General features: G+C 38.2%; 3 protein-coding genes across 18 annotated transcripts in view; 2 read left to right on the top strand and 1 right to left on the bottom strand.

Annotated features, from left to right (window-relative positions):
* Positions 1-56,967: 56,967 nt before the first annotated feature.
* Positions 56,968-194,867, bottom strand: VPS50 (VPS50 subunit of EARP/GARPII complex). 9 transcript variants are annotated; one of them, XM_049894750.1, is made up of 28 exons: positions 194,229-194,864; positions 185,235-185,303; positions 172,731-172,853; positions 171,563-171,634; positions 168,821-168,874; positions 167,450-167,520; positions 166,642-166,759; positions 166,526-166,561; positions 165,299-165,381; positions 150,380-150,422; positions 148,976-149,074; positions 146,408-146,548; positions 122,941-123,073; positions 119,924-120,012; positions 111,160-111,254; positions 110,740-110,838; positions 105,749-105,839; positions 102,172-102,348; positions 100,630-100,748; positions 97,773-97,879; positions 79,239-79,360; positions 75,624-75,704; positions 66,813-66,961; positions 65,449-65,545; positions 64,225-64,383; positions 60,906-61,027; positions 58,895-59,084; positions 56,968-57,680 (listed from the first exon to the last, which is right to left on the bottom strand). In XM_049894750.1, the coding sequence occupies exons 1-28, from the start codon at positions 194,259-194,261 to the stop codon at positions 57,561-57,563; spliced, it is 2,892 nt and encodes a 963-aa protein (XP_049750707.1). In that variant the 5' UTR covers positions 194,262-194,864; the 3' UTR covers positions 56,968-57,560. The 9 variants fall into 9 exon arrangements, 7 of the variants coding, with proteins under 7 accessions (XP_049750707.1, XP_049750705.1, XP_049750708.1 ...); XM_049894748.1 differs by having other exon boundaries at positions 119,924-120,015; positions 194,229-194,863; XR_007518518.1 differs by lacking the exons at positions 56,968-57,680; positions 58,895-59,084; positions 60,906-61,027; positions 64,225-64,383 and having other exon boundaries at positions 65,456-65,545; positions 66,813-66,993; positions 119,924-120,015.
* Positions 194,868-199,831: 4,964 nt separating this feature from the next.
* HEPACAM2 (HEPACAM family member 2) lies at positions 199,832-243,372 on the top strand. Of its 2 annotated transcripts, XM_049893956.1 has the most exons (12): positions 199,832-199,910; positions 200,318-200,336; positions 202,843-202,866; positions 203,244-203,248; positions 206,337-206,708; positions 209,263-209,547; positions 229,260-229,556; positions 237,603-237,728; positions 237,822-237,846; positions 237,939-237,976; positions 239,379-239,452; positions 243,259-243,372. In XM_049893956.1, exons 1-12 carry the CDS (start codon positions 199,832-199,834, stop codon positions 243,370-243,372), a joined length of 1,458 nt encoding a protein of 485 aa, XP_049749913.1. The 2 variants fall into 2 exon arrangements, with proteins under 2 accessions (XP_049749913.1, XP_049749914.1); XM_049893957.1 differs by lacking the exons at positions 200,318-200,336; positions 202,843-202,866; positions 203,244-203,248 and having other exon boundaries at positions 206,358-206,708.
* A 41,632-nt stretch (positions 243,373-285,004) lies between these two features.
* SAMD9L (sterile alpha motif domain containing 9 like) overlaps positions 285,005-288,358 on the top strand; it is a 20,821-nt gene continuing 17,467 nt past the window's right edge. For 3 of the 7 annotated variants that reach the window (XM_049893885.1, XM_049893887.1, XM_049893883.1), the window contains exon 1: positions 285,006-285,225. The gene's annotated coding sequence lies outside the window, so the exon portion shown is untranslated. Of the gene's footprint in view, positions 285,226-285,783; positions 285,858-288,358 lie in introns of all 7 variants that reach the window. The other 4 variants (XM_049893886.1, XM_049893884.1, XM_049893889.1 and 1 more) reach the window with 2 other exon arrangements.

The raw sequence follows: 288,358 nt of genomic DNA, 5'->3' as shown, positions 1-288,358 counted from the left end.
ATATCCTCAAAGTAAGTGAGAAGAACCCTCACCATGGTCACTTCTAAGGAGCTTTCTGGCTTTACTTCCTCCAAAACAAATGTGTTCATTCTTTTGGCAGTCCATGATATATTCAATATTCTTCACCAATACTATAATTCAAAGACATCAGTTCTTCTTCGATCTTCCTTATTTATTGCCCAGTTTGCATGCATAATGAGGTGATTGAAAATACCATGGCTTGGGTCAGGTGCACCTTAGTCCTCAAAGTGACAACTTCGCTTCTCAATACTTTAAAGAGGTCTTTTGCAGCAGATTTGCCCAATGTAATACGTCTTTTGATTTCTTGACCACTGCTTCCATGGGCGTTGATTGTGGATCCAAGTAAAATGAAATCTTCAACAAATTCAATCTTTTCTCCATTTATCATGATGTTGCTTATTGGTCCAGTTGTGAGGATTTTTGTTTTCTTTATGTTGAGGCATAATCCATACTGAAGGCTGTGGTCTTTGATCTTCATCAATAAGTGCCACAAGTCTTCTTCGATATCCGAAAGCAAAGCTGTGTCATCTACATATCGCAGGTTGTAATGAGTCTTCCTCCAATCTCAATGCTCTGTTCTTCTTCATATAGTCCAGTTTCTTGGATTATTTGCTCAGTTTACAGATTGAATAAGTATGGTGACAGGATACAACCCTAGAGTACAACTTTCCTGACTTTAAACCATACAGTATGCCCTTGTTCTGTCCAAATAGCTGCCTCTTGGTCTATGTACAGGTTCTTAACAAGAGCAATTAAGTGTTCTGGAATTCACATTCTTTGCAAAGTTATCCATAATTTATTGTGATCCACACAGGTAAATGACTTTGCGTAGTCAATAAAACACAGGTAAACATCTTTCTGGAATTCTCTGCTTTCAGCTAAGATCCATCTGACATCAGCAATGATATCTCTCATTCCACATCCTCTTCTGAATGCAGCTTGAATTCCTGGCAGCTCTCTGTTGATATATACTGTGATCATTTTTTAATTATCTTCAGCAGAATATTATTTGCATGTGATATTAATGAGGTTGTTCCATGATTTGCATGTTCTGTTTGGTCACCTTTCTTTGGAATGGGCACAAATATGAATCTCTTCCAGTTAGTTGGCCAGGTAGCTGTCTTCCAAATTTTTTGGCATAGATGAGTGAGTGGCCGGTCGGTTTGAACAACTAACCTTTCAGTTATCAGCCAAATGCGTAACCAAGGCTTCTTTTAGTAGAAATTACAGCCGAGAAAATCCTACCGGACAAATCTACTCTGTCACATGGCGTCACTATGAATGAGAATCAACTTTACAGCACCTAACATCAACAACAATATGAAAAAAAAATTCACTAAAATGTCATGATGGCTTTGTTAACCTTCTCTTTTGGCTAAAAAGATCTCATGCAAAAACCTGAAGTACAGAATAAATTTTGGAGCATAGCTTACTAGTAAAAAAAACAGTTGCCATCAAGTCAGTTCTCATAGTGTCCCCATGTATGCCAGAGTAGAACTATGCTCCATAGCGTTTTCAATGGCCGATTTTTCAGAAGTAGATTGCCAGACGTTTTTTCCAAGACACCTCTGGATGGACTCTAACCTCCAATCTTTTGGTTAGCAGCGGAGCATGTTAACCACTTGCATTATCTAGGAACTCCAGAGCATAGCTTAAATCACCAAAAACCAAGCCCATTGACTTCAAGTTGATTCCAACTCATAGTGGCCCTTAAGGACAGAGTAGAACTGCCCCCATAGAGTTTCCAAGGCTGAAATCTTTATGGGAGCAGACTGTCACATCTTTCTCCCATGAAGCAGCTGGTGGGTTGGAACTGCTGACCTTTAGGTTAGCAGCCAAACACTTAACCACTGAATTACCAGGGCTCTTTGAGCATAGCTTACCTGTTCCTAATTTCCAGCACTGCTGCCAACAAGACCTTTGCCCAAACTCAGAAAGGTGCCCTATCTAGCCAGAGAAATTAAATAAAGATGTCCTTTCCTCTGTCTGCACAGCTTCCTGGCACTGGAACACCTTGTGGGGCTGGTACTGGAGGAAAGACAGAGCTTCCATTTTTGAGGACTGCGTGGATGGTAGGAGAAAGCAAATCTTCCATTAATTCTTGTGAGGCTATGATAGACCCCAGTCACAGACACACTTTTGAGACACTCACCCAGCATCAAATATGAAGAGGTCAAGCTCATCCTTAGCATGTGTTTATTAGTTCATTTATATAGTTTTAACTGTACATCTTGTCCTTCCCACAATTCTACTGAGTTCCTGTTGTAGCAAAGTTAATGAAACTGGTTCTACTACACTTTACCTTTTCTTCAATTGTGCTGTGTTTCTCTGGATACATTAACTTTTTTCTATGACCCTTATTATCCCCTCTGTGTCTGCCCAGACAGCTTGTCCAGCCTTCCTAAGCAGGCTGTCAGCCGTTTCTGTATCTTTTCCTGTGGATTAAGTTTTCAAGGCCTTTGATCATGTCTGCTACTTATCTCTGAACCCCCTTCATTTTGCCTACATTTCTCGAGTAACAAGATAGCCAGGACTGAAAACATTATTCATCAAAGTAGGACAGACAGGACATACTGCCTCCCAAGATTTTGATGGAATTTAATTTTTTAAAATCCATCTCCCATTTGAGATTTGAATATAATTGCTGTCTACTAATACCTTCAGTTGCTTTTCTGCTCCCTAGGTTTATCCTTCTAGTTCAAAAGTTATTTGTGAAACTATTTCTCTGGGTGGGTTAGATTCCAGCTTTTAGAGAGTATATTACTTATATTCCCTCAATATTCTTAATATTTCCATTTTCAATACAAATTTTTCTTTTAAATTTGAACATGTCCAAAGTTTTCACAATATTCACCCTCCTTCAAAATTAAAAAATGTTTTTTAAGGTAAAATCTTTCAAGAATACTTAGCTAGAATCTCATTTTGAGAGTACAAGCTAAATCTATTTACATAAAACAAATTCTTGTGGATAGCTTTTTTAAAAACAGGATTAAAAGGCATTATAATTAACCTTTTGCTTTGACACAGCATCAAAATAACAAATTGCTTCACAATTTATATAGCCTTCATTTTCTTTGTCAGGAGAAAAATGTTCTCAAGTGTACTATATTTAAGAATGACTCTCTATTCCTGATAATTTGAATTACAGAAGTACACATAATTTGGGAATCTTTAGGAAATGTGAAGTCATCTATAAAATAATTTTTTAAAGAATATTGTAAATTTAAAAGGGATATGTTTCTGGTAATTTCTTTAAGATTAAGAAAGCACTCTGTGTGCAGTGTTGTTGTTAGGTGCCATCAAGTCAGCTGTGACTCGTTGTGACCTAATGGATAGCAGCACAAAACTTTGTCTAGTCCTGCACCATCTTCACAGTGGTTACTATGTTTGAGCCCATTGTTGCAGCCACTGTGTCAAGCTATCTCATTATGGGGTCTCCCTGTTTTTTTACTGACTTTCTATTTTACCAGGCATAATGTGTTTCTCCAGCAATTGGTCCCTCATGATGGCATGTCCATTGTAAGCAGGGGTAAAAAGAAAAACCACTGGTCACTGGTTCTATCCAAAAAAAAAAAAAAAAAACTTTATCCATCCAGGCAGCAGAGGAAGGCAAGGCAAGGTCAGGCCACCCAAGATAAAAGGTCTTAGCAAAAATAGAGAAGTACGTGGTCATTAAGAAAGGTCTTGTAACCGTAAAAAGAACCATCAGAAACAAGAAACTGTGATGCAACAAGGAAAAATTGTAATTGCTGAGCCTCAAAACATTTGTACATTGTGCTTTTTTGGGTATAGAACATGATATTTATCAAAATTGAATAAGGACAAAGAAATTATTCATAAAGGAGACAAATCATGGGACAAATGTTTGTCTAAATATATCTGACACAGAGTTTCTCTCTCTCTCTTAAAAAAAAAAAAAAAATCACAAGACAGGCTCTGCCAAAGAACAAAATTGATTCATTTCAAGTATTTAACTGAAGTATTGATTCATTTTTCACCTAAAAGATTTCAGAATATTCTCTACTCATTATCAAATGGTCGATCAAGTTTAATAACAATGGATTAATACCAGCTACCCTGTCGGGAGGAGCATTGGTGGCACAGTGGTTAAGAGCTATGGCTGCTAACCAAAAAGATTGGCAGTTTGAACCCACCAGCCACTCCTTGGAAACCCTATGGGGCAGTTCTACCCTGTTCTATAGGGTCACTATGAGTCAGAATCAACTCGATGGCAATGGATTTTTTCTACCCTCTTTGGAAAGGCTTGAGTAGAAAATAATGTAACTTATTCCTTTAACACAAAAGATATATCTGGCAATTAGTTTATTCTTCTATGTAACTTTAAGTAGCTTACTTTTGGCATATTTTCTAAGGAAGTTTGAAAGTATTTCTGGGAAAAAAATCAATAAGATTTTGTGTTCATAGACTAGAATCCATTTAAATTTGGTTTTCCACCTTTTGGTGACTTGATTTTGACTTGAGACACAAAAAACATAAGACAATCCCTAGATTGTGTATGGAAGAAAGATGCTTTTGCGCTTTCCTCACCAATAACACAATACAATGTAAGGCCAACTTCAGACATGGCTTTGAACCAGGAATCTTAGTTGCATGTAAGAGGAAGCCAACTCAAATCAGCTTAAGGGGGGAAAAACGCGTTGATTCATATAGCTGAAAGGGCCAAGGTTGAACTGGCTTCAGGCATGGTAAGACTCAGAAGTGCAAGGTATCACCTGAACTCAGTTTTCCTCTCTCCCCTTTTCTATATTGGCTTTGTTCACAGGTGGGCCTTCTCCATCACTAATTCCTGGAATTTTCAGGCTTAATACATCCTTATAGCTGGAAATCCCAATGAGAAAAGAGCTTCTCTTTTCCCCTAGTTCCAGTTAAAGTCCAGGGATTAAGTGTCGTTGGGCAAGCTGAGCCATGTTTTCATGCTTGCAATTGGAAAGGAGTGTACGAGAAGATTCTGCCTGACCCAGTCTGCATGAACTGAGAATGAGTGGCTCCCAAAAAGAAAATCAAAGTGCTGTTGCTAGAAAAAGAGGAAAATGATGTTGGGCAAGCTAAATTTACATAGTCGGGATCTTTTGACTGCATGTAACAAACCTAACTCTAACTTAGATAATGAAAAGAGATTTTTGGTTCACAAAATCAAGCTACAAGATGGGAAGGGAAAACAAGCTGGGTCTCAGGGGCTTAGATACTGCCAGGACTGTCTCTTTATCTCTGTCTCTGTGCTTCTGTCTGTGTGTCAGCTTCATTCATTAAGACTGGATGCTTCCATACTGGGAGCATAGCAACCTACAGATCCTAGTGTCTCTTCTCCCAGTTTCACCCAGGAGAAGGTACTAAGCTTGCGCTCTCTGAACTCAGCTTTAAAAATTCTAGGAAAGTGTTCTTACTGGCTCAGCTTGGGAGAGGTTCCCATCTTTGAACCTATCACTGTGGCCAGAACAAATTTTGATAAAACTGTGAAAGCTTCCTCATGATTGAAGTGGTAGAAAGAATGACTCTCAGAAGATGAGATATAACTTTCAGAAAAAGAGTGAAAGAAGACAGGGCAAACCAAACAGCAGAAGTTCAGAATACCTTGATTTGTATCATTGCACAGTACAAGCATCTGTTCTTTTATAACCTCTATAAATATACCTTATTACCTCTAACAGCAGATATAGGTAATCAATTAATTAATTAATTCAAATCACTGTGGTGTCTGTATTCTAACTAAGGAACTTTTTTAGGCCTACCACAGCCTCTTCTTTCCACCCTGCTTTCAAGGGGATGGGGAACTATCATCCAAAAAAAACAGTCTTGTGAAAAAAATGTTTCATAAAAGGGTACAAGCATCAATTTAATTTTGGACTCATAAATGTACCTGGAGTAGCTGTAGAAGTAGACTTCGTGTCAATGTAACACCATTTTTCTTTGGCAGATGAGACAAAGAGATGAAGAAGATGAGATAAATTGTTCTGTATTATTTCAGTAATTTTCTGGTAAGTGAAACCTAGTACAATTCTATAGCTCTTTCCCCTCCTCATATGATACCCAATTTATTTATCTGTTTGTTTTTATTGTGGTGAAAATGTACACAACAAAGCATACACCAATTCAACAATTTCCACATGTATAATTCAGTGACATTGATTATATTCCTTAAGATGTAGACATTTATATTCCTATATGTATGGCTATTTTGCCAATAGACTGTTTCAAATTACTTGTGGAAGTACAATAAGATATATTTTTGAACAAAGCTAAAGCATCAGTTGATGCCAAAAAGATGGCATTAGAGAATGAAGTTGGACCATGATTTCTAAAAACAAAATCAAGGCAGACTTGTGTAAGAGAATTTAAAATTGAAGTACACGGTAAAATCTGAAATAGCTGGTTTAAGGTCTGGTCTTGACTCTCTCTATTAGTCATGTTTTAGCCCTAGCAACAGCCATCTTAGTGCAGACCTAGTTATGTAGATAAGAAAATTTTTTTTCCTCTATGATAAAGCTAAGGGTTTAAGAAAAATATTTCTGAGGAGAGACCTTTGTGCCCAATGTGGAGTCAAGCCTTTTCTAAATGTCTTATGCAAATACCTACCAGAAATGTTCTGCCCAAACAAGCTGTTTCCAAGAAAGGAATGTCCAGTAATTATGATATAACTGCCTATGACTCTCAATGTCCAGTAATTATGTCATAACTGCCCTGAGACTCTCCCTCCTGTCACTCATCCTAATGATTACCATGCTGTAACCAATCTAAGAAAGACACATATACCCTCTTAAGCCAATCCCCATCAAACCCCCGCTACAGGAAGTCCTGCATTATGATGATCTACTTTGTAACTACCAATCAACTAATGTCTTGTAATGATTTAAGTGTGTAATTACCAATCAAGTAAGGTTCTTCAGGTTCTTTGGCTCCCCCTTATAAAATTTCCATGCAGCTTCGCCATTTTGCATTGCTGCATTTCACCACATGGAAATCAGTCTCTCCCCATCTCATACTGTTTCTTTACTTTCAATAAATCTCTCCATTTTATTTTAAGTGGAGTAGTGGGGGTTACTCTTAGATATTATTTTGGTGTAGTTAGTAGGATCTGAAGGAATATTATCTTCTACTTTCCTGAGAAGTCATGGAATCGGCTCTCACCCTGATGCCAGCAAGGGCTCATTGTGCCCAGAACTGTCTCCTCAAATTCTCAAGGTCTGGCTGGAAGGTAAGCCTCTCAGATCAAATCTCCACTTGTTGCAAAGAAGGCTCTTTGAGAGATTTATTGTCTATGCTTCCCCTTTGCTTTCAGTTTTTCACTCACCTCTTGTGCATTGTGTTGGGTTCCTCACCAGATTAAGTTTGATTGGGCTGGTGTCTTAGTGGCCAGCGTGCTTATTGAACTCTTTCTTTCTCTCTGGTGCACCGTAAAGTTTCTATACATACTTAAGGTTTTGAATACTTGCAAGTTTCTCTGTAAGATGTGGGATGCCACATCCAAGGCTGAAACAGGGCCCCCTAATAGAACTCCTGTAGTTCATATGAATAAGAATTATGGCCCCAGACCAATCTTGTATTTAGGCTGCTGGCGTGCACTTAATGTGAGAAATTTAAAAGACCAGTGGCTATTCTGGGGGTCGTTTGATTTAATATTTTTTAATTGGCACTTGGAAGTGTCCAAAAGAAATTAACATGATAAATCCACCTCCTTGCAGGAGACTGCTTCAAAACAAGTTGAGAAAATCAAAGAATTATAGTGTCAGGGCTCTGTAACATCACCAACTACCTACCCAGAAACAGCCCCTATGCCCTCCCTTTTTCAAAATGGCAGAATCCCCAGCACCTGTAGTCCACTCTTAGCCTCCAATGCCCCCTTCCCTTCCACTCCCTCTGCTCCTCCAGCAGTTACTCACCTATACCACTCTTTGCCTATCTACTCCACTGAAAACAACCATACTGAACTCTCATGCTACCCTAAAGAACCTTTAAAAGAGAAAAAACCTGTCTCTGAAATGCCTTTCAAAGTTAGATATTTGCAAGATCCTACACCAGTCCCTCAGATGCCCTTTCAAATTTGCCCTGCACCACCAGGGAAAACACCAGAGAAACTTGTGTATCCTTTGTTCCTTGGGCTCTACTGTACTACACAGTATTGCTAAAGATTTTACAGATCCACAGAAGGATCCCTATAAATTTGCTAAACAATTTAAAATTCTAACTGAAGCATATCAACTTGGGCTACCTGATCTATATTGATTAGTGCACATGCTAGTGAGCCCTGGTGATGTTCAGATATAGCATGCTAAATGGAAAGATGCCCAAGCCAATCTGACTTTAGATACTGTCTTAGTTATCTAGTGCTGCTATAACAGAAACACCGTAAGTGGATGGCTTTAACAGAAATTTATTCTCTCACAGTCTAGGAAGCTAAAAGTCCAATTTCAGGGTGCCAGCTCCAGGGGAAGTCTTTCTCTCTGTATTAGATCTGGGAAAATGTACTTGTTATCAATCTTCCCCTGGTCTAGGATCTTCTCAGTGTAGGGATTCCAGGTCTGAAGGATCCACTACCCTCCTGGTTCTTAATTCTTGGTGGCATGAGGTCCCCCTCCTCTGTGCTCAATTCTCTCTTTTATATTTCCAGAGAGATTGTCATGGGTTGAATTGTGTCCCCAAAAAATATGTGTCAATTTGGCTATGCTGTGATTTCTAGTATTGTGTGATTGTCCACCATTTTGTCATCTGATTTGTTTTTCCTATGTGTTGTAAATTCTATAATTATGATGTTAAAGAGACGGACTAGCAGCAGTTATGTTGATGAGAGATACAAGATTAGATTGTGTCTTAAGCCAATCTCTTTTGAAATATAAAAGAGAGATGTGAGCGGAAAGACATGGGAGACCTCATACCACAAGAAAACAGAGCTGGGAGCAAAGCACATCATTTGCTCCTAGACCAAGGGAAGACTGATGACAAGGACCTTCATCCAGGGCCAATAGAAACATAAAGCCTTCCCATGGAACTGGCACTCTGAATTCAGACTTCTAGATTACTGGACTGCGGGCAAAAACTGGACTGCGGGCAAAAACTTCTCTTTGTTAAAAGCATCCACTTGTGGTATTTCTGTTATAGCAGCACTAGATGACTAAGACAAAAATTGACTCAAGATACAAGCTAATCCTGTAGATTGAGTCCTGCCTTATTAACATAACTGCCTCTAATCCTGCATCATTAACATCATAGTGGTTAGGATTTACAACACATAGGCTAATCACATCTGATCACAAAGCGGTGGACAACCACACAATACTGGGAATCATGTCCTAGCCAAGTTGACACACATTTATGAGGGACACAATTCAATTCCTAACATTTCACCATTGGCCCCCAAAAATTCATGTCCTTGACACATGTAAAACATATCATCCCAAAAGTTTTAAAGCAACCCTAAGTGCACATTTCATCCTGGGGCAAAACTCCTCTTCATCTGTGAAATCCAAATACAAGTTATCTGCTTTCAAAGTACAAAGGTGGAATAGGCACAAGATAGATATTTCCATTACAAATGGGAAAAATTAGAGGGAAAGAAAGGATAACAGGCACCAACCAAGTCAGCAGAACACACTGTATTAGTTCTCAAGTCTTGAAAATAATCTTCTGTTCTCTGAGACCATTGCCTAACACTCTGAGTGTTGGCCACATTCTCTGGATTCTGGGTGGAGAACCTTTGGCCCTGGGCATCAGCTCCACCTCCCAGGCCCACTGGAATGCAACTCTACTCCTTGAGCTTTGGGAGGCCCCATTCTCCTAGTCTGTCTAAGTGGTTTCCTTACCACTTCAGCCCTGGGAGACCCCATTCTTCTGTCCCTTGGGCATGACAGCCCTGCCCCCTCAGCTTTGGGCAGCAGTTCTGGCCCCACCCCTCTGGCACTTGTGAAAGGCGGCACCATGATGCGGAATTGAGTTGGTGAAGATCTGACTCTTTGAAGCCTAGGAGACCCCAGGAGTCATGGACCTACCCTCTGAGACTGAGGCAGCTCTGCTTCCCATGCTTCTTGTCTCTTCAGCTTCTGATTTCTGGTTCCTTGGCCTCTTGGTCCCTTAGGCCTTACCACCTATGTCTGTCCTGTTTTGGAAAGTGGTTGAAAGCTCTTTAACTCTACCAATAAGTGCCTGGAGGCACCCCACTTTACCAGTAAAAAATCAGCCAGAAGGCACTCAGCTCTCTTGCTACATGGGTTGGCAAGCCTAGCTCCACTTATAAGTTCCCAGAGGCACCCCACTCTACCAGGAAGCCTCCTGTGCAAAGGCATTCAGCTCTCTTGCTACTTGGGTCAGCTCTAGCACTGCCTATCACTGCCGTTTCTCTGCTGCCATTTCTCTCCTGCTGCTTCTTGCTGTCTTCACCATCTCCAGTGTTACAGCTCTCCTCACATCCTTCTGAGACCTCACCAGAACTATTTTTAATGTTCATAATTCCACCAACAGTCTCTTCAAGGCAATGTAGACTATTACTATTAGGCACTTTAAAACTCTACCAGCCTCTACTCCTTCACAGTTTCAAAACCACTTAAATATTTTAGATATCTGTTAGAGTAGCACCACGCTCTCCTTGGGTGCTTACAGAGGCTTTTCATATGATAGCACTAAATTCACATGGAGAGCCAATTGCTCAAATAAATGTGGACAGACTAGGAAGAAGGATCTGGTGGTCTACTTCTGAAAAGAATTAGCCAGTAGAGCCCCTGAGGGAGCAGGAGAGCAGTGGGATGCAGACCCCAAATTCTCATAAAGAGACCAGGCTTAATGGTCTGAATGAGACTAGAAGGACCCTGGAGGTTATGGTTCCCAGACCTTCTGTTAGCTCAAGACAGGAGCCATTCCCAAAGCCAACTCTTCAGACAGGGATTGGACTGGACTATGGGACAGAAAATGATACTGGTGAAGAATGAGCTTCTTGGATAAGGTAGACTCATGAGACTATGTTGGCATCTCCTGTCTGGAGGGGCGATGAGAGGGCAGAGGGGTCAGAAGCTGGCTGAATGGATGGGAAAATAGAAAGTTGAGGGAAGGAGTGTCCTGTCTCATTAGGGAGAGAGCAATTAGGAGTATATAGCAAGTTGTGTATAAATTTGTGTATGAGAGACTGACTTGATTTGTAAACTTTCACTTAAAGCACACTAAACATTAAAAAAAAAAATTATCCAGTGAAAACCTTATGAATAGCAGTGGAACATTGACCAACATAGTGCTGGAAAATGAGCCCTTCACGTTGGAAGGCACTCAAAATACAACTGGGAAAGAACTTTCTCCTCAAAGCAGATCCTACCTAAATGACATAGATGGAGTCAAGCTTTCAGGACCTTCATTTGCTGATGTTGCACAACTCAAAATGGGAAGAAACAGCAGCAAACATTCATTAATAATTGAAACATAAAAAGTACACAGTAAGAATCTAGGAAAATCAGAAATTGTCAAAAATGAAATGAAACTCATACGCATCTATATCCTAGGCATTAGTGAGCTGAAATGGACTGGTATTGGTCATTTTGAATTGGACAATAATATGGTCTACTACACCAGGAAAGACAACTTGAAGTGGAATGGCTTTGCATTCATCATCAAAAAGAACATTTCTAGATCTATCCTGAAGTACAACGGTGTCAGTGATGGGATAATATCCATACACCAACAAGGAAGAGCAGTTAACACCACTATTCAAATTTACACACCAACCACTAAGTCCAAAGATGAAGAAATTTAAGATTTTTACCAACTTCTGAGTCTGAAATTGATCAAACATGCAATCAGGGTGCATTGATAGTTACTGGAGACTGAAATGTGAAAGTTGGAAACAAAGAAGAAGGATCAGTAGTTGGAAAATACAGCCTTGGTAATAGAAACAATGCCAGAGATCACATGATAGAATTTTGCAAGACCAACGACTTCTTTTTTTAGCAACACGAACAGTGACAATACACGTGGACCTTGCCAGATGGAATACGCAGAAATCAAATCAACTACATCTGCAGAAAGAGACCATGGAAAAGCTCAATATCATCTGTCAGAACAAGGCCAGGGGCTGATAAAGGAACAGATCATCAACTTGCTCATATGCAAGTTCAAGTTGAAGCTAGAGAAAATTAGAACAAATCCACGAGAACCAAAGTATGATCTTGAGTATATCCCATCTGAATTTAGAGGCCATCTCAAGAATAGATTTGATGCTTCAAACACTAACGACTGAAGACCAGACAAGTTGTGCAATGACATCAAGGACATCATACATCAAGAAAGCAAGAAATCATTAAAGAGACAGGAAAGAGAGAAAAGACCAAAATGAATCTCAGAAGAGACTCTGAAACTTGCTCTTGAACATCAAATAGCTCAAGCAAAAGGAAGAATTGATGAAGTAAAAGAGCTGAACAGAAGATCTCAAAGAGTGGCTTCTGAAGACAAAGTACAATAATGACATCCGCAAAGACCTGGAGATAGGAAAAAAAGGGAGGAGAGGGGATACCCTTGGCTTTTCTCAAGCTGAAAGAACTGAAGGAAAAATTCAAGCCTCATGTTGGAATATAGTAGGATTCTACAGGGAAAATATTAAATGACGCAGGAAGCATCAAAAGAAAATGGAAGGAATACACAGAGTCACTGTACCAAGAGGAATTTTTCGAAATTCAACCATTTCAGGAGGTAGCATATGATCAGGAGCCAGTGGTACTGAAGGAAGAAGCCCAAGCTGCAACGGAAGCATTGGCAAAAACAAGGCTCCAGGAATTGACGAAATACCAATTGAAATGTTTCAACAAACAGATGCAGTGCCAGAGGTGCTCAGTCATCTATGCCAAGAAGTTTGGAAGACAGCTGCCTGGCCAACTTACTGGAAGAGATCCATATCTGTACCCATTCCAAAAAAGTTGATCCAACAGAATGTGGAAATTATAGAACAATATCACTAATATCACACACTAGTAAGATTTTGCTGAAGAACATTCAAAAGCAGCTGCAGCAGTATATCTACAGGGAACAGCCAGAAATTCAAGATGGATTCAGCAGAGGACATGGATGGCCGATGGATCCTGGCTGAAAGCCAAGAATACCAGAAAGATGTTTACCTGTGTTTTATTGACTATGCAAAGGAATTCAACTGTATGGATCATAACAAATTATGGATAATGGTGTAAAGAATGGAAATTCAGGAACACTTGTGCTCATGAGGAACCTGTACATGAATCAAGAGGCAGTCTTTGGAATGGAACAAAGGCGTTACTGCATGGTTTAAAGTCAGGAAAGGTGTGTGTTAGGGTTGTAGTCTTTCACTACACTTATTTAATCTGTGTGCTGAGCAAATAATCCAAGAAGCTGGACTATATGAAGAAGAACAGGTTGTCAGGATTGGAGGACTCATTAACAACATGTGTTATGTAGATGACGCAAACCTTGCTTGCTAAAAGTGAAGAAGCCTTAAAGCACTTACTGATGAAAATCAAAGACCACAGCCTTCCGTATGGATTACACCTCAATATAAAGACAACAAAAATCCTCACAACTGGACCAATAAGCAACATCATGATAAACAGAGAAAAGATTGAAGTTGTCAAGGATTTCATATTATTTTAATCCACAATCAACACCCATGGAAGCAGCAGTCAAGATATCAAAAGACACATTGCATTGGCAAATCTGCTCCAAAAGACCTCTTTAAAGTTTTGAAAAGCAAAGATGTCACCTTGAAGACTAAGATATGCCTGACCCAAGCCATGGTGTTTTCAATCACCTCACATGCATGGAAAACTGGACAATGAATAAGGAAGACTAAAGAATCAACACCTTTGAATTGTAGTGTTAGTGAAGAATATGGAATATATCATGGACTGCTAAAAGAACAAACAAATCTGCCTTGGAAGAAGTACAACCAGAATGCTCCTTAGAAGCAAGAATGGTGAGACTACATCTCACATACTTTGGACAGGTTATCAGGAGAGATCAGTCCCTGGAGAAGGACATCTTGCTTGGTAAAGTGGAGGGTCAGCGAAAAAGAGGAAGCTCCTCAATGAGATGGATCGACACAGTAGCTGCAACAATGGACTTAAGCATAACGATGATTGTGAGGATGGTGCAGGACCAGGCAGTGTTTCCTTCTGTTGTACATAGGGTGGCTATGAGTGGGAACCAGCTCAATGGCACCTAACAACAATATCATGTAAATTTTTAATTGACACAGGTGTTGCCTTATTTGCTCTGAATTCCATAAGTTTAGAAAAGCTCTTGCCTCAGAATAATAAAACTTCAAATGTCAGGCAGGTCACCAATCAAGAACATGTTTTAAACCATTCCCAACTTGTTTCTTTTTCTATGGGTCCTGCAGAAGACACAAACCCATTTTTACTCAAATTAGACACTCCAGTAAATTTACTAGGAAAAGGTCTATTATTCAAATGGAATTGTCAAATAAAATTCTCAGAAACAGGAGAGATGCTGCCATGGGTTGAATTTGTCCCCAAAAAGTATCTGACAACTTGGCTAGGTCAAGATTCCCAGTACTGTATGATTGTTCACTGTTTTGTCATCTGATGTGATCTTCCTATGGGTTGTAAATCCTAATCTTTGCCTGTGGTTAATGAGGCAAGATTAGATTATGTTAAGGAGGATTAGGGTGGGATGTAACACCCTTGCTCAAGTCACATCCTTGACCCAAGAGTTTCCATGGGGTGTGTCTTTCACCACCTTTTATCTTACAATATATATGAAAGGAGAGGGAAGTGAGCAGAGATTGGGGGACCCCATACCACCAAGAAAGCAGCACCAGGAGCAGAGCACATCCTTTGGATCCAGGGTTCCTGCACAGAGAAGGAATCCTGGGTCCAAAGGATGTGCTCTGCTCCTGGTGCTGCTTGTTCTATAATTTCCTAGTCCAGTGGAGAAGGACCCTTCTCTAGAGGTGACAGAGAAAGCCTTCCCCTGGAAGTGACATACTACTAGACGTTGAGAGAATACATTTCTGTTTGTTAAAACCACCCACTTGTGAATTTCTGTTATAGCAGCACTAGATGACTAAGACAGGTGCTATTAGATTTACTTGAAACCAATCAACAGATAGACTCTATGGTAGAAGAGATTTTAAAATGAAGATGCCTATTGCTATTTACAGGCACTCAGCTTGCTGTAGCAAGAAAGTCGTTCCCCTACTTTATCCAACTCTATGAAATGTCTTTCTCCTATACCTGAAAGTCTTATGGGCCACTGCATCTACCAACACTGGTCAGGTCTTATCAGCTGAGCAAATCAAAATTCAAATAGATACTTTTAAACTTTTACCTAAAATTTCACAATACACTTTAAAACAAGAAGCTAAGGAAGGGCTTGTTCCCATAATTTAAGACTTTTTGGCTAAAGGCTTAATAATTTCTTGCACCAGCCCCTTCTACACTCCAGTCTTCCCTGTTAAGAAACCCAAATATCAGTGCTGGAGATTTGTACAAGACTTATGTGCTGTTAATCATATAGTAATTTCAAGATTCTCTGTAGTTACTAACCCACACCTGCTTCTATCTAATGTACATCTTGCAGCCAGTCACTTTGCAGTAGTCGATCTTTGCAATGCTTGTTTTAGAGTTCCAGTCCATTCAGACAGCGAATTCTTGTTTGCTTTCACTTGGGGGATAAATGGGGCCCTAGTGGCACAGTAGTTAAGAGCTAGTCTACTAATTAAAAGATCGACAGTTCAAATTCACCAACTGGTCCTTGAAAAACCTTATGGGGTAGTCCTACTCTGTCCTATAGGGTTGCTATGAGTCGGAATTGACTCATCAGCAAAGAGTTTCATTTAGTTTTTGTTTTGGAGGACCAACAATTTACCTGGACTGCCATGCCCCAACGTTTTACATTTTACTGAATCCCTCACTTACTTTTCTCAGATTTTACATGATGATTTGCAGCCATTGAAGTTCACTCAGGGGTCTACATTATTAAAATATGTTGACGATTTATTGGTTTGTTCTAACTCTCAAGAAGCTTGTCTTACTGATAGAATCCTGTTGTTACATTTTGCCAGAGGAGGCCACCGAGCCTCCAGAGAAAAATTACAGTTAGCCCAAATTTCTGTTAACTTCTTGGGACATATAATTTCAGCAAAGGGGGTCACTATAGACCCTTAAGGAAAGGAGACTATCTTAGTTTATTCTTTCCCTACTACTAAACACTTGAGAGGATTTTTAGGACTCCTCATTTACGGTAGAACTTGGATACTGAATTTTTTTTTTACTGGCTTAACCTCTTTGCCATTATCTAAAGAGTTCGGAGACTGACCCCTCTCAACTATCTGAAACTGACCAAAAGGCCATCACTCAACTAAAAGAAGCATTAATTATCACCCTTGGTTTATGGTTTCCTAATTGTAACTTGGATTTTTGACTTTTTCTCCAAGGGACTTCTGGGATGCTCTTCTAGTCCTCACTCAAAAGGACAACAGAGTACCATTGATTATTAACAGCATTCAATTATACCCAGTTGCTAGTGTTTACCCCCTTGCCTTAAGGCAGTCACTGCAACTGCTAGACTAGTTAAGACCACAGCAGATATAGTTTTAGGAAATATTCTTGATCTTTATGATCCTCATGCAGTGTCAGCCATTTCATACTGAACATTAACTCAGCATCTTTCAGCCAGCAAGCTGACTTCTTATGAAGTTCTCCTTTTGGCCACTTCTAATATTTGGTTACATACTGTAACCTCTGTGAATTCAGCTACATTATTACCTTTACCTAATAAAGATGACCACCCGCCTCATGTAAATCTTGCTAAACAGCTTTTGTCTCCTAGACAGCATTTACAAGAAACTGCATTATCAAATCCAGATTTAGTTCTATTTGTTGATTGGTCATATTTAAAGCCTGAACCTACCAGCTCTCATTACAAGGAAAGGTATGCCATGACCACCTCAACCAAGGTCCTTGAAAGTGGCACCCTTCCTGAAGTCACTTCAGCTCAGCAAACTGAACTAATCACACTCACACAGGCTTGCTGCACTGCATTTAATTACTTAATATGGTCCTTCTAGCCCTAGTCTTTGTAACTACCACCAAATGACTGAGTGGGACTATGCAAATGAGGTGTTTGTGACCCACCAAGGGGATTGGATAGCTAGCTAATAATATAAATAAGATGCATGGCACCTTTGGTGGGGATAGGACCATGCAAATAAGGTGTATGGAACCCTCATGAGGGGAATGGTCAGTTTTGCCATCCTGCTAGGTTTAAAAATGAGCCATCCCAGAGGCAGGAAGGGAGGATCTCACCACCCCTATGAAAGAAGAGTGGAGCACATCCTTTGGACCCAGGATCCCTGCGTTGAGAACTTCCTAGGCCCAAAAGACAGAGAGAGGAGCTGTAACACAAAAGACAGGAAGAGACAGTGGCGTAAGACAGTAGGAACCAGGAGACCAATAAGATATGGCACAGTGGGCTTCCCCTAGCCCACAGAACAAGAAAGGTGAGTGCCTTCAGGTTGAGGCTTACTGGTGTGGTAGGGTGCCTCTGGGCACTTATCAGCAGAGCTATAAGAGCTTTGTAACATTTTCCCAAGCAGGGCATAGGCCAAGAGGCCAGAGAGGCATGCCCGTGGACATGGCTGAGACTTTGTCCTGATCAAAGAACTGTATCCTGGGTGTTACTGAACCTGAACTGTATCCTGTTACTTCTCTAACAAGCCCCATAATCATGAGTGTTGTCTGTGAGTTCTGTGTGACCATTGCAACAAATTAATGAACCCAGTAGAGAAGTGGAGAGTGCTGTCCCGTGGAAGGGAGAGTTGGCATCAAAACTGGTAATAAAAAAAAAAAAAAAAGGCTGGCAAGTGGAGGCATGTCTGACCTCCACCTCATAGCAACCAGTGTTGGGCTGTTGATCTTGATTAGCCTTCCCCTTTGTGAAGTTAAAGGAGGTCAGATGCCCCCACCACACCATTTTTACCCTTGCAAACTGGCTTCTGGGTGGTCAGTAAATAGTTTTATGGACTCTAGGTGTGTTCTTGGAGTTATTTATGATTTTAGTACGTTATGGAAACGAAGGTTCCTAACTCCTGAGACCCAAACGAAAAATGACCCCTTAGTAGCAGACCTCTTAGAAACCCTTTTTCTCCTCTCTGAGATCACTGTAATTAAAATTCAGGCCCAGCAACCCACAGGGGTTCCACAAACAGAGGAAATTAAAGGAAATGACCTAGCTGATATAGCAGCTAAACAAGTCACTTTGCAATTACCCTTTAAAGACTCTGCCCTCATTCATGACTGTGATAATCCCACTTGCAATCATGACAGAAAGTAAGGAATAGTTAATAATGGTAGAACAGTTATGACGTGTGGAAATATTGCACCTGTAAAATCTTGCCCACCAAGATTTGACCCAAAAGAAATTTCAAAATCGCTTTTTAAACACCAACAATTAAACCCCAAAGATGAAATTAGAGAATGGGCGCAAGCCAGCTGTTGTCAGGATCCAACCACTGGATTGCAAATCATGCTTAATAAAAAACCCATTTTGCCAGAATGTTTACATGTTCCTATGATTTGAAATTTCTGGCAAGATAATATAGGAATAATGACAGATGAACTAATTAGGGCTATAGAAGCCCATTTATGGGGAGATTTTTCTGTTGCCATACACCACATTTTTTCTCATAGGTTTGAAGATCACATCCCACCCCCCCCCCCCCGCCTTGTTTCAATCATGTTAATGTTCCTCACATCGGGGCACTCTTTTGGATGATGAACAACCTTATAGGATGCTTAGAGGAAATTCCTTTAGGCATGGAGGCATTCACTTAAAGGATTTATTTGAACATCAAAAATCAGCCCCATGTGATGAGGTTGAGAAATTTAAAAAACATGGTTGTTCCCAATGTCCCACCTCTGGGATATGGATGGAACCCAATGAGGACTTTCTTCTCCCCAAATCCCTGCAAGCCCTATACTCCATTGCACATGAATACACGTTTGGGAAGAGATAAGATGATAAAAATTTTAAAGAAACATTGGTGTGGGCACTTTTATGAAGCTGGTTAACAAGTGGCTTCCCAATGTCCAAAATGTTCTCAATTTAGTTCTAGTAACCTTATCAGGTTCGGCCTAGGAGATCTCCTCTGCCTTCAGAACCTATGCTTGAATGGAAGATTGATTTCATCCAGCTTCCACCCTCAAATGGCTATAAATTTTTATTGGTAATGATTTGCAGATGTTTAAAAAAATTTTTTTTTTTTTCCACTGAGTAGAAGCTTTCCCCAGTAGTCAAGCTACTGCTGCTTTTGTAGCTAAACAACTTCTCAAGAATATTACCCCCACTTGGGGAGCCCCAAGGGTTATCTGTAATGTCCAAGGCACCCATTTTACTGGGCAAACAATTAAGGAGATATGCAAAATTTTCCCTATTTTTCAGAGACTTCATTGTCTTTACTATTCCCAATCATTTGGTGTAGTTGAAAGAACTAATGGTATAATAAAAATTTAACTAGCAAAACTTTCTAAATCTTTACAATTATCTTGGACTCTGGTCCTTTTGAATATGAGAACTCCATTTGGACTTCAAAAATTGACTCCTCTTGTGATTATTACCAGAGAGCCCATGGTCCTCCCCTTTGGGTATTGTCTTGGTTATCTAGTGCTGCTGTAACAGAAATACCACAAATGGATGTCTTTAACAAAGAGAAATGTATTTCCTCACAGTAAAGTTTGGCTAAAATTCCAAATTCATGGTGTCAGCTCCAGGGGAAGGCTTTCTCTTTCAGCTCTGGAGGAAGGTCCTTGTCCTCAATCTTCCCCCAGTTGAGGAGCTTCTCAGGTGCAGGGACCCCACATCCAAAGGATGTGCTCTGGTCCTGGTGCTGCTTTCTTGGTGGTATGAGGTCTCCCCTCTCTGCTAGCTTCCCTTTCCTTTTATCTTTTTAGAGATAAAAGGTGGTGTAGACCACATCCCAGGGAAACTCCTTTAGAGTGGATCAGGGATGTAACCTAGTAAGGGTGTTACAATCCCACCTTAATCCCTTTTGACATAAAATTACAATCACAAAATGGAGGACAACCAGAGAATACTGGGAATCATGGCCTAACCAAGTTGATACACACATTCTTTGGGGGACATAATTCAATCCATGACAGGTAACTTGCCCTGCATCAAATTTAATTGCATCTGACTTGTTTCAACATTGCAAATCTTGAATTCAATATTCTAAAGAATACTTTATGCAAGTTAAAGAAGGTTTTGATAATCAGAAGTAGGAAATATCTAAATTACCTAATATCTAACCTGCAGATTATGTTTACTGGAAATGACACCATTTAAAAGATTTTCTCAAACTTTGATGGAAGAGAATTTACCTGGTCCTTCTCACTAATCCTTAAGTGCTACAGCTGCTAACCAAATGGTCAGCAGTTTGAATCCTCCAGGTGTTCCTTGGAAATTCTATGGGGCAGTTCTACTCTGTCCTATAAGGTCACTATGAGTCAGAATCGACTTGACGGCACTGGGTTTGGTTTTTGGTTTTGGAAGACTTGGATTCATCTTTCCCAATTAAAGAAGTTTGCCACGTGGATGGTCCAACCCACTGAGATACTCAAATTCAGCTGCCCCGGTGGTCAGAAGCAGACGACTACGACAGAGGCAGACAGCTTTTCCCAAGACCCATGAGAATAGAAATTTAGGGCATTTTTTGGACTTTGCTTTTTACTCTATGGTATCTTCATGGTAATTGCCTTACTACATAAAGTAGGCATTATCACACGGTAATGCAACTATTGAAATAGTTGCTCTTTCCGTCATACTTATAGCCATCGAGGTAGCTTTAGTCTAGAAATTAGGTTTTATTGACTGGTAAGATGTTTATTATTGTCCAGTTTCTCACCTTTATAATATAAACATAGAAATACTTATATACTCTCTTGCCTTTGGTATTGTAACCACTTTTTCTGTTGTTCCTTCTGCCCACCGTTGTATTATCTTTTATGCCAATAAACAAAGGAACCTACTTCTTTATTGCTATTATTTGTATCCTTTTTTGCCCTTATATACTATTTTTAGGCAGTCTTCTCTCATCACAAAACTTTTCTTAAAATATTTCTTTTTCATACTCATAATCTCTATTAATGCTTGGCATGAAAATCCCAATCAATAGCTACTGCCAGTAATGACTGCTGGATTTGACATCAGATCCCAAAAACTCGACATGACCATTCTGGCTCGCTAGCCTTGCCAGTTTTTAATTATAATTTTGTACCAAATACCACAGCGAATACTAGTGCCATTGCAAAAAGAGCCATTTGCATCAAAATATGGCATCCACCCGGCTCCCATACTCACCCTTTCACCTTGCTTTTATCTCACTTGTACCTGGTCAAGTCCTAAGATTATTTATGCTGATGGGTGCTCTATTCCTTTTGAGAACAACTGATATTGTACAACATTAGGATACATCCTCAATGCAAATAAGCTGAAGACCTTCTTTTGTTCCATCTCAAAACACAATCAGAATTAGGGAGATTATCTATTTGCAATAACACCCTACCTGAAAATTGGTTTGAGAAAGCAAATCAAACTATCCCTCTTCCTGATAATCACACCACAGTAGGAATCCTTTGTGCACCACCTGGATATACATTTTTATGTGGAAGATCAGACTATTTAGGGGAAAGCACCAATAGTAAACTCTTTAAAAAAAAAAAAAACTCTTTACTTGGGCTTTATTTTGTTTAGATGGATGAAGTATGGATGGCCAATATTAAGCTATTTAGGAGCTCCCCTAAATATTCATTCTTACAATGAAATCCTCCACTGGACTGATAATTTAAAGTTATTAGAAAGAAGGAAATATAAACAATGTAGAGTCAACCAAGGCCAACTAAGCAAAAACACTTTAAAGGAAAACCCTGGCCTAGGTTACTCCTTCATAAAGGCATTTCCTCCCTGGTATAGAGTTGCTGACTTAGAACACACTGTCTGGAATTTATCTAACACTATGGAACAAATACCTGCCAATATTGCTTATGGAGTGGCAGCCCAACAGAAATCTTTAAACTGCTTTGCCAAGGTGGTACTAGAATATCTCTTGATTTTCTCCTAGCATAGCAACCTGTGTTGCACATGGGCAAACACTTCAGGAGAGGTACAGCGAGATATTAAACTGATTCACCAGAAGGCTACTTGACTGCATATACCTCCACCCTCAGACTCCTCTTTTCTAGATACTTCCAGCTGGCTACCATCAGACATTGGATCATGGATTAAGTCCATATTGTTAACTGGACGACTGTATTCATTGTCACTGAGATAATTGTAGAAACTGTTAAATAATGTATGAAATTTTTAACAAATATCGTTTCCCAATTGCCTTAGATTGGGTTCTAAGGAAACATATTTAGAGAGAGGGAGAGAGATTTATCCCAAGGAAATGGCTCAAGCAGTTGTAGAGGCTGGCAAGTCTCAAGTTCATGGGTCAGGCATCAGACGTCAGGCTGGAGGCTTCTCCTGACTCACATAGCTGCAGGGGCTGATGAACCCAAGATTCAGATGGCAGGCTGCTGGCCCCTGTCCCAAGAACTGGAGGTCAGATGCTGACAAGCTAAATGTCAGATCCAGAGCAGGGCAAAAGCCTGAGAGTATTGCCAGGAAGTCCACCTATATTGGATGCAGGCCACACCCCCAAGGAAACTTCCTTTCAACTAACTGGCTACTCACAGCTGATCCCATCATGGAGGTGATCACATTATATCAGATTTCACAATGGAGGTGATTACATCATTATATGACTGCCAAACTACATCATGACTACCAAACCACTGAGAATCATGGCCCAGCCAATTTGACACACAACCATAACTATCAAAGACCATGCCTTGTCAACTTGGCACCTGTACACATCTCCTTAAACCATATACAATCTCTCAATAAAGACAATTATAAAGTCATGCTTGCATTTGTACAGATCAAGTACTTAGTAGATTTCCTATTTATTTCACCCCTAGGGAGACCATGACTAAGTACCCAATTCCATAAGTCCACACAAGTCAGACTATTCAAATTACTGCTTTGATTCTGTTGTCCATTACAGTAACCATGCCCACATTGTTTTTGTCAATTGAGAGCCACCAATTGGCCCTTACCACCACAGGGTCTAATCAGCCCCTTAGTCTTAATTAAGTTAGGGCAGTTCCAATTGTCAAATCTGACATAAAATAGCAATCACAGCAGACTTCAAGGATTCTGGGGTTCCCTTCACAAAATCTTTCCTCACCATTGTGGTAAAATGTGTGCCCTTTGGGCACTTGATGTGTAAATCTATGGGTTTAATCTGATAAATCCACTCTAACATGCCAATTTCCCTAAGCCTTCAGATACCTTCTTCTATAGTATACCAAGGCAGATCTGGTACTTCAACTTGATTTAGTGTAGGTTACTGTGTAATTCATGCTTCAGCGACCCAACAAAATAAACTATTAGATCCTTTCCTAACTTCTCAAGCTGAAACATTGAATGAAGAATCTGTGCTTAGGGCACATATCAAAAAACTCACACTGATCCATCTTCATTATCCCAAACCCTTAACAGCCATTCCCACATATATTCCCCAGGTTTCTGTTTGTACATATTAGAAAAGTCAAGCAGTTCTTTTGAAGTGTATCATACCTTCTCCTGGGTCACACTTTATACTTCACATTTCGGGGCTCACTGGGACTTAAGTCTAGTTATAGGTATAGAAGCCAAAACAGGTGGTGGAGATGGGTTTTTAGAACATTCAGCATTGTCTTGTAAGGCAGCTGCCTCAGGGGCCGTCCCAAGCAATCAGTCAGACAAAGGCTCTTCAGACACAGCTAGGTTAATCTCATTAGATGAGGGGTGGAGGAGCTAATGGTTTTACAGGGGAAGGTGGCTTAGCAGACAAACATGTAGTAATCTCTTCAGATGGAAGTGAGAAGGCTGGTTCCATTGGCAGAAGAGATTAAACATAATTTAGGGGCTCGGTGTCCCCAGCATCCTGATTATCTGCCCACCTGTCCCCATCCCAAGTTTCAGGATCCCATTACTTCCCAGTCAATGCCATCACAGAAACTTCAGACACCAATTAAGGTTGGGAATTTGGTTGGCGTTGTAATTCAGCCTCTCTTACGATAAGACTCTGGGTTCGGTTTTCAGCAATGTCAGCTCTGCCACTATAAGAAAAAAGGCTTTCTTTCAAGGCACAAGTGGAAACTTTGAGGTCATTTACATGGCGCTTGAGCTTTGACTCTGAAGCCATGAGTTCGTCTTTCTTTCATCACTTTTTCTAGTGAAATTAGGACCAACCAACCAGCTTCCTTATATTTATCACTATGGAAAAATTGTAGAAAAGTCTAAAACATGCTATCATCCAGAGCCTCAATTCTCACTAATACCTCATCTATTGGTGCTGATATTCTGCATATTTATATTGCCACCTCATGCCATGGATTAGCAGTGCCCTCTTTACTACTAGAAGCAGAGTCATCAGTATATTTAAGAGTAACCAGACTCGAGAATCAATTTAGAAAATTCGTCCTTACATTTTTGTTTCTCTAGAACCACTGACAGTACTTATTGTCTTTTGCTGGGTTCTCTAGAGAAGCAAAACCAGAGAAGTGTATGGATACATATATATACACACGTGTTGTTGTTGTTGTTAAGCGCCATCAAGTCAGTTCTGACTCATAGTGACCCCATGTATGACATATCGAAACACTGCCCGGTCCTTCACCAGTCTCATAATTGTTGTTATGCTTGAGCCCATTTTTGCACCCATTGTGTCAATCAATCTCTTTGATGATCTCCGTTTTTTTCACTGACCTTCTACTTTACCAAGCATGATGTCCTTTTCCAGGGACAGGTCCTTCCTGATAATATGTCCAAAGTATGTAAGACAAAGTCTCCCCATCCTTGCTTCTAATGAGCATCCTGGCTGTACTTCTTCCAAGATAGATTTGTTCTTTTTTTGGGCAAAATATTCTTTGCCAACACCATAATTCAAAAGTGTCAATTCTTTGGTCCTCCTTATTCATTGTCCAGATTTTGCATGTATATGAGGCGATTGAAAACACCATGACTTGGGTCAGTTGAACCTTAGTCCTTAAAGTGACATCTTTGCTTTTTAACATTTTAAAGTGGGCTTTTGCAGCAGATTTTCCCAATACAATATGTCGTTTAATTTCTTGACTGCTGCTTCCATGGGCGTTGACTATGGACCCAAGTAATATGAAATCCTTAACAACTTCATTCTTTTCTCTGTTTATCATGATGTCACTTACTGGTCCAGCTGTGAGGATTTTAGTTTTCTTTATGTTGAGTTGCAGTCCATACTGAAGGCTGTAGTCTTTGATCTTCATCATAAGTGCTTCAAGTCCTCTTCCTTTTCAGCAAGCAAGGTTGTGTCATCTACATAACACAGGTTATTAATGTGTCTTCCTTAAATCCTAATGCCCCATTCTTCATATATTTCAGCTTCTCCGATTACTTTCTCAGTATACAGATTGAACAAGTCACACAGTCAAATGCCTTTGCATAGTAAATAAAACACAGGTAAACATCTTTCTGGTATTCTCTGCTTTCAGCCAGGATCTATCTGACATCCCTTGTCCCATGTCCTCTTCTGTATCCAGCTTGAATTTCTGGCAGTTCCCTGTCGATATACTGCTGCAGCTGCTTTTGAATGATCTTCAGCAAAATTTTACTTCCATGTGATAGTAATGATATTGTTCAGTAATTTCCACGTTCTGTTGGATCACCTTTCTTTGGAATAGGGAAAAATATGGAACTCTTCCAGTCAGTTGGCCAGAACTGTCTTCCAAATTTTACTGCGTAGACAAGCGAGCACTTCCAGTGCTGCATTCTTTTGTTGAAACATCTCAGTAGGTATTACATCAATCCCTGGAGCCTTGTTTTTCACCAGCGTCTTCAGTGCAGCTTGGACTTCTTCCTTCAATACATTCAGCTCTTGATCATATGCTACCACTTGATCTTGCTTTTTATTTTGAAGTGTAGGATTGTTAGTCTTCTTTGTGGTTACCTTGATATTTACCCCTATTTTTCAAGTTTAAACCTAACTTGTATCTCCCTATATGCCCTTGAATTCTTCTCCATATGGAAGATCTATGCCTACTTTATTTAGTCCCTCTTTATTGATTATTGCCATCTTTTACATAATGACATCACCGATTCCCTGTTTTGAGCATTTTTTTTAAATCTTGATTTATTTTTATGATTTCCCTATCTGAGTTGATATCTGGTTGCTCTGTTCTGTGTTCTAGTGTTGGGTTGATATCTGATATTATTGATTTTCTATCCAGAGAATTCCATTTAGTATTTCTTGTAGTTTAGGTTTGGTTTTTGCAAATTCCCTAAGCCTCTGTTTATCTGTAAATGTCTCAATTTTGCCTTTGTATTTGAAAGACAGTTTTGCTGGATATATGATTCTTGGCTGGCAATTTTTCTCCTTCAATGCTTTATATATATCATCCCATTGCCTTCTTGCCTGCATGGTTTCTGCCGAGTAGCCCGAACTTATTGATTCTCCTTTGTAGGTGACTTTTCACTTATCCCTGGCTGCTCTTAAAATTTTCTCTTTATTTTTGTTTTCAGCAAGTTTGATGATAATATGTCTTGGTGACTTTCTTTTGGGATCTACCTTGTATGGGGTTCAGTGAGCATTTTGGATAGGTATCCTTTCATCTTTCATGATATCAGGGAAGTTTTCTGCCAACAAATCTTCAACAATTCTCTCTGTATTTTCTGTTATCCTTCCCTGTTCTGGTATTCCAATCACTCACAAGTTATTCTTCTTGATAGAATCCCACATGATTCTTAGGGTTTCTTCACTTTTTAAAATTCTTTTTTCTGATTTTTCTTCAAATATATTGGTGCCAAGTGATTTATCTTTTATCTCACAAATTCTGCATTCCAGTTCCTCAATTCTGCTCTTCTGACTTTCTATTGAGTTGTCTAATTCTGTAATTTTATTGTTAATCTTCTGAATTTCTGAATGCTGCCTCTCTACGGGTTCTTGCAGTTTGTTAAATTTTTCATTATGTTCTTGAATAATCTTTTTAATTTCTTCAACTGCTTTATCTGTGTGTTCTTTGGCTTTTTCTGTTTGTTGCCTGATCTAGTTCCTGATGTCTTGAAGAGTTCTGTATATTAACGTTTTGTATTCTACATCTGTTCATTCCAGGAATACATCTTCATCTGGGAGAGTCCTTGATTCACGGTTTTGGGAGTTTGTGGAAGCGATCATGTTCTGCTTCTTTATGTGATTTGATATCGACTGTTATCTCCAAGCAATCTATAAGTTATTGTATTAATTTATTTTGTTTGCTCATTGTGTCCTAGTTTCTTGCTTTGTTTTGTTTTGATATAGCCAAGTAGGCTACTAGAGTGAGCTAACTTTGTTATTGGAGCCTTTGAAGCACTAATGTCCTGTTACCAGATGGCTTTGGCTAGAGCTGTTACCAGGTATATGAGCCTAGGAGTTCATTTAGTATTCTTGTATAGATTCAGCTCAGATGTCCTGATAGTCAGTTACTTAGTGTGCGGTGTAGACTCTCACCTACTATCTTAGAGGAGCAGTGGTGATGGGTGTGTGCACTGGTTTCTGCTGGCAGCAGGGAGTCACACTCTGAGGAAGGCAGGGAGATGACAGCCTTCCCCCAAGTGTCAGTGAGGAAGGAGTTTCTCTGTCTTTAGAGTGCCCTGGTGGGTGGGCTCTGCGGCTGTACCTTAGGCACCCAGTGCTTATATCTGTAAGGACTGGAAGGCACCACTATCCTTTCGTGGGTGGCTGGTTGGTGTGGATGGAGCTTCCAGTCCTCAGGCCCCTGCTGTGGGTAGGTGAAGGCCCTGTTTACTAGGCAGAGCAGTATGAGACCTCTGAAACTTGCCTCTCCACTGCACAGCTGAAAAGGTTATAGTCAAATCTCAAGCAGATTTGCCCCTGCAATGTAATAGCCACCTGGATCCACGTACGGGTGAGAGACAAAGCCTGTGGATTGCTTATGCCTAGACTGGAGCTGCTTGTGCTTTGAGCTTCCAGATTAGGGGAGTCTGCAGACTATTTTCCCCACCATTTGTTAATTTGTTCCTTTTCCCAGGCCAGGAGAATGGCTCAGAGAGCACGGCAGGTTATATCTCAGACCCAGGGAAATCAACTGTTAATGAAACCAGCTTGGGCAGAGGAGGAAGAGGTCAGATAGATAGGAGACAGTTCTTTCCAAAGAAGGAGCCATTAGATCCGCATGTGGTAAAATTAAAAATCACTTATCTTGTGTTTTATCTCAGATTCCAGAGGTGTGTGTAGCCTGTGTGCGCTGGCTGGATCCCTGCCAAGATTGCCCCAGGGGGTTAGGGCTGCATCCCGTGCTTGCCTTCTTTCACTGAAGTAGCTGTGTCCTAAACTCCACAGCCAGTCCCGTGGCCGTCATGCCAGGGGATCAGGGTGCCGGCACTTCAGTTGCCTTCTTTCACTGAAGCAGCCACTTCCTAAATGTTATAGCCAGCCCCATTGTAGACATGTCACAGAGTCAGGGGTGTACCACTCTGCTTGCTTTCTTTCACTGAAGCTGCTATGTCTCAGGGAACTACCATCAGCCCCACCACGGTTGCGTCAAAGAACAGCACCAAGGAATTGGAGCTGAGGTGCTGCATGGGCTCGGCAACTCGTCACTGCTTCTGGACCATCTCTCCCTCCCCCATGACTCAGGCTGGTTCTTTAATTTTGCCTTTGATGCTCAGGGATTCTGGCCTGTCATATGTATAATTGACTCACTTGTTTTTTCAGGTCTTTGTTGTAAAAGGGATCAGCAGAAGCTGCTGGCTAGTTCACCATCTTGGCTGTGCCTCATATGCTACCACTTGAAATGATTGAACAATGATTAGTTCTTTTTGGTGCAGTGACTCTGTGTCTTCCCTCCATCTTCCTTGGATGCTTCCTGTGTCTTTCAGTATTTTGCCCATTACAACCAATGACCCTTTGCCATCGAGTCGAGTCCGACTCATAGAGACCCTATAGGACAGAGTAGAGCTGCCCCATATACAGTTTCCAAGGAGTTGCTGGTGGATTCAAACTGCCAACCTTTTGGTTAGCAGCTGTAGCTCTTAACCACTATGCTACCAGGGTTTCTGATTAGAATCCTTAAATATTCCAACCAGAGGCTTCAATTTTTTCTTCTGTTCTTTCAGCTTGAGAAATGTTGAGTGTGCCCTTCCCTTTTGGTTTTCTAACCCTAGGTCTTTGCACATGTTATACTATTGCTTTGTCTTCTCAAGCTGCCCTTTGAAAACTTCTGCTCAGCTCTTTCACTTCGTCATTTCTCCCACTCATTTTAGCTATTCAATATTCAATTTCTTCCTCTTTGGCTTTAGCAGCTGGCCCATAAATTTGAATAATAGTCTATTAATTGGTCTTCCTTGTAGGCATATGGATATTATCCTATCACTGACAGCTTTGTACTTCAGGATAGATCTCGGAATATTCTTCTTGATGAAGAATGCAATGCCATTTCTTTTCAATTTATCATTCCCAGCATAGTACACGACATGATTATCTGATTCAAAATGGCCAATACCAGCCTATTTCAGTGCACTGATGCCTTGGATATCAATGTTTATGCACTCCATTTTATTTCTGATGACTTCTAATTTTCCTAGATTCATACTTTGTAATTCCATGTTCCTATTATTAATGGATGTTTGAAACTGTTTCTTCCAATTTGATCTGTCATGCCACATCAGCAAATGAAGGTGAAAGCTTGGCTCCATCTACGTCATTTAGGCCTACTCTAAGGAGGCAGTTCTTCCCCAGTAGTATTTTGAGTGCCTTCCAAAATGAGAGGTTCATCTTCTGGCACAATATCCGACAATGTTCCCCTGCTATTCATAAGACTTTTGCTGACTTATTTTTTTCATAAGTAGCCACCAGGTCCTTCTTTCTAGTCTGTCTTAGTATGGAAGCTCAGCTGAAACCTGTCCACCATGGGTGACCCTGCTGGTATTTGAATACCGGTGGCATAGCTTCCAGCATCATAGCAACATGCAAGCCACAGCAGAATGACAAATTGACAGACTCATGGGGAATGTGTGTGTGTATATATATATATATTTTATATACACACACACACACATATAGTCATAGAGAGAGAGAGAGAGAGAGATTTATTTCAAAGAAATGGCTCACGTGGTTGTAGAGGCTGGCAAGTCCCAAGTTCATGGGTCAAGTGTCAGGCATCAGGCTGGAGGCTTCTCCTGACTCACATAAGCTACAAGGACTGGTGAACTGAAGATATCATAGGTCAAATGACAGGCTGCTGACCCAAGTCCCAACAATGAGGTCAGATTCTGACAAGCTGAATGTACTATCCAGAGCAGAGCAAAAGCCCGAGAGCCTTGCCAGAAAGTCCACCTATATTGGATGCAGGTCACACCCCCATGGAAACTCTTTCAACTGATTGGCTGCTCAGAGCTGATCCCATCATGGGGGTGATTACATTCTATCAGATCTCATGATGTAGGTTGATTACATCAGTATATGACTACCAAACTCCATCATAACTGCCAAGCCACTGGGAATCATGGCCCCGCCAAACTGGTATACAACCTTAACAATCACACCAAAGGCCAATTTAATGCCTTGAGAAGAATGATGTACATTGAAAGTACAGATATTTCAGACAGACTAGAGCTCATTCCTTGAATAAGCCATTAGATGCCAGGTTATTCCTTTAATGTGGCCTGCCTTGCACTAACCCTCATGTAATGAGACCACAGAAGCAAGAGGCCTAACTTATGGCATACTGAAGACATCACATGGTGCCTGGCTATCTTCTCACATGTGTAGCGTCTGGGGTTTTGAAAACTTGATAAATAAGCAGCTATCCAGAATCATAATCTGAACAAAGTTCCCACAGAAGAGACCCTTTCAGAATAGTGATCAAAGCACCAAAGAATCACAAAATTCTTATTCAAAAGGAGGTAATGTGTAAAGGAGATTTGAAACAGAGGTAACTGACAAAATCTGGAATGGCTGGCTTGATGTCTAGGCTCAATTCCCTTTGTTAGTCTTGTTTTCACCCTAGCAACAGCCATCTTATGTGCAGACATAATCAGGTAGATAAGAAAACTTTTTCCTCTATGATAAAGCTAAGATAGTAGAAACAATGTTTCTGAGAGAACACCTTGGCACCCAACGTGGGGCTGAGCCTTTTCTAAATCTCTTATGTAAATACCCACCAGAAAGGGTCTGATCGAGCAAACTGTTTATAAGAAAGAAACGTCTGGTAATTATGATGTAACTGCACCACAACACTCAATGTCTGGTAATTATTAAATAACTACCCCGTGACTCTCCATCCTTTCACTTACTCTTATGATTGCCATGCTGTAACAAATCTAAGAAAGACAATATGCCTTCTTAAACCAATCCCCGTCAAACTCCTGATACAGGCAGTCCTGCCATATATTGTTTTTGTTAGGTGTCATCAAGTTGGTTCTGACTCATACAACAGAACAAGACATTGCCCAGTCCTACTCTGTCTCCGTAATCATTATTATGCTTGAGCCTGCTGTTGTATCCATTGTGTCAATCCATCTCATTGAAGATCTTCCTCTCTTTTGCTGATCCTCTACCAAGTGTGATATCCTTCTCCAGGGACTAGTCCCTTCTGATAACTTGTAAAAAGTATGTGGCTCGAAGTCTCACCATTCTTTCCTGTAAGGAGCATTCTATTTGTACTTCTCCCAAGACAGATTTGTTCGTTCTTTTTGGCAGTCTAATGTATATTCACTATTCTTCACCAATACCATAATTCAAAAGCATCAGTTCTTCTTCGGTATTCCTTATTCATTGTCCAGCTTTGACATGCATATGTGGCAATTGAAAACACTGTGGCTTGGATCAGGTGCACCTCAGTCCTTAAAGTGACATCTTTGCTTTTGAACACTTTAAAGAGGTCTTTTGCAGCAGATTTTCCCAATAAAATACGTTGTTTGATTTCTTGACTGCTGCTTCCATGGGCATTGACTATGCATCCAAGTAAAATGAAATCCTTAACAACTTTATTCTTTTCTCTGTTTATCATGATGTCACTTACTGGTCCAGCTGTGAGGATTTTTGTTCTCTTTATGTTGAGGTGCAGTCCATACTGAAGGTTGTAGTCTTTGATCTTCATCAGTAAGTGCTTCAATTTCTTTTCCCTTTCAGCAAGCAAGATTGGGTCATCTGCATATTGTAGGTTGTTAATGAGTCTTCCTCCAATCCTGAGGCCCTGTTCTTCTTCATATAGTCCAGCTCCTCTGATTATTACTCAGCATACAGATTGAATAAGTATGGTGAAAGGATACAACCCTGACACACACTTTTTCTGACTTTAAACCATGCAGTATGCCCTTGTTGTATTCAAATGACTGCCTCTTGGTCTATATATAGGTCCTCATGAGCACAATTAAGTGTTCTAGAATTCCCCCTCTTTGCAATGTTACCCATAATTTGTTATGATCCACAAAGTCAGATGACTTTGTATACTCAATGAAATACAGGTAAACACCTTTCTGGTATTCTCTGCTTCTAGCCAGGATCCATGAGCAATGATATCCTCAGTCCATGTCCTTTTCTGAATCTGGCTTGAATTTCTGGCAGTTCCCTGTGGATGTACAAATGCAACTGCTTTTGAATCATCTTCAGCAAAATATTACTTGCATGTGATATTAATGACATCGTTCAACAATTTTCCCACTCTGTTGGATCACCTTTCTTTGGAATAGGCATAAATATGAATCTCTTCCAGTCGGTTGGCCAGGTAGCTGTGTCCCAAATTTCTTTGCATAGACGAGTGAACACCTCCAGGGCTGCATCAGTTTATTGAAACATCTCAATTGGTGTTTTGTCAATTCCTGGAGCCTTGTTTTTCGCCAGTGTCTTCATTGAAGCTGACACTTCTTCCTTCAGTAGCATCAGTTCTTGATCATATGCTACCTCCTGAAATGATTGAATGTCGACAAATTCTTTTCAGCACAGTGACTCTGTATCTTCCTTCCATCTTTTTTTTTTAATAATTTTTGTTGTGCTTTAAGTGAAAGTTTATAAATCAAGTCAGTCTGTCACATATAAGCTTATATATACCTTACTCCATACTCCCACTTACTCTCCCCCTACTGAGTCAGCCCACTCCCTCCTTCCAATCTCTCCTTTCATGACAATTTTGCCAGTTTCTAACCCTCTCTACCCTCCTATCTCCCCTCCAGACAGGAGATGCCAACACAGTCTCAAGTGTCCACCTGATACAAGTAGCTCACTCTTCGTCAGCATCTCTCTCCAACCCATTCCATGTCTGATGAGTTGTCTTGGGGAATGGTTCCTGTCCTGGGCCAACAGGTTTGGGGACCATGACCACCGGGATTCCTCTAGTCTCAGTCAGACCATTAAGTATGGTCTTTTTGTGAGAATTTGGGGTCTGCAGCCCACTGATCTCCTGCTCCCTCAGGGGTTCTCTGATATGCTCCCAGCCAGGGCAGTCATCGGTCGTAGCCGGGCACCATCTAGTTCTTCTAGTCTCAGGATGATGTAAGTCTCTAGTTCATGTGGCCCTTTCTGTCTCTTGGGCTCTTAGTTATCGTGTGACCTTTGTGTTCTTCATTCTCCTTTGATCCAGGTGGGTTGAGACCGATTGATGCATCTTAGATGGCCGCTTGTTAGCATTTAAGACCCGAGACGCCACATTTCAAAGTGGGATGCAGAATGTTTTCATAATAGAATTATTTTGCCAATTGACTTAGAAGTCCCCTTAAGCCATAGTCCCCAAACCCCCGCCCTTGCTCCGCTGACCTTTGAAGTATTCATTTTATCCCGGAAACTTCTTTGCTTTTGGTCCAGTCCAGTCCAGTTGAGCTGACCTTCCTTGTATTGAGTATTGTCCTTCCCTTCACCTAAAGTAGTTCTTATCTACTAATTAATCAGTAAAAAACCCTCTCCCACCCTCCGTCCCTCCCCCCCTCGTAACCACAAAAGTATGTGTTCTTCAGTTTATACTATTTCTCAAGATCTTATAATAGTGGTCTTATACAATATTTGTCCTTTTGCCTCTAACTAATTTCGCTCAGCATAATGCCTTCCAGGTTCCTCCATGTTATGAAATGTTTCAGAGATTCGTCACTGTTCTTTACTGATGTGTAGTATTCCATTGTGTGACTATACCCCAATTTATTTAACCATTCATCCGTTGATGGACACCTTGGTTGCTTCCAGCTTTTTGCTATTGTAAACAGAGCTGCAATAAAAATGAGTGTGCATATATCTGTTTGTGTGAAGGTTCCTATTTCTCTAGGGTATATTCCGAGGAGTGGAATTTCTGGGTTGTATGGTTGTTCTATTTCTAACTGTTTAAGATAATGCCAGATAGATTTCCAAAGTGGTTGTACCATTTTACATTCCCACCAGCAGTGTATAAGAGTTCCAGTCTCTCCGCAGCCTCTCCAACATTTATTATTTTGTATTTTTTGGATTAATGCCAGCCTTGTTGGAGTGAGATGGAATCTCATCGTAGTTTTAATTTGCATTTCTCTAATGGCTAATGATCGAGAACATTTTCTCATGTGTCTGTTAGCTGCCTGAATATCTTCTTTAGTGAAGTGTGTGTTCATATCCTTTGCCCACTTCTTGATTGGGTTGTTTGTCTTTTTGTGGTTGAGTTTTGACAGAATCATATAGATTTTAGAGATCAGGTGCTGGTCGGAGATGTCATAGCTGAAAATTCTTTCCCAGTCTGTCGGTGGTCTTTTTACTCTTTTGGTGAAGTCTTTAGATGAGCATAGGTGTTTGATTTTTAGGAGCTCCCAGTTATCTGGTTTCTCTTCATCACTTTTGGTAATGTTTTGTATTCTGTTTATGCCTTGTATTAGGGCTCCTAAGGTTGTCCCTATTTTTTCTTCCATGATCTTTATCGTTTTAGTCTTTATGTTTAGGTCTTTGATCCACTTGGAGTTAGTTTTTGTGCTTGGTGTGAGGTATGGGTCCTGTTTCATTTTCTTGCAAATAGATATCCAGTTATGCCAGCACCATTTGTTAAAAAGACTATCTTTTCCCCAAATAACTGACACTGCGCCTTTGTCAAATATCAGCTGCTCATATGTGGATGGATTTATATCTGGGTTCTCAATTCTGTTCCACTGCTCTATGTGTCTGTTGTTGTACCAGTACCAGGCTGTTTTGACTACTGTGGCTGTATAATAGGTTCTGAAATCAGGTAGAGTGAGGCCTCCCACTTTCTTCTTCTTTTTCAGTAATGCTTTGCTTACCCGAGGCTTCTTTCCCTTCCATATGAAGTTGGTGATTTGTTTCTCTATCACATTAAAAAATGACATTGGAATTTGGATCGGAAGTGCATTGTATGTATAGATGGCTTTTGGTAGAATAGACATTCTTACTATGTTAAGTCTTCCTATCCATGAGCAAGGTATGTTTTTCCACTTATGTAGGTCCTTTTTAATTTCTTGTAGTAGTGCTTTGTAGTTTTCTTTGTATAGGTCTTTTACATCTTTGGTAAGATTTATTCCTAAGTATTTTATCTTTTGGGGGGCTACTGTGAATGGTATTGATTTGGTTATTTCCTCTTCGATGTTCTTTTTGTTGATGTAGAGGAATCCAAGTGATTTTTGTATGTTTATCTTATAACCTGAGACTGCCAAACTCTTCTATTAGTTTCAGTAGTTTTCTGGAGGATTCCTTGGGGTTTTCTTTGTATAAGATCATGTCATCTGCAAATAGAGATAATTTTACTTCCTCTTTGCCAATCTGGATGCCCTTTATTTCTTTGTCTAGCCTAATTGCTCTGGCTAGGACCTCTAGCACAATGTTGAATAAGAGCGGTGATACAGGGCATCTTTGTCTGGTTCCCGTTCTCAAGGGAAATGCTTTCAGGCCCTCTCCATTTAGAGTGGTGTTGGCTGTTGGCTTTGCATAGATGCCCTTTATTATGTTGAGGAATTTTCCTTCAATTCCTATTTTGGTGAGAGTTTTTATCTTAAATGGGTGTTGGACTTTGTCAAATGCCTTTTCTACATCAGTTGATCAGATCATGTGGTTTTTGTCTTTTGGTTTATTTATATGGTGGATTACATTAATGGTTTTTCTAATATTAAACCAGCCTAGCATACCTGGTATAAATCCCACTTGGTCATGGTGAATTATTTTTTTGATATGTTGTTGAATTCTGTTGGCTAGAATTTTGTTGAGGGTTTTTGCATCTATGTTCATGAGGGATATAGGTCTGCAATTTTCCTTTTTTGTGATGTCTTTACCTGGTTTTGGTATCAGGGAAATTGTGGCTTCATAGAATGAGTTAGGTAGTATTCTGTCATTTTCTATGCTTTGAAATACCTTTAGTGGTAGTGGTGTTATCTCTTCTCTGAAAGTTTGGTAGAACTCTGCAGTATAGCCATCCGGGCCAGGGCTGTTTTTTTGTTGGGAGTTTTTTGATTACCATTTCAATCTCTTTTTTTGTTATGGGTCTATTTAGTTGTTCTACTTCTGATTGTGTTAGTTTAGGTAGGTAGTGTTTTTCCAGGAATTCATCCATTTCTTCTAGGTTTGCAAATTCGTTAGAGTACAATTTTTCATAATAATCTGATAAGATTCTTTTAATATCAGTTGGGTCTGTTGTGATGTGGCCCTTCTCGTTTCTTATTCGGGTTATTTGTTCCCTTTCCTGTATTTCTTTAGTCAGTCTAGCCAATGGTTCATCAATTTTGTTAATTTTTTCAAAGAACCAGCTTTTGTCTTTGTTAATTCTTTCAATTGTTTTTCTGTTCTCTAATTCATTTAGTTCAGCTCTAATTTTTATTATTTGTTTTCTTCTGGTGCCTGATGGATTCTTTTGTTGCTCACTTTCTATTTGTTCAGGTTGTAGGGACAGTTCTCAGATTTTGGCTCTTTCTTCTTTTTGTATGTGTGCATTTATCCATATAAATTGGCCTCTGAGCTCTGCTTTTGCTGTGTCCCAGAGGTTTTGATAGGAAGTATTCTCATTCTAGTTGCATTCTATGAATTTCCTTATTCCCTCCTGAATGTCTTCTAAAACCCAATCTTTTTTCAGGAGGGTATTGTTCAGTTTCCAAGTATTTGAATTCTTTTCCCTAGTTTTTCTGTTATTGATTTCTACTTTTATTGCCTTGTGGTCTGAGAAGATGCTTTGTAATATTTCAATGTTTTGGATTCTGCAAAGGTTTGTTTTATGACCTAATATGTGGTCTATTCTAGAGAATGTTCCATGTGCGCTAGAAAAAAAGGTATACTTCGCTGCAGTTGGGTGGAGAGTTCTGTATAAGTCAATGAGGTCAAGTTGGTTGATTGTTGTAATTAGGTCTTCTGTGTCTCTATTGAGCTTCTTACTGGATGTCCTGTCCTTCTCCGAAAGTGTGTTGAAGTCTCCTACTATAATTGTGGAGGTGTCTATCTCACTTTTCAGTTCTGTTAAAATTTGATTTATGTATCTTGCAGCCCTGTCATTGGGTGCATAAATATTTAATATGGTTCTATCTTCCTGATCAATTGTCCCTTTTATCATTATGTGGTGTCCTTCTTTTTCTTTTGTGGTGGATTTAAGTTTAAAGTCTATTTCGTCAGAAATTAGTATTGCTACTCCTCTTCTTTTTTGCTTATTGTTTGCTTGATATATTTTTTTCCATCCTTTGAGTTTTAGTCTGTTTGTGTCTCTAAGTCTAAGGTGTGTCTCTTGTAGGCAGCATATAGACGGATTGTGTTTCTTTATCCAGTCCAAGACTCTCTGTCTCTTTATTGGTGCATTTAGTCCATTTACATTCAGTGTAATTGTAGATAAGTGTTTAGTGTTGTCATTTTGATGCCTTTTTATGTGTGTTGTTGACAATTTCATTTTTGCGCTTACTTTTTTGTGCTGAGACGTTTTTCTTTGTAAATTGTGAGATCCTCATTTTCATAGTATTTGACTTTATGTTTGTTGAGTCGTTACGTTTTTCTTGGCTTTTATTTTGAGTTATGGAGTTGTTATACCTCTTTGTGGTTACCTTAATATTTACCCCTATTTTTCTATGTAAAAACCTAACTTGTATTGTCCTATATCGCCTTGTATCCTTCTCCATATGGCAGTTCTATGCTACCTGTATTTAGTCCCTCTTTTTGATTATTGTGCTCTTTTACATATTGACTTCAATGATTCCCTGTTTTGAGCATTTTTTTTTTATTAATCTTAATTTGTGTTTGTGATTTCCCTATTTAAGTTGATATCAGGATGTTCTGTTCTGTGACCTTGTGTTGTGCTGGTATCTGATATTATTGGTTTTCTGACCAAACAATTTCCTTTAGTATTTCTTGTAGCTTTGGTTTGGTTTTTGCAAATTCTCTAAGCTTGTGTTTATCTGTAAATATCCTAATTTCGCCTTCATATTTCAGAGAGAGTTTTGCTGGATATGTGATCCTTGGCTGGCAGTTTTTCTCCTTCGGTGCTCTGTATATGTCATCCCATTACCTTCTTGCCTGCATGGTTTCTGCTGAGTAGTCTGAACTTATTCTTATTGATTTTCCCTTGAAGGAGACCTTTCGTTTCTCCCTGGCTGCTTTTAAAATTTTCTGTTTATCTTTGGTTTTGGCAAGTTTGATGATAATATGTCTTGGTGTTTTTCTTTTTGGATCAATCTTAAATGGGGTTCGAAGAGCATCTTGGATAGGTATCCTTTCGTCTTTCATGCCTTCAGGGAAGTTTTCTGTCAGCAGATCTTCAACTATTTTCTCTGTGTTTTCTGTCCTCCCTCCCTGTTCTGGGACTCCAATCACATGCAAGTTATCCTTCTTGATAGAGTCCCACATGATTCTTAGGGTTTCTTCATTTTTTTAAATTCTTTTTTTTCAGCTATGTTGGTGTTAATTCCCTCGTCCTCCAGATGTCCCAGTCTGCATTCTAATTGCTCGAGTCTGCTCCTCTGACTTCCTATTGCGTTGTCTAATTCTGTAATTTTATTGTTAATCTTTTGGATTTCTGCATGCTGTCTCTCTTTGGATTCTTACAACTTATTAATTTTTCCACTATGTTCTTGAATAATCTTTTTGAGCTCTTCAACTGTTTTATCAGTGTGTTCCTTGGCTTTTTCTGCAGTTTGCCTTATTTTATTTCTGAGGTCATCCCTGATGTCTTGAAGCATTCTGTAAATTAGTTTTTTATATTCTGCATCTGATAATTCCAGGACTGTATCTTCATTTGGGAAAGATTTTGATTCTTTTGTTTGGGGGGTTGTAGAAGCTGTCATGGTCTGTTTCTTTATGTGGTTTGATATCGACTGCTGTCTCCGAGCCATCACTAAGATATAAAAAAAAAAAAAAAGATACAGTAGTGATTTATTCTATAACTGCTCACTGAGTCTTATCTTGTTTTGTTTTCTTTCAATATACGTGGATGGGCTACTAGATTGTGCTGTCTTGTTTGTTGTAGCCCTTGACTTACTTATGACCTATTACCAGCTAGTTTGGGCTGATGCCAGATATATATGCCTGAGTCTATTCACTATTCTTGAGTAGAATCTGATTTTGGGTCATCAAGTGTGTGCTGCACCCTAACACCTATCCACCTCGAGAAGTAGTGGTGATAGTTGTGTGCACCAGATTCTATTAGCAGCTGGGGTTCACACTCCAGAGGGGGCAGGATGCTGACAGGTTTCCCCCAAGTGTCAGTGAGGTAGGTGTGTCTCTATTCCTATAGCACCTTGGTGGGAGGGCTCTGCAGCTGTACCTTAGGCCCTCAATGCAAGTACCTCTACTGATTGGTAGGTGTCACCCTCCTTAGACCCCTAAGGCAAGAGGCTAAGTGGTCTAGGGGGAGCTTCAGCTCTCAGTTCCCTGTTGTGGGTCAGTGAGGGCTCTGTTGAATAAGCAGAGATATCAGACCTGGGAAACTTGTTTTTCCAGTAAATCCGCTAAAAAAAAAATGCAGTCAGATCCCTATCAGAACTGCCTTTGCATTATAACAGCCACCTTGTTCCCTGTAAGGATGAAAGCCCGAGAGTTGGATCATATATGCTTGGCTGGAGCTGGTTCTGTGTTTTTAGTCCAATTAGGGAAGGGTTTTTCGTCCCTGGGTTTTTTGTGGTTGCTCCTCTCAGGCCGGAAGAATGGGTTAGGAAAAGACCAAAAAAAAAAAAGGGGGGGGGGAGCAAAGCCGTGGAGCCGGAGCTGTTCTCCCTCTGGCTCAGGAAATTCCAATGTTAATGAAGCCGCCTGGGAAGGGAAGGGGAGGGCTCAGAAAAACAGGAGAGAGTAGCACCCCGGGATATAGCCAAAGTTGCTTATCTTGCTTGGGATGACTATTTTATCTGCGATTCCCGAGGGGCGTGTCGCCTATGTGTGCTGGCTGTGTGGAGATTGTCCCCAAGGGTCTGGCCCGCTGAAGCCGCGGTCAGATCCTCCGCTGCCAGTTCAAAGCCCCGCGTCAAGGTTCACCTGCTGGAACGCTGCACTCCCAGCTCCAAAATCAGTCGCTGCCTCCCGGGGACTTCTCCTCCCACCAGCCGAGTGGCCACGCTGCCCGCGGACTGGCTGGGCACCCTCCCGGGGTCAGTTCAGGGGGGTAGGGCTGCACCCTGTGTTTGCGCCATCACAAGATGTTGTGTTCAGCTCCCCTGGGCCCAGTCCTAAGCCCGGCGCCAAGGTTACCTGACTGGGATGCTGGCTCCAGGCTCCAAAAACAGTCGCTGCTTCCCCGTAGTTGTTTGTTCTCTGTCTCTGTCACTCTGGTCAACTCTTTAAATCTGTGTTTGTTGTTCAGGGTTCGTAGATTGTCATGTATGTGATAGATTCAATTGTTTTTCCGAGTCTTTGTTGCAAGAGGGATCCGAGGTAGCGTCTAACTAGTCAGCCATCTTGGCCCCCCGTCCTTCCATCTTCTTTTGATGCTTCCTGCTTCGTTCAGTATTTTGCCCGTAGAATCCTTCAATATTGCAACTTGAGGTTTAGATTTTTTCTTGTCAGCCTTATGCTGATCTAATTTTGTAACTACCAATCAAGTAAAGTCTTAGAATGATCTACCAATCAAGTAATGTCTTGTAATGATTTAAATTTGTAACTACCAATCAAGTAAGGTACTTCAGGTTCTTTGTTCTCCCCTTATAAATTGTCCCCACAGCTTCACCATTTTGGATGTTTCACTGAGTGAAATTCAGTCTCTCCTCAGCTCAAACTGTCTCTTTACTTTCAATAAATCTTTCAACTCTATTTTAATCGGAGTATGGGTGGTTACTCTTAGATCTATAAAGGGTGGTTTTTTTAGATTTTCAAATTAATGTTACCAGGATTAACTTAAAAATATATGGAAATTACTTTTATGGATTACTTTGTATGAAAATTAGATTCCATATTGCTATATATTTTAACTAATATTTATCATAAATAATGAGAGAGTATGACCTTGGAACTTTCCCAGAGGACCCAAAAAGGTGAAGTTAGTATAACAATTAGCCTCTGGGAGCCTCGGCACAGCTCTGCTTGGAAGTCAAAGGGGAGACAACTGGAACTCTACAAAGATGCACTGCTAGATCTATTTTACTCAGTTTATCATGATGTGAGGCAGTTTACCTTGAAAACTGAAATATAATCTCTTGCTGAAGATATTATTCTTTCCTGAGCATTTTGTGGCTTTCTGGAACTCCTTCCCCTTGCATATAATCATCTTAAACAATACTATTGTGTGATAGGCAAATGATGCTGGGGAAAATAGTCACTCTTATGTATCAGTGAACAGCTTTTAACACTGGTGAGTGCCTTACAAAATTGGAGTATACCAAATACTAACAGAAATAGGAACTTAGGTTAGGGGAAGAAAGCTTCACCCCAGGCCTTCTTTTCTTTCACATATCTCCCTATGCACCCTCTGAACACTTTGTGGAATGAGTACTTCTTTTCCATCTGACAGACACAAAGGAAATCTCAAGTGGCCACTCTCTGGAAAAGAATACAACACCCTAACTCACAGCTTTAAATGAATTTCCCATGCTCATGTGATGAGATTGCTACAGTTTCTCTCTTTCTCTCCTCTTCCTTTGTCTAGCCCCTAGTCCTCCCACACATGCAACACATAACCTAACCACTACTCTACAAAGGAGTCGTCCCTGGGTGGTGCAAACAGTTAAGTGTTTGACTACTAGCCAAAAGGTTGGTGGTTCAACCCCCTCCCCCCGCCCCGATGCACCTCAGAAGACAGACCTGGAGATTTTCTCCTGAAAGGTCACAGCCTTGAAATCCTATGGAACAGCTCTGCTCTGCACATATGGGGTCACCATGAGTCAGAATCAACTAGATGGCAACTAACAACAACAATCTACAAGGGACCCTCTTAGATTATTTAGGGAAGCATCATGGAGCACTCTTTTCCCCAAATTTCCCAAACTGTTCTAGAATGTGTCTCGCATCTGATGTAACCCAACTAGGCATAGTTAATTTGTCAACCCAGGAGCTTCAAACAATGCATGCGATCCTATTTTGCACTTATAAATTCTTCATTGCCCAAACCAGAAGTGAATGTTATTATCAGTTAAAACAGACACACATGCATCACTTTATCCTCTTGGCATTGGTAAAAATTGTTGTTCTTCGGGTTCCCCTGTATGAGTTCTCAGTTTTTCCCTTAGCGGGAACCCCTTGAGTTGGAGGGGAACCAACATATGAGGAGAGGCTCTAGTCAGAGCACTGACTTTCTGATGCTAGCAGTCTTTTCCCGAAACAGTTTATTTCCCATGCTGAAGCTGTGGAACACAGTAAGAGACATGATACCAGAGAAACAGGTAATGTACAGATCTCTGTAGGGCCCAAGAGGATATATTCAGACTAAAGAAACTTACAAATACAACTATAACATAATGGCTTCTTACTGAAATTTAGCAGCCTCTTTCTTCATTAAGCATTCCCTAGTTGTTGCAAAGTTTTAATTAGATTTCAGAGATCTGCAAACGTTGATTCTGTTGGTTTTTGACAGCTTCATGGTTGCTTCAGTGGAGGAACCAATTCTTGGAGCTCCCTACTCTGCCATTTCCATGACCTCACTCCTGTAAAACTTTTAAGACATCACAAATATTCAGGATATCAAGGTTTATGCTATTTGTTTGCTCCCTTGTAGGTTAGAAGTAGCCCTTGTGGCACCATGGTGAAGCTCTCAGCTCCTAACTGAAAGTTTGGCAGTTTGAACGCACCCAGTATTCTGTGGGAGAAAGACCTGGCAATCTGCTTCCATAAAGATCACAGCAAAGAAAACCCTATGGGGCGGTTCTACTTTGTCACATGGGGTCGCTTTTGACTCAGCAGTATACAACAACTTGTAGGTTTAAGTTACCAACTTATACACTGAATGAGTCTGTTTTCCAATTTAGTGACATAGAAACCAGGGCAAAGAGAAAACAGAACAACCAACATGCAGCTAAAAGCTGATAATAATAATTAGCTGATAAGTTCTGCCTTCAAAAGAAATCCTAAAGAACTATTTTCATTGAACTGCACTGTGACAATTGTAGCACAAACATGGTCAGGCCTTTTATAATCTGTCATCTCTTTGAACTGGCCCACTGCAGAATATCAAGAACACCCTGCCCTAGGTGGTGCCTTCCATATTTCTGTGCCAGTGGAAAACATGGGAGACTGCCTGAAACAAATAGAAAGCCTAGACATGATTAACATAAAAGTCTTTACTACGTGACTCAGAAAAATAGAACACATCTTAAAGACATCAGAGTTGCTTACTCATTTTTTATAGAGATACACTATATTAGAAGATTCTGAGAAATTGAGGCAAAGCTACTCAAATTCATTATTATCCATCTACAGGACAGTGAACATTAAGTATCTTATTACTCTTCAGTTGTGTAGCCTGAGTGTGAAAAGTGGAGGTGACCAAGAGCGGTAATTAAGCAGGCATGAGGAACAGCCAACTTGCCCAAAGGTGAGGTCCCCTATTATAAAATGCCATTCATCACACCCCACCTTATGTATCATCAACTTCCTCATATTAGCCTCTTTCTAATTTGGCTTCCAGTTCTTCCAGTGAAGCTACACCGTGGAAGTCATTCCTTCCTCTTTCCTGTGCAATAAACAGACTTTTTTTTCCCCTACCAGACTTTCCTTGAGTTTCTCTCTCCATTCTACAACAACCATCAATTGCTTCTTATCAGCCCATATTCATCATTAACACCACCACCCTCCTTTGGAGCTTTACCTACCTTGACAATTTCTCTGACCAACCCAGAAAAAAGGAAAAAAGAAGTTTCTCAGTAATTCATAGAAGAACAAAATATGATTAAGAAGACATAGCGTGGTAGGCAACACTTCTAGCCCCATATATAGAACATGTTCTGAGTTTTTTGGGGGGAAGGACCTGAAGTAATAACTGAGAGATGTCACTGAAGCCAGGAGGAATAGGACATGTGATGGACAAACAGTAATAGCAGAGTCATGCTTGTTAGAAAAAAAAAAAGTGAGCTGATCTAAAAAAATGGATAGACGGTAGCATTGAATGTAAAGAAAAATGCTCATCAGGGAGCATATGTGTTGGGATAGACAGAGAAAAACAAATTCTCTGTCTATTCCAGATGTGTGCATGTGCTAAAAAAAAAAACAAACCCATTGCTGCTGAGTCGATTCCGACTCATAGCGACCCTATAGGACAGAGTAGCGTGTGCTACAAACCCCCAAATGGAAGTTGCTGAAGAAGCAGGATGTAGGGGTTGGGCACTGGAGACTATCTCTGTTTAGTGAGTACAGCATAAGCTGTGTCAAGAGCTTTCTCACACATTATCTTACTTAGACCTCACATCAACCCTGAGGCATAGATATTAAATCCCCATTTTATAGATGAGAGAACTCAGTTTAGAAGAGTTTATGGAAGTAAAATTCCCAAGGTCACACATCAAGTTTAGTAGTGAAGCCAAGCATTGAGCCCAAAATCTCTGATGATCAGAGCTAGACTGTGAGGAAGTGAGTTTCCTATTGCTGGAAATTCTCAGGAAGTAGCTGGAAATTGACCTGTCGGGAGTGCTGTAAAGGAAAAAACCCACTCAGCTGCTAACCAAAAAAGAGCTGGCCATCTGCTGCAGTAAAGAATACACCCTAGGAAACTCTATGGGGAAGTCCTACTCTGTCCTATAGGGTTGCTATGAGTTGAAATCAATAGCACACATCAGCTGGAATTGACCTGTCCGGAGAGCTGTAAATGATACCATTCCCTCTGCATATTGAGAGACATCCATAACCCTTCTTAGTGAAAGGTTGTACTAGGTGATCTTTTAGCTTTCTACTAGCTTCAAAACTGTTAGATTTTACTCTGGAAGCTTCTCAGTACTTTGTCTTCTTGTCCCCTGGGCCTATGTATTATGAGATTCCTCCTGCCAAGTTCATATGCAAACTCTTATGTTGATTGACTAGATCCTGCTTGAACATAATGTTTCTGGACTTCAAGTTCACAAGAAACTCCTGATACCACCTGCCCCTCATGTCGTCTCCACCCCCGATGAAGATCCATTGTGGACTCCCCAAATCATGTGAAGAGATAATTGCTTGTCTTTCTTTTGCAGCGTTACTTTTTTTTTTTTACTAAAATATTTTTTACCCTTCAACCTCATCTTGCCAGGTAGACAGACAATTCTAGTGTGATGCTGCCATTCCTAAATTTTCCACAGTTTATAATTCCAATTTATAATTCCACAATTGTATCATTATATCATTTATATTGAGCCCTGGTGGCTTAATGGTTAAGAGCTTGGCTGCTAACCAAAAGGTTGGCAGTTCATATCCACCAGCCACTCCTTGGAAACCCTATGGGGCAGTGCTACTCTGTCCTATAGGGTCCTATGAATCAGAATTGACTCAATAGCAATGGGTTTGGGATTTTTTGGATCATTTATATGCTGTCCCTGAAACTTGGGGAACAGCAGCAGCCCATAGTACCAACTGGTCATTCCCTGTCTACCCTGCAATATGTCTTCTATGCCACCATTGTTTTTATCAGATCACGATCTCTTGCCAATGTTCCTCTTCATTTTCTCCTTAAGATGAAATCTAAGAACTGAAAGAGCAAAAAAAAAAAAAAAAAAGGAGTTTATACCTTCAACAAGAAAAGAACAATGCCTATTTCATCTTAGAAGAGAAACCATTAAGACTCCCTAAATCACAAGAGCCTAGTTCCTATCATCATGGCTAAGTACCAGGCAAACAACACTCTAAATTGCCAATATGTTGAAAACCCATCTAATATGCTCAAAGTGATCAGTGAAACTTCAACTATAAAGATCATCTTGGCTTTTCTATCCAAGATGGTTTGAAAAGCGTTTAAACCAGCTGTCAACAAGTGAGCTTTTACAGAAGACAAAGTACTTATCGCAATAAGTATCCTACCCAAACTAGGCACTGCCAAATCTCCGCCCCTGGCTGTGCACTAATTATAAACTCATTTAGAATTTTATTATTGACACGCAAGTCTCAGGGAAAAAACTGCAGTGAGTTTGCTTGCTGTAAGCCTTGTCTCAAAGATTAATGACTCAGAAGAGGTAACTGATGGACCTTAGATTTTAAAATAACTAACCCATTATCTGAAGAAACAGATACCATGCAGCACATTTGTTTTTTAGTCAGTGAAGTGGGTGGTAGCAGTGTAAGGCAATATGTGTGTGTGAACATATAAGCATGGAAACAAAATATTAGTTGCATTTAGAAATTTATAAACTACAAAGTATTCTGCTGAAAGAGTTGAGAGTACTCTCCTGGTAATTTTATGTTGACACATGGCGGGATAATCTCTCTATTAATGCTTGAACAGAGATTGAGAGAGCTGGATGCCTTACATGGGAGAAGAGAAAGGGAAAACCTTCCTTACAACTGAGGTGGAACTGAAGAATTGGAATTTCCTCAGCAGCTCATGCGACAGCAGAAACAATGCCACACTCACATAAATCACACCCAAATTTCTTGACTTTACTGTCAGAAAAGGTTCTCTTGGGTGGTTTTCCAGAAGAACGCGTGAAGGAAAGACTCCTGAGCATTTGCCTGTGCATGGCATAACCACTAATTCTCACTGCCTGTCATAGATCCAATTGTGTCCCCTCAAAAATGTGTCAACTTGGCTAGGCCATGATTTCCAGTACTGTATGGCTCTCCTCCATTTTGTGATTTGATGTAATTTTCTTATGTGTTGTAAATCCTAATCTCTGCCTGTGGTTAATGAGACAGGTTTAGGTTATGTTAAAGAGGATTAAGCTGGGATGCAACACCCTTACTCAGGTCACATCCTTGATGGGATGTAAGGGGAGTTTTCCTGGGGTGTGGCCTGCATCATCGTTTATCTTACAAGAGATAAAAGGAGAGAGAATTGGGCAGAGAGATAGGGACCTCATAACACCGAGAGAAGTACCAGGTGTGGAGTTCATCCTTTGGACCCAGGGCCCCTGCACTGAGAAGCTCCTAGACCAAGGGAAGATAGATGACAAGGACCTTCCCCCAGAAGCAACAAAGAGAGAAAGCCTTCCCCAGGAGCTGGCACCCTGAATTCAGACCTCTAGCCTCCTAAACTGTAAGAGAATAAACTTGTTTGCTAAAGCCATCCACTTGTGGTACTTCTGATATAGCAGCACTAGATGACTAAGACACTGTCCCAAATTATGACACATCACTCACTCCCATTAGGCTCTACTATTAAATCTGAAAGTACTAAAAACTGAAAGAGTCCCACTGAGGACCACCACGCATTCTGCAGTGTGTTATCTAACCCTTTGGAAAGAAGGCAAATGCACAGCCGAGGAGTTGATACTGGGATGCCATTCAGGCAGACCAGCACCCTGAGGAAATTTGAGGTTGATCCTTAGCCAATACCTGGATCCACACCGCTGCTAGAAGCCTGGCGTATAGTGGTAGGAAGTTCTGGTGGCTTTGACCTCCTCGGCCTCAGTCACCTCAAAACAAAACAAAGCTAATGATAATAACTAACATTTATTGAGCTCTTACATGTGGTAGGCACTGTTCAAAGTGTTTTTTCACATTTTCTTTTATTCCGACAATAGTCCTGTGAAGTAGGTACTATTATTTCCATCTCAGAGCAAATGAAATGTTGTTGTTAGGTGCTGTCAAGTCGATTTTGACTCGTGTCAACCCCATGTGCCCCACAGGGTTTTCTAAGCTGTAAGCTTTGCAGGAGCAGACTATCACGTCTTTCTGCCGTGGAGTCACTGTGTGAGTTTGTACTGCCAGCCTTTTGATCAGCAGCTCAGTGCTCAACCATTGCACCACTAGGGCTCCTTAGAGCAAAGGAAATGCTTGTTAAAATTATGGCATAGAAGGTAACTAGAGGCCGAGCAAGGATAAAAGAATATGAATTTAGCAGAGCCCCAGCCACCAACACACATCAAGTTCACGCGAAGTCTGACACAGGAACAAAGAGGAGGGTAAAAGCCCATATTAGCTCTGTATAGAGTAAGATGTATTTCCCTAAGGTAATCAAACAAAATTTAGGTGTTTTGGATGGCTGCACAGGGTAATAGTTACATACACAGGCTACAGAACCAAACTGAGTCAAACCCTAGCTCCTCCACTTACTGGCTGAGTAACATTGAATTACAGAGAAATTAAGTGAACCACCTAATTTCTTCATCTGTAAAGTAGGTACCGTAATATGGTACCTACCACACAGATTTGTTAGGATTCAATAGAAACAAGTGAAGAACTTAAAACATGCTTGGTGAAAATTATCTACGAAGATTGTGACTACCGATTGTTCAGTGCTGGACTGAGTGTTGTGGGAGATACAGCCCCTCCCACAGGAGGTCAAAACCAAAAATCCAAGATGATGTGGTATAAGCGGTAGACTGAGGAATTGGATGATGATGATGGTGGTGATGGCAGGAATAGCCAGGAAGTCTTCACTGAGAAGATTCCTGGGTGAATGTGGACAGGAAAACAGAGGCCATTAAAGAAGTGGTAAGGAGTGAGGAGCAGCCAGCAGAAGGTGTCCAACACTGAGCGAGTGGGACAGGTTGGGGAAACAGGTTTGCTTTGTAAACTCCCTGCAAAGGTAACACAAAAAGTAAAACAAGAGTATTTTTACTTTTGGTAAAGGATAGATCTTTAAAAGTTCATAGAAAATATAGTTCTTAGAATATGCTTCATAAGAAACATACAAAAAAAAAGCTACACACTTTATCCTTTTCTAAAACCACTTGTCCCACTCTCCTCTCTCCCAGTAATCCTAACTGGTTGAGATGTTCATCCTGGTGTATTCTATTAGGAAAAGCAGGAAGCCCTGATTATAATCACCTTTTTTGGGCAGAGCTTTATGGAAATCTCAGAAAAAATACAGTTTAATAACTCCTTTTTTCAATTTTGCTACTAAAATAGATATTCTTCATTTACTTCTTCTCAGCTGCCCAAGTCCAGCTGTGGCTTTGCAATAGAGCAGTTGTCTCCACAAATCCTATAGTATTTGCAAAGACAGCTATGCATTAGTCAATTCTGCCTGATGTTTCAGTGCTTCCGAGATTTGGGAGATGGTTAGCAAAGTGGAACTTTGCAACCAGGTGATTCACAGAAAATAACCATCTGGATGCCCAGGTCCCCTTATCAAATTGAGAACTGGTTTCTCTCTCCTCCTGATTCAATAAATTGCTGAGGAAATAAAAAACCAAACCACTATAAAATACGATCCATGCTAGTCATTATTCCTGCGGTTCCACTTGGCTCACTGAGTATGATTCATGCACCATTTAAAAATCTCCTGTTAAGAGTCTTTCTCGTTCAGCTCAAGTCACTGCGCCACCGTATTTGGTGGGTAGCCACCAAACGGTAGCCACTCGTGGAGGTTCATACGAGAAAGTTAATGTTCTAAGATTTATTTCATGGAAAAGTATCAAATCTTATACAAAATTGGGGGAAAAAAGTTAAAAACAGAAAGACTTCTCAGCAGTTTGTCTGGAATAGCTACACTACAGTCTCTTCTGTGACTGTAAAGTTCCAAGTGAACTTTTCTGGATCACTTTCATCTTCCGGTGTATCTTCGTGCACGCGCATATGCACGTACCCTCCGTGTGTGCGTAGTTAACAGCTAAGTCTAAGGCAATAGTTTTCAAACTTTAAAATGCCTCAGGGCTTGTTAAAACGCCAGTTGCAGGCCCCATTTTCAGAGTTTCTGAATTAGTACGTGGTGGTGCAAATAGCGCTTGGCAGGTTCAAGTTCACCGAGAGATGCCTCAGAAGAAAGGTTTGGCGATCCACTTCTGAAAACTCAGCCATTGAAAACCTGATACAGCACCTTCTACTCTGACGCAGACGATGGGGTTGCCATGACTCTGTAGACTCAATGGCAACTGGTTAGGTGCAGTCTGGCCTGTATTGCCCGCTTCTCAAAATGCCTGTCACGCGTTATCAAACAACATCTGCCGTTTTATTCATTTGTGTTTCCTTCATGGCCCCTCCATTCTATGCTCCAGCATGGTCTGACCCTCAAACACACTCTTCCCTCTGCCTCATCATCTTACCTCTACTCCTCCTCAGTCTCCAATGGGACGTCTGTTTCTCAGTGGAGTGTTTCCTGACCCTCACTCCTCAACTGTCCCTTTGGAATACTCCCCCAAATGTAATGCAGTTTGCTTGTGTTACACCTGCCTATCCTGCTAGATATAAGCTCCATGAGGGCAGGGGCTGGCTATCTGTCCTATTCACAGAGCATTCCCAGCACCCAGCCAGTGCCTGATGCAGGAAAGCTCTGACCTTGGAGCTCACTTGGGTTACCTGAGCTAGTTCAGGTGAGTTCAGGTGAGCTAGCTGTACCTGAACTCATCTTCCCATAGGAGAAATGGCTTCTTCCTTCTAGTCAAAGGAACTACAGCTTCCCGAAGGCCCCAGCTCCCTACGTGCTCTCATATTTGCTTTAGCAAACCCTCATTCCAGTGCAGTCCTGTGGCCCTGCCCCACCTCTCCTGGCAACAGTGGTGGTGATGGTAAAATGGTGTCTTCTCTTTTTTTGCTATCTTGGGCTTGTGAGTTTCCCCAATAAAACCTATTCACTGTCTGATGTGAAATTTGTCTTGAGCCCGTCTGCAAGGCAGATGGCAACTCTGAAGGGACCCGAACTGCATTAACCTTCATGACCCATGACCAATATTACATATGTGTGATTTTTCTGCCGCCTCAGTAAAGCTTTGGCTTTAAATACCGTCTTTATGCCGATGACTCCCATATTTACATATACGGGCCTGGCCTCTTCTCTGAACTCCAGACTCATGCATGCAGCTACCTCTTCAACACCTCCAATTACAAAAGTCTTAGAATCATCCTTAATTCCTCTTTTCTCAAATATCACATGAAACAATGGGCAAATCCTATTAGCTCTGCCTTCAAAATATGTCCACCTGCCCACCTCTCACTATATCCACCAATACTACTGCGATCCAAGCCACCTCATGCCTCTCAAGGTTTATTGTATTAGCTTTCTACCTCATCCTGCTGCTGCTGTCCGTGACCCCTTATGGCCTTTTCTCAAATACAGACACAGTGAATTTGCTAAAACCTAAGTCAGAGATTAAACCCTGGTTCCATAGTGGTTAAGTGCTATGGCTGCTAACCAAAATGTCAGCAGTTCGAATCCACCCGGCGCTCCTTGGAAACCCTATGGGACAGTTCTACCCTGTCCTATAGGGTCGCTATGAGTCGGAATCGACTCGACGGCAGGCTATAAGTCACAGATTAGGCCAACACTCTATTCACAACCCTTCAATTAATTGCTTCTCATTTTTAAGTAAAACCCAAAGTCCTTTCCAGGGTTCACAAGTCCTCACTCTCTGTGACTCCTCCTGCCATGCCCTTTTGGCTTCAGCCACGCTGGTCTCTTACAGTTCTCTGAGCAGCAGCCTCCACCTTAGGACCTTTGAACTTGCTATTCCCTCAGCCTGCAACACCCCACCCAGGCTATCTGCACAGTGAGCACCCTCCCTGCCTCCCAAGTGAGGCATTCCCCAATTACCCTTGTTAAAACTGCACCACCACCATCCCCACCACCTTTCCCTGACAAAGATAAATTTCATGGAAAAGATAGCATTTTGGTTTGGTCCTTAAAAGTGGCATTGTTAATAAGGAAGTAGAAATAACAGAAGATACGATAGACAGCAGGTAGCTAGCAAAAATTGTCTTCCAACGGTTACCCAATGAGTGATGACTTTAGTGTAGGCTCTAGACTTGAGTTCTGTTGAAATGTCACCTCCCTCTAAGGCAAAGATTGGTATGCTGTTCACCGCAGCTGAACAGGAATGCCCAGGGTGCCTATGATTTGTATGCAAATGTCTTTTCTTTAAAACAGGAATTCATTTGGATATTGATAAGCAGAATCAAGAGAACAGACGTTGGGAAGGCTGTTGCTCAAAAACAAAAAACAAATCCCTTTCTTGGGTTGGAAGGCCCAGCTCAGCATGAAAAACTACTGAAAGAGCAAATTTAGAAATCATCAGCTAAACAAAGAATCTTCTCAGTTTGAAGGTCAGGCAATAATCTCTAAGATAACTTAAAAAAACTGTTCTATGTAAATAACATTAATAAAGGACCAAAATTCCAAAGGAAGACTAATTATCATTCTTCTCTAAATCCTTTCTCTACTCCTCAAACATCCCTACCAAGGACGCTATTTAGCTAATTGTGGTTTTGTTTTCAAACTGGAAAAAATGATCCAGTTATACTTAGCAATATTCACAAAAGGATGTGTCAATCAAGGAAAATATATCAAAGGTAATTAATTATTTTCCTCTGTACATTTGGAACCAGTTAAGAATTGTCATGTATAAAATCTGACAGTTTTGCAGCTTAAACTTTTTGATGGCCTTTAAAATTTGTGGATAAGAATTGAGCAAATATTTCACCAGTAATTTAAAAAGAAAAAAATCTGTAGAAAGCTACGCCAATCTTTAAATTTACAAAGATTACACTAGAGTATTGTTTCCTGTCATTAATCATTGCCAAGACCCAAGTCTGTATTAAAACTACTACAAAGAATATACATTAGATAACATAGTTGCAGTTTTGAAGGGTTCTATGGGCAAAATCAGGACCCTATTGTACATAGGGTCCCTGAGTCAGAATTGACTGGACAGCACCTGACACCACCACCACATAGGCAAAATGTTGAACGATGCAGAAAGCGTCAAAAGATGGAAGGAAAACACAGAGTCACTGTACCAAAAAGAAGTGGTCGATGTTCAACCATTTCAGGAGGTAGCATGTGATCAAGACCAGTGGCATTGAAGGAGGAAGTCCAAGCTGCACTGCAGGGAATGGCGAAAAACAAGGCTCCGGGAACTGACGGAATACCAACTGAGATGTTTCAACAAATGGATGCAGTGCTGGAGATGCTCACTTGTCTATGCCAAGAAATTTGGAAGACAGCTATCTAGGGGGCCAATCGACTAGAAGGGATCCATATTTGTGCCCATTCCAAAGAAAGGTAATCCAACCAAATGGGGAAATTATCATCAAATAATATCATTAATATCACACACAAGTAAAATTTTGCTGAGGATAATTAAAAAACAGTTGCAGCAGTAAGGAAGACAGGAAGCTGCCAGAAGTTCATGTCAGATTCAGTAGTGGATGTGAAACCAGGGATATCATTGCTGATGTCAGTTGGATCTTGGCTGAAAACAGAATACCAGAAAGATATTTACCTGTGTTTCATTCAATATGCAAAGTCATTCGACTGTGTGCATCACAACAAATTATGTACATTTCGAATAATGGAAATTCCAGAACACTTAATTGTGCTCATGCAGAACGTATACCTAGACCAAGAGGCAGTTGTTCTAACAGAACAAGGCAATAGTGCATGGTTTAAAATCAGGAAAGATGTGCATCAGGGTTGTATCCTTTCACCATCCGTATTCAATCTGTATGCTGAGCAAATAATCAGAAAAGCTGGACTATGTGAAGAACTCGGCTTCAGAATTAGAGGAAGACTCATCAACAATCTGCGATGCGCAGATGACACAACCTTGCTTGCTGAAGAGAATGTGAAGCACTTACTGATGAAGATCAAACACTACAGCCTTCAGTATGGATTATACCTCAACATAAAGAAAACAAAAATCCTCACAACTAAACTGATAAGCAACATCATGGTAAATGAGAAAATATTGTCAAAAATTTCTTTTTACTTAGATCCATAATCAATGCCCTTGGAAGCAGCAGTCAAGAATTCAAACGACATATTGCACTGGGCAAATCTGCTGCAGGAGGCCTCTTTAAAGTGTTGAAAAGCAAAAATGTCACTTTGGAGGACTAAGGTGTGCCTGACATAAGCTGTATTTTCAATCACCTCACACGCATACGAAAGCTGGACAATGAATAAGGAAGACTGAAGAAGAATTGACGCCTTTGAATTATGGTGCTGGTGAAGAATGCTGAATATACCACAGACTGCCAGAAGAATGAACAAGTCTGTCTTGGAAGAACAACCAGAATGCTCCTTAGAAGCAAGGATAGTACTTTGGACATGTTATCAGGAGGAACCAGTTCCTGGAGAAGGATATCATGCTTGGTAAGGTAGTGGGTCAGTGAAAAAGAGGAAGACCCTCAATGAGATGGACTGACACAGTGGCTGTAACAATGAGCTCAAACACAGCAAGGATTGTGAAGATGGTGTAGGACTGGACTATTTTGCTCGGTTGTACCAAGGGAGGGCACTTAACAACAACAGACAGGCAGAAGATAAACAGATAGATAAGGCAGATTAGATACATGGATAAGTAGATATTACCTACCCAACCCACTCCACCCCCACCACCACCACTTCTATTTGCTCTGAATGCAACTTGCATTTCATCTTCAGGTCTGATGTCTCATTACAAAAGGTAACTATGCTTTCAGAGTGAATAAATTGTTTTTTTAAAAAAATTATTTTTATTGTTATAGAATTACAGAACTTTTTTATGACTACATTTTAGTGAGTGGGTAAAAAAAGGTATTTGAACTAATTGAATAGAAAATTTCAAATGAAATTCTGCATAAAGATATGATAAATACCATATTGTCCCAGATTCAAGAGAAATTCTACTTCTTTTTGTAATTTGAGTAAACGAGCTTATTAGTCAAAGTGAACTTAGGAGGTCTCTGTAGGTTTTGTAAACTGAAGCAAACTAGTTCATTTGGATTACTATGTGTCTCCTTGGTATTTTTTTTAATGCAAGGCAATATATTTGCAGAAATAATCATTCCTTCTCAGGGGCAGTACTAACTTACCATGTTCCCATAACAACTTAAAATACTACAGGACACTTTCACATGATGTCCAAGTTATGGAAAGCGTAGACTCAGAAAGAAATGTCTGTTAACACTAAAGTTCTTGCACATGTATAATTCGATTTAGATTCTCAGCCTTTCAATTCTATTTACCTTAAAATTAGTTTCACTAAATAGTGTATGGTTATAATTCAATAACACTGCATAATGTACTTGAGAAATGTCTCTTTTGTTATTAGGTAATTTAATGATTCAAATCTGCTGCTCCAGTTTTAATGTTAGCACTTAATTAAACTATCTTTCAATGCAAAAGAAAACTTTTTTAAAAAGCATCTAAGAGAGACAATGGTCTGAAGGTAGAGAAAGCAGAAGTATGAGTAGGTTAAAAGGTCTGTGTGACTGCATGGCTGAGTCTCTAACAAAATTAATTCTTTTGTAACAATCACTATTAACCCTGGAAAACACTTTGTTCTATCAGGCAGGTAACTGCTGTTCAAAGTATCAAGGGTCAACTAGCAGAAATGAAAAGAGGCCAACTAAAAACTCCATGTAAAAAAGAAGTCGCTCCTAATCACCTGAGAAATGAATACGAACTGATTAGCTCTTCATGTACCCTGCGAGCATGTGATTTAAACACAAGGCCCAAGCTTCTCTCATGTTTGTTTTCTTCACGTGGCTGCCTGCGGATAATGGCTACAGGCGGAAACCACCTTATAAGTACCCATCTAGTTCTACAAGTAGAGGATAATGGCACCAAACTCCTATTTTTTTTTTTAATCAGAGGGAATTTTTACTGTCAATATTACAGTGACAGCAAATGCTGCACAGGGAGAGGCTGAAAATAAACTCCATACACACAGACATATTATAAAAGTGTTCCGCGTTTTAGCGTCCCAGTTATGGATATCTTCAGGGACTGAGGAACACTGAGAGGCAATGGTCTCCTCATCACCTGCTTGATGACACGCGACCCTTGGCCGTCCATGTCAGCACTTCAGTTCCCAGAAGATTCACGTAACACAAGGCCTGTTTCTCCTGAGATGCTTCAGGACTCTATGAGCTGCCGATGTTATAGGTCACGCTCAGTAATCAGTAGACTAACAGCACACAAGCTTAGATGTCTTCCACTTTTCAGTTGGAAAGAACACGGACAAAAACTCATTTCACACTGTTGTCAGGAGTTCATGGGAAATTGGTTTTCATGTCATGTATGTTGAGAAAAGATCCTTGGCTTCAGAATTTAGAGGAGCAGCAGTACAGTTACTAAAGGCTAACTGAGCTCCAAAGTTCATCATTGTTTAAATTCACATTATTTTACATCTGCAATACAATGCTGACATTTAAGAAAGGCGAACATATGACCTTATACTTGAGTAGCTGACAGTTCTTTCCCTGAGTCAGCCAAGCCAGATTTCGCTGTTCTCAGAAGATAAATTCAAAGAGAGGAAAGCTTATATGAAAAATGCCCATCTTTTAAAAAAGAAAATCCCACAATCACCATTCTGTGTGCTACTCAGGAATTGAAAATATATACTCAGTGAAATTACTTTTTACCATTGGTTTCAGGATATAAGATCATTAATATTAGTACATACCAAAAAAATGCATTATCATTTCATGAAATCTGCCTGCTATGTAAAAATTATCAAAAAGCAGTCTCACAAAGATGGTCATATTAGAGCATAGTATTTATTAAATTTCATCATTTATGATCATTTAGTTATGACCAAATTAACTCTGACATAAACTCTGACATTTACAAACACAGAGCATACTGGATTTTCAACTTTTTTGCTCACATATACTTTTTAGTGCTCATGCAGTGCCCCTAATTAGGAGATACTGTACATTACCCTCTCGTATTACGCTAAGAACAAAGTTCAGAAGGTAGAAAAATGCCAACATATTTTCACTGAAATTCTTTCTCCAAAAATTTCCCACTGTTCCTTCTAATTTTAGACTTAAGGTACATTCTTCTGTAAAATATTATCATTGTAGTCACATAACAATAGCTACGACAGGCAATAATATCATTTTAGGAAGGGATTACAACAAATGAGGTCGAAAGTTGAAGAGAAGGGACTAGAGCATATAAAAGTCAAGTGAGAACACCACACAAACTTAGATGTTTTCCACTTTCCCGGTAGAAAGAACATGCACAAGTTTCTTAGCAGACAGTTGTCAGGAGTGCATGAAAAACTGGCTTTCACGTCATATATGTTAAGAGAAGATAAGTGCCACTGAGGAAAAAAAGCTGTGTTCATTATCTTTTGGGTCTGTCTATATCATCTATAGCTGCCAGAAGTTTCTGTCTTGCTTTCTTATTGATATGGGATCCCAAGCACACATTCACCAGATTGGTCAGCTGCTTTGTTGAATACTCCTGCTCAAAAAAAAAAAAGATCCAAATTTAGTACATTAAAAGACATGTACTTGATCAATGCAACAACAACAACAAAAACAGAGAAAATATTCAGGTCTCAGTGGATGGTACTGAGCATTATAAATTAGTGAAAATTGCTCAGCTGCTAATGGAAAGGTTGGCAGTTCGAACCCACCAGCCAAAAGAAAGATGTACTTCCATAAAAATCACAGCCTGGGAAACCCTAGGGAGCAGTTGTACTCTGTTCTGTTGGGTCAGTAGAGTTGGAACTGGCGTGATGGCACACAATGACAACGTTCATTTCATTTTTCTAGAGTGCTGAAACCAAAAAGGATGAGCCTGATAAAGTCAATACAAATAATTCCTTATTTCCTTTCCCAGGAGAATGAAATAATGTTACCTAGCTTTTACTCATGATTTTTATACCCTAAGTTAACTGTGAACACTAAAGTTAAAGTCATACAATTTGGTGATGGTTTTAACATGCTCATATTTCCACTAAACCCATCATCACATACTGATTATCTAGACAAATGATGTAACGATCATACAGAAAGTGCTCCTTATCAGGCATGCTCAGGTGATATATGTTGAGTTGAACTATGTCATAAATTCAGCAACCTAAATACCACTTAATAGTATTTTTCTCTACTTATCTCTATATCCACACAAAAGAGTAATCACATCTTATTAAAGGAAAAATCTAATCAAGGATGCAAGTTAAATTTAATCAGTTAAATAATACCTTCAATTGTCACTAATGCATGTCAGTGTATTCAGGATGTCACCACTTCAGTTGTTGAGGGGTAGCAAGAAGGTTTACAGTATATAACAGAGTTTAGCTTACGAAAGTTTTCAGTATATAACAGAGTTTAGCTTATGAAAGTTTTCAGTGTTGCTGCATTTACCCTGAAGTTAACTAACTTCAGCCTTTTACTACAAACACAGTCACAGAATAAATACAGTCAATATTTAGACTTTGGCTGTATCTCCAGATAATTACTGTTACAGTTCACAAAGGGATCCAAAGGATTTGATTAGGCAAAGGGCACTGCACAGACAAACTGAATATGGTAAAGAACTGGCTTAAATAATTTGTGCTAAAAAAGCAAATCCATCTTTACATTTCATTCTCATGAGTTTGAATAAAAAAATATATAGCAGACACAAAGAAAAATGAATAAAAACGGAATTAACTATTTTCCAGCTCTCACCCTGTGCTCCTTGATCCAGCGTTCCATGTCATTCTCGGTCAGGTAGTAGGCTTTAATATAAGTTTCCACAAATTCTTTATCAGGAATGGGTCTAATATCTGTTAGCTTTTCAAGTTTCATTAAAAACTGTTGAAAATCCAATTGCATCAAGGCACGACCCTCATTGCTACATTTCTTGACATTGGCATATCTAAGATACACAATAATAAAAATAATAAAAAAGAGCATGGTTAAAAAAAGAAACTTTAGGTACTTGAAAAAAATATCCCAATCATACATCCGAGCACTCAGTCCTTTTCTCTAACCTCCATTTGGACAGATTTTGCAGAAATGAGAGGCTACAGGAGAAAGGGCTGCACGAAAGCCCTTCTATTCGGCAGTCATTTTACCTATCTGGGCCTCAGTTTCCTTATTTGCAAAAAGCAAAGTGGCAGAGTAACTTCTAAAGGTTCTTTGTCTCTATAAATTCTGTAGTTCCTCATATCCAATTAGCATAATGGTCTGTAAGAAAGTTAAACTGGTAATCTAATGAATCTGGCTGCCCAGAAACATAAAGCTAAGCTGCACATACCCCAAAGTAATCTTGATTCAGTAAGACTGTTAAATATAACTACTCAATGCAAAGGAAACAAAGTAATTCCCCTACGAACATTCAGTAAATGTAAACATGTAAACACATAACCATATAAAGTATATATTATTTTTCTTGGTAACACACTTTATACTTATTCTCATACCCAACGCTACTGAAACACTGTAGGTTTTAAGGTGGACTAGAAATAAGAATAAATTTATTAACCTAAACAGTATATATAGCATTTTATTACTCATAAAAAAGTATCTCATTCCTTCAATCAATCATACAAAACCTGGAAAATTCAGCCTTAGGGAATTTACCTAAGGAAACTGGCAAGAAACTTAAAGCTTATATTATTTAAAGTGATCAAACCTTTTCTTTTACAAAAAGTGTTTGTACGGAGATGGAATATATATTACACACTTCTCTATAAAACAAAGTTACTGAAAAATGCTTTTCGGTCATGACTGCTGACACAGAGCCATTTTGCAATTATAGCACTGTTTGTTTCAATAGGTAGGTGCCAAGGCTGTCACCAACTTGTCACTATTACCCTCCTTCTTCCTTATAATTTTTTTCTTTCATAACAATCAAGAACTGAAGAAAAATCATATCAAAGGTAGTGTGAAAATTCAATTGAGGTCCAATTCTAGGTCTCTGAGAGAGGTATTTGCTTTTCAGGGTTATTTCCAACATATTACTATTTTATTAGCTGTGTTCTAGGTATCACGAACACAACAAGCACGGTCTCTGAGTAAGTGGGAAATTTACTATTAACAGATTATAAACTGAACATATGAAAGATCTGTAGAGTTTATAATGACAGGGTAATTACTATTAGTTAGGATGTAGTAATTAGGAGGGCTGATTTTGGCATAAGAAAATCAGAAGCTCATATGCTTTTTCTGCCCTTAAAAACTGCATGAACCTGGACGAGTTACTTAACCTCTTTCTGAAGCTAAGTTTTCTCAGGTAACAATCAACTAAAGATAACGATAGTACCTACCAAAGACAGTCTGTGTTCAGGTTTGGTGATATAATCCTGTTAAGTATATGGTTTAGTAAATGACAAATAATTGGTGCTCAATAAATGTTAGGTATATCAATAAATGATAGGTATCATCAAAATCATTAGGTAATATGAATTATTATTACTTTAACTTTCAGATAACCATTCAATGCCTCATTCCTCATTCATCTAAGAGGTGGTTCTACGTTCAGCAAGAAAAGAAAGCAAAGATGGATAAGTGGGCACAGTGGGGTTTAAGGTTTCCCCTCTAATTACATTCCAAAATCAGAACTGAATTATTACGGGATTGTTGGCTATCATTATTTCTACCTATACTCTCCATCCATTAGTGATAATATATAGTATCATTCATATATTATAACTTATCATTTAGCTAACAGATAATGTTTCCATGAAAAGCTTACCCTTCCACAATAGTTCTATTAGCTAGTCGGATGCAATGTTCCCACAGGATATTAGACACAGGCAAGGGGATCCGTACTCTCTTAGAAACATCATTTAACCTCCTGTTAAACTGTTCAAATTCCTAAAGAAGACAATTTTTTTTTGTAAATATCTTTATAATGTTATTTACATTATAATACATTGATTTCTCACAAACACGGTAAAGAAGATGATTTAGAAAGACTTGAAATAAAAAAAAAATAAAACAAAAAGAGCTAATGCCAAAGACATTTTGGATTTAGTATGATATTTCAAGAAAAAGTATACCAATATGAATAGATTATGGTGTAAAATGGAGCACAACAGATTTTATCTCAGGAAATAAGTGTCATTAGCTAATTAAACAATGCTAACAAGGTCCAATGTTTCCACTCAAATTTGTCAGTAGGAATTAATAGAGCTGAATAATCTAATATGGTTTAAATGTATTTTCAAGAAACTCAATTTTAAAAAATGATTTGATAAGCTTTCAATTTAGAGTGAAGTGTTTGTAATTTGTAGCTAAACTCCTTAGAGAATAATCTGATAAACTATTCATCATACTGCTGGCAACTTTTTTGTACAAAGAAAAAAAAAAAAAACCTAAAGCATAAAATATTTTCTATTACCTACAGAAAAAAACTGAACATTCTAATTTTTAATCTATTAGTAACTGTTACAACACCACTGTGCTAAAAATAAAAATGCGTATGACTAATTTAGACAATTCTAATAATTACATGAAAGGAGCAGATGGTTCACCCTTCAATAAATGTGTTTCTGGTCTAAATGCAGTTATTTATAAAAAATAAACGCTGTTGGCTCTTCCCTGGTATTTCAAATAAATTTAAGAAGGCTTAAAATGGCATTTTCTTTAGTTTCCTGAATAGAGAAGTTATATAATACTAAGCAAGTCAAGACTATATGTTCAAATTTACTAATAACACTCAGGAGGGAAGAAAAATGAAAAACCCTACTCTGATCATCACTATTCAAGTCGGCACATAAGGGTCATTGTGCTAGCCTTTGCTCTTTGCTACTTCCTTCATCACAGTTTTTCTTGATGACTCATACTTGACAGTTAACTGCTTTTAATTATGAAAGGAAGCAGATCTTCAATTCACTGAGCTTACTTATGAAAATAACAGTTAAATAACTGCTTTTCCTCTATTGTTTCATTTCATGAATCTGGAAGAACAGCAGCATTTGTTACTGCATTTATATACTCACTGCAGTAAACTCTGCTTTGCATTTCAACAGTCATGATACAAAATTTTTCATTAATCTTTTCTTTTGAAGATAAAGATATATGCTTTCTTTACAAAATGGTATTCTACTGATTTAATTGCTAAATTCCATATTCAAGAAATCTTGTTGTTAAATGAATAATAAAAGCATTTCATTTTATTTCAGATTTCTTTTGGGGGGGGGACAAAACCAGGTTGCTTTCATCCAAATGTCTGGTTTTGGATTAAGTAATAGAAAGAATGAAAGTGATCACTAACAATTAACCTTTATGAAAGAGGTCTTAAGGTGCTATAAATTGGGTTCAGGTTAATAATCTGAAGAATATTTGTTCTTTCTTATAAATTCATATTTCTTGGACTTAAGAATAACTGAAGTAAGTAGACTCCTCCTAGTATATATATTTGCTGAGTACAGAAGTCTTTTTTTCTTACATCTCTGTGATTACTATGGCTTGCACGTCATAAAAAATAGAATCAACTTTTCAAAAACAATTGTTAAAAAATAAAAAGGGAGGTATCATTATTTATAAGTTACATTTTTTATCTTTTATATTCCACATTGTTGTTAATTGCTATCAATTCCGAATCACGGTGACCCCATGTATGCAGAGAACTACTCCACAGGGTTTTTAAGGTTGTGACCTTTTGGAGGCAGATCGCCAGGCCTGTCTTGCGAGGTACCTCTGGGTGGGTTCAAACCGCCAACCTTTCAGTAGTCAAGCACATTTGTGCTACCCAGGGAGCTCCAAATTCCACATTAAAATTCCATATTGAAATCTCCTCAGTGCTCGAGAAATCAAAGTTCTTCCTAATATTTCAATGAGTGGCAAATACAGAGCACCTCTGTTGTCACTCACCCCTTGAGTCCCCACGTTAACTCCTAGACAATGTGAACTGATCTTGGCACTTTAGTCCCTTTCATCAGGGCACAGCCTTACAGTCTTCAACCTGGCCCTCAAGACGGTATACCATAAGTTGATTGAAGTTGGCAGGCTAGATGGAACGCTGCTCTATCTCTTTTAATCTATCACTTTGTTTATTGGTCCTCAAGTGTCCCAGGCTGTTAATTATCACCTTGGACTAAGCAAGTACGAAAGTTATGAGTAAATGACATAAAAGTCAGGAGTTCAAGAAAGACCAATTTTCTTTTCACTGACAAAAATTAAAAATAAAATTTTCCTGAAGGCTGTTTTCCTTTTCTCCAATAAGCCTTCCTCACCCCAGGTATCCACGACTCATTTCCTAACTTCCTTCAATGTTCTCCGCAACTGTCACTTCATCAGAGTCCTTCTCTGACCACAGTAAATAAATGGTATCCCTCTCTCACCTAACCCTGTCACTTTCTATGCCTCTTCTGCTGTTTTTTTTTTTTTTTTTTATAGCACTATTCATCATCCGACATATATTTTATATACGTGTTTTGTAATGTCTCCGCACCGGCATGTAAATTCCTGGAGGTCATATAAGCTTCTTAATTCACAACTATATTGCCAGCACCTATGTCTGGGCATGGAACACACTGGGTGATTTATAAATATCTACTGATACATAATTTCAAAAAAAAAAAGAACTCTAATCCTGTCCAGAAAACTTGTAAATGCAAGTCATTAAACACAAAGGGTTGTTTACATGCCACAATGCAAAAGTAATGTGATTTCTGGAAAAAACCACTTGGAGGTAATTTAGGGGCATGGTCTCTGCTAATAAACATACACATCAAACTACAGAAATATCTTCTAATTAAACAGGAAATCTTGTCACTACAGTCATGACTATAGAGATTAAAAAAAATTACATACTATGAAAGCAGAATGGAATGTAGTAAACTCTAACTAAAATGAGAAATTACTAAACATAAACAAAAATTCACGAAGTATTCTTGGACCTAAAAGAACACACAATTCAGAAAGTAAGTGTATTCCAAACCAGGGACTTGCACTAATACCATGATGCTAGAATGTGGTAATAACTCTAGTCATAGTATTTTAGAGCTATTGCAATTATAGGAAATCTCTTACTAGAATGATCTTTAACGAAGTCCTAGAGTACTTGCCTTTAATAATGCATCTACATATATGTTGTGCTGTGACATAATTTCTTTTACGTCCCATTTCACATTAGCCATGAGGAGCAGCATTTGTTCATAATCAATGGCTTTACCAGCTACAATCCAGTAAATTGGTTTGCGAAGTTCACTGGCAGTTGAGACCGTCTGAAATAAATTGCACAGCAATACAAAGAATTATTTTCTAAAAATATCAAATTCACAAAGAATATTTGCCCTGGTTCCCAGTATATATCATATTTGAAAATAACAGACTGTACATTTGGAGATTTAGGTTATGAAAATACTTTTAACTCATTGACAAAGTCTATTAAAAACATAATTTTAAGACATTCACTAAACTTGAGGCCAGTGGCACTACAACTATAAAAGAATTACAGATTCTTATGGAGACTAACAAATATTTCTCAAATTCTTCCACTTCCACTTCTCTCCATTTCCACTCCCGCTGTCCTAATTCAGGATCCCATCATCTCTTACCTGCAATACTCTAACAGCCTCCAACCTGGTCTCCCTGGCTCTAAGCTTGCTATCTCAAGTCCAATCTGCCCCCAGAACACTCTTCCAAAGCGCACGACTGACTGTACTGCTCACCTGTTTCAATCCCTTCAGCAGCTCCCCAGTGTCCTCAGAATAGCGCCTGCTGAGAGGGTGCTACGTTATGTGGCTCCTGCTTATCACTCCAGCCATCTTTCTCATCGCTCGCTCTACTCCCTGCTCCAACAGACTGAGTTTTTCCTCATATGCTCACACGTACCTCTCTCTCTCTCTCTCCCTCTCACCTTCTGCTCTTCATATGTGCCATTCCCTTAGTCTGGATGAGTCCCAGCTCATTCTCTCTACCTGGTTGGTCCAGCTTAACCATCATTTCCTCTAAACAGCCTTTCTTGATGACTTTCTCCTACCTACACCCCTCTCCTCCAGTCTGGGTTAAATACCCCACTGTTTACTCCTACAGTGCCTCCCTGTATCAGAGAGCTTATCGTACTTTATTGTAAATGCCATTCTAACTGGCTCTCTCTCACTAGACTCAGAGTTGTGTGAAGTGCTTGACACATATGTACTGAACATGGGAATTCACTAATGAATAAATAAACACTCTAATCTAGCTGTCCTGGAGTGTGGAGATTGATCACTAGGAAAAACACCTAAGTAATGTGTGGCAGTTCTATCTTGCTCACAGTTGAGATTATATAGAAGACCAACTCTGACCTGAGAATAAAATTGCTGAAGAAAGGGTTTTTTGACTGCAGGCATCACAGCATCCAGATGGGGCTGAAGGAACTCAAATTGTTCAGCCAAGAATACCCTACAGGGAATAAATAACCAATAGTGTAAACAAAGAGCAGGATTTAGAGTCTGTCAAATGTTTTCTACAAATAATCTTTAAGATCTTTGAGCAAAACTGTAACAACTGAGAGTATTTTCTACTTTAGTAAGCCCCCCTGTGCTGCCATTTGTTGCGCTCACTTACAACCTACACAATAATTAATGCTGAGCTTATCGCTGAATGGTAACTCAGGGGACAGAAGGGTGAATTCAAAGGAGCTAATATATATATATATTTTTTAATCTGGTTACCAAAAGGTGTGAAGTTTTGCATGGAAAATATGAGCACAGACAACATGAAAATTTAAAGTAAGAAAACAGCTATTTCTTTTGAAAGGATTTCTTTTAAAGATTCCATTTAATTATATATAACGGACTTCTGGCATTCATAGATTTAACATCTGACACTCTTCAAAAGTAACCTATGCATTCATAGCATGCTATTGTTGCAGCCATTGAGTCCACTCTGACTCAGAGAAACTCTACAGGACACAGCGGAACTGTGTTTCTAGGCTGTAATCTTTATGGGAGCAGATCACCAGGTCTTTTCTCCCTTGAAACTCCTGATGGGTTCGAACTGCCAACCTTTCGATCAGCAGGCGAGCACCAGCTGGGGCACCTGCTGGAGCACCAGCAGGGCTCCTTTCATAACATGTAGTGAACTGTACATTTGGCTGAGGTACACAAGGCTGGTGACTAAGCCTAAAGAACCACCTGCAGCTGCTCTGCAGCAGTACATGGTTTTTCTCTATTTTTTGTTATGTATCCAAAAGCTCTTAACTCACACTAGCCAAAATTTTATTGGAGAAGTTACATGCTTCAATCACATTACCAAAATTCAGGATTTGGAAAGGTCAGGGAGCATTCTTGCTGATGTCAAGGACCAACTATATTTACACTAAACTGATAATGTAACTATGATTTCTCTAGTATCTCACAGGAATATATAAAGTATATCACAGCTTTCCAACTGCAAATAATACCCAATACGAAATATGCGATGTAAAGTAACGCAAGGATCTTGTTGCTAAAGATTCAACCTTAAAAGATTTCCTTTCCATTTATACAACTGAAAGCTAAATATGCAGTTTTTAAAAATTAAATGGGATTCTATTTTAGAACACAATCCTCAGAAGTACATATTTGGAAATGATAACTGTATGCATCTAGAAGTCTAATTACACAATGCTACTTTTATAACCTTTCTTAAATAGCTAATGGCAAAGCATCTGCTTTTAACAACTTACAAGGATTCTGTGGCTACCACTCTTTCTGCCAGCCCATATAACGTATCCCCAGACGTCAAAACCACTAGCTGGCTGAGGTGCGGGCTCGGTACCTTCTCCTTTCTCTCTTCTGCTGCTGTGAGTGTGCCAGTAGGATCAGCTGAAACTTCCTAAAAGAAACACACACACATATACACACAACCTGAAACAGTGAATTGAACAGCAATAAGCCATGTGATTCTGACAAAACTGGAACTATAATTAAAATACTCATAGACATATTAATTTTGTTTCATTCCAGTTCTTTTTTCCTGCTTTTATAGTTTGTAATATTGGAACTTAATTTTTTATAGTAAGTGAAAATGATTCTTACATGATGTCATTCAACACTATATGCTACCATCTGTGCGTGACCTGAAGTTTGCCAAGACAAAGAATCTTGATGAATTAACAGATGTTTCATTGAGACAACAGTGAAATGCTTCTCAAGAACTTGAAAAAGAGGGAAATGAGCTTATCTATTAAAAGCCAAACCGGTAAAATTCAAAATTATGCTGTGATTAACCATTTCCTATCCAAACTTTAATCTCAGTAAACCTGGTATAATCTCAAGAAGATGGGCCAAGAATGTAGCTATCAACTGAAACAGAATCAAGTGTATTATGTATGTAGGAGTGATCAGAAGAAGATGATCCACTTGAACAGAGAAACGGGATGCCCAAAGAGCAGGGTGTGCGGGGGTTCCTCCGCACCGTCCACGCGAGAACCACTAATTCTGGTAAACGCCAAGGTTGTCCACACGAGTGATGTGGTCTATTCTGAGGTAGAAGAAATTCATCAGTCTTCAAATCTCTGAGTTTTATCTGATGCCAAGCTCACTAGCAACTTTCTCATTACTAATTTACTTTCCCAGGTATTCTGACTCTAAGCAAGGAATACCTTGGATATGAGTCGTATACATTCTCGGCTTCGGAGAAATATATTCCATATTATAAACAAACTGACTGGCACTGGAAGAGTTTCAAAGTTATGTGCACTTAGTTTTCCCTCAACAGAAAGCAAAGTGCTCTCATTTTTACTGAGCTCTTAGCAAACAGTGTAAAAAAAAAAAATAGTCAAACTCATTGGCAACCTATCTTATAGGAAGCATCTTGAGGGGACCTTAGGTAAAGAGGTGATAGGCTGGTTACTCAGAGCAGATGAAAGATGGCAAGAAGACGACCAGCTCTAAAGTTACCAATCACTCCACATACTTCAATAAAGATACATTTGGGTTAACAATATTCCCTTTGGAAAGCAAACACTCATGGATGCTGTTCAGAATATTGACCTCATCATGCCAATAACAAACAATTGCCACATTCAAAGTCAGAGAAAGATAAAGTTTTGATGATTGCTTTTGGAGAAGTGAGAGGTCAAGGTAGTGACATCACGTAAGTGCATTACAGAAAGACGTCCTCGACGACAGCGTGGTTCTCCATAAATGACTCCTAACAATACCAATGATATTATAATCTCAAAATCACTACACTGTGTGAGGCCACGAAGGAATTTTATAATCAAATAGATTTCTAACAACCATTAGCTTGAGTTAGAAATGCACCTTATAATTTTAGTTTAAGGTTTTCCAGTACTGAAACGCTTAACAAAACCCATTTGCAAAATTTACAAAAATAAAAAATTAGTTAATGGTATGCAAATTATACAACAGCTCATAATTCAACAGTGCTGTTATTTTTTAAGTTACCTGAATATAGGTCGATACATGCCCCACCCCAGTCCTTTTGTCAAAAGTTTTAAGATTTTTATTATTCAGCAATAAAGAGAAATGAAGTTCTGATGCATGCTACGACATGGATGAACTTTGCAAATGTTATGCTGAGTGAAGTAAGCCAGCCACAAAATGACAAATATTGTATGATCTCACTTATGTGAAATATCTAGAGCAGCAAACATGCACAGAGACAAAAGTTTATTCGTGGTTATCAGGGGCTTGAGGGAGGGCGAAGTGGGAGCTAATGCTTAAGGTGCACTGAGTTTCTGTTTAAGGTGAAAAAACATTTGGAAATGGATGGTGGTGATAGTTCCACAGTGTGGTGAATGTACTTAAAGCCACTGAATTGTACACTTAAAAATGTTTAAATTGACAAATGTTTTGTTATATGTATCTTGTTGTTGTTGTGCGGTGCCGTTGAGTCTGTTCCGGCTCAAAGTGACATTATAGGACAGAATAGAACTGTCTCATAGGGTTTCCAAGGAGCAGCTGGTGGATGTGAACTGCCAGCCTTTAGGTTAGCAGCTGAGCTCGTAACTACTGCACCACCAGGGCTCGCTCTCTCTATATATGTCTTACCACAATAAAATTACTTTAAGATTTTGATTGAATCACAGAATGATGAAGGTAGAAGAGATCATAAACATTATCTAATACAACCCTGTACTTTATATACTGTTTTCAGTATGGAAAACATTAGCAATTATCTCCATTATGGTGTTTAAGGGAGAGAATACTATGAGTAGATAAAACCAGAAAACCAAACCCAGTGCTGTGGAGTCAATTTTGACTCATAGAGACACTACAGGACAGAGTAGAACTGCCCCACTGAGTTTCCAAGGAGCGCCTGGCAGATTTGAACTGCCGACCCTTTGGTTAGCAGCCGTAGCACTTAGCCACTAGGCCACCAGGGTTTCCATGAGTAGATAGATATGGTTAAATGCAAATACAGATAATAGCTTAGAAAAAAAAAACCCTAAATTCTAGCACAAAAATTGAACATAAAAAAGTAGTGTACAAAATCTAAATCTAGATAACTTTTAAAACTAATTACATATTAGAATCAATATTTTCAGTATCAGTAAAAGATAGCAAATGCATATGACTTTGGAAATATAATTCACTTTTATAAATTTTAGGAAAATAGAAATAAAAACACTTTAAAGTCTTCAAGTTAGGAAATAGCTTTATTCTTTGTTAGCTCTTTTTTTTACCTATCTTTGACTACTACGACCTGTCAGTTTGTCATACTGTAGTGGTTCACCTGTTGCTATGACGCTGGAAGCTATGCCACTGGTATTTCAAATACTAGCAGGGTCAACCACAGTGGGCAGATTTCAGTGGAGCTTCCAGACTAAGGTAATCTACTTCCAAACATTAGCCAAGGAAAACCCAGTGGATTACAACAGGATATTGCTTGATATACCAACGATCATGAAGATGGCACAGGGCCAGGCAACATTTCATTTTGTTATATACAGAGTCACCATGAGTTGGGGTCCACTTGCAGAGATGGCAAGTAACAACAATATTTTCTAATAGACTGTCTCTTTTCAATCTCTATTCAATTGGTATTTAAAAGTTATTTTGGGAATAACAACTCTGCTTCCTCCATGGAAGCATCAAACAAGGATCAGGGGATTATGCAAGGTAAGCCATATTTCATCTCCATTAATTAATTCTACTAGAAAATAACCACGTCACCTCTGCAAAAAATAAAAAAGACAATTTTTTTTTCCTTTTACAAAATTGGATGCTATTACCAATAGGGTGCCAGTGCTATTTAATTCTGATATTTACTTATTTAATTACTGACTACCAAACTATCCACGTGGCGAAACTTGGAACCACTCGTGACTCCCATTCTTCCTCACTCCCACATCCAGTCACTGAAACATGCCTCATGAGACACCACTCTTGTCTTCTTTCTCATGCCACTACTTATCCAGGCTCCAGGCCCCTGAGCATTCTTAACTGAAGTATTCTAAAAGCCCCCAAACAGAGGCCTCTGCCTCTAGCTTCTCTTGTTTCTACTCTAGTTTCCACAGTTAACTGGCTTATCTTTCTATAGTCCAGATGTGACCTTTCTAAGATGCAGATCTGACCACACTACTCAGGTTTAAAGTCTCAGATGACTATCCACTCCTTATAGGAAAAAATCTGTACCCGTCACCATGGTATGACTTTTACAAATGACACTCCAAACAGCTAGAAGAGCACCACGAATACTACCCATACGTAACAACAGTTACTTCTGAATTTCATTCTTTTGTGCTTAGATATCACAACACGTAAACCATATTTATAATAACTAAAGCTTTCTCTAAATTTAGATACTGTTATGGATTGAACTGTGTCACTCTAAAATATGTGCTGGAATCCTAGCCACTATACCTGTGGATGTAATTCCCTTTGGGAATACGGTTTTCTTTGTTACGCTATGGATGGTGGGGGGGGGGGAGGGTCCCAATCCTATAAAAGAATAGGTTATACACAGAAGCAAGCATAAATTGGGGAAGACGGATACTATTTGTAGAACGCCAAGGAACCTAGGAATGTCACCAATAGAGAGAGCCTTCCCCTAGAGCCAGTGACCTAATTCTGGACTTCAAGCCTCCTGAATTGTGAGAAAATATTTCTGTTCTTTAAAAACCCCATGCTTGTGGTATTTCTGTTACAGCAGCACTAGGAAACGAAGACCGATACTAAGCAGTTAATTTCAGTTAGAACAGGGAGACAGTGCTAAAAGGTAACAGAAGGCAGAGAGGGTATATCTGTAGCCTAAGGGGAATACAGTTTATCTCTGGGTATAGCCCAAAAACCAAAAAAAATCAAACACGTTACTCCTGATTTCAACTCACAGCAACCTTGAAGGACAGAGTAGAACTGCCCATACGGTTTCCAAGATTGTAATCTTTATGGAAGTAGACTGCCATATCTTTCTCCCACGGAGTGGCTGGTGGGCTCAAACCCCTGACTTTTAGGTTAGCACCTCAGCTCTTTAACCACTGAGCCACCAGAGCTCCTTCTAGGTATGAACAAATCGAAAAACCAAACCCACTGCCATCGAGTCAACTCCAACTCATAGCAACCGTATAGGACAGAGTAGAACTGCCCCATACGGTTTCCAAGGAGCGGCTGGTGGATTCGAACTGCCAGCCTTTTGGATGGCAGCCATAGCTCTTAAACACTACGCCACCAGGAGAGGCCAAAATACTATGGCTACAAGGTAAGCTCCCCCTCTCAGAGCTCACTCACAAGACATTCTTTCAGAGATCACTGAACTGTTCACTCTAGTTCAAAAGGCTTTCATGAGGATGTCTTCCTATATTCCCAGTTAACACTGGCATTTTAGGCATAGAAATTATGGTAATTATCTGCTTAAAGGCTAAAGTTCTGTGTGTACATTGAGGAAAATATGCCTGAAGAGAGGAAGAGAGTCAGAGAAATGTCAAGCTGACATAAATAAATGGTATGTGCTTAGGTGCGCACTTAAATGGAAAAAGCTCGTAAATTACAGCAATACAATAAGTAAAGGATAAGTGAAGACTTGGAGAAATGAAACCTTAATCTTTTATTCTCTTTGCTGCTACTAATTTACTATTACAAAGGCAATTCATATTTATGGATGTTTCTGGACAAATTTAAGCTACTTCTTTTTTGGATCAAAGACTTAAGATTGGCCAAAAGCATTAAAGCCAACAATTTAGTTAGCACTGCCAAATAGATAATTAAAAGTCCACATTTCTGGTGGCACTAACACCTATTCCATCATCCTTTTCTACTCTCCCTCTATTAGGCCCCCTTTCTCAGACTTTTCTCTGATGTGTCAAACACATTTAGTTTATATTGAATTTATATGTTAATCTATTTTAGGTGGCATTTTAAAGGCCATAATGACAGCTTAAAAAAGAAGCAAATATTGGAAGGTATCTACTGGGGAAATAAAATTACAAAAAAGGTTTTTATTAAAATTTTAACTGACATGTAGGAGAATTATAAGGAAAAATACTACTTCCAGCTAGTTGGCTCCAGATTGAATAGGCTATAAATTATTTTAATAGCTAAAGAATATATCGAGTAGCAAGAAATCAATTAATGTGCCCTACCAATGTAGACGCAAATTAATGAAGTCAAGAAAATTAATATACCAGCTTCAAAAACCTGAGATCGAGGTCCAGTAAATAACAGATGTATTTTCTACAGGAATAGACCAATACTTATCAGGATGAGTAGTAATTCAACATGTAAAACACTGGAAACTAATGGAGATCTTCAGAAAGACTACTTTATTGCTGTGCAGTCTTAGCCTCCAGGGGAATAAGAACACTGGAGAGACCCTGGCAAAGGTCCTACACACTGAAGGAGGAAAGACTGCTTGCACGGTCTTCTGTTCCAATGTGCAGTCTTTCGACATAAGAGATGATAAGGATAAGGCTTTAAACCGAAGCTATCTTTAAAAATTTAAAGATAACGTGTCAAAAAACAAAAAACAAAAAACCTGTATATCTTTCTATTTGTTTATACGGGAGGAAAGAAGAGGTTGGTTTTTTAAAATACATTTCTAAATCTGACCATTTTACCAGTTCAGGAAAACACTATCCAGTGAAGACAGACCTGATCAGCCAGATGCTGCTGTTGTTCTTAGGTGCCATCAAGTTGATTCCAACTCATAGTGGCCCTATGTGACAGAGTGGACCTGCCCTATAGGGTTTCCTATGGTGTAATCTTTACGGAAGCAGATCGCCAGGTTTTCCTCCTGCAGAGATGCTGGGTGGAACCACCAACCTTTTGGTTAGCAGCTGAGGCTTAACCACTACCACCAGGGCTCCTAGCCAGATGCTATAGATACATAATTACCAGAAGACGGGCGGCAGCCTGCCTCAAGGCACAGCTAGTTTAGTCCTCCTGTTACTCGGTCATGCTGTTTCATTATACACCATGTGGTAGAACCTGAAGCATTAAATCTATGGCTTAAGGGTTAAGTCTGGAATTGTGGTCTGACAATCATAAAATATTAACTAGCAGAGATGACAGAGAAATGTCAAAGTGAGTGGCTCTAGTGGTGAAACTGGCTCCTTCAATCTTGAGGCTTTCAAACGGGAACACGATAAACTTCGGTTGTAGACTAATAACTAAGATCTGAGGAACAAGAGCTAATGGGAAGGTTATACTAAGCATCAAAGGTGGAGAAGCAAAACCGAAACACAGACAACTGCCAATGGGGTTCAAAGTCCACGGATTTTAGGAAACAATGATTGAAAAAAAGATGGCTGTGTTAAACAAGGAAACTTGATTATCAAAATGAAGACCAAGGATATTTTGGAAAAAATATTGGAATTGGGAAAAAAACAAAAAAAGATGATGATGATCAAGGATTAAATGGATACCAAGCCAAGAAAACAAGTCAGATTAAGCCGGGAGACATGAAAACCCAGGAAGTGGGATTTACTCATCCACTCTATAAGCATTTACTGAAGGAATGCTATGTGCCAAGGTATGTGCTATAAATATCAGAAAAGAACATGTGCTGTGCAAAAAAATCTTCAAACAATAAGGAAGACAGACACGGGTTATTTCCTCTGCCTAAACAGTGCTTACCTGAGATACCTATGCATACCTCACTTTATTCACATCTCTGCTCAAAGGGCACTGTCCTATAGCTCTCTAATCCCTTACTCTGCTTTACGTTCCTTCTTAACACCAGTATATGACTCTATTTGTTTGTTTATGTTTTTCTGCAAGACAAATGGACAGTCCAAGAAGACAGCAATTATCTTTACTGTGCACTGGTGAGTTCCTAGGACTAGGGTAACATCGGGCATGTAACAATGATTTCAGTAAATATTTCTTAAAAGAACGATTACAGTGCTTTATAAAAACTTCAGTAACAGAAGTATGCACACAATATTAAAAAAGCCAAACCCAACTCACTGCCATTGAACTGATTCTGACTCTGAGCAACCCTACGGAACGCGGAGAACTACCCCACAGAGTATCCGAGGAACACCTGGTGGATTCGAACTGCTGACCTTTTGGTTAGCAGCCATAGTTCTTAACCACTATGCCACCATGGTTTCCAGTATAGGGAAGAGGAAAATGCTTGCTTGGGTAGGTGAAGGACTAAGGGAAAATTCAGAGAATCCTGGGGTTAATGTAGATACAGGAAAACATACATTCCTGGCTATAATAACCAATCACACACAAAAAAAGAAAAATTATTTTAAATGCTTATGTTAGCTTAAACATAACAGATGGTCAAAAAAAAAAAAAAAAAAACCTGTTGCTGTCCAGTCGATTCTGACTCATAGCAACCCTACAGGACACAGCAGAACTGCCCCACAGGATTTCCAAGGAACACCTGGTAGATTCAAACTGCCAACCTTCGGTTTCGCAGCCAAGCTCTTAATCACTGCGCCACCAGGGCCCCAATAAAGGCTCGGCACTTTGTAATGCTACCTTACTAATCTTAAAGCATATATTTAATCAAGTGGCAGAGCAGCCAAGAACCAGAATTCCCTACTGCAAGGCAAGCCAAACCCAAAATTTCTCCTTGAACTTCAAGGTCATTCATAAAGTCCCTAACACTCTCTGCAACGTAACTCTTCGGCACATGCCAGTGCTCTAGTCACAAAGATCTAACAAACTCCGGGCCAGGCCTGCTCCCACCTCAAGGCTCTTGCTCAGTCTCTGTACCTTAATTTGAATGTCATTCTTTCTTTTCTTCCCTGCTAAACCCACGTCTGTTCTTCAAAGTCTTGCACAAGCCTCACTTCCTCCTCCAGTTAGTCTCTGACATTGATTTTTCACATCATCATTTTCCGTGCTTTGAAGCTATACTGGCCATATAATCAGTATCATATTCTCTCACGTCTACCAGTTTTCTCACTCCAATCGGACTTTAAGTAATCTTCATTTTACTTCCTACCTGCACTCAGTGTAATACTAAGGACTCAGGCACTCAGTACACACACAGGCGCACATTTCTGTGTAGTTAACTGGATGGTTAATTTCTATTTCATGCAACCCAGAAGAATTGGTTCCAACTGATTACTTACCAGATCAATAAGGCTTTCTTGAATTCTGTTTAGAGTTGTTCTTAATCTACTACTACTAAGGCCTAATCCTGTTGATTCCAACTGAAAAAGAAAAAGAAAGGCATGTTAAATCACTCCAAGATAATCTTGCAAATGCAACAGCTTCAAATTAACCAAGTATCTGATGAATTTTCACTTAGATCTTTAATTGCACTTAAAATTTCCAACACAGTATGCTAAGAAGTCAAACCTTTGCCCTAAAAGGAACAAAAGACCCATTTACACGTGTGCATTTACAGGTCACGTTAACAAAGAACATTCTTATGTATCATCAGAAGAGTGTTCGACAGAATTTATTTCCCATGAATTATTAGCTTTAGTTACAACATTTGAGATTTTACATGCTTAAAGATGGTGCACCATGCTGTATTTTAGGTACACTGTGTTGTATATATGTAGAAACAATCTGTGCCAGTCTATGTTGGTGTTGTTAGTTGCCCTCCAGTTGATTCTGACTCACGGAGCTCCCATGTGTTTCAGAGTAGAAGTGCCCCATAGTTTTCAAGGCTGTAACCTTTCAGAAGCAGATCACCAGGACTGTCTTCCAAGATGCCTCTGGGTGGGTTTTAACTGCAACCTTCCGGTCAGTCGTCTGTAGCCAAGGGGATTTAATTCCCAGAAGTTTCCAAAGGACTCTACTGTAACATGCTTTACCAACAATGTGGTCCAGAACTGTTCTGTCCAATATGATAGTCACTATTCACATTTGGAAACCCTGGTGGTGTAGTGGTTAAGAGTCTGGCTGCTAGCCAAAAGGCTGGCAGTTCGAATCCATCAGATGCTCTTTGGAAACCCAATGGGGCAGTTCTTCTCTGTCCTATAAGGTCACTATGAGTTGGCATTGACTTGACGGCAATGGGTTTGGTTTTTTTTAATGCACATGCAGCTGTTTATATTTAAATAAAAATTAACCAAAATTAAATACTATTAAAAAAGCAGTTCCTCAGGCACATTTCAAGTGCTCAACAGCCACCTGTGAGTAGTGGCTACCATAACGGGCAGCACAAATACAGACCATTTCCCGGAAGATAGAGTAAGACTTATCTAGAAGCCTAAATGATTTCAACAATTAGCTAAAACACTAGAATGTCTTTCTTCATTAATATTGAATATCCAAATTCAGAACAATTAATCAGTACATATTTTATAATATAAATGCTGTAGCTACACTTTGATGTCTCTGATTATATTAGCATTCTTCCTTTCTAAGGAACATTTTGCTGAATCAAGAGCACAGGAAATTCAGATCCCACATTAAAGAATCATGTCTTTAATATACCTGTGATTGCAACAAAGCTAGCAATATCTACATGATGAATGTAGTTATACACTTAAATTCACATACTTTCAAAAAAGTTTAGAATATACTACAAGAAGAGCTAGATATTATTATGATATATTCACAGGTCCCAGCAGTATGCTTTTAGATGGAAAACTGTCAAACACCTAGTAATTTCCAAATATCAGATCAGTTACCTGCCTAAAGTTGTGACACTCTCCATTGGGAGTAGGAAAAACAAACTTTGGAAACACAAAAAGGTGGTGCAGGAAACATTAATTCTATGGCAGAAGATGGTTCAGTTCAAAGATTTTTAATTATTTTTAGTTCTGGGTTATCCTCTGAATGTATTAGTGATTATTAAGGTCGTCAGTCAACATTTACCATATCTCATTTTCTGTGCAGTAATTATACACAGAGTCAGATTTCAATAAGACAACCAGCACATTTTTTATTGCCCAAATATGTCAAGGTTAGAAACAGATGTATTTTTTCTGCCAAAAATTTTTTTTTTAATTTAAATAATGTGTTCTTAGTCTTTTTTAAAATAATTTTTACTGTGCTTTAAGTGAAAGTTTACAAATCAAGTCAGTCTCTCACACAAAAACCCATATACACCTTGCTACACACTCCCAATTACTCTTCCCCTAATGAGACAGCCCGCTCTCTCCTCCACTCTCTCTTTTTGTGTCCATTGCACCAGCTTCTAACCCCCTCCACCCTCTCATCTCATGGCAGGAGATGCCAACATAGTCTCAAGTGTCCACCTGATCCAAGAAGCTCACTCCTCACCAGCATCCCTCTCCAACCCACTGTCCAGTCCAATCCATGTCTGAAGAGTTGGCTTCGGGAATGGTTCCTGTCCTGGGCCAACACAAGGTCTGGGGGTCATGACCACCAGGGTCCTTCTAGTCTCAGTCAGACCATTAAATCTGGTCTTTTTATGAGAATTAGGGGTCTGCATCCCACTGCTCTCCTGCTCCCTCAGGGGTTCTCTGTTGTGTTCCCTGTCCGGGCAGTCATTGGTTGTAGCTGGGCACCATCTAGTTCTTCTGGTCTCAGATGATGTAGTCTCTGGTTCATGTGGCCCTTTCTGTCTCTTGGGCTCATAATCACCTTGTGTCCTTGGTGTTCTTCATTCTCCTTTGATCCAGGTGGGTTGAGAACAATTGATGCATCTTAGATGGCTGCTTGCTAGCGTTTAAGACCCCAGATGGCACTCTTCAAAGTGGGATGCGGAATGTTTTCTTAATAGATTTTATTACGCCAATTGACTGAGATGTCCCCTGAAACCATGGTCCCCAGACCCCTGCCCATGCTACGTTGGCCTTCATAGCATTCAGTTTATTCAGGAAACTTCTTTGCTTTTGGTTTAGTCCAATTGTGCTGACCTCCCCTGTACTGTGTGCTGTCTTTCCCTTCACCTAAAGTAGTTCTTATCTACTATCTTATTAGTGAATGCCCCTCTCCCACCCTCCCTCCCTCCCCCCTCTCATAACCACAAAAGAATGTTTTCTTCTCAGTTTAAACTATTTCTCAAGTTCTTATAATAGTGGTCTTATACAATATTTGTCCTTTTGCAACTGACTAATTTCACTCAGCATAATGCCTTCCAGGTTCCTCCATGTTATGAAATGTTTCACAGGTTCCTCACTGTTCTTTATCGATGCGTAGTATTCCATTGTGTGAATATACCATAATTTATTTATCCATTCATCCATTGATGGGCACCTTGGTTGCTTCCATCTTTTTGCTATTGTAAACAGTGCTGCAGTATACATGGGTGTGCATATATCTGTTCACGTAAAGGCTCTTATTTCTCTAGGATATATTCCAAGGAGTGGGATTGCTGGATCGTATGGTAGTTCTATTATCAGCTTTTTAAGGAAGCACCAAATCGATTTCCACAGTGGTTGTACCATTTGACATTCCCACCAGCAGTGTATGGTGTTCCAATCTCTCCACAGCCTCTCCAACCTTTATTACTTTGTGTTTTTTGGATTAATGCCAGCCTTGTTGGAGTGAGATGAAAACTCACTGTAGTTTTGATCTGCATTTCTCTAATGTTCTGCCAAAAATTTGAGTAATATACAATATGTTTATCATATTAAAGCTTAAAATTAATATATAAATAAGGCAATCAAGGGGACAGGAAGCTGATATCAATAATTTTATACATGAAGGATAATTCTCAAAATAATGTTGCTTGTATATTTTACAAAAAAGAATGAAAACTGTAATTTATGTTTAAAAAATAAACTTTAAAAGAAACAGTTTCCCCCCATAGGTTAACTTACCGAATCATTCCGACCAAAAAATGTATATATCGCATACAAGTAATAATCAAATAGTTGAGACATGAAATGGATAACATCAAATGCAATTGGCTTAAGAATGTTCATCATCTGCATATACTTTCCTGAAAAAAAAAATTAAATAGAACAAAATTAAAATTTGCCAGTCTATAATTACAGAGACAATAAAAATTCTTTGTTAAATATAACCTAATTTTCTTTACTTAGATTAGCCCCTAATTCTATTTCTTTTTTACGGGAAAATAATAGGGAAAGAAGTGTATCTATAAAAAAATGCTCCACACTTGCTCTTTTGCAAAAGAAGGATGTTAAAACAGGCCATTTCTTAATTTCCAAATGAACACAGAATTCAGGTGTTGGCTCTACTTCACATAGCTGTTATATCTTCTGCACACTTCTATATAAATACGGTGTCATAAAAATTTTCATAACATCGTATGTTATAAAATCCTATTAGTAGTAGTATTAGAGTTTATATAATGGTATGAAACAAATGAAAATTTCAAAAGCAAAACTCTTCTTTCATATATGTACTAAAATAAATGGAATATTACTCAGGTATCAAAATCTGTACCTAGCAATTTAAATAATCTTGATTAATAAACACAAAAAAAAAAAAGCAAGGAAAAAGAAATTACGGAAATTCTATGATATATAATACTTGCCTAGCATGTTCTATATTCTTTCAATGAATTAAAATTACAGAGAATCGGTACATGAGAAAGAAGAAAACAGAACAGGCTTATATATATGATTAAAAACTTTAGCAAAGACTGCTTCCTGCCCACCCAGAATTGTGAGAGACTTAATCAGAGCCCGCTGGTGACTTTAAACTACTAAGACACTTTAAGGTACAAATTTACCCAGTGCTCTCTCTGCTCCACTCAAAATGCTTCAATGGCATCTCATCCAAAGTCTTTCATCACGAGCCACTCTCATCCTCCATAACCTACTACCCTCATCCACATATACTCAGCTTCAAATCTTCTGCCTTCTTGCTTTTCCCATAATATGACACATTTCAGCACCTTCGTGCTTGTTGTTCCCTTTGTCTGAAATGCTCTTCCCAAAGGAATTATAATGGCTCTCTTGTCCTCTAACCTTCTTCAACTCTGCTAAAAGTCATTTTCTCAGTGAGATCTTCCCTGATCCTATTAAACACCCACATGCCTTTCCAGCTTCATTTTTCTCCAAAGCACATATCACCATCTCACAAGCTACACATTTTGCTTAGTTATTTTTCTTCCTATCTGCACCTCTGTATCTTTATGCAAATAATGTGCATGTTCTATGTTTGTTTGTTGACAGCTCCCTCCCTCTGTGAGGTATTTTTTTGAGGGTACTACATTAATTTTTTTTACAGCAACATGTAAAAAAAAAATTGGTATAGCTCACTTACGAAAACACTTCACGGAGGGGTTGGCAAACAAATGTAGAAGGCATGCGTTATTTGTGTAAAAATATGGTAAGTCCTAGGAAGCCATAAATTTTTGCATTTGATACACTGCTGTGGTTCTTGTGCCCAGACAGTGCCTTGCACCAAGTGGGCACTCAAGAAAGTATTAATTTAATGAATGACCCAAACACATTTAACATTACGTAAAGCTAAACAACACTCTCTGTAAAAAACTTTCTTACAAGAACACCACAACTGAGAACCATAAATGATCTGCCAGGTACATGGGAACTTAAGTCAACACTTTACACATTTCTTTTTCCAGAAAGATTTATTCCCAAATTGATGATCTTAAATTTTTTCAAAATTTTTAACAATTAAAAAAAGAGGCAGATATCTTAATTTTTTATATGAATACAAAACAACGTCACCTTGTATTTTTTCAAATGTTGCTAAAGGAAAAGATACATAGGTTCAATCCAAGAACCAACTAAGACTACACCACGTACTTGGCCTGTACTGAAGTAATTTACCAAGTTTTGAATTTAGAACAGTCAATGGCTAGTATATTCATGCGAATAGAAAGTCTGGAAACATCTAATTAAACAAACCTTCTTTAAAACAGTATTTTTTGAGTGAGAAAGCTAAAACAAACAAAAAACTCTGTTGCCGCTGAGCTGATTCTGACCCATAGCAACCCTACAGGACAGAATAGAACTGCCTCGCAGGGCTTCCAAGATGTAATCTTTACTGAAGCAGACTACCACATCTTTCTCCCATGAGTGGCTAGCAGGTTCAAACTGTTGACCTTTCGGTTAGTAGTCAAGCACTTAACCACTGTGCCACCAGTACTCCTTTCAAGAAAGCTACGCACTACCAAATTTAATATCTGCTAATATTTCCTCAAGGAAAAGTAAAAAAGACAGAGAGGTACACAAGGACAGAAAATTGTAGGTAAGCAAACAGTCTAAATCTTCTGACTCAATCAGAAGTCACTGGCCACATGTGACTACTTAATTTAAAATATTTATATAAAATGAAATATTGAGTTCTTCAGTTGTTTAGCCTCATTTCAAATGCTCAATAGTCATACGTGGCTAGTGGTTACCATACTGGACAACACTAATACAGAAGAGTTCCATGATCTCAGAAAATTCTACTGGACAGGACTGATTTAAATGATACCTACACCATGGTGTTTTCCTGTTTTTCAAATATTCATGGAACTCCTACACTCTTCTACAAATGACACATACAAACACATAACACAGTTCCTCTTTTCTAGGAGATTTCGCTTAAAATAATTTCTTAACAAATGTCTATGTGTAATAAAATATAAAACACTTAAGAAAAACATTGTTTTCCTAACCTTATACACACACACACACAGCAAAAGGAAAAAGGGCACATGGAAAGAAAGCACTGCCCATTCCCCTGAATCCTAGCCTTGTGAAATCTTTTGTCAGAGGCCAAGAACATTTCTTTACCACTACATCACTCAAAAGTTCAACACTCTCAAAGTGCCAAGCGCATACCCTCCTCATTCCTTCCTCTGGGAGATGCCAATATTACATTGTGTTTCCTCTAAACATAGGATCAGATACAGTCACACACAAAAATTTAAAAACCAGCATTTCTGGTTAATATATGAAGGGTGCATGGGAGATGGGCTGAATCAAATAACAACTACAAATCTCTAATTCTATTTATTTTTATGGGAAAATATAGAAAAAGAAACATAACTGTAAAAAATGTTCCACATTCTCCCTTCTGCAAAAGTGAGATGTTAAAATAGGCCATTTCTTAATTTCCAAATGAGCACAAAATTCAGGTTTGGCTCTATTTCATGTAACTGTTTTAAATCTTAGATTAGTATTCTTGAAGACATCATGAATCAAGAGAAAACACCTTAACTGCAGTAGAAGATACGACAAATTTACTTAAATGGAGATTTCTACCATCTTTTTTTTTATTATCTAAATCAAAAGATCTCAGTACATTTGTTTTAATTTACATTAAGAAAGATAATTCAAAATAGTAAAAGTCAGTAAAAGAAACACACACACACCCAAAACAAAGTAAAAACCATTCGACTCAGATTTCGTTCTTAACCTTATTTATAAGCCATTTGTTTCAGAATCATCTTTCACAATCATTCTCACACTTTCAGAAATTTAAAAACAAATCACTCTTCTACATCAACAAAAAGAACACCGAAGAGGAAATAACCAAATCAATACCATTCACAGTAGCCCCCAAGAAGATAAAATATTAGGAATAAATCTTACCAAGGATGTAAAAGACCTATACAAAGAAAACTATAAAACTCTGCTACAAGAAATTCAAAAGGACACACTTAAGTGGAAAAACATACCCTGCTCATGGATAGGAAGACTTAACATAGTAAAAATGTCTATTCTACCAAAAGCCATTTATACATATAACGCACTTCCAATCCAAATACCAATGTCATACTTTAAGGGAATAGAGAAACAAATCATTAATTTCATATGGAAAGGAAAGAACCCCCGGATAAGCAAAACATTACTGAAAAAGAAGAAGAAAGTGGGAGGCCTCACCCTACCTGATTTCAGAACCTATTATACAGCTACAGTAGTCAAAACAGCCTGGTACTGGTACTACAACAACAGACACATAGACCAATGGAACAGAATTGAGAATCCAGATATAAATCCATCCATGTATGAGCAGCTGATATTTGACAAAGGACCAGTGTCAATTGGGGAAATAATAGTCTTTTTAACAAATGGTGCTGGCATACCTGGATATCCATTTGCAAAAGAATGAAACAGGACCCATACCTCACACCATGCACAAAAACTAACTCCAAGTGGATCAAAGACCTAAACATAAAGACTAAAACGATAAAAATCATGGAAGAAAAAATAGGATCTACCCTAGGAGCCCTAATACAGGGCATAAACAGAATACAAAACATTACCAAAAATGATGAAGAGAAACCAGATAACTGGGAGCTCCTAAAAATCAAACACCTATGCTCATCTAAAGACTTCACCAAAAGAGTAAAAAGACCACCTACAGACTGGGAAAGAATATTCAGCTATGACATCTCAGACCAGCGCCTGATCTCTAAAATCTACATGACTCTGTCAAAACTCAACCACAAAAAGACAGACAACCCAATCAAGAAGTGGGCAAAGGATATGAACACACATTTCACTAAGGAAGATATTCAGGCAGCCAACAGATACATGAGAAAATGCTCTCGATCATTAGCCGTTAGAGAAATGCAAATTAAAACTACGATGAGATTCCATCTGACACCAACTAGACTGGCATTAATTCAAAAAACACAAAATAATAAATGTTGGAGAGGCTGCGGAGAGATTGGAACTCTCATACACTGCTGGTGGGATTGTAAAATGGTACAACCACTTTGGAAATCCATCTGGCGTTATCTTAAACAGTTAGAAATAGAACTACCATACAACCCAGAAATCCCACTCCTCGGAATATACCCTAAAGATACAAGAGCCTTCACACAAACAGATATATGCACACCCATGCTTATTGCAGCTCTGTTTACAATAGCAAAAAGCTGGAAGCAACCAAGATGTCCATCAACGGACGAATGGGTAAATAAATTGTGGTATATTCACACAATGGAATACTACGCATCGATAAAGAACAGTGACGAATCTCTGAAACATTTCATAACATGGAGGAATCTGGAAGGCATTATGCTGAGCGAAATGAGTCAGTTGCAAAAGGACAAATATTGTATAAGACCACTATTATAAGATCTTGAGAAATAGAAAAAACGGAGAAGAACACATACTTACGTGGTTACAAAGGGGGGAGGGAGGGAGGGAGAGGGCTTTTTATTGATCAATCTGTAGATGGGAACTGCTTTGGGTGAAGGGAAAGACAACACTCAAAACAAGGAAGGTCAGCCTAATTGGACTGGATTAAAAGTAAAGAGGTTTCCGAGATAAAATGAAAGCTTCAAAGGTCAGCGAAGCAGGGGCTGGGGTCTGGGGAACTTGGTTTGAGGGGACTTCTAAGTCAATGGGCAAAACAATTCTATTATGAAAACACTCTGCATCCCACTTTGAATTGTGGCGCCTGGGGCCCTTAAATGCCAACAAGCGGCCATCTAAAATACATTAATTGGTCTCAACCCACCGGGAGCAAAGGCAAAGGAAGAACACCAAGGTCACACGACAACTAAGAACCCAAGAGACAGAAAGGGCCACTTGAACCAGAGACCTACATTATCCTGAGACCAGAAGAACCAGTTGGTGCCCGGCCACAATCAATGTCTGCCCTGTCAGGGAACACAACAGACAACTCCTGAGGGAGCAGGAGACCAATGGGATACAGACCCCAAATTCTCATTAAAAGACCACACCTAATGGTATGATTGCGACTAGAGGAATCCCAGAGACAATGCTCCCCAGAACTTCTGATGGCACAGGACAGGAACCATCCCCGAAGACAAATCATCAGGCATGAAAAGGACTGGTCAGTGGAGGGGAGAGAGATACTGATGAAGAGTGAGCTAATTAAATCAGGTGGACACGGGAGAGTGTGTTGGCAACTCTTGACTGGAGGGGGGATGGGAAGATAGAGAGAGAGGGAAGATGGTAAAATTGGCACGGAACGAGACACTGTAAGGGCTGACTCAATAGGGGGAGAGCAAGTGGGAGAAGGGAGTAAGATGTATGTAAACCTACATGTGACAGACTGATTGGAATGGTAAATGTTCACTTGAAGCTTAATAAAAATTAAAAAAACAAAAAACAAACAAAAAAAACAAATCACATTTGGAAAATATTTGAAAAGTATGTTCCTAAAGCATTCCAGATCACGATATAGATATTTCATCAGCTACAAGCATACAGTTACATAAAATAATGTGACATTATGGAGAAATAAAAGAAAACTGTATGTTTTATTATATTACATTACTTGAATCTGTTAAAAAAGAGAAAGAAAGGACTAAGTAGAATGAGGTAGAATACAAATAACTTGGTTGATCCATATCTGGAATACAATGCTCTTCTCCAGTTCTAAAACAAAGGTAACCACTGTTCACATAATTAATCTCAAAGAAGGAAATAAAAATGAATTATTAATAGGTAAAAGCTATTCTAAATGTGCATTCAGAAAAAAAAAAAAAAGAACCAGCAGATGTTCCCCTCCACTCTGAAAAAGAAATTTAATACATAACTACATTCATTCATTCATTCAGTATATTCAACAAATGCTTCTGAAGGCTTACAATGGACTTGATCTTGTGCTAAGGCACAAGAAGTTATACAGAATCCCTGCTTTCACACCTTAAGTGGTGTGACATGGAAGACAGCCATCAATAAACTGGCTGTCAGCATATCAGAGTATGTAAGAGTGAGGACTCTGCCTTTCCTGGCCAAGAGTCAAACAGGCAAATAGCAGGCCTCTGGAGGCCTGAAAAGGTTAGTATACCTTCACAGACACTACTAAATTAAAAGAGTATTTTACACTAAATTAAGCCTATATCAGAAGGTATATATGTGTGTATTTATACATGAGCATATATAGATGTATCACTAGGAATATCATATACATGTTTATGAATGCTGCATACATACAATAAAGCACATAGGGGGCACAGGCATGGGCACCTGTCAGACATATCCAAACACCTCATGGGATTGGGTGTACTCAGTTTGAAGGCTAAGGACCATGTTCTCATGGGTAATCTTGGTCAACTGGTACAACATAGTCTATAAAGTTTATGTTCTACATCCTAGTTTGGTTAAGTAGCATCTGGGGTCTTAAAAGCTTATGAGCTACCATCGAAGATACAACTATTTGTCTCTACTTATCTGGAGCAAAAGGAAAGAAGAAAACCAAAGACTCAAAGAAGAAACCGGCCTACAGAACAAACTGCTTCTATGAACTATGGCCTCACCTATCCAGAGATCAGAAGAACTAGATGGTGCCCGGCTATCACTACCGACTCTTCTGATCCAGACCACAACAGATGTTCCCAGATAGAATGGGAGAAAACTGTAGAACAAAACTCATAATCTTGAAAAAAAAAAAGCCAGACTTACTGGACCGGCAGAGACCTGGGGAACCCCTGAGACCATCACCGTGAGACACCCTTTAAACTCTGAACTGAAACTAATCCCGGAAGCCACCTTCAACTAAATACCAGATTCGTTCATAAAATAAACAGTCAACATTTACCCTAAAGCAAAGACAAGAAGGTCAGAGGGTGCAGGGAAGCAAGAATAATGGAAACAGAACAATCAGAAGAGAAATAATGAGAATGTTGACACAATGTGGAAAATGTAACCAATGTCACTGAAATGTAGAAATTATTAAATGGGAATCAACTGCTGTGTAAACTTTTACCAGAAACTCAGTATTTTGTTAAAAAAGAAGGATGATGGCTTAAAAAAAATTAATCCTGTATCAGTGAAGAGAAGGGAGTGAGAAGGCAGGGGAGGCTAAGTATGATCACCAGAAAGTGAGAATTCTCAAAATATTTCTAGACCACAGGTTGGCAAACCTTTCCTACAAAAAGACCAGACAGTAGGTAGTTTAGACTCTGCATGCCATATGGTCTCTGTGGTAGTTATTCAGCTCTGTTGGTCTCTGTTTCACCTATTTAATTCTAGTAGTTTTAGTGCAAAAGGAATCACAGAGAATATATAAACAAATAAGCATGGCTGTATTCCAATAAAATTTTACTTATAGAAACAGGCAGCCGGCCAGATTTGACCCATATACCATAGTTGGCCAAGCCCTGTACTAGACAGCAGACAGCAGACAGGAGCAGGCTAAAGGCAAAAATAGGCAAAGAATATCCATATACGATCAAATTGACAACAGTAACTGTAAAAATTAGATAGGAGCCTAAGGGTACAGTGAGTTTATGTTAATGGGAGGTAACCAACTCAGAAAATGAGGGTGAGAATGCTTGCACAACTTGAAGAATGTAATCAATGTCACTGAACTGTGCATGCAGAAACTATTGAATTGGTGTATGTTTTGCTGTGTGTATTCTCAACAACAAAATAAATTTAAAAAAAAAAAAAAAAGGCCAAAGAAGTCAACCAATTGAAGATGGTGTGGATGGTGACTGTTCAGAATAAGCAGATACTGGAAGACAGTAGGAGTGAGAAATGGGCCTAACAAAAGAAGGATTAACTGAAGGTACACATATGGGATAACTGCATCAGTGTGTATACCCTCCTCTACCATTACCCACCTCTCCAGCAGACAGAAGCATAGGCTGCCTGAAATTACCAGCAAAGAAGAAACAAATTGAACAACAACAACAATAGCAAAAATTAAGCAAACAAACTTAAAAAATAAATGGGGAAAGCTAATGCTTCCAGTGTGGATGTCAGCACCACAGATTAAAGTCTCCCTCATTCTGGGATTTGGGGATCTGTCACCATAAAGTAACTGCTGTCAGTAAATCCACCCAGCCCTGCCCAACTCCACACCAAGTTCCCAGTCAGAGTTTCTACTATGGAGAAAGAGCCAGCTAGAACACAGTTCTACTTACTCAGCAAAGGAAACCCACAACAGTCATACAGGCCTTCTATCTTAAATATGAATAGACAATCAAAAATCACCCAGCACATGAGAAAACTCAGAGTGTGAAAATAAAAGGCTGACTCCAGAGGAAACAGACATAAACCTTTATAAAGACATAAAAGCAGGACTCTGAAGTCAGCCTGCCTTGGTTAAAAAATTCTGTCAGTGGTTCAAGGTCGGGTTCCGATCCACTGCACCCTAAGAACTCACTCCCTCCTCCCCTCCAGAACTCCCCTCAGAGAACAGGGGGAGAGGGGTGGACAAGGCACGTCTTGGGAACATCAAGGGACGTTATCTAACACAGCCTAGAGGACCGGGAAAGGTGTCTCTTCCCAAATTATCCACCGCAATAATTATCCTGCTTCTAACCTACGTTATAACCTCTCTGATCTTTGAATAATTAGCTTTATCCAGGGACAAGAGTTAGTGTTCCTGATTCCTCTGCTGGCTGTGAAGCATGGAGGATAAGAGCTTACTGGCTGTAGAATCAAACAGCCTGGGTTCTATCACTTACCAGCTATGTGACATAGGCAAATTATTTCTCTCTGAGCTTCATTAGCTCATCTGTAAAAAGGAGATTGTGAAGAATTTATGAGAAAACTCATGAAGTGATAACACAGCATATGATAAGGGAGCAGGAAATCTTAGCTATTTTTATCATTTTAAAATAATTGTGATTACGATGGATGCAGTAAGGGAAAAGTATAAGGTGCTACACGAAAGGAGTCTAACCTAGTCTGGAGATGAGGAAAAGCTCTGAACGGGAAGCACTGTTTAAACTCTCCCACCCTGAATCTAGGCCATGGGACCTAAATATTCACACAGCTCTGGGGACAAGGGGGAAAGAAACACAGAGGGACCAGCAAAGAAGCCAACTAAGTAGCTGCATGAACATGGACTAGAACCAAGAGAAAGAACAATGGGCCCGCCTTACCCAGCTCATCAGTGGGAGACAGAAAGAAGGACACAGTGTGGTTATACATGAAAAGCGGCCCAGGGGAGTCCAGGGCTTCATCAAAGAGCCAGAACTCCTGTGTAGAAGAGGAAATACATAGGTAAAGAGGTGCTGGAAGTACAGATAGAAATTCCTTCCTTTCCTTCTTACGACAAGAGGAAAGACTCCTCCAAGATTCAGGACTATAAAAATTAAGAATTTTCAGTCCAGCGTGTACTGGGCGAGAGTGAAAGGCACTTGGCTGGGTGCTATAAATGCCGCAATGATACTGACTCTCTGCTCACTGTAGAGCTTCAATCTGATGGGGCAAGAGTAAGAATAGAATCTGAGTTGGATGAATGTTCATTATTCTCATTATAACGCACTAGTGGTGCCATCTGAGAAACCATCAGTGGATGTAAATAGAGCTAACAAAAGGCAAGCTGGAAATGCTATAAATGAGGCATAAAGCGCTAAGAAAATATTAGAGAAGGAAAGGTTCACTCAGCATGAACAATTTAGAAAAATGTACTGAGTAATGTAGTGAAGACCAGAGTAAAATATTAACAGGTCTATCGTCCAAGCGCCAGGCTATCAGTCTTTATTCTGCTGTATGACTCTTCTATCTTAGCCCCCAAATCTCCAATAACATTTTCTTTTGACACGCACTGAGGAATGATACTTCTTGGATTATCCTCTCAAAAACAGCATGTTTCATATCCACTACTAACTCATAACATGCTTTAAAACTGTTCAAAATATAAATCTACAGGAAATTATATGTTTAAATAATATGAAAAATTAATAAAAATATAAAATTTAGAGAAATAGAAATATTGGAAGATAATCTAAATTCAACAAATGATTAATTTTTCTCCCAAACATTATGAAAATATTGTTTTTTAAAAGATAACTTTCGATTTAATTATAAAACAAGGTTTTAAAACAAAAAAAAGATACTGTAATACTCCTATAAGACTGCATTTATGATTTCATTGAACTCTGTAACTTGATCCTAGTAAATGACATAAGGATATTTTGAAAATAATTGGTATGATTATTTGCTTTCACAAACATAAAACAAACTACCTTTTGAACTGTTAAACAATCAAGAATTTTTCTGTTAAACACACATTGTTTTACATTTTAATTAGGACAATACAGAAAGAAACCGGTGGTTCCCAAAGTGTGATTCCTAGACCAGAGGCATCAATGTTGCCTGGAAACCCGTTAAAGATGCACATTCTCAGGTTACGCCCAGACCTACTGAATCAGATACTGGAGGTAGAGCCCAGCAGTCTGTAGTTTAACAAACCCTCCAGATGATTCTGATGCTAATATTTGAGAATCATTGCCTTTGACAATCAAGAAAGACCAATAAAGCATGGCCCTGCTTCCATTTGAGGCTCTCATCTGTTTCCTCTTTACCTTCTAATTTTTCTCCTGACTCTCCATCATTCCTTCATGATTTCCTTCACTGGTTTCTCTTCCTGTCAGCTCCTCCAATGTGCCCACATCCACTACTGTTCCCAAGGATTTTCTACTCAGCCATCTTGTGTTTATATGCTTGTGTTAATTGTGGAGTAGGAGGGCGACAGAGTGTCTATCTGATTCTCAAAGGTGTCTATGAACCCAACGGGTTAATAGCCTCTGCCAAAATAAGCTCATCCACTACCATGATTTAGCTACCATTATATACCAATGACTCCAAATATGTATGCTGACCGTATCTTTTCCTCCTGAGTTCCAAATCCATATACCCAACTACCAACAGATTATTTCTACTTAAAAGGCTCGTAAACCAAAAACCAAACCCATTGCCATCGAGTCGATTCCGACTCATAGAGACCCTACAGGACAGAGCAGAACTGCCCCACAGGGTTCCCAAGGCTGTGATCTTTATGGAAGCAGAGTGCCATACCTTTCTCCTGTGGAGCAGCTGGTGGGTTCGGACCACTGACCTTTCAATGAGCAGCCGAGTGCTTAACCACTGCACACCAGGTCTCCTAAATGTCACAATATGTCCAAAAGCTATCCTATCATCAGCTCCCCAAACTTGGTCTTTCTCTCATCTTTTCTATTTGAGTTGTGACATTATAACTGGTCAATCACACAAACCTGAAATTTAAGAGGGATCCCTCATAACCACCAATCCCGTCCCGTGCATTTCCAAAATCTCTCAAATCTGTCTTCTCCTTTCCATTCCAATGGCTATTGCTTTCTTCAGGCTCAAGTCCTCATCATCTCTCACCTGGGACACTTCAACAGCCTTCTATCTAGGCTTTGACCTTCCCCCTTCCACACTACAGCCAGGAAATTTACATGTTTCTTCTCTATTTAAAACTCTTAACCCTTAAAGAGCTCAAGTCCAAGTGCCACAGAACATCACACAGGCCCTTTGAAATCCAGTTCTTGCCTACCTTTCTTGCCACACCTCCCCTGCTGCCACCTCCTGTCCCCACCATCCTTTACACATGCCTGCAAACCAGACTGCTGTGTTCTCTGAATACACCATTTCTTGCACATATTCACTCTGCTAGAATACCTTTCCCAATTTTTTCATCTGTGAGAATCTATTCATCTTCCTAAGTTGACCAGGGTGTCAGCACCCCCACTAAGTTAGCTCTTTCATTTGCTATGCAAAAACAGAAAGTTAATCATACTTTTGCTCTACCTCTTTCCTGCTTGATTATGCTTACAATACTACAATGTAATTTTTTTTTCTTTTGTATGCTATTTCCCACATCAGGCTCCTTAAGTACAAAGACTATGTTCTCTTCATGACTATACCTCCAACAGTCTAGAAGAGTACCTGGAACAAATAACTAAAAATAAAATAAAATAAAAATCTGTTAGATTGCAAATGAATCAACACAATGCATACGGCAGAAAAGGGACCCATTTCCTTAATGTAGAAATTAAATGAAAACATATAATTTCTTTATTATAAAAAAATGAGCAATGGCTATGAATAGGTAATTCACAGATAAACAGAAATGCATTTAAACATACAAAACAATGTTTAAACTCACTCACAATTAAATACATTTTCGAAAGACGTCATTTTTGTCCTATCAAAGTGTCAAGCATCAGAAGTTGGCTGATAACGCAGTGCTGTTGAGGGGCTAGGAAAATAGATTCTCAAATACTGTTACTGAATAGGTAAACCAACAGATCCTCTTTAGTTAGTTCTTGGTAGCCTCTTTGGTAAATGGGGAATGCCTGTCAAAATTGAAAATGTACATACTCTTTTGATCTAAAAGGAAGAAACACTTGTACGAATCTGTCCTACAGTGTATTTGTATAGGGACAAAGATCTCCCTTCAGGGATGTCTGTAGTATCAAAAGACTTAATGTTCAAAATGAGAGGACTGGTAAAATAAACTGTGGTACATCCATACAACAGGACCATGAAAAAGAATGAAATCCATACATATAAAGATATATAATATTTTCAGTGTAACCTTAACCTATTTGATGTAGAAAATGCTGAATAAAGAACAGTACATATAGTGTGATCCAATGTTTAAAACAAAAACAATAAATGGGAGGAGGGGTAACATATTAAATATACTTGTAGAAGCATATTAATATTTCCAAAAGAAAACAGAAATTGAGTGGTTTTTTTCTGTTAAAGGGAACTTGGAAGCCAGGGACTTTGTTTTGTTGTTATTACTAGGTGCCATCAAGTCGATTCTGACTTATAGCAACCCCATGGATGACAGAGTAGAACTGCCCCATAGCGTTTTCTTGACTGTGGTGTTTACAGCAGAAGATCTCCAAGTCCTTCTCCCATGGAGCCCCTGGGTGCGTTCGAACTGCTAACCTTTCAGTTGGCAGCTGAACACTTAATTATTTGCACCACCAGGACTCCTTTTATAAAAATTAAGTGGTTGTATTATTTTTAGCCACTTTCAGGATTACCTTTTCTATTTAAAGCACTCAGTGATAAAATAAAGGAGTCCTGATGGTGCAGTGGTTAAGCACTCAGCTGCTAACCAAAAGGTCAGTGGTTCGAACCCACCAGCCGCACCATGGGAGAAAGCTGTGGCAGTTGGTTTCCATAAAGATTACAGCCTTGGAAATCCTATGGGGCAATTCTATTCTTCCCTATAGGGTCACTATGAATTGGAATCAACTCGACGGCAGTGGGTTTTGGGTTTAATGATAAAGCAATAATAATATTAATGCCCTAATTAAAAGAATGGACAATGAAGGAGTGGACCCCCCCTCCCCCAGTGCTGTTTTCTCTATCACGCTAAGGTGCATCTTAGCCACACTAGGCCCAAATATCCCTTAAATGCACCTACTCTAGTTTCATTTTAAATCCTGATGCTACTGTGTATTTTTTTCAGTTGCGAAAGTAGTAATTTTGTTGTTGTGAGATCTCTAGTTCTTACAGCCTGGACTTTGGCAACCCACCTCCTGTCCCTCAGACCTACCATACCTGCCCAAGGGAGAGCTGCCTCAGGAGAGAGAGCCTTGAACACCAAGGCTGTTTCAGTGATGAGACACATTCCTTAAAATTCTCCTGCCTCTCTAAGAAATTATCATTCTGGCAGGATTTTCTCTTAATACAAGCAAGCATTCTGATCAGTACTTTGCCCTTGTGGAAAGGTTCCCCTGAGCCTTTCTAACAGATTTGGGTACCACCTGGGGCTGGGAAACCTCATTAACACTCTTTTGTTTAATCTCTCCTAATAATCTGCCAAGTAAATGCCACTTGAAAAGCACATCCTGAATATGCCTTTAACATTCTAAAATGTGTCTCCCAACTGCTCAATAATTAGTCCTGCATCTTCCCAGGCACCAAAAATTAATCTATCTCACTTACACAATAGTTCTTGCTTTGTAAGAAGAAGCACTACCTCTGCCCACTTATAATCTATAACCATCTCTCTGCAATAACAACAGATGACAGAATAGTGCATTAACTAGTTGGAGACCCCTGAGTGAGCGGTTCTCTTAAAGTTCTGTTTACGAATATATACAGACTGAAGATAAAGACACCCCAGGGAGAGAAAGCGACAGGCACAAAAGTCTACTCAGGAATAAGAGCAGTAAGTAATCCCAGCCCTAAATGAGAAAACATGAAAGTAAAATGATCAGAATGGGTAACGTTTCCTAACTGTAACTCTGATAAAAGATTTGGTGGTGGAGAAAGCTGAAGTTACAACGGCCAGATTGTCTTCCAAGAGTAAGGTTATATTCAGGACTGTGTCCTGATACAGGAGGGTTGTACACCGAAGATCCCTAAGAGTATGGTTTCCCAATCTCTACAAATTCACTGTAAGAACACAATGTCTACCATGTAGAAGAGTAATTTCTATATAAGAATCTGTTGATATGCCTTCTGAATTTAACACTGCTATCAACTATAAGGGCAAATATCCTTTTGTCAGATAACAATAACAATGGAACTCATTGCTTCATTTTCTTATTCCTACCAAAAAGCTGAAGCATTTAATGCCTATAGTTAACTGAAAAAAAGACAATTTTCCACCCTCAAGTTTGCTTAGCCTACTGAATATATGTCTTTTAGAGTAAAACACATTGTCACTTTTAATTCTTTGTGATCTAGGTTAAGGCAAAAAATACAATCACTTGAGTGTGGCCAACTATATTATTTTTCCTAATCATATGCTCCCCCATTCCCTGTCCAGTGCCCTATCACGTGCAGTGACTTCCTGAAGGAGGATGTACTTCTCTCTCCCATTGTCAAGCCTGCCTTGCTTTGGCCAGTGACACAGTAGAAAATTGAAGAGTGCCACATCAGAGCAGTCACTTTAAGAGTCAAAGCACGGTTTGGCTCTTGCTCTTCTGGCCATGTTTGCGACTGGTGCTGAAAAACATAAGGCCCAGAATAGAGATGGGTGGAGCAGAGCTACAGATGATCAGGAGCTCTATCTATCACAGTCAAAGATAATGAACCTTTGTTGTTAAAAGCCACTGATTGTTGGGCTGTTTGTTTTGTCAACTTAATCTAGCAAAAGCTGACTATATTAAACTACATCTAGAGGAGTGTGTTCAGACACTGAAAACTACAAAGTCCAGATGGCTGAGAAGGATAATAAGGATTTTGAAAGGTTTTTGAAAGGTCTGATATTTCTCTCAGTGAGGATCCGATAAGGGAACTGAGCACATTTAGCCTAAAGAATGGATTTGGGGGATGGAAGGGAAGGAAAGGATAACCACCATATATTAGAAAAGTGATCGTATATAGGGAAAAAAGTATAGACTTGTTCTTTTTGCTTTAACTGCAGAACTAACAGAATTATATAGAGAGAGATATTTTGGTTTATCATAAGGAAGACATTTCTACAAATTGGGTCAGTCTAATAGTGGAGAGCGCAGTCTTGTAAAATAACATACTTCCAGTGACTGCAGGTCATGAAGCAGAGGACATCACAGATTAGGGGCATTATAGAAAAAAAATCTTTATTTTGTGGGAACTTGTACCAACTGAAAAGGAGCCCTGGTGGTGTAGTGGGTTAAAGCACCCAGGTGCTAACTGAAAGGTCAGCAGTTCAAACCCGTCAGTTGCTCTGCAGAAGAAAGATGTGGCAATGTGCTTCCATAAAGATATACAGCCTTGGAAACCTTACGGGGCAGTTCTACTCTACTTTCCAATGGGTTTTATACCAAATGACCTCTGAACAACCTTCCAATTATGATCCTACAAATTCTACAGTAATTCATGATACTAAGTCCAGTTAGCTCTCTCAATAATCAGCCATATAACAGCTTTCTAGAATATGTCCTCATGTTTTCACGTCATGAAAATGTGTATTTTTTCTTTTTCTCTCAATTCATTAATACTTTTTCATTATTTTCCCTGGGACTTCTAAAAAGTTTTTTTGTACGTTTTCTATTCATTAATGAAATTCAGAAATTATCTTAAAAAACAAAGGCAATTTAGTATGATTAATCAATCTAGGCAACAGGTAAATATCATCTTCATAAATAGAAATACAGTGACCTTTACGGAAAACAACTAAAATTTCTGATTGGTATAAATGGCTTAATTAATTTGAGAAGACATCTCTCTAACTTATTTGTCAAATGTGCAAACCTATTTGTGAGATATAAAGGCTGAGACAGCACATAAGAGTCAAAATAGTGACATAAAAAATTCACATTATCCTCAAACCTGAAAATTTAAAGTGGTATTTCTTCATGTAGTTTGCCTGCTACAAAATGATCAATAAAGGTCTTTTCCGTAATAATGGCAACATTTCCCATGATGTGAACATTTAGCTTCTAGAACCTTTCTGTCTGAAAATGCCAGAGAATCACTATTTGCTCTGCCTACCTTACAGGAAGATTGTGAAGATCAATGAAACAATTAACTACAAAAATGCTGTGTAAATGTAAAACGGGTACTATCATTATCTTACACGTATTTCTGACTCATAGAGAGTTATTACATTTCAATTACCTGGAATATTTTAGAAAAATTGCAAGATGCAAACACTTAATATGTAGTTAACCAAAAAACAAAACAAAACAGAAATTGGCAATAATATTGGCATTACACCTACTCCTCACATATCGACTATCTCGTTATCCAACAGTTCACGTCTATGACAATAGTAAAAAAAATCTACTATCCAGCTATCTATTTTGCATATTAGCAAGATGGAGGGCATGGTGGCATAGGATGCAGAGTGTCCTCTTCCTCATGGAGGGTCTCCAGGTGGCCTCAAGGTAGCTGGGCCATGGCTGCCCCATGCCCTCTGCTCCCTCCTGCTGGTTGAGGCACCATATCCAGCTGTCATACAGGGCCGGCCTCCTCTGTGGCCATGGCCTCCTGGCAGATAGGCAGGCAGCACTGAGGCAGGGAGCTCTTGTTCTGGGTTCCCAGCTCCTATGCAGCCTGAAGCCCTATACCTGAAAATTGCTATGAGGTGGGAAGGGAGGAAAGAGGCATTGGATAGGGTGTTTGGAAGAAATGGTGTGAGTTTACTGACATCCCAAAGTCAGCTGAGGGGCCTGAAGCCTCCACCTCAGTGGGGCAAGGTGCGAGGCCAGGCTCCCAGGACCCTCGCAGGAAGCCCCAACAGGCCAGGATAGTGAACACAGGGCTTGCAGGGGTGGGAGCAGAGTCCTGGAGGTGGCACCATGAGGGAAGCTCTGACCCAGCACAGGAGGAAGTGAAGTGGTTAAGCCATGGGGCCTCTAGTCACACAGCCCAGCTTTAACTCCTCCAAGCCTCCTTCTCTGTATAGGAATAATCCATAACTGGACCCTTCACAGTGATGAGCACATCAGTAAATCTTAGCTGTTATTATTTCTATGATTATATTTTTAAATAAAAAAACCAGACAAATGGATGGTCTGAAAACAGGAAAAAAAAATCCTCCATTTTTACGTAAAGACTTGGTCTTTGGAACCTAACCATGTCAATAAGCGAGGGGTGGGTGTATACTACGTGCAACATTTAAGATGAAACAGTATTAACATATGACAATCTTAAATCCTTCACTGCAGTAGGCGTTGGAGTTTACAACAAAAACCCCAGGTTAAAATCACTTGGTTACAAAAATAAACTCATTTAACTGCTATACTAATGTTTTATTTTGTTTTTAAAGACGTATTTACTTACCAACAAGTCTTATTACATTCAATGTAGTATTTGTTAAGATGGGTGCATTCACTTTATTTAGGCTGTAATCTGATTTCTTCCTGCTTTTTAGGGTTTCTCGAGAAACACTTAATTTGGAAAAACAAAAGAGTTGCAATTAGAGATGTCAAGTAGTAAACCAATAAATTATTAGGCTTAGGATCTATCCTTCACTCACTAATTATCTACTAAAAATCTTAGCATGTGCCAGGCAGGGGATAGGGATTATCTTCTTGTCCTTACAGAGCCTACAGTCAGAGGAGAAGAGAAATAAGCAAAAAATTCAGTACTATATTTCCTTGATTTTAATACATTATAAACCATTAACACCACTAGAAGCTATATCACTTTAAAACATAGATTTTCTAGGGAAATTGTACATCAAAAATGTACCAGTGTACTGATTTCACATACTTATGAGAAAATATACTCCTTAGAATCTACATACTTTAAGTGTAAATGTGATGGCAGAGTCTGGGGGTAGGGTGACAGTAATGGATTCAAAGGGAAAATAAAAGTTATAGGGTAAATGCAGAAAAAAATTTCTAAGCAGAGGTATGAGAGAACAGAGTATGCTTAGAAGTACAAGGAGTTCGCCATGGCTATCACACAGATAAGTGGTCAAAGAGAAAAGTGACAAGAAAGGAGGTAAGTAAAGACCAGATCACTGAATGCAATCAAATCTAAGGAGTATGGACTTATTTTCAATGTACAGTGATGAGCTGTTACAAACCAGGAAAATGTCATAATTACATTTGCATTTAAGAAAAAAACCAAAGTTTCCAGATTTTTGAATGGATTAAAAAGGGGGCAAGATTGAAGACAGGAAGCCAAGTTAAGGGGGTTGATTCAATAATCTAGCAGAGATGATTTCGGTATGAACTAAGATGGTAGCAGTGAAATAAGAGAAACATTGATAAATTCAAGAAACACTGAGAAGTTGGAATTGATAGTAACTGTTAACTGACTAGCTCCAGTTAATAGTTCAGATTCTTCAAACTCCTTAAGGATAAATTAGACAGTTTAAGAGGCTGCATTAACCCTATTAAAAACAGAGGTATGTATACATGTATTGGGAGCCCTGGTAGCACAGTGATTAAGAGCTACAGCAAGCTATAGCTGCTAACCAAAAGGGCAGCAGTTCAAATCCTCCAGCTGCTCCTTGGAAACCCTATGGGGCAGTTCTACTCTGCCTATAGGGTCACTATGATTCACCATCGACTCGACAGCAATGGGTTTGGTTTGGTTTGGCTTATACATGTATTGGAGCCCTGGTGGCACAGTGGTTAAGAGCCTGGTTGCTAACCAAAACATCAACAGTTTGAATCCATCAGCTGTTCCTTTGAAACTCTTTGGAGCAGTTCCAATCTGTCCTATAGGGTTGCTGTGAGTCAGAATCAACTCTATGGCAATGCATTTGGTTTGGTTTTATACATGTACTGGCAGACAATATTTAGTTGTTCATTTCAATTGAATTAGAGCTTTTGTTTTGGCCAAAATATACCAAAAATATATCTATATAATGAAGACATTCAACAAGAATTCTACCCGGTTCATAGTGGATCATACATCTAGATATTTAGATATCATATATACATAAAAACTAGAGCCTTGGTGGCACAGTGGTTAAGAGATTGGCTGCTAACCAAAAGGTTGGCAGTTTGAATCCACCAGCCACTCCCTGGAAACCCTATGGGGCAGTTCTACTCTATCCTATAGGATTGCTTGCTATGAGTCAGAATCGACTTGATGGCAATGGGCTTAATACAAAAAAAGAATCTTTCCAGTGAATATATGTACCACTTTTGAGGAGAGATTAATTCAGTCAAGGTATTAGGTCATTCAAGCATTAGCTAGGCATCTTGGGAGAAAAAAGTCGAGCTGAGTATATTTAAATCTATTCTATTTCTTAAAAAGTATATTTGTAGTCACTAAATGTCTGATAAGTCACGAGATTAATTCACTCCAACACATCAGAAATCAGGCCCCTTTAACTAAGAGAAAGTAACAGAAAATTGCAATTATCATCATTTTGAAGGGGATACTTTATCATAAAATAAAACTCAATCACGAATAAGGAACCTTAATAGAAGGCTCAAATAGTGAAGATAAATGACACTGGGAAATAAGAGGAAAATTTCTGTATTTACTGGATTGAAGCAAGAATTCCACACTGAAAATAAATGAGCACTTTCTTCCTTGAGGTTTTCTGATCTATGTGAACCATATGTGGCCTCCAGAAGCAATATACATTTTATCTAAACTTTTTTTTTTTTTTGCAAAAATTGTTATCTCTAAAAAACTCTTTGATTATGCTCACTACTTTGTAATAAAAAAAGTTCGGGAAACATGATTACTTCTTAACTTTGTGGAAAAAAAAAAGGAATTAGACTGTTGCTGAAAAACAAGGTCAAACAAGCTATATAAATCAAAAGAGAGACTGAAAACATTTTAAATGGTTAAACCAAAGTTTGCTGTTTTTTTTTCCTCTCTAAATATTTTGAAGAGGTACTATATCACTAAACACAAGAACAATCTAAACTCGCAGTTAAATTAACTGCTTGTGAAGTGCCTGCAAGGCTTTTGCTAAGTAGAAATTTTCCTCTATTTTATTTTCCCTAGAAAGTCACATCCATGGAATGTAAAAAAAAAAAATTTACAATTCTAGCCTTTTGGGAATCATGTTTTAGACATATCAACTTATACCACATGCTATTATAACCACCAGAAAAAAATTAATTTTTACTTGTTGCTTTGTATTAATCTTCAGAAGAAATCCTACAATGTGTTAAATGCACAACATAAAATGCTACATCCCATACACTCTAAGAGTAATTACCTTTTCACAGGGGCATCGCCTGTCTGCTCATCCACATAATCTCGTTTTAGTTCCTCAGGGACATCACTGTCACTATCATACTCCTGATAGGCACTCTTTTCTTGTTCATCAGATTCATACTAAAGAGAAGAAGACATTTGAAAATGGGCATGATGAGCCATCTTTTTTTGAGGTCTTTCAACACAACGTACCCAGTTTGATGAGAAAAAGCTAAATAGAAGAAATTTTTTAATGGTTTAACTTTAATTTTGCCATCAAGGGTCATGTTATCCTTCCATTTCTTCTCCATCATCCTATCTTAACCAGTTCAAATGAAAGTAAAGGAAAATAAAATACAGAAGCTTATAAATGTCCACTAAAATCAAATCTCCATATACAAAAAACAAATAAACCCACTAGGCATTCCAAGAATAAAACAGTATATATTTGATCAAACAACAACGATATCGAAGTCCCTCTTATTCCGCCTAATGGATTCATCACAACTTATTTCTGATTTTCTAATTCATTATAAAGAGGCTGAGTATACAATTCCAGGACTCTAGAAGTGTTAATTCATCCTAATAAACACATACAACACACGCATGCTAGATGTTCTACCTAATTCATTACGGTGAGATTTAATTCCAAACACAGCTTAGAAAATTAGGCGTAGCATACAGGGTTCTACTGAGAGCAAGGCAAGAACAGCAGATTTACTCGAGAGAGGAAAGATGCCTTCCTAACCCTGTCATCACCTTTACAGCACCATGGTCAATGCCAGTATGGGAGAGGACAGGTGAAATCCATGAACATCAAAGGAGCACACATCATCATCATAAGGAGTCATCATGTAACATACTAGGCCAAAAAAATATTGTGAAAATAATCCTGTAGGTAACTGTAAAGTAAGCATTATCTCCACAGTGAATATGGGGAAACTGAGGGTCACAAAGTTTAAATAACTTGCCAATGGCCACACATCTAATAAATAACAAAGGTAATATTAATTTATCTGACTTCAAACATTTTCCACTATCTCACACTACCTCTGGTTTATATTGTTTCTTGAGATTCTCAAAGTGTTATTAAAACATCATACTTCTCATTCTTAAGAATATCCCTGTCAGGCAACAAACGAGACATACACCCTTTCTCAGCTAAAGGGCCATGGAACCAAATGACTTACTTATCCAGTAGTAGAGTTGATAAAAAGTGCAGGTGACCTATTCCCTCATTCATCTATCCAAAAAATCATATAACTATTCAGTGAAGAAACTATACTACTACTTGATTAGTAATCTGGTAAGAACATAAAGTAATCCAGTAAAAACATAAAGCAAACATAAAGGCAAAATTTATCATTTAAGAGGATAAAGTCAACCCAAAAAAAAGCACATAAAATCATTATCTATACAAGAACTATGGTAAGTAGGTAGGCAGGTAGGAAGGTGGGTGGTGGATGGATAAATAAATCTGGTAAATTACCTTGCTCACTGGGAAGAATGCTTTTTAAATAAAGAAATCTCACTTATGTTCAATATGTTTAAAAACACAACGTACCCCATTAGAAGCCAGGACATCTTCTGTTTCTTCATCTTTGTGGTTGGCCTGAATTTCAAATGGATTCCCACCACTACAGTACTGTTCAAACAGGGTCACTGTTTTTGAGGAAGTTGAGGCAGGCTGCTTACTAGGTGAGACTGATGGTGAACGAGACTGTTCCATGAATTTAAATTCCTAGACATTAAAAATGGAGTCAGATACGTTTTAGCAAAAACAGTAAAAGTTAAAGTACACAAACATATTCCATTAATGCAAATTAGAATTAATGAAGAAAAAAAAAATCACTCCTGCTTTTCAGGTAATTCATTTTTAAATCTTGCAAGTTGTCTGAAAGCACAAACTTAGAAATACAGATCTAACAGTTTGCCTAAAGACAACTCAGTTCATGACATTTCTTACAACAATGTTATCTTCACCAAGATACTTCTGGCATATTTTATAGAACCACAAACAGACTTTTTCAGAATTACTTATGAAATCTGAAGGCTACCGCCTATAAATTTTTACGTAGTAGGAAAGGTTTCAGTAGGCTATGGTTTTAATTAAGAAAGTTGTTTATAAAAACAAACTGGTGTTAAGTCAAACATCTAACTTATATACAAGCATCATTTAAGATATTCTATACAAATACATCAAAAACAAAGCATGAATTATGTATATTTCTTTGTTTCACTGATATCTATAAATTTTCATTTACTTTTCTTCATATACCAACCAGCAGGCAACACAAACACAGAAGCTGAGGCCAGGTAAGTCTTCTAGTCCTAGATTGCCATTAATCCATTATATATTCCATTAACTTCCTACACAATGCTGGGAACATCATCTGGCTTATGTATACCTCAGTTTCCTCATTTGTAAAAGAAGAGGGTCACTCTAGAATGCAAGAATCACAAATACTAAAGCTAAAACACCTGGTCTAAATCAAGCATTTCACAGATGAGGAAACCGAGATGGCAGGAAGGATTCAGTGCCAAGTTTAAGATCTCACAGGTAATTTGTGGAAGAGCTGGAACAATCTCTAAAATTCCTCTGAATTACAAAACTCTTCATTTTATGACTTATCGCTATAAATGTAATGCGTGCCTAAAGATTAATGCAAAATTTAAAATTCTCATGTTTGATGATACTCTTTTTAAAAGATACAATAGCTTATTAAGTTTTAAATGATCTGTTTATTTGCTTTTTAAATTTCAACTACCAATTAAATCAAACACTTACAAAAATGTTTCTAGAAAGCCATTCCTTTTAAAGGCTAAACACATTGCACCTTCTAAACAAGGATCTAATACATGCACTACATTTTGAGGTTTGCTATTTGTAGAACATAGTATATCACACAGGGACTACTTACCTACAATGTGTTTCAACTAAGGAGAAAAAAATCCAACTAATGAAAGACTTTTTCACAGATTGCTTATTCTATGAGGATTCAAGAAATCAATAAACTAAAAAAAATTAGTTAAGAGTAGCTTTTTAAGCTCCTCTCCTACAGCTGAGGCATTTTCTCTTTATAGGTAAATTTATTAATTACAACATAAATTAAGAACTATTGGCCCCTTTAAGAAATCACAAATATTCTACTAATATAAGCAATTTCTTTTAAAGACTACCAAAATAAAACATTAATTTTCTGCAAAAGTTAAGAAAGCAGTAGACCTTTTCTGAATTAAAAAGAAAAACATTATCTTAATTGTGCCTCTTTTTAGGCCAAAAAGAAGCCCTCGTGGCACAGTGGTTAAGCGCTCAGCTGCTAACCGAAGGGTTAGTGACTTGAACCCACCAACTGCTCCATGGGAGAAAGATGTGATAGTCTGCTCCCATAAAGATTACAGCCTTGGAAACCCTATGGGGCAGTTTATAATGTTGCTACGAGTCAGAATCAACTTGATGGCAGTGGGTTTGGTTTTGCTTTAGGCAAAAAAAGTTTCTTGAATCTAGAAAGAAACTCAGCAAAGACACCAAAAAAAAAAAAAAAAAAAAAAGCCCATTGCCATTGAGTCAATTCTGACTCATAGCAACCCTACAGGACAGAGTAGAACTGCCCCACAGGGTTTCTAAGAAGTGCCTGGTGGATTTGAACTGCTGACCTTTTGGTTAGTAGCTGTGGTACTTAACCACTATGTCACCAGGGTTTCCCAGCAAAGATAATGAATATCTTAAGGCCACAATCACCAATCTTGACCTCACAGACATATATAGAACACTCCACCCAATAGCAGTCAAGTATATAGTCTTTCCCAATGCACATGGAACATTCATCAGATAGACCCATCCCAGGCCACAAAGCAACCCTCAACAAAATTCAAAACTCTGAAATAACACAAAACATCTTTTCTGATCACAACGCCATAGGAATAGAAATTAATAACAGGAAGAGCATCAAAAAATCAAATACATGGAAACTGAGTAACACTTTGCTTAAAAACCACTGGGTAATACAAGAAATCAAAGATGGAATAAAAAAACTTCTAGAATCGTATGAGAATGAAAACACACTGTACCAAAACCTATGGGACACAGCTAAGGCACTGTTCAGAGGTCAATTTATAGCAATAGGCGCACACATCAAAAAAGAAGGTTAGCCCTACAACTCGAACAAATAGCAAGAGAACAGCAAAGGAAGCACACAACCACAAGAAGAAAGGAAATAGTAAAGATCAGAACAAAAATAAATGAAAAAGAATGGAAAAACAACGGAATCAATAAAACCAAAAGTTGGTTCTTTGTATCGACAAAATCAACAAACCATTGGCCAAATTGACAAAAGCAAAACAGGAGAGGACACGAATAACCCAAATAAGAAATGAAATGGGTAACATTACAACAGATCTGACTAAAATAGAAAGGATCAAGACCAGGCTTGCTGGTGGGACAGAGACCAAAGAAACTCCAAGAGTATGGCCCCCAGATACCCTTTTAACTCGGTACTGAAGTCACTCCTGAGGTTTACCCTTCAGCCAAAGATTAAGATTAAAAAAAAAAAAAAAAATATATATATATATATATACACCCTTTTAACTCAGTACTGAAGTCACTCCTGAGGTTCACCCTTCAGCCAAAGATTAAGATTAGACAGGTCTAAATGGCCAATAATAACACACATGAGGAACGTGCTTCATAGTTCAATCATGTGTAGGAGACTAACGGGCACACCAGCCCAAAAGCAAAGAAGGCGGGAAGGGTCAGGAAAACTCGATGAACGGAAACAGGGAACCCACGGTGGAGAAGGATAGAATGTTGACACATCATGGGGTTGGAAACCAATGTCACAAAACAATTTGTATATTAACTATTTAATGAGAAACTAATTTGCTCTGTAAAGTTTCACCTAAATTACAATAAAAAAGAAAAGTTTCTTGAAGTATATAAACTAAATTTTGTAAAGAGACAGGCTTTTACATCCATAAAGGGCTACTACTGAAAAAGAGGCCTACTCTTAATCACTTTCAAGGAAGGAATATAAGACACTATTTCTTAATTTAATTATCTTATAATCCTTCCATATGTCAGGTTCTTTAAAAAAAAAAAAAAAAAAGCCTAAGAGATTTCCTTCTTTTTAAGAAACACTTACATGAAGTTGCAAGATGCTGAAATTTGACTTAACAGGACAAAGCTCCCAGGTCTCATTCTCTAGGAACATTCTCAGTTCATCAAGTCGTGTTCTTAAAAGAGGAAATGGAACACATCAAAATTAAGAAGAAAAGAAAAATGCGCTGCACACAAAAAACGAGGAAATACAAGATAAACAATTATAAGGTTATCATCATGATCATAATCGGCTTCAGGAACACTTCAGATTAACACAGTAAACACAAATATTTAACTTGTTAAAAACGTGCTATTCTTAAGAGAAAAACTTCCTGAAATATTTCCTAAACTCAAAATACTTTTACTACATTCAAAAAATAGTATCTAGGAAATAACATTTTTAATAAGAGATTAGACTAAAGCTTGACATCAACTCATATATTTAAAATATCCTTAGCTAACAGAGAAGTAATTTACAAATTATATGAGATCATAAATACTAATACTTTATGCTAAACAGCACAAATCATCTATACCTTCTAAGCCACAATCATCAATATGATTATCACTCTCAAAATACGTTTAGCTCATTGCCTATCAACATGCAGAATTTATGAATTGAATTAGCAGGTATGGCTCTTATATACCTGGCAAAACAAAATCTAGATTCTTTATTTAAATCCACAGGTTCTAAAATAAAGAGAAAATAAATGGATGAATCTGTGAAAAGCAGGAGCTGCTCCAAGTATTGGAACACACAGACAAGGACATTAACTATTATAAATAAGTTAAATGAAACAGAGAAAAAGGCATACAAAAGGATAGAAAGATGAAGAATTTCAAAGAACTATATCATAAAAACAACAAAAGAACAGACATTCTGAGCTGAAAAATACAATACCTCAAATTGGAACTTGATAGCTGAAAAGTAGAAGAACCCAAATATACTTAAACTGATGAAGGGATAAATAAAATGTGGCATATTTATACGATGAAAGATTGTTTGGCCATAAAATAGAATAAAGTTCCATACATGTGCTACAACATGGATGAATTTTGAAAACATTATGCTAAGCGAAAGCTATACACAAAAGGCCACCTATGATTCCATTTATATGAAGTGTCCAGAATAGGCAAATCCAAGAGATAAAAAGTAGATAAGTGATTGCCCAGGGCTGTGGGATAGAGGGGAGGAGGAATGACTGTTAATAGGTATGTGGTTCTTTCTGGGGTGATAAAACTCTATAAAATTAGACAGCAATGATGGTAGTTTTTTAATTGTATACTTAAAGGGTAGACTTTACGGCAGGTGAATTATATATCAATAAAGCTATTATTAAAAAAAAAAAAAAAGACTGGTAGGCAGGATTCTAGAATTCTACTCCCACCATTTCCCATCCTAATCTCCAGGACTATTAATATGGGTTTTGTTAACCTCCAGGCCTATTAATATGATTAGGTATTTGGAAACCCTGGTTGCACAGTGGTTAAGTGTTAAGGCTGCTAACCAAAGGTCTGGCAGTTCAAATCCACCAGGCGCTCCTTGGAAACTCTGCAGGGCAGTTCTACTCTGTCCTATAGGGTCGCTATGAGTCGGAATCGACTCGATGGCACTGGGTTTGGTTTTTTGGTTTATCACACCTAAGAGCCCAGCTGCTAACCAAAAAGTCAGCAGTTCAAATTCACCAGCCACTCCTTAGAAACCCTATGGGAAGTTCTACACTGTCCTATAGGGTCACTATGAGTTGGAATCAACTCATTGGCAATAGTTTGGCTTTATATAGCAAAGGGAGCCCTGGGGGCGCAGTGGTTAAGCCACTGTGGTTGATCCATCTCATTGATTAGCGGCAGTTACATTAATGAGGCAGAACTCAATCTACAAGATTAGGTTGTGTTTTAAGTCAATCTCTTTTGAGATATAAAAGAAAGAATGGAGCAGAAAGACATGGGGACCTTATACCACCAACAAACAAGAGCCAGGAGAAAAGCATGTCCTTTGAACCCAGGGTTCCCTGTGCTGAGAAGCTCCTTGACTGGGTAAGATTGATGACAAGGACATTTCCCCCAGAGCCGACAGAGAAAGAAAGCCTTCCCCTGGAGCTGGCACCCTGAATTCGGATTTCTAGCCTCCTTGGCTGTGAGAGAATAAATTTCTTTGTTAATGCCATCCACTTGTGGTATTTCTGTTGTAACAGCACTAGATAACTAAGACCCTAAGCTAAGAACCTAGACAAGTCCACGGACTTCTATCTACACAACTTTGAGATAGTAAATGGGTGTTTTGTCAAGCTGTTAAGTTCATGGTACTTTATTACACAGTAATATAAAACTAATACAGTAATAAAAAATACCAACTCACAGACTGAAGAAGCTCAATCAACCCTAAGTATAAAAAAACACAAATATAATATTTATACACAATGTTATATATGGAAACCCTGGTGGCGTACTGGTTAAGTGCTATGGCTGCTAACCAAAAGGTCAGCAGTTCAAATCTGCCAGGCGCTCCTTGGAAACTCTACAGCACAGTTCTACTCTGTTCTATAGGGTCGCTATGAGTCGGAATTGACTCGACGGCAGTGGGTTTGGTTTTTTGGTTTTATAACATTATATATACAATATATAATGTATAGAAAGTGATATATAAAATAAAAGTTTATGATAACAACAGCAAAAAAGGGTGAGAGAAGGTAAATGCAGTTAATGCATTACAGCATCAGCAGGGGATGGGTTCCAGGAACCCCTTTGGATACCAAAATCCATGTTATCTTCAAGTCTCATATATACTGGTATAGTATTTGCATACAATCTACACACATCCTCCCATATACGTTAAATCATCTCTAGATTAATTATAATACCTAGTACAATGTAAATGCTATATAAATAGTTGTTATACAGTATCATTCAGGGAATACTGGAGGAGACTCGCAGTAAACAATACTCAAACAACAAAGAGCTGGAGAGAGGCTGGGGATCTGTGAAATGGTGGTAGGCTACGGCAGGGTATACCTACACATCATTTCATTCCTGTGGATTCAGCATAGCGCTTGATGAGCAGCAAATTCAAGTTTTGCTTTTTTGAAACTTCTTTTTTCTTAATATTTTCCATCCATGGTTGGTTGAATCCACAGATGCAGAACTTGTGGATATGGAGGGCCAAGTGTATTCTGGAAGTACATGACCTAAGGTAGACTATAATAGAGCTGGAATGCATATAGGAATGCTGATGGTAACCACTACAAGAATATATAAATGAAAAGATAACCAAAGAGAAAAAAATATGGTATCAAAATATACTTGATCAATCCAAAGAAACCAGAAAGAGAAAAATAAGTTAAAAAAAAAAAAAAAAGACAGGACTTTTAGAAATCAAACAACAATATGGTAGACTTAAACTCAACTATACCAATAAATGGAGATCTGGTGGCACAGTGGTTAAGAGCACAGCCGCTAAGCAAAAGGTCAGCGGTACGAATCCACCAGCCGCTCCATGGAAAACTCTATGGGGCAGTTCTACTCTGTCTTACTCAGTCTCTATGAGTCGGAGTCGACTCAACTACACCTACCAACCAACAACATACCAATACATACATTAAATGTATATGGAAAGAACAGTTCAATCAAAACACAAAAATTGACTGAATCTAAAGAAACAACAACAAAACTTCTTGCAGTTATAAAAGGTATACTTTAAACATACGGTAAGAGATTGAAAGACATGGTTTTTTTAAAACATGAACCAGGGTGAAATTTCTTATCAACATTTTTTCTTCATCTACTAACACGATCATCACGGTTATTTTTCCTGTATTGTTGGTTGGTAAATTAAATTTATTCATTTTTTACTGTTTAGCCAGCTTTGCTCTTTTGCAAAAAACCCTAACTCTTCATGATATATTATCATTTTTAGATATCCTTGGAGTTAACTTGCCAATATTTTGTTTAGGATTTTTGCACTATGTTCTTATGAGATACTTGTTTGTGATTTTCCTTTCTTGTAATGTCGTTGTTATGTTTTGGTATCAGGGTTATGCTGGCCTCAATAAAATAACTTGTAAAGCATTCCTCTTTCTCTATTCTCTGAAAGAGTTTCAGCTGGTATTATTTCTTCCTTCAATGTTTGGTGGAACTTACCAATGACACCAGTGGTCCTGGAGATTTGTTTGTAAAAATATTTTGAAGTACAAATTTGATTTCTTTGAAAGACACAGAAGTATTCAAGTTCTCTATATTATCAGTTTATTAAGTTTGGCTTTACAAGAAATTTGTTCATTTCATCTAAATTGTCAAATTTATTAGTATAAAGTTGTTCATAACCAAAAAAAACAAACTGAACCCACTGCTGTCCAGTCGATTTTGACCCACAGCAACCCTACAGGACACAGTAGAACTGCCCCATAGTTTCCGAAGAGGGCCTGGCGGATTCAAACTGCCGACCTCTTGGTTAGCAGCCATAGCACTTAACCCCTACGCCACCAGGGTTTCCAAAGTTGTTCATATCATCTAATATTATCTGCTCAATATCTGTAGATCTATAGATACCTTCTTTTAAATTGCTGAAACTATTTTTGGGAAGCACTTTAGTCCACAATCTTGGCTTTGTTGCTAGATTCTGAATATCATGTGTCCTCTCTAGAAGACCTTTTACTACCTAAAAGTCAGGTGCTTTCAAACACCCTCTCACTGTATGCTGTCTCTACTGATTTAACCTCCTTATAGCACAGACCACATATGAAGGCATAAAGGACTGGCCAAATTCTTTGTGACCACTTATGCAAAAATCAACTTTCACCCACAAAGAAATCAGCTCAATATTTTGAGCCCTTCAAGACAAAGAATATATTAAGATCAACAATGAGGGAATAATGAGAAAATCTTAAGATACTTTTGGTGAAATTCCTTAACCATCTTAAAAAGAGCTACAAAGAGCACATTCATTACAATTTAGAAGTAACTGCTTTAAACTAATTAATGCTATAAGATTAAACATTTATCTAAATAAATTCATTCATATTTTATTAGCGTTCTTACCTATGGTAGTTTTTGAAATAATTGACACTTTGTTTTCTAATAGACTCTTGTAAAACTTCAGACTTGCTACCACAAAATTCTTCTCCAACTTGCATCAACCTAGTTCGATAAAGTTTATCTTAGAATAAAGTTTGTGTAAATTTCAGAATCATTAAAGACAAATAAAGTCCACATTTAAAAAAAAAAAAAACAAATCATAGAAATTTCAGTCTTTGAGGAAATTTTAAAGATGTCAAATCCAATATGGCTTACAAACAGTTGAAGAGAAGAAATATTAAAACACAGTAGGAATTATGAATCTACATATATCCCCATTTCCATGAAGAAGTTACACATAACTTACTGACTCATGATTTCTTTGATTTTCATTGCTAAATAAATCAACCCAAAGAATAAGACAAGTAACAACTCAAACATTACCTGCTGATTATGTCCAAGACAAAGATGAAATCATCATATTTGAATATAGACAAGTCAGTTCCAAGCAAGTAGGTTTTTACTTTTAGTTGAACATCCTGTAAGATAAAAAGATATTTCAAGTAAACACAAAAATAGAAAATAAGTTCTCAGAGCCATTTACTCTATAGCTGCACATTAAAATAAGAAAGGAATATATTCTTAAGTTGATATATATATATATGTATATACATAGTTCGGCTTACAGCTAACATCCTTAAAGGTGATATGCTGTTGTTGTTGTTGGTTGCCATCAAGTCGATTCCGACTCATGGCAACCCTGTGGTGGGTCAGTATAGAGCTGTGCTCTATAGGGTTTCCAAGGTTCCAACCTTTCAGAAACAGATCGCCAGGTCTGTTTTCCAAGAATATAAGAACTTACAAAAGGACAAGTCAATAAATTTGACTCAAAAAATCTTAACCATGTGTATATCAAAAACATAGTAACCCCCCCCCAAAAAATTCCATATATAAAGAAATTTCACTGGCAAGTGAAAATATTACAGATATTAAGTAAAAAAAAAAAAAAAAGTACATTTCAGTTACATTTAAAAGAAGATGCAGGGAAAAAATAGAAAAATACATCAAAGTGTTAATAATGGTTATTTATAGACATTAGAAATGATAGTTCATTCTTATTTTCCTCTTTACACTATTCTATGTATTTTAAATCCTCAAATATCATTTATAGTAAATAAAAACAAGTATTCTTTAATTTCAAAAGAGGTATCAATACACAATATTCACAGGAGATTCACAAATGACCATTGTTCAAAAATTTCTTAAAGCTAGGATATTAAAAAAAATAACAGCCCTGTAACCTAGAATGTAAACATCTTGTTTTAAAAATAAAGACTTTCTTCTTAAAGATTCTGTTTGAGTCAAGATGAACAGAAAATTTGCCACAGTATTCTAAAAATTTTTCCTATCAAAACCTAAGGTGATTATGGTTTTGGGTTTACTTTTAATGAAAAGCTAAACATCTTTGCATGCTTTTCAGTCATTTACCATCATCCATCTTTATAACTTATTAATAAATGTCTAAAAATTGTCATACATTCACTTTTAATTCAAAGATGGAACTCTTTTTAAAATTGGTATGGAATCTTATTTTATTAAAGATTATAGTGTCACAGGCATGTAAACTAATAAATGCCTGAATGACCCCTTCCCTAAGCACTCCCATGTGCACAGGATATGCTAACCTCTGAGTCCTCAAAGAACTTAACAGTCTAATGGAAAAATCCATCAGTCAAGTTGTGTATATGTACGTACATACATATATTTTCTAGTTCTGCCCACTGAAAGGGCCTGAAATTTGTGACTCCCAGTACCAACGAAGACACCTAACTGAAGTGCAGAGCTTGGTTTCTAAACTCTTCATTACTAAAAGGACCCAGAGCTAGCACAGGAGATACAGGATGAGTATGGAACATCCTATTATGTAAGCAAGTAAAGAAGTCTTCAAAGAATGTGGAGACATGTCAGGAGGACACAAAAGCTAGCTTGAAGAGGGCTCCATGTGGCCAAATCTGGGACAATATGCCCATTAAAATAAATTATGATAGAAACAAATTATATAATGGATAACCCCCCCCACACACCACATACATCCACACACACACACCCTCATGTATAGAGTATGAACTAATATAAGTAAATAAATGAATATATAAGTGGAGAGAATAAAAAGCTCTTCCCTAGAGTAGAATGCCAACTAATAAAATGTTGAAGGAATAATAATTAGAGAAATCACGACTTGGCAACCATGAAAATAAAAAAGAATTCAAGCAAGAAACATCAACAGATGGCAAAACTAGTGGGTAGAAGTAGAATGCCAACAAATGGTGAAGAAATGAGAATTAGAAAACATCATAGTAAAATACTGGCAATCATGAGAGTAAAAAAAAGTTCAAGTAAGAAATATCAGTATAGGCTAAAACTAATCGGTGGAAAAGAGGTACTTGTGGGGATGCATCTTCTCACGAAATACTTATTCATCACAAAAGACAAAAGAGCAACTTTAGCATGAAGGCACCTTACTCAAGTCATCCAAGATAACATCACTAGTGATGGGACAAAATGAAAGCAGGTACCACTCAATGGGATGATGAGGGAACACAGCATCGATTCTAACACTGGTTTTAAAAATGTATGATCTCAAACTAATCATAAGAACACACCAGACAAATTCAAATTCAGAGGCATTCTACAAAATGACTAGGCTGTAATCTTCGAACATATCAAGGTAATGAAGGTTATGGAAGACCTGAGGAAGCCTTCTAGACAAAAGGGAATGGAAAGGACATGACAGCTAAGTTCAGCGTTTGAGCCTAAACTGGATCCTTTTGCTATAAATATAAAGAACATTTCTGAGACTGTTGGAGAAACTTCAGTGGGTCTCTCAGTACCTTAATTATCTAGTGCTGCTATAACAAAAATACCACAAGTAGGTGGCTTTAACAGGAATTTACTTCCTCACACTTTAGGAAGCTAGATGTCTGAATTCAGAGTGGCAGCTCTAGGGACAGGCTTTCTCTCTCTGTGAGCTCTGGGGGAAGATCCTTGTCTCTTCTGAGCTCCTAATCCTGGCTTTCATGTGGCTTGTCATCTGTCTTCCCTCATTCCTGCTAGTTTAAACTGTTCTTTTTTATATCTTGTGGTGCCCTGGTGATGCAGTGGTTAAGCATTTGGCTGCAAACCAAAAGGTTGGCAGTTCAAATTTACTAGCCACTCCTTGAAAACCCTATGGGGCAGTTCTACTCTGTCCTATAGGGTTGCTATGTCATAGTCGACTCCATGGCAACAGGTTTTTTATAACTTGTAACAGATTGACTCAAGATACACCCTACACTAATTCTGTCTCATTAACATAACAAAGACAAGCCATTCCCAAATGGCTCAGAGGTCAGAATTTACAACACATATTTTGGGGGACAGAATACAATCCACAGCACTCAGTGAAGGCAATATGGAAGTTCTTTGTACTATTCTTGCAATTTTTCTGCAAGTTTGAAGCAAACAAACTAAAAGGACTTACATATTTACCCTTTTTGGTGCTCCGCATTTTTTTATTCCATCTGGTATGATTTCTCTTTAACTTAATCAACCCTGTTTTATACAGGTAAATTTTTTGCCTTTATTGCAGCTTTTAACTTTGTTCACCGCTTCATCTGAATCTATCTTGAGCCAAAAATGTTTCAAAATTTTGGATTTCAGATGTTAGAAAGATAATATGGTAGGTATGTTGTTGTTGTTGTTAGGTGCCCTCGATTCAGTTCCGACTCATAGCGACCCTATGCACAACAGAACGGAACACTGCCCGGCCCTGCACCATCCTTACAATCATCGTTATGTTTGAGGTCACTGTTGCAGCCACCGTGTCAATTCACCTTGTTGAGGGTCTTCCTCTTTTCTGCTAACCCTGTACTGGGCAAGCATGGTGTCCTTCTCCAGGGACTGATCCCTCATGACAACATGTCCAATGTATGTAAGATGCAGTCTCGCCATCCTTGCCTCTAAGGAGCATTCTGGCCGCACTTCTTCCAAGACAGGTTTGTTTGTTCTTTTGGCAGTCCACGGTATATTCAATATTCTTCGCCAACACCACAATTCAAAGGCGTCAACTCTTCTTCGGTCTTCCTTATTCATTGTCCAGCTTTCACATGCATATGATGGGATTGAAAATACCACAGCTTGGGTCAGGCGCACCTTAGTCTTCAGGGCGACATCTTTGCTCTTCAACACTTTGAAGAGGTCCTTTGCAGCAGATTTGCCCAATGCAACGCGTCTTTTGAGTTCTTGACTGCTGCTTCCACAGCTGTTGCTTGTGGATCCAAGTAAAATGAAATCCTTGACAACTTCAATCTTTTCTCCGTTTATCATGATGTTGCTCATTGCTCCAGTTGTGAGGATTTTTGTTTTCTTTATGTGGAGGTGTAATCCATACTGAAGGCTGTGGTCTTTGATCTTCATTAGTAAGTGCCTCAAGTCTTCTTCACTTTCAGCAAGCAAGGTTGTGTCATCTGAATAACGCAGGTTGTTAATGAGTCTTCCTCCAATCCTGATGCCCCGTTCCTCTTCATATAGTCCAACTTCTTGGATTATTTGTTCAGTATACAGACTAAATAGGTATGGTGAAAGAATACAACCCTGACGAACACCCTTCCTGACTTTAAACCAATCAGTATCCCCTTGTTCTGTCCGAACAACTGCCTCCTGATCCATGTAAAAGTTCCTCATGAGCACGATTAAGTGTTCTGGAATTCCCATTCTTCAGTGTTATCCATAGTTTGTTATGATCCGCACAGTCGAATGCCTTTGCATAGTCAATAAAACACAGGTAAACATCCTTCTGGTATTCTCTGCTTTCAGCCAGGATCCATCTGACATCAGCAATGATATCCCTGGTTCCACGTTCTCCTCTGAAACCGGCCTGAATTCCTAGCAGTTCCCTGTTGACATACTGCTGCAGCCGTTTTTGAATGTTCTTCAGCAAAATTTTGCTTCCATGTGATATTAAAGATATTGTTCTATAATTTCCACATTCGGTTGGATCACCTTTCTTGGAAATAGGCATAAATGTGGATCTCTTCCAGTCAGTTGGCCAGGAAGCTGTCTTCCATATTTCTTGGCATAGATGAGTGAGCACCTCCAGTGCTGCATCTGTTTGTTGAAAATCTCAATTGATATTCCATGAATTCCTAGAGCCTTGTTTTTCACCAATGCCTTCAGAGCAGCTTGGACTTCTTCCTTCAGTACCATCAGTTCCTGATCATATGCCACCTCTTGAAATGGCTGACTATCGACTAATTCTTTTTGGTATAATGAATCAGTGTATTCCTTCCATCTTCCTTTGATGATTCCTGCGTCATTTAATATTTTCCCCACGGAATCCTTCACTATTGCAACTCGAGGTTTGAATTTTTTCTTCAGTTCTTTCAGCTTGAGAAACGCCGAGCGTGTACTTCCCTTTTGGTTTTCCATCTCCAGCTCTTTGCACACGTCATTATAATGCTTTACTGTTTTCTCAAGAGGCCCTTTGAAATCTTCTGTTCAGTTCTTTTACTTCACGAATTCTTCCTTTTGCTTTAGGTGCTCGATGCTCAAGAACAAGTTTCAGAGTCCCCTCTGACATCCATCTTGATCTTTTCTTTCTTTCCTGTCTTTTCAGTGACCTCTTGCTTTCTTCATGGATGATGTCCTTTATGTCATTCCACAACTCGCCTTGTCTGTGGTCACTAGTGTTCAATGCATCAAAACTATTCTTGAGATGGTCTCTAAATTCAGGTGGGATATACTCAAGGTCATATTTTGGCTCTCGTGGACTTGCTCTGATTTTCTTCAGTTTCAGCTTGAACTTACATATGAGCAATTGATGGTCTGTTTCACAGTCGTCCCCTGGCCTTATTCTGACTGATGATATTGAGCTTTTCCATCGTCTCTTTCCACAGATGTAGTCAATCTGATTTCTGTTTGTTCCATCTGGTGAGGGCCATGTATACAGCCACCGTTTATGTTGGTGAAAGATGGTGTTTGCAATGAAGAAGTCGCTGGTCTTGCAAAATTCTATCATTCGATCTGCAGCACTGTTTCTATCACCAAGGCCATATTTTCCAACTACTGGTCCTTCTTTGTTTCCAACTTTCACATTCCAATCGCCAGTAATTATCAGTGGGTCTTGATTGCATGTTCAATCAATTTCAGACTGCAGCAGCTGATAAAAATCTTCTATTTCTTCATCTTTGGCCCTAGTGGTTGGTGCGTAAATTTGAATAATAGTCATATTAACTGGTCTTCCTTGTAGGCGTATGGATATTATCCCATCACTGACAGCGTTGTATTTCAGGATAGATCTTGAAACGTTCTTTTTGACGATGAATGCAATACCATTCCTCTTCGTGTTCTCATTCACAGCACAGGAGACTATATGATTGCCTGATTCAAAATGGCCAATACCAGTCCATTTCAGCTCACTAATGCCTAGGATATTGATGTTTATGCATTCCATTTCATTTTGACGATTTCCAATTTTCCTAGATTCATACTTCGTACATCCCAGGTTCTGATTATTAATGGATGTTTGCAGCTGTTTCTTCTCATTTTGAGTAGTGCCACACCAGCAAATGAAAGTCCCGAAAGCTTTACTCCATCCGCATCATTAAGGTCGACTCTACTTTGAGGAGGCAGCTCTTCCCCAGTCATCTTGTTGAGTGCCTTCCAAACTGGGGGGCTTATCTTCCAGCACTACATCAGACAATGTTCTGCTGCTATTCATAAGGTTTTCACTGGCTAATGCTTTTCAGAAGTAGACTGCTGGGTCCTTCTTCCTAGTCTGTCTTAGTCTGGAAGCTCAGCTGAAACCTGTCCTCCATGGGTGACCCTGCTGGTATCTGAATACCAGTGGCATAGCTTCCAGCATCACAGCAACACACAAGCTCCCACAGTACAACAAAGTGACAGACACGTGGAGGACGGTAGGTATACTATGTATCATATAACAGTCCCCTGTGGGTTCTAGGAAGTATCCCAAAATCAAACACAGTATTTCTGCAAAATATGAATGTTCACTTTAAGTAGGATAAATAAATCTTGCTGCCAAATGAATTCAATTCAGGTCGGCTTTTGCCTGCTAAATGCATTATCAAAAAACATTTGTTTTTCAAAGGTTCTACTCTTTTGAATTGCAGATGAGCCTTGTAATTTCAATTTCACAAGCACACAATGAATTCCTAAAGCATCCAAAATCCAGTTGTGGAACTGGTTGGGTTGAGGATGTGAACGGAATACAGAATGGTAGAGAGGAAGATTTGCTAAAACTTGAAACCTAGAGCACCACATAACAATACTGAAAAGTGTGCTGATCTCCATTAAAATAACTACCTGTTTAACTGAGAATATTTTTACTAAACTTTATATTTAACAGATTTTCCTACGTCAGGAATGCCACGAAGTTGCCAGACGAAATGGCAACTAGCTATATAAAGCGTGAAGTCAATTATTTCAAAGTACTTCGAATTACCAGAAATTCAACTATGGATTCTACTATTTAAACTAAATGCAATTAGAGTCTATTAGGAGACCAAAGAAACCCTGGTGGCGTAGTGGTTAAGAGCTACAGCTGCTAACCAAAAGATAGGCAGTTTGAATCCACCAGGCGCTCCTTGGAAACCATATGGGGCAGTTCTGCTCTGTCCTGTAGAGTTGCTATGGGTCAGAATCAACTCAACAGCAACAGGTTTGGTTTTGGTTTTTGGTAGGAGACCAAAGAGCCCTGGTGTCACAGTGGTTAAGTGCTCAGCTGCTAACCAACAGGTGGGTGGTTTGAATCCACCAGTCGTTCTGTGGGAAAAAGATGAGGCAGTCTGCTTTCACAAAGATTAACCAAAAAAAAAAACCCACTGCCATCAAGTCGATTCTGACTCACCACGACCCTACAGGACAGAGCAGAGCTGCCCCATAGGGTTTCCAAAGCTGTAAATCTTTACAGAAGCAAACTGCCATACCTTTCTCCCATGAAACAACTGGTTGGTTGGAACCACTGACCTTTTGGTTGGCAGCTGAGTGCTTTAACCACTGCACCAGGCTTGAAAACCCTATGGGGAAGTTATTCCCTGTCCTATAGGACTGCTATGAGTCGGAATAGATTCAACAAAAACCATAGCATGGTCAGAGAATTTATAGTCTTCTAAGCTTCGAAGTCCCAAAAAGAACTAAAAAACAGTTGCTTTTTAAAAAAATCACACTTTAAACTACAAAGTATGAAAAATTTAATTATCTGAAAACAACTGAGCTACTAAACTACAAAAAAAAAAAAAAAAACTTAAGAAAACACATTTTTCCAAAAACTAAGATTACTTCAAAGCACAAAGATCTTTGATTTAGAAAAAAATTTCTTCATTTTATACTAGAATCTAACCCAAGCACGTCAACTATTCAGTGGTCCCTTTCCTAAAATCGGAGCCCTGGTGGCGTCGAGTCGATTCTGACTCATAGCAAGTCTACAGGACAGAGTACAATGGCCCCCACAGAGTTTCCAGGGAGCACCTGGTGGATCTGAACTGCGGACCTTTTGGTTAACAGCCATAGCTCTTAACTGCTACACCACCAGGGTTTCAGAGTTTGCCGATACCCAAAAAGTCTGCAGTTCGAATCCACCAACTACTCCTTGGAAACCCTATGGAGTAGTTCTACTCTGTCCTACAGGGTAGCTGTGAGTTGGAATTGACTCCATGGCAACAGGGTTCTCCCCCTCCGCCAAAATTAAGAGGAAAAAAAAATTAAGAAAATACAAATAAATGAAATAAAAACAAATATAACACTCAGTAAGAAAGCAATTTCTTTAGGAAATCATATATATGGTAGTACACTAAAGGCAAAAATGTAATCACAAAATATACGGATATTTTCAGATTAAGACTTTCTACTCAAGCAAAACAATGATTGTGAGGATGGCACAGGACTGGGCAGTGTTTCGTTCTGTTGTAGGCAGGGTCGCTATGAGTTGAAACCAACCTGACAACAACTAGCATTTAAAATCAAATATAATTGCCAATGGAATTACAGACATTTAATTAAATGACAGACTCGTACCAAAGAAAAACAAACGTGATTAAATATACAAAGAATACAAAGATAACAGAAAATTTGAAAACTGAATTTCTAAAACAACTTTGATATGAAGGTTTCTACTGCTTTAGTGAGAAATAATTTAAAAAGAAAACCAAACCTGCCATATTCGTGTAAGCCCATGTTCTAATTTCTTTTTCACGTAGCCACGATCAAAATTAGTTTCTTCAGTACCTATCACATTGCTTCCTTCTGAAAATAAAAGATATATTTTTAGATTTATTCAAAAATGCTTTTGTTTTCCAAATAATTTCAATTTGGACTCTCATATATCGTGAGCCTATGCAAGACAAAGAAAATAAGTTCAGTATTTACACAATAATACATAGTTTATCTTTTCTGAAGAAAAGGGAATAATTAGTTTCACTAGCATTATATGAAACAAATATTAAGTTAAATCTATACTAAAATGGCATTTGTCTTTAGACAGAAGCCACCTGATGACTAAGTACAATAAAGTCTGTTCAAAATTCTATGTGTTCTAATACAATGTTGGCTTTAGTAGCTTCAAATTATGTATCCGATGTAGTCTGTGAATCAAAGTTGGTTTCTATAGCTTTCTAAAGTGAGTATGTTACCAAAATCTACAAATAACTTCCAAAGAAAGCAGATGGAAAAGGTGATTTTTCTCAAAAGGAAAAATATAAAGTAATGCTGACTTAGCACAACAAATAATGTGTGAGAAAGAGGCATGAAGCCTTTTCTGCTGCTTATTGCAAATGCTCTTCTGTAATTTTTGTTTTGTTTTTCCTCTTCTACTCCTGTGGTGTCAAAGAAGGTTTCGAAAACAGAGGAAGGTACACTAACCCTAAAAAAAAAAAAAAAAAACCCTAGAAAAACTAAAACTTATATTCATACAAAACTTGTACATGAATGTTCATAACACTTTCATTTGTAATAGCCAAAAACTGGAAACAACCCAAAAGTCCTTCAATGTGTAAAAGGTTAAACAAAGTATACTACATCCACACCACAGAACACAACCCAGCAATAAAAAGAAGTGAACTACCGATAACACAAAACTTGGGTGGATCTCAGGGCATTATGATGAGTGAAAAAAGTCAACCCTGAAAGGTTACATGCACAGTACGACTCCAGTTATATAACATTCTCAAAGTGATACGATTATAGTGATGGATCAGTGGTTGTGAGGAATTAGGGCTGGAAGAAGTGTGTGACTATTAAGGAGTAACACAAGAGAATTGTTTGCAATGCTCGAACAGTCCTGTGTCCTAAATGTTACATGAATCTATACATGCAATAAACTTTCATAGAACTACACACACACGCACACACACAAACACACACACACGCGCGCACACACATGTAGAAACTGGTAAAACCCAAATAAGGTCTGTATTTGAGTTCATAACATTATACTAGTGTCAGTTTCTTGATTTTGATCATATTCAGTGGTTATGTGAGATGTGACATAAAGAGTACATGCAAACTACTGCTTTTGCAGCTTCTTGTGCATCTTAGAACTCTTTCAAAATAAAAGCATTAAATTGAAAACAAACAAAAAACCAGGCAGAGATAATTTTTCCCTTTCATAACAAACAGAAAAGCTATATACAGCTTAACAGGACATTCTGAAGATAAGCTAACCTGAAAAGAAAGGCTTAGGCCTTTAAGATAACATAAACAGGATTCAATAAAGGAAAAGATAAGCATTAGTAGTATGAGAGCTATACTTGAGTCAAGTGTTCCTTTGTTTTGTTTTTCACCCTACTGGTGGCATAGTGGTTAAGTGGTATGGCTGCTAACCAAAAGGTCGGCAGTTCGAATCCACCAGGCACTACTTGGAAACTCTACGGGGCAGTTCTACTCTGTCCTATAGGGTCACTATGAGTTGGAATCGACTCGACAGGCAATGGGTTTGGTTTGGTTTTTGGTTTCAAGGAATAAACTGAGGTTTATAAAGATAACATCTTCAAGTTTCACTTTTGGTAAATGGCAGTCAAAACTTCAAGTTAGGCCTCTCTGATTGCAAAGCCCCTACTCCCTGAATTACAAAGGACAATAGCAGTAGAAGGGTGGGAGCATAGGGGTAGGACAAAAAGCTGGCCTGGAATCCTGGCTCAGTACCTATCACTTCTCTCCATTTTCTCCCATCTACTTCCCAAAAATATCCTAAAAGGATGAAAATCCTTTCATAGAATTCTCCACTATTAATTTTTTGCTATCTACGTTTATGAGCTTCTTATGAATCAAAACAAAGATTAAACTTAGGTCTTCTATACTATCAAAATTTGCTATTTCATCAAACAATAATATCTGGGTGTTCCCTCCACTCGCCCAACCACAGAAACCAAGTACTTCAGAATTGATAATTAAAAGGCTTGACTAAATAATTACAATAAATTGTACCTGATAAAAAAAGTGCAGTGTCATTTATTTTTGCCCAGATTAAACAATATGCTAATAAAATCATTTATTATGAAAGTATTTTACTAATTAACCCTAGCTATTTTTTATTATTGTTCAAGGATATCACTTGAGATAGATATTATATAAATGAAGCAACTTACATACAATGTCTAGTTAACACAGTAATTTCTCAGAGTTGTCCATTATTATTTAGCTGACACATTTAAATTTGCATTTTCCACTGAAAGATTAATATTTTAAAACACCATCATTTTTTATGAAATTTTAAGTCTTACTGTATATTTAGGAAGAAAAATACCAATATAACTATTAATTCTTAAGATTTAGTTTTATTAATAAAACTTGAAAATTAGCAAACTAATTTTTTATTATTGAACACTTAGCATTAGCTTTATAGTAAACTTGGACAGAGCACTGTTTTATCTAGTTTATAACTAAATACCTTTAAAATAAATAGAACAGTCCTTTCCCAATAATTTAGTCCTAAGGCCAACAGGAATGCACCCCTGAGAACTGGTATCATCTTTTACTTAGAAAAGTCCTTTGGTCCAATTAATCCCCAAAGGTAATGGGGCCTTTATAGCATGTGAATCACTCTCTTCTGTGAACATTTAACCTATGGTCACTACCGTCCATGAAATCCGTCAGTCATGCTTGCCCCTTTTTTTTCTCCTCACTCAAGGGATGTGGCATATGTATATTTCAATTTTTAAAATAATTTCCTACCAGAAGTTGAAGTAGTATCCTCATTGTCATGCTTTTCATGCCATTCCATAGTTCTGTAATAGCTAAGCATAACTTCCCACAATGCTTTGCAGAGGTCAGCAAGGCATGGAATATAGCTGTCTGGTGTGACATGCTAAATAAAATGAGAAAAGCCAACTTTCAAATTATTACATTTAAGACTTAAAATCAATCAAAATGAAATACAGTAGGTTCTCAGTATTTGCGGGTTCCATATTTGAAAATCTTTCTATCAGCTTAAAATATTCTGATGCTTTCACGGCCATTCACAGATGTGCAGAGAAGTAGAAAAATTCCCAGTTGAGGTAGAACAAAGCTGGTTCCCTAATTCAGTATTCCCAGGAGCTTTATAGAACATAACTACACAAATAACGAGAATTCACTGTATTATATTATTACTTGAATTCATTACAGATTAGAGATAATTAAGGAAATGTCTTTCAGTGACGTATCTAAAGAGGAAACGCAATATTAAGAATCTTTTTTTCAAGTAATTCCCATTTCAACATTGTTTTTTAGTATTTATTAGGAATATCAGTCCATATTCTGTAAATCAAATTCACAAAACTAAGAAGTCAACAAAAATTAGTGAATAGCAAGTGTTCTCACAAACAGCAGTGTAAACTTCCCATATTTTAAAATTTTTTTATGTATTTTTTTGTTATTGAGACTATACACAGCAAAACGTACACCAATTCAACAGTTTCTATGTGTACAATTCAGTGACACTAATTACATTTTTGAGACATGCAACCATTCTCATCCTCCTTTTCTGAGTTGTTCCTCCTCCATTAACATAAACTCACTGTCCCCTAAGGTTTCGACCTCAGCTTTTGAGTTGCTGTTGTCAATTTAATCCCATATCATAGCTCTTAAAACAGCATAATGCTCAAGGCAGACATCTTTTACTAATGAAGCTAAGCTATTGCCCAAACATAATTTTTCAAAAATATGCTTCTAAGCATGCAAGCAGAACTTACCATCACTCTTCGACCCAAGTCACACCTTGCAAAAAAGCAGGTCGGTTTTACAATGCAATTATTACTCCATTTATGCAAATTAAGTAAACACCTTTGACAATGTCTAAATTCCTTAAATCATTTGAAGATAGACGTTTATATCTTACAATAACATTCTAAAATAATGTTTTACATAAACATAGCTATGAAACAATATGCAGTCCCAAATCTTCTCCCCGACGGATAAGCATCTCCTCTATTCTTTGAAAAAACCACCAGTTTGTCACTTCCCCTTTTCTCAGCAGGTAGAGTGATGCCTCTCTTAATTTTGCATGCTGCCCATTTGTTCAAGATGTAGCATTTGCCCCACACTTTCGGATTTGCTAGCATGTCTTCAGTTTATGATCGATCCACCACAACTAATCATGCCATTACAATATGGAGGCTAAAACTCTTGTGTAAGCCCTTTGAGATAAACAGCTGGTAGAAACAGCTGGTAGAAATAAGCTACTGCAAATATAGCCATGGTGTGGCTGATGCTCAGGACATTAACCAAAAACCAAACCAAACTCAGAGCTGTCAAGTCGATTTCGACTCACAGCAACCCTATAGGACAGAGTAGAACTGCCCATAGAGTTTCCAAGGAGTGCCTGGTGGATTTGAACTGCCGACCCTTTGGTTAGCAGCCGTAGCACTTAACCACTATGCCACCAGGGTTTCCATACAGTTGGTAAAAGTACTCTTTCTTTCAAAAAGCTTTTTCTCCCCATAATGACCTCTCCCTTTAATCTCATTATTAAAACATTCATCTAGTAACTAGTAAAAACAATAATTTGTATGATTTACTACCCTCTCATGTAAGCATGTCAAATATCTGAAACTAAACTAGGTGAAAAATAAAGTGGTTAAGCCTTGAATTCAGACTTCCCAAGTGGGGTTTATACCAAGAAAACTGAAATAATTCACTCCTACTAAATTTATTAATATAATTCACCAGCTTACTAGGTTTAAGAAGAAAAACCAAATGATTATCTATGAGACACATAAAACTCTGACAGATTCAACACCCACTCCTAATAAAAACTCATGAGAAAATAACAAAAGACGGATATTTTCTTAATATGAGGAAACTCTAAAGCATGCCCACTATGGTCAAGAGCAAGGCAAGGACGATCTCTAACTCCCCTACTATTTACCAATGTTCTAGAGGTATTAGCCAATGCAATTAGCCAAGAGAAAACAATTTGATGCAAAATAATAGGAAAGGAAGAAATAAAACTAGTTCTATCTGCAAATGACACAATAGTGTTATTGTCATTAGGTTGCAACTCACAGCAACTCTACGTACAACAGAACGAAACACTGCCCAGTACTGCACCATCCTCACAACTGTTATGCTTAAGCTCATTGTTACAGGCACTGTGTCAATCCATCTTGTTGAGGGTGTTCCTCTTTTTTGCTGACCCTCTACCAAGCAAGATGTCCTTCTCCAGGGACTGGTCCCTCCTGATAACATGTCAAAAGTATGAGAAACATACTTGCCATCCTTGCTTCTACGGACCGTTCTGGCTGTACTTCTTCCAAGACAGATTTATTTGTTCGTTCTTTTGGCAGTCCGTGGTATATTCAATGTTCTTCACCAACGCCATAATTCAAAGGCATCAATTCTTCTTCGGTCTTTCTTATTCATTATGCAGCTTTCGAATGCAAATGAGGCAACAGATAACACCATGGATTAGGTCAGGCACACCTTAGTCCTTAAAGTGGCTTCTTTGTTTTTCAGCACTTTAGAGACTTCTTGCAGGTTTGCCCAATGCAATGCATCATTTGATTTCTTAAATGCTGCTTCCGTGAGCACTGATGTACATCCAAGTAAAATGAAATCCTTGATAACTTCAATATTTTCTCCATTTATCATGATGTCACTTACTGGTACAGTTGTGAGGGTTTTTGTTTTCCTTATGTTGAGGTATTATCCATACTGAAGGTTTTGGTCTTGATCTTCATCAGTAAGTGCTTCAAGTCCCCTTCACTTTCAGCAAGCAAGGTTGTCTCATCTGCCTACTGTAGGTTGTTAATGAGTCTTCCTCCAATCCTGATATCCCATTCTTCTTCACACAGTCGAGCTTCTGGGATTATCTGCTCAACATACAGACTGAATAAGCGTAGTGAAAGGAGATAACCCTGACGCACACCTTTCTTGACTTTAAACCATGCAGGAAACCCTGATGACGTAGTGGTTAAGTGCTTCGGCTACCAACTAAAAGGTCAGCAGTTCAAATCCACCAGGTGTCCTTGGAAACACTATGGGGCAGTTCCACCCTGTCCTATAGGGTCGCTATTAGTCAGAATCGACTTGATGGCAGTGGGTTTGTTTGTTTGTTTGGTTATCCCCTTGTTCTGTTCCAAAGACTGCCTCTTGATCTATGTACAGGTTCCTCATGAGCACAATTAAGTGTCCTGAATCCCATTCTTTGCAATGTTATCCATAATTTGTTATGATCCACACAGTCCAATGCCTTTGAATAGTCAATAAAACTCAGGTAAACATCTCTCTGGTATTCTCTGCTTTCAGAGAGAAACAATCTGACACCAGCAATGATATCCCTGGTTTCATGCTCTCTTCTGAATCCAGCTTGAATTTCTGGCCGTTCCCTGTCAATATACTGCTACAGCTGCTTTTGAATGAACTTTAGCAAAATTTTACTTGCCTGTGATAGTAATGATATTGTTTGATAATTTCTGCAATTTGGTTGGATCACCTTTCTTTGGAACCGGCATACATACAGATCTCTACCAGTTGATTGGCTAGGTAGCTGTCTTCCAAACTTCTTGGCACAAATAACTGAGTACTTCCAACGCTGCATCAGTCTGTTTAAACAAATCACTTGGTATTCTATCAATCCCTGGAGCCTTGTTTTTCAACAATTCCTTCCGTGCAGCTTGGACCTCTTCCTTCGGTGCCATTGGTTCCTGATCATATGCTACCTCCTGAAATAACTGAATGTCGACAAATTCTTTTTGGTATGATGACACTGTGTATTCCTTCCATCTTCTTTTTATGCTTCTTGTGTCATTTAACATTTTCCCCATAAAATCCTTCAATATTGCAATTTGAGGCTTGAATTTTTTCTTCAGTTCCCTCAGCTTGAGAAATGCCAAGCATGTCCTTCCCTTTTAGTTTTCTATCTCTAGGTCTTTGCACATGTTGTTATAATACTTTACTCTGCCTTTTTGAGCAGCCTTTTGAAATCTTCCGTTCAGCTCTTTTACTTCATCATTGCTTCCTTTTGCTTTAGCTACTCGATGTTCAAGAACAACTTTCAGAGTCTCTTCTGACATCCATTTTGGTCTTTTCTTTCTCTCCTGTCTTTTTAATGACCTCTTGCTTTCTTCGTATGACGTTTTGGTGTCACTCCACAACTCATCTGGTCTTCAGTCATTAACGTTCAACATGTCATATCTATTCTTGAGAAAGTCTCTAAATTCAGGTGGGATATACTTAAGGTCGTACTTCGGCTTTCATGGACTTGTTCTAATTTTCTTCAGCTTCAACTTCAACTTACATATGAGTAATTGATAGTTTGTTCCCCAGTCAGACCCTGGTGATGATGATATTGAGTTTTTCCATCATCTCTTTCCACAGATGTAGTTGATTTGATTCCTGTATGTTCCATCTGGTGAGGTCTACGTGTATAGGAGCTGTTCATGTTGGAGAAAAAAGGTATTTGCAATGAAGAGGTCATTGGTCTTGCAAAACTCTTATCACGTGATCTCCAGCATCACTTCCATCACCAAGGCTGTACTTTCCAACTATGGATTCCTCTTCTTCGTTTCCAACTTTTGCATTCCAATCACCAGTAATCATTAATGCATCCTAATTGCATGTTCAATTAGACTGCAGAAGTTGGTAAAAATCTTCATTTTCTTCATCTTTGGGCTTAGTGGTTGGTGTGTAAATTTGACTAATAGTTATATTAACTGGTTTTCTTGTAGGCGTATGGATCTCATTCTGTCACTGACAGAGTAGTACTTCAGATAGATCTTGAAATGTTCCTTTTGATGATTAATGTAATGCCATTCCTCTTCAAGTTGTCATTCCTGGCATAGTAGACCATTAGGACGGTCTGATTCAGAATGGTCAACATTAGTCCATTTCAGCTCACAAAGGTGTGGGATATCAATCTTTATGCATTCGATTTCATTTTTGACGATTTCCAATTTTCCTAGATTCATCCTTCATACATTCCACATTCAGATTACTAATGAATGTTTGCTGATTCTTCTCATTTTGAGTCATGCCACTTCAGCAAACGAAGGCCCCAAAAGCTTGACTCTATCCACATCATTAAAGTCGACTCTACTTTGAGGAGGCAGCTATTCCCCAGTCATATTTTGAGTGCCTCCCAACCTGGGGGGCTCATCTTCCAGCACTGTATCAGACTATGTTTCGCTGCTATTCATAAGGTTTTCACTGGATAACTGTTTTCAGAAGCAGGCTGTCGGGTTCTTCCTAGTCTTTGTCTGGAAGCTCAGCTGAACCTGTCTGCCATGGGTGACCCTGCAGGTATTTGAATAACAGTAGCACAGCTTCCAGCATCACAACACGCAAGCCCTCACAGTAGGACAAACTGACAGACACGAAGGGGAATCGTGGCTTACAGGGATCAATATAAAATATCTTTGCATATTTATAATTTGGGGTAATTTTTTATGTTTACTTTTATAATCGCCACCTTTACTATAAAAGTCTTGATTTTTTTTCCTTTGGTTTATTTTTACTACAGCCAGCATTGTTGTTGTTAGGTGCCACTGAGTCAGTTCCGACTCATAACAACCCTAGGTACAACGGAACGAAACACTGCCCAGTCCTGTGCCATCCTCACAATCATTGCTATGCTTGAGCCCACTGTTGTAGCCACTATGTCAATTAATCTCATTAAAGGTCTTCCTTTTTTTCACTGACTCTTGACTTTACCAAGCATAATGTCCTTCTCCAGTGACTGATCCAGCCAGCATTACGCTTAATATATTCTCTGATATCATACACACAGACACACACAGATACCTATAATGAAAACTGATACTGATGCACAGGGTCAGGAAAAGGCTAAAAAAAAGCAGAGGGCAAAGAAAAGCAAAAATCACTAAAAGTTCTGGGCTACAACTCAGCCAGCAATCATTCACCCGAATAAAGGTTCTCTTCCACAAGTCAGCTTTTCTTTCATAAACTCAACTTCATATAAATTTATATTTATATTATGCAAATAAATTTAATCTTAATTATAATGCAACATTTTTTTCAGCAGATAAGAGGAAGGCAGTATTTGTCTTATTTTTTCCTAAAGAAAAATTAGGACTATACAAATAATTGTGTTATAGTCCACCAAGTAATTTCTATTACACTTGTCACAGTTTAACAAACCAGAAAATTAAATCTTAGAACTACTACCTTCTATTCTCGACCCCACCACTGTCCTGCTACATTATTTGACTATTTATTTGAGGAAAAGGAGGTTCTTGATTATGCTACCTCATAGGGATTTGCTGAAGTTTAATGGTTTTGAGGGAGACAGACACACACAGAACATATTTGTGAAATTTTTTTTTTAAATAAGCTGAAATTATGTAGGAAGTTATAACAAGCTCTTTTCTTTCTAAATAACTCACAGATCTAGTTAGCCAACTGTGTATACCTGTCTCCCAAAAGAGAAGACTTAATAATAGTATAAATAAGAACGATATAAAAACTCAGATTTTATTATCTTCAAATATGTTCATATATACAAACTCAGTATATGTATAACAATATACTAAGCACCACCAATAACAAGATGAAACTTCCCTAAGTTTATCTCTAAACTAGAAATGAATGTAGAAATCCATTTACTAAAATACATTTAGAGTACGGAGAAAAGGCAAGGTGGGTAAATAAAAAACAATATTTTTATTAGATTTAAGACCAGATGCGTTCATCTTTGTGCTTAAAGACTATGCTAGCAATAAGTAAAAGAACCATTTCACTTTAGAATTGGACTCTGAAAACCATATTCTGCTATATACTATACAGACAACTGGTGGCGTCACTTCTCATGGTGAAGAATGCTTCTCATGCTTTTAACACCTTATAACTAAATCATCAGCAACTTGTGTTCTCTCATTACTTTATAAAAATCAACTCCAAATTTCAAACAGGGAATCTTATTACACAGAGATAGGTGAACCATAACTAAAGAGATTCAAAGAAACCAACAAATAAATAACTGAATAAGAAATCTAAAAATAAAAAGGCAAGGCCAAGAAGAGATCCGGAGTTTCTGAATTAACATCCCATATAACTTTCACTTAGGTATCACTTCTTCACACCTGCACAATATAATGGAAAGAAGCCTAGACAAGGAACTGAAAGCCTCAGGTCCCAGCTGGCACCATTTCCAGGCATATGTCCTTAGATAATAAACCACTCTGAATCTCAGTTCCACCTTGAGAAAAACACTGATACCCGGGCCTGCCTACCCCATTACTGATTTAATGAATTCACTGATTACTGAATACCTAACATTACAGCCTACTTCAACTCCTAGGTAGGGGCCTCCTTCAGCACAGGTGGCACAAACAGTCAAGCACTTGAATATAAGGGAAAAGTTGGCGGATGGAACCCACCCAAAGGCATCTCGGAAGAAAGGCCTGGAGATCTGCTTCACCAAGAGTATAGAGGCAGAAGAATGCTATATTGCAATTCCAGGCCTATGTAATCCATATGTCAATGAGAAGCTTGAATCAATTTAGAAAACATTCAGAGAGAAAATACTTAGAAAAAACTAACTTGTCAAAACATTTTTTTTTTTTAAAAAGTTAAGAACCGATAAAAAAAATAACAACAGATAGGAACTAGAAATTTAATTACTGAATAGTCTCCATGTTCCAGAGCTACTTTGCCACTGATATTCTTTGACTGAAAGCTACTGGTATCAATTTATTCCATGAAGGTTTTGAGGTGAAGGGAAAAGATACGTAGCCTTTCAGAAATAGCTCAAAATATTTCAGAAAAGAAGGGAAATTTTAATGAACCTCGAATTAAAAACAAACAAACAAAAAATCCATAACCTCTGTACAGACAACATACATGTCTAATAACTTTGGTGATCATAAAAGGTAACAAATATCTTAGGGAGTGAATTTGGAAAAGATTCACAAATCTGGACGTTATAATCCAAAAGTTCAATGTACCTTTTCCACCATGTTTCACACTTCAAAACATTAAAATAGGCTCCTGTGCACCTACTGCAATTTTGATTAAAGCTTATACAAAATCCACAAAACTGACTTTCCATGAATAACTATCAATCATCTCACAGCTCAGAGTAACACTTGCCACCTTCCAGGTCAACTATTAACCATCTCAAGCAACCTACCTGGCATCAAAACAAAAATGGTGAAATTAGCTTATTAAAGTAACATCTCAGTCTTGATTATAAATAAAAAGTTTAATAAGAATCTAGAGGTCATTTTCAAAGAAGAGTGCGAATCCAGAAATGAACATAAGCAGCCTTTCTCAATCTGAAGCATACAGTGGAAGGATGTCATCTTTTGAAAGCTGTTTAAATTCAAAGTTAGAAGTAGATATTAAAAAAGGGACGATGCTAGATTTAGTCTCTTAATTCTCATTATATAACTTATTTTCATACCCAACAGAAATCTCTGTTATCAAATCCCTACAAAAATTTCAGGATGATGATTTTTATATTAAAATGTCAAAACAAAAGTTCTTAGGACTATCCTTAAAAGTACTATTTTGTCCTTGTTTCACAAGTACATTTAGCATTCTAATTGCATCCTGTCAAACATAAAGGGAACAAAAGTTTTGGCATTCTCACAGAGTTCCAAATCTCCCATCCCTCCACTGATAGATGGATTTCAAAAAACACCAAAGGGTCATCAACATCCTTAGATGAATGCTCTTAGCACTGGGAGCCTACATCACCAGAAGCTGCTGGGAAGACTGCTGTGTGTCTGGAGGCCCCTGGAAATGTCCTGCAGGTGAAAGCAGCAGGAGACCCAGGTAACTAAAAATATCTTTGGAAGGCTGAACTCTGGACCAAATAAATATCTGGGCCAAGTGGCTCCAAAATCTCTCCAATCTCTAACTACTTCCATAAATACCAAGCTGTACAAAAGGTGAATATCATAAGCACCTTCTAACCATCAGAAACCAGAGAGGTGGCACTGCGCAGTACGTGGAGCACTGAACTGGATGGTGGATGTTCGGGGTCCAGCTTTGTGATTTACTAGGTCATTCCTCATGCGTATCATTTTATGTCTCTGGACCGCAAAGGATAACGCAAATAAACTAGAGTGTCTCTGAAGCATAAAGAACTATGACTTTGCAGAGATAAAAACATGCATATGTTTGTTGCAAAACTTTCCTTGTACCAGGCCAGGTTTGTGAATGATTTAAAAACACAAATATCTCATGAAGAAAAAACAGTCACTCTCATCTACCAAGGATGGTACCATTAATACTAAATATATATTACATGTTGGCATAAAGGCACAGGTAAATGATCCCAACTTGGAACTAAGTAACTAAAAAAAGTAACTAGTATCCCCTAAATTGTGAAAATAGACAGAAGGTGCTCCTTTAGTACCATTCTCAGGCTATTCTAATTGCTGTTAAACTGCATTAATCAGCTTACCACTACAACACAAGCAAAGTATAAGTAATCAGAATATATAATTGTCTTTCAAAGTTTCAAGTGATAAAATGCTGCTGGCCCCTTCTGCTGTCTGAGATCATCAAAAAAAAAAAAAAAAAAGCAGTACTTAAATATAAAACACTATCGACATAACAATATGATTCCTTGGCAGGTTTTAAGAATGGCTTTCAATCAATAAATCATTTTTGGTTCAGCTGGTAGCTGTGTGCTACACTTTAAAAATGGATTAGTTCTTTAACTTTTACTGCTGACCTCCCTGCTCCATGCACACACACATGAATAATAAAAATAAATCACCCAGCAGTCTAAATTATCTTGGTAGTTTCAAGGGTTCTTAGAACTAGGCAACAGAGAGACCTCACCATACGTGAGCCAGTGTCAGGGCACAGAAAACGCCTCCACTTCCAGTCGAGGCAGGGAAGGCTGCTTACTCAGAAAGTATAGTCCAAAGCTTGCGATCCACAGGCACTCATTAGTCCCTGAGTGCATCTAAAAACAACCAAAACACCAAACTAAAAACCAGTTCAACCAAGGCAAACAACCTACTGTTCTTTCACCTGGTCTGTGCTCTCTATTCCCATGATACTGCTCTAAATATTTCCTCTACAGCTCTGGGCCATCCACATACATTCTGCTTGTTGAAATCCTTCAAGACCCAACTCAAAAGATGCAGCCTCCTCATAAAAATGAGATACAGTTATGCCTTCCTTAGAAATCTTTAAGAACTGTGTTGACCACTTGGACACTTTATGCTGCTTGAATTGCTCTTACTCTACCTCTGATCACAATTAATGTGCCCTTACCAGGTTATAATACAACCACAACCAGGTTACGAACTCTTTAAAGACTTATTCGTCCTTGCTGAGCTGAACCCATTACCTGATTAACAAAAGCTGAGTAATGACAAGGAAACTGGTTTAAACTTCGCAAATTGGAGTGCTTTAAATCTTGATTCATTTTATTTTTGGGGGCATTTTTTCCTAAAAACTTAATTAACAATTAAATATGTAATGATTTTTTAATAATCAGATTTATTCCTATAGAAAAATATGAGAATGTCCCTGCTTCTCTCATCTATCAACCTCTGAGAACATACCACCAGGGACCCATTATGAGTCACCAACATTGTTCTGGAAGCAGCACCTAGAACTGTACATACAGGTCCCAAATGTGAGTATCTTGTCTCTGGGCTTATTCTTTAAATCCAAACTTATTAAGTCTTGGTAAATATCATGATGTTGTGTGTGTATACTGTGTATACATACTGAATATGTGTGTGGGTAAATGTGTATGCATATATATTTATATGGTAGTGGGTGTGTATATACACATGTATGGCACATGTAAACATACACACATATATACATGATGACAGATACACACGTATACATATACATGACATACATACCTGCATGTTGTTTGTGTTTATGGTGAAGCAGGCATTCTGACCCTCGGATGACTAATAACAGCCATTAATAACATAACACACTAATCTCTATAATTTGCGAGTCACCAAAATGTAAACCAGAAAGAGTGATTTCTTGTTCCTGTAACTAGCAAAACAAGAAAAGAACCCATTGCCATCAAGTCGATTCTGACTCATAGTGACCCTACAAGACAGAATAGAACTGCCCCACTTTCCAAGGCTATGAATCTTTAGGGAAGCAGACTGCCACATCTTTCTCCTGAAGAGCAGCTGGTGGGCTCAAACCAGCGACCTTTCAGTTAGCAACTGAGCATTTAACCACTGTGTCACCAGGGCTCTTTAACTAGCAAAAGGGGAGCTTAAAAACACTTAAAATTTCAGAGAGCTACACTGAAAATGATGAAGCGTCTAATCACAGCCCCGAGACAGGTGCTACTGCTTTGGTTATCCTTGCCACACAACCTCAGTGTCCCAGCCCATTCTTTCTGGCTATACCAAGAATGCAAGGCCCTGGCTGCTGTTTACCCTGGGCCATTTCTCAGGGTTTTATTTGCAGTAAGCAGCCTTGATGAGGTAATGTCTCCCCCCAGACAAAAATGCAGGCTTGCTTCCAATTACTATAAAAACATGAATCCCCCAAGCTCAGTGCCCTCCTGTAATGCAATTCACTGTATGCGCATATTCACTTAGGCCTCCCAGTTTGTCCCTATGGGCCTTAGAGGGTGTGGAGGAACTGTGGCAAACAGGAAGCTCTTGGCTACTGCTTTTTCCCTGACCAACAAAGTCTTTTCAGTTTCTCAGCCAGGAATCTTGGATTTTCTACCAGCATCCATGAGACAGTAACACAGCTTGTTAGCTTGTAAGTAGGGTAAGATTTCAGACCCTTGACAATCCTGAGAGTAAGAAGTAAGGAAAAAGGAAGGGCTGGATAAACTTTCCTTACCTATTCTTTATTAGTAGGCTTTAATCTTAAAAATTACCACAACGTAATTTTTATTTCACCTTAAATATTTAGAAATCAATACATAAATATATATAAGAAAATTAGCTACACATTATAAATACATGCTAAGTATGTATTACTTAGCTGACAGCTCAGTTCTTAAAAAAAAAAACAAGCCGTCTAAAAATGACCTGCACACTCATAATAATGTTCCTCTAACTAAAAAAATTTCTCTCTTCAACCAAATATTCGCCTATCCAACCAAATCAATCAAATTAACCTCAGCAATCAATGAAATGTCTCAGTTTAACTGCTTTCACATCCCAAATATGCATGACTGATAAACAACATAAATTATTCTTAATATGCTACCTTCTGGTATCTGAAAATTAAGCTCTTAAATAAAAAATAATCACCATTCCTGTGTTCACAGAAAGAGATAGAAGCAGACACTGCTGATAAGGAGTGTAAATTGAAACCACTTTCTAGAGGAAATTTTGGAACTATGAACCAAAAGCCTTTAAAGTAAACCCTTTGACACTGTAATCTCATTTCTTGTGATTTATCCTAAAGGAATAATTAAAAATGTGCATAAAGATTTAAGATTATTTACTACACTGTTGCTCATAATGACAAAAGCTAAGAATAACATAAATATTCAAGAATAGGAAACTGGTTAATTAATCCACAGGATTCTTTTACAGGAAATATTGGCAAGCCATTAAAGGTTATGTGGGTAGCATATTTACTGAAATGGAAAACCATTATAACAAGTGTGAAAAAGTTATAAAATAATGCATACAGCATAATCCTACATTTAAAGGCTTTTTTCTTATATGTAAACTAAAAGAGCCAGCTTTACATGACCCGCTAATATAAAATTTTTATTTTCTTCTTTTTATCTGTCATTTCCTACAGTTAACACATACCACTTGTATAATTTAAAAATACATTTTTAAGAGTAAGCATCAAATTAATGACACAATTATTGTTCAATGTAGGCAACTAGTTATATAAATAATCCATATTTTGTCTCACTCTGTAAAGACTGAGAGTGGCATAAAGACATCAACAAAGGACGAGATTAAGTCAGAAAACAGAAAAAGGATAGAAAACAAAAAAAAACGTTGCCATCAAGTCGATTCTGACTCACAGCAAATCTATAGGACAGAGTAGAACTGGCGCCACAGTGTTTCCAAGGAGCAGCTGATGGATTCGAACTGCCATCCTTTTGGTCTCAGCCACTGCACTATCAGGGCACCGAAAAAGAACGGAGAGGCAGTTAATTTTATAGTAAAAACCAAAACGTAACAGTGGAAAGGACGTCAACTTAAAATGCATCACACTCTTTACCTCATTAACCAACTCCTCTGAATCCATTCTTTTCAGCATAAACAGCTACCATATCTAATTCTTTTAACTCCTTTCCTCAAAAGAAATTCCTCTTAAGCTGCTCCGAACATTTGCTACTATTCTCAACACTTCAAATCAAAATGACTTCAACTAATTTTTAGCACAGCTTGAATATAAACCAAAAATGTATAACTCTGTTGGATAATAATATATGTTTACTGTTGCATGTCTCCGTGTGTGTATGTATTCTTTTACTAAGCTCTAAAAAAAAGAAAAAAATCATTTTTTTTCTTAATTTAATCATGTCTACCTGACCTAGTATAACACACATATGGATAATTTTATAACGTAACAGAAATTTCTTGAGGTAATTTTAACAAGCATTTAGTCAAGATAAAATCAGGAAGGATAAGTTATTTGATAATTTAAATATACACACCAATTTCATAGGCTACTTTCGTAGTCAGCTTTTTAAAAAATGAAAGAAATGTAGAAGAAAAATTTTTGTTCATAAGAATTTATAAGCTAGGTAAAATGTTTAGCTTTGTATTATGTAAGTGAACACAGGACATTCTCAAGAAGCATGAGCATAAGTATGTCAAGACACACACACACACACACAGAGCCCAGATATAACCAAAGAAAGAGGACTGAAAGACAAAAGCCTAATTTGTTAAATTATTAAAAATTATTTCCTGCTTTAACAGAAAAATCACTAACCTGTAAAAAATTGCTTCACCATTTAAATCAAATGGCAGCAATAATAATAGAATCAAAAAATAAAATTGATTATTTGGGTATCTAAATTAGAAACCCTGGTTATGTGACGGTTAAGCACTCAGCTGCTAATGGAATGGTCAGTGGTTCAAACCCACCTGCCACTCTGCAAGGGAAAATTACCTGGCAATCTGCTCCTGTAAAGATTATGGCCTAGGAAACCCTATGGAGCAGTTCTACTCTGTCATATAGGGTTGCTGTGAGTAGGAACTGATGGCACCCAAACACAATTTAAACATATATACTATCAACCTAGGAAAACAGATGAATAAGGAAATAAAGAATACATTTCAAAATCATTAAAACTTACCCAATGATGGCTGTACTTAAAATTGAATAATTTAAAAATGATTATGCAACTGTATCGCATTTAAAATTAATAATCACAAAGGCTGAGAAACAGACCTTATGACTTACGAAATGATTAAAACGACATTCCTTAGCTATCTTAACAATTGTCATTACTAACTTAATGACATTCCTTAGCCATGTTATCCATTGTCATTAATAACTTAATCTTTAATATACCATACATAATCACTACCTTCCTGGAGTATTTGCTCTAGCTCAAGTAAGAATATTTCTCCAGTTCCCACTGGGCAAATAACCTACACTTTTTGCACATAAACACATTAAAGAATGAAGATTAGCTAAATTTCACACTAATTTCCAGACATAGTTACAATAGAGAATGACTATTTAAGCTCAAAGCCATTCAATGATTTACCAGTATCAACTGGGCTAAAATGCTGAACAGATATTGATATTTAGATACCTACTTTCTAGGACTATGTTACAACTTCCATAGTTGATACTACAGAAAGCTCAAGAATGTCTCCCTAGTTAGAGATATACAGCATTCTTAGAATAAAGAGACCAGGGCCAATAACGACCACCATACTGTCAAATCAGGTGGTCCATTTTGTAATAGCAGATTCTGGAACATTTAACATAGGTTTACACTCCCTTCTTCTTGGAACACTGTCTGCTGTGATACCATGATCTCCTGGTTTTTGACTGGACCTTCTCAGGCTCTTCCACTGGTCTCTTCTCCCTTGCCCAATACCTGAATGTCACAGGGCTCAGGACTCTTGTGTTTTTTATTTTTTTTTTTTTGTCTACACCTTTTCCCCAAATGATCTTATCCAGTATTATTTTAAATACAAATAGATGCTGATGAATCCCAAATCTATAAATCCAGCTCTGATCTCGCTAGGTCCTTTTATCCAACTGTCTGCTCAACAAGTTCACTTGAATGTTTAAAAGGCACCTGAACACATTCGAAACAAAAGTTACGAGGTGGGGCCAAGATGGCAGAATAGACAAACGCTTCCGGCGAGCCCTCTTACAACAAAGACCTGAAAACACAAGTGAAACAAGTATATTTACGACAAGCTAGGAGCCCTAAACATCAAACACAAGTTTAGAAAACGAAGTGAGGGGAAGGGGGAGGAAGAAACGATTCAGAAGTAGAGAGGAGTTACCGGACCTGAATCGCCGGGAGCCATCTGGCACCATTCCCAGGAATGGCTGCAGTGGGCTGATACTAGCATTCCGCCTCAGTTTCCTCAGGAAGAAGCACCCAGCTGCACAGCCTACTCACACCTCAGGAACTAGGGAAGAACAGCACTCTCAGCAAAAGCTATGTACTTGGCGTATATTTTACTTAAGCGGGCTTCAGCGGCTGTTGATCTCCCTGGGCCTGAGATAGGCCCTGTTGAGTGCCTACAGCCATCCTCCAGGCCCTGGAAAAGGAATAAATTCGCAACTGGGGGAAAAGACAATTTGCCAGCTCTACTAACTGGGGAAGTTCAGGACAGAAGCAGCTCCTGTCCAGGCATAAACAGTCTGTGGACTTTGAGTACCTTTCCCCTCTGCATGGACCTGTGTGGGCCTATTTCAGGAGAAAAGGCCCTTGTTGGCAGACTACAACTGTTTCACCTGTGTGGTGGAGAGGGGGGTATTTGATGTTTAACACCACTTTGCCTATTAAACAGGGTCCTCACCTACCCATATCAGGGGCCTAAGGACTGGTGGCTCCACTCAGGTCACCCAGCCACCCGTGACAGGGGTCCAAGGATAACTGGAACGCTCCAGTCCTTACAACCAAAAACGCTGGGTGCCCATTGTACGTCGGCAGAACCCACACACCTGTACCCTCAAGAGAACAGGGACATGCTTTCCTCACAGACACTTAGGGAACGATTCTCAACCCCCTGCCTTGTTCAGAGTGCAACCCCCTGCTGAAACCAGATACCGGTACCTACACCAATCACCCCTGCCCCTCTAAGACTGTAGGACAGAGCCTGTACCACACACTTGATGATCAGCTACCTGGACACCTGGGCTGAATCCACACAAGAAAAGTGAATGGACTCCTAGACTGATATACCTGATAACAGCTCTAGCCAGCTGGGGACAGGATGTCAGAGCTCCAAAGGAGAAAATAATCAAGCTAGCTCACTCAAGTAACCCATCTGGGCATATCAAAACAAAACAAAGCAAGAAGCTAGGATACAGTAAGCAAACATAAAATAAACTAATACAATACCTTATAGATGGCTCGGAGACAAGTGTCAATATCAAGTCACGTAAAGAAACAGACCACGATCGCCTCAACAAGCTCTCAAAACAAAGAATCAAGGGATCTTCTAGATGAGAGTACCTCCCTGGAATTACCAGAGGCAGAATACAAAAGATTAATATACAGAACCCTTTAAGACATCAGGAAGGAAATCAGGCAATACACAGAACAAGCCAAGGAACACACAGATAAAGCAACTGAAGAAATTAAAAAGGTTATTCAGGAACATAATGAAAAATTTAATAAGCTGGAAAAATCCATTGACAGACAGCAATCAGAAATTCAGAAGATTAACAATAAAATTACAGAATTAGACAACTCAATATAAAGTCAAAAGAGGAGAATTAAGCAAGTGGAAGGCAGAATTTGTGAGCATGAAGATAAAGCACTTGGCACCAATATATTTCAGGAAAAATCAGATAAAAGAATTTTAAAAAATGAAGAAAACTTAAGAATCATGTGGAACTCTATCAAGAGAAATAGCCTATGAGTGATTGGAGTATCAGAGCAGGGAGGGATGACAGAAAATAAGGAGAGAATTATCAAAGATTTTTTGGCAGAAAACTTCTCTGATATTGTGAAAGATGAGAAGATAGCTATCCAAGATGCTCACTGAACTCCGCATAAGGTAGATGTTAAAAGAAAGTCACCAAGACATATTATAATCAAACCTGCCAAAACCAAGGATAAAGAGAGAATCTTAAGAGCAGCTAGGGAGAAACAAAAGTCACCTACAAAGGACAGCCAATATGAATAAGCTCAGACTACTCTGCAGAAACCATGCAGGCAAGAAGGTAATGGGGATGACATATAAAAAATTGAAGGAAAAAAACTGCCAACCAAGAATCATATATCCAGCAAAACTGTCTCTCAAATATGAAGGTGAAATTAGGACATTTCCAGATAAACAGAACTTAACGGAAATTGTAAAAAACAAAACGAAAACTACAAGAAATACTAAAGGGAGTTCTTTGGTCAGAAAATCAATAATATCAGGTATCAACCCAAGACTAAAACACTAGGCAGAGCAATCAGATGTCAACCCAGACAGGGAAATCACAAAAATAAATCAAGATTAAAAAATGCTCGAAACAGGGACACAGCTATGTTGTTATGTGAAAACGACAACATTAAAACAATAAACAGGGACTAAGAAATGTAGTCATAGATCTTTCGTACGGACAGGAAGGCAAGGCGATACAAAGAAATAAAAGTTAGGTTTAAATTTAGAAAAATAGGGGTAAATAATAAAGTAACCACAAAGGAGACAAACTATCCTACACATCAAAATAAAATACAACAAAAAAACAGGCTCGGCAGAAACAAAACCAACAATAATGAATATGAGGAAAAGACAATATATAAAGATTATCTACTCAGCACAAAAAAATTAAAAGGGAAAAAAGGTCAACAACACACAAAAAAGGACATCAAAATGACAGCATTAAATTCATACCTATCCATAATTACGCTGAATATAAACGGACTAAATGCACCAATAAAGAGACAGAGAGTGGCAGAATGGATTAAAAAACAACATCTGTCTATATCCTGCCTACAAGAGACACACCTTAGAGACACAAACAAACGAAAACTCAAAGGATGGACAAAATATATATAAAGCAAACGACAATCAAAAAAGAGCAGGAGTGGCAATATTAATTTCTGACAAAATAGACTTTAAAGTTAAATCCACCATAAAGGATAAGGAAGGACACTATATAACAATTAAAGGGACAATATACCAGGAGGATATTACCATATTAAATATTATTGTACCCATAAATAAAACAAATTCTATCAGCACTGAAAAGTGAGACAGCTCCACAATAATAGTAGGAGACTTCAACACACCACTTTCTTCCAGAAAGAAGCTCAGTAAAGACACGGATGATCTAAATGCCACAATCAACCAACTTGACCTCATAGACATATACAGAACACACCACCCAACAGCAACCAAGTATACTTTCTTTTCTAGTGCACATGGAACATTCTCTAGAATAGACCACATACTAGGTCATCAAGCAAGCTTTAGCAGAATCTAAAACACTGAAATATTACAAAGCATCTTCTCTGACCATAATGCCATAAAAGTGGAAATCAATAACAGAAAAAGCAGGGAAAAGAAAACACTTGGCAACTGAACATACCCTGCTCAAAAAAGGCTAGATCATAGAATACATTAAGGATGGAATAAAGATATTCAGAGAATCCAATGAGAATGAAAACACTTCCTATCAGAACCATTGAGACACAGCAAAAGTAGTCCTCAGAAGTCAATTTATATCAGTAAATGCACACATACAAAAAGAAGGGACAAAATTAAAGAATTATCCCTACAACTTGAACAAATAGAAAGAGGGCAACAAAAGAAACTCTCAGGCACCAGCACCAGAAGAAAACAAATAATAAAAATTAGAGCTGAACTAAATGAAATAGAAAACAGAAAAACAATTGAAAGAATTAACAAGACTAAAAGCTAGTTCTTTGAAAACAATCAACAAAATTGATAAAACACTGGCCAAACTGACAAAAGAAAAACACGAGGAAGGAAATAACCCAAAGAAGAAATAAGATGGGCGATACTCTAACAAATTCGAAAACCTAGAAGAAATGGATGAATTCCTAGTAACACACTACCTACCTAAACTAATACAAACAGAGGTAGAACAATTAAATAAACCCACAACAAAAGAAGAGATTGAAAAGGTAATCAAAAAGCTCCCACCTAAAAAAAAAAGCCCTGGCCCAGATGGCTTCACTCCAGAGTTCTTCCGAACTTTCAGAGAAGAGTTAACACCACTACTACGAAAGGTATTTCAGAGCATAGAAAAGGACGGAATACTCCCAAACTCATTCTATGATGCCAGCATACCCCTGATACCAAAACCAGATGCAAAAATCCTCAACAAAATTCTAGCCAATAGAATTCAACAACATATCAAAAAAATAATTCATCACGACCAAGTGGTATTCATACCAGGTATGCAGGGATGGTTCAACACTAGAAAAACAATGAATATAATCCATCATATAAATAAAACAAAAGATGAGAATCACATGATTTTATCAATTGATGCAGGAAAGCAATCTGACAAAAAAACTCTCAGCAAAACAGGAATAGAAGGAGAATTCCTCAACATAAAAAACGGCATTTATACAAAGCCAATAGCCAACATCATCCTAAATGGAAAGAGCCTGAAAGGCATTCCCCTTGAGATCGGGAGCCAGACGAGGATGCCCTTTACCATCACTCTTACTGAACACTGTGTTGGAGGTGCTGGCCAGAGTAATGAGGCTAGATAAAGAAATTAAGGGCATCCAGACTGGCAAGGAAGAAGTAAAAGTGTCCCTATCTGTAGATGACATGATCTTATACACAGAAAACCCTAAGGAATCCTCCAGAAAACTACTGAAACTAATAGAAGAGTTCAGCAGAGTATCAGGTTACAAGATAAACATACGAAAATCAGTTGGATTCCTCTATACCAACAAAAAGAACATCAAAGAGGAAATCACCAAATCAATACCATTTACAGTAGCCCCCAAGAAGATAAAATACTTAGGAATAAATCTTTCCTGAGACTGTAAAAGACTTATACAAAGAAAACTACAAAACACTTCTGCAAGAAACAAAAAGAGGCCTACATAAGTGGAAAAATATACCTTGCTCATGGATAGGAAGACTTAACATTATAGAAATGTCTATTCTATCAAAAGCGATCTATATATTTAATGCAATTCCAGTCCAAATTCCAACGACATTCTTTAATGAGATGGAGAAACCACCAACTTCATATGGAAGGGAAACAGGCCCCAGATAAGTAAAGCATTACTGAAAAAGAAGAACAAAGTGGGAGACCTCAATCTACCTGATTTTAGAACCTATTATACCACCACAGTAGTCAAAACAGCCTAGTACCGGTACAACGACAGATACACAGACCAATGGAAAAGAACTGAAAATCCAGATATAAATCCATCCACATATGAGCAGTTGATATTTGACAAAGACTCCAAAACAGTTAAAGGGGGAAAAGACAGTCTTTTTAACAAATGGTGCTGGCATAACTGGATATCCACCTGTAAAACAATGAAACAAGACCCATACCTCACACTGTGCACAAAAATGAAGTCAAAATGGGTCAAAGACCTAAATATAAAATCTAAAACTATAAAGATCATGGAAGAAAAAATAGGGACAATGTTAGGGGCCCTAATACATGGCATAAACAGTATACAAAACATTACTAACAATGCAGAAGAAAAACTAGATAACTGGGAGCTCCTAAAAATCAAACACCTATGCTCATCCGAAGACTTCACCAAAAGAGTAAAAATATCACCTATAGACTGGGAAAAAGTTTTTAGCTATGACATTTCCAATCAGCGCCTGATTTCTAAAATCTACATGATACTGCAAAAACTCAACTACAAAAAGACAAATAACCAAATTAAAAAATGGGCTAAAGGTATGAACAGAAACTTCACTAAAAAAGACATTCAGGTAGCTAACAGTTACATGAGGAAGTGCTCACAATCATTAGCCATCAGATAAACGCAAATCAAAACTACAAAGAGATTCCACCTCATTCCATCAAGGCTGGCATTAATCCAAAAACACAAAATAATAAATGTTGGAAAGGTTGTGGAGAGACTGGAACACTTACACAGTGCTGGTGGGAATGTAAAATGGTACAACCACTTTGGAAACTGATTTGGCGCTTCCTTAAAAAGCTAGAAATAGAACTACCATACAATCCAGCAATACCACTCCTTGGACTATATCCCAGAGAAATAAGAGCCTTTACACAAACAGATACCTGTGCACCCACGTTCACTGCAGCACTGTTTACAATAGCAAAAAGAAGGAAGCAACCAAGGTGCCCATCGACAGATGAATGGATAAATAAATAATGGTATATTCACACAATGGAATACTCCACATCGATAAAGAACAGTGATGAATCTGTGAAACATTTCATAACATGGGGGAATCTGGAAGGCATTATGCTGAGTAAAATTAGTCAGCTGCAAAAGGACAAATATTGTGTAGGACCACTATCATAACAGCTCGAAAAGTAATTTAAACAGAGAAGAAATATTCTTTGATGGTTACAAGACAGGAGAGGGAGGCAGAGGGGTATTCACTAATTAGATAGCAGATAAGAACTACTTTAGGTGAAGGGAAAGACAGTACACAATACAGGGGAGGTCAGCACAACTGGACTAAACCAAAAGCAAAGAAGTTTCCTGAATAAACTGAATGCTTCAAAGGTCAGCATAGCAGGGGCAGGAGTTTGGGGACCATGGTTTCAGGGACATCTAAGTCAATTGGCATAATAAAATCTATTAAGATAACATTCTGCATCCCACTTCGGAGAGCGGCGTCTGGGGTTTTAAACACTAGCAAGTGGCCATCTAAGATGCATCTGTTGGTCTTAACCCACCTGGAGCAAAGGAGAATGAAGAACACCAAAGACATACGGTAATTAGGAGCCCAAGAGACGAAAAGGCTACATAAGCCAGAGACTACATCAGCCTGAGACCAGAAGAACTAGATGGTGCCCAGCTACAACCAATGACTGCCCTGACAGGGAACACAACAGAGAGCCCCTGAGGGAGCAGAAGAATGGTGGGATGCAGACCCCAAATTTCTGTAAAAAGACCAGACTTAATGGTCTGGCTGAGACTAGAAGGACCCTGGTGGTCATAGCCCCCAGACCTTCTGTTAGCCCAGGACAGGAACCATTCCTAAAGCCAACTCTTCAGACAGGGATTGGACTGGACAATGGGATAGAAAAAAAGATGCTGGTTTACTTCTTGGATGAAGTAAACACTTGAGATTATGTTGGCATCTCCTATCTGGAGGGGAGATGAGAGCGCAGAGGGGATTAGAAGCTGGCAGAATGGACATGAGAGAGTGAAGGGAAGAAGCAGACTGTCTCATTAGGGGGTGAGCTATTAGGAGTATACAGCAAGGTGTATATAAATTTTTGTATGAGAGCCTGACTTGATTTGTAAACTTTCATTTAAAGCATAATGAAAATTAAAAAAAATAAAGCAAAACTCATGATGATCCACTCAAACCTGCCCGTCACCAGTCTTCCCTATAGAAGCAAATGACACCGCCTTTCATGCAGTTGTTCATTCTGCACTTTTCCTCGAATTCTACAACACCCCCTCAGCAGGATCTACTCTCCGAAACATAGCCCCAGTCAGTCCATTTCTCACCTGGGGGTTAAATTACCTATAGACTCCTGTTTCCTTAAGAAAAGGAAAAACTGGTTATAGATGCTGACATAGACAGCATTTATCACACGAAAAAAATGAAAGTTTGTGCAGAAAACTACCAAAAGTGATTGCTTAGAAGCATCCTAAATGCAATGATAGAAGAGAATTAAGAACCTGAAAGGGAAGGGTGAGAGAAGCTAGTCAAGGGCAGAGTCAATTTAGAAGGAGATGCACTCCACAACTCTGTGCCACCCCATCAACTGTTGCCACCTGTGTGACTGAGTCCTCTGATTCCTGCATGAGTAAAGGATTATGATGGAACAAAAAAACTTTTGGCAAACATATTTGTTTTTATTTTAGTAGCATTTTTAAATAGTAAGTGCTAAGAAGAATGGAATATTAATGTAAAAACTAAAAAAGAGACTTATGAACAGTAATTAAATTACTACATACTGTACAGAGATCCTTATATTGCAGCTTTTGGAATTTTGTATCTGTGTTTCCTGCACATAGTTCCACATAACCAAGCACAACTTGAAACACGGTATTGTGAATGGCTTGGGTGAAGTGCATATGAAGTTGATCCATTGCTGTCTGTGGGAAAGAAAAGAAAAAAAAAAATACAATATAACTTCTTGTTATTAATGCAAGTAAATGTCAACAGATTGGAAAAACACAGGAAAACATCTTTACCAACTACAGTTAAAGCACAAAGATCACTGCTATTCACAGAATTATAACTGCAGTGTTGATTACTTGCAAATAACCCTTCAACTAACCAAAACATCATGCTGCTGAAGATAAGTGTGAATCATGAACACTGCTCTGCTGCTCTGTATTTATGATTGTGTTCCCATCGAAATCTATTTCAATGCTGTCATGCACAATCACACCTCAGGATCTCGTCTGCCATCAGATATTCATTCTTTTACATCATGCAGAGCACTTCTCAATGGTCACCTCATCAGAGAAGTCTTTTTTGATAATCTCATATAAATCAGTACTTCCTATCACTCTATCTTCTAATCCTGATTTATATTTTTAGAGTACTTGTTACCAACCAACATCACATTCATTTCTTTCTTTAATATCTGTCTCCTCCACTAGAATGTAAGTTCCACGAGGGTTTATATCCAGGTGCCTAGAGCAATGCACATAATAGATCTCAATAAATATTTAATGAATGAAAGAACAAATCTTACAGGGAAAATTGGGAGTATACCATATTTTTATGCAAATAGCACATACCTTTTATATTTGTTTGTGTAAAAACATGGTAATGGCATTTTCAAAGGTCTTTAAATATGTCTCTCAAAACTGCCAAGTGTCTTCTTTCTTGTACTTTTTCCTACATATTGCTTAAGAACTGAAAATTAATAAAGTATGATAATGGAGGGTATGGTGAAATGAGTTCCTTTATGTGGTCTCTTGCCTTGGTTCTTTGGAAAAATAGATTGAGAGAATTTTCCCCTAAGCCCTGAGGCATTACATTTGCCCTAGTTTCTACCCCAGAGCGTTTATTACTTACGTCCAGGTTAACTGACATTTCCTGGGTAAACTGTAAACAACCTGACTTTTTGTTTAGCCCTGGGCTGCAGCCTACCCTGTGATTGGTACGCACCTTGTTGGGATTGGTCAATAGACTATGCAAATGAAGTGACTATAGACCATGCAAATGAAGTGACTATAGCCTACTATGCAAATAAGCATCTGTGGCCTACTGAGAGTGGACCGGTCAGTTTGTGGCCTTGGTGGGAGGGCCATGCCTTGAAATTTACGAGGTGTTTGTAGATATATGCATCCAGTCTGGAAGAGGTTTTACAGACAGAAAGCAGCAGGAAGAAAAGCAGAAGGAAAAAAGGAGAGAAGAACCAGAAATAGAGAGGAGGCAAGGAACCCCCTAAAAGAGCTGTAAAATGGTCCAGGTTGTAATATTGAAGGTGGCATGAAGCCCAGAAGAGCCCAGTGGCAAAGCCAGTGGTGACCGATGTCAGGGCCAAGAGAAGCCTGTCCTCAGGGGACAGAGAAGAGCCTGTCCTCAGGGGGCTGAGAGGAAGTCTGCATGGTCTAGAGGAGCTGAGACAGCTGTCCAGTACTAAGAAGGGAGGCTTTGCCTGCCTGCTTCCTGATTCTGAGTTGTACCCTATTCCTCTAAGTACAGTTCATGAGTTTCATGAGATGTTGTAGTGAATTGCCAAACCCAAACGGGGACGCAAGAGTGCTAAGGGGAGGGAGAGTGGCCAGTGTAGGAGATGGAGTGGTACAGCAGCTTAGAGAATGTGGAACTCTGGGATAGATTTTACCTCCGCCTCATAGGAATTGGCTTTGTGCTGATTCTTACATTTTAGGTTATTTATACAGAGGGAAACATTTAAAGAATGAAACATTTATATCTATCATGTCTAAATGTTGTATAAATACATAAACTTCTACAAAAGACACAATCAGCTTTCAAGCCATGGCATGTTTCAAGATTTTCAAGGAAGCCTTGAGCAGTTAAGACTATATAAAACCATGCATTATGAAAGTAGTTATGAACATTTTGGGGACAGTAGAACCCTTTGAAGAATCTGATAAATGCAATGGACTTGTTTTTACAGATAAAGGTACACAATGTGCAACGGTTTACATGCCATTTAGAGAGTCATGCTGGCCCATCTAAGAACCCATGAAGCTCCAAATTAAGAACTCCTGATCCAGGACCAAGAGCTGAGGTAAAAAAGACTACGTGTCTCCTTCCATTGAATTATTTTATAATATACATAAAAAAAAAACCTACATAAAATTGTGGAAATACTGAATTTGACAAACACTACGCAGTACAAAACAAATTTCTGTAATGTTTTAATCACACTACATACACATGGAACAACTAAATTCCATCTGTTAATACACCATAAAAACTTACTTATTAAATGAAATCCACAAAGGATACTACATTAGTAATATTCAGACTTAAGCAATCATAAAGATCAATATATTTCTGATTAAGAAAAAAGCAAGCATCCTTTCAAAACTAACCTGTGTTTTTCCAAGAAGTCGATAAGCTTGTTGAACCTTGGTATAATGGTTAATGTCAAAATTCTTGCAGATTTTGGAAAGAGCTACATCCAATTGTTCCTATGTAATTAAAAGAGGAAGCAAATTAAAAAAGATTAAGGAATTATGTTTCCAGGGCAATATCTAAGTACATTTAGTATCACACTGAATTTGGCCATCAAAAACAAATTTAGGTAAATTTATAAATAAATGATTATTTATTATCATTTATTAAAAACTGTAATCAAGTTTACCAATATATTATCAATATTTCAGTTTCTAAAAGCCTGTGCCTAGAGTCTCAAGTTACACATACTCAATATATTTTCTTAAGGATTTTTTTTTTTTTTGCTTAACTTTATGTTCCCTGAAGCATGAGCTAAAACCTTAAAAATTAAATGAACTAAATTTATGGAACTACTGAGAAATAATAAAACAATCCTGTAATCACTGGGGAAGTAATTCTCAAAAAAACTGTATTGATCTTAAAATACATACCTCAAGGTTTACACTTCTGTAACTAAATATACTGACAGTATGAGTTTCTATTTCATTAATTTCATTTTAAAATAATGACTTTCTATATAAGTATAGAATAATATTGTATTTTAAGAGTCAAGAAAATTAAAAATATACAGAGGATTGTTTACTTATAAGATTTTTAAAGCAGCTGCTTTTATGATTATCAAATAAATGAGCTTTTTTTACGATTGTGAATACCTGCACTCATGACCAAGAACTCTTTTCATAAAAGGTCACCTGAAAGTCCAGCTTTAACTGTTCTAAGTCCTCTATCAGGAAAACAATAACATAAAATTCCAGAAGAAACTAAATTATTCTTATTATATGTGTTAAAATGAATACCCTGGTTGGCAAAGACTGCCAAGGAAAGAGACAAACTCTGAACATATAAACGTAAGAGGAAAGGCAAAGCTTCACGTCCATAATGACTTACCTTTTCCTTTCTAGCTGCTGTATTTGTGAGGAACTGTGAGCTATTATTACGTGGTTTAGGAATTTAGGAAGGCTTTTATCAGCTAATAATTAAGTAAATCGACTCACAAAACTAAAAAGGACAACCAGCTGATAATCAAAATATAATACATGGGAAGTATTTTGGCTATAATTTAGATAATGAGGATATAACTATGGCTAACAGTTTCAGGATTTTCTAGAAATAAAATACTGTTTTCAGATCCTATGATTTCAAAAGTATTATCAAGTTTACAAGCAGATTAACATTAACTTAGCCATCAAGAGATGTTCAAAATAAACACCTGAAACACTGCTAATAACAATATGAAAGCCAAAATATAAGGTGCATTTATGCCATTCAAAAAGCTTTGAAAACAAAGTTGTTTTAACTTATGACGGGACCTTTCTTACCTCAATTTGTTCTAAAGTATCCTGCAGCTTTGAATTCAGTTCACTATTTAATAAAACAGAATTAGAAGTATGTATCATTAAAATAGATAAACTGTTAACTAAATATATACTAACTATATATAAATACTCAATAAATCCAAAGACAGACAGTATGAGCCATAAGTCTCACTGATTCTACAGCAGCCATTTGGAAGTACTTCTATACTACTGAGTCTACTGGAATTTAAAAGACATTTTCATCTGTATACATACATAGAAATAAAATTATACTTTCTTATATTTTCAAAAAGAAAATTGAAAGAACTCAAAATTAGTAAAAAAAAAAAAAAGGTTACTTTTGGTGGGAAGGAGGGGCTAGAGTGGCAGTAATAAGGACAAAAGACAGACTTCTCTGAATGTACATTGTTTTATATTTTTGACTGGAGCCACAGAAATGTTTTTCATAATTAAAAACTAAAACTGAATGATTAAAAGAAAGTAATTCCTGAAAATACACAAAATGAAGCAAATGAACCTAACTATGTATCAAAATGGTAAAAAATTTATTTCAAAAAGCACAGTGATTTTACTATATACTCTTAATGGTATATATCTAAGAACATTATTATTTTAAACTATTTTATGTAATAAACCTATATATAAGGATATACATAACTTATATTGCCAGGCTGTTGTTGTTGAGTTAATTTCGACGCATAGCAACCCTACAGGACAGAGAAGAACTGCCCCACCAGACGTTCAAGGCTGAAATCTCTATAGAAGCAGACTGCCACAACTTTCTTCTGCAGAGCTGCTGGTGGATTCAAACCACCAACCTTTTGGTTAGCACCACCATGTATGTTACAGTAGTGATTATGTTGATGTCATTAAGCCCGAAGACTTTCAGCATTAGAAAATAATAAAAGAATGTAAAATTAAATTTGTGATTAAAGTCTATTGCTACATGATTTCATGATGGGTTTCTCTCTTTCTAAAAGAAAATATATTACCTATCTCTGTCCACTGAAAAAGCCATAACAACCAGCAGTTATTTGCAGTCCTAGATTACAGTCTGTAGACACCATTAACTCATAACAGTAAGGGCTCCTAAGTGAAATAGCTGATTTCAGATCTGGAGTAAAAAAGGTACAAAATCAGCCAGAACTATCATTGTACAGAAAAGAAAGCTATCAAAAACAAGTGGAGTTGGATCGCATGGACACAGAACCTTAATTCGATGGATGGATGGGTAAATAAATACACGCTGAGATATAACTCCTCAAAATAATACCCCCAAAAAGAACAGCCATGATAGTTTCAGAACAAGCGTTCTCCACCACAGCGAAAACCATTAATGTAACGGAAGAAAACACATCTGTAATCATTAAAGTTAAAAGAAAAACACAGATTTTTGTACAATTTCAGAAAACCTGAACTCATCAAATAAAAAAATGATAAATTTGACTATTTTTCAAAATTCTACTTCACAAAAATGTATAAAGATACATAAATACACATACACATATAAATCTGTTGTTAGTTGCCATCGAGTTGCCTCTGACGCATGGTGACCCCATGTGTACAGAGCAGTACTGAATCACAGGGTGTTCAAGGTCGTGACCTTTCAGAAACAGATTACCAGGCCTGTCTTCCAAGGTGCCTCTGGGTAGGTTTAAACAGCCAGCCTTTCAGCTAGTAGAAATTGCTTATCCATTTGCGCCACCCATATAGATAGATAGTTTAAAAAAAAAAAATCCACTGCTGTCGAGTTGGTTACAACCCATAGTGACCATATAGGACAAAGCAGAAGAGCCCTATAGGGTTTCCAAGGCTGTAATCTTTACAGGAACAGACCGCCACATCTTCCTTCCAGCAGAGCAGCTGGTGGGTTCAAACTACAGACCTTTCAGTTAGCAGCCAAGTGCTTATCCACTGCACCATCAGGACGCCTAGATAGATATAAAAAAAAAATTTTTTTTTTTTTTTATTCCTATAAATCAATAGAGGCACTGGCAGTTCAATGGTAGAATTCTTGTCTCCCACGCCGGAGACTTGGACTTGACTCTCAGCCAATACACATCCACCACCCATCTGTCAGTGGTGGTTTATGTGTTGCCATGATTCTGAAAAGGCTTCAGCAGAGCTTCCAGACTAAGATAGACTAGAAACACCAGAAGGAAAGGCCTGGTGATCTACTTCCAAAAACCAGTCAATGTAAACTCTATGGGTCACAACAGAACACTGTCCTTTCCACAGCCGATCATGAGGACGGTGAGGACCATGCAGCATTTCATTCCATTGTTTGAGGGGGTGCCATGAGTCAGGGCCAACTTGATGGCAGTAAACAACACAACTCAATAAACAGAAGACTAGCAACCAATAGGAGAATGGGCAAAGAATATGGTTAATTCACAGGAAGGGAAATAAAAATGATTCAAAAACATGAAAATACAGTTTACATTGATGAAAACAAATACAATGCAAATACAAAGCTACAGCTGCTAACTCAGAGGTTGGCAGTTTGAATCCACCAGGCGCTCCTTGGAAGCTCTATGGGGCAGTTCTACTCTGTCCTATAGGGTCACTATGGGTCAGAATCGACTCGACAGCAGTGGGTGTTTTGGGCAAATGAAAACTACAATGTATTTTTTACTTCACATTGGTAAAGGACAAAAAGTCTGATGACATATTGGGCTGTTTTGAGTTTGGGGAAACAGACACTCTCTCAGCCTGGTGGTGGGAGTGAAAAGAGAGAATAATTTAGCTACATCTATCAAATTTACAAGCCCCTCTTTGGCCAGAGGGTTTTACAGATACCAAAAAAGACTCATGTCCAAGACACATTCACAGTTAAGAAAAAAGCTGTGAAACATAGATGATAAGGGCTATCCTGCTGTCCAACTGATACCACTAACGTGGTAGTCAAAATAAGGAGATGGAGGAGTCAGGGAGGAGAAGGAAGAACATATATCTACAAATCAGCAGAGACTACTTCTACAAGGATAAATAAAACCGGTGTCGGTGGTTGCTTCAGGTAAGAGTAACAGGGTAGCTGTGGGACATGGCTGACATCCTCAACTTATACAATCTAAAATCATTTCCTGATATCTCATACCTGATATTCTAAATTTTCTTATTTAATATATGTTAGACCATTATAAGGAAACCCTGGTGGCACAGTGATTAAGTGCTATGGCTGCTAACCAAAGGGTCGGCAGTTCGAATCCACCAGGCACTCCTTGGAAACTCTATGAGCAGCTCTACCCTGTCCCATAGGGTCGCTATGAGTCAGAATCGACTCAACAGCACTGGCTTTGATTTGGTTTTGGTTAGGCCATTATAAATTATTAGAGCAAAGCACTGCCCTGTGAAATATTTCTCAAATATCTATGGAAAATAAGTATATTTTTGCTGTTAGAATTATAAACATCTTATTCTAGTCTTTAAAAAATAAATTCTTCAAATATTTAAACTAACCGTTTTTGACCCAAATGCAAAAAGCTTCATTTTTCATAGTCTATAGTAGAAGACAGAGAATCTGATCTAAGCTACACAGAATGGGGCTTTAATTCTCTTTGTGAACTCAACCTCTATGGGCCTCAGGTTTCTCATCTGTTTAGTGAGTTGTACAATAAGATATCTAAGGAATCATAACTGACTCAATTCCAGGTAATCCAAAGGAGAAAGCATACACTAGGAAGAAGTAAGAATAATGGCTCAAGTTTTGGAGCCAATGAGATTAGATAAGATACCCAGCTACTCCTCTTACTAGCTATGACCTTAAACAAGGTACTTAATGTTTCTGAGCCTTGGTTTCCTCATCTACCAAATGAGGAAAACAATATCTACCTTCTGGGGATTCAGTGAAATCACACACGTAAAACAACATCTCACCAGTCAAACGGGAAAGCATTCAATTAACTAGGTCCTATAATGCAGAGCCAGGAGTCCCTGGGTGGTGTAAATAGTTAACATGCTTGGCTGCTAAGCCAAAGGTTTGCCGTTTGAGTCCACTCAGAGGCACCTCGAAAGAAAGGCTTGGCAATCTACATCTGAAAAATCAGCCACTGAAAACCCTATGGAGCACAGTTCTACTCTGACACACATGGGGTTGCCATGAGTCAGAACTGACTCAATGGCAACTGGTTTGTTTTATAATGCAGAGCCACACAGACTGCTGTCGTAACTACTTGCCTGGATCTTCTCCAACAAGCTCTACCACAATCTTCTGCTGCCTTCTCCAGACCCTTGCTCTATTATTTACCAGCTTTCTTGAATTTTAATTCTGTTCCCTTCTGGCTTCTCTCTCTCAACCTAAAAAGAAGGCTTAAGGTTCATCCGGCCTTAAAAAGAAGTCTTTCGTAAACCCTGTTTTGCTCTCAAGTTAACATTCAACCTTGTCCTTTCCTTACCCAGTAAAAAGTTTGGTTCAGATCCAAGCTAGAACAAGTTCCTTAACCTCTCTGATATCCTCATCTAAAAATTGATGTCTACACTTCATTAAGGGGTTGTAAAGCTGAGAAAACAAATGTAAAATGCCCTTCACAATCTCATGGTACATACGAAGAGTTGAATAAATCCTTATTCCACTCAACTCTGAAAAATAAATCATTATTTTTTCTCCCTGAGTTGCTTCTTCTCCCATATTCCCTCCCTTGGTACAGAGCATCACCACCTGCTCAATCTAAGCTGGGGATCTCAGAGTCATCTTTAATTCTTTCCTCTCTTCACATATATAAAAATCAAATTCTGATGATTCTACCATGTCAGTATTTCTCATATCCAGCTACCAAAAAAACCAAACCAAATCCATTGCTGTTGAGTTGATTCTGACTCACGGTGACCCTGGGTGGCACAAACAGTTTGCGCTCAACTACTAAACTACTAACTGAAAGGTTGACGGTATGAACTCACTCAGTGGCACCACAGAAGAAAGGCCTGGCGATCTGCTTCCATAAAGATCACAGCCAAGAATACCCTAGGGAGCAGTCCTACTCTGTGACACACATATCCAGCTACACTTCTTCTCAATTCTATGTCCCAACTCAAGCATTATCATTTTTTTGCTTGAATTATCCTAAAAGCCTCATAATGAATTTCCACATGCAACGAACACAGACCTCAAGCTTCAATCCATCCATTTACTTATTTGACGAGCACCATATAACACTGTTGAACATCCTCTAGTAAGCTGTCGGGGTAGCTCGCTGAGCAGGGGTCTAACTTCAGATTAGATGTGCTCAATATTCTTTTTGCTTTGGCAGACACAGTATTTTCAAATGGCTTGTATCTGAAAGGCTTTGGGCAAAGCCAAGTACTCTCAAGTCCCAAGGATCCTACCATTCTCTGCTGTCTTGTACCTGGCAGCTTCACATTTATGTTACATGCTTGATCTCTAAAGACACTGGAGTTTGCAGCTCCTACCTAAAGCAGAAATAAAATCACAGTAATCACCTGCTTTAAAAGCTTTGGTGGCTTCCCATTAAAACAAAGGATAAAACTTGGTATGGCATGACCCTTCACAATTTGACTTAAAAAATTAACCTCCAATTCACTTTTCAGTGCCTGTATTTTAGCCATATGAACGTGTGCAGTCCTCAAACAAAACAACAGACTTTCACACCCTCTGTTCTTGAGCATGGTTCTCTGGGTGGCACAAACTTAAGCACTCGATTACTAACTGAAAGGTTTGTAGTTTGAACCCACCCAGAGGCACCTCAGAAGAGAGACCTGGCAACTTGCTTCAAAAAGTTCACAGACTTGAAAACCTCTGCACACATGGGGTCGCCACGAGTTGGAATCTATTAGGTTTGGTTCCTGTGCACAATGTTCACAATAACTAGAATATCCCTTCTCCCTGTCTCACTCACAAATGTCCGTCTATCTTTCCAGGCCCAATTCAAATGTCACCTTCTCTGGGGAGCCCTCCCCGGCTGACTGTTCTCCTAAGTTTCACAACATTCTGCTTACAGCACCCTGTATTCTAGTAAAAAACATCTGTGACTGTGCCTCCAAGGCACAGGGTGTGACTTATTCCCCTGTGACTCCCCAGGACTGAACTCACAGCTGACTCGAAGCAGGTTCTCAACGGATATCTGTTGAACCAAATTTGCAATTAAAGAAAAGTGGTGCAATTTTATTATCCTTTTAGCCCCTATTTCCCACCTCAATAAATAAAACTACAGAGATAGAAAAAAAAAAAAGGTGGGGGGGAGAATGCTTTAGAAAAAAAAGAACATTAGACTCTGAGTCTACAGGTGCCTTAGCAAGAGAAAAATAGATGAGCAGAGGTAAGACTAGCTCCTCTCCTCCATCAAGTGAGATTCAGGAGCCCACCTAAAACTGAAGCTAAAGACACACATGTGGAAAAACAAGAACAGCTGGGAATAATGAGGAATTCAGAACTAGTAAACATACTCTTTTAGGGAATATTTTGAGTTTGGAGGAAAAAAGAAATAAATCTAAATGCATTCAAAGGTAATTTTAATGGTTTCTTCAGCTTCTCCACTGAAAAAATAGGCTTTAGTGTCTATTTATGAAATTATCATAAACCTAGATTTTATTTTTATTGCTATTATTTATGGTTGAAGGATTCTATATCCTATGTATTAAGAGTTAAGGCAAACATGATAATATAAACAGTATGTAGAATATTATAAATATAAAATCTATCAAACATAAAACTTGATTTTATTAAAAATACTGTCAAAATCTAGGACTGCAGGTTGACAACATTTGCTACTTATTAAAAATACATATATAAAAATTATATTATCAAGGAGTAGGCATATTGTAAGGCCTTTAAAGAAGTCCTTCATGACTATTTAGAAACACGTATTTAAGACATTTTAATCAATTAATCAAAATATGTTAAAAGGATCTATTCATAAATATTTTGATAAAAAAGATACATTATGGTAAAAAAAATTACTGGTTCTAAGATAGAAGGCTAAAAAGCTATTCAAAGGCAAACTGCAAGCTGAATGGAATGAATCAAATGATTCATTTTTACCATCGCTACAGAAAACATTGAAGATAACCACCAGTGTTTTAAATGACCAACCTAGGAAAGACACACACATAAGCACACAGTCCTAAAAAGACCACTTAGAAATAAAAATTTTGTACAAATTTGACAGTATAGAGGTAATTAGCATTTTAATTTAATATAGAGGTAATTAGCATTTTAATTTATCTTTTCCTGGTCTTTAATTAACAAGCCGTGTGACTTAAGTGAAGGTCCTCAATATCTTTGGGCATCAGTTTCCTCTATGAATGTGGGTTTTAGATATAAAGCGTCGCTTCCAGCTCTAAAGCCCCATGATTCTATTATATGCTGAACACCAATTACACTGGGTGTTTGCATATGATTCAGTAAAGTGCTAAAATTTCTAGAATAAATTTAAGCATTGACCAAGGTGTGTTTCAGTCTGGAAATTCCAGCCTAGTTAGTTCTGAAGCCTAATCTAGGGATTCCAACCTACACACAGATAGTAGAGAAAAACCTGATTTCAAATGCTTGAAGCTAAACCAACAACCTTGAGGTACCTGAATATCCCCATGATCCTTCAAGCCACACTGCAATAGAGCTCCCAAAACCACCTGCGATCTACCAAGATCTCTGTCCTTAGACTCTGTTCAGAAGTCTATGGCCTCGCCCAGAATCCAATCATTTACCAGAAAGGAAGCTCAGAGCCCACTATTAAGGGTAATATATGCTGAAAACATCTCCAAACTTATATGAATTACAATTCTATCACCATCATTGTGATTCAGTTTTTAAAAACTGAAAAATAAATAAATAAATAAAGCTTTAGTGAGAAAATATTATTAAAATATAATTTAGAATTATTGTTCAGTCGATGCTCCTTAGCTAACGATATCTAGCTTCTGCTCCTACTCCTATAAATGTCAGTATTTCCCATTCACACAGGGGTATAAAAGGTGAACCATTCTAACATGAATATGATGATTTTTTGTTTGTGTACTCTGTACTCTTTACTGGCATATTACCCCACAGGTCCTATATTAACTGCCTGTGAATGGAAACTGCCAGATAAATAGCTATTGTTATAATAAATAACAGCATCTCATGTAGATAAGCATTAAATAAATAATACTTCATTATTGTTCCACTTCTGGGAGTAAAGAGTTTGACATAGCAACTTTTCCAAATAAACGGTAGTTTTAGAACACAAAAGAAAAACAGAAAATCCTAATAAGTTTCTCAAGAAAGACACCATTTACAATGAAATGAGAATGAAAATAGCATTTGATTTCTGTCCTCTAAAACACGATGCTAGAAGACAATTGAGTAATGGCCTTTATTTTTATGAGAAAATAATTTTTCTCTTAAGCATTTCTGTGGACTAAATTGAAATAATATCAAACCCTGAAAGTTTACCTTACGTGTATCCCATATAGAAAAAAAAAAAAAATTCTCTAAGAGGCAACTGTAACCAAACATGACAAAGGCACATACAAAAGAGGAATATATTATATAAGGAATGATAACTGCTGAGTAGGAACTAAAAAAAAAAAAAAGTGAAAAAGTTTCAACAGAAATTAAAACGGCAAAGGACCTTGATGTTTGGAACATTTTCATTTGGAGATAAAGGGTTATTTTTACTTTTTACTTCAACCACTCTACTTAACTCTGCAGATAATATTTATAGAATCACAATACAGTAAGTGAGATTTCTATTAGCTTAACTTTTTAAAAAAGTAAGCTATTAACAAAGCACAGAAGGTGTAATTACAGTTGCCAAAAGTAATATAAACCCGTTGCTGTCAAGTCGATTCTGACTCATAGTGACCTTACTGGACAGAGTAGAACTGCCCCATAGGATTTGCAAGGAGCAGATGGTGGATTCAAACTGCTGACCTTTTGGTTAGCAGCCAATCTCTTAACCACTGTGCCATCAGGGTTCCAAAAGCAATATAAAACCCACTACCGTCAAGTCGATTCTGACTCATAGCGACCCTATAGGACAGAGTAGAACTGCCTGATAGTTTCCAAGGAACACCTGGTGGATTCGAACTGCTGACCTCTTGGTTAGCAGCTGTAGCACTTAACCACTACGCTACCAGGCTTTCCAAAAGCAATATAAAAAATTATGCTATAAATTTGACCAAGTAAAATAATGTCACTAACAAAACCTGAAAAATAGAGGAAGTAAAAGGAAGTATACCAAATTCCTACCTATTACTGATATTATGGGGAGTCAATGATAAATCAAGAAAAAAATATTTTGGTCTAGTATTTAAATTATAATGAAATCTACTAGGAAGAAAATGAATAAACTACAAAAGGGGTTTACTCCAGGAAATGGGAAAGGGAAGGGAAGGTGAGGCTGAAGAAAAAAACTTCTGCCTTTTGTTTAAGACTCTTTTGCTTAAATATTGTGTTTCTGCCATGTGTAGATATTACCTTAAATTATTTTAAAATGGCATGGGCTTGGGGAAGACAGAGAGAAACAAGTTAGAATAAAACATAACATTTGCAGGTGGTGTCAGAGTAGCATGGTATCAATACCTCAAAGGGGCCTAAGCAACAAGGATGCAGGATCTAAGCACTGGATCTAGCAAACATGACTTATGACGCTGCAGAAATACTCAATGTTCAAATACCACTCAAGGCACAGGTCCTGGTATTCCCCTTGCCTGAACCCTGAAAAAGGGAAAATAGGCACATCTTGCTAGAGAGAATTAAGGGCAAGAGAGGAAGAAGAGCTCCTAGTCCTGCTGTACTGGTAGATAAAAGCTATAGGTAAAAGCTATAAAAGCAATGGGTAAGCACTCGGCTGCTAACCAAAAGGTCAGCAGTTTGAACTACGACGTGTAATTTTCATTAAACTGTAAATATTCTGACCAAAAATAAAAGGATATCTTAAAAATTACAACAAATTAAAAATGTCCATGTTAAAGTACAGTACTCAACAAACTAGTTCTGATGGTATGCAAACTTTTTAATGCATAAGATAGAATGTTCCCAGGTTTCCTCAAGTAGTTTCTTTCAAATGAAATAAAAAATGATAAAGCAGTTTTGACTTTTAAAAAAATAACTTTCCTCAAAACTAATTTAGACAAATTTCAAGTAAAAAAATTTAAATGCTTCATTTACAGATGTACTTTAGCAGAAAAACATTCTGATTCTTATTCCCAGTAAACCCCAACTACGCGACTCTGTCAATCAATTCCAGAAATGTCAGACAATACAAAATGTTCCCTGTCAGTTACAAAAGTGAACAAAACTGGTATTTCAGTATCTTTTATTAAAGATGCTGAAACACAGCACATTTCAAGGAAGGTACAACGTATCGAAGAGACACTAGTTCTCTTCCATTTTTCAACCAACTGGGTGCATCATGGTATTACTTGGCCCTTCATGTACTAAAGTACGTAGTCACATAATTTGAGACCTACTGGAAATAAAATCAGTGGCTTTTTATGCAGAAGCAAATATGTGAATTTTTTGTTTCCTGCTTTTAGAATTCCAGAAGTTAGTTCTTAGTTGTTCCATATGATCTCTTCAAATTACCTTTCCTAAAACCACAGGGTCTTTGCCCTCTACCAAAAACCTATTTCTAATCAAGAAGGGGTGTGACTAGGAAGAAAGGAAGAACACAAGATCTACCAAGAGGAACATTAAGAGATGGATGAGCAGGCACATTTTCCGCAGTACGAACGTGCCCGCAGTATGCAAATCACACCAGAATCCAGAAATGGCTCTGAATCATGGAGTGGTTGTTTGTCACAAAACCCCAAACCTTACGGATCTATACCTCTTACAAGACATTTCTAAAGGGAATATAGTTTATGACTCTCTAGTCATCGACAGAAATGAAAATGAATTTAAATGCTAAAGAAAATGAGAGTATCTAAATTCAGTTGGAAATTAACTACTGTTCCTTTGATTACCAAAGCATCAAGTGATTTTTCACTCTGATTCACTCAGGTCCAAGCAAAAACTAAATCTTGCCTTTGGCTAAATTCCACAACTCCAGGTCAATGACATGAATTTTTAAGGTGTTGATGACTCCTGTCTGAACAGCCCCAGCAAGAGATCAAGAACAGGTATTGTGTTTGGAAGACCAGAGAAAAAAGAGCAAAAGAAAGAAAAATAAATGCACAGAATAAAAATGGTGCATCTAATCAATCAAGGCAAGAAAACAAAGAAGTTAGAATGAAATGTCTTTCATCTTCAGTGGACTCAAACTGTCCTACAAATCAACTAACCCTATCCCTATATTCTTGTCTTCTTTAAAAAATTTCTCCATCCTGCACTAATACTTCAAACAGTTCCCATCAAATCTCTCCCCACAAAGGTTAACTGTAACTTTTTTTAAAAAATAACACTTTATTTTTGGTGAAAATACACACAGCAAAACCTGCTCCCATCCCACAGTTTCTAGACATAATGACCAGTGACATTGGTTACACTCTTTGCAGTGTGTCAACATTCTCGTTATTTCTTTTCTAGTTGTTTCACTATGACTTCTTTGATGCTAAAAATCCAATAGACACTTTTCAGAACTTATCTTGCTTAGCATCTCTGCCTCAGACCTTTTATTCACGGTGCTGGTATCTCTTATCCACAACCCTTTATGTCTTGGCCTAGCTGCTGCTCCTCCCCCAGGTCCTCCTCCAGAAGATTTTCTTGACCTCCAAAGGAGTTAGATCCCAATGCATCCACTATATACTCAAGTTCCTCCTCTCTAAGCCCATCCCACTTGTGCCTACTCCAACGCAAGTCTTTGTTGATAGATTATGTACTCTACGCAACTAGGGATAATACTGATTACCACACATATTGTTCTCCACTATAATGACACTTCCCAGTGAGGTGCCTGGCACATAGCAAAAACTCAGTAAATATATAACCGCTTGAAGTATTTTCCTCCAACCATAAACAAGCTGGTACCACTATATTTATCACCACAAAAATGAACTAAGTGGGTACCATGTTTTTCCAGAACCCTAAATACTTTATAAGACATTTCCAAATATATTCAATATACTAGAGCTAATTCTCTAGTCACTCAATCTAAAGAGTATAAACGAAATGACCGAGTTTTTAATGGTGACTATTGATCATAATCAAAATCAATAAGACCAAAATATCACTAGTATCTATCCAACTGTGTACTTCCTAATCAAATAAAAAGTGTATAACTTCAAGTGAAATAAGTCAATCACAAAAAGACAAATACTGTATAGAACCACTATCGTAAAAAGTCAAGATTAGACATACACAGAGAAAACAAAGTTCTTTGATGGTTACCAGGGATGAAAGAGAGAAGGAGGGAGAATCAGTTTCTAGATAGTAAACACTTGTTACTTTTGGTGACGGGAAAGGCAAGACCAAATATGAGTGAAGTCAGCACAACTTGTAAATAAAGACACTAAAAAAGTACACGAAAAAAGGACAATTTCAGTAAATGCTGTAATATATACAATTTTGCAACAACAGTAAAAACGACCAAAAAAACGTGTGTGGTTATGTAGGTAGATACGGATGCGTATGTGTATAGAAAGGCATATGTGAGTAAATGCACATGTGTGTACAGGTGCATCTATAGGCAGGCACATACACTTCATACGTGCTGCATATATATCCACATATGTAACAAATCACATAAGGGGCACAGCTACGGAGGCTTCCTAGACATGTCCAGACAACTTGTGGGATTGGTTTATTGGGTTAAAAGGCTTGGGGCCATTGTCTTGGGGGGAAACTTAGTCAACTGGCATAACACAGTTCACAAAGATAATGTTCTACATCCTAGTTTAGTGAGTACTGTCTGGGGTCTTCAAAGTTTGCGAACAGCCATCTAAGATATGACTATTGGTCTCTACTCGTCTGGAGCAAAAGAGAATGAAGGAAATCAACGGCTCAAAGAATAAATTAATCCATGGAACTAACAGCTGACTAGAATCACAGCTTCTTCTAACCTGAGACCAGCAGGAACTAGATGGTGCCCGGCTACCACTACCAACCATTTTGACCAGGGACACAATAGAAGGTCCTGGATAAAACGGGAGAACAATGTAGAACAAAATGCAAATTCCTAAAACAGGCCAAACCTACTAGACTGATAGAGACAAGAGGAACCCCCAAGACTATAGCCCTAAAATAGCCTTTGAACACAGAATTCAAACTATTTCTGCAGGTCACTTTTTAGCCAAATGATAGATTGGCTTATAAAATAAACAGTATCACCCATGAGTATTATGCTCCCTTAAACAATGAACTATATGAGATCACATGGTCACTTGCCGAAAATCAAAAGTGAGAAGACACAGGGGGAAAGGGAAGCTAAATCAATGGAAACAGAATGAACAATGGAAATAAAAATGTTGATACATTGTGAAAATTATAACGAATGGCACAGAATAATATATATAAAAATTGTTAAAGAGAACCTAATTCACTGTGTAAACTTTCACCTAAAACACAGTATTATTTTTAAAAAATGAGGAAATAGGACATGAAGAGTATTATGGATTAAACTGTGCCCCCCTAAAATATGTGCTGGAATCCTGACCCCCACACCTGTGGATATAGTTCTGTTTGGGAACATGGTTTTCTTTGTTATGCTAATAAGGCCCTATCAGCGTAGAGTGTGTCCTAAACCAATTCACTTCTGACTTAAAAGGAGTGGCATGGACACAGACAAGCAAGGCACAAACTGGGGAAAGACAGATGCCACATGGAGATCATTAAGGAACTGAAGAACTCGGCTACAGAAACTGAGCTGAGACTCTCCTAGAGCTAACAGACAGCCTTCCCCTAGAGCTGGCACCCTGAATTTGGACTTCTAGCCCCCTAACTGTGAGACAATAAACTTCTGTTCATTAAAGTAAAAAAAAAAAAAAAGTGTGTAACTTCAATCTACACAATCCTGAAGAAGAAAAAAATTAATGTAATAAATATTTGAATGCCATCTCCAGAAGGAAAAAAATCTAGCCCTTATCCTATGCCTAGAAGAAAAAGAAGATTTGAAAGTATATTAAAAGAAAATATTCAATTCGAACCTATAGTATTGTTGCTCTACCATAATTCTTTTATTTTTCAGGTACTTGCAATCAACAATATTAGTGAGTCACACTCACTGACTGCCAGCATTTCAATAGAGAAGACACTAAGGGGATGCTTCTTGGATAGGTAGGGGAATTCATGCAAAACTGGGTTGCACGGCAAGCACGCTGTTTCACTTAGATTGCATGTTTATTTGTGACCGGTTTAGAGGAATGATGGAGATTACATCCAGGATCAGGGCCTCCCTCCCCAAGCTACAATTACCAGTAATGCAAATCCTTCATTTTAAGCAAACCAAAAAAAAAATTAACAAAGTTAAAACTGGTAGCAACCAATACAGCAGCCATTTTTACATTGTATATTTTATAAATTATTAAACAAAACATGTAGAACATTAAATACAAAATCACTTAAATATTACAAGGATGATTATCATATAAACTAAAATTACACTTAAATTTTCCAAAAGAATTCTTATTATGATGAGCCAAACACTTGAACCATCTGGATCTTAAAAACAAGCCACAATAACGCTCTCAACATTTACAAAGTAGGCTAAGTTAAGGAGGAAGAATTCTCAAGAGATGCAATGGGGACGTGAACAGATTTATTTATTCTTCCCTGTTATTCTATAAAAATGGAATCGACCAGATTGGAAAGAATATGAAAAAAAGGTTCACTAAGGTGACAAGAAGGGGCATGACTAAAAAGTATTTAATCTTTCAAATATTAAGAACTATTATTTGTAATTTTACTGTATTGCCCATTTATGAACAAGAAGTCCAAAATAGAACACAATGCTTCATATTAACTTTCAGTGTTTATTAACACTATATGTTTCACAACCTCCATTAAAAACTGAAAATAAATTCAGCTTTAAAATTTGTATACTACCTTACCTTATACAGCTATAATGTTTAAAAGTGCTGGCAGCTTTCTGACATTCCAGGCACAACTGAATAGCTCCTGGATAGTCTTCCTCCTTAAGGTAACAGCAGAAATCATTAGGTTGGAAACATTTTTCTTAAAGTCTCTGAAAAAAGCAAGCCTCTGTGTTCTACCCAAAAGTTGCAGAAACAAACATTTTAATTCTTCTGAAACAAAGACTAGAATATACCAATGACAGAAAAATAACATAGGCAACTAGCTTTAAACCTAAATTCAATGTAGAAAAAAAGAAAATACTAAAAAGATTCTGTCGCTTCAAATATGCAGTCAGGGCCCCCTGAGACCATGGCCTGTGGCATAAAGGGGCTGCACAGGGAAGGTGTTCTTTAACTACTAGCATATCTTTTTTTCTGTCATGATTAGATAAAATCTTCCAAAACAGTGTACATTCTACTTGTAATCAACATTCAATCGTTCTCCCACCAAGAAATAATAAATATTTCTAAGAAATAAATTTGAAAAAACAGTGAACCATTCATTAATAGCCTCTGAATACTGTACCACCTGAACAGTAAATTTCAGGTCAAATGCATTTTTCATATGGACTTCTCAAACCCTAGTTTAGTGGATAACTACACTCAGAAGTAATAAAGTGATTATGCAGAAAGCCTAGAAAAAATATCCCTACGTTCATATCTAAATTAGACAAATGTAATTTAAACCACTAGGGATGCTGAGATGATGACAAAGTACCTGCCCCAAGAAGCTCAAGTATTATGGGGAAACATGTATTACAATATGCTTTCGTAAATATCATAACAAGTAAATAGGGAATGTCCGGAAAGCATTAAGGAGAAAACAGCTCACTGAGAAAACCAATTAAGACGTGAAATACCAAACGTAATTAAAATACGGCATATTCCTTTAATCGCTACTGTACCATACATACAAAAGATAAGTTTATTGGTATTTGAATGCAATACAAATGATATTGAAGTTAACACGCCCACGTTGCTACAAAGTAAACTTTCCCCAAATAAACTTTTATTTTTCTAAGTGAAGTATATGTCAATAGAAAACGCCTTAGAGCAAATACCTTTACATGTCTAGAATTTCTCTTTATACCATATTCCAAATTTGAGGAAAAAATGTACATCTGAATTTTGTACACTATTATTTTATTATTTTCCTATATAATATCACCAGGATCACTGAATTTCCAAGTCTCGTTAACTTACCTCTAGCATTTCACTTAGGCGAACATCTGTTCTTTGCTGAAAAAACAAAAATCAAAGGTAAACTCTGTTTCAACCACAAAATTAAGTTTTAATTTTTAAAAAGTAATCTTATATACCAATGTCTTTATAGTTCTCAGAGATTTCAGAAGTCCAATCAGCAACTGACGTTTCCTTTGGTTTGCAAGAAGGCCTAAACTAGCTTGAGTAAAACCTTCCTTTGCAATATTCAAGTGTCTGCAAAAATGAACAATAAGTAATTTAAATTTCTTAGTATAAAAATAATACCATCTACACAGAACAATTAGGCAGCTAATGAGGTAGCAGCCAGGTTACTATTAAAATCAGGAGTTGTGACTACTGTTTTTTCAACGGCTCAATCTAAACCAGCACTATTCAAAGCATGGTGGGTGGACTGGTGCCAATCAGAGGCCCGTTTCTGATCCATGACAAGAAAAGCACGGGAATTGAAAGTAAGCATTTAAAACACTTAGAAGAAAATTTGACAGAATAATGTTATACCTGAAAAGTCTAATAATAATAATAAAAGAGAACTATATTTTGTATGCCTTTGGGGTTTTTTTTTAATTTCATTTTCCGAGTAATTTGATTTTACTGAATTTTACAAAAATATTGGTGACAGGTTGAAAATTTAAAAAAATAAAAAATGACTGGTCCTCACCACAGATAGTTTGAGAAGCACTGACTTAAACAGTTAAAAAAAAAAAAGTAATTTTTTTAAACTCATAATGAAATTTATAGGCTATACCCACATACCTTCTTAGTGAAGTTTTTAGATCATAATATACGTTCTCTTAATGAATGGGTATTCTAGAAATCACAGTCATAATAAAAAAATCAATTATTCAGGATAGATTTCATAGCTATTGTTAAAATATGTTCCAACTTAAATATCAAATACAATACCTCCTCCCATTTGTGCAGATAACAGCAGCTAACTGAAGACCTGTCTGTAATGAGGTAACTCTTTCCAGCTCCTGTAAAAAGATTAAGTACAGATTATTGTGTGAGGTATTTCACTTGTCCTTCTTATTCATGCAGTAGTTTAACAAAAACTCTAGCAGATTTAGAAGAAAAGCCTGCTTGGAAAACAAAGTAACAACAAAAATACCTGAACGTGAAAATTACTGGAACGTTTTTCACAAGATCCCCTAAAATGACTAGTTTCAATTGATTTTCACAATGGCATATGACAAAATACTTAGCCAGTACTGCCTGCAATGAAATCTAGACCCCATCTGTTTTAGGCAGGAGTAAACAAATACCAATAATATATCCATGTACATGTTTCCACCCAACAGAATTTCACAAGGTAAGTAAGGATATGACAAACATAATTTCTGTTTTACTAAGATGCTCTGACAACGAACGTCTTCATCTGAACACTGGTATATGTATCAGTGGATTCTGAAGTCTCTGATTTTCTGGTGAAAAGACAGATGCTGAGGGACAACTCCAATTTTATCATAGTTTAAAGCCAGATTGTTACATGGCCATTGAGTGATCAATATTACTGATCTGTTACAAAGTACACAGAAGCAATTTTCACTGGCCCTTCTAAAGTTTAGAAAACCAAAGAGTTTACTTAAGAATCAGATATAGCCTGGGCAGAGCCGGAGAAAAATTGTAGAACAAAAGGTCAAATTCACAAAAAAAGACCAGACTCACTGGTCTGACAGAGACTGGAGGAACCCCCAAGACTATGGCACTGAGTCACCTTTCTGAACTATAACTGAAGCTACTTCCAGAGACCACCTTCTAGCCATACCATAGACAGGCCCATAAAATAAACAAAAACACCAGAGAGGAACGCTCCTTAGAACAATCAATTATCTGAGATCAAAAGGGTAACACTTGCACAAAAGCAAAAATGAGAAGGCAGGAAGGGATAGAAAATCAGGACAAAAGGCATCAGGGAACCTAGGATGGAAATGGGGAGTGTGCTGACACATTGTGGGGAATGAAACCAATGTCACGGAACACTTCATGTACAAACTATTGAGTGGGAAACTAACTTGCTCTATAAACTGTCACCTAATGCACAATAAAAAATTTAAACCAAAATTTTTTTAACATGGCAAAAAAAAAATCAGATTTTTTTTGGTAAATACCCCCAAATGAGAAAAACATACATATACATACGCACATGTGCACATACCAAATATAGCAAATATGTTGCTACAGAACTATTGACAGAGGAATTATGATATTTTAACAGTTTCAAGGGTAAAGTATTCCAACATTTTTTAAATTTTAAAATGACAAATATTATCTTACCTTTACATAAGCAGGTTGTTTTTCAAGGATTAAATCTGCTACTTTTTTAGAGACCTATAAGAACATGCAATCAAACAAAGGAAGTAAAAGAAAAGGCCATATGCTTCCTTCCTTTATATCAAATTTTTTGCAAGGATATTCCATAGATCTTCCCAATAACTTTTACAGCAGATACTGGTAGTCTATGGTCACACCCATTTCCCTGGGCTATGAAATTAGTTTAAAAAAAAAAAAAAAAGAGTAGTACAAAGCAATGTAGTACAGTGCCTGGTCCTTAGTAGAAACTCAATAATTGTTCATTATTATTCCTAATAATACAAGTATCATCTGATTTATCTAACATGCACAAAAGTGCAACCATCTGTAGGGGTACAGGATTGGCTTTAAAAAGATGAACTTGTTAAACCAAGTAAACTTCTATTCAATTGCATCTAGAAAGACCATATCTGAGGAACAGAGAACTTCCTTGTATCCTTCACACCCCTTGTACCAGGTAAGAGGACAAACCAGTGATTTGGTCCTCTACTTTTGAAAAGGTGGAAAACACGTGGGTTTTTGTTTTTGTTTTGGGAATACCATGAAGATGTCTAAGGTTTATTTGGTTAATTCCATGAATAACATTAACGTACACCAGTTATAATTAATTTTAAACACCAGATCCTTATTTCATAATTCCTAGCAGAACCCACCTAGTATGAAGCATGGCAAACAAATGATATTTAGCAGATGGTTGCTCAAGAAACACAATTGCTTCCCCTTCCCCACACAAACTAAGACAAAACATTACAGACACATTAAACTATTGCATTCATCCCTTCACATTTTCTTAATGTTTCCAATATCTTTGAAATTAACTTATTTCCAGATACACTCCTTGTTTTTGTCTAGAAAAAAGGATTCCATTAAGGTTAAGAAAATCAAACTTTAAGTAGCTTACAGACCTCAATTAGTGAAGAAAGATCAGCACTTGTCCTAAATATTATTTTAAGAATTCCGAAGATTCCATAGAAATGTCTAGGAATAGCTTAATTAAGAAAATACCAGTCCCTATCAGAAAAAGCCAAACAGGAGCCCCAAGTGAGAAAATGAAATCAGTAAGGTCTAGCTCTATTCAATATATTTTCACATGTATGAATTTGTATGTTGTTGCTGTATGCTCTCAAGCCATTTCCAACTCATACTGACTTCACAGAGTAGGGTACAGAGTTAACTACCCATAGGGTTTCCTAGGCTGAAATCTTCATAGGAGCAGATGGCGAGGTCTTTTCTCCCATGGAGCTGCTGGTGGGTTCCAACAGCCTACTTTTCAGTTAACAGCCAAGCACTCAACCACTGCGTCACCAGGGCTGTTATAAATTGTATGATGTGCATAAACAGAAACCAACTTAATTTGTTCATTTTTAAAAAATAGCCCATGTAGTTACTGTTAGTCTGCTCTGTGCCAGGCAATGTACTGGTCTGTTTCCTATGTTATCTCAACTAGTACCCAGGACAATCCACTGAGGTGGGTAACATGCTTTCTCATTTTCCAGGTCAGCAATCTCAAAAGCAGTAACTCACCCACAGTCCCACAGATAGTAAATTGCAGGGCAGGATGTAAACCCAAGGCTACTATGCTACATGGTCCTTGTTACGGGGTTCATTCCCAAAAGAATAATACCACATAAAGTATAAAGACATAGGACATACATGTTTAACCACATTGAAACCAAGAGGAAACAAACAAACAAAAATGCTACCATTTCCTGGAATTTAACCCTCTGAAAGCAGAATACATTTTTACTACATAGTCCTCAAGTTCCCTCCCCTGTCTACACCTTCTCTGCTACTCCCAGGGAGACTCCACCACCCACTGAGACCTCTTGGTATAATATAAAAGAGAAGTATAACTTCTGTTATTCATCAGTTGTATTATTAAAAAGTCTGCACAAATCAAAATAGTATGTTAAATTCAAATAGATAAATGCATTACTATTGCTCCATCGGTTTAAAAAAAATTTAACACCACACACATTAATCTCCTACAGTGAAGTCTGACTTTCACAAAGCGAGTTCTTCCTAAATGAGGAAAATGTAGAATCACAGGATTTTACAGCATTAGAGAAAATACAGGCCTAACCCATCATTTTACCTCTATGGGGCATTCTACTCTGTCCTATAGGGTCGCTATGAGTCGGAGCCAACTCGACAGCAATGGGTTTGGTTTTCTGTTTTTTTTTTTTAACCCATCATTTTACAGATACAGCAAAAGAGATCTGTTGCTGCTAGCTGCCATCCAGTATTTACTGAGGTTAAATAACTTGCCCAAGGTCATACAATTAAATAATGCTACAACTCCAACTTCCTGAATCTCAGCCTAGTATTCTCTTTGGACCTATTTCAACTAGAAGTAGGGATCTCTAATCTGAACTAAAATTACTCCACTACAAAGCTATGTGTTGGGTTGTGACACATGAATCACAAGGAGTCTAAAGGTACTAACGTGGAAAAAAAAAGTTCAAAGTTCTTTGATCGCATTTAGGATTCCAGAGAGAGTTCTAGAAGCAAATCCATCAATGTAAACTAAGGGAAATTGCATTTATATTAATTTTTAACATAAATGTATTGTTTGAGTCGGTCATGTTAAAGACATGATTTGTTTATATGTTAATATATACGTTAAAAAACATAAGATCTGCACATGTTACACCGCTCTGCTATCTTTTACAGTTTTGTTAGAAAGAAATGGGTCTTACTACTTACTGCAGCTTGCTGTTGTTTCAGTTTGTCTCTGTACTCCTCTAATTCTTGCAAATTGAGAACAGGAGGGAGCTTCTATAAAAGAAAAATCCATAAAGAGCAAAAAAATCATTAAACTTGGTATCATTTACATTACAGAGACCCCCATATAATTACAATCTAATTATAAGACAGTGTCACATCCCATTTCTTTCCATTCTTCCTGTCCTCCTAATCTTCTCCATTAGACCCTGGACACAAGAGGCTACATGTCTGTATTAAGCAACTACCCAGTGTTCACACTTCAGCCCTCATTCTGCCTTGCTACCTCCACTTCTGCTGCCCTCACCTAAGGGAAACCCTATTACCAATGAACCTTGGCTCCCGGGCCCAAGAGACACTGCTTCATGACCTGTGACAGGAGAATGTGAGAGAAATCCCTAACCCTAACCTCCCACCCTACCAACCACAGATATATCCTTGTTCGTCCAGAACTCAAAACACTTCCCCACTGAAGTAATGTCAATTAAGTACTATACAGTGATAGTGACAGTTGTGGCAACTACGTCCTGGGTTACATCAGCTTTCAGAGGCTAACATGGAAACTAACAAAAATGCATACCATTGTGTATACTGAAGCTTGGACTCCAAGTCTCAGTCAACTGACTGCTGAAAGCGGGGTGAGTTATGGACTGTCTTTGTATTCTCTGCACACTACATGTGATTTTGCCTATAACCAAATTTTACTATTGTGATTTTTTTTTTTAAAGCTTCTATAAATTCGAAATACCAGTGTTGTAAACCTGATGGCACAGAAATATTTATCACGACTAAACAATTATGTAAATGCACATTCATTATTAAAAGTCTCAGAGCTTTTAAATATATTATTTTAGCCAATATAAAATAGGACATAAGCAGCATACTAGCATATCGGATGTAAACAGCTGAAAACTAAAAATGCAGAAATGTTTCTCTGGACAGTGTTCTACAATTGCATTTAATTTCACATTTAAAAAATAATGTTATCTTAAACAATGCTGACAGTTCATTTACTCACAATATGATAATCACAGACCAGTTCCAGTAACAAAAACACATAATGCCTCTAAAAAGCATTCCAATCTCTCACAAATTCAATCACTGAACAAAATAAACTTGAGACATGTTTAATGAGAATTTCTTCTTTTACCTCCAGCTCATATTTAACAATATCAAATGAATCTGTAGAAAAATATACTTGTTCAATACTATTAATTAGTTCTTGTTCAGCTTGAGGGTCGGTTGCTTGTTCTCGAAGTTCTCTGAATTCCTCCTTTAAGGAAAAAAAAAAAAAGCCACAATTATAATTTCATCTGCATGGAAATAAACAGTCATCTATCTTAACAGTCACATATCATTGTGAACAACTGTGACCAAAAAGACAAACCGACAGAAAACAGAAAAGTCCATTAAAAATTAGGAAATAGACACTAAAAGCTACTCATCTAGTGGAAGGAAAAAAAAATGGCCAGTTTGAAGATTCAGATTTTATTCTCAATTTCTGTATACCAATAAGTGGATGAGGGAACTTGGATGCCTAACAGTTTTTTTAAGTGAATACTTACTACATTATGTGCTTATCATATACATATATATATATGCATTTTTATCATCTAAGAACATTCTAAAATCTGCTTCCCCACAAATAACTAGGGAACACCTCAATGACTTCTGTGTCACAGTCAGCACTGAAACCCTAAGCAGCAGGAACAAGACATCCTACTTTCTGCTGAAAATCTAGCTTTTTGGCTAAGAAACACTGTCTGTAGAAAAGGTTCACAAGTTTAACTTTGTACTTCTACGAGGCCTTCTTCAAATGAATACAGATACTGCAATAAATGATCTGAATATAAACCCAAACCTCTATAAATGTTCCATATTTGATAAAATTATTTATTTCTAGTGACACAGGATGGGGCATCTGTAGAATTATACAGCTAAAAAGAGCTCGAGAAACAGATCCCTACTCCTAATGTCAGAGTCCTTATCCTATGCAATTTCGCTGCATAAGTGGATAAACCTTCAGTTAACTGGGAAGTTTCAATAATTCAGATTATCTACTTTCCTGCCACAAATAATAAGGCTAATCAAAATATTATTAGACACATAACTGAGCATTCATTTAATATTCAAATTTACTTCAAAAACATTTAAGTACTCACAAGAAAACCTACTAGTATTTAAAATCATTTTACAGTCATTTAAATAATACCTAACAAAAACCCTTAATGAATCATCACTAATTAAATACACAAAAATTATATGGTCAATTAAAGGACATAAGTTTCCAAATACAGATACTCGAGATTATTTGATGGCAGAGTACATTTTTCATTTATAAAAAGACCTTAACTTGGGTATTTTTTAAAGTGTAACTTAAATTTAAAATTTGTACAATTATTAACTACAAAATCATTCCTTAGTTTAAAATCAATCCCTAGTCTGGCTAGAAGAAAGTAATTGAACAATAAATCTGATACTCAAGAGAATAGTTAGCTGTTTAAATTTAAAATTCCAATAAATTTAAAAAAGATAGCAAAGTCATACAGAAATCAAACTATATAATTAAAAGTACATGGAAAAGAAAATGCCTCCAAAACCCAATTTATAAAATACATTAACAAAGAAAGGTCAAGGACATGTCCATCACCTATTCAACACGCAATCAGACACTATGAATATGTTAAAAAATCTAGCTCCAGAGATTCCATGGAAGTTGAGGTGACCTACCCAGCTATCACCCTGAGATGATTTTGAACCTTGAGCCTTCAGAAAACTGGTCTCCTTAAGTCATCTTTGGAAGGAACCCTGGTGGTACAGTGGTCCAGGGCTCAGCTGCTAGATGCAAAGGCAGTTTGAATTCACCAGCTGCTCCATGGGAGAAAGATGTGGCAGTCTGCTTCCATAAATACTACAGCTTTGGAAACCCTATGGGACAGTTCTACTCTGTCCTGTAGAGTCGCTACGAGTCAGAATAAACTCAAAGGCACACAACAACAGTACCAAAAGTCATCTTTAAGTCAAATAATAGCCTAGCCTTGGGCACCGTACTCTTTTAAAGAATTACCTATGTGCAGGTTCAACAACAGAAACTCCGAAGGTCGAACCAGAGCTATGTTTTAGGATAACTCAGTAATTACCTGATTTGTTCTTCAAGAAAATGTTGCATGTCCACAGGTTATTATGTAAACATTGCCCTAGCCCTGTTTCCATGGCAATGTACAATTACTAGCCATAAAATGGAGTATTAGAATCTGTAAAACATTTTTCTTCCTTGGAACATTTTTTAACTCTGTAGTTGGAAATGTTGCCCAAATTTGCAAGTTGTATATTATTAAACAAACTTGAATTAATTTCTATTATTGACTTAATACTACAAAAATTGTTGTTAGTTGTTGTTGTTAGGTGCCGTTGAGTTGGTTCCGACTCATAGCGACCCTATGCACAACAGAACGAAACACTGCCCAGTCCTGCGCCATCCTTACAATCGTTGTTATGCTTGAGCTCATTGTTGCAGCCACTGTGTCAATCTACCTCGTCGACTGAAAAATATCAGGTCTGGAATCAAGTCAAAAATTCAAATAGATTGCAAATAAACACTTTTCTTTTAAATGTATATATGCCAATAGCACACAACACCATGCTGAGGCTGTCCATAAACTACTTAATTCATGTGAAGGTAAAGATCCTGAGTGTCTAGCGCAACTGCTACTCACCATGGCCAACTTTTCAGTACTTCCATGCCTAGTTTTCTTTGCCTTAAAGAAAGTAACTATTACAGACACACACAAGCATGTGCATACACTCAAAATGGCAGCGAAACAAATATCCAACCTTATTAAGAATGTCAAAGGGAAAACATGATTTCATTTATAAATACCATACAAGTGTACATTTATCTGTGTATGTATATAAAACATCAAATGTTATTCATTCCCAGTTGTTGTTGTAAGGTACTGTCTAGTCAGTTCTGACTCACAATGACTCTATGTACGCCAGAACGAAACACTGCCAAGTCTGGGATCAGCCTCACAATCAATATTATGCTGAAGGCCATTGTTGCAGCCACTGAGGCATCTTCCTTTTTTTCGCTGACCCTCTACTTTGTCCAGCATGATTTCCTTCCCCAGGGATTGGTGCTTCCTGATAGCATGTCCAAAATATATGAGACGAAGTCTTGCGATCCTTGTTTCTAATGAGCATTCTGGCTGTACTTCTTCGAAGACAGATTGGTTTGTTCTTCTGAGAGTCCACAGTTTATTCAATATTCTTCGCCAATACCATAATTCAAAGGTATCAATTCTTCTTCAGTCTTCCTTATTTACTGTCCAGCTTTCACACACATATGAGGCAACTGCAAACACCATGGCTTGGGTCAGGTGCACCCTACTCCTTAAAGTGACATCTTTGCTTTTTAACACTTTAAAGAGACCTCTTGCAGCAGATGTGCCCAACCCAATGCATTGTTTGATTTCTTGACTTCTGCTTCCACGGACATTGATTGTGCATCTAAGTAAAACAAAATCCTTGACAACTTCAACCTTTTCTCTGTTTATCATGATGTTGCTTACTGGTCCAGTTGTGAGGATTTTTATTTTCTTTATGTTGAGGTGTAATCCCTACTGAAAGCTACGGTCCTTGATCTTCATCAGTAAGTGCTTCAAGTTCTCTTCACATTCTGCAAGCAAGGTTGTGTCATCTGCATATGGAAAGTTGTTAATGAGTCTTCCTCCAAACCCAATGCCGTGTTCTTCTTCATACAGTCCAGCTTCTCAGATTATTTGCTCAGCGTACAGACTAAGTATGGTGAAAGGATACAACCCTGATGCACACCTTGCCTAACTTTAAACCACGCAGAATCCCCTTGTTCTGTTCAAACAACTGCCTCTTGGTCTACGTACAGGCTCCTCATGAGTACAATTAAATTTTCTGGAATTCCCATTCTTCACAATGTTATCCATAATTTGCTATGATCCACACAACTGAATGCCTTGGCAAAGTCAATAAAATACAGGTAAACATCTTTCTGGTATTCTCTGCTTTCAGCCAGGATTCATCTGACCTCAGCAACAATAACCCTTGTTTCATGTCCTCTTCTGAATTCAGATTGAATTTCTGACAGTTCCTTGTCGATGTACTGCTGCAGCTATGTTTGAATGATCTTCAGCAAAATTTTACTTGAATGTGATATTAATGATATTTTTCAATAATTTCCACATTCTGTTGGACCATCTTTCTTTGGAATGGGCATAAATAGGATCTCTTTCAGTCGGCTGGTCAGGTAGTTGCCTTCCAAGTTTCTTGGCATAGACAAGTGAGTGCTTTCAGCGCTCCATTTGTTTGTTGAAACATCTCAGCTGTGTATTCCATCAATTCCTGGGGCCTTGTTTTTCAGCAATGCCTTCAGTGCAGCTTGGACCTCTTGCTTCAGTACCATCAGTTTTTTGATCATATGCTACCTGTTGAAATGGCTGAGCATGGACCAATTCTTCTTGGTACAGTGGCTATGTGTATTCCTTATACCTTCTTTTGATGCTTCCTGCGTACTTTAAAATTTTCCCTGTAGAATCCTTCAATATTGCAACTCAAGGCTTGAATTTTTTCTTTGGTTCTTTCAGCTTGAGAAATACCTAGCATGTTCTTCCCTTTTGGTTTTCTAACTCCAGGTCTTTACACATTTCATGATAATGCTTTACTTTGTCTTCTTGAGACACCCTTTGAAATCTTCTGTTCAGCTCTTTTACTTCATCATTTCTTCCTTTCACTTTAGCTACTCTACATATAAGAACAACTCTCAAAGTCTCTTCTGACATCCATTTTGGTGTTTCCTTTCTTTTTAATGGCCTCTTGCTTTCTCCACGTATGACGTCCATGATGTCATTCCACAACTCATCTGGTCTTTGGCCATTTGTATTTGATGTGTCAAATCCATTCTTGAAACAGTCTCTACATTCAGATGGGATATACTTAAGGTCATATTTTGGTTCTTGTGGACTTGTTCTAATTTTCTTCAACTTCCAACTTGAACTTGCATATGAGCAACTGATGGTCTCTTCTGCAGTTGACCCCTGGCCTTGTTCTGACTGATGATTCCGAGCTTTTCCATCATCTCTTCCCACAGATGTAGTCAGTCTGATTCCTGTGTATTCCATCTGGTGAGGTCCACAGGTATAGTCCCCACTTATGTTGTTGAAAAAGGTATCTCCAATGAAGAAGTTGCTGGGTCTTGCAAAATTCTATCATGCAATCTCCAGCGTTGTTTCTAACACCAAGGCCATGTTTTCCAACTACCAATCCTTCTTTGTTTCCAGCTTTCGCATTCCAACCGCCAGTAATTATCAATGCATCTTGACTGCACGTTTGATCAATTTCAGACTGCAGACTTTAGTAAAGATCTTCAATTTCTTCATCTTTGGCATTAGTGGATGATGCAAAAATTTTGAATAATAATCTCATTAACTGGTCTTCCTTGTAGGCATATGGATATTATCCTATCACTGACAGTGTTGTACTTCTGAAGAGATCTTAAAATGTTCTTTTTGACAATAAATGCAATACCGTTCCTCTTCAATTTGTCATTCCTGGCATAGTAGACCATATGATTATCTGATTTAAAATGGCCAATACCAGTCCATTTCAGCTCACTAATGCCTAAGCTATCGATCTTCAGGCATTCCATTTCACTTTTCATGATTTTCAATTTTCCTAAATTCATACTTCGTACATCCTGAGTTCTGATTATGAACGGATGTTTGCAGCTGTTTTTTCTCATCTTGAGTCATGCCATAGCAGCAAATGAAGATACTGAAAGCTTGACTCCATCTATGTCATTAAGGTCAACTCTACTTTGAGGAGGCAGCTCCTCCCCAGTCGTATGTTGAGTGTCTCCCAAATCTGAGGGGCTCATCTTCTAGCACTGTAATGTTCCATTGCTGTTCATAAGGTTTTCACTGGCCAATTTTTTTCACAAGTAGACTTTCAGGTCCTTCTTCCTAGTTTGTCTTAGTCTGAAAGCTCCACTGAAACCTGTCCAACAAGGGTGACCCTGCTGGTATTTGAAATACTGGTGGCAAAGCTTCCAGTATCACAGCAACACACACAAGCCACCACAGTATGACAAACCGCAGACATTTGGCAGTCCTTCCAGAGAACTAAGCAATTATGCTGCAGAGAGTGGACAAATCCATATAATTTCCAAGAACTGATATGTAACACTGAATACTTTAAATGTAAGTAATCCCTGGTGAGAGATAAAACCTTGGAAGGCAGAAAAAGGAATGTAACACTCAAAATGAAATTCAATTCAAAACAAATTTCCAAATATAACACCAGCCCTATGAAATACTCTCTCCTTTCAAATAATTTGGTGGCACCTATACGAAAATATGGAGCCCTGATACTGCAGTGGTTAAGAGCTCAGCTGCTAACCAAAAAGATGGGCACTTCAAATCTGCGAGCCACTCCTTGGAAACTCTATAGGGCAGTTCTACTCTGTCCTATAGGGTTGCTATGAATCAGAGCTGACTTGATGGCAATGAGATTTTTTTGGTATGTGAAAATATAAATCTCAACTCCTTCAGACAAACTCCATTCTTACTAGAATTCAGATCACCTGTTCCTTCCAATCCCACTGCACTTGTAGTCTGTAAGGCTCTGCTTCTCCCTAGTCACTCTCTAAATGTTTCATCATCGTCAGTGCTGCCTGCTCCATTAGTTTACACACTTCTGGAGATAGAGATTCCTCCTTAACCTCCATCATTATGTACCACAAAGGCACATTTTAGGTAACAACTGCTGATCGAAACTAAAATTTATTTACAGTCACTCGTACAAAGGAAATAAAGGACAAAAAGCAAGGAAAAGACAGTATGTTTCAATAGTCAAAAATTTCTACAGTCTTTTAATAAAAGGTTTCTTTCTTCTAACTAGAAATCACAATGAATGGTAAATGATTTTAGCGGTATTTTGTTCAAATAAACTAGAAAAATAAATAAAAACAATCAGATTGCATATTCTTCCAACACAATTACTCCATATTTCTGCCTTTATATAAACTGATTTCTTAGGACTGGAGATGCACCAAATATATGCCTCCGCTTAAAACAGAAGCAATCTGGCAAGCCTACTATACATATAAGGCAAAATTTTTCATAAAAATAATGAACAAAAAAATCTCCTACCAAAAAAAAAAATTAGGGCAAAATCAGGGGAAGAACACTTAATAAAACTCCTCATACCACACTAAAACATATAACCAAAGAAAGGTTACAAAATGTTAGATATTTTAGTTTGAATGTAAGATATCTCAGTCTTACAGACTGATGCTATAATAATAAAATTTCAAAAAATAAAAAACAAAGGAAAAAAAGGATTTGAATTTTATGGTAAATTTTATGTCACTAAAAATAACTACATACTGATCTGAATAGTGGTATAAAAGCTCTTTAAAATTTGTAATTTGTTTTTTTTTTTTTGGTGAACCACGTCAGAGTTTTTTTTTTGGTGAATTACAGACTACCAAATGTGGCACAAATTCTCTGCTATTAACAATCAACTACACCTAAAATAAAGAAAGGTACATCAATGTCACTAAGAGAAAAACAATTTAATTATTTAATTGCAAAGGGAAAAAAACGCACAAACGCAACGCTGAACAAATTAAATCTCTCTCCCAGACTCTCCTTAAGAACAAACCTGCCTCCTTTCGAATCTAGATCGCTTTACCTTTCCCGATCGAGTGAATATATTTCAATTTAACCAAGAATTTTTTAAAATTTCCACTATGTGAAAATTTCCCATACTATATGACACAGAAATAAAATGAGAAAAGTACAGCCTTTCCCTCAAACAGCGCTAAAGCAGTAAGAAGGATCAGATGAATATGTAAACAACAACATAGAGAACATGAGGGAAATACAAACAAAAGGAAGGGCTTCAAAGGATGGTCATCTGACGGAAGAGGTGGCATTTGGAGAATCTAAGAACAGGGAGAATTTCAATTTCGAAAAATCGGGGAATGAGGCTACAAATACAAAGCAAAGCCTGAGCAAAAACAATGCACTGAGAAAGCACAGGACAGATTCAAGCAATAGAGGGTGGCTCCCAGCAGGGTGAAAAATGTCAGGGGAGGGCCCACACTTACACCGGGAGGTAATAAAATGCAGCTCGTCAGATTTTTTTAAATTGGATATATTTTTACACATATTATAGCTGCATTTTTCCTTTACTAAAAACAAAGTGTCTTAACATCTATCACTATGCCAGAACCTATATCAAAAAGTAAGCTTAAATGTTCAATATTCTCTTAACGTAATAAATCAAGCAGGATTATTTTAGGAAAATGGTAGACAACAAAGAAGTTATTCAATATTTTAGAAGCCGTCTTTTCTAGCAGTCAGAATGTGCTGTAAAACTGCACATAATCCTATCAACCCTATTTTTCTGTTTTGATCATCTCTGAGATAAAGCCATACGAAATGTACAGATATAAATGTACTTCACAAATGTTAAATCACAAATGTAACTTTATGAAAACTGAAGAAAAATAATTTTAATAGAAATTTAAGTCACCATCTTTGATTTTCGGTGAAGCCACTTTTCCTTTCAACATCACAACAAAAGATTTTATGAGAATAGGGGATTAGAGTCTATGAAGCAATTTGAGCGCTCATCTGTAACGTGTTATAAAACATTTTCAGTATATTTATGGTTTCCAGGGAAGTGGGTTACAACTTTACAAAGCAATTTCCAACTTAAGAGTTCATCTCTTAAAGGAATGTATTCAAGCTTAGGAAGGAAAAAAGAGGCTACAGATTTTTCATTCAACCATTACTTTCACATTATCCAAAATAAAACACTAATTAAAAACACAAATCCAAGTTCAGGACTTTCCATTGTGACTACCTTTATAATAAATATGAAAAACCAGTTAGGACAGCCTGACAGTTATTCAACTCAATATTCTCTATACTTTTGAAAAGTAATTTAACCTAATTTTTAAACCCACGGACAGCTTAGAAATTCATCTTTAGTAGCACGTTTTTATTCAAACCGAAAGATGAATGCAAAATCTTCATTTCATGGGTTAGGTTTCAAAAGTCCTCAGAAAATGAAGAGGAGAATAGAATATGAAATGCAAGCCAACGCCCACTTCTGTACTCCACTTACTGGAGCCTAGTTTATATACCTGGATGAATTGTGTAAGAGGTGGGGAGAAGAGAGACATTTTGCTTTTGTAAATCATGAATTTGGGTTTGCCAGGACAAATCTTTTTTGTCCTGTCTGCATTTCTTCATCAGTCAACATAAAGCTGTCCTGTTATAACAAATTCTAAAAAGAGAAATCACAGTCTTATTACAGTTACCATCACATTATAGCTCCAATTGAAAGCAAAAAAAAAAACAAAACAAAAAAGTTTAGCCACCAAAATCTAAACAGAGCTAAGAAAACAAAAACACGAAGTTTGTACTATCCAATCAGTAATATAAAAGTCATAAATCACTGAACAAAAATAGGTTTGATCTGCTTCCAAATGAAACAAGGTTCAAAACCTATTTCAAGATCACAGACACCGTAAAACCATATATATACCATGTAAGTTTATAATGAATTACCAGACGTCTGATTACGTGGAGAAAGGGCACATTTTCTTAAAATCCCACTAGAACACCAACAACAATAATCCATCAAAGGCAGCCAGTTTATCAGTCTTTGTGTGTGTGTGTGTTTTAAATAAAACATAGCTTTTAATCTCTATCCTGTTTTTCTTCAGGCTTTCAGTGCCATCTAGTGGAAGACTGGTAAGCTTACAATTTAAAAGGAGGTTTTGGCAAACTGATTCATAGATTATTATAAAAGATTATTAAAGTGGCATTATTTTATTCCAGCTTTATAATACACTGCAGTGATAAAAATCAAATATTTTAATCACTTTCCACACATAGCAGAATTCAAAAAATACATATTTTTAAAGAAGCAGATCGTGAATAAAAACTGATCTAATCACAGAAATGTACTGAGGTATTAACATGTAATAAAATCACAAAATTAGAAAGCAAATTTTCAGATATATTTTGCCAAATGTTTTTATTTCTCTTATTCAATAAATTTATATTTTTAACAAGTATTTTTCTAAATTTATTTCTACGGAGAGAAAAACATTAAAATAGCTTTTAGAAGTATCAAACCTAAAAAAACCAAAAGCTGTCTTTAAAATATTTCTGAACTTTTGTGAACATCAGTAAGCTGTTTGCCACTTGCTTATTCATTCAGAGGCTAACGCTGGAGAAAGGGCACATCACCAAAAATCCAGTGTATAAATCTAAAAAAAGAAATACTATCTATTCTACAAAAAGACATTATCAAAATATCACATTCAATTCCGGTACCTAAGCTAAAAACCTCAGTCTTTGCAATTCCTTCACCTTCTACATCCAATAAGATCCTCAGTCTTAAATTCTGCTGTCTCTTAAGTTTAACCCGTCTCCGTTTCTTAAGGTTCATATTCTTATCTTCTCCTTCTTAATGAGTATCCTTTGTCCTCAGACTTTCCACTTAACAATCCACCAGTCACTAACTCTAGAAGACTGCACTCCCGTCTGCTTATTCCTAATCCTCTGGACAGGCTGACATTTTCCTAGCTGGGCTACCACTGTGCATACCTTACCACAGACCTCATTCTGACTTATTGTTTTTAATATTGTTGTTAACTGCCATTCAGTCCCCATTCCAACTCATGAGTCTCTCAACCTAAGTGGAGGGAGATGAGCAAAAATAAATAACTCTGTAGAACAGTTATTTTTGCTCATCTTCCCCCACTTAGGTTGAGAGTCCCATGGAGGCAGGAACAGAGTCTTGTACCTCTTCATATCTTCAACACTTATTAACTGCCTGGCTCATTAAATGTTTGCCAAATGCACTGCATAAATGATCCTTTGTGATTTGCTACGAAAGAAGGTTAAGAATCTTAAAGCATCTGAAACCAGAAAAAGCACAAATTCACTAATGGTTAAAAAGAACATAGCTAAATAAACATGTTTGGCCATAAATGCCTAACAGAAAAAGATCTAGATGACTTGGCAGATCCATGGTCAGAGTCTTGCTTAGTATCACCGATAGAAAACACCTATCCTAAAAGTTACATAATCTTAAATTGAAAGTATTATCCCAATCACTGATGCTAAAAAGGTCTCCTGGTTATATATCTCAACAATAATCCTATCTAATAAAAAAAAAAAAAAATAGAGATACCAATATACTCATTTTCAAGAAAAGGTGCTCAGGATATTCTTCTGAATGCATATTTCTTATGTCTCTCCTACAAATATTACAATATAAACAACAAAAACAAAAAAAAAAACATTGCCATCGAAATGATTCCAACTCATAGCAACCTATACGGCTAAGTAGAACTGTCCCCAAAGGGTTTCCAAGGTTGTAATCTTTATGGAAGCAGACTGCCATATCTTTCTCCTGCAGAGTGGCTGGCGGGTTCAAATCACTGAACTTTAGGTTAGCAGCCAGGTGCTTTAACTACTGCGCAGCCAGGGCTCCTATTACAATATTGAAAGTGTAAAATATTAGCACTAAAAGGGCTCTTAAATATCATATACTCCAATCCCATCTTTTCACAGATGAGGAAACTGAGGAACAAAGCACAAATTCTCCCAAGAATAGCTTGCCCTTTTATGAGATGAACATTTAAGTCAATACTTGAACCTAGGTCTCTAGATGCCGATACCAGCTCCGTTTCCACATTCCTTCCTACAGCTCTGGAAACCAAGCTCTGTATTTAGCATGTGGTTTCAGGATTCTGTTCATGGATGCTAAGAAGTCAAGTCAAATCCATTTATCTTATTTCAAGGGAGCATTTCAACATTCTCCCAAACTCGCAGAATGTTATTTAACAGAAATGCTACAGAGTGCACGCATACTCACTAAACATTTGTGGAATGAAGTATAAAAATAAAAATACTTCCTTATATTTAGACAAATATTTTCATATCTTGGCTGTAAGGGGTGTTTCTTTTGTGTCCTCACCCCATATTTTTCTTTCACGAGGGATAAAAAAAAAAAAATCAGAGGCACAGCTAAACCAATCATGTTAAACCAAGTCAGCTAGCCTTCAACTAATATGTATGAAATTTGTAAACTGAAAGATTCACATGAATGTTCAGAGGACTAAATGTTCAGAAGACTAAGCTATCTATAATTTAATATGTTATGTTTAGTTGCTATATTCAAAAACCACTGCTCTACAATAAAAACATCTTTATTCACGATTTTTGATTCAGAGTACTACAACATTAAAAAGTCAGTAGATATTTAGTAAATTATTTCATCTTATTTCACCAAATTACAACATATAAATCAACAAGTTATATATAAATAATTGCTTTCAGGCTAAGGATGTGATACAATAATAAACTCTAAATTTATCAATTTCCCATTTCTGCTTTGCTATAATGAATCATCCTGCATCCCAATGAGCAATGAAAGCAGAAACAAGCCCCAAGCCTACCATACTATGAAAATTTACCTAGGTTATTATAACAATCATCTGCCTGCACAAAGGAAAAGCTTCTGTGAGTCAATTATTATCCAAAGGCAATAATATTTTCTTAAGGAAGTGAAGCTCACACATGTAGATCAATACCTTTCCAGGGACCCGGAGACTCTCAATGGCGCCAAGATCGCTGAGGCTCTCCAGAGGGCTTTTCAGACCCTTAAAAAAAAAAAAAAAGATAAACAGAATTTTAATTACACTGCAGAACTGTAAAAGGACAGAACACACCTAATGACAGAGGAATCATCCCCAAAATAGAAATTTTCCTGCTTCAAAACATATAGAACATATGCTCTAAAAACAACTGTCACTTAAGTAAATCAAATTAAATCAAATATGGATGGACTTTTGGTAGTTTGAAAAAAAAAACAACTATCAAATGGCACCTTTATAATTAATGGTTGAAGTCTAACTTAACCAGGATTTAAAAACAAACCAAAGAAACTTAGGTGACAAAAAGCATCCTGTAAAAGAAAAGCACTTATCTATTCGCAGTGGTTAAGAACTCACTCAGCTGTTAACCAAAAGGTTGGCAGTTCAAATCCACCAGCCGCTCCTTGGAAACCCTACGGAGCAATTCCATTCTATCCTATAGGGTCGTTATGAGTCAGAATCGACAGCAATGAGTTTGGTTTGGGTTTATTACTCACTAGGACTCCCTGGGTGGCACAAACGGTTAAGTGCTGGCGGTAGGAAGCCACCCAGAGACACCTAGGAAGACAAAGCTGACAATCTACTTCCAAAGCATCACAGCCTTGAAAACCCTACGGAGAGCACTACTACTCTGTACACATGGGGTCGCCACGAGTTGTAAATGACTTGATGGCAACTAACAACAGCAGCAGTAATCGCTAACACATTCACCTGGTAAAAAGGACCAAGCAATAATAATTAACCAGCTGAGCTAATCAAAGATTTTTAAATAATGCTGTTTAATTAATATTGGTAGTCCCTCCATTTTTAACTGATTATTTCTCACCAGTGTATTCAATTTATGCTGCATAGTTAGGTCTTAAATCTTACATCGCACTGCTTTCTACTTAATAGTTCTTTGGTACTCTTGTGCTTGCTATATTCATATGAACTGAGGGATTCTGAAAGCCTCATTTGTACTAGGGAAAATGATCAAGACAAAAAAAGCCAGCAACTTAAATTTTCTCTAAAGGCCTCTTTTTAAAAATCGGCTATCAAAGCAGATACCTAATTTCCCTGTAATATTAGTTTTCAGACAATATTAGCTACTCACAGGAGTCTGAGGAGAGGTTTATGATACAGTCTAGTTGTCCTTTAAATCCGTGGCCACCTAGCTGATTCTGACTCATAGTGACCCAGAACTTTATTTATAAATTACATATAAAAAAAAAAAAAACCTGTTGCCATCAAGTCAATTCCAACTCACAGCAACCCTGTAGGACAGAGTATAACTGCCCCATGGGGTCTCCAAGGAGCGGATGGTGGATTCAAACTGCCAAGCATTTTGTTAACTGCCATAGCACTTAACCACTATGCCATGGGAGCCCTGGTGGCTCAGCGGTTAAGCACTCAGCTGTTAACCAAAAGGGTGGCAGTTCAAATCCACCAACTGTTCCTTGGAAACCCCATGGGGCAGTTATGCTCTGTACTACAGGGTCACTATGAGTTAGAATTGACTCGATGGCAACGGGTATAAATTAGAGAGGTATGTATTTATTTTTCTTATTATAAAACACCACCAATCATATCTACAGTTTTTTTATTACAGGTGCCCTTCCTCACCCCTAAGTCTTCTATTATTCCCACAATACCTCCCCCCCAGCTTCCCTCCTCCCCCTTCACACACACACACACAGACACCTTCTAAAAAAACCAATACACCACTTTCTCTATAAAGTCTTCCAAAATCTCTTAATCCCTGTGTTTCACAAAAAACAGTATTTCCTGAGATGGCCCAAGGATCATCTTCTTCAACATCACCTGGGGAACTTTTTAAAAGTAAGATTCCTGGGCCCCACTACAAACATATTGTTTTTGTTGTTGCCATGGAGTCAATCCCAACTCTTGGTGACCCCATGTGTGCACAGTAGAACTGATCCATAGGGTTTTCAAGGCTGTGACCTTTAGGAAGCAGACTGCCAGGCCTGTCTTCCGAGGAACCTCTGGGTGAGCTCGAACCGCCAAACTTTTGGTTATGCTACCCACGGATTACAGACCTAATGAATAGATATTTCTGGTGAACCAGGAATTTGCATCTTAACAAGAATCCCAGGTGAGTCATATGATCGCTAATGTTTTAGAAGCAGCCAGACATTTTTTCCAACACAATATCTCTGCCAAGTAGTTAAGTTTTAAAATTTAAATATATCTTTCTCTTACAGAACTTAAGTCCTAAAAGAAGAGAGAGACCAAGTCTTATCTGCCTTATAGCTCAGTGGCTAGCAAAGCTCCAGAAACACAGTGAACACCAAAGAAATGAGTAAATGATTGGCTGGGAGTCCTTGGTCCGACTCCAGACTCAACTAATTAGAACATTGTTCCCATGGGAATATGCAATTGACTTCAAATGAAGTCTCCAGGAATGCTTGCTGAAAAAAGAAAGACCTACCAAGGTTTAAAATGTCTTGCAACGATTGTGTGTGGTGGGGGGGAGTGGCGTATGTAAGTACTCTTGGGCCTTTTGCTCTTCCTTGTTTCAATTTCTCTCCAATGTTCACCATAAGGACACATCATCAAGGTGGTAAAAAAAAAAAAAAGGTAAGGTTGGGTTAAAGCCAAAAAACCAAACCCGATGCTGTCAAGTCGATTCCAACTCATAGCAACCCTGTAGGACTGAGTAGAACTGCCCCATAGGGTTTCCAATGAGCACCTGGTGGATTCAAACTGCCAACCTTTTGGTTAGCAGCTGTAGCTCTTAACCACTATGCCATCAGGGCTTCCAAGGTTGGGTTATATAACTCAATTTCTATATACGTTATATACACAAACATACATATATAAAAGTAAAACTGCTCATAATTTGATTCAAAATCATCATGACCGTCTGTAAAATACCTTTTTAAAAATGTAATTGCCATGTTCCATACCATTTCCAAGGAGCAGCTGGTAGATTCAAACTGCTGACCTTGTGGTTAGCAGCCATAGCTCTTAACTACTATGTCACCAGGGTTCCCTTTAAAAGCATAAAGAACAAAAACCAAACCCACTGCCGTAGAATCAAGTCCAACTCATAGCAACACTATAGGAGAGAGTAGAACTACCCCATAGGGTTTCCAAGGAACAGCTGGTGGATTCGAACTGCCAACCTTTTGTTTACAGCCAAGCTCTTAACTACTGCGTCACCATGGATTTGTTTAATCAATCTAACAGAAATCTTCAGAGGAACACATCATGTCTAATTTTCTCCTTCTCAGAGCTACTCAGTATGGAGACCAGTGCCTGAAACATAAAAAAGTGATATACCAAATATCTAGAAAAAGGCCTTACCTCCAAATTAGTCACCACACACAAAATCTGCCACTAATACTTGACAACTTTCCACCAGATACATTAAAAAAACGTAATCAAAACTGGAAAGCCCGTGTACACATCAGGAGGCAGTGGAGTGGAGGGGAGTGATCTAGGAATGGGCCCTAGAGTAGAGCACCTGCAGGTGCACATCCCGGTTCTCCAGCCATGGCCTTGCACACATTACCTAACCTCCCTGGGGATCACAGTCCAATGATGGTGATGATCATTCAGACTGTTACAAGGAGTGAAAGAGATGATGTATGTGAGGGGCCACAAATAGTATCTGGGACAGCATTAAGCATCTTTTAAGTGTTAACCATTATTCTTAATATAATTATGATCACAGAGATGCTTTTCTGCTATCATATCAAAACAAAATCAAAGAATTACATAAACGTCTCAAACCACAGCATCAGACACTCAACTGCATTTTAGGATTATGGGACTTTCATCCTTTGATTACCAATTAAAAAAAATACAAAGTCATCATTTTTCATCCTCTAAAGCACAAAGGCATGGTTATAAACTACAGCACTCTGCCTCCATAAATTGAGACTTTCACTGTAATCATTAACCATTATTTTTTATTTGATTTTTGTTGGTAATTTCCCCAGTTGAAATAAAATTCACTATACATAACACATCTCTTCACTTTATCTCCTTGACCAAGTCAGATCAATACTTTGAACTACATGAATTCAGGCATGTAGACATGAATTCTCAATTTCCATTTATGAGATCAGAAATTTACGTCCCATCAATCAAAAGCATCATGTGAGATTTTCTCTTCCTTCTCTTTTTGGCAAAACTCAACAGTATTTATGCTCAGTCCCCCACTTCTCTTCTATTTCCTCTTGAACCCACCCTGATCAGGCTGTGCTCCCGACCACTTCATCAAAATTGCTCTTGTCAGGTCACCAGTGACCTATGTGCTACTCAATCCAAAGGTTCATTCTCTATTCTCAGCTCACTTGGCCAGTCTGCAGCATTGAACACAGCTCATCACACAGCTCATCACGCCCCCATCCTTTAAATTCTTCACTGGGCTCCTAGGACCCACTCTTTTTGGCTGTTCCCTCCATCCAACATTCATTCAACAAATAATTACTGAGCATCTGCTATGTGCCAGCTACTACATGGAATGCTGAGGGCTTTCTCTTGCCTCACTTGCCACTCCTTGAATGGCCTGAATGACTCCAACAGCCTGCTCCCAGTTTTCCCACTCTCCATCACTCTGCCTTGCTGAATCCACTTCTTATCCCTGACCTTACACTTAGTCCTCAGAAGCTTCAACCTTGAACTTTTTTTTTATATATCTACACTCCCGCACTGATGAACTTAACCAGGTTATATACCACTTATATAGGAGCCCTGTGGCACAGTGCTTAAGCACTCAGCTGCTAACTGAAAGTTCAGTGGTTCAAACCCACCAGCCACTCTGCAAGAGAAAGATATGGTAGTATGCTTCCGTAAAGACTACAGATTCAGAAACCCTATGGGGCAGCTCTACTCTGTCCATAGGGTCACTGTGAGTTGGAACTGACTCAATGGCAATGGATTTGGTTTTCGTATACCACTTATATGCTCATTACTCCCAAATTTTTATTTTCTCAGGAATTCAGACTCACTTATTCAACTGCCTACTTTATTTGTCCACTTAATTATCTAAGAAGCTCGCAAATTACCACATCTAAAAACCTTTCTCTTCCCCAATCCTTCCTCCCTCCTAGTCTTATCCACCTCAGTAAACAGCAATTTCATACCCAAGCCAACATCTCTGGACTCATCCTTGATGATTCTCTTTCCCTCTCAACCCAAATCTAATCTGTCAGGAAGTCCTGTCAACTCTACCTTTGAGCTGTCTCGACAATCCAACTGCAAGAGCCTCCTTATTGGTCTCCCTGTTTTTGCTCATTTCCCCCTTCAATCTATCCTTACATCATTGGCCAGAATGATCTTTCTAAAGTGTATGTCAGATCACATTACTCCTCTGTTTCCCGTTTTACTCAGAATAGAAGCCAGGGCCTTGCTACGGCGTATAAGGTTCTACGTGACCTGGCTTCCTGCGCCCAGCTCTCCAACCTCATCTCCTACTCTTCTCCCCACTCACGTCACTCCAGGCACGTTTGCCTCTTGCTGTTCCTCAAATATGCTCCTGCCTCAGGACCTCTGTAAGTGCTTTTCCTCCCTCCAGGAATGCTGCTTCCCAGATATCCACATGGTTCATCCTCTCACCTCCTTCAAGTCTTTACTCAAAAGTTCCCTTCTCAGTGAGGCCTTTTATGGCCACCCTATCTGAAACTACACACAACTCAAATTGCCAACAACTCCCAGTCCTCCCTATCCCCCTTTCCTCCAAAACATACATCATCACATCTGCCTTAGAGCTTGTGTGTTTTGTTCACTGCTGCATCCCCCAAACTTAGAATAGTGCCTGGCACATAGCACTCAACAAACATTTGTTGAATGAACTGAAAGAACAGAAGCCAGTATAATGGAAAAGGCTGAACACTACATCTTGTCTAGCTGAAGAGTGCTAACAAAGCCCTTCCTCCCACTCCTTTCCAAACCAAGATACTAGGAGAGCTGAAATAAAAGAAAATCTAAATTGTATACACCTTAATTTCATACCTCTCCACATTACTTCATCAATATATTATTAACGTAGTCTGTAGCATCACAAAAACATCTGTGTATGCTTATTTCTAATCCAATAATAAACAGTACTAATTAATAATCCAATAATGAAAAGTACTAATTAAAATCCCTATGCAGAGCCCACTTTCATACCTCACAGATTCTTGAAACTGTGCGTTAATAATGATCAAATGTGTGGAAGTCAAGCCATGATATTTATAAACTTCACACTGTTGTTGTTAGGTGCCATTGAGCCGGTTCTGACTCATAGCAACCCAGTGTACCACAGAATGAAACACTGCCCAGTCCTGCGCCATCCTCACAATCATTGCTATGCTTGAGCTCATTGAATGAGTTTTTTAAATTGTGTGAAACTCCTAATTTTATCTAATTTTTTACACAGTATAGTTCCAGCATTTCATACATATTTAGTTGTTTTTTGTTTTTGTTTTCCATTCTAACCGAATATATATTTGACCTGCTTAAGTCTAATAAGCAATTGATTGAGACTTAAGAGTTATCATTTTCAGTACATTTAAGATACATGAATTTATTATCACTGGTATCTGGATTTTTATATTCTATTCTTCCACTCATTTTTGCAAAATAAAATCAAGAAACAATAAACCAATTGTTACGGATTGAACTGTGTTCCCCAAAGAAGTATATCAACTTGGCTAGGCCATGATTCCCAGTAACTTGTGACTGTCCATCATTTTGTGATCTGATGTGATTATTCTGTGTGGTGTAAATCCCAACCTCTATGATGTTAATGGAGGCCTGGTGGCATAGTGGTTAAAAGCTCCATCTGCTAAAAAGGTAGACAGTTCGAATCTACCAGCTTCTCCTAGGAAACCCAATAGGACAGTTCTGCCTTGTCCTACAGGGTGAGGAATCTACTAGAAGGCAATGGGTTTTTTGATGGTAATGAGGCAGGACTCAATCTACAGAATTAAACTCTATCTTGAGTCAATCTCCTTTGAGATATAAAAGAGAGAATGGAGCAGCCACCAAGAATGAAGAATCAGGAGGGAAGCCCGCCCTTTGGACCTGGGGTCCCTGCACTGAGCTCCTAGACAAGGGGAAGACTGATGACAAGGACCTTCTCCCAGAGCCAACAGAGAGAGAAAGCCTTCCCCTGGAGCTGGCACCCTGAATTCGGACTTCCAACCTCCTAGACTGTGAGAGAATAAATTTCTCTTTGTTAAAGCCATCTACTTGTGGTATTTCTGTTATAGCAGCCCTAGATAACTAAGACACCAACCTAAGATGCTGTACAACAATGACAATGTTGATTACATTGCACTGCATGGCCAGCAACCACATATGCGAGCACAAAAGGTAGCCGATGCACAAATGTCCAAATTTAGTGTTCCAAAGGCAATTTAGAAGTACTGGTATTGTTTTACAAAAAAGAAACACCACTAAGCCTGAAATCATCTATCACTTAAATGCCTGTAATAGTCAGCTTTCAGTTTTTCCACTCTCCCACCATTAATGTAGCCATGGAGAGGATCTCAATGATCAAATACTTCCTAGATAAGGCCCAGGAACTATGTTAACTCCTTTATTTATTTCTTTAATTTCACTGTGTCATATAAACATCATCATCACCTAGCTCCCTATAAGGTACATGTTACTGTTCCCATTTTACAGATATGGAAACTGAACTCAAAAAAGTTGGGTGACTTGCCCAAGGTCACACAGCTGTTACATCATGGAGTTAGATCTAAACTCACATCCAATATGAGCCTCAAGTAAGAAGTGGTATGAACCATAATAACAATACTCAGCAAAGGTATTCCCGTGTTACTACCCACTTACCTAAATCTTTTTATTATCTACAGAACTTTTTAAATTCTAATTTCATGATATTAACCATATAATTTGACAAGAGTAAACCAACCACATAAGAACTATTTATGCACCGTCTACCAAAAATTTACAATTTATAATCTATTCAGATCTTTCTCAAATTATGAATTTTCAAATAAAAGTTCAATTTGCAGTGTATATTCTTTATTTAATCAACAAAAATACTCAGAAATGAAACTTCACTAAAAGATTACCATCCACATTGTCCAGGGTTCTAAAAACTACGCTGATCCAAAACTCGGATCTAAATTTTGTTCCTCTTATATTAATATAATAAACAATAGCCAATTCTAGTGAAATATTAGAGTCAAAATAAGCAAAAAGTATTTAAGACCTTATTATGATCAATAAGTACAGCTGGGAAAATTTCTGCCACTTCTTGCATGTAGCAAACTGAGGCATTATTAAGATGTTCCTAACATTTATGAGGCTGGGGGTGGTGAGGGGAGTAGCCAAAAGTTTTGATCATGAATTATCATTTTGGCAAAAAATAAAAAGACATTATTTTGTCATGAAAATAATAAAAAAGTAAAATTTCACAAAGGACTTTCATGTACATTAGTTTACAGACGAACACCACAGAATTGTGAGATAGTATGAAAAAGATAATTATTATTCTTGCAGTCACATCAGCAAACTACAAGGTTTGGGAATTTGCCCAGTCACAAAGCTAACAATCCTGTCTTAAAATCATTCACTTTTTTTCACTCTTTCCAGGTCATCTCTATGCAAAAACCCAAGCTTCCTACCCTGGCTCACAAATGATAGTCATGAATGAGGGGGTTCCTACAGGGCTGTCACTGGAAAGACAATAAAAGGCGGAGGAAAGAGACAAATATAGCCTCTGATTTCTTCATTGGCCTGGTCTAAAGGACGTCTCTGGGAGGTCACCACCTGCTCAAGTAGGTCTCGGATCCAGGCAGCCAAGGCGAGTTTTCCAGGACGTGCCCAGTTCCCCCAGGCCTGACACTTGCCATCACCTATATATAACTTAACTCTCCGCCCACAGCGGCCCGGGGACAAAACATCTCGGCTCCTTCTCTCCCAGCGGAGGTGAAGGAGGCCTTTGCTCCAGCCGCCGCGACTTACCTGTCGGGTCATGAGAGATTTTATTTTTTGCATGTCGAAATCGTGAGAAGGTAAGGGGCCGCAAAAAACTAACAAATTATGCTGAACCACCCGACAACGGGACCCCCACACAGGGAAGCCATACTGAATGATCACGTGAGCCGCCGACCCTGGTAATCCTTTCCTCTTTGGGGCATGCCGGGAATTGTAGTTTTCCGGAGACAGCTTGCACCTGCAATGGAAGAAAGAGGGCAGGCCAGGTACTACATTTCCCAGCAAGCAAGACAGCGGGCGGTTCAGTTAAATCTGTGAATCTCGTTCTGAGTGACTAAGGCGATTGCCGGTCTTCCCAGAGGTGTTTGCTTCGGTACCTCCGCTTGGGTGAAGTGGAAACTTAACTCAAAAGCCATCAGACATCGAGGGACAGGAACAACGCTTAAGAGACAAATAAAGCCGACTGACATGACGCACCCAAGGAGTGTGATGAAGGAAACCCCAACTGGTCTAGAGGGGGGCTGCGGGAGAACGTGAGACATGAGTGACAGCTAAAGGGAATACACACTCCTAGAGGTGATCTGAGAACTCGCGGCTCCTTAGGTGGCGCTGGGCTAGTCTGAGGAAGGGACTGGTCTAGGGTTGCCCAATCAGCGGCCAACCAGCGTTAGAACTTGGTCTTGGCATTTTCTGCAAAAAAAAAAAAAAAAAACTATAAAATCAAAGAAATTTGACCTCCACTCATGTGTGATCTAAGGCAAGTCAAGCCTAAAATCGTGACAACAATAATAATAAATAGATATGTCACTTTAAATTTCTCTTTTCAACTTTTAGCAATTCAGTGAAATTAAAGGAAGTAATAAAGGAACCGTTTGGGACTCAATTTGCTAAAGAACGTTCCAATTGTGAGAATACCAGAAAACAAGAAGCCCCAGAGCTAACAATAATAACCCTCCTCCCGTCCAAAAAAAAAAAAAAAAATGCGGTGGAGTTGTTTCCAACTCAAATACACACACACCAAAAAAACAAACAAAAACCTAGAGCCCTAAAGAACACTTTTGAAAGGTAGCTGTCGGTTGTTCTTAGTTGCTGTAAAGGCTATTCCAACACATGGTGACTCCATGTGTGCGGAGTAGAATTATTCCATAGGATTTTCAAGGCTGTGGCATTTCAGAAGCAGATGGCAGGCCTGTTTCCCAAGGTCCCTCTGGTTGGGTTCCAACCGACAACTTTTTGGCTAGTACCCGATTGCTTAACCATTTGCACAACCCAGGAGCTCTTTTTAAAGGCAAAGGGTATTATGTCATTTCCGCTTTTATATATGTTATTGTTGTTGTTAGGTGTCATCGAGTCGGTTCCAACTCATAGCAACCCTATGCACAACAGAATAAAACAGTCAGGTCCTGCTTCATCCTCACAATTGTTGCTATTGCTTGAGCCCCCTCGTTGCAGCCACTGTGTCAATCCATCTCGTTGAGGGTCTTTCTCTTTTTCACTGACCCTCTACCAAGCATGATGTCCTTCTCCAGGGACTGATATATATAAAACAAAATGGAACCCATTGCGGTGGAGTCAATTCCAACTCATAGTGACCCTACAGGACAGAGTAGAACTGCTCCATAGGGTTTCCAAGGAGTGGCCAGTGGATTCCAACTGCAGACCTTTTGGTTAGCAGCTCAGCTCTTAACCACTGAGCCACCAGGACTCCATACATACATATATAATTATATACATACATACATACATGTATATATATGTATAAAACCAAACCCAGTGCCTCGAGTCGATTCTGACTCATAGCAACCCTATAGGACAGAGTAGAACTGCCCCATAGAGTTTCCAAGGAGCGCCTGGCGGATTCGAACTGCTGACCCTTTGGTTAGCAGCCGTAGCACTTAACCACTATGCCACCAGGGTTTCCATATATATATGATTTATTTTATTTAGGACTTAGGCATTTTTCTGAGGTCTGTTAGTGGTAGGCCAGAGAAATCTAGTAGAAACTTTGACTGGAAAAAAGTCTTAAGGAAAGCTCTCAGGATGATAGTCTCTTGGTAAAGGAGTGCCAGCCCTGTTTTTGCAGAAGGGAACATCAGGGCTGAGAGTTTAAGTTTTTCGGGGCAGTAACATTAGCAGCAGAGTAAGGTAAGGGCATATTTCTCATGGCTCAAACAGGAGGAGCCTCTGGAAGCTTAAATAAAAGCTAAGATCCTGGTTTCATCAGGATAATAAATTTCTAATCTTATAAATGCCAAAGAAGTGGAGAAATTCAGCCCCTCCAGGATGATGTGACTACACTTCCTGATCGGGCAATAACAGTAAACAGGACACTTGCTGCCAGTAAAGGGGTGATGACCTGCGTGAGGCCCAGGAAAGAAGTCATTGCTTCACAGTACTTGAGCAGTCCTATCAGCTAGACTAGGCTTCTGGAAGGCAGTATTCTAGACTAAACTATATGCAAACAGACACTACCACAGGGGTAGGCATATGTGATGACTTTCTCTAGCAGCCAGTTCTTCCCTATAAACTGTAATCTTCCTTGTGATCTATCTGATTGCAACAATAAGGCTGCACTTTCTTCCCCCAGTTCTTCTTAGTCCTCACTGTTCTACCTTGCCCTCTATACCTCACCACCTCTCCTCTCCAATTGCTCCAACCGTTGTAAAACACTTAGATGCTAATGTAAGTAAAGAATGTGGACATTTGAAATTCATTTGGCAGACTGTTTCCTTTATGAAGTAAGATCAGCCTTAAATCCCTTACCATCGAGTTGATTCCAACTCATAGTGACCCTACAGGACAGAACAGAACTGCCCCATAGTGTTTCCAAGACTCTAGTCTTTAGGCAAGCAGACTGTTACATCTTGTCCCGTGGAACAGCTGATGGATTCCAACTGCCGACCGTCTGGTTAGCAGCCAAGCTCTCAACCACTATGCTATTGGGTCGCCTTTAGACCAGCCTTACTTAAACAAACTACTTTAAATAAACTTGACATTAAGTTATGAATGTGACTCGAGAAGTAACAGAAAATCTCTGCCCCCCCCACACACATGCATGTGCACACACACCCTTGAGGGTGCATGCACACACACACACACAGAGACACACACACACCACCCACACACACCACACACACACACACACACACACACACACAATCCGAGTGGCTCCTTGGATTGTTTGAAATTTAATCATCGTGAACATAGATTGCTTTGGGTTAATCATCTTCCTCATTTAAAATGCAAACGTAACCAAGATCAATAAATAGTAAAGGCTTTATTAAAAACCCGTTGCCGTGGAGTCGATTCCTACTCATATAGGCTTTTTTTTTTTTTCCTTAATTGACAGTGTGGTGGAGCAGAGCTTCCCAGTGGGTTACTGCTGTGATGTGAGCTATTGGTGGTGGAACATATCTTAGAATAATAAAACACTTAAATCGTTTTTTTACAGTCATATAAAGACTGACAACAAATGAAGTTATATTTGAACGTTACGTGTATACCCTCCGGTGTAAAGCTCCTGAATTCAGACGGTTTTCCGGCAGGTAAGACTTTATGCCCACCATTTGCCACTAGAGGGCGATTTGTCGTGCGTATGCCTCGTAGCGTTTTCGCAAGTTGTGCTATACGGCCAGGGTCATTTTTTAAGTGTGCCGTGACATGAAAAGATCATAATTATGATTCATTTTGGCATTTAATTTATGTAAGGAACATCTACTGTCACTTTATGTCATAAAATCAAAAATATTTTAAATACGAAAAAATGGAAAAAGAACTTCAGAGTGAACAATTTTTTAAATTGAGTAAATTTAACATTAGGAAAAACTTAACTGCATTGTCTTTATTACTCTCAGTCTGCCAAGGACCTAACAAACTTCATCATGGACCAGCAGTGGGTTTGAAAAACTCTGGAAAAACTTTATCTAATAAAGGCAAGTGGAGATATTAATCTCTGAATAAAAAGGTGTGCGTGTGTGTGCATGTGTGTTTGCGTGTGTGTGCGTGTGCGTGTGTGTGTGCGTGTGTGTGGTGATGCCGAGGAAAACCTAGGTGATATCTGTAAAACTTCCATATTTATTTTCCAAATTGTGTTTTCCGAAGCCCAGTATTAAGATTTATTTGCAGTTCTTAAGCATCAACTGAGAATCAAAAAACATGGGCCGAAGAGTGTTTTGGGTTTCTGGAGGAACAGCTTAAAAATACTAGTTAAGCACTGTGCTAGGTGCTAAGGATGGGTAAACGAATAAGACCATTCTCTGTATTCAAGAAGCTCAGAGGGGAAAATAAACGTGATGAAATTAATTAAATTGCAATGAAATAACAGCTACGATAGCTGTTAAGTACAAGGTTTAGAGATAGCACAGAGAAAGTTATGGTATGGTTTTTTGTTTTCGTTTTTTTAATCTAGGGGGGAAGCTCTTACCATTTTTGTGAAGCACAAAGAAGTCATAAAGTGACCTGTGAAAATGACTCGGGTTTTCCAACGGCCACTCACTTTCTTTGCCTATAAGAAGCCCTTCTACATGAGTTGGAATCTTTAATGCCAAAATTATTTCCAAACTTGGATTCCAAAATTACTTTCATTCCTTTTCTAACTTTTAATTACTCTTAAAGAATGTTCTTCCTTCCCCTCTCATCACTGAACTTTTTCAGTGCACCTTTACTATTAAAAATTATTTGTGCTAGAAATTTTACTTTAATTTGATACACAGTTTGATCCATTTCATATAGACGGCTTGGACTACAGCCTTCTTGCAAATGAAGTTTGACTTACAACTTAGTAAACTGTTCAGACTACCTACTGCCATGGCAATGAAGAAGCCAGGCTGAAAAGATGTAGCACACACACCACAGTAGAGGCAAGATCTCTCGGTCATTGGTTCACTTCCCCTGTGACTCAGCTGTGAAAATGTGGCCTCAGATATTATCTGTTGGCATAGGCGTTTTGTTATAATTACACACAGTTCATGCTTTGGGGTCACTTGGAAACACACCTGTGCTTTACTTTTAAAAATAAGAGGAATTCTTAGATTGATAAGACCATAGTAGCCACTGTAACCAGAAGTACTGCATAAAAAATACATTTTAAAAGATATTGTGGTTCTCTGTTTTGATTCTTGGGTATAATTTTTCCATATTATGAGTGACTTCGTGAAGATATAGATCTGGTTAGCAGATACATAAAATACTTCAACTTTCATAGAAAAAATTAAATAAAAATTCAAAACAGTGGCACAGTTTGGCATAATAGGAAATCAGCTTTGTTTTTAATGGAATTTTACAATATGTACTCATTATGATTCATACTATTTTTCAATAAAGTAACCCAAAAGGATATTTTCCTTCATGCTATTATTAATAACTAAGAATAATTTGTAAAATACACTGAAAATTACTGATGATCACTAAAAAACTGTTGTGAAAGTCATAAGCCTGTATTCTTGCAAAGCATATCCATAACAGGTGTTCCCTCTCCCTGTGTCCTTTGTATACACATTCATTCTGTATTCAAATCACAGAAGCAAGAGGCAGGATAGGGTCTGTTACCTCACTGCTAATTTCCCTAGCAAATAAACCAGCAGCTGCTGGTCCCTGAACCAAGTTACCATCAAGAACAGGGCACTGTATACATGGGACAGGATGCTTTCATGGAACCCTTCAGCAGCACAGTTGGGGTCTTTCAGTGCAAAATATACCTCCTTCTATTAGGTAAGGCACTGCATGAATTGTTTTGTACCTGTTTTTAATTGTGGGCATAAGGTAAATATTGGCTTTTAGGCTGTAGATTCGCTCAGATCATTGAAGAGCACCTCAGAACCTTTCAAACAATAACACAATTTGTTTCAGAGAAGCAGCAGAAACATTTAGGAGAATGAAGAAATAGATCATTATTAATTTCTCAGAACAACATTTATTGTCAACAGAGCTCACTTAGGAAATTAAGACATTCTAAAAATCTAATGAATTTCTTCTTTTTACATTGTTTACAGTTAGGTTCAGCAGTCTTTAATGCATTTTATTGTGGCAAACATTCTTTTATATAGCTCATGAAATTATGACCACTTATAATGAAACTCAACAATTTATGCAAATGATTTTCTATTGTTTAATTAAAGATACTGTTGCCAACTGTTGGTTCTGATTTATTTTAAATTACATATTTTATGAAAAAGTAAGGTTCCAAACTGAGAAAAAATATTTTATATACAATAGAGAAACGTGTTAGAAAGTATTATTTCTCCAAAATGCATTTAGTCTCTTTTCCCGATGGCTAGTCCTATTAAAATCCTTTTCTGCACCTTAATATTTCTCTCCCACTCCCCTTTTACGTGAGAATTTAAAGAAATTTCTCTGCAATATTACCACTTTTTATCTGTCAACATTATTTTTACCAAATGTTCTCTTTTCCGTTCTTCCTATTTATCATTTTTTTAGTTCATTTCTTGTTTTCTTTCTATTCTCAGTAGAAATTAATAAGACTTTAGCCCTTAAATGTTAACAACTTGCCTAAATAAGCAATGTAAGTTTTAGCTTTCTTCAGTCATTGAAAACCCTTCTTTCACTGTTATACTCTTACTATTTCCATTGAAATGTGATTGTTATCCAAATTTATATCCCACATATATGAAATGAAGATTGTTGCAATTTTTTTAAAAGCATTTAAAAAAAAAAAAAAAGCATTTGAGTTTTCCCTAGTTGTGATAGGTCTAGTCATTATGGTGGTTATGTTATCAAATTCAAGCTTATACTGGATTTTGATTTTTTGAAAAATTAAAAAATTACCACAACTGGTTCTTTATCTTTGTGACCTTTTCCTGGTTTTGAAAGTATCATGTGTGTCAGTGCCTCACTTGTTTTTAATTTTATAGTAAGAGGCCTGCTGTCATTTCATAAGCATGTTGTTATAACTGGCTTTATGAATTTAGAGGCAATTTATTTGAGGAATTAGGTTAAAAGAAAATAAAATTTTATTTTAGAGAAAAAAGTATCATGTTCATAGGTAGTTAAAGCAGTTATTGTCCCTTACGACTTCTTTCTTAATCAAATTTACATTTTTCTGTAGGTAGTATGTTGTAAAGACCACAGGTAACGTGAAGCTCTTTTTGCTTTTAGGAATATTAAATTTTTGTTTGCTTTTTCTTAAAAAAAAAAAAAAAAAGCCCATCAAACCGAAGCCCGGAATTAAGTGTGTATGGTCTACTCAAAATACTGCTTCATAATTTTTATTTTCTTTTGAGATACATGAGTTTGTTTTCAGTCAACAATAGTTGTGTTATGTTTGCTAATACTGTGTATGACAATGGGGAAGTAAATACCATTTTAAGCTACAGCTGGAGGTCACTTTGGTGAAGCCTGATGTTTATATTCAATACAGTGGAACTGGTCTAGGGAGTCTTCTGTTGCAGGAATACGGACAAATCTTGCTGTAGGACTTTCAAGTTGCTTAACCCTGGATATTTTTTTTTTAACCCTGGATATTCCTTTGTAATGCTATTGCTAGAAGTTTAAGAGAGTCTCTAAAGGGGAAATTATTGCTGTAGTTTTATATGTCATTTTATATGAAAAAATATCCTTCCCCTTTTACCAAAAAAAAAAAAAAGTAAACAAGGACATCGGCAATGACTGCCCCAAGTGACAAGCGCAGGTTGGCCAGAATGGTATTATCGGTTTTTCCTGCCTTAATGCCTTAGATGAAAAAAACCTGAGTTTTCATTTTTTTATTCTCAGAGAATATTGTTCTTGTTGTTAGGTGTCATTGATTTGATTTCAACTCATAGCGACCCCATGTGACAGAGCAGAACTGCCCCGTAGGGTTTTCTTGGCTGTAATCTTTTATGGAAACAGATCACCAGGCCCATCTCCCACAGAGCCGCTGGGTGGGTTCAAACTGCCAACAATTTGGTTAGCAGCTGAGCACTTAACTGTTTTGCCACTAGGGCTTCTTCACTAGCACCACTCCTGACGTTCACCTTTTAGCCAGAATTTGTCAGGCCTGTAAAACAAACAATAACACACATGAGGAACATGCTTCTTAGTTTAATGAAGTATACAAGACCAAGTGGGCAATACCTGCCCAAAAGCAAAGATGAGACAGCAGGAAGGGACAGGAAAACTGGATGAATAGACATGGAGAACCCGGGCTGGAAAGGAAAAGAGGGACAGTGCTGATACATTGTGGGGATTGCAACCAATGTCACAAAACAATTTGTGTATAGATTTTTGAACGAGAAACTAATTTGTGCTGTAAGTTTTGACCTAAAACACAGTAATTTTTCTCTGAGTATTAGGCAATTTAATAATATTTAATACAGTAAAATCTGCAAAAGCCAGAACCCATGTAAGGTGGAAACCTGTCAGGGAAGGAAAACTCGAATATTTTTGTTAAATAGAGAGCAATAGAAAGGTATTAACTGCACCCTGTTAAAGGCAGATAACTTGCAAGACCCAGAAAAACAAGGCAGTCCCATTGAGTGCCAACTCTCACAGGTTTTGCTGTAATAAAATTGAAAATAATAACAAAATAAAATTTAGTCATAAAATTAAATTCCACTGAAGTCCAATATGTGAATATCAAAAGGAAATTAAAAATTCATCGGTTTTATAGCATTTCTTTTATTAGGGTTCATTTATTCATAGAGAGGTTGATTTTTTTTAAATCAACAGTGTTAGTCTTTTACACTTTCCCATACAAATAGAAAAGAGCTTTTGAAAAATTCTCAAAATTAAGCTAATTTTTTTAAATTAGTAAACTACTGTTTTGACAACAAATTCATCATATCTGTACTGGGAAATATATCACTGGCAGACAGTATGTTTCCTAAATGTAGAGGAAGTATCCAACTATCTGTTTATTCCCCAAAGTTCACTACAAGTAAGGGTTGCGTCATGTCACTAGGTTCATGTCTTTCCTACAAAATGAAAAGTTTTTAGGAGGCTGAGATCAGATACTGTAGAAAGAAAATTTCATTCCTTGCTGACATTCCTATAACTTGTTATCTACAATTTATCTGTTAATGAAAAAAGGTATAGGCAGCCTGTAAGCTCCTGTAACAGCTGTGCTATCTTTCGCTGTCATATACACATTTGAAAAAGTACACATTTGAAAACAAATTTAACTTCATATGGAAACATTGACTATATTCAGAGATATTGATGGCAATATTTTATTTAAGATATCATTACATGTTGCAGTTTCTAAAATAACCCAAGGAACCAGTTCCTCCCCCTTTAAAAATTATTGGAAACACCATATAAAATGTTATTTTCTAATAGTTTCATTTTTTGCTGGGCTGCAATATTTGTTTTCATATTAAATAAAATTTGCTTTCTATTACTTTAGTGATAGACGCTCCAGCATTTTCTTAAGACTCAACATTCTGGTTCAAGATCCAAAATTCATCAATATTTCTAAATTTTTTTTTTTTTTTTTTAGTGATACTAGCACCCATAGTAATACAATGCCTCCCAGCCTATTCCAGAATATTACAAACTCAATCTTTTTCAACTGCAACTACAAGGAAAAAAAGAGTCCTTCCAAAAAAACAAACAAACAAAAGCAAGTACTTCTGCAATGACTGCCCCAAATAACAAACAGTTTGGCCAAAACTGTGTTCAGATCATCTATCTGCATCTGTCTAGCAGTGGTTTCTAGGTTGAGTAGTGAAATGTCTTAAATGGATGGATAAAGTCAACAACCAAACTACTGACTGCCAGAAGGAATTACTGTTTTATGGCAGCAGCCATGCAACTTTTCCCAGTGCATTCCCAAGGCGATGATTTGGATTGCCACCACCTCTTGATTTCTTTGGTGTCAAACACAAAATTGTTGCTTTATTAAAGGATATCCTGCAGGAATTGACAACATAATGAGTGAGCTAGAAAACCGAAACTCAATCCTTAAATATTCTTTGGGCCTCTTTCAATTAAATATAGGCCCTTCATCTTCAAATGTAGATGGCTGTTACCCTGATAAAAGCATCTCGGGATGTCAAGAACATAAACTTACAGATGTCATCTAATCTAACCCCCTTTTCTTGAGAAAACTGAGGTCCAGAGAAATAAAACGACTAATCTACTTTTTCTCTACAATCCTCTATCTCCTTGTTAAAATTCCTAGCACGTGGTTCCTTCTTATTCTAATCATTCAAATTAGGAACAACTTCAAGTTTAACATTCTCACACTTGCCAGAAAGTAATATAGAAGCAAACTTTCATGCCTTTGTATTTCCTTTGTTATTGTCCAAATCACTAATATGAATGTGCAAGCATAGTCCATTATCATAAAAAAAAGTTGTAAACAAACACGAATACACACAGAGCCCAAAGAGGCTGTGAGACATTTCTTTATTTTTCCCATATACCAGTTGCCATCAAGTCAATTCCAACACATAACAACCTATAGGACTGAGTAAAACTGCCCCATAGGATTTCCAAGGAGTGGCTGGTAGATTTGAACTGCTGGACTTTTGGTTAGCAGCCGAGCTCTTAACCACTGCGCCACCACATAGTTAGCTTCTGTTAAGTGGGAGTCTCTTTTCCCTCTAACCTCCTCTCCCCTTGTATTTCCCTCCCGAATTCTTTGCTCTATCATCCCTGCCTGCCCCAGGGTCTCACTCACTCCTACCAGATACCAAAATCATGGAAACCTTTGTTCCCAACTTTACCCTGTGAAGGCAAGGAGAGAAATTTACTGTAGGTGGAACTTGATTCCTCGTTGGAGCAAACCTACATCTTTCAGTTTCTTCAAAGAAATCATCTGTAAATGACAAACAGACTTCCCCACAATTCCCTAATATTGATTACCTTTCATAACATGACTTGTATGGACAGAATTTTTAATTTTCATGGAATCCAGGCTTTCTGGAGCCATTGAGGTTGAAATAACTATTACCCTGAGGTGATTTTGAACCCTAAACCTTGAGGTGAAACTGGTCTCCTGAAAGCCATCTTTAAGTCAAACAATAATTTAGCTTAAGTAGTAAAGACCATTTGCCTTGGGCATTGTGCTGTTTTAAAGAACTATGTGAAGCCAGATTTGACAACAATAATTCCAAAGGTAAGAATAGAAGCCATGTTTTAAGGCCAATCAGTAATTACTTAAATTGTTATTCAAGAAAATGCTGTTTGGAATCCTGCATGTCCAAAGATTATTTTGTAAACTCTATTCTGGCCCTGTTTCCATGGTAATGTATAAATTACTAGTGATAAGATGACGTGTAAAAACCTGTAAAGGGTCTTTCTTCTCTGGAACATTTTTGACTCTCTAGTCAGAAATGTTGCACCAATTTGCAAATTGAATATTAAATAAATTTCAATTAATTTCTATTATTGGCTTAATATTTTTATTTTAACACTTGAATGCTCAAGCTTGATGACCCCTTTCCTAGAAAGTGTGAAAAGAGGAAGCAATCAAGGAGGTCGAACATTCTGCATATAGAAAAATTGAAATTGCAAAATAATTGCTGTATTTTTTTAATTCTAAAATGCAGCAATTAAGGATAAATATTTTATGCATGGAAAAATTATAATTGTGAAATAATTACTATACTTTTACAATTCTAAAATACAGCTCATGTGCCTGCATTGGTGAACTGACTTTGACTGATAATGTTTTAATGCCATCTTTCTTGGAATATTTGCATTTAAGGCCTTGGCTCAAGGGAAGGAACTTCCAATAGCAAAATATCAATCAATTCAGAAGGTTTGGGAGGAGATTCTTGGGAAGAAGTAGCCCTCCAATGTGTCACCAATCACATAGTTTGATTAGGATATGATGTAACTTGTACATTAATAGAATCATGTTGATTGAGGCAAGTGTTTTTAAAGGTTTTCATTGGACTTTAGAACTAATCTTTCCCAGTTCTCCTTTTCCCATTGTTCTTTAACAGTCATAGAACATACCTTCTGCTTTTCCTTTTCATCTTGCCTTAGAGAAGCCATGCAATCAGCTGTACTTTTCGGGTGGAGTTTTTGAAATGCAGAAGGCTTCAGAGACAAATATTTACCTTTATGTGTAACTGGTACTAGAATGGTCTGTAACTGGAAGACTCTCTTCCTTGAAAAGAACTCTCAGCGATCAGATTCTCTCTGTGGTTGACCCTGTAGGTTGTGAAATGTGGCTCAGGGTCTTCACAGCTTTCCTTTCCTTTGCAGCAGGCACTTGCTCGGGGCTGACAGTGACAGTGCCATCGCACACCGTCCATGGCATCAGGGGTCAGGCCCTCTACCTGCCTGTGAACTATGACTTCCACACTTTGGCCTCAGACATCCAGATTATATGGCTGTTTGAGAGACGCCACACAATGCCCAAATACTTACTGGGCTCTGTGAATAAGTCTGTGGTTCCTGACCTGGAATACCAACATAAGTTCACCATGATGCCACCCAATGCATCTCTGCTCATCAACCCACTGCAGTTTACTGATGAAGGCAGTTACATCGTGAAGGTCAACATTCAGGGAAATGGAACCCTCTCAGCTAGTCAGAAGATACAAGTCACTGTTGATGGTGAGTCCACTATCAGTATGCCTGGGCAGTGGGGTAAAGTGATGTTTAGTGAAGACTCAGGCATCTAGATGACTGGGGCTTTAGATCCTGGCTCTGCAACTTCGGGCAAATTAATTAACCCTCAGAGCTCAATGTCTCATGGCACTAATAATATTACCTGCCTCAAGTGTCTTTCTGAGGATTGAATTTGACATTGAATGAAAGCATTCTGCACAGTGCTCAGCAGAATGTGATGAAGCAATAAGAATAACTTATCATTTGTTTGCCTGAAAACTGTCAAGTATAAAGTTACTAATGTAATGAGATGGAGAAAATCTTGTTTCCTCAGTAGCACCCTGGGAAGAAGCCTGTTTTTGTCCCATGAAGATTTTTATTTTAGTAAACTGTTTGGGGAGAATGAGACTCACACAAGGACCATACTTAAGGAACAACAGAAGTTGCCGGAAATGTCCCCTGAGGGGTACTGGGGTCAACTAACTTTCAGACATTTATTTACTTAACAATTATGTAAGTAGAACACCTTAAATATATTATGTTCAGCTTTGGACTTTTACACCTTAACCTGTAATATTCCTAAAATTTAGTAAATATCAACTCCATTCTATTGCTTGCTCAAGCCAAAAACCTTGGAGTCATCACCGGCCCTCCCCTTTCTCTTACATCCCACATCCAGTTCACAAGAAAACCGTTTACTTTCAAAATATAGACAAAGTCTGACCACTTCTGCCCTGCTCAACTGCACCGTTAGCTCTTGCCTAGATTATGCCATTAGCCTTCCAACTAATCTCCCTGCTTATATTCCTGCCTCCTGCTTATATTCCTGCCTCCTGAACACCAATTACGTGTTAATGTGTAGTGAGGTTGAATTTGTTTAGGGTCTTGATAGACATTTAGGGCCAGAGAAAAATATTTTCTTGGGAAACATCCACATTTTGATTAGACTGTTTTAGAAAGTGTGCAATCATAATACCAGTGACTATTCCAATGATTGGTTCTCCTCATCCAAGGCTGTTGGCATGCTACCTATTTGACTTATTCCATCCCACATATATTTCCACACAAAACACATATTGGAGAAAGATAAAAATACAAGCTATTTCTACATAATAAACATACACACACACACATATTTTTCTTTTTAAATTGTAGAATGTAAACAAATGCTATTCCAACTCTTTTGTTCTTGCCAAGGAAGAAAAAGAATTAAATTAAATGGAAGCCAGTTGATTACACCCACCTTGAGAAAGGCTGGTAGTTTCAGAACTACTCAGCTCCCCTACTAGTTGCCTTCCAGCTAGTTCCTTTCTGGTTAACTTTCATTTTCTCCTGTCTTCTCTGGGCTGGAGGATGGTCTGTCCATGCTATAGTGTGGGAAAATGTGAGCATGAGTCAAGACAAGTTTTCCTGAGGAGATGCACCATCCGCAATTAGAAATTTGATAAGGAATCAAAGCCTAAATATTGGAGCCGATCACCCGTTCCTTATCTATTACCTCATTCTCCCTTGTCCTGTAATCATACGTAGGAGAAGATTGTTAAATAGATATGTCTCCAAAATGCAGGACAGGAATATTGCCAGATCAAAAACCCTTTTCTTTTTGCCAGTTATTGCTGTGTAACTGGGTAAGTCACTGTTTTTTTTTTTTTTTTTTTTTTATCAAATGGAGTCAAGAACCTCAAAGATTAATGATGATTGCTGAAAAATGATTATAGGTGCTTGTATAATTCCTACCCTTATCCGTCAGTTCTAGAGTCAAAATTCAGGGAATAAGTATTTAGTCATTCTTTGTAATTTATCTATTTAACAAATAATACGAAATGCCTACTGTGTATCAGGCTATTTTCCTGTGGCTTGAAGTTACAACAGAAATTTCTACTGGATTTTTCTTATTTCTCTTTTTTCATATAAACCCTAACACATATTTTCGGATTGAGTCAGTGTTAGAATTGTAGGCTTTGGTTTGTTAAAGTGGTTAATATAATGTTGCAACACAAACACAAAGCAATTGAAAACACATAATTAATTTACTTACACGGAAGGAAAAGTAAGTGGTGCACAGTGATTCTCTAAAACAATCCCTCAATTCCCATACAGCACCACATATATGAACTGTGCATTTGCAGATGGTGCAAAGAAATTTGGGTTCCCCACCCCACCCCAATCTGCTGCTACTGGGTCACTAGGACAAGTCAAGAGAGGGGAATACCACATAAATTTTGTACATTAGTTGGGGAAAGCACAATGAACAGGAGGTCAGGGAGCTGGAGTTCTCTACCACTAATAACATTCTCTATAAAGTAAAAGATTTTGTTAGAGAATCCTTGAAGAGTGAGTTCTATAATTTGTTTATCTCTGACTATAAATTTTTTTTTAATATTTCATCATTTTGCATCATCCATGTCTCTTTATTCTCTTCTTTGATTATTGCCTAAACTGCCTATATTTACAGAATATAAAACTTTGGAATCTATTCCCTCAGATTTCAATGTTTGAAAGAGTTTTATTATAGTTTTATGAGTGGCCAAAAGTATTTCTATTTCTCTTACTATTGTAGATCCTGTCACAAAACCGGTGGTACAGACTCAGCCTTCCTCTGGGGCAGTGGAGTATGTGGGGAACATGACCCTGATGTGCCTGGTAGAAGGTGGCACCCGGCTGGTTTACCAGTGGCTAAAAAATGGGAGACCTGTCCATAGCAGCTCCACCTACTCTTTTTCTCCCCAAAACAACACTCTTCATATTACTCCAGTGACTAAGGGAGACATTGGAAATTACAGTTGCCTGGTGAAGAACCCCGTCAGTGAAATGGAGAGTGACATCATTATTCCCACCATATATTGTAAGTTTTTGTTTGTTTGTTTGTTTTAACTATTCATGAGTTTTCTTCTGGGAAAGTCTCAAAGAGGCAGTTATGGGAAATATCAACATCAGCTGTCCTTTGTTTTTTACCATTGTTGTAGTTCAACACTAGTTCTAAGCATACTTCCTAAGCACTGTCTTGTCATGAAATATATTCAGCAGCACAATCCTATTTCTTGGAGATCAAATTAAGTAATGGCCAGGAACTTTCAGGATACATTTATGATTTCATCCACTGTGTGATCTCATTTCTATTGGTCTCCAAGGGGTGGCTGGTAGAATTGCCCCATAGGGTTTCCAAGTAGCTGTTGGTGGATTCAAACTACTGATCTTTTGGTTAGCGACCAAACACTTAACCCCTATTGACAAGTGTCATCTGGGGAGCAAAACCTCTTCCCACTGAGAACCAATGGCCTATCAGGTTGAAAAGTCTTATCAATTACCACAGAGAGCATAGCTGCAAACAGCAGCTTTACAAGAAAAGTGAGGCACGGCAAGGGAAAACTCATTTCACCCCTGGTATTTCAGCTGATTGAATCCTGAGAAGAGAATTAAGCTTAGAATATTTATCCACTCGCTCATAAGTATATCTGCATAATACTGGAAGAGGCACTGAGGCTTAGTATTTAAGTGCTTAATAGACAGATCTAAGTGGAAAACTTGGTCTGTCATTATTGTATGACCTCAAGTAAATTCCTTGATCTTTCTGAGCCTTGTCTGCAAGACAGTTAAAACCACCTCGCCACATTTGTCTTTGCTTGCTGCCAGGTCGATTCCAACTCATAGCGACCCCATGTGACAGGGTAGAAATGCCCTGTAGGGGTCCCAATGCTGTAATCTTCACGGAAGCAGACTGCCACATCTTTCTCCCATGGAGCTGCTGGTGGGTTTGAACCACTGACCTTTTGGTTAGTAGCCATACACTTACCTACTGCTCCACCAGGGCTCCTTCCTCACTTCATTACTGTGATTAAATGAGGTATTGTCTGAAAACTGCCAGTGACTGACACAAAGCAAGCACTCAGTAAATGGAGGCTGCCTTTATTATCGATATATCTGTATTCTATTGAAGCATATCTGATAACTGATAGAGTTATCTGGAAGACGTGTGTTATATCCATTCTGGAAAAAAGCACCAGCATATATACATAATGTAGCCTATCTCAACTAGATAAAGCTTAAGAAAAAAACTGAGCACTGGCAGCAGGGCAGACACAGCCTAAAGGAAAACGAACTGCTGGGGGGAGCAGGATTGCCATGGTGTGATGCAGGTATACGTGGAAGTTTTGCTTGAATCAGCCAAACTAAGCTAAGAAAGATAGAACTATTGAATTCTGAAGCTGGAAGCTAACTTATATGTTAGTAGAAGACAGAAAATATTCATAATAAAACGCATCAGATAAAATGCCATAGGTGCCATAGGAAAGTATGCAAAGAAGCATAAACCAAAAAACCACACCCATTGCTGTCAAGTCAAGTCTGACTCATAGTGACCCAAAAGGACAGAGTAGAACTGTCCCATAGGATTTTCCAAGGAGCAGTTGGTGGATTTGAACTGCTGACCTTTTGGTTAGCAGCTGAGCTCTTAATCACTGCATCACCAGGGCTTCTCACAACAGTATAGTGCTTAAGAATAGGAACTCTGGAGCCAGAAGGCCTGGATTCAATTGCGACTGTGCTACCTTACCTCTCTGGGCCTCTGTTTCTTTATCCGTAAAATGGTGACAATGGTAGTATCTACTTCATAGAGTTATTGTGAGAATTAAATCTGTTACTATATGTAAAGTACTTAGAATAGTGACTGGTCTATGCTGTTGTTGTTACTTGTCCCAGAGTCAATTTTAACTCATGCTGAACTCATTTGACAGAATAGAACTGCCCCATGGGGTTTCCTAGGCTATAATCTTTACAGGAACAAATTGCCGGATCTTTTCTCCTGTGCAGCCACTGGGGGAGCAGGCGGGTCGAATCGCCAACCTTTTGGTTAGCAGCCAAGGGCTTAACCGTTGTGCAACCAGAGCTCCTGACTGGCCTATAAACCCAAAAAACCAAACCCACTGCCATCGAGTCAATTCCGACTCATAGTGACCCTATAGGACAGAGTAGAACTGCCCCATAGAGTTTCCAAGGAGCGCCTGGCAGATTTGAACTTCTGACCTCTTGGTTAACAGCTGTAGCACTTAACCACTATGCCACCAGGGTTTCTGACTGGTCTATAGTAAGTACCATGTAAGTGTTAGTCCATTATCATCACAATAACATTATTATCAGTCTATAGAAATTCAGAGGATAGAAATGTTCCTTCTGGCTAGGGGGAGGTTTTCCTGCAGAAAGTGACATTTGAGCTGGGCCTTTAACAATGTATATGGTTTGGGCAAGTGGCAGTGTCTGGGAAAACCAGTTCAGGCAATGGAAACAGCAGGAGCCAAGACACAGAGCTGAGCTGCAAGTAGATCGCAAATGGTCCAGTTAAGCCAGAATGCAAGATACAGTGAGACAATAGATGGTCAGATAAATATGTTTGAGTCAGATTATGGAGAGCTTTGAAAGCCAGACATTATTTGGTAAGCAATGAGGAAAAATTGAAATAATTTCTTAAAAATAAAAGTCTTTATAAGAAAGGAAGCCCTGGTGGTGTAGTGGTTAAGTGCTGCTAACCAAAGGGTCAGCAGTTCAAACCCACCAGGCGCTCCTTGGAAACTCTGTGGGGCAGTTCTACTCTGTCCTATAGGGTCGCTATGAGTCAGAATTGACTCGACGGCTCTGGGGTTTTTTTATAAGAAAAAAGAATAGTTTCTAAATACTTAAACACAAATACATAATAGCATTGTAGAATAGATGAAGAAATGTTTGTTAAGAGAGCATACATTTCCAAGATAGATTACAGACTTCATACAATTATGTAAAGCCTATAAATATATGTGTGTGTGTATATATATATATAATTTCACAAGGAAAAAGGGGAAATAGGATATAATTTCTTCACTTATAAAGAGGAAAAATCACCAGTTATGAATGATATACAGTGATCAAACATATCTAAGAGTAATTTGAAAGTGTTTCTTCTGATAAATATTTTTTACATAGAAATAAAAATCTTCATGGATTATTTAATTTGACTGCGGTATAGGAGAAGCACCCGTATGTGTCTGTTAGTTTGTCATACTGTGGGGGCTTGTGTGTTGCTGTGATGCTGGAAGCTATGCCATCGGAGTTCAGATACCAGCAGGGTCACCAATGGAAGACAAGTTTCAGCTGAGCTTCCAGACTAAGACAGACTAGGAAGAAGGACACAGCAGTCTACTTCTGAAAAGCATTCACCACTGAAAACCTTATGAATAGCAGCAGAACATTGTCTGATATAGTGCTGGAAGATGAGCCTCCAGGTTGGACGGCACTCAAAAGTTGACTGGGGAAGAGCTGCCTCCTCAAAGAAGAGTCCGCCTTAATGACGTGGATGGAGTAAAGCTTTCGGGACCTTCATCTGCTGATGTGGCACAACTCAAAATGAGAAGAAACAGCTGCAAACATCCATTAATAATTTGAACATGCAATGTACAAAGTATGAATCAAGGAAAATTGGAAGTTGTCAAAAACGATATGGAACACTTGAAGATCCACATCCTAGGCATTAGTGAGCTGAAATGGACTGGTATTGACCATTTTGAATCAGATAATCATATAGCCTACTATGCTGGGAATGACAACTTAAAGAGGAATGGTGTCGCATTCATCGTCAAAAAAGAACGATTCAAGATCTATCCTGAAGTACAATGCTGTCAGTGATAGGATAATACCCATATGCCTACAAGGAAGACCAGTTAATACAACTATTATTCAAATTTACGCACCAACCACTAGGGCCAAAGATGAAGAAAGAAGATTTTTATCAGCTGCTGCAGTCTGAAATTGAGCGAACATGCAATCAAGATGCATTGATAATTACTGGCGATTGGAATGAGAAAGTTGGAAACAAAGAAGAAGGATCAGTAGTTGGAAAATATGGCCTTGGTGATAGAAACAATGCCGGAGATCGAATGATAGAATTTTGCAAGACCAACGACTTCTTCATTGCAAATACCTTCTTTCACCAACATAAACGGCGACTATACACATGGACCTTGCCAGATGGAACACACAGAAATCAAATTGACTACATCTGAGGAAAGAGGCAATAGAAAAGCTCAATATCATCAGTCAGAACAAGGCCAGGGGCTGACTGTGGAACAGACCATCAATTCCTCATATGCACGTTCAAGCTGAAACTGAAGAAAATCAGAGCAAGCCCATGAGAGCCAAAATATGACCTTGAGTATATCCCACCTGAATTTAGAGACCATCTGAAGAATAGATTTGATGCATTGAACACTAGTGACCAAAGACCAGACGAGTTGTGGAATGACATCAAGAACATCATACATGAAGAAAGCAAGAGGTCATTGAAAAGACAGGAGAAAAAAGAAAAGACCAAGATGGATGTCAGAGGAGACTCTGAAACTTGCTCTTGAGCGTCGAGCAGCTAAAGCAAAAGGAAGAATTGAAGTAAAAGAACTGAACAGATGACTTCAAAGGGTGGCTGCAGAAGACAAAGTATTATAATGACATGTGCAAAGAGCTGGAGATGGAAAACCAAAAGGGAAGAACACGCTCGGCATTTCTCAAGCTGAAAGAACTGAGGAACAAATGCAAGCCTCAAGTTGCAATAGTGAAGGACTCTATGGGGAAAATATTAAATGATGCAGGAAGCATCAAAAGAAGATGGAAGTAATACACAGAGTCATTATACCAAAAAGAATTAGTCAATGTTCAACCATTTCAAGAGGTGGCATGTGATCAGGAACCGATGGTATTGAAGGAAGAATTCCAAGCTGCTCTGAAGGCATTGGCAAAAAACAAGGCTCCAGAATTGATGGAATATCAATTGAGATGTTTCAACAAACGGATGCAGTGCTGGAGGTACTCACTTGTCTATGATAAGAAATATGGAAGACAGCTTCCTGGCCAACTGACTGGAAGAGATCCATATTTATGCCTATTTCCAAGAAAGGTGATCCAACCGAATGTGGAAATTATAGAACAATATCGTTAATATCACATGCAAGCAAAATTTTGCTGAAGATCATTCAAAAGCAGTTGCAGCAGTATATCGACAGGGAACTGCCAGAAATTCGGGCCGGTTTCAGAAGAGGACATGGAGCCAGGGATATCACTGCTGATGTCAGATGGATCCTGGCTGAAAGCAGAGAATACCAGAAGGATGTTTACCTCTGTTTTATTGACTATGCAAAGGCATTCGACTGTGGATCATAACAAATTATGGATAACATTGCGAAGAATGGGAGTTCCAGAACACTTAATTGTGCTCATGAGGAATGTGTACATAGATCAAGAGGCAGTTGTTTGGACAGAACAAGGGGATACTGATCGGTTTAAAGTCAGGAAAGCTGTGCGTCAGGATTGTATTCTTTCACCATACCTATTCAATCTGTATGCTGAGCAAATAATCCGAGAAGCTGGACAACATAAAGAAGAATGGGGCATCAGGATTGGAGGAAGACTCATTAACAACCTGCGTTATGCAGATGACACAACCTTGCTTGCTGAAAGTGAAGAGGACTTGAAGCACTTACTAATGAAGTTCAAAGACCACAGTCTTCAGTATGGATTGCACCTCAACAGAAAGAAAACGAAAACTCTCACAACTGGACCAACGAGTAACATCATGATAAATGGAGAAAAGATTGAAGTTGTCAAGGAAACATAAGCAGACAAATTGGATCACATCAGGACCATGTAGACACATCCTTAGATTATTATTTATTTTGGGGTAAAACAATGTGTTTTTACTTTTCCTGGTTTTCATTCATATAAAAAGGTAGAAAATGCAAAACAGGCTATTTAACCAGCCAGGCATCATCTAATGAATATTAAGGTCAAGGAAACATCTGTCAATGTGATGTGAGACAACAGGGAGTGAGGTTGTGTTGGAATATTCCTTGGTCACTTCAGAAAACCTGATTATGTTTTGTTTAGACCAGGTACCTTACTTAACACTGTGTCATTTGGAGAGTCAAGTGGATAGCACAATGGTTATGAGCCTGAGCTGTAAATTCACACTGCCTGGGTTAAAGCCCTGGCTCTATCATTATTAGTGTGTGCAAGTGACTTCCCTTTCTGTGCACTATTTTTCTCATCTTTTTATAGATACTGTTCCCAGTACAATGCTGATACCTCTCTGAAGGGGTGCAGAAAGTATTAAGATTTTATGTATAGAGAAGTGAGTGAGCAGTACAAGAGAACAACTCAATAATGTTAGCTGTTTTTCTTTTTTCCCTTTGGGCCAAAATGATGCTGACATAGCTGGCAACATGGCAGAAAAATTATGGAAAATCTGGATAATTTAGAAGATACCTGCAAAAATAAAACTGAAAGAGTAACTTGAGCACTTTTTCTTCCTCAAACATTACAATTCTTTAATGTAACATACTATAACATACTACTTTATTTTTATCCATTAAAATATTTTCTTTGCATTAATTCTTTCTTATATCTATCTATCTATCCATCTATCTACCTACCTTGAAACTCTGGCCATAGATTTAAATGAAAAAATCCTGAGGGAAATTGCATAAAAAATTACAGGCATAGGGTATATTGTTTACATCTATAAATACACTTCTCTTTGCTATGCAGTTTATTTTCATCTAGCAAAGGGAAAATAAGATCTTTCTTTCAATATGCTCAAGTCTGTACACCAATCTCAATATCATCACAGAATATGTTGATATGCATATGTAGTAGAGAGAGAGATAAAAATGTAGGGATAATCATAAAGTAGAAAGCTATCACTGCTTTAGTTGTGTTTGTTTTGGTTGGTTGGTTGGTTGGTTGGTTGGTTGGTTGGTTGGTTGGTTGGTTGGTTGGTTGGTTGGTTGGTTGGTTGGTTGGTTGGTTGGTTGGTTGGTTGTGGGGGTGGTTGGGTTGGTTGGTTGGTTGGTTGGTTGGGGGGGTGGTTGGGGGGGTGGTTGGGTGGGTGGTTGGGGGGTGGTTGGGTGGTTGGTTGGGTGGTTGGTTGGGTGGTTGGTTGGGTGGTTGGTTGGTTGGTTTAGGACCATAAGAACTAACACCTGTAAGCATTACATTTTATGCTTTAAATTTCTAAACTTCCTTGCTTTTTTGTGTTATTTGAAAGAATTAAAATATCCCAATTTGAATGTTAAATTCAGATTTCACAGAACACATCTTCCACCTACAGTTTATACCAAATTTCTTTTTTACATTCTTTCAGCCATAGCTTATGGAAACCTCATACGGGAATTTCTATCATGAATAAAGACCAATGACAGATAGTAAAACGAAGAGCATTTAGAAAATTTATAAATCTGGCTTCTGTTTACACATTGTAAAGATGAGTTATTTACATGATTTAAGAAAGATCTTGACTCAGTGGTAATTGTGAACATAGTATTATTAATTTATTTTCTTGATTATTTTTACATTCAAATGCAGAAAACTTCATTTGGTCAATATCTCATATTAATTAATTAACCGATTTATTAATTTGTTCGCTTATTTTTGATTCAGAAATCAAACCTTCAGGATCCCATTTGTGCTAACCAATTATTACCCATCACATAATACATAGAAACACGGCCCAAACTCATTAATTTAATAATTTTTCTTGCTATCACTACTTTAGCCATGTTTTTTTGTTTGCTTGGTCAGTTGGTTGTTTGGTCGTGTGGTTGGTTTGGGGCCATAAGAGTTAAATAAAACATATAATCTGAAGACTTGTCATTTATCCTCTTGGTCAATATGTCATCAACATGTTCACAGTCTTTATCATTCGATGCAAACTAGGAATATGTGCCTTCATTGATGTTATTCCTGCTTCTCCTTGTTCATGTGGCCATCCCCTCCTCTTCCTTCACCACATCATATTCTCCAGAAAGGCTCATCTGCCCATTTAGTCTCACCTCTTCAGCCTCACTAGTGCTTCTGTATGATCCTTTGCACCTCTCTCCCCTAGTACTCACCACATTATATTTTCCTTGATTCTCTCCCATCCGTAAGTACCCCATCCCGAAGTAAGAGTTCTGTATTATTCATTTTTGCATCCCTTAGTGAGGTTTCTTGAATATGACTAAACTGGAACAACAACAACAAAAAACTGGAACAGTTTATCTTTATGTCCCTTTCAGATTCCATTGTTACTTAGGCTAAAGGCTAAGAGGATAGCTTTTTAGGTCTAATATTTTGGCCCCTTTTTTCCCTGACTTTTAGCAAAAAGTCTCAATAATCTAATAAATGTTATAATAATATTATACCAGAAAGGTCCGTACCATAATTTAGAATTCCAGCTTGAATCACCTATCTTGTTTTCTTAAGCCACTGTGTCCAAGATAGTATCTTTCATGAAAGCAGAAATATTTTTTTTTGACAGAAAAAAAAAAAGTCTAACAAAATCTATCAAGGTTGACCATATATTTATGAAGTTATGATGTCATAATATGGTGTTGGCCTTGGTGAAATTCAATGTCAAACTAATAATTCAGACAAATATCCCCTTGCAGTTCATGAAATATATATACCATTCAGCTCCAGTTGTAAATAATAACCCAGTAGCCACTGCATTTTGTGTGCAACATATGGCACTGCCGCAGGGAAGTAACCCTAGTGATAAAAATTAAAGGAAAAAAAAAAAAGGTCATTCACAGTAAATACTTACCATCTGCTCCCAAGCAGGATGGCAAGCAGCATCATGACGGAAATTTAGGTACTGCTCCCGCCCAGCCATAAATTGTTAAAGAGAACAGATGATATGTGATTTTACAAGTCATTTAGTAAACAGCCATTCCTGAGGCAAAGGGCTCATTTCTATTGGGAGCTCTCTGCCAAAGGCAAGAACTGAACCATACCCCAAAGTCAAAATGGAGTTATTCTCCTGCTTTTATCTTCAGTGTCAGAGGCCACTCTGGTTGAATCACCGCTCCAAATGTGTTCAATTGGATTGCTCATTCACTTGAATAATGTGTTAGGCTGCACCTCAGACTAGAGGGACGGTCAGCCTGAAGTGCTAATGAGAAAGGAAATAACAAAATCACGGTGTTCACAGTTCACGGTATGTGGTCAGAAGAAAGTAAATTGTAAGCGGTATTAGAGTGTGATATTATATTTCCTTGTGATATATATGTACCATTCATACATAAATATATTATATGTGATAAATATGTCATATGAGATATATACATATATACCTACATGTATAAATATATACATTTATAGCTATGGGGTCGCTATGAGTCAGAATCGACTCAATGGCAGTGGAGGCTTATGTATCTATGTATATACATACGCATAAATATATACATGTAAAAAATATATATATATATGTATCTATAAACCTGTGAGAGCTGGAACTCGACCGGCTACCTTGTTTTTCTGGGTCTCACAAGTATTCAGGGTGCAGTCTTTCCACTTTTCTGTTGCTCATTTTAGTGGAAAATACTTGAATTTTCCTTCTCTGTGTAAGAAAGACTAGAAGATCATACACTGAAATGTATGGTGAAATCATAAACAATTCTTTTTTGTCTTTATGTTTCTCTGAATTTTCAGGGTTTTCTGCAGTCAACATGTATTTCTTATATAATCAGATAAAATATGTTACATATTAAGAAATCATATCAGAAACAAAGAGCTAAAATGCTTCAGGGTATTAAATAGGCTCCAGGAACTGGATAAAGACTTTGGTTCAGGAGCGGGAAGGTTTGAGAGGTTTGAGACTGACTCTGAAAAGCCGAGATATACCATGTAGTTAAGACAGAGAGAAAATACTGCCAGTCATAAACCCCAGCAAACGAGGAAATAGCAAAATCAAACTAAACATATGCGTCAGTAGGGAAAATAAGGTAAGGGAATCAGATTCCTTTCTTTTGAAGCATGTGTTGTTTTAAACCGGAGCGATGTTGTTCAATTGGCTTATCAACCTTATTCACCAGCCTTGGCTCTAAATGACTTCAGGCTTCCTCTACAAATTAAACCGAACCTAGGAAGTTGAAGAATTCGCACTTTTGAGAATATTCTTTTATGTTGCAGGGTCCTGAGGCAATTCCAAATGAGGAGTTCCCAAAAAAGTTTTGAGTAATGTCAACATGCTTTGGAAGGAATAATGCTTATTTTTATGTTTGTTAAATTATCATGCAATTTGGGTTTTTTTTTTTTTTTTGGCATTAACAAACAAATTTATCCTCTCACAGTTGAGGAGGCTTCAAGTCCTAATTCAGGGCACAGGCTACAGTGGAAGGTCCTGGAGGAAGGTCCCTGGCTCCTTTGAGCCTCTGCTCCTACGTGATTTTCATGTGACTTGGCATCTATCTTCCTCCATCTTTGCTTTCTTAACCTGCTCCTTTTATATTTTGTAAGAAATTAACTCAAGATGCACTCCACACTAATCTTGCCTTGTTAACGTAATAAAGACAGCCCTTTCCAAATGGGACCATAACCATAGGGATAGAGGCTAGGATCCACAACACATATATATACCTTTTAAAAATTATTTTATTGTGTTTTTGGTGAAAGTTTACACAGTTTGAAATCAGGTTTTCATTGAACAATTTCTAATCATATTGTTCAATGACATTGGTTACATTCTTCATACTATACCTGCATTCTCATTATTTGCATTTTGGTTGTTCTGTTTCTATTAATCTAGCTTCCCTGTCCCCACTTGCCTTCTCATCTTTGGTCTAAGGTAAATGTTAACCATTTGGTTTCATCTAGATGATTATTTTAAGGAGCATGGTACTCCTGAGTGATACTATTTATTTTATGGGCCCATCTGCCATTTGGCTGAAAGATGAACCCTGGGAGTGGCTTGAATTCCAAGTGTAAAAAGTATCTCAGGGTGATAGTCTCAGGAGTTCATCTAGTCTCTACCAGTCCAGTAAGCCTGGACTTTTTTCAGGAATTTGAGTTTTTTCTATATTTTTCTCCCCTTCTATCCGGGACCACCTATTGAGTCTCTGGTGGGAACGGTCAGTAGTCCTAGCCGGACACCATTTAGTTCTGGTCTCAAGATAGGTGATGTGGTTGTTCGTGTAGACTATTGGTTCTGTAGAGTAGTTTCTTGAGTCTTTGGTTTCCTTCTTTCTGTTTAGCTCTAGACAAGTAGAGACTAATTGTTGTGTCTTAGATGGCCGCTCGCAAGCTTTTAAAACCCCGGATGCTACTCATCAAACTAGGATGTAGAACATCGTCTTTATGGACTATACTATGCCAGTTGCCTGAGTTGCACCGCGAGACAATGGTTCTAAACCAATCCCATGACGTGTTTAGTTGTGTCTAGGAAGCATCCATAACTATGTCATCTATGTCATGGAATTTGTTTTTATATTCACATTCTGTAAGTCCCAAAGACCAAGGGGAACACAGAGACCCAAACTCAAAGGCTGTATTTCTTTTTTTTTCTCTCTCTCTCTTTTTTTATTGTGCTTTAAGTGGGAATTTACAATTCAAGTCAGTTTCTCATGCAAAAACTTATATACACATTGTTATGTGACCCTAGTTGCTCTCCCTGTAATGTGACAGCACACTCCTTCTCTTCACCCTGTATTTCCCATGTCCATTCAACCAGCTTCTGTCCCCCTCTGCCTTCTCATCTCTCCTCCAGACAGGAGCTGCCCACATACAAAATGTGTCTACTTGAGCTAAGAAGCAGTTTAATCTTTGCTGGCTTTGGAAATGGTTTTAGTTTGGGGCTAACAGAAAGTCTGGGGGCCTTGTCCTCTGGGGTCCCTCCAGTCTCAGTCAGATCATTAAGTCTGGTCTTTTTACCAGAATTCGAGTTCTGATTCCCACTTCTCTCCTGCTACATCAGGGATTCTCTGTTGTGTTCCTGGTTAGGGCAGTCATTGGTGGTAGCGGGGCACCATCTAGCTCTTTCCATCTAAGGTTGATGGAGTCTCTGGTTTATGTGGCCCTAAAAAGCTGTATTTCTATGATCACACTTCTTTTTCAAGCCTACCTCACTTTGTTCTCAGAAAGGCTCTCAGACTTTTGTTTTTGTGCACAGACTTGGGTTCCTGGAAGTTTCAAACCTCAGTTGACTCCTCCCCTCTCCTTAGATTCTTTCTATGTGAACTATGACCAGTGCCCTCCTGGTAGGTGGCGTTTGCTTACCTAACATTCTGTCAATGCTGACAATTTGAAGGGATCCTGCTATTGCACAGGCTTGAGATAGCAGCCACAGGAACCATGTCTTCAACATCTCAAATTCCCTTGTAATGCCTAGAACAGTATCTTTCTGCTGATTTTGGTTGAGTGAGTGGAAGTAAATTTTCATTCCTGCTACACTACTTACCATTTAGTAGAATTCAAAATAAGAGGGCTCTATTTTACAAGGCACAGTTCTAAAGCACTTTGTCGCAGTGGTCTCATCTGAGGCCATACCACATCCTGAAATGAGAGAACAGTATGATAGGGTTTTAGTGGAGTCACAACAAAAGGGCATCCACTTCTCTTCATTTAAACCTCTATCTCCATTTCCTGATTATTTTAAATGGGGAGATACTAACGTCTATGTTTGCTTTTTTGAAGCGGTGTAATTTCATGTGTCATAGTTATTGTTGTTGGTTGCCATCAAGTTCATTCCTACTCATGGTAGTTCCATGTGTTGTGGAGTAGAACCGCTCCATAGGGTTTTCTTGGCTATAATTTTAAAGGAAACAGATTGCCAGGATTTTTCTTCCACAGTACTGCTGGGTGGGTTTGAACTACCAACCTTTAGCTTAGCAGGAGAACACCAACTGTTTGTGTCACTCAGGGCTGGATTAAGGCATGTGAGGGCCTTAAACACTGATAATCTGTGGTGCCCCCTCCTCTGCTTACACATGCGTTCTAACAGGATATGTGAGTTATATATATACATGCATGTGTGCCTGTGTGTGCGTGTGTGTGTGTGTGTGTGTCTTAGCTATCCATGATGTGATTTATTTTTAAATGCAACTGTAATACCAGCAATTGAATGCAAAAGTGACATATGCCGTTTTAGCAGAATGAGAGGAACTGGATTATAAAATTTTTAGTGGATGCAGGGAACTAAGGTACTGTCATATCTCAGGGTACTGTCATTTACTTATTTCTTTCTAATGCTTCTGCAATGGTGAACTGCTTGATAATCATTATTTGTCAGTATTTGTTTTGTTATGTTTTCAAATTTTCAAAGTCTTCTTTTAAATTATGTAAATACTCTGTTAATGACTAGTAGATTTGTGCACGCCTTTAAATTTACTTCTGAATCTTGGAGAGCTTGACTCATCTGATGAAATTGCTGCAATATATAATTCCATATAACCAACATAAATACATATGCTAGTGTTTCAGTTTGTTGGTGACGTTTTCAGCTTCTCTTTTGGTATCACCTTTTTGTGTCTGGTCTTCAGCAATATTTTCTAAGGCGCCTAGAACCTGAGTGTAGAATTCCAGGATTGCGCTTGTTGCTACAGGATGCCCTTCCCAACGTGTATTAGAAAGATATTTTAATACTTAATCATTGTTGAAATATGTTTTAAGCACTGCCCATTGGTGAGTAGAGGGAGCAAAAAATATACAGAGTAACTGAACAGTAGAAACAATGATTTCAGACAACCATTTACTGTACTGCGTCCTACAAGGTTATGTGAATGCGCAGCACATGGTATGAAAATGGCATATTCATTACACTCTAAAATTTTCTCTTCATGCCTTTATAAAGTCCTGACATATTGGCAACATTGTCATAGAACTGGCCTCTGCACTTAGAAAAATCAATTTTGCAAACTTCACATAAATAGAAAAGTACTTGATTTGCAATTCCTTCACTGCCATGACTTTTTAAACTAGTAAATATGATAAGTTGCTCAGCAAGCTTTCTATCTGTTGGAGATAAACCAGAACCAAACCCGTTGCCATTGAGTAGATTCTGACTCATAGTGACCCTATAGGACACAGCAGAACTGCCCCATAGGGTTTCCAAGGAGTGCCTGATGGATTTGAACTGCTGACCTTTTAGTTAGTAGCCGTAGCTCTTAACTACTACACCACCAGGGTTTTCCTCTGTTGGGGATATGTATCTTAAAACAATATTTAGCTGATCTGTATGGCAGAACAGTAATGGAATATACAGACAAACTAAAATATAGAGCTATACTTATTTTACCAAAAATAGTTGATCAAACTTTATCACTTATTAAGTTTATTAATTCTTCACACATTGTTTTAATCATATACAATACGTTGCCCTTTCCTGTGTTACTGTATTTTGAGATATGACCTGGTAAAGATGGATCAAGCTTCACAACAAGTTCAAGTAAACCTCCCCAAATTTCCATTCTGTGAGGACTCAAATACTTCATTTCTGCTTTGAAAAGATAGTCTATGTTCAGCGATTGTTATAATGACAGCAACAATGCATTGCAAATCGGCTTTCAGTAGTGACAGTCTTCATTAGTTTGTGTTTCCAGTTCATGAGTTAAGCCAAAACCATGACTTTGGTTTAAATATGACAACATATAAATTCAATTCATAGAAACCTCTGTGAACTGAATTTTTTTCATGTTTATCAGTCATATTCGAGTTGTGCCAATATCTCGATCCATCCATAGCAAATTAAGAATTAAATGATTTAGGACTGAATAGTTTGCAAACAAAACATTATGTGGAGCCGATTGACAGAGAATACAGTAACCACTCCCTCTTACAATTTTCACCATTAGCTTTGCATCCTAGAAATATGTTCTGGCTACAAACCTTGTCTGTTTATCATCCAGAAATTTTTGATTCGAATTTTCAAATGGTCCACTATGATGTTGACAATCACTTGGCCCTCTTTCTATCCAATAATTTACATCATTAGTAGAAAAATTATTCCACAAAGTAGACTCTGTATTTCTGTTATTTATGGAGTCTGCTGATGTGACAATTTCAGATTTTAAAATAGTTTCACTTTCTACACCATTGTTTCTTTTACAACAGCAAGGAATGGATGCAGAATTTGAAACAAATTCTGTTATATTCATAATGCTATTAGTAATTTCAGCACTAGTGGTACAAATAGAACAATTTGTATTCATTAAACTTGAGTGTTCATTGGAAGAAGCCTCTTCTGATCCATTATGTTTTAAAAAGGAAGTTAATTTTGGAATTGTCTCTAGGGATTCACAAATCCTGTTTTTATTATCTTCTATGTGCTTTCGTTTTTGCACTCCACTTAGTTGTTGCTGTTTCATTGTATCAGGATATAAAATTTTATCACTTTTTAAATTTGGTTCTACCGTAGCAAATAAATTTGAATAATTAAAAATTAATAAAATTTGCATTCGAATTTGAACATTAACACAAAAATTTATATTTGAAAATTAGTAAGTAAAAAAATTGATATGGAACATATAATTTTGTTCTTCAGGTCAGATAGTCAAAAGAAATAGTACTTACAAAGTAAGTTGTAAGTAAGTTGTACGATGTTTGTTGGCAGCTCCTTCGCAGATCTCTAGAAGTGTTTTTTGCCTGAAAATGATACTTAAAAACTTGTGCACTCACTTTCCATCCTTTGATGCTAAGTCTTCACAGTTCATTGGACTACTGCTGATTCTTGACAGGGGCAAGAGTTATCACAAACAGCATGATACAAATACAAGAGTGTGCTCAATCTGAAGACCTGTTTTGGTTCGCTTGCTCAGGGCAATACTAAATATGTCACAATTCACATGATTATTGTGCCACTGGCACGTTCTTATGTGGTTGATGAGAGAGAATTGAACTCAGCTTATGCCCAATTGGTCCAAAATAAAAAGGAAAATATAGTTGTTATACAAAATGTATAAAATGTACATTTTATTTCTTTGTGTAATTGTTCAACTCCTGTATTTGGAGATCCATACATAATTGGTGTCACAATAGCACCACTTCCTGACAAGCAAGTTTGTTTTGTGAGTCATAACAATATCAATCAATTTCTTACAAGAAAGTCTGAAGGGAAATAGTAAATAAAATACACCTTTAAAATTTTTATGATCTAAGTATTCATTTAATTTATTCTCTCAAGAAATTGTTCAATTTCCTTACACAGAGAGACGTAGATATTCTGATAAAATATAAATTTAATGTTCTGATAAATGCCCTTTGTTGCTTTTTGGAAGATGAATTTAGAAACACACTCATTGTCACAAAACAGAAACATATTTTGCACAATAAATAAATATTGAATTTTGTGTCATCTTTTAATGTGCCTAATACTTTGTTTATTAGCATATATAGAGTAACATCAAGCACTGTGTCCCACACAACAGACAATAAAAAATTAAACTCACTTGATACATAGATTAAAGCTTCTCGTGTTAGATAAATACTAATATTTCCAGTAGTTTTTGGACATTTGCTATGTTAGTATTAAATTATTACCCATGTTAGTGCTATATTAAATGTAGGCTAGATTGCATCCACGTGTATGCCAAGCATATTTTAAAGTTATAATATTATTGTTTATAAAACTTAGGACGTAACTCTGTACATAAAGGCTATACAGTTAAAAAGCAACTTAACTGAGGTCATTGTGATGGTGGACCTATTCGAGTTCCCTCACTTTTTCACGTCATCCGGGACTGAGGTTTCCATTGGTTACCAGGACATGTGCAAGAGAATACCCTTGTGTTTGTATCATGGCAAAAGGCATCGCTGGACCTCCTAGATGGAGTTGCTAGATCAGCAGACATGGATGTCTTAACAAAGAGAAATTTATTTTCTCACGGTAAAGTAGGCTAAAGGTCCCAAATTCAAGGCATCAGCTCCAGGGGAAGGCTTTCTGTCTCTGTCGGCTCTGGAAGAAGGTCTTTGTCCTCAATCTTCCCATGGTCAAGGAGTTTCTCAGGCTCAGGGACCCCGGGTCCAAAGGACATGCTCTGCTTCTGGTGCTGCTTTCTTGGTGGTATGAGGTCCCCAACTCTCTGCTTGCTTCCCTTTCCTTTTACCTCTTAAGAAAGAAATGGTGGTGCAAGCCACACCCCAGGGAAACTCTCTTTACCTTGGACCAGGGAGATGACCTGATTGAGGGTGGTGTTATAATCCCACCCTAATCCTTTTAACATAAAATTACAATCACAAAATATAGGACAACCACTCAATACTGGGCAGTATGGCCCTAATGAAGTTGATACACACATTTTTGGGGGGACATAATTCAATCTATGACAGATATACAAAATGGTTCTTTCCAAATGGATCAGAGACCTGTTATCTGTTAATATACTCCGTCCTTGCCCAGTAACCACTTGTGTTGGATCCAGTTGCATAGTGGGTGAATGTAGCAAGAGTTAGTCTCAACGATTCACCCCCAACTCCTGTTTATCAGAAAGAAATAGTATATTCCCAAGAGACTCACCAAGATAAGGAGTTTCAATTACTTGAGAGGGGACCGTAGCAGACAGATGTTAATGAAGGTGTTGAGGTGGTAGGGGCCTCAAAGCTTAAACAACCTTATGCATCGGCAACCTCGTGACCCTGTGTGAACTTTGTTTCTAGCCGGCACATTCTCACACACTGGAGCTGGCATCATTTTCATTTAGTGCCCTGCCAGTTCCCTTCCACTGCGGCCTTCGCTTTTCCTCGTGTCCTATCTGCTTGACATCTATGGGCCTTTGCTTTAGACAACTAGTGCCCCTGTTTTTTTGATGCCTCAGGCATGTACTTACCTTGCTTATTGGTAATCTGTCCCTCATGCCACCTAGGGGCTTATTTTAGGTATACATAATGATATAAATCTATAGAGTTCTTTCACATTTCTGTATGTCTTTAGAAAGCAGTATGTGTACAGTATATGTTCCTTAGCTAAATGTAATTCATTGCTTTGCATCTTCAATTTCTGTGATATCTTAGGAAATGTGTTTCCTCAGCGATGCATTGGTCAGAAAATACTGACTTAATAGAGAACCACAACGGGAACTTAAGGTTGGCTTGCCAGTATCCAAAATCGCTTTAGCGTGGCAAGAACCGTGGTGCTTTGAAGGTAAAAGGAGCCTTAGCAATCAATCATTTAGTCTAATCTCTTTATGTTAATGTTAGGAGAGTGAGACCAAAAAGTTTAAATGACTTCCTCAAGAACACTGGACTAATGATTGACAGACTCATGATTCAATACAGTTAACCTAACGTTTACTCATTACATTGTACTATTCTATACTATGAGAGCTGAATGAATAGTCAGTACTTTTTTTTTTTTTTTCTTAATCAGGACCTTTGAGATTAGGCCATCACGGAGCTAATCATTCACAAACACCTTATACAGTACAGAAAATCTTTGACAGCAGGAACTAAAAACCTTTTTTTCTCTCATATACTAAATATATTGTATTACTCTTGGTATCTCTTAAATATATATTTTTATTGATTATAGAAGTAATAAATAGCTAGATTGTAGCTTATTGTAGAATTAATAACATAGACAACGAGAGGATTCTGATATAGTAAGTTATACCACTTACATTTTATTTTTTTTAAGGAAGGTAGTAAAAAAAAAATGCATATATTTTAGAGTCCCAGCTCTGCTGTTTAATAGCTATGTGACTGTGGGCAAAGAAATTCAGTGTATGTTGCCTCATCTTACAATAGGAATAATAACACCTACCTCAGGTGGTTGCCATAAAGGTTAAATGTCATCACCTGGATAAGCACTTAAAGTGACTGGCAAATGGCAAATACTCCATAAATGTTGGTTATGATCAGCTGGAAAATAAGAATACCCCTGCCTAAAACTAGAGTTTTTTGTTTGTTTGTTTTTGTTTATATAATAAGAGCCAGGATTTAGACTGGATGAGAAAACCTGCCTAACCAGAGAATATTTTTTAATCTCTCTATTTATTCTGTGGCCTCAGAAAGAAAGCTGTGGGAAATGTGCTTTATCTGCTGGCAATCTGTTACCATAGAAATGGCAAAATGATCTAGGACTATTCCAGTGTGAAGGAAAACACCACAGGGAATCCACGATTAAGTGTTTTATTAATGATTAATGAATATTTGTAAATAACATTGAAAATGTATTTTTCTAAATGGAATCTTAAGCTTAGCTAGGGGGAAGAAATTTTAAAAACCCCTTAACTGCTAAAATATCATGAAAATATGGAATACATGTCTATTTGTGTAGATTTGTGTTCTGTGTGAAACAAACCATGGCTATTATAAATATTTTCATGACTTATCCCAGCACTGAGAAGAAAAACAGATAATATAAAAGTGTGATTGTCAAAGAGAAAATAGTGGCCATGATCTATTGTAAAAGTAGTTTCAAGTACAATTATTCTTTCAGAAAGATTTTGTCTAAAAGATTCCAGATTTAACAATATATTACCAAAAGTTTAATGTCACAATCATGATGCCAGTGTCTATAACACTGTATACTAAGTTTCAAGGCTTTTACTATTTCAAATAAGTTCAATCACATTTCAAACAATTTCCTTTTTCTTGGATATCAAAAAAAAAATGTAATCCATTTACTGGGAATATAAATAAGGACTTACTACATGATTTTATCATGAATACTTTCATAGAAAATAAAATGCTATTTTCCAAGAAAAATAAAAAAGAAAATGCTGCTAAGCTCTCCTAAACTCAAAAACTATGTCATGATTACTTATTTTACTCCTTTATTTCCTTTTTATATTAATGCAGATGGGCCTTATGGACTTCGAGTTAATTCTGATAAAGGGCTAAAAGTAGGGGAAGTGTTTACTATCGACCTTGGAGAAGCCATCCTATTTGATTGTTCTGCTGACTCTTATCCCCCCAACACCTACTCCTGGATCCGGAGGGCTGACAACACAACGTATGTCATTAAGCACGGGCCTCGCTTGGAAGTTGCATCTGAGAAAGTAGCCGAGAAGACAGCTAACTATGTGTGCTGTGCTTACAACAATGTAACTGGAAGACAAGATGAAACTCATTTCACAGTTATCATCACTTCTGTAGGTAAGTGTGACATGAAGGAAAAGGATTCCAACAAATCACGAATGCAAGCTGGCCTTGCCCTTCCCCTATATATCAAAGAGAAAAGCATTGTGAGGTTATTCAGATATTCTAAGAAACTCTTTCCTGAGTTTACTAAGCCATGGTTTCCATGAGTGGGTGAACACAAACCTAAGACAGAATGGAGGGAATTCAGTTGTTGTCTCTGAGTGGCTGTGAAGAAAAAGGAAAATTCAATAAATTCTAAACACACATTCTTGCTTTCCTGATTTTACAAACAGGAATATAAGAGAAGCAGGCTACCATTCAGAGAGTTTATCTCTACTCTTGCATTAGGTGAGATGAATAAATCTCCATGAGTTAGAACCTTGGATTTCCTGCTACCTATTTCACTCCCCTTTCTCACTGTCCTTCATGGGCTCCCCTTCCTCTTTCACTGTTTAAATACCTGAAATCTGTGGAAGTTCTCAGCAGGGGTCCCAATGCCCTGGAAACTACAAAATTTTGTAAGTCTATGAAAATTAGCATTCTCCGAGGGAAAAAAAATTCATCTAATTTTCAGAGAGGTCATTGATCCCCAAAATGTTTGTTGTTGTTGTTGCTGTTGACTCAGCTCCAACTCACAGTGACCTATAGAACACAGTAGAACTACCTCATAGGGTTTCCAAGGAGTGGCTGGTGGATTTGAACTGCCGACTTTTTGGTTAGCAGCCAAGCTGTTAACCACTATGCCACCTAGACTCCCTCCAAAAAGGTTAAAAATCACTAAAGTTTCATCCTCCGAAGCCTTCTTTTCTCTCTACATAGTCTCCTGGGTGATTTCATTCCTTCTCATGGTTTTGTGTACAACTGGTGCCCCCCAAATCTACATCTCTAAAGCACTCAAACTGTATACCCAGCTACCCTCTGGAAGTCTCTATTTCCTTGTTCCAGAGAGAGCATACAGGTCCAACATATAAAAACTGAGCCATCTTCTTTCCCCCTAAATTACTATCCTTTCTATGTTTCCTATTTAAGTGAATGGCCCTACTATCTACCTATTTCCTCAAGCCAGAAAGCTAAATGTCATCCCAGGCTTTCCTCTTGCCCTCCTCCACATCCAATCATGCGTTCTGTCCATTTTCCTTCCTTCCTATCTCTCTGGTCCATCCTCTTTTCTCCTTTTCCTCCTGCTCCTGCTCTTGCTCCTTTTGCTCTTATCTTCCTCCTTCTCTTTCTCCCCATTCTCCTTCTTCTTCTGCTGTTTCTGCTTCTTTTTCTCCTCCTCTTTCTTCTTTTTCTTCTTTTGCTGCTGCTGTTCCTGCTTTTACTACTACTACTACCTCTACTTCTACTATTTAGTTGTTCCTAGACTATCCTCTGCATACAGACAAAGACAAACCAGATTCCATCTGGGGAAAGCCTGGGGCTGATTGGAATAGGAAGTGGTATTTAACCCAAAAAACCAAACCCACTGTCGACACTTAGGGTGCCTATAATTGGTGAGGAAACCCTGGTGGCATAGTGGTTAAGAGCTATGGCTGCTAACCAAAAAAGTTCAGCAGTTCAAATCTACCAGGTGCTCCTTGGAAACTGTATAGAGCTGTTCTACTCTGTCCTGTAAGGTCACTACGCATCAGAATTGACTTGATGGCAATGAGTTTGTTTTTTTTTATTTTCGGTATAACTGGTGAAGGAACAAGGTGCTACCCATTGATACCTTCTCCTTCTTTATAGCCCTGGTGCCTTGCGTAGGGTTTATAACATAGAGAAATTCAATACATTTTGTTGAATAAATGAAACAAGAATATAATTCTTTTTAACCTTTAGGCTAAATTTTTCAGTATGTGCCCCTTGGACCACCAGCCATTAAAATCACCTGTGGAAGTCTCTAAAATGTATAGTTTTATTAAGACATTTCAGACATATTGGATTAGGATCCCGTATGTAGGACCTGAGAATCTGAATGTTTATCAACACAAGTGTGAAAACCACTTGTTTAAGGGTTTTTTTTCCCCCTCCATAGAATTTATTTAAAAACTCTTAAAGAGCCATCAAGAATTATAAGACCATCGTACACCTATAGGTTAATGAACAGATACATAGTGGATGGGGGTTTTCCAGGGCTTCTTAAAGTCAAGGGTATTCATATTTACAAAATCACCTTAGTCAGTATATTGGGGGTTTTATACTAGAATGTATGTATATGTATATATGTATGTATACTGTCCAGAATAGTGCTGTCCAATATAACCTTCTGTGATGGTAGAAATGCTCTATATCTGCACTGTCCAATATGGAAATCTGTAGCCTAATTTGGCTGTTGAGCATTTAAAATGTGGCTATGCAACTGAGGAGCTGGATTTTTAATTTTCTCTCATTTCGATTAAATTTAATTTAAATTTAAATAACCACATGTGTCTAGTAGCTGCTATATTGGACAATACAGCTCTAGAATTTTCACCTGAATTATGCTACATTTGGGCAGTAGATAATAATAGATTTCCCTTGTAGGCTACAAAAGTATACATGTGTTTATGGTGATATAAATTATGCACTCATGCATTTATTATTGAGCACTTATTATGGGCCAAATACTGCGGTAGGCACCGAGAATGCCATGTGGAAAATAATAACTGCTGCTGAGAAGGGGCTCACAATCTAGTATGGGTGGCAGACATGTAAACAGCTAAGGTGCATTCTTTGCTTTCTATTTTGCTAAAATTTTAATAGGCATAACCAGCTTTTCAACCCAGTAGCTAACCAAAACATAATTTTTAAGTAAACCATAATTAAGCATGTAAAATATTTAAGTAGCAGCCTAGATATCATCCTATCTGCCTTCCTCTTGCTCACCGTAAGTGAAGAAATGGCCAGAATGCATAGAAGTGTACTGCAGGGCGACCTTTCCCACCACTTAAGCTTTCTCCATTAATGTTTAGTCATGGTATTTTCATAATATCTGAAGCCCCCAATATTTAATCAAGATCTTATTACCACAGTCCAAAGACAGCTACAGTCTTAATTTCAGACAACTGGCTTTTGCAAAATCTAAAAAACCTGTTTGACCTGTACAAAGACCAGGCTAGTTGTTATTACAGTAAATAAGAAGAGCAGGTGCTTATTTTTCAGAGGGATTCAGAGTTGTCAACATTAGTGACCTCTGTGGTTTCCAGAGCTATTTTACCACCCCTCAAAAGTCCACAGAACTTTTACTCAAACAGCTGCAAAATGATGAAGAAAATTAATGGCATTGATGTGTTTTGTTAAATATTTGATTCTTTTAAAGTTTTCTAAATGAATGAGCCTTGTGATACAGATGAAGTGTACTGCAACTTCCACTTACAAATAAGCCTCACTTGTAACTATCAGTTGAGCATGTACTGACCACCCACTCTGATGAGAAATCTGTGCTAAGATCTGTGGAGAATTTAAAATAATTGAGAAGAATAAGCCTTTGAGATGTTTCCAGAACTAAGCTGGTGTTTGGTGTAACTAGAGCCAAATCGTAAGAAATAGAAGAACCTCTTTGTTTTTAATGAGGCAACAAATATGGCTAACCAAAAAGTGTCAGCAATAAGATGAGGAAGGCAAAGGAAAGAGGAGTCAAAGATGACTCCCAGGTCACAAATATGGAAAGAAAATGACAAGGTCGGAAAATGATCAAACGTTTTATTGGGGGCTTGTGGTGGGAAGAGAATGACTAGAGAATGTGCCAATTAGTTCTGTTTTTTTCTGTGTGGATAAGACCAGACCAGATGGTGTCTTCCACCTCTACGGCTATGATTCATATCCAATTTGTGATGTTAACTGACTGTTCTGTACCTCAGTGGAGACAGCCTAAAGGAAACAGGGCCAATGGGCAAGATCACACAACTATGAAAAAAAAAAATTTATTTTGAGAAGGTGATAAAATAATATCTGGATTCAAAGCCCATTTTTTAACCATTATCCAAACTGCCTCCCTTAATGTAACTGAGAATATTGATGGGACTATGTCTTTCAAAAAGATATGTGTGGTATCACGCATATGCAGAACAGCATACATTTTCTCATGACTTTTAACTAATTTTATGCTGTGCACATAGAGATACTTCTGATTTATTTGTAATGTGTATAAGTTCATTTTAATTATAAATTATTAAATATCTGTACCTAAAAATAATACTTGTAATATATGTTTCAAGGAAAGTACAGCTATTAAAATGCCAAGTTGGCATTTATGTTGTAAAAAAAATAAAATGATTTCCTTGCCTTAATTAAGTTTCTTATTCCTTGAAAGCATGTGTCTCTATGTTGAAGTTTTAACTGGGCCTAAATCAATATTGCACTATATATAAAATGAAACTATTTATGGAAATGTAAACATCTAATCAGAATTCAAAAATTCACATTTAACGTAGGCATTCTAATATATAAATAGAGTCCTGTAGGACTACCTGGCCTTAATTTGAGATTTAGCCATACTAGAAATGTTTTGGGTTTTCCTGTGATCAGAGAAATCTATCAAGTTTAATATTTATTTATATCCTACATCTTTTTATAAAGAGGAGAACAGGAAAATTATTAGAGGCAGGAAAATGATTTTACTAATTTCTTCTATCTACTTAGGAATTTCTCAAGTCAAGAGCTCTGGGAGTTGTATTTCATATTGGACCACTAGAGATAAGGATTGAGATAGAACTACAGTTCTGATCTCTAGACCTTCAGGTCCTAGGTGACATCCTTGTGAGCATCTAGCACAGAATAACTGTGCCCATCAGATGGGGCCATGGCAGAGTATGAAAATAGCACGCCCGTCAATACGGAGCCTTAAGCTTCTCAGGGATGTGAATCGGCTGCCATAATCAATGAACAGATTGGCTGGGAGAGACCTCAGGACTCCACTCTAATCTAGAAACAGACGCACTGACTGGTAGCTTATGGCTGTCCTGTTTTGGGTGCAGCCTTTCAGACAGCAGGGTTGCAATGCCATGGATACCACACCTCTTACCCATATTTGCACTTAACATGTTATTTCATTTTATTTGTTTGCCTAAGGAGGGGGCAAATAGCATTTGCACTAGGGCTTTGGCAAATGAGCCAATCATGTTTAAAGAATGGGGGGAGAGTGGCATGCTATGTGCTAAAGAATTATAAACTCCCTGAAAGAAAAAGGAAGGGGGCTCTTGCAATTGTCCAGAACCACATTAGGGATCCTTATACATTCTCTGTGAAAAAACGGTCAGAATTTTCTTGCTGTCTTGTTTTGAAGTTGGAGCTCTAGAAGTCCATCTCTCCAAAACATATTTGTCTAGAGCTGAGACCACGCAACTGTGCTTCTTGATTTAATCCTTGACATATTTGGCTTTTTTTATTTTGCGATAGGAAACAAAATTCAAATGCTAGGTCTGGTTAATCATGTGTGTTCTGGGATAGAGAAACAGTGTCGAGAGTGAGAAAGCCAGACTATTATAGAGAAGAAATGGGCCTAGTACAAAAGAATATTTGCTCTGAGAAAAGGACTGTCCCTAGCCCCCATTATTAAGGGGGAGAGCATTCGACCTTGGCCATAGCGAAGACTTGGGAGACAGGAGCTGGTCACTACAAGTTATCTTCTGTAGGGCAGAGACCAGTGGAAGAGGCAGGAGGACAATAAGGAAGAATAGAAGTATAAAGAAATAAGGCAGTGGTAGTGAAGGGAAAGAGTGGGACCCTCTGTAGGACAAAATGTGAAAATTAGGTCATTTTAGGAAATATATATTGAAAGGGCCAAAAAGTTAAAAATAAAAGAGAGGGAGATGTGTCTTATCTAGTGTAAGACATCCAGTCATGGTAAAATAAATCTAGTGCCAGGCTTCAGAATTATGAAGCACCTGGAAAAGGCTGATATGTGCCAGAGTGTAACTTTACCGTAAGAATGAGAAATACTCTGAAATTATTATTATTAACATTATTTTCAAATTTAAGAGAAAAAAGAGCTGAAACTATACTAAAATGTTTTTCTGAAGCTCACTGTAAGTCATGGTAATGCACACTGCAGGAAATTGAATAGAATAAATTAGCACTGAATGGAATATATAGGAGCCTACCTGCCAATTGCAAAAATTATTTTTTGACCGTGCATTAGCAGGAAAAATAAATTAATTAATTAAACTCGTAGTCAGAATAAACTCTTTCCAGCCTCAGTTCTAGGACTTACTAGCTGTGGCAAATATTTTATTTTCTCTGAGACTATTTCTTTATCTATGTCTATAAATGGCCCTTCAAAATTTTTATAATTATAGAGGATGTGATACATCTATACCAAACATATGGGAAGCATATGTACACATACATATAATGCTCATGCATTTAATTGTGTATTATCTGGAAATATCTCTAGCTAATTTTGATTTTAATATTGGATCTAAAATGAAGAAAGAGAGAATTCACTTGCTAAAAGTAGTGCTTAAGTCATATTCTATTATGCAATGTTTCTATCAAGTTTTTCTTTCTTATTTTGCTTTTCTATCCCTGCCATTATCTTAGGAGGACATTCTATTTGCCTTTATCTTATTGACAACCACACCAGAGTATGGTTTCCCTCTGAATGCATATTTTAGGAGTGAAATTGACTAACCTTGCTGAGCTTCCAAAATCATGCAACTAGAATACTAACTGGAGCCCTAGTGGTGTGGTGGTTAAACAGCTCAGCTGATAACCAGAAGATCGGCAGTTGAAATCTACCAGCTGTTCCTTGGAAACCCTGTGGGGCACTTCTACTCTGTCCTATAGGGTCACTATGAGTCGAAATCAGCCTGATGGCAATCAGTTTGATTTTTGGAGCCCTGGTGGCACGGAAGCAAACAGCTTGGCTGCTAACCAAAAGTTTGCAGTTCGAATCCACCAGCTACTCCTTGGAAACTTACGAGGAGTTTTTATAGGGTCACTATGAGTCAGAATCAGCTCAGGGGCAACATGTTTGGATTTTTTTGGTTTATGGTACTAAAGAATCTGAAAACTAGTCATGAAAAGAACAACAAAAGGATATGGGTATGTTTAATCTGAAGAAGAAAATTCTCAGCCAAGATGTGAGATCAAATAACTGAAATGGCATCCTGTAGAGAAAGGATTTGGTTTATTTGTTGTGGCTCCAATTGGCAGGAACGAGTAGATCTGGGCTTAATGAGCAGAAGGATTTCTGGTTCTTGTATAATGGTCAGGCAGGGATGATAGAAAGAGCATTGAAGTGTAGTCAGACTTTACTACCTTCAGACATTGCTAAATTCAAATTTGAGTCCTGGAGCCTTAGTTTTCTTATATTCAATATGGATCTTGCATTGTGGAAGTGGTAAGTAGTAAAAATATTAGTTTTTATTAGATTTTAATAAGTCAAGGATGCATGTTTTAAGCTCTAGGGTTTCCACAAAGTGACAAATAAAAAAAGTATAACTAATAAGAACATAGTAAGAAAAAGAGGAATAAAATAAAATTCTGACTGATCTAAATTAAGACAAGAAAGAAGATAATAAGAAATAAAATGTGTAGGATAAACAGAAAGAATGGTAAGGTCATAGATTTAAATTGAAATATATTAATAAATATGTTAAATATAAATGGACCAAATACTTCAACTAAAAGACACATATTGTCAAACTGGATTAAAAAAAAAAAACTATTTGCTGCTTATAAGATACATACCTTACATATAAGGATACTGAAATGTTGAAAGTAAAAGGATGAACAAATAAATCATATGAATATTAGCCAAAGGAAAACTGATGTAGCTATACTAATATCAGATAAATTAGACTTTAAGACAAGAAGTATTTCTTCAGATAAAAAAATGAACATTTCATAAGTTTAAAGGGGTTTATCCAGGAGGATGATATAAAAATTCTGAATTTTTATGCATTTCAATAGCATAGCTTCAAAATGCATCTAATAAATAGCAAAAATTGACAGAGAGAATTTAAAAATCCATAATTAGAATGGGGAATGTCAAAATTTGCAGTAGTGTCTCATATAAGATAAAGCATAAACAAAGGGAACTATTTAGTAATTCACTGACCTTTAAGAAAATATTAATAATTTGTTATTTTTATATAGGACTGGAGAAGCTTGCACAAAAAGGGAAATCATTGTCACCTTTAGCAAGTATAACTGGAATATCACTATTTTTGATTATATCCATGAGTCTTCTCTTCGTATGGAAAAAATATCAACCCTACAAAGGTAGGTTAAAATTAGAAAAGAAGGTAAAACAAGATAGTTTTATGTGTGTACTAAAAAAGTAACTTACTATGTTTTTTTCTCTTTTGGTTTTAGTTATAAAACAGAAGCTAGAAGGCAGGTAATGCATATGTTTCTACAAAAAAAAATTTTTTCCTGAATGCTTTTTCCTCAATTATTATCACTGACAGAAATGCCTATTTATCTTTTCAGACCAGAAACAGAATATAAGAAAGCTCAAACATTTTCAGGTAATGGCCTGAAAGGGGGTATTATGAATGCTCATGTATGTTAGTTAATATTGTTGATATTAATTATTATATATAAAGTATCATTAATATAATAAATTAATATAAGCTAAAATTAATATAATGATTTATCACCTTTGTATAGTTTTTTTTATAGCACCCTCACTTTACAAAGTGCTATACCTTTGTGCTACGATTTTAAGTCACACAGCTCTGTAAGGTAAGCCTGGTAGACACTCTTAGCTCCATTTTAAAGCAAGAGAGCTAAAAGTCAGAGAGATTAATGCACTTGCCCACAGTCACTGAGTTCTGCTGAATCCTAGTCCATTGATCCTGGTATTATTTTGAAAATAACAAAGGGTTCTCCCACTTTTGTTAATTGCAAAATAAAAAGCTCTTTGGGGTTTTCGTAAGGCAGGTGGAAAGCTGATGGCTCAGTCCTAGGGAGAAAAGGAAAGGGGGGTTTGACGGGGCCAGTGTTCCTTCTTTGTCCCCAGCTGACTCCTGGTTGCCATCACTGTTGTTATCATACTGACTTGTTATCGTAAGTTATCAACGTTGCTTTTGCTCAGCCTTGGAGTCACACAGAGCCGGGTTTCAGTCCCATATATGCCACTTTCTCCCTATGTCACCTTAGGAAAAAAAAAAAACTTATTTTTCCTGACCCCAACTTCCTCAACTATATAATAGACATAATAACTTCCTGCTATGGGTTTTTTTTTTTTTTTTTATGGGTGTTACGAAAGTTAAATAAAATGATATAGGTGGAGTGCCTAACATGATTCCTGGGTGATTAATAAATGTGGGTCTTTTCTGTCTATCTAGTACTTTCTCACTTACAAATGATAGAATGTCAGGGCTCGAAGGATCTCAGACTATCTGGTTCCTCCTCCCTCCAGGCATTTTACAGATGATAGTTTAGGTGACACTGATAATGTGCTGTGTTAGATTGTATTGTCTTTTGTATGTATGGGCAGCTGTAATTATCTATTTATTCTTTTAGTTTTGGTGATCTCTGTTAGATCTAGCAGAGTGCATTAGGTATTATGGATGGATCTAGCAGAGTGCACTAGTTATTATGGATGGATAAAGGGCTGTGGTGACCTCCATGCAAAAGCCTTGGAGTCCATAAGATGCCAGTAGCCAAGGGTCACAAAGGACTGTACATTGTTCCCACACCAGGCTTTCATAAAAATTGTTCCAATTCTTAGCTTTAGAAGAAGTGATTTCCAATGCTGCTTAATGGCGACTTAATTGTAGGGGACTAGGGAATGTTAAATTGGTTTTGTACACGTACTACTTAAAGCAGACAAAAAAATATTTAAGTTTTATAAAGGTTTTGTAAAAAAGCAACAATTACAAGTTGAGGCTTTTGGTTGTGAGTAGTATTTATTTTCCATTTCAGGCCATGAAGATGCTCTGGATGACTTCGGAATATATGAATTTGTTGCTTTTCCAGATGCTTCTGGTGTTCCCAGGGTTGGTTTTCCTAGTGACTGATCAGACAAAAAGTAGAGTTCTGCTTCACCAGAGGTGTAAGCGGTGTTCATTACGCACTTAGGTGGTGTGATCAAATGGGTGCATTATCCCTCAGCTGTGTGGACTCACTCTACAATGAATGACGTTGCCAGATATGGGGGTAGAAGCATCTTCACAAGGCTAACGCAAATAAAGATGTTATGTTAATTCATAGTCTTTACCCGGTAAACTCAGTAAATAACTATTGAAGGTCAAGGGAAGTGGATAAATCGTGGATTAGAAAGCCCAAGTTAACATAATTACTGCATCACTTCAGTGACTGCAGCTAGCCGCTTCACTGAACTCAGTTTCCCCATCACTTCCCCCTCACATCTCTTGAGCACATTGCAAAGCCAACTGAAGGTGCCTCATGCTCTTCAAAAGAAAGGTAGCAAAGAAACCCAACGTATGCAGGTATGCATCTTTATTATTATCCTAAAGATACGTGAGGTGAGGATAAAAAGAAGCTTTTACACAGTCGATGCCACTTTTCCAGTCTACAAAGAAAGGGTTTTCTAAAGCAGTTTTGTTTTTAATAGACATGCAGAGTTGCTCTTAGCTAATAAGTTCATTAATGTTTTTATAAATTTTCATAGGATCAATTTTTCCTCTGCTTCTTTAGCCCCTGTGATCACTCACTTAAGGAAGGAACTGTAAGAGGATTGCTTGCTTCTGTACATTTTCATTTCCATTTTTTAAAAGAACTGTTTGCCATTAGAGAATGGTTACCTCACTTGCTCAGAGCATTCTATCAACATCCAGCAAGTTTCCTGGCCGCAGACTCGCTTTCACAAATACCATGTCAGCAGCGGTGAGAGATGGATTGGATTTCATTAGTAGTTTAGTAGTGAGTAAGGAAGTAGTGAGTAAGGAAATACTGGTGGCGTAGTGGTTAAGCGCTATGGCTCCTAACCAAAAGGTTTGCAGTTCAAATCCACCAGGCGCTCCTTGGAAACTCTATGGGGCATTTCTACTCTGTCCTATAGGGTCACTGAGTCGGAATCAACTCGATGGCAAAGGGTAGTAGTGAATAAAGGAGCCCTGGAGGCGCAGTGGCTAAAGCACTTGGCTGCTAACCAAAAGGTCTGCAGTTGGAACCCACTAGCCACTCCAGCCAGGGTAGAAAGATGTGGCAGTCTGCTTTTGTAAAGATTACAGCCTCGGGAACCCTGTGGGGCAGTTCTTCTCTGTCCTGTAGGGTCGCTGTGAGTCAGAAACCACTCAACAGCAACAGGTAAGCAGCACCAGGAAACCCTGGCAGCATAGTAGTTAAGAGCTCCACTGCTGACCAAAAGGTCGGCAGTTTAAATCCACCAGGCGCTCCTTGGAAACCCTATGAGGCAGCTCTACTCTGTCCTATGGGGTCGCTATGAGTCAAAATTGACTTGACGGCAACGGGTTTGGTTTTGGTTAAGCAGCCCTAGTGCCCGCATCATCACAGAGGAAGGGCAGAACTACATTACAAACGTTTTGCAATGCCCTAGGCAATCTCAGGCTGGATCGGCTCACTCTTCAGGTCCACCACCAGAAAGACAAAAATAAGTACTTGGTGGATTAATTATTTCCAACAGCTCTGCTTGTGGCAGAGATCACCCCTCCAAGGTGTAACGTCAAATGGGAGAGCAGAAAACTGCAGTGCCAACAAGAATTATAAGTGAATTACTGAAATAAGGAGTTTATTTAAAATAATGCACATTTTTTACTCCTAAGATTTCAACAGAAAGGAATGAGATTTACACAAGGAACTTTAAATTTAGCCTTGTGATTAACCCCAACCCATTGCCGTCTAGTTAATTCCAACTCATAACGACCCTATAGGACAGAGTAGAACTGCCCCATAGGGATTCCAAGACTGTAATGTTTATGAAGGAAACCCTAGTGGCGTAGCGGTTAAGTGCTACAGCCTCCAACCAAAAGGTCAGCAGTTTGAAACCACCAGGTGCTCCTTGGAAACCCTATGGGGCAGTTCTACTCTGTCCCATAGGGTCACTATGAGTCGGGATGCACTCGATGGCAATGTGTTTAATGTCTGTGAAAGACGATTGCCACATCTTTCTCCCATGGAGCAGCTGGTAGGTTCTAACCACCAACCTTTTGGTTAGCAGCCCAGCGCTTAGCCACTGCACCACCAGGGCTTCTTGTGATTAGCCAGGACTCAGGTTTTAAAATTTTATTGGAAGGATATCAATTGAGAAACTAAAAACTCTACAATCCTCAAGAACTTGAAGCAGAGATACAGATGCTTTAATTACATATCGGAAGCCCCCCCCCCCTTTTTTCTTTCATAGCTGAATAACTTGAGTTGAAACCATGCCGATCTGCAGAGCTGACAACCCCTGAGGAATTTGTTGAGGTTCTTAGTTGGCTGTGCCAGGTGCTTTGGAGAAGAAGTGAGAAATCAAACCAACAAGTAAAAGAGGAGGATGAGCAATAGGACACGGGGAGGAGGATCTATGTCAGAAGACGCCAGAATGGCAGTTATATGTTAAGATTAGCCTTGAGAAAAGAAGGAAAATCATAATAAAACCAAGGTCTCAGAATTCAGGTTAAGAAGGAAATAAATTTAATTACTGAGTTTTAAAAAATCAAAATAATTGCTTAGCTTGTTGTGGTATGAGTACAGAGAGAATACTCTTCTCTTTCTCTACCTGTTGTACATTTCTACTGTCCTAAATTTCTTTGGGGAGTTGAACAGAAAGGCAATTGCCTGAAACAAGAAAGTTTACTACTTGTCAACAGCTCTAATATTAGGTTAGCTGACACGTACCAAGGACAGAGTCTTCTAGGTGGAGGTGTATAAATATGAAGGACTGAAAGTCCTTCCATTGCCCAATCCATTGCTATCAAGTTGATTCAGAGAAAGTGGCCATAAGTGTATAAAAATAGGAAGAGTTTCGGACTGGGGAGAGAAATCAGACTTTGGCTAAATAATTGGCAAGCAGTGTTTATAGGAAGAAGGAAAAACAAGAAATGGAAGTTAATAAAACATGAATGCCAATTTCAATAAAATGCCTGTTGTTTTTTACCAGACAGGAATATACTGCTATACTTCCCACATTCACCCAAGCCTTTAGTTCTTAGAACCCACTGCTACATCCAAACCAAAACGTCTCCCTTCGTGTGTTCTATATTTCTTGGTACTGTCTTTATTCACTTGCAGTGTGATGAGGGCTTTTAGCTGTATGTTATTCTTTCTTTCCAGCCACCCTTGTACACGTAATTGGCAAATAGTGTCAAAAGGGTAATGGAGATGTAATATAAAAGATAACAGTATATGCTCTCGGATTCTAAGCTGTCCTGGTAACTCCTCTTTTGCTATTTTTTTCTTTCTACTATATTTCCTTTACGATACTGCTAACTCTCTTCTTAAGTGAAGAAAAAAGTGATAACTTTGCCAAGCCCCTTCCTCTTCTGACCTCATAGCTATGATGCTACACAAACTACCTTAGGATAAGTGCAGGAAACTGTAGCAGGAGAAAAATGAACACTCAGGGAAGATAAACAGTTCTAATTCTCTACTCATCACTATTTCTAGCTGTTTTCAACTATGCAGCATAGACTATGCAGGGGCAGGTTAACTAGGAGTAAGATATGCACGGGCTTGTGTTTATTTACTAATCTATAGGTGAAATTGGTCGCTACAGATTACTGAGTAAGCACAAGTAGCCCGTGCATATCTTACTTATTGGGTAATCCATCCCTGCATAGTAGAAAAACTATTTGTTAGTCTTTCTCTAATTTTATTTTTAAATGTGTCACATTTCTAGATGCCGAGTAGCTCTGTTCCAGCCTCCGATGGTATATTAGGGCAAGATTTGCACAGTACAATTTATGAAGTTATTCAGCACATCCCTGCCCAACAGCAAGACCATGCAGAGTAAGTATGAATCTGCATTTGGTAGTGCAACTACAGAGAAGCTCAGTATTTAGCCTACGCTTTCTCCTGGAATTTAAAAGGCTCAGGAGAAAAATATTAATACAAAATGATAGCTTCTGCGCATTTGAGCACACTTTTCTATCTGAAAATCATTTTGCAAAATAAAACACAAATTATCTGGGGCTGGCACTTGGGCCAGTGGACTGGACGCAGAACTCTGAAATTAACTGCTGGGTTGAGAATATGCCCCCCTTCTCAGGAATCTTCAGCCCAGTTCTCAAGCCATCTTGGTTATCTTGATGAGTTTTCAGTGGTTGTGATGGTTTCAAAGAGCCCCTGTGCTCAAATGGTTAAGCATTCAACTACTAACTGATAGACTGGCAGTTCAAACCCACCCAGAGGTGCCTCAGGAAAAAGGCCTGGCTATCTGCTTCCAAAGGGTCAGAGCCCTGAGAACCCCATGGAGCACAGATCTACTCTGCAACATATGGAGTTGCCCTGAATCAGAATCAACTCAATGGCAACTGATTTGGTTGTTTTGTTTTTATGGTGGTTTTAAGTCCCTGGGTGATACAAATGGTTAAGCATCCAGTTACTAACCAAAAGACTGAGAGTTTGAATCTCCCAGAGGGGCCTTGGAAAAAAGGCCTGGCCCATCTACTTCTGAATTATCACAGCCATTGAAAACCCTATGGAGCACAGTTCTACTCTGAAACACATGGAGTCACCATATTTAGGAATCAACTAGATGAAAACTGGTTTGGTTTTTTGTGTGTGTTAGGTGACAGTTTACAGCTCAAGTTAATTTCTCATACAAAAATTTATACACATACTGTTATGCAACCCTAGTTGCAATCCCTGTAATGTGACTGCACACTCCCCTTTCCACCTCAAGTTTCCCATGTCCATTCAACCAGCTCCTCTGCCTTTCTGCCTTCTCATCCTGCCTCCGGACAGGAGCTGCTCACTTATTCTCTTGTATCTAAGAAGCACACTCTTCACAAGTATCATTTTATGTTTTATAGTCCAGTCTAATCTTTGTCTGAAGAGTTGGCTTCAGGAATGGTTTTAGTTCTGGGTTAACAGAGAGTCCAGGGACCTTGTCTTCTGGGGTTCCTCTAGTCTTAGTCAGACCATCATGTCTGGACTTTTTACATGATGTTAAATTCTGCATCATGCTTTTCTCCTGCTCCATCAGCAACTCACTGTTGTGTTCACTGTCATGGCGGTCATTGGTAGTAGCCAGGCACCATCTAGTTCTTCTGGTCTCAGGCTGATGGAGTTTCTGGCTTATGTGGCCCTTTTGTCTCTTGGGCTAATATTTTCCTTGTGTCTTTGGTGTTCTTCGTTCTCCTTTGCTCCAGATGGGTTGGGACCAATTGATGCATCTTAGATGGCTGCTTACAAGCTTTTAAGGCCCCCCATGCCACTCACCAAGGTGGAATGCAGAACATTTTCTTAACAAACTTTGTTATGCCAATTGACCTAGATGTCCTCCGGAACCATGGTCCCAGACACCAGCCCCTACTACTCTGTCCCTCAAAGTGTTTGATTATGTTCAGGAAACTTCTTAGCTTTTGGTTTAGTCCAGTTGTGCTGACTTCCCCTGTATTGTGAATTTTCTTGCTGTTCACCGAAGATAATTCTTGTCTACTATCTAGTTAATGAATTCTTCTCTCCTTTCCTCCCCACCCTCACAACAATCAAAGAATGTTTTCTTCTGTGTTTAAACCTTTTCTTGAGTTCTTATAAGAGTGGTCTTATACAATATTTGTCCTTTTGCAACTGACTAATTTCACTCAGCATAATGACTTCCACATTCATCCATGTTGTGAGATGTTTTGTGGATTCATCATTGTTCTTTATCCTGAGTAGTATTCCATTGCGTGAATATACCATGATTTATTTATCCATTCATCTGTTGATGGGCACCTAGGTTGTTTCCATCTTTTTGATTTTGTGAACAGTGCTGCAGTGAAAATGGGTGTGCATATATCTCTTCACTTGACGGCTCTTATTTCTCTACGATATGTTCCAAGGAGTGGGATTGCTGGGTCATATGGGACTTCTATTTCTAGCTTTTTAAGGAGGTGCCAAATCAATTTCCAAAGTTGTTGTACCATTTTACATTCCCGCCAGAAGTGTATAAGTGTTCCAGTATCTCCACAACCTCTCCAACATTTATTATTTTGTGTTTTTTGGATTAATCCTAGCCTTGTTGGGGTGAGACGGTAGTTTTGATTTGCATTTCTCTAATGGCTAATGATCGTGAGCATTTCCTCATGTATCTGTTAGCTACCTGAATGTCTTCTTTAGTGAAGTGCCTGTTCATATCCTTCGCCCATTTTTTTAATCTGGTTATTTGTCTCTGTTGTTGAGGTTTTACAGTGTCTTGTAGATTTTAGAGGTTAGACCCTGATCGAATATGTCATAGCCAAAATTTTTTCCCAGTCTGTAGGTTGTCTATTTACTCTTTTGGCAAAGCCTTTTGATGAGCATAAGTGTTTCATTTTTAGAAGCTCCCAGTTAACTAGTTTCTTTTCTGGAGTTTGCACATTGTTAGTTATATTTTGTATTCTGTTAATGCCAGCTATCAGGGCTCCCAGCATTGTCCCTATTTTTTCTTCCATGATCTTTATTGTTTTAGATTTTATATGTAGATCTTTAATCTGTTTTGAGTTATCTTTTGTACGTGGTGTGAGGTATGGGTCTTGTTTCTTTTTTATTGGAGATGGATATCCAGTTATGCCAGCACCATTTGTTAGGGAGACTGTCTTTTCCCCATTTAATGGACTTTGGGCCTTTGTCTAATATCAGCTCCTCATAGACAAATGAATTTAAGTCTGAATTCTCAATTTTGTTCCATTTGGCTATATATCTGTTGTCATACCAGTACCAGGCTGTTTTGACTACTGTGGTGGTATAATAGTTTCTAAAATCAGGTAGTGTGAAGCCTCCCACTTTGTTCTTCTTCTTCAGTAATGCTTTACTTATCCGGGGCCTCTTTCATTTCCAAATGAAGTTGGTGATTTGTTTCTCCATCTTAAAAAAATGTTAAAATGTGGATCGAGATTGCATCGTATCCGTAGATTGCTTTGGGTAGAATTGACATTTTCACAATGTTGAGTCTTTCTATCCATGAGCAAGATATGTTTTTCCACTTACGTAGGTCTCTTTTGGTTTCATGCAATAGCATCTTGTAGTTTTCTTTGTATAGGTCTTTTATGTCTCTGGTTAGATTTATTCCTAAGTATTTTATCTTCTTGGGAGCTACTGTAAATGGTATTGATTTGGTGATTTCCTCTTCCACATTTTCTTTGTTGATGTAGAGGAATCCAACTGATTTCTGTGTTTATCTTGCATCCTGATACCTTGCTGAAATCTTCTATTAGTTCCAGTAGTTTTCTTGTGGATTCTCTGGGGTTTTCTGTGTATAAGATCATATCATCTGAAAATAGGGATATTTTTACTTCTTCCTTACCAATTTGGATGCCCTTTATTTCTTTATTTAGCTGATCGCTGTCACTAGGACCTCCAGCACAATGTTGAACAAGAATGGTGATAAAGGGCATTATTTTCTGGTTTCCATTCTCGAGGGGAATGTTGTCAGGCTTTCTACATTTAGGATGTTGTTGACTGTTGGCTTTGTATAAATGCCCTTTATTTTGTTGAGAAATTTCCCTTCTGTTCCTATTTTGATGGGAGTTTTTATCATGAATGGGTATTGGACTTTGTCAAGTAAGTGCCTTTTCTGCATCAATTAATAAGATCATATGGTTATTATCTTTTGTTTTATTTATGTGATGGGTTACATTGATCTTTTTTCTAATGTTGAACCATCCCTGCATATTTGGTACGAATCCCACTTGGTCATAGTGAATTATTTTTTTGATATGTTGTTGAATTCTATTGGCTAGAATGTTGTTGAGTTGAGGATTTTTGTATCTATGTTCATGAGGGATATTGGTCTGTAATTTACTTTTTTCACAGTATTTTTACCTGGTTTTGGTATCAGGGTTATGCTGGCTTCACAGAATGAATTCAGGAGTATTCCATCCTTTTCTATGCTCTGAAATAGCTTTAGCAGTACTGGTGTTAACTCTTCTCTGAAAGTTTGGTAGAGTTCTCCAGTGAAGCCATCAGGGCCAGGGCTATTTTTTCGTTGTTGTTGTTGGGAGTTTTTTAATTACCTCTTCAATCTCTTCTTTTGTTATAGCTTTATGTAGTTTTTCTACCTCAGCTTGTGTTAGTTCAGGTAGGTAGTGTGTTTCTAGAAATTCGTCCATTTCCTCTAGGTTTTCAAATTTGTTGGAGTAGAATTTTTCATAGTATTCTGTTACGATTCTTTTAATTTCAGTTGGGTCTTTCGTGATATCAGGCATCTCATTTCTTATTCGGGTTATTTGCTACCTCTCCTATTTCTTTCGTCAATTTGGCCAATGGTTTATCGATTTTGTTGATCTTTTCAAAGAACAAGATTTTGGTCTTGTTAACTCTTTGAATTGTTTTTCTATTCTCTATTTTATTTCTGCACTAATTTTTATTATTTGCTTTCTTCTGGTGCCCGAGGGGAAACCCTGGTGGTGTAGTTGTTAAGAGTTCAACTGCTAACCAAAAAGTCAGCAGTTTGAATCCACCAGGTGCTCCCTGGAAACCCTATGGAGCAGTTCTACTCTGTCCTATATAGGGTTGCTATGAGTTGGAATCGATTCGATGGCAACGGGCTTGGGAGCCCAAGGGCTTCTTTTGCTGCTGCCTTTCTATTTTTTTGAGTTGCAGGGTTAATATTTTGATTTTGGTCTTTTCTTCTTTTTGGATGTGTGCATTTATTACTATAAATTGACCTCTGAGCACTGCTTCTGCTGTGTACCAAAGGTTCTGGTAGGATGTGTTTTCATTCTCATTTGATTCTGTGAATATCTTTACTCCTTTGATTTCTCCTATAATCCAATAGTTTTTGAGCAAGGTGTTGTTCAGTTTCCATGTATTTGATTTTTTTTCCCCTCACTTTTTCTGTTATTTGATGCCTACTTTTTTGGCTTTGTGGTGAGAAAAGATGCTTTGTAATATTTCAATGTTTTGGATTCTCTTGAGGCTTGCTTTGTGGCCTAATATGTGGTCTATTCTGGAGAATGTTCCATGTGCGTTGGAAAGGAAAGTATACTTGGCTGCTGTTGGGTGGAGTGTTCTGTATATGTCTATGAGATCAAGTTGGTTGATTGTGACATTTAGATCTTCCATGCCTTTACTGAGCTTCTTTCTGGATGTTCTGTCCTTCACCAAAAGTGGTATGTTGAAGTTTCCTACTATTATTGTGGAGCTGTCTGTCTCTCTTTTCAATGCTGCTAGAGTTTGTTTTATGTATTTTGAAGCCTGGTCATTGGGTCCATAAATATTTATTATGGTATGTCCTCCTGGTGTATTGGCTCTTTAATCATCATATAGTGTCCTTCCTTATCTCTTTATGGGGGATTTTGCTTTAGAGTCTATTTTGTCAGAGATTAATATTGCCACTCCTGCTCTTTTTTGATTGTTGTTTGCTTGATATTTTTTTTCCATCCTTTGAATTTTAGTTTGTTTGTATCTTTGAGTCTAAGGTGTGTCTCTTGTAGGCAGCATATAAATGGATCATGTCCTTTTATCCATTCTGTGACTCTCTGTCTCTTTATTGGTACATTTAGTGCATTTATGTTCAGTGTAATTATTGATAGGTATGAGTTTAGTGCTGTCATTTTGATGTGTGTGTGTGTGTGTGTTGTTGACAGTTTTTTTTGTTCCACTTAATTTTCTGTGCCAAGTGGTTTTTCTTTGTGTATTTTCTTTTCATCTTTTTCATTGTTGTTGATTTTGTATTTGCTGAGTCTTTATTTTCCTCTTTTTTATTTTGTTGTGTAGGATTGTTAGTTTTCTTTGTGGTTACCTTAATATTTACCTCTCTTTTTCTAAGTTTAAACCAATCTTTTATTTCTTTATGTCGCCTTGATTTCCTCTCCATATGAAAGTTCTATGACTACATTATTTAGCATTATTTAGTCCCTCTTTTTTGTTTTAATGTTATCATCTTTTACATATTGACATCTATGTTTCCTTATTTTCAGTGTTTTAGCTTTGATTTATTTTTGTGACTTCCCTACCTGGGTTGATATCTGGTTGTTCTGTCCTGCGTTCTAGTCTTGCATTGTTATCTGATGTTTTTGATTTTCTAACTGGAGGACTCCATTTAGCATTTCTTGTGATTTTGGTTCAGTTTTTACAAAGTCCCTTAACATCTGTTTATCTGGAAATGACCTAATTTCACCATCATATTTGAGAGACCATTTTGTTGGATATATAATTCTTGGCTGGCAATTTTTTTTCTTTCGAGGCTTTATATATGTCATCCCATTGCTTTTTTGCCTACATGGTTTCTGCTGAGTAGTAGTCTTATTGACTCTCCTTTGTAGATGACTTTTTGTTTATCCCTAAGTGCTCTTTGGTTTTTTTTTTTTTTTTTGTAGGCACGCTTAAATTTCTCTCTTTATCTTTGGTTTTGGCAAGTTTGATTATTATATGTCTAGGTGACTTTCTTTTGAGATCTACCCAGTGTGGGGCTTGATGAGTTTCTTGGGTAGGCATCTTCTCATCTTTCATGATATCAGGCAGATGGTCTGCCAATAAATCTTCAGCACTTCTCCCTGTATTTTCTGTTATTCCCCCCATTCTGGTACTCCAATCACTCATAGGTTATTCCTGTTAATAGAGTCTCACATAATTCCTAGAGTTTCTTCTTTTTTTTTTTTTAATTATTTATCTGATTTTTACTCAAATAAATTGGTGTCATGTGCTTTATCTTATTCTCACTAATTTTGACTTCCATTGCCTCAATTCTGCTCCTATGAGTTTCTATTGAGTTGTCTAATTCTGAAATTTTATTGTTAATCTTTTGGTTTTCTGTTTGCTGTCCCTCTATGGATTCTTGTAGCCATTTAAATTTGTCATTTTACTCTTGTATAACCCTCTTAAGTTTCTCTGTTGATTTGTCTGTGTGTTCCTTACCTCGGTCTGCATTTTGCCTGATCTCCTTCCTGATCTCTTGAAGAGCTCTGTATATTAATCTTTTGAATTCTACCTCTGGTAATTCCAAGACCTTTTCTTCCCCCAGGAGGTTTTTTGGTTCTCTGTTTTGGGAACTTGCTAAAGTCATCATGGTCTGTCTGTTTATATGTTTTGTTTCTGTGCCATCAGTAAGTTATTATATTTATTTATTTTATGTTTGCTTTCTGTGTCCCAGTTTCTTGTTTTGTTTTCTTTTGATATGCCCAAATAGGCTGGTTATGTGAGCTACTTTGATTCTTGGCATCTTTGAAGCTCTCATGTCCTGTCACCAGGTGGATAGAGCTGCAACTAGGTGTATGAGCCCAAGAGTCCATTTACTTTTCCTGTATGGATTCAGCTCAGGTATCCAGGTTGTTGGTCACTGAATAGGTCGTACAGTCCTAGATGGGCAGGGCTAGGTAGCAGTGATTGGAGCAGACACTGGTATCTGGCTACAGTAGGAGGTTATGTGCTGAGCAAGGTGGGGGCTGAGATCTGCCTCTGAGTGTCTGGTGGAAGGCATGTCCCTGTTCCCTAGAGTCCATAGGTGAGTGGGTTTTGCAACCAAACTTTGGGCACCCAATGCTGTTGGCTGTAAGGACTGGGAGGCACCAGTTATTCTTGGACCCCTGTCTTGGGTGGCTAGGTGGAATGGGTGGAGCCCCCAGTCCTCAGGCCCCTGATGTGGGTAGGTGAGTACCCTGCTTAATGGGTAGGGTGGTGTCAAATGTCACAAATCTACCACTCCCCCTTAGCTGTTGCAGTTGAAAATAGGCTTCAGTGTGTACCCTGTTATATTATGCTAATGAGGGCCTACGCTGTTGAAATGGGCCCACACAGGTCTAGGCAGGGGTGATAGGCATTCAGAGTCCATGGACCCCTCATGCTTGTTCCTAGGCAAAGGGGCTGTGCCTGCCCTGAGATCCTAGCTTAGGGGAGCTGGCAGATTATTTTTCCTGTTTGTTAATTTGTTCCCTCTCCAAAGCCGGGAGAATGGCTCAGAGCACTTGACAGGTCCCACTTCTGGCCCAGGGAGCATGGCAGTCGCTAAAACCAGACTGGGAAGGGAGCAGAGCGAGGAGGGGCTGGTGAATGGGAAAGAGATACTTACCAGAGGAGGAAGGGTTTTTTTTTTTTTTATAATCTCTCGAGGTAGGTTAGTCACAGATTCAGTGTCACTTCTCCCTGGTTCCAGAGGCTTGTGCATACTCTCCGCCAATCAGTTTCTCCCAGCATGGAAAACTCATCCCAAGTGCTACTGCTTGCCTCAGCCCAAGTGTGCTGGCTGATCCAGCCTGCAGGGTGCCAGCCAGGTCAGGTCTGGCAAATCTTCGCTGCTTCTGAACTGTCTCTCTCTCCCTCTGCCACCCAGTCTGACTCCTCAACTTTGTCTTTGGTGTTCAGGGCTCCTAGATGTCATACATGATTGATTCACTTGTTTATTTGGGTCATCATTGTAAGAAGTACCACATGACGCTTCTGACTACTCCACCATCTTGGCTCCGCCATCCTGGTTTGGTTTTGATTTATGGTAGTGTCAGGGCTGTGGTGACCAAAAAAAAAAAAAGCCTATAGAACTTTCACACACAGCCAGCATCAAATGCCCAGCCTCCTACAGATTCAAAGCAGGTCTACTTCCAAGTGAACTGAACTGCAGTGATGACTGGCCTCGGGACCAGAGAGGGCAAAATGTGCTCTGAGGACAAAGCCAGGAAAGTGGCCAGGCCTTCTACTTATCCAATTAACCTCACAGCTACAACTAAGGAGCCTCCCTTCCCTGCCATGTGGAAACAATGCCCACAGTCTTTTTGAAATAATGAAATGAACTTCCCTTTTTTGTGGGCTAACTGCCTGCAGGTATAACTGCCACAAATCATCTTCCATCATTTCTTTGTCATTTATTGACTTTGAAAAGAACATCAATAGCCACACACAGGAACTTCCCCTCTGGCAAAAGAAACAGTTTTAGCAAAGCAATTCGTGTACACCTCTGAGTAAATATCAAAAATAACAGCTAGAAGTGGATGAATGCAATAGAAATTGTCTTATGGGGAGGAAACCCTGTCCTGTGGGAACTATGCAGTCATTTAAGGGCTAAATAAGTCACAAGCACACTTTTAGAGGACCCCATCAGGGAATTCCTTCTTGTTCCCAGTAGCCTGGAGAAAAGAGAACCCAAAAAAAAAACCCAGTGCCGTCGAGTCAATTTGAGAGTCGGGTAAATTAGGAACAGAACCTGCCAGAGGTAGAAATTTCTGGTTTGAAAAGGAAAGAAAAGAACATTGTTTTAAATCATCATACTATTAATCTAGAAGAACACAAGAGCAGGATATTATTCTTTTAAGGATTTTATAGTCTACTGTGCTCCTCTTTGCTTATTTTAACACTAAATCCATTGCCATTGAGTCTATTCTGACTCATAGTGGCCCTATAGGACAGAGTAGAACTACCCCTAGAGTTTCCAAGGAGAGCCTGGTGGATTCGAACTGCTGAACTTTTGGTTAGCAGCAGTAACTCTTAACCACTACACCACCAGGGTTTCCATTTTAACACCAGTGATCCTTAATAGAATAAATACTCCCAAATAAAATAAATATTGCCCATAGACGCAGAGACCATTTTTTCTCCTGATGGCCTATGGTTTTATTCTTCAGGCTCAATTCAATTGAAAGATAAATTTTATTAATAATGCAGTAATACAGGTGGTTGGTGACTCTGTCCCAACCCCACTCCCAATATGAATGTGCTAGCTCTGGGGAAAGAATCCTAACTGACTGCTTTCTTTCACTTTTATTTGACAGTGTCCTTTTGAGATAGGAAGGACAACCAAGCACTTTCTTTTTTTTTTTTTGGCTCCTAGACTATTCTAACAAAGTTGTTTTCTTTACTACATGAGTCTATTACCTAATTGGGCTGGTGGTTAACAAATTGGTAAATTGGCCTATGTTTGTACTCTAGTACGCAGCCTGATTATTTGTTTATTGAATTTGTGGCTACATTTACTTAAATGGTGGCTGCTGACTTCATTAAATGCTCTTGGCATGCTTTGTTTTAAACCCCAGGCTAGCTGGTAGTATCTTGAAAACAGAACATCCAAGTAAGTAAGCCTTTGGTTTCAAAAGAAAATTATCTACAGAAAAAAACAAAACAAAACAAAACTTTTTTTTAGTTTTTTTTTTACCCTTCATGTTCATTTGTGGATAAATGTAATTTTCTTGAATCAGCTCAAAACACTTATATTATTTGCAACTCTGTGAAGGAACAGGAGAATTTAAGACTCTTCTACCTGTAGAACTAGACATGCATAGAACATTTTACACATCTTGTACATCTCTTTGACAGGTGAGCATTCACGAGCAAAGCAGTGCATTGGAGTGAAATAATGAAGGAAAGTTTTGAGGAAAAACACTGGAAACGTATGTTCATCCAGATTTGGTGAAGAAATCAAGCCGAATACCTCTTACTTATTACTCCTTTAAAATGTAGAACAGGGTCATTTATAAAAGGTGGACTACAGGTGTTCCAGCATACACACAATGCATTGTGCTACAGAGGGAAGTAATAGAAAATATATTTCCCAGTGGACAGTTTTTAACACGCTGACTGGGAGGAAGAAAAGGACGGGGCTTTCCAATCAATCTTTTTGTATCAAGTTTCTCTTAACAGCCCAATTATTCTCATCTATACTTTCACTTTCATCAACAATGACACTATCCTATCTATCCTACAAATGTGGAAACTTTATATTCATTAATTTTTCAGCAGGCTTTGTTTTATTAAATCCTTATTATTGTTAAGATTCCTATATTTATTATTTTTTATTTTACTCCAAAACTTTTCTTGTTATTTGTACCATAAAATAATAAGAACGGTTGTCACTAAAGCAAGATAGTGCCTAGTCCTATGTTGTCGACTGGCAAACGGTGTTTTTGAAAAGGCTTGTAAAACACTGAAAGAAATGACTTACTAGTCTTGTTTTAAATTTTGTTCAAGGAAAGATGGATTCAAATAAATTATTCTGTTTTTGCTTTTATGTGACCTTGATTCTTTGTCTTATAAAAACATATTACCTATGAGTCATATTGTAGAATTAAATTTTTATCCTTATTTCCCAATATGCAGTAAAGTGTAGATTATAGAGAACTACTAAAATAAGAATCTTGCTCTCTCATAGCCTATTATTTTGTACAGAAGAAAAGAAACAGAAAGAATAGTGTTTCTCTTCAGAGGGTTCTAAGTGAGCCACCGTATTTACATAGTGCCTCCCATATTTTCATAGAAGTGCATGGTGAAAAGAAAAGTAAGACTAAGTCCCATGATCCCTTTCTGAGTCCTACTAAAAGCCTTTTCTTCTGCGCTTAGTAAAAAAAATAAAAATAAATTATCTGTTTAGGAAAGGAATTTTTGCCCATTGTAAAAAATTATATGTTTGGAAATGCAGAAGGCTAACCACAAGACAATTAAAATCACTTATAATCTCACCTCTTGAGAATAACCTGTTGGCATTTTCCTGGACTATATATATATTCATACTTTTTCCAGTTCCAGAAAGGATTTATGGTAGCTGGTGCGAATGCATAAATACATATAATAGAACAAGGTAAAAGCTATCCAAAAATATCAATAAGGAAAACAGGATGAAGGAACATTGAGAGTTAAAAAAGACAAAGTGAAAACAGAAATTAGACTGATAACCAGTGTGATGAATTCCCCTTCTCCTGTAATATTGTTTTATACCACAGAGATCACGTGGCATATACAGGTGTGTGTCTCAGGAAGAACTTCTAAGCTGAATAAAATTTGTCATTGTCAGAGCCAAAGAAGGGTTACACTCCCATTGCAAAGCCAGGAGAGAGCAGGGTGGCTTCGGTAGTCACCCACCCACCACACTTCCCCTACCTTCTCCCCTTCCTTGCTCATCTTTGTGTGTCCCCTTCCCTGGAGCTATTTTCTTTGCTGCTGCCTGTCTTAACTTGGAGGGCAGACACTAACTACAATGAGCTATGGATACATCTCTGTGTTCCCCATCCCAGACCCAACCCTGAAACACTTTAAGCCATAGACAGTTTTAAACAGCACTTTCTTCAAAAGGTATTATACATTCACGTGATTCACAAATCAAAATCCTATAAAAAAAAAATATGCACCAAGATACCTATTTTTATTAGTTTTTGGTTTCGCTGTTTTAGTGTAACCGTCCAGAGTTTCTTACCACAAACTGAAGGAAATGCAAATACATATTCTTATTTTTTCAAACTCACTCTTCAGTCACTTGTAATTCCTCTCATTTCTGTATCTCTCTCTCACACACAAAAATACAGCAATCTCTTAGCTCATGGTTCCGCTCAAAGCGATGGGGAATTGCTGAAGGGAGAAATGTGAAAGGATCTAGAATCCAATTAACTTTTGCTGTCATTGGTGTGTAACACTGGATGACTCACTGTTTTCCTAGTAAATGGGGATGAAAATCTCATAAATTAAACAAGGTTTCCAAGGGAAGTGATGAACCAAAACCCAGATGCTCACCTAATTAACAAATTAATCTTTAAAAACCTGCCTAAATTTCTTTCCTTATTACTAAATATAACTTTAGCTATTGTTAAATTTTTTAACTTCATATTATTGCTTCTAACTTGGAATAAAATCATTTTCCTAGTGCTTATTATTTTTCAAGCATGTATCCTACTGATTGACTTTTAAGCAAAACATTAAAATACTTATGAATAAAGCAGTTTTCATTGGTCTTCTGACATTTGTCCATTTCCACATTGACAAGACAATTTCTGTTGAAATAAACTGCACGTATGTACATTCAAAGAGCAAGGTCCTTGTGATCCCTCAGTTCTACAAGATCATATACCTCACAAAGTTTTGTTAAAATTTAGTGACAACACAGTAGTTGGTATATAGGTAGCTATTTTATTAGAGATGTCATTTATTTTTAGAAAATTCTTGTTTTTTACTTCCGTGTTGCTATGTATTCCTATATCATTCATGTATATTTCCCTAAGGTTCATGTTCAAATGTACATAAATGGATGTGTTCTTATTTCATGAGGTATTAAGAAAGCAAAAGATTCTTTTATAAGAAGTAGACACAGAAATCAGACGCAGCATTTGTATCTAACAGTGTTACTCTCCTTCTTTCTCTCACCCCAGATGCACTGTATATTGTGATTACCTGTGTTAACTTTCAAGTACATAAACACTTTCATATACACTAGCTCTTTTGATCTTCACAAGAACTGTGTGACCTAGCACAACCACGCCAGCTTTACGGATGAAGAAACCAAGACTCTAGGGTTAAATGGCTTTCCTTCTACTCAGCACACATGGAGTCTCCATGAGTCAAAATACAATTGACAGCAACCAAAAACAAAAAGAACAACAAAGTTACCAAACCAGTGAGTGGCAGAGCTGATCCTTGAGCTGCGCTTCAGCCTCCAAATCCAGAGTCTATCCTAATTACCACACAATTTTTCTGGATGTGGTATCCTGAATTGGAGTACACATCTACTTCTCTTCTGTCGGTCTTACCTTGGGAATTTCAGTAGTTTCATATACTATTTGACCCCTGGCAAGCATTATACTTAAATGTTTGTTTGTGTCTGAGAATGTTCTCATTTGAATGTGCTTCTAGGGGAGATGGCAGCTTAATTGCTTGGCATAGAATAGAGCATAAACTGAAAGGTTGGCTCTTCCCTGTGTTTTAAGCACCTGTGAAGATCCGCCAGCAGAATCCCACCTTAGGTTTATGTCAGAGAGTTTCTGAAGCCTCCAGACAGCCAGCCTTAAATTCTAGATAAACCAGTTGTCACAGGATGTGGGGACTTTAGAGACCACGAAGATCAGTTCTTCCGAATGTCCCAGATGGTACCCGTCCTAGCATGTGTACTCTAGAATGCAGATGATATTGTTTGAATTGTGCTAAATTGAATTGCCTACCCTCTGTATTTTTAATAAAGGCACCATCTACAGGAGGCCAATAAACTACTATGATTCCGATAACCAGGTTCCTTTGAGACTGAAACTCAGGCAGACTTGATAACTATGGGAGCTATTTTTCTTTGTAGTTCCACTGAGACTCTATCAAAATGTTTTGCCCTTCAGAAAGCAGAGTTATGAGAATGTGATTGGATCTATGAAATTTTATTCTAATTATAAAATAACTGATAGTTTACCACCCACAATTTATTGGTCGCCATTCACATTACAGAAAAACTGAGAGTCGGACATTCAGGCTCCCAGTTTTCCCATCAAAGCATGAGGAGATTGGACTAGGTAACTACTGTCTGCTTTGATTTACCCAAGAGTGATACTAATAACGATGTGCTGGCTCTCCAAGCTGAATCAGGTGCTCTCATTCTGTGGACTCATTACACGTCTATCGAAGCACTTACCACACCACTGTAATTATACTATGAACCAAAAAGATTTTAAAAAATCATTGTAATACTGTCCTCTGCATGCAATAGTAGAAGTGTGCAAAAGATTCAGTGGCAGAATAGAAAATGGAGTAGTAAACTCCATTTGGGGGTACCCAAGAATGTTTCCCATAGCACGTTAGGTTTTGAAGATCAAGACGAGTTCATCAGCTGTGAAGGAAAGGGCATTCCAGCAGGTAGCATTAAGGAATATTTGTAATATAAGAGAAGGTGCAGGTAAGACAGGTGGATATGCAAAACAAAGGACATGTAGAATATCAAAAGAGGAGATATTCAGTAAAATTTTACAAACATGTCCTGTGCTCAGGAAATAAATCTCATTAGAAACTTCAATTCAGTTATGTTTAATAAACATTTATCAACTAGCTGCCATATGCCAGAAGACACAGAGAAGAATCAAACATGATCCAGTCTTTATCTTCTAACAGCTTGCAGTCTAGTCAAGGAAAGAGATAAAAGAGATTTAATCAAAATAATAGCATGAAGTAAACACAACATGGTACACTTGTTATGAAAGAAGAGTAGACACCATGCTATGGAAGCTTAGACGAGGGCATCAAATTCAGTTCAGAGGGTTCAGAGTAGATTTCCTGAAGGAAGTAATACCTGAGCCGAACCTCAAAAGACAAGAAGGAGCCAACCAGGTGAAGAAATGTAAGGGAAGCATTTCAAGTAAATGTTAAGATGAGAACTGGTGAGAGAAAAAGTTAGCACTCTTGTACTTCTCCATAGCAGTCATCACAAGGATAATTACTTGTCCACTATGGGTTTGGCAATGGGTTTTTAGGTCTTCCCTGCTAGCCTGACTGTGAGTCCCTGCCTCCGAGGCAAGAATGCCTCTATCCACAGTGCCCCTTTTATCTCAGTAATCAATAAATGTTTGACGAATGAATGAACGAATATAAGTACATGGGTAGAAGGTCAGGTCATGGGTGAACTTGCATGGCTGGTCAAGGCTTAGATTTTATCCCCTAGGTGATGAGATATCAGAGCAGATGAGTAATCACGTCAGATTTCTGTTTTGGATGGATTTTGTTTGGATATGGATTTTACGGGGCAGGGTTGGAAGTGGAAAAATGGTTTTGGAGAATATCACTTTTATCATGGTGAGGATGAAGCTCTGGGTGACTGTAGGAGGGTGGTAGAAATACACATTTTAAAGACAAAGATGGTAGGAGCTCAGTGATGTGGAAGGTAAAATAGAGGGGAGAGCCATGAATAGCTCCACTGTTTCTGTCTCAAATTTTTTTTTTTTTCTGTCTAGAGTGCTCGATGATGCCATCACTCAAAGTGGGAAATCTGTATAAAATAGCAGGTTATGAAAGGGAAAAATGATAAGTTCACAACTGGACAGGCTCAGGATTCATTTAGGATTCCAAATAGAAATGCCTGAGAGGCAATGTATGCCCAAGACGGAAGGCTTGAGGAGGGCTCTGGGATGAAGAAAGAAATTTGAACCGTGTATTTTTTTTTTTTAATATATTTTATCACTTAGAATGCCTTTGGCAACGAGTAATGGAAAACTCTGATTAAAACAGACTTAAAGAATAACTTATCTCAAATGACAGGAAGTTCAAGGCAAGGTAGACTCCAAGATTGATGAGTTCAACCACTCAACAGTGTCATCAAGAACCCAACTTCTTTTCATCTCTCAACTCTTGCTACCATAGTTACAGGATGGCTGCAACAATTCCAAAAGTTACATCTGGACACCACAAAATCCAGAAGATGGAAAAGACCATCTTTCCTTATGTCATTTTCTCATATATTTAATGAAACATAATTTTAACTTTGTGGTTTGGCATATCAAGAAATCTATCTACTAACTGGGAGTTCTGATTTTTAGTTTCAGCCTCTGAGAAGTGAAGTCTGACTGGCTAATCGATAAAAATTGGATGTTAATAGACAGATATATTTGCTTGAGTCCATATCCATCAAACCTCTGACTTTGATTTAGTGTCCCATATCATGAAGAGAATTACCCATTATCTCCCTACTGTTCCAACATGCACATTTAAGACACATCTAATTCAAACCTTCCACTCCCAAAAGTGTCCCACTTTGGACAATAAATTATACCATGACTATATGTGGAAATCTCTCATTTACCTACTTCTCCATCTTAAAAATTCCTCTTTACTCATCAAGACTATCGGTACCAATATCATCTCTGTTTTGAAACCTTCCCTAAAATGCTCAAGACTTGTACATGGTCTGATAGTGCTGCCTCCAATAATCTGTTGGAGCCGTGGTCCCATGCCTGCTATCCTCTGCTAGACAATGCATTAAATAATATTAAGTAATAACATTTAGTTGCTAGGTTACAAACCTAGAAATTATATTAGCAAAATACTAGAGGGTATGTCAATATAAAACCAAACAATGCTTTTTGTGTCTAATCTTCATTGTATAATCTGTAACATGAGAGTGTTGGAACCAAATAAGCTCTAAAAACCAAAACCAAACCCAGTGCCATTGAATGATTCTCACTTATAGTGACCCTATACAAGCTCTAGGATTCCTTTAAGTTCCATCTCCTGTGATCTTATTCATTTACTTAAAAAAAAAAAAAATCTATATCTTCAAATATTGTAAGGGCCACATCCTTTAACCAAGAAGGTGCTGTCTTTACTAAGATAATCAAACCAGGAACTAGACATAAAAAGGATTTGTTTCCTCATTTGAGAACTCAGCATGGCACTTCACTTGCACCCTTACCATTTTTATGCAGCACAACTTAGTGTAAGTACCATCAAGTAATTACATTTACAGTGTAGTAGTTGCCAAATACTCATTATGTCATAAAATATTTAAAACTTTTCCAGTACTATTTTTGGACTTACTCTCTTTAAAATTAATTGTTTAAAGGAAGAGAAAAAGAAATCAGCCTAATCTATAAACAGGGGACTAGTTAAAAAGAGCTAGGGCACTCTGGAGCTATTAAAAGACATAAATGAATAAACATAAAAACATGCCAAAAAGTTCTGCATATATTACTAACTTAAAAATAACAGGTTCTAGGTTAGTTTTACAGCATGATTCCATACGGGGATAAAAATTTTTATTTTTTTATACATAGAAAATATTTTCATGGATCTGATCACACTCTCTCCTCACTTATCAACATTATTAGTTTCCAAAGACCAGGTTGTTATATGAAATTCATACTACGTGAAAATGGAGGATGACTGCATCATTACGTAACTGCCAAGTTACATCATTATGTAACTGCCGAACCACTGAGAATCATAGCCCAGCCAAGCTGACATATAACCTTAACCATCATAGCCAGTGTTACTCTTGCCTTGTACCCCAGCATTCGTTACTGCCAAACATACATCATTAATGCACAAAATAGATAGTAAATTTTTGACTATTGTGGTAAATGCAAAATATTAGATAATGAGATAAGTGAGGAGAAGGTGTAATTTATTGTTTCAGTGTAGTGTGCACGTGTGTGTGCGCGCGCGTGTGTGTGGGTGTGCGTCAAACTCTACCAAGTGCTTGAAATATATTCTCCCTCGGCTCTCAGAAAAATTATATGAAACATTATCCCTATTTTATCAATGAAGAAATTGAGGCTCGGGAAGTTAGATAACTCCTCCAAGATCATCACCTTTTAGGTAAATGTATGTGTAGCTCTGAGCTCCCTCCCCTTCAAAGGCAGAAAGTCCTGCTTTGTGTAATTATATCAGAGAATTCATGAATTGATCTGTTTACTTAAAACGTTCTCAGCTAAAAAGCCTCTAAGCTCCCTGTAGTTAAACAGTTACAGAACATCAGCTATTCAATTTGTTCAGTGCTCTAATTTACATAAGGAAACTGGGAAAATAGAGAATTAAAAAAAAAGAACCAACAAGCTAGAATCAACAGGAGTATCTCTCTCACACAGTGTACGTAATATACGTACATATAAATGTGTTTATACAGAAACGTTTATATCTATTCAGACAGTATTTCCTTAGCAGTGGGGCAGACTGCAAACTTCTTTATCTGTATGGCGGTAAAGATAAGATGATGTTCTTTACATCTCTACAACTGAGTACCTAGAATTCCAACTCACATCTCTGAAACCAAGCTGCTCCTGAATGTTGTCGGTGAGACCTTTATTGATACAGAAACAAGAAGACCTAGATAAAGTAGCTGCATTTGTGAGTGTGTGTGTGTGTGTGTGTGTTTAATGTGACTTCCATAAGGTCTCTGAAATAGCTGGTACTTGTTTAAACTAGTGTAAATCATTTTTAATAAATACAATCATTTTTTTGCATCTTGTGAGTTTAATGCATTTTTATCGTGAGTGGCGATGTACATGTATTTCAAGAGGCACTAAAATGAATGCCTCTCGTTGTTTCCCGCTCCCTTTCCTATCAAAAATTCTGTGTAGTACAGCTGATATTTTAAGGATATTTTAAGGCATGATGGAGTATAATCCACAGCCTAGAGGCCAAGATAAATGCAAATCGGCTTGCATTGTTACAGAACCTAAATATGACAGACCATTAAAACTACAAGTATAAGACTAAAATGTGTGACCAGGATGACTTACAAATCATTTTAAGGAAAGAAAGGATTATTTTTCTGGACTTGTTTAGAGCTTCTCTGCTATAGAAGAGGGTGCCTGAGATGCCTATCAAGATCCCTTCCAAACTTGGATTCTGTGAGTGGTTACAAGCCCAGTCCTTAATTCTTTAGTGCCACCTAGAGTCCCAAATCACAAAGTGCTCGTTTCAAACATAAATGCCTCCTGTGAACTGCCTCTGGGCTTAAAATTAGCTACTTATCACTCAATTGTGTTTTGTCTTTTGAGTTTGATTAAATGAACTAGATATCTTTCCGGAGGGCAATTTGCCGATCTATATTATGAGATTTAAGAAATTTTAGACTCTTCAATCCAGTAATTCTGTGTCTAAGAAATGATGAAAGACAAAGATTCATGTATAAGAATATTTATTATATATTATTTAAAAGATCTTAAACCACAGATCATGATTTGGCATATACAACAGAACCTTTTATTTGTTTATTATTTGTTTCTGTGAATTTGTTCTCTCACAGAAGCCCACACGAAAAGCGAAGTTTAATCCATTCCTAACCAAACACTTTTCTGGTGCAAGGATAAAACAGGAAGAACAAGTCCACGTATAAGCTGCAGAACTGAAGGATGCGACCCCTCACGAACCTTCTGCTGCTCACACTCTCTCCTTTGAGACATGTGTCAAGTTCTCCAGAAGTCTCGCTCTGCCACGCATCCTGAATGGCACAGACCTTCAACTAAAAATGCTGATTCTCATGGGCTCAAGACGCAGCAAATTTCAAACTCCAAAATGCTTTGAATCCCTGGAGGAAGCCTATATTTTTAACAGGAAGAGACAGCTCCCAAGCTAGCTCTTTTTAGGAAACTGGACAGAGTTCAGGTGTGCAGAGAAAGCAAAAGGAATGATTACCATACAAGGAAGTTGCCTGAGAAATAAAAGCAAAAGGCTGTTGTCTTTGGCTGGAATCTTTTCCCCTGCACTAGAAGAAACCCCAGGATCTCAGGGCTATAGGAGCTGTTGCAGGCACATTTTTTTTTTTTTTTTTAACCAGGTGGGAGTACAGCCAGAATGCTCCTTAGAAGCGAGGGTGGTGAGACTTCGTCTCATGTACTGTGGACGTGCTATCGGGAGGGACCAGTCCCTGAAGAAGGACATCGTCTTTGTAAAGTAGAGGGTCAGTGAAAAAGAGGAAGACCTGCAACAAAGTGGATTGACACAGTGGCTACAACAATGGGCTCAAACATAACCAATACTGTGAGCATAGCGCAGGACCAGGCAGTGTTTCATTCTGTTGTACATAGGGACACTGTCAATCAGAACTGACTCTATGGCACCTAACAGCAACAACAACCAGGTGGGAAATCCTGCAACATGTGATATTCCCCCCTTACAAACTACACCTGAAAACCGCAGTGCCACATCCAGAGTTCATTCCTTCCATCAAACCTGACAGTATCTAAAAAAATGTTTATACATCAATTCATCTCATATCATTTAACAGCACTCATTCTCATCTAAACACATGGATAAACTGAGGCAAAGAGAGGTTAAACAACCCTTGGCAGACATCCATCACTCAGCTTCTCAAAGATGCTGGTGCCCCTCTTTTTATTAGTGAATTCCATATAGCCTTAAAAAAAGGACTGTCCTCTGGTGAATTTGCAGGGGACATAAGCAAGTGGTGGGTTATCTGGGGTCATATAACAAGTTTACTCAAACTTAAAAAAGTCTCCCTGAGCGTTGTGTTCATTCTTCAATATTCTGCCAAAGTAGTGCTAGCATTTCTACCTATTTTACTTTAAGACATAGTTATTGCCTTAGGCTGGGCTTTCCAGGGGACCAAAACTAGTGAAGCATATACCTAGAGAGAGAGAGAGAGATTTATCTCAAGGAAATGGCTCATCAGCTGTGGAGGCTGGCAAGTCCCAAACCTATGGGTCAGGCATCAGGGTGGAGGATTCTCCTGGTTCACAGAATTGCAGGGGCTGACAAACCCAAAATCAGCAGGTCAAGTGGAAGACTGCTTCCTCGTGGGATTGCGAGAGTAGGCAAAGCTCAAGATCTGCAGGTCAGGTGGCAGGCTGCTGGCTTACATTCCAAGAACTGAATGTCAGAGGATAACAAGTCAGATGAGGATCCAGAAATAGTTTTGCCAGAACATCCATATATATTGAATGTGGGCCACACCCCCAAGGAAACTGATTGGTTTTCAAATGATTGGCTTTCAACAGATTGGCTTTTCAACTGATTGGCGGCTCACATCAGATAACGACATGGAGGGTGATTATATAATATCTGCCAAACCACTGAGAATCATGGCGTAGGCAAGTTGACACATAATCTTAACCAACACAAGCCATCCCTTATCAAATTGGCACCAGTACACATCTCCTTAAACTGTACAAAATCTCTAAATAAACATAATTATAAATTTATTCTTATGCCTAACATAGTACAACAAACATGCGTACAACCAAAAACGCACTAGCCCAGTTTACATCTTGCATTTTATAAAAAATAATAGAATGAGAGAGGGAAGAAAACAATGATATTATATATATACACACACACACACATACATACATACATACACACACACACATACGTGTGTAACAAAACAAGGAAGAAATACTAAAACAATTACAGTCCTCATTTCTGCAACTGGTCATGTGGTCCTGTCATTGTTAGGTGCCGTCAAGTCAGTTCCAACTCATAGCAATCCTGCGTACAACATAAACAGTGTCTGGTCCTGCACCATCCTCACAATTGTTGTTATGCTGGGGCCCATTGTTGCAGCCACTGTGTCAATGCATCTCATTGAGAGTCTTCCTCTTTTTCCCTGACCGTCTATTTTACCAAGCACAATACCCTTTTCTAGGGACTGGTCCCTCCTAATAACATGTCCAAAGTATGTGAGATGTAGTTTCGCCATCTTTGCTTCTAAGGAGCATTCTGGCTGTATTTCTTCCAAGACGGATTTGCTTGTTCTTTTGGCAGTCCATTGTATATTCAATATTCTTCACCAACACCATAATTCAAAGGCGTCAATTCTTCTTCCATCTTCCTTACCCATTGTTCAACTTTCGCATGCACATGAGGCGATTGAAAACACCATGGCTTGGGTCAGGTGCACCTTAGTCTTCAAGGTGACATCTTTGCTTTTTAACACTTTAAAGAGGTCTCTTGCAGCAGATTTGTCCAATGCAATGTGTCTTTTGATTTCTTGACTGCTGCTTCCATGAGTGTTGATTGTGGATCCAAGCACAATGAAACCCTTGACAACTTCAATCTTTTCTCCATTTATCATGATGTTTATTGGTCTAGTTGTGAGGATTTCTGTTTTCTTTACGTTGAAGTGTAATCCATACTGAAGGCTGTAGTCTGATTTTTATTAGTAAGTGCTTCAAGTCCTCTTCACTTTCAGCAAGCAAGTTTGTGTCATCTGCATAAAACAGGTTGTTAGTCTTCCTCAAGTCCTGAGGCCAAGTTCTTCTTCATATAGTCTGGCTTCTCGGATTATTTGCTCAGCATACAGATTGAATAATTATGGTAAAAGGATATAATCCTGACGCACGCTTTTCCTTACTTTAAACCACGCAACATCCCCTTGTTCTGTTAGAACAACTGCCCTTTGATATATGAGCACAATTAAATGTTCTGGAATTCCTGTTCTTCACAAAATTACCATATTTATCCACAATTTGTTATCATCCACATGTGGTCATAGCTGGTATTTAGAACTACCTTCTTTCACCACACATACCATATTCCCTTTGCCCTCAGCAAGCAGCTCACCTGGTTCTTTGCCTGGTGGGGTCACCCAAACCTTCATTCCTGAAGGGTCTGGGCCATTAGTAGTCATGTTGGAATTGGGTTCTTGTAGTTTCCATTGACTTTAATCACAGGGCATGGTAGTACTCAGGGACGTCCTAAGGGATCTCCTGTATTCCAGACATACTCCTCTTTGCCTCCAGTATGTTATATCAATCCTATTTCCCCTTGGTAATCAGAATCAATCACAGCAGCCAATACAGTATCTCCCTTCTTTGCCTGTTGATCCAGAGGCATGAGGAGCCCAAAGTGGCCCGGGTGGCATTCTTAACTTCCAGTTCAATGGAATCAGTGTTGTGTCTCCTGGTGGGAACACTCCTCCCTTTGGAACTAAGACCTCTAGACCCACAGAGCATAGGGTCATGGGGACATGAAGCAAAAATTTTGCAAGTGGGTCACTAGGGATAATAGTGATTGGTGCCACTCCCATATTCACCAGTTGATTCCTGGTCATGAATCCTGGTTATGGGAGAAACAGAACCATGTATTGGACACTGGTTTAGAGTATATACAGTCTCCTGGTGAACACTGCCCCAACCCTAGCTGCTGCAATAGTTGTGACATTCCATCATTCTATCAAGCCAGCTGCTTCAGGATGATGGGGAACATGAAAAGACCAGTGAATTCCATGAGCATGGGCACTCCATTTGCTGTGAAGTGTGTCCCTTGATCTGAGGCAATGCTGTGTGGGATAGCATGATGGTGGATAATGCGTTCTTTAAGTCCACGGATGGTAGTTTTGGCAGAAGCATTGCATTGCATTCTGGGAAGGCAAATTTGTATCCAGAGTGTCTGTCCCAGTAAGAATACATACTGTCCTTTCCACGATGGAAGCAATCCAACGTAGTCAACTTGCCACCAACTTACTGTCTGATCACCCAGAAGAATGGTTCCATATCCGGGACTCAGTATTGGTCTCTGCTGCTGGCAGATTGGGCACTCAGCAGTGGCTGTAGCCAAATCAGTCTTGGTGAGTGGAAGTCCATGTTGGTGAGCCCATGCATAACCTCCATTCCTGCCATGATGACCACTTTGTTCATGAGCCCATTTGGCAATGACAGGAACGACTAGGGAAAGAAGATGACTGGTTTTCAGAGAACTCATCATCATATCCACTTGATTGTTAAAATCTTCCTCTGCCGAAGTCACACTTTGGTGAGCATTCATGTGAGACACAAATATGTTCACTTCTTTGGCCCATTCAGGGAGGCTTATCCACATAGCTCTTCCCCATGCCTTCTTGTCACCAATTTTCCAGTTAGGTTCCTTTCAAGTTCCTGACCATTCAGCCAAGCAATAGGCCACGGCTCATGAATCAGTGTACTATCACACATCTGGCCATTTCTCTTTCCAAGCAAAGTGAACAACCTGGTGCACTGCTCTAAGTTCTGCCTATTGGGAGGATTTCTCTTCACCACTGTCCTTCAGGGAGGCCCCAGAAAGGGTTTGTGGTGTTGTCGTTGTCCACTTTCAAGTGGTACCTGCATATCTTGCAGAACCATCTGTAAACCAGGCACCAGTTTTCTCTTCCTCAGTCAACTCATCATAAGAAACTCCCCATGAAGCCATAGCAGTCTGGGAGATGGAGGGTAATGTGACAGGAGTAGAGACCATGGGCATTTGAGCAACTTCCTTTTGTAACTTAGTTTTGCCTTCAAGTCCTGCTTGAGCCTGATCTCATATATATCACTTCCATTTAATGATGGAGTGCTGCTGTGTATGTCTGACTTTATGGCTCTGTGGCTCAGACAACACCTAGCTCATGATGGCAGCTCAGGCTGCATGGTGACTTGGTGACCCATGGTTAAGGGTTCAGTCTCTTAAGGCCCAGGAATAAACCAAAAGCTGTTTCTCAAAAGGAGAGTAGTTATCTGTAGAGGCTGGCAGGGTTTTGCTCCAGAATTCTAAGGGTTTGCACTGTGATTCACCAATAGGGGCCTGCCAAAGAATCCAAACAGCATCTCTATCCGCCACTGACACTTCAAGCACCATCGGATCAGCCGAATCATATGGCCAAGTGACACAGTGGCTTGAACAGCAGGCTGAACCTGTTGCAGAACCTTCTCTCATTCTGGGCCCCACTCAAAACTAGTAGCTTTTTGAGTCACTTGATAAATAGGCCAGAGTAGCACACCCAAATGAGGGATGTGTTGCCTCCAAAATCCGAAGAGGCCCACTAGGTTTTGTGCCTTCTTTAATTGAAGAAGGGGTCAGATGCAGCAACTTGTCCTTCATTTTAGAAGGAATATCTCAACATGCCCCAAACCACTGGACCCCTAGAAATTTCACTGAAGTAGAAGGTGCCTGAATTTTTGTCAGGTTAATTTCTCATCCTCAAGCATGCAAATGTCTTATCAATAAGTTTGCAGTCATTGATACTTCTTCCTTACTAGGGCCAATCAACATAATGTCATCAATGTAATGGACCAGTGTGATGTCTTTTGGAAGAGAAAGGCAATCGAGGTCCCTGCAGACTAAATTATGATATAGGGCTGGAGAGTTGATAACCCCCTGAGGTATGACAGTGAAGGTGTGTTGCTGGCCTTGCCAGCCGAAGGCAAACTGCTTCTGGAGATCTCTCAAAACAGGTATGGAGAAAAAGATCTTAGCCAGATCAATAGCTGCATACTAGGTACCAGGAGATATATTAATTTTCCCAAGCAATGAAACCAAATCTAGAATAGCAGCTGCAAATGGACTCACCACCTGGTTGAGTTTACAATAATGCACTGTCATTCTCCAAGATCCATCCTTTTTGCACGGCCAAGTAAGTGACTTGAATGGGAATGTGGTGGGAATCACCACCCCTGCATCCTTCAGGGCCTTCATGGTGGCAGTAATCTCTGTACTCCCTCCAGAAATGTGGTATTGCCTTTTGTTTACTATTTTCCTAGGTAGGGACAGTTCTAATGGCTTCCACTTGGCCTTTCCTACCATACTAGCCCTTACTCTATATGTCAAGGATCCAAGGTGAGGGTTCTACCAGTTGTTGAATATGTCTATTCCAATTATGCATTCTGGAACTGGGTAAATCACTACAGAATGAGTTCAGGGACCCACTGGACCCACTGTGAGACAGACCTGAGCTAAGACTCCATTAATAACCTGACCTCCATATGCCCCCACTCTTAATGGTGGACCACAGTGATGTTTTAGGTCTCCTGATATTGGCTCAGAGCTGGTGCCAGTACTCCCCCAAAAGTCTGATTATTTCCTTTTCCTCAATGAACAGCCACTCTTGTAAAATGTTGTAGAACTCTTTGGCAAAGGCTAGGAGAAAGATTAACAGCTTAAGTTTTGGTCAGTGTAGCGAGGTCCTTCGTCAAGGGGCCCTGATCTCCCCTTCATTCAAAAGGTTATTGGTCTGTAAACTTGTTCAAGACCAGGCATTGACTGAGGGGCCATGACTCTATTCTGGTGGTTTGGGTTAGACAGCCACTCACTTGACCTAGAATTCTTCTGCTTGTACAGATTAAATAAATATTTAGTAGATTTCCCAACCATTTTATTCCTAGGGACACCATGACTAAGTAGCCAATGCCAAGAATCCATATGAGTCAGACTATTCTACTTACTGCTTTGACTGTGCTGCCTACTACCATAACCATGCCCATCTTTTGCCACTCCTTGGCCCTACCACTACAGAAGCCAATCAGTTAGGTATCTTAATTCAGTTAGGGACATTCTCATTGTCAAATCTGACTTACATAAAATAAGAATCACAGCAGTTTTCAAAGATACTGGGGTTTCCTTCACAAATTTGTTCCTCACCTTTCTGGTGAAAGGTATGTCCTCTGGGTACTCTGTGTGTGGGCCTGTGGGTCCAACTTGATAAATCCATATTAGAAAAATTGAACGGTTTTTTTGGAGTGTAGCATACCTCCTCATGGGTCACACTTGGTTGGTACTTCACCTTTTGGGGCTCACGAGGACTTAAGTCTAGTTATAAGTATAGAAGGAAAAATGGGTGGTGGGGGTGGGTCCTGAGGACATTCAGCAATGTTTTGTAAGGCATCTGCCTCAGGTGATGCCCCAGGCAATGCCCCAGACACAGTGTCAGGCGGTATCTCATACAAAGGCTCTTCAGGCACCCACTCCAAAAAAAACCCACTGCCATCGAGTCAATTCCGACTCATAGTGACCCTATAGGACAGGTGGGTTAATCTCATCAGATGAGAGTAAGAAGACTGGTTCTGTTGGGGGGAGTGATTCAATGGAATTTAGGGGCTCAATGTCCACAGTTTCATGATTATCTGCCTATATGTCCCCATCCCAAGTTTCAGGATCCCAGTTCTTCCCAATCAGTGCCCTCACTTTAACTTCAGATACCATTGGAGGTTGGAAATTCAGTTGATATTGTAATTCAGCCACTCTTATGATAAAACTCTGGGTTGGGTTTTCAGCAATATCAGCTGTATTACTATAAGAAATAAGGCTTTCTTTCAGGGCACAAGTGACAACATCCAGGTCTTTTATAAAGTGCTTGAGCTGTGACTCTGAATCCCTGAGCTCATCTCTTTCTTTCACCGTTTTGTTGAGCAAAAGCAGGACCAACAAACCAGCCTCCCTATATTTCTCATTCTGACAAAACTGTAGAAAAATATCAAATATGCAATCACCCAGAGTCTTTTTTCTCACAAATATTTGATCCATTGGTGGTGATATTTTGCATATTTCTATTGTCATCTCATGCCATGGATTAGCAGTGCCCTCTTTATTACTGGAGACAGAGTCATCTGTGCCTTTAAGACTAGCCAGGCTTGAGAAACGATTCAGAAAACTTATCCTTATGATTTTGTTCCTCCAGAACCACTCTCGACACCAAACATCTTAGACTGGGTTCTCTAGAGAAGCAAAACCGGTGAAGACTATATATATAAACATGGAGATTATCTCAGGAAAATGGCTTAAGCAGTTGTGGAGGCTGGCAAGTACCAAATCTGTGTGTCAGGCACCAGGCAGGGTGCTTCTCCTGACACACACAGTTGCAGGGGACGACGAACACAAAATCAGCAAGTCAGGCAGAGGGATGTTGGCTCATGGGGTTGTGGAAGTTGGTGAATCTCAAGACCTGCAGGTCAGGAGGGAGGCTGCTGGCTTGTGTCCCAAGACCCAAAGGTCAGAGGATGATGAGTCAGATGCAGGATACAGAGAGAACACCCACATATATTGGATACAGGACACAGCCCCCAAGGAAACTGATTGGCTTTCGAACGATTGCCTTTCAATTGACTGGCTTTCAACCAATGCAGCACACTCATCCAATGCCCTTAAGATCTACTTCCATATGTGTTATCTGGTTCCTGGTGGTATAAAAGACAAGTCTTGCACTTCTTTGAATATGTACCTTCATGCTATATTTTCCAGCTCACTCTGTACTGTGGTCTAGCCCTAATTATTAGCCTAAGGCAGTAAGAAGATATAAAGGCATGTCTCACAAAGAACTAGTATCATCTTGCTCCAGGTAAAATTTCTACTGAATCTCTTGGCAAGGAGAAGCCACTATCCTCTAGAAAAAAGAGAGAAGCTGATTCTGCCAGTCCATAGGATTCAGAAGAATACAGGTATTCAAGATTCTCAGGCTCTTTTACTCAAATATCTCTATCTCAGATGCCAGAGTTCCACTGTTTTCCTATCAGGGCCCTGACTGTCATGGAACACTTTTAGAGGTGGTACATTTAACACTTCTACCCTTAAAAATCGGAATCGACTCAACAGCAATAGGTTTTCTTGGTTACTGGACCTGATTTTCAGTACAGTCTTGCCCTGAAGCTTTAGAAGTTAAAGATTTCTTTAAACACTGCCACGTAGGCCTTTTGATTTTCCAGTCCACCTTGAGTTTATAGTTGGCGAATAAGAAACTATCATTTTTTTTAATGCTTCTGTAATCCAGTCCACTTACTAATCCTTATACCATTTCCCCCATACCATCCAAGTACCAAAACAACAGAATAAACCAGCTCTTCTTTTTCTATCCCAACCTATCACTGATGAGGATCTTAATAATTGTATGCTACTAGCTATCAGGGGTTATGACAACTGAACTTACTACCAGCAATAGAGTCCTTACCACTGCCTGACCAGTTCCGGAATTCTTATGCGGAGGGTCTGTTTTCTGGTACCAAGTGGATTAGCCTCAGTTTCTCCCTCACCTCCTCCTCCAGAAAACAGAATGTAAGACAAAAGCTCGTGTAAAGATAGTTTATTTTGGATGTGAGCCCAGGGAATAGGAGTTGGGCACTGCAGAGAGTAAAACAGGAAATGATGGAAGACCAATATAAGAATGTATTATTACATTGGTCCTCACTGTGGGCAACAGGGGGCTCACTCTTGCCAGGGTCTGCTGAGGAACTGAATAGAATGCACCTAAGAATTGTCCTGAGGGATGGAAAGGAAGAATGTTTTTCCATCAGCTTCTGTCCTCTATTGATCAATAGATGTCCCTATGGGGTTTTTTTTTTTTTTTTGGTCTTATGTTTACTTGTGACTTTTTTTTTAATTAATAGACTTATTTATTTATTTTAGAGCAGTTCCTCTGCAGATTTTTAAGTGCCTCACGTTTCCTCAGATTTCCAAGCTGTTCATACACAAGTGCAGCAGAATTCCAGCAGGTGTCACCTCGTGGACCTGGAGTCAGAGAAGCCCTGGAGCAGAAACAGAGAGGAATACATTACACTGAGGTAAGGAACTATCAGGTCACTTCTGCACAAAAGTGGTTGCCACAGCAATAGCTCTGATAAAAGATAGGCCAAGAGGATGTAAGACAATAAATTGAATGCTTGCACTACAAAACTCTAACCCAAACCAAAACCCACTGCTGTCAGGTCGACTTCTACTTATAGCAACCCTACAGGACAGAGTAGAAATGCTCCATAGGGTTTCCAAGGAGTGGCTGGTGGATTTGAACTGCTGACTTTTTTGGTTAGCTGCCAAGTTCTTTACCACTACACCACCAGGGCTCCAGAAAAGCTCTAGGTAATGCATAATTTTGTTAATTCAGCTAGCTGATTATATATATTTTAAATTCTGCAGGAGATTGTATTTGGCCTGTGATATTGGCAAATTTAGAGATATTCTGTCAAGTCTTTCCTTTATTTTCCTACATCTTCCCATATTTTAAAAGGCCTCAACTTCTCCTATGCCATGTTCTTTCCTTTTCTCATCCCTCTTTTTTACTATGCCAGAAAAGTGTATTGGACCTGACAATTTTTAAATGTACAGGGGTTAATTTTCAAATATTCCAAGTTCACATAAGGGAATATATTTTTCTAAGAATTGTAGAATTGTGAATACACATCTATGGAAAGATGGCTAATTTTCTCCTAATATCTGTTCTTCCTTATTACATAGTGATAAAACATTTAGCTGGTCTGTTAGGTATGACATTGTTTTTGTGCTCTCAAAATATAGGAAGGTCCACCATTTCTCTTTCCCACCTGTCATAGCCATAACACAGACATTATGGCAGTACCAACGTAGCCATCTTGGACTACAAAACGGAAGCCATTTTGTACTGGGGATGGCACAGTAAGAAATGGAAGACGCTTGGAGTCTGATGGTTGTGGAGTTTCTGTACCAGCCTTAGTCTATCCACTTAGACTTTTACATAAAATAAATATTAACTTTATTCTGCACTATTACTTTCAGTCACAGAGCAAACAAATTCTCTACCTGATACAACAGCATTAATATACACTATCATTAGTATTAAATTCTAATTAATACCTTATCTCACAAAGCTAACAGTTCCTAAATTTCTCTCCCTTGAACTATACTGTGAAGAGATAAGCTCAAGGATGTATTTTTCACTAAGAAGCATGATATATAAAGTAGCTAATTGTGTTAATTTTTCAACTAAATGGGTAAATTAAAGGGTGCAACAGATTGGAGAATTGATACAGGCTTAAAACAGCCTAAAAACTTACTGCATCATCTTGATCCCCCAAACATCCTTTTCCCCTGTAGTCCCTTCCTTGATCTGTTCAACCACAATTCAACCTGTCTCTCAAATTAGAAAGTTTAGGAATGATCCCAGACACCACCTTCTCACTCACACCTACATCATACATTCTAACAAGTCCAGGTTTTCATAAATAAATAAATATAAATAAAAGGAATGCACTGACATGAAAAAAATCAAACAGAAGAGAAATAAATAAAATTAGAAGTAAATCCCTTGATGGAAAATATGGCAGTTGATGTTGGTGATGATTACACAATGTGATTGAGGTAATTAGTTTCATTGAATTGCACAAGTGACAAATGTTGAACTGACAAATATTGTGTTATCTATATTTTTTTAAGGCAATAAAAAAAATTAGGGAAAAAAAGGTAAATTTCTCTCCTTATCCTTAAGTCCCAATTCCTTTCTCAGTTGAAACCATATTAATAGTTTCCTGCTAACTTTCAACAAGGTTTTAATGCATGAGCCAGCTTCTCTGTTCATGTGTGTATGCAGAGTCTATGTTTATGCCCTTACCTGATATCAAGACTGATTGTAATTAAGATAGCGTGGTTTTCATGAAGGGATACCCAAATATCCCAAACAGACAACGCAGTCCAGAAATATGCTCATGCATATTTTGATACTTGAAATAGTAGCAGTGATATTACACTGTAGGAAAAGAATGGATTTTTGAAGATGAGGTGCTGGGAAAATTAGTTAGCTATGTGGGAATAAATAAAATCTGGCCCCACTTCTCATATCCTACACAAAAATCAATTCCAAGTGGGAGGCAAAATTAAAAAGTTTTAGTAAACAATATAGAAGGATAACTTATGACCTCGAAGTGAGGAAAGATAAATAAAACACAAAAAGTAGGCAGGGCCAAGACGGCAGAGTAGTCAGACGCTTTCGGTGGTCCTCTTACAACAAAGACCCCCAAAAAACAAGTAAATCAATTATATATATGACAAGCTAGGAACCCTAAGCATTAAAGGCAAAGTGAAGAAATCAGCCTGACATCTCCTGTCTGGAGGGGAGATGAGAGGGCGGGGGGCCAGAAGCTGCCCAAATGGACATAAGGAGAGAGAGTGGAGGGAAGAACTGTGCTATCTCATCAGGGGGAGATCAATTAGGTGTGTGTAGCAAGGTGTATGTAAATTTTTGTTTGAGAGACTGACCTGATTTGTAAACTTTCACTTAAAGCACAATAAAAATTAATTTAAAAAAAAAAGAAAAGAAACCGGCCTGAGCAATGGGGAGGGAGAGACAGTGCAGAAGCAGCGAGGAGTTGCCGAGTCTGTGGCCGCACCTCAGCCCCGATTCCTTGGCATGACTGTGGCAGGGCTGATGGTAGTTTTTGGGGATGCAACTGCATCAGCAAAAGAAGGCAAACCAAAGTGCCACAATCCTGACCCCTTGGTGTGACAGCGGTGGGGCTGGCAGTGGAGTTTAGGATGCCACTGCTTCAGAGAAAGAAGGGGGGGCGCAGCCCTGACCCCCAGGGGCAATTGAGGTGGGGACCCAGCCAGTGCACACAATCTACACAAGCCTCCAGAATCTGAGATAAAACAGACCTCTTGGCACAAGATAAGTGATTTTGTCTAATTTACCATGTGGATCTAATAGCTCCTCCTTTTGAAAGAACTCTATCCTATCTATCTGAGCCCTCCTACCTCTGCCCCAGCAGGCTTCATTGACACTTGATTTCCCTGGGCCTGAGATAGGTCCTGCTGTGCTCCCTGAGCCATTCTCCTGGCTTCAGTGAAGAAACAAATTAACAAATGGGGGAAAAATACTCTGCTGACTCCCCTAATCTGGAATCTCAGAGCTGAAGTGGCTCCAGTCCAGACACAAGTGACCCACAGACTTTGTCTTTCACCCCTGCATGGATCCAGGTGGCTCCATTACTCCAGATAGGATCTGGCTGTTATATTTCAAGGGCAAATCTTTCGAGGTCTGACTGTAACTGTTTCAGCTGTGCAGTGGAGAGGGAGGTTTTCGATGTTTGATACCACTCTGCCTATTAAACAGGGCCCTCACCTAACCACAGCAGGGGCCTAAGGCCTGGAGGCTCCAGCCATGCCACCTAGCCACCTGCAACAGTGGTCCAAGGATAAGTGGTGCCTACCAGTCTGTACAGTTAAAAGCATTGGGTGCCTATGGCACGGCTGCAGAGCCCACCCAACAGAGCACTCAAGAACAGGGACATGCCTTCCTCACAGACACTCAGGGGAAGGTTGTCAGCTCCCTGCCTTCCACAGAGTGTGACTCCCTGCTGCTACCAGAAACCTGTGCATACACCCGTCACCACTGCTCCTCTAAGATATAGGTGAGAGCCTGCACCACACACTAGGTGACCAACTATCAGGACATCTGAGCTGAATCTATACAAGAATAGCAAATGGACTCCTAGGCTCATATACCTGGTAACAGCTCTAGCCATCTGGTAACAGGACATTAGCAATTCAAAGCCTCCAAGAATCAAGTTAGATTCCTCTAGTAGCCTCTTTGGGTATATCAAAGCAAAACAAAGCAAGAAGCTAGGACACAGTGAGCGAACATAAAATAAACTAATACAATAACTTATAGATGACTCACAGACAACAGTCAATACCAATCACATAAAGAAACAGACCATGATTGCTTCAACAAACTCCAAAAACACAGAATCAAGGACTCTCCCAGATGAAGATGTATTCCTGGAATTACTAGATGTAGAATACAAAAGATTAATATACAGAACTCTTCAAGACATCAAGAAGGAGATCAGGCAAAATGCAGAACAAGCCAAGAAGCACATAGATAAAGCAGTTGAGGAAATTGAGAAGATTATTCAGGAACATAATGAAAATTTTAATAAGCTGCAAGAATCCATAGAAAGACAGCAATCAGAAATTCAGAAAATTAACAATAAAATTTCAGAATTAGACAGCTCAGTAGAAAGTCAGTGAAGCAGAATCAAGGAAATGGTAGACAGAATTAGTGAGATTGAAGATAAAACACTTAGCAACAATATAGTCAAAGAAAAATCAGATGAAAGAATTTTAAAAAATGAATGAACCCGAAGAATTGCATGGGATTCTATCAAGAATAACTTATGAGTGATTGGAGGACCAGAACAGGAGGAGATAACAGAAAATACAGACAGAATTGTTGAAGATTTGTTGGCAGAAAACTTTCCTGACATTGTGAAAGATGAAAGGGTATCTACCCAAGATGCTCATGGATCTACCATACAAGGTAGATCCCAAAAGAATGTCACCAAGACATATTATAATCAAACTTGCCAAAACCAAAGATAAAGGGAAAATTTTAAGAGTAGACTGGGATAAGTGAAAAGTCACCTACTAAGGAGAATCAACAAGAATAAATTCAGACTACTCGGCAGAAACCATGCAGGCAAGAAGGCAATGAGATAAAGCGTGGAAGGAGAAAAATTGCCAGCCAAGAATCATATATCCAGCAAAACTGTCTCTTAAATATGAAGGTGAAATTAGGACATTTCCAGATAAATGGAAGCTTAAGGAATTTGTAAAAACCAAACCAAAACTACAAGAACTATTAAAGGAAATTCTCTGGATAGAAAATAAATCATATCAGATATCAACCCACCACTAAAATGCAGGACAGAGCAACCAGATATCAACCTAGATAGGGAAATCACCCATACAAAAAATCAAGATAAAAAAATGCTCAAAACAGGGAATCAGCGATGTCATTATGTAAAAGATGACAACTTTAAATCAATAAAGAGGGACTAAATAAAGTAGTCACAGATCTTCCATATGGACAGAAAATCAAGACAATATAGGGAGATACAAGTTAGGTCTAAACTTAGACAAATAGGGGTAAAATATTAAGGTATCCACAAAGAAGACTAACAATCCAACACATCAAGATAAAAAAAACAAGAAAAACAAAGACTCAGCAAAAACAAAATTAACTACAGTGAAAAAGAGGAACATACAATTTACAAAGACAAGCTACTCAGCACAAAAAAATGAGTGGAAAAATGAAACTGTCAACAACACACAAAAAAGACATCAAAATGACAGCACTAAACTCATACCTATCCTATAACCACGCTGAATATAAATGGACTAAATGAACCAATAAAGAGACAGAGAGTGGCAGAATGGATTAAAAAACATCATCCATCTATATGCTGCCTACAAGAGACACACCTTAGACTTAAACACACAAACAAACTAAAACTCATAACTGGAAAAAAACATATCAAGCAAACAACAATCAAAAAAAAGCAGGAGCAGCTATACAAATTTCTGACAAAACAGACTTCAAACTTAAATCTACCACAAAGGACGAGGAAGGACACTATATAATCATTAAAGGGACAATATACCAGGAGGATATTACCATATTAAATATTTATGCACCCAAAGACAGGGCTTCAAGATACATAAAACAAACTCTATCAGCATTGAAAAGTGAGATAGACAGCTTCACAATAATAGTAGGAGACTTTAACACACCACTTTCAGTGAAGGACAGGACATCCAGAAAGAAGCTCAAAAAAGACACAGAAGAGCTAAATGCCCCAATTAACAAACTTGACCTCACAGACACATACAGAACACTCCATCCAACAGCAGCCAAGTATACTTTCTTTTCTAGTGTACATGGAAAATTATCTAGAATAGAGCACATATTAGGCCATAAAGCAAGCCTTAACAGAATCCAAAACATTGAAATATGACCAAGCATCTCCTCTGACCATAAAGTCATAAAACTAGAAGTCAGTAGCAGAAAAATCAGGGAAAAGAAATCAAACACATGGAAACCGAACAATACTTTGCTCAAAAAACATTTGTATTATAGAAGATATTAAGGACAGAATAAAGAGATGCATAGAATTCAGTGAGAATGAAAACACTTCCTATCAGAACCTTTGTGATACAGCTAAAGCAGTACTCAGAGATCAATTTATATCAATAAATGCACACATACAAAAAGAAGAAAGGGCCAAAATAAAAGAATTAACCCTACAACTTCAACAAATAGAAACAGAGCAACAAAAGAAAACTTCCGGCACCAGAAGAAAGCAAATAATAAAAATTAGAGCAGAATTAAATTAAATAGAGAACACAAAAACAATTGAAAGAGTTAACAAGACCAAAAGCTGGTTCTTTGAAAAGATTAGCAAAATCAGCAAACCATTTGCCAGACTGAAAAAAGAAAAAGAGGAGATGAAGCAAATAACCCGAATAAGAAATAAGATGGGCGATATCACAACAGACCCAACTGAAATTAAAAGAATCATAACAGAGTACTATGAAAAATTGTACTCTAACAAATTTGAAAACCTAGAGGAAATGGACAAATTTCTAGAAACATACCACCTACCTAAACTAACACAAAGAGAGGCAGAACAACCGAATAAACCCATAACAAGAGATTGAAAAGGTAATTAAAAAAACTCCCAAAAAAGAAAAGCCCTGGCCCTGACGGCTTGCACTGGAGAATTCTACCAAACTTTCAGAGAAGAGTTAACACCACTACTACTAAAGGTCTTTGAGAGCATAGAAAAGGATGGGATACTCCCAAACTCATACTATGAAGCCAGCATAACTCTGATATCAAAATCAGGTGAAGACTCCCCCTGCAAAAGAAAATTACAGACCAATATCCCTCAAGAACTTAGACACGAAAACCTTCAACAAAATTCTAGCCAATAGAATTCAACAACATATCAAAAAATAATTCACCATGACCAAGTGGGATTTATACCAGGTATGCAGGGATGATTCAACATTAGAAAAACAATCAATATAATCCATCACATAAATAAAAGACGAGAACCACATGATCTTCTCAGTTGATGAAGAAAAGGCATTTGACAAAGTCCAACACCGATTCATGATAAAAACTCTCATCAAAATATGAATAGAAGGAAAATTCCTAAACATTATAAAGGGTGTTTATACAAAGCCAATAGCCAGCATCATTCTAAACCGAAAGAAACTGAAAGCATTCCCCTTGAGATCGGGAACCAGACAAGGATGCCTTTTATCACCACTTTTATTCAACATTGTGCTGGAGGTCCTAGCCAGATCTCTTAGGCTAGGTAAAGAAATAAAGGGTATCCAAATTGGCAAAGAAGAAGTAAAAGTGTCTCTGTTTGCACATGACATGGTCTTATACACAGAAAAACCTAAAGAACCCTCAAGAAAACTACTGAAACTAATAGAGTTTAGCAGAGTATCAGGATACAAGATAAACATACATAAATCAGTTGGATTCCTCTACACCAACGAGGAGAACGTTGAAGAGGAAATCACCAAATCAATACCATTTACAATAGCCCCTAAGAAGATAAAACACTTAGGAATAAATCTAACCAGAGATGTAAAAAACCTATACAAAGAAAACTATAAGACACTACTGCAAGAGACCTACATGAGAGGAAAACCATGCCTTGCTTGTGGATAGGAAGACTCAACATTGTAAAAATGTCTATTCTGCCCAAAGCGATCTATAGATACAATGCAGTCCCAATCCAAATACCAGTGACATTTTTTTAATGAGATGGAGAAACAAATCACCAGCTTCATATAGAAGGGAAAGAGGCCCCACATAAGTAAAGCACTACTGGAAAAGAAGAACAAAGTGGGAGGCCTCACACTACCTGACTTTAGAACATATTATACTGCCACAGTAGTCAAAACAGCCTGGTACTGGTACAACAACAGATACATTGACCGATGGAACAGAATTGAGAACCCAGACATAAATCCAGCCACATATGAGCAGTTGATATTTGACAGAGGCCCAAAGTCTGCTAAATGGGGAAAAGACAGTCTCTTTAACAAATGGTGCTGGCATAACTGGATATCCGTCTGCAAAAAAATGAAACAAGACCCATACCTCCCACCATGCACACACAAAAAAACACAAAATGGATCAAAGACCTAAATATAAAATCTAAAACGATAAAGATCACATCAGAAAAAATAGGGACAAAGCTAGGAGCCCTAATACATGACATAAAAAGTACATAAAACATTACTAAAAATGTACAAACAGCAGAAGAGAAATTAGATAACCGGGAGCTCCTAAAAGTCAAACAGCTATGCTCATTGAAAGACTTCACCAAAAGAGTAAAAAGATTACCTATCTACGGACTGGGAAAAAGTTTTTAGCTATGACGTTTCCGATCAGTGTCTGATCTCTAAAATCTACATGATACTGCAAAAACTCAACTACAAAAAGACAAATAACGCAATTAAAAAACGGGCAAAGGATATAAACAGGCACTGCACCAAAGAAGATATTCAGGCTGCTAACAGATACACGAGGAAATGCTCACGTTCATTAGCTACTAGCCACTCATTGTACTCAAAACTACAATGAGATTCTATCCCACCCCAACAAGGCTGGCATTAGTCCAAAAAACACAAAATAATAAATGTTGGAGAGGATGTGGAGAGACTGGAACACTTATACATTGCTGGTGGGAATGTAAAATGGTACAACCACTTTGGAAATCGATTTGGCACTTACTTAAAAAGCTAGAAATAGAACTACCATACAACCCAGCAATTCCATTCCTTGGGATATACCCTAAAGAAGTAAGAGCCTTCACACAAACAGATATATGCACACCCATGTTCACTGCAGCACTATTTACAATAACAAAAAGATGAAAGCAACCAAGGTGCCTATCAACAGATGAATGGATAAATAAATTATCGTACATTCACACAATGGAATACCACACAACAATTAAGAACAACGATGAATCTGTGAAACATTTCATAACATGGAGGAATCTGGAAGGCATTATGCTGAGTGAAATTAGTCAGTCGCAAAAGGACAAATATTGTATGAGACCACTCTTATAAGAAATGTAGATAAAGTTTAAACACAGATGAAAATATCTTTGATGGTTACAAGGGTGGGGAGGGAGGGAGAGGAATATTCACTAACTAGATAGTATAGTAGAGAAAAAATTATTTTTAGGTGAAGTGAAGGACAGCGCATAACACAGGGATAGTCAGTACAACTAGACTAAGCCAAAGGCAAAGAAGTTTCCTGAATACAACCAAAAGCTTCAAAGGCCAGAGTAGCAGGGATAGGGGTCTGGGGACCGTGGTTTCAGGGGACATCTAGGTCAACTGGCATAAAAAAGTGTATTAAGAAAACATTCTGCATTCCACTTTGGTGAGAGACGTCTGGGGTCTTAAATGCTAGCAAACAGCCATCTGAGATGCATACATTGGTCTCAACCCACCTGGAGCAAAGGAGAATGAAGGACACCAAAGACACAAGGAAAATACGAGCCCAAGAGAAAGAACGGGCCAAATAAACCAGAGACTCCATCAGCCTGAGACCAGAAGAACTAGATGGTGCCTGGCTACCACCAATCACTGCCCTGACAGAGTACACAACAGAGAATCCCTGATGGAGCGGAAAAACAGTGATGTGCAGATCTTAAATTCTCGTAAAAAGAGCAGGCTTAATGGTCTGACTGAGACCAGAAGGACCCTGATGGTCATGGTTCCCAGACCCTTTGAAAACCAACTTCCCGAAACCAACTCTACAGACGGATTGGCCTGGGCTATAAGATAGACAATGATGCTGGTCAGAAGTGAACTTCATGGCTTAAGTGGACATATGAGACTATGAGCGTGAGTGACTCCTGTCTGGTGGTGAGATGAGAAGGAAGAGGGGGACAGGAGCTGGCTGAATGGACACGGGGAGTACAGGGTGGAGAGGAGGAGTGTGTTGTCTCATGAAGGGCAGAGCAGCTGGGAGTGCATGGTGGGGTGGGTATGGCTTTCTGTATGAGAGTGACTTGCTTTGCAAACTTTCACCTAAAGCACAGTAAATAAGTAAATAAATAAAATCAGAAACTACAGAGGAAAATTCATAAATTTAACCACATTGAAATTAAGAATTCCTGTTTATCATTACAAGGTAAGTGAAGACAAGTTAAAATCTAGGAGATATTTGCATCACAGAGAGAGCATATTAAATGATCTTAAAATAATTTGATAGAAAAATGTGCAAAAATATAAACAGAAATTTCATTAAAGAGGAAGCATAAATGGCCTTATACATATTAAATGATGTTCAACATCATTAGTAATGAGAGAAATGCAAATTAAAACCACAAGATACAACTTCACATTCACTCGAATGGCAAAAATTATAAAGTCTTATAATCCCAAGAGTTTGCAAGGACATTTAGTAAGAACTCTTTTCTTTTTTTTTTTTTTTTTTTTACCACTTGCTATCAAGTTGATTCTAACTCACAGCGGCCCCACGTGTTTCAGAATAGAACTGTGCTCCACAAAGTTTTCATAGCTGTCATCTTTTAAAAGCAAATAGCCAGGCCTTTCTTCTGAGCCACCTCTTGGGGGGTTCAAAGTGCCAACCTTTCAGTTAGTAGCTGAGTGCCTAACCATTTGAGCCACCCAGGGACTCCAAGAGGACCACTAATCCACTGCTAATGGGGGTGGATATCTCTCCAACTCCTTTGGAAGTACTTTAGCATCATTTAGTACCACTGAACATGTATAAACTCTAAACAAAAAAAATCCAAACCCACTGCCTTCAAGTTCAACTCATAGCAACCCTATAGGAAAGAGGAGAACCGTCCCATATGGTTTCCAAGGAGCACCTAGTGGATTTGAGCTGCTGACCCTTCGGTTAGCAGCGGTAGGTCTTACCCACTACACTACCAGAGTTTCTGTGCATACTCTACAATCCAGCAATTCCCTTCCTGACAATATTCTCTAGAATAAGTTTTTCTCAGAAGAATATTCTCTAGAATAACTTGTGCATCAGAAGACATGAACAAGAATCTTTAGAACTGTTGTTGTGCAACCCAAAATATTCATCAATGGAAAAAACAGAGAAGTAGAATGCGGCATATTCATACAATGATACATTAAATAGCAATGAAAAGTTAACTATTTTTCATATCAACACAGGTGAATCACAGAAACAATGCTGACTGCATGAACGCATACAGTCCAGTTCCAGTTGACAAAACTGAGCATTATATATATAGTTCATGGGTAGTAAAATCTCCAAAGAAAATCAAGGTGCTCTAAACTTTTTACAGTGATGGGAAAGATGCTATTTAAATAGGAATGAAGTCCCTGAGAATGAAGGCAGAAATGAACTACAGAAGGTTACTTCTTTACTGAGGGCAGCAGTGTTTCCAAGTGTTCACTGTATGATTACTTCTCATTTAGTAACTACAAACTTACAGAACATTAGGAAGTACAAGGACAAAGCAATTTTTAAATGAACAGTTCGAGAGTAATACATTCCATCACTCTCCAAACTTTAGGGTATATTCCAACAAACGAGGACATTTTCCAACATAACCACAATGTTGTTTTTGTTAGGGGCTGTGAGTCGTTTCGGACTCATAGCCATCCTATGAGGGAACCACAGTATGAAACACTGTCCGGTCTTTCGCCATTCTCGTGTAACCACAAAACCACAATACTCATAATAAAAAAAATAATGTTTTAATTTTCAAACAATCATGAAATAAACTGTGGCCTCAGAAAGCAGAAAAATTTAGGGGCACTTAGATCATACTGACTTGAATGTTCTCAGTATTCCTACTCTCTTTTTTTCTGTAGGTGTTTCTTCGTTTTTCCTGATTTCTTAACTCTTACGACTTAAAAATCTGTTTGGTGAACAAGTTCTAAAGCCGTGGTTCAAATTTATGCATTACTTTCTGCGATGTTAATTTTTAACATTTTGCAACCTCTCACATCCAAGCAAATACGTTCTCAAGCAAAAGTGAAACACCCTGCGCTTCCACTTCCTCCTTCTCCCACAGGGCTGTCTTACACACCCTCAGCAAGAGCCAGACCATCGAAAAGTCAGGGACCAGAGACTTCACAATCTGTTGGCTTCGTTTTTTAAAAGGGGTCTTTACAATCATCTGGCTGGTAGCCATCAGAAGAGGAATAAGAAGCAAAGGTTTAGATGGCCTGTTTCAAGTTTCTGATATAAAAAGAGGAAGTTTTCAGAGAAATCCTGGTAAGTTACTGAATTACTAAATCTTTATTTTTCATGCCTGGGGGAAACAGTTATCTTTAAAAACTCCAGCTGCCCTTTTTATATAAACATATATCAGTGTATTAAATACCTATCCATATATTTAACTGACAGTGACTTGGTAAGTGCTCTTCTAAGAAGAAACACACCGGTGGACGTAATAAGGGCGGTGAAAATATGTCTGAGGGTAGGAAAGACGGTAGAGAAACTATGCAAAGAAGTTCAGGAATTTAAGCATAAAAGATTATAAAGGAAGCTGGGTCGTCATGTGCAAATCTGCAAAGTTCTGTCTTCCGTGACTTAAGATGGTATCAAAAGCTTTACACTGAATCAGAGATGCCCTCCAGAAGTTAACTGCTGTTGTCTTTAAGTCTTTTCTTTGCAACCATACAGCAGTCTGGTTTAAAACTACAGAATTCAGCGTTCCTCAGGAAAACGAAACTAACTTGCTTCTGTGTAGTTTCAGTTTCCCATCTTTAGAGAGGGGTGTAGCCCTGCTGAGTTCCAGCCTGGAACTGAAATGTCTTTCCCCCTTATTAGCTATAAGACTCCTGCAGAGCAGAACAACTCCTTAGGGCGTGGAGACCTGGGGTGCTGCTGAGGACCTTCCTGAGGTAGGGGCAGCTCTGCTGCTTTGGTTTTCTTGCTCAACACGCAAAGAACGAAAACCTGAGTGTCCCTTAAGAATGACATTATGCGGCAACTTTGCCAATAGTTAATATTATTAATTAGAACAAGGTTTGTGTTCAGAATTGTTTCAAAACAGGCAGCCTCTCAGCCCTGGGAAGCCAAAGAGTTATGTCAAAAAAAAAAAAAAATGTCAAGGCATCTCAAAATTTGTCCACCAGTCATGGTAATTTAGGTCTTTACTTAGCTCCGACTATGTATATGCAGATGCTCTTAAAAGTGACAAACTATTTTGAAAGCATTACTGAATAGGCTCAAATCATTGTCTGATCACAACTGCTATCACTGGGAGGGAGTGTTGAGAAACTTTTGACATTATAATAGGTCCAAAAGTATTATCGAAGAGTTTAGTAATTATACTGAGACAAACCCAACCAACCAAACCCACTGCCACGAGTCGATTCTGACTCGTAGCGACCCTATAGGACAGAGTAGAACTGCCCGATGGAGTTTCCAAGGAGCGCCTGGCGGATTGGAACTGCCGACCTTTTGGTTAGCAGGGTTTCCATTCTGAGACAAGGTATTGATTAATCTATTTAATAGAAGACTCCAGATTTAGGGAATAAATGCCAGTGACCGTATCTGGGAAACCCCGGTGGTGTAGTGGTTAAGTGCTACGGCTGCTAACCAAAATTTGTGCAGTTCCAATCCGCCAAGCGCTCCTTGGAAACTCTACCGGGTGGTTCTACTCTGTCCTATAGGGTCGCTATGAGTCGGAATCAACTTGAGGGCAGTGGGTTTGGTTTGGTTTTTGTTTTTTAACCGTATCTGAGGAGAGTATTTCTAGTATCTATTGGCAGAATCTGAACCAGAGGAAGTGAGAGAACACTGTCACCTGTTAGGCAGCCCAAAGACAAGTTTCTTTGCAGCATCCCCTACTCTGGATGAAGACCCACAGTGGGTCGCTGGCTCGTAGGGGCCAATGAAGTGTAGAAAGAGGGGATGGACTGCAGAGAGAGATTCTTGATGCCCTGCTTCATTTCTAGAATGTTGGGCCCGGTTGGAATTGCTGTAATCACTGGCTGACAAGCGAGAAAATCTGGAGTCTGTCTTCTCAGTCTTTACGGTGTCCAGAGAGAGGGTGGGTAGGTTAAAGGACTGAAAGAGGAGTCTGACTAAGAAAAGCCCTGAACAGGATATGTCTGTGCAAAGTCATGAGCCCTCACCAGGAAGGAGATCAGCAACTCAGGGCTGAGGGAGCAGTGAAAACAACAGGTGCTGAGGCTCGGATATTGAGGGCTGGAGTGGAAGGAGACCTCCCTGGGGGGAAAACCCTGCAGGACAAAATGGTCTCATCTGGGGACTGTGAGTGACTCAGCAGAAAATGGGCAAGGGGGGTTTTGAAACTGGGGTACATAGAAGGACTACAGAAGAAAACATATTTATAAATTTTCCTTTTATTTTGATAAAATTTCTTTATCATCTTTGTGACCAGTTGATAGAAGCTGGAATTAGTTTTAATCTAATGGGTAGCACAGTAAAGCAATCTCCCCAGATTTCTGTTTGGGGATTCAAGCCTTGTAAAATTGTCCATATGCATTGGTAACTCAACAGTTTTCGAAAATTTTTATTGTTTTTTCTTTATTGGGCTTTAGATGAAGGTTTACAGAGCAAATTAGTTGCTCATTAAACAATTAATACACATATTATTTTGTGACATTGGTTGCCAAACCCCACTGCTTGTCAACACTCTCACCTTCTCAACCTTCGGTTTCCCATTATCAGCTTTCCTGTCCTCTTGTGCCTTCTCGTCCTTGCCCCTGGGTTGGTGTGCCCATTTAGTCTCATTTTGTTTTATGTGCCTGTCTAATCTTTGGGTGAAGGGTGATCCTCAGGAGTGACTTCAGTACTGAGTTAAAAGGGTGTGCCAGGGCCATACACTCAGGGTTTCTCCTGTTTCTGTCAGACCAGTAAGTCTGGTCTTTTTTTGTGAGTTAGAATTTTGTTCTACATTTGTCTCCAGCTCTGTCTGGGACCCCCTATTGTGATCCCTGTCAGAGCAGTCAGTGGTGGTAGCCAGACACCATCTAGTTGTGCTGGACTTAGACTGGTGGAAATTGTGGTAGTTGTGGTCCATGAGTTCTTTGGACTAATCTTTCCCTTGTGTTTTCTGTTTTCTTCATTCTCCCTGGCTCCAGGTAGGGTGGGACCAGTGGAGTATCTTAGACTGCTGCTCACAAGCTTTTAAGACTCCCCAAAATTCATTTTCTAACTATTCCAAAGAAAGTAAATGTACTTTCATATGTTTCATTCAACACATCTTTGTTGAGAACCTACTATGTGCTAGGCACTGTAAGATATTGAACAAAAAGTACAAAAATCTATGCCTTCATGGACCTGACTTTCTAGTGGGTAAGACAGAAAATAAACAAGATAAATAGATAAAATATATGGAATGTTGGATTATGATAAGTCCTAAGCAGATAAA

Source organism: Elephas maximus, chromosome 8 (genome assembly GCF_024166365.1).
Source record: "Elephas maximus indicus isolate mEleMax1 chromosome 8, mEleMax1 primary haplotype, whole genome shotgun sequence".
NCBI lineage: Eukaryota > Metazoa > Chordata > Mammalia > Proboscidea > Elephantidae > Elephas > Elephas maximus.
The sequence above is the reverse complement of the archived record's forward strand: the minus strand, read 5'-3'. Positions and strand labels throughout refer to the sequence as shown.

Bases quoted from the DNA above. Each gene is read 5' to 3' on its own strand.
- VPS50 (XM_049894748.1), bottom strand. From the start codon at position 194,261: ATGCAAAAAATAAAATCTCTCATGACCCGACAG. The intron at 110,839-111,159 runs GTAATGTTTGAG...TTATCGAACTAG, and splicing joins GTCTTGGACATAATCAGCAG to GTTGATGCAAGTTGGAGAAG. The intron at 57,681-58,894 runs GTGAGAGCTGGA...TTTTTTGAGCAG, and splicing joins GCTGGATCAAGGAGCACAGG to GAGTATTCAACAAAGCAGCT.
- HEPACAM2 (XM_049893956.1), top strand. From the start codon at position 199,832: ATGGGACAGGATGCTTTCATGGAACCCTTCAGCAGCACAGTTGGGGTC. The intron at 237,977-239,378 runs GTAATGGCCTGA...TTTCCATTTCAG, and splicing joins GAAAGCTCAAACATTTTCAG to GCCATGAAGATGCTCTGGAT. The intron at 239,453-243,258 runs GTTGGTTTTCCT...TCACATTTCTAG, and splicing joins ATGCTTCTGGTGTTCCCAGG to ATGCCGAGTAGCTCTGTTCC.